Below are 253,194 nucleotides of genomic sequence, written 5' to 3'. Positions count from 1 at the left end.
TTTTAACTATATGTTAGTGAATGTTGAAGTTAAAATGGCATATTTTTCATGGTTTATATTAACCAAAGTAGTTAAATAATGTTAAAAAATGAATCCATATTATAAGTTTGCTGTATTGCTTGTTGCTAATACACATTGACACATTGACACATTTAACTAATGTTCACACAAACAACAATACTGTAATTGTTATTGATCATTAAAAAGTCATTCAGATGATGAAGTGATTGTTAGATGCACATGAAGAATCACAGCATCTTCTCAGTGTCTTATTCATCTGTTCATTCACTTCTAATCTCCTAATTTCTCTGTTTCTCTGTGCCACTGTGACACGAAGCGGAGGACTGTGAAAAAGAACTGCGTAAGTATTAAAACAGATGCAGCAAGAGTTCAGTTGTGCAAACACAGTTAGTTATATTACATTACTCACAATAGTTAGTCAGCTTTTGATAGGGATCGACCGATATTGATTTCTTTGATGCCAATTATTTGCATTTTGTGCCAGATAACCGATATACAGAACCAATATTTATTAACTGTTATAAAGTAAATAAATGATTGAGTGAAGAAAGAACCAACCTGTCCTCCAACCAATACGCTTGTATAGGTCGTTTTGTCCAAATCCCTGAAATACGACCCATTACTACAATTGCGCCCCTATCGCCAAAAGGTCATTTTCATGTTAATGTTTTGTACTCTTTTATTTGCACTCTGATTTGTGTTTCGTGTAGCTCAGTTGGTAGATTATTGCGTTATACCTTGATATGTAATCATGCTATCATGGGTTCGATCCCAGGGAATGGACGTGCACGAAAATGTATATGCTCAATAAATCCTAATTTAGCATGATTTCTGTGAGGGTTAGGTTTAGGGTGGGGTTAGGTTTGGACATTCGACTAATAAGCCACCTAGTAAAATATGTAGGAAATACTGTGAGATCGGTGTAAAAAGCCAACACATTGCATTTAAATAAACGTGCGTTTTGATTGTTAATGACGTTATACGTCATTTCATGACGACAGACGCAACGCAATACTGTCATTATTTTTACGCCTGCTAGAGGGCACCTAACTTTAAAACGTAAATATAGGTCGTAATAAGGTGCTTGCACAAACGACGTCTATAGTAATTTTTTGTTGGAGGACAGGCTCAAAAGAACATACTTCACTTTGGTTTTTCCTCTTTTTTTTTAAATGGTGAAAATTAGTCTTTCATGTTAAATTGAATCTTTATATTACAACAATAAAAAACATTTTTATTTATAAAACGCGTCAACAGAAAAAACACTAATATTAACAATAAACAAAATAAATGTAGATTGTCTAATGTTTCCAAATGGAGAAAATAAATAAAGGACAGGAGTCATATCAACTTAATTTTAAACTACTGTTTTAGTAGCTACGGAGTCAATAATAATTCACTGAATAAAATTCTCTGGAATATTGGAATATAAAAAACAAAAACATTGTATTTTATTGCATTTCTCAACTGGAGTGTTATATCAAAATTATTAATGTTTTGTCCTTCAAGATTATGAAATTGTGATCGCTCGCAACTATAATAATTAATTTCCATATAGTTGTATTTATTTAGATGCTTATAAGCAAAACAATGGTTATATAGTAAATATTAATGCAATTTAGGGGGTTTTAAATAAGTTAATCTTGTTCAAAGTTAAATGCGTCGGCCGTGCTTGAGCATTTCCTGAGCATCAACCACATCAACCCTCTGAGTGAACAGCAATATGAAAGCATCTTCATGAGACTAATGATGGAGCAAATTTACAACAGAGAAAATAACATTTCAGTGTTTATCGGTGAATCCGATATTACAAAACCGATATCTGATTATGGTAAAATGCTTAAATATAGGTAATTTGATATATCGGCCGTTCTCTAGTTGTAGATAACCTACAGAGTTTGGGGACTTGTAGTTTATAACAACTGGTTTTATAACTTGTTTGGAGAAGCTCCTCTTAGCAACTCTTATCTCCTTTATCAGTTTTATTTTGGCCTAATTACATACGATAATATCCCTATCCAGTTGGGCATCGACTTTGGCCTGATGAAGCTGTACATTTAGCTGTGAACCATGGTTTGTCATTGTTGTGGATTAAACGAGTCCTGGTATAAATGCACATATCCTCACAGAAAATGATGTATGATGAGTAGCAAAGTTTAAAAAGTCCTTATTTGTTTGGCAGTGGAGAAGTAGTTCATCCTTTTTGTGGGTAAGGGAGCATAGATTTGCCAGATAGATGCCAAAGATGGTGACTTTAACCTACTACATTACTGTAAGCTGTAACATATCGTTAATAAAAAGTCATTTTTAAAGAATCACAGTATCTTCATGTTCATCTGCAAAATAATTTGTCTCATTTCTTTATTCTATGTGCTGCTGTGACACAAGAAGCTGAGATATCTGAACATCATCAAACAAGTAAGCATTGCAGCTTGTACAGCTAGAGAAAAATAAGCATTGTGCTAAAGTAGTTTAAATGTATAATATGATTTTTCATCATCAGTATCACTGTAATATAAATGTTTTAAATATAAAATTACATGACACTGCGAATGCTGTGGAAATTATTATTCACATTAATTGACATTAAAGGCTTTAACTAATGTTCACACATACAACAATACTGTAATTCAATGGTTTTCAACTCTGTCCCTCAGTTTCCTGTAGAGTTTTGCTCCAACTCTAATTAAACACACCTGAACAAGTGAATCAAAGTCTTCAGGACTACTAGAAAGCTACAGGCATGCATGTTTGATCAGGGTTGGAGCTAGAGTTGAGAAAACCTGCTGTAATTGTTACTGATTACTAATAAAAATTAATGCAGATGATGAAGTATCTTCTCAGTGTTTCTGCTATGTTCATCTGTTCATCTCCCTAAAATCATCTCATTTCTGTTTCTGTGTGCTGCTGTGACATGAAGTGAGGATCTCTGAACTACTAAAGCAAATGTGTAAGTATAACAGCTGATACAGAGAGAGAGAGAGAGCAGTGAGCTTTATTGATTAGATTTTTCATTGTCAGTTATTTTTCTTTTTTTTTACATTCATTCTCCTTGTTTGATTTAATGCAGTTATCACTTATCAGTGAAGTGTGTGATTGTCCGATATTGAACTGCATGATATTAATATACTGATGAATGAATCCCATACAACATTTAATATATACAACATTACTGTAATTGTTACTGATCATTACGACAAAGTAATGCAGATGATGAAGTGTTTATAATAAGCTCATGAAGAAACTGTACATTTATTTTTTCTATGTGCTGCTGTGACATGAAGTGAAGAACTCTGAACAACTGAAGCAGATGTGTAAGTATTACAGCTGAAGGAAATGAGCTTTATTGTGCTACTCTAGAGTATAAAAGTACAATATCGTTTTTATAATATAGTCTATTTATACATTTTTATACGTTTTTGTACATGTTATACATCTATATCTTTTCGTTTGATTTGATGTGATAATTAATAAAGTGTGTAATTGTCCAGGATTAAGCTGCATGACATGAATTTACATGAACAGTTGCATTTATATCTATGTTTGACTGTGTCAGTAAGCAGTCAGTGTTTTTAAAACTTCCATATAAAACCATCATTTACTGATAAAATGTATGAAACTGTTAACTCTTGGTTTGTGATGTAGCTGCTGCTTCATCTTTCAACAAATGTTTCTTGCAAGCTCTCTATTATACTGCCTCATTTACAAAACAAAATGTTCAGAACAAGCATAGAATCCTTCAGTGCGATCTGGGATGCCATTGAAATAAACCATCCACGTGTTCCTGACGCTGAGATCTTTCTGAAGTCTGTACAGAGACCCAAACAAACCCTGTTGTCAGCAGACTCAAGTGTGTGGAGTATGTCAGAAATTAAAGTGCTGTACTCTGTGCCCAGTGTAGAGTCAGTGATTATAATTATTTCTATTTCCATTTTGGCCCTGCTGCTTCCCTTTCCTGTTCCAGTAACACTGCTAAAACTTCCAAAATGCAGCAGCTTCAGCCACAGCTTTGTTTCTTTTGACTGAGTGGATGCTAGAATGAGTTTAACTGCATTTTAATTGATGAGACAGGAGTCTTGAGAGGGAGACTGTTGGTCATAGCTAATGACTGTAAAATAGAAAGAAAGTTGTCTGGCCTGAGAGCAATATGTGTACCAAGTTTGGTAACCGTAATGTATAAATGTAATCAGTCAAAAGGTGGCGCTATAGAGCCTTTCCTCCACACACATTTATGAGCTTTTTCCAATGTCTAACAGTTGACGACTGTTTTGTGTCAAGGTTCGTGAAACTTTTAAGTGCCAAAAAACACCTGAGAAGAATATTAAAGTTTGACGTGTTCTCAGCGTTTCTGTCATGTTAACCTGTTCATTCACTTCTAATCTCCTCATTTCTCTGTTTCTATTTGCTGCTGTGACATGAAGCGGAGGAATGTGAAAAAGAACTGCGTAAGTAATAAAACTGATGCAGAAAGAGAACAATTTTCTTTATTGTGCTACAGCAGAGTTTAAATGTACAATATAGTTTTTCATATCAGTGTTTATATATATATATATATATATATATATATATATACATATATTTAAATAAGTGTGTTTTGTTGTTCTTCTATTTAATCTTACAAAACTATATACAGTTTTATAAGTAGTATATAAAACCCTTGGTCTGTTATAATGTTTAAACAAATAAAAAGGTCAGAGAACTTAATCTGTTCATTCACTTATCTTCTCATTTCTGTTTCTGTGTGCTGCTGTGACATGAAGGCAAGATCTCTGAACGACTGAAGCAAATGTGTAAGTATTACACAGAGAAAAAAGTGCTAGAAGAGTTAACTTTACCCTAATATACAAATGTAACACATCACTTAAGATATTAAAATGTATATAAATGAACATTAACCAATAAGTGCTGTGGATGTCTTTTGTTAAGAATGTCATGTAGATGATGAAGTGATTATTAGAAGCACATGAAGAATCACACAGTATCTTCTCAGGGTTTCTGACATCTCCCCATTTCTTTGCTTCTATGTGCAGCTTTGACAAATAAAAAGGAAATCTCTGAACAGGAAATATGTAAGTACTACTTAAGGGTTAAATACACATAAGAAAGAGAAACATGCATGAATGAGAAAATAAACAGTGGGATGTGCTTGATGTTAAATAGAGCAATATGCACTGAAGAACTCAATGCAGTGCTCAACTCACATGGACATTTAAGAGGTGTATAAATATGTTAAAATTTGCAACGGTTAGTAATTATCAAAAAAAAAACTAAGTTTAAAGTCAGTTAAGATGCGCTGACATTCACCCAAAGTGCGCGCAGAAACATAGAAAAATCATACACCTATGACCCATATCAACTAACTAATGAAGTTTGCAGAGGATCACCGAGGATTCTCATGATTGAGTTGCTGTCATGTATATAATATTTTTGTCGTTTGGTATTTTAAGGGGATTTTTCGAGACTAAATGTTTATGTGTACTGAATATTTACTCTAAATTATGCACCATGGTGTACCCATTACAATGTTATATATCACTATATTTAGATATATAAACAGGGCTGTGTATTCCCTGGTTTTCAAACATAACTGCTTACTTGAATTAGATTACATATTTGGATAAATACAATATTTAGACTATTAAAGACTCCTTTTTTTAAAGTTGACATTTAAAGGTTGATTTGAAGTGTCAGTTTTTACATCATTATTGCAGTCAAATCTGGACACAGGGAAAATTTTTTGTTCCTAATACAAGCTACTTATAATAACTTAACCAGTCACATGAAAGAAATGACTCAACCAAAGCACAACCAGGGAAATATTCCAAAATTTGGAAAGTGTTGTAAGTACCATATGCGATTGACCGAATCAGATTCCAGAAGCTTTACTGGCATGGTAAAAAGGCTTTACATTTCCAACGCAATGATAGCTCTCTGATCCAGTGCTGATTCGGTGGGGGGTGTGGGTTGGGGTGTTTAATAGGGGCACCTCAGCCAATGAGGGCAGCCACTGGCCCACCCCCCTGTGCATGGCAATGGTTTATGTTAAAAAAGCCATGGTAAATTCTCTGAGAGAATAAAGGTGCTACGCTCCGCCTAATTCCAGCAGGTGCCGTTGATGAGTGTTCGTATTAAATGCACTTGCTTTCTTCAAGTTGTGGGGTTGTGTGCCTATATAGTGTGAATAAAGTAAGTTGATTTATACTTCAACTTATGTTAACTGTTTGATCATCGTGAATTAATAGAATGTTTGATTGATATTTCTTTGATTGTTCATGAAAGTCTGTTTCTGCTAATTCTCATTTGCGTCTTTTTTATTTTTTAACCGGGTCATTGAATCCATCTTGCTGAAAGAGTATCTCATCTCATTGCATCCACTCAATCACTGTAGCGCGGCACCACTATGCTAGCATTTAGCTTAGGAGTGATGAAATTACTGTGCCGAGGTCGAAGTGCTGCGATGTTCTCTTCCGCCATACATTATAGTTATAATCTTTTATCCGCTTAGAAAATCGCCACATTTTATTTGGTCTCACCAAATAGGGAAAACATGGAAGTGTTTGTTAGCTTCTAAATTCATCCCTGTTTGGATCCTAAGGAATGAATGATGCTAAGCTAAACGCTAGCATAGTGACGCTGCGTGCTACAGCGATTGAGTGCACACACTGAGACATGAGAGGTACGTATCAACTCGTCTAAGTTGAGGGAAGAACATAGTGGAATATGAAAAAAATGGTGGTGTTTTCCTTTAAATGGACAGCATTCTAATAAATCTGCTGATGCTGTATTATTAATGATAATAAAATAAAAGGCAAAGAGAACATTTGTCACTGGTCTTGACCATATTTGATTCATACATTGTTTTAGTTACACATTTGATTATTCAATTTCTTTAAAGACTTTTATGTAGGTGTGGGCAATAGGGTAAACATGAGCATTTTGACAGCTAGTGTACAGTTTTGATTATCATCTTTATTGCAGTTTGCTCATGTTTGTCCTTTAAGTGATTTTACTGGCACTCTGAAATGTATACACATAACAGGCGCACATATATAGAACGTCACAGTGTGTTAACTGTAATTAGTATTTTGTTGCATCATGTTGTGTTTCCAGGTGTTGATGCCACAAAAGAAGAGATGGAGAAAGGTGAAAGTGAGCGGTGTATTGTTGTTAAAGACACTGCCATAAGTCAGGCGATTGGTGGGCCACGTGGTGCTGATAGGAGAGCCCTAGACATGCATGGCAAGAGCCTGTAATTCGTAGTCTGTAACACTACTGCTGAACATACTGGAGTTCATGGTAAGTATTTGTCTTTTAACTTAATATTTTAATGTAACACGGGTTTGTAACACGGGTCACTTGGCGCTCCTGCAAAAGTGATATAATGCGATGAAATAAGAGATGAAGGTTATGAAAGATACTACCAGGTCAAAACAGCCTATTTGTCCACATAAATCTGATCAAACTGAAATTAAATCTTCTATGCCGTTGAGTGGAAACTGTGTTTCAAGTCCTACCATCCTCTTAACCCTAAAGTATGCTTCAGCTTTTGACGTGACTTTCAGCCAAGTATGGTGACCCATACTCAGAACTCGTGCTCTGCATTTAACCCATCCGAAGTGCACACACAGCAGTGAACACACACACTCACACCGTGGACACACACCCGGAGCAGTGGTGTGTGCATTTTAATGCGTATGCTAGCATACAGTTTTTATGCATATGCTAGCATACAGTCGAATGCATAGACTTTCAAAGTATACTCTATTTGATAGCATGCATGCATGCAGGCGATCGTCACATGCACTCTAGAGAGCGTCATCTTTATCCAGCATCTGCTCTATGTTTCTCCACTAGTTATGACTGATAAAAATGTCTCTGTACACTTGGTAGTTTTGATCTGGACTGAGATTGATTGACAGATTTATGCAAAAAAAAAAAAAATTGAAAAAAAAATATGAATCTGATACATTTTTACAGCAGTTTAATTGAGTGGATGTTTTGATCCCGAACAACTCGAAAGGGTAGTGAATTTGAACAATGCACAAGGGTTAATAATCACACTATTTATCCTTGTTTTAATTTTAACAGTGAATGCCCTTTGTTTGTCAAAAATAAATTTCATTAATTAAGAGATACATTAAACTAGTGTTTTATTCCTTCATTTGATAACCAAAAAAAAAAAAAAAAAATATATATATATATATATATATATTTATAATACAAAAACATAAAGCTGTTATTAAGAATAAGTAAAAATAGTTTTTAATGCAATAAAGTAATTAGACATGCTAAAACACAGAAATTGGTAACAATAAAACATAAGCTGAGAAACGAAGCAGAACATTCAATTGTTCCCTAAACATGTAATATTGGTTCAACTTTCAATAAATTGATGCTGAATCGTATGTTTCATAATTTTTATTAATTATACATACTTTTGATTAATACATTTAATAGAACCATTAAAAAAGATGTCCAGAAAATGAAAATCCATAAAAATTTTAATAAAAAAATAAAATAAGGATAAGGATTACAGTACGACCCACTCAGCTGTTTGTTGACGTCCCCCAGTGCGGTTTCAGAGGCAAGAGCACAGTGTTTGACTGTAGTCTCTGTACTCTGTGCTACAGTTTATGGTGCTTTTATGAATCATGGAACAGATTTGATGTCCTTTCATTTGGTTAGACACAAACTGTTGATTATTTCTTCAATTAATCAGATAAAAGTCTACTTTTATTTTCTGTATTTTGTCATTCAGTTAAACAAATGCCACTCCACAATCTTGTCCTCCAGTGTGTAAATTGATCGTTTTAACACATTTTAAAATAATGGAATTTTTTTCCTAGCACTGTCTTGCTCAAACACCATTTTAAACTTTGATCGGTTCATATATCCAACAAAATCTTCTGAAAACAAACTGCCAGATAATCAGAAACGAATGTAAGTGAATGAAAATGTGCTTGTCCTGAGAAACATGGGCAGGTTTTAAATCTTTGAATGTGTCAAAAGATCAATGTGAACTTCACATTTAAGTTTGCGTGTTGAAAGATGAATGAGTTCACAAATATAATGTTTATTTTTGAGAGAAAAGAGCAAGTGCTCAAAAAAGATTTAACTTATAAAACGAGTCAGAAGTGCTAAAGACAATGTTATTTCTAATGGTAATTTGATGGTAAATAACTGACAATCCTTATGATTAGATCTTAGAAACGACTTGACTTGATCTCCAGATCTTTTTTCAGTGTCTGTCATTGCCTCTGTGTTTGCTTTCAGAATCAACAGGAAAAGGAGGGAATGAAGAAACACCTTTTATTAGTGAATGAGCAGCAGAAGAAGACTTCAGTCTGATACACTACCACTAATGCCAATCACTGTGACATCGACACTTAATCTTAATCTTAAATCCATCTGTCCGAAGTGAGAAATGAACCTTGTCCGCTCTCATACACTCACTTTGACAATAGAACCACCAGTTAATATACAAACACTATTTTAACAAGAAAATACAACTACAGTATATCATTTACATGTTGCACATCAGTTCAACATGGTGAGTAAGACTGTCTTGATCTCCTTCTCGTTATATCTGTCAGAGAAACACTAAGCAACGACGAATCAGGCACCTTCACACCACAGTTTTCAAGCTTTCAAATATTTTTCTTTAAGAAGAAAATTATGGTTTTTATCTGATTGAATAAATGGCCCAATGAAAAACACACCAAGGATTGTTTGCGCTACCTTCATTTTCAGTTCAGTTTTAAGTCCATTTTTCTTCATGTTTCAACTTCTCCTCACAATTATTATATATATGTTGTGAATATATATTTATACATTCTAAAATACATAATCTGTATTTTTGTATTTATTTTGAATTGTTTGCTTTTGCAAATTATACATAAAGATTTAATTGTCCTAAATTGCAAACGCCCCTACTTTGGATGAAGCTGGAGACAGACAGCAGAGTTGATCCTGACCCCAAGAAGCTCAATGCAGCTGAGGAACACAACCTGTGAGCACAGAGTATGCTCTGACTGGGCAAAAACTAGCCAGTTGTTAAAAGTATTACATTACACGGATTTCCATCTGCCTTGAATGCAAATCTTAAGAACGGTCTGTGATGGGGGTGGAGGGGGACATCTGGATATGAAAGTAAGCATCTTTCAGATCCATTGATAAAAACCAGTCTCCTGGGCAAACTTGTGCAAAGTTTTGCTTTAAAATTCAGCATCCTTGAAAGCAGAATGATCTGGGCAGACTCATCCATAGAGGAGTTTGGTATGGAAACCTGGAGGGCCACCATCATATGGAGAAATATGGTATGGTTTCCCATAGATATGGAATTTGGCTTAGTCTCATTTACACTACTTCCCACTTTGGAAGTATATAATCATTATTGTTGTAAAAGGGATTTAATTTCCATAGCACACTTTTTTTTTAACATTAGTGTCTCTAAAGAGGTGTAGAAGAAATTACAATATGCTCATAAAGTATTCAATATGCTCAATTAAGTCCAGGAGTCGAAGTTGAAGTTCCATTAAACATTAAGAATTAAACACAAACTCTTCACCAAATCTTTATTTAAAAACAAAATTTCCAAAAATACACAGGATTTCCTCTGTGAGGTCATTACATGGTTACAACAGAAACAACGGACTATGAGATCTACCATTTGTGTTGCTAAATATTTTGTTTAGGGTAATTATTCATTCATTCATGTTTATTTGTATAGCGATTTTCACAATACAAATCATTGCAAAGCAACTTTACAATTAATTTACTATTTATTAGTAGCTTATCAGTGTTGACTGTCAGTTAATATACATATGGCAGAAATGTACAGAAAAATCAATTAAAGATGCAATCAAACAGACGATGAACACTATTAACAGCAGTTATTATATGTTGCAATCATAAATTTGGCAGTTCTGTATGTTGTTTCATGGTTCTGAGGTCCTCTGAGGAAATTATGTTTACAGCCTATATTTAAATCAATAGTTCACTCAAAAATGAACATTTGCTTAAAATTTACCAATCTGAGATGGGGGTTTGTTTCTTCAACAGAACAGTTTTGGAGGGATTTAGCATCACATCACTTGCTCACCAATGGATCCTCTGCAGTGTATGGGTGCCGTCAGAATGATAGTCCAAACAACACGACTCCAGTCTATCAATTAACATCTTTTGATGTGAAAAACTGTGATTTTCAGAAACGAACCCATCATTTATGCTGGTGTTGCTGGCCATAATTCACAATTGCATAATCCACAAATGCCTCCTCCAGTGAAAAACATCTCCTGTTGTCCTCTTACATCAAAATCCACCCATTCTTTAGAATTGTTTCAGACTGTTTTGACCTGTAAATGGAGCTTGATCTGAGCATATTTCTCTCCTGATGCGGAAGAGAAGACATTTCACTGGTGAAAATGAAATTATAGGACTAGCATTAGTTATAAGTCAAAACATATTAATGATGGATGTGTTTCTTGCTGTTTGTACTCTCAATCTGACGTCACCCTTTCACTCCAGAGGATCCATTTGGTGGAATTCTTTCATTTTAAAGATCAGTTAATGATAACATAACTGGATGTATCAGTATATTTTTGGGATTATACCAGCAACCTTCAGCAAACATATCTGGAACCCATTCTTTTGCTCAACTGATGTTGGTCTGGTTTTACTCGATGGCTTTGATGGTAATGTCTAGCCCCTTGCTTCCTGTTCAGCTGACTTCTTGTAGATCTGATGTCGTAAACCAGAAAACCAACAGCAGCCACGCTTACCAAAGCAGAAACAACCAATCGTATCACAGTTTCAGTAAAACCACAGCAGTGGACGTGGCCTGAAACAAGAAAAACGTTGAGTTAGAAAAATGCATTTAGCTGTCTTTGAAATAGACTCATATGAGCCGGTTTTAAGAGTTATTATTATTAGGACCTCAAGCATTCATTGTGAAAGCAGTACATCCACAAGATTTACTGTGTGTTTGATCCAGATTTTATTAGCCAAATGACATTAGCTAGGATTGTTTACTGTAAGCAATCTAGACTCTAATAAGTGCTTTGGTGACATCTTAAATATATCAGCTCTTTTAGAAACCTATGTGATTATTTCATTTCTTCTTTAAGATCTTGTTTTACTTTGAGCATTAATATCTTTTTGAGCAATATGGGGCACCAAACCCACACACTGCTCTTGGACACCCGCTTCACGCCTGTGACGCTCATCTGTGGTTTGCCTTTGTTCCAGCGAATAGAAAATAAAAGAAAACAAAAGAAAATAAAAAAGCAAATGCACTTCACCCTCCCGAGCACAAACAAGTCATTCTTTGTCAAGGAGTGCTTAAGTTCACCAAATGTACACCTTGAATGCAATGTAAGGATAAAAGCGAATGCATACATAAAATGTAAATGAAAATGTTGCAAGTGTGAATGACTATTTCACGCCCATCTGCAGTAACATGAAGCAACACCTGTGAATATGTGCTGCATTAGCATTGTGGTCACAATTGCAGAAACGTGGCCTCAAATCTGACATTAAGCCACTATGAGCTAACACTCGATTCCAGAATCAAAAAATCGTAAAGGTTTTATAAAAACTGATGTCACATTAACTGAACACATTTAACAGAGTTCTAAGATCACGAGTGGCGTACCTGAACTTGGCCGAAGGAGTTCAGTAATATTGACGTCTTCAGTCTGGTTGATGGTTAAATTGGACGTCTCAAAATTTGTGCTCGTTGAACTTCCTGTTGTTATAGAACTTTGTGGAGTCTCTGAAAAGGACAGATGTTAGTTTGTTAAGGGGATCGTTCATCCCAAAATGAAAATTATTTCCTCATTTTCACACTCTCAAGCTGTTCCAAGACGAAGAAAGAAACTCATGTAGCTTTGGAACAACTTGTGGGTAAGTAAATTGTGATGAAATTTTCATTTTTGGGCAAACTATTCCTTTAATACAGTTAATACCATAAATGTTAATATAAGGAACATTGAAAAGAACAGAAAATAAAAAAGTATCACCATGACATTAATACACTGTAAAAGGGTTGCTGTAAATATTACAGTAATTTACTGGGAGCTGGATGGCAGAAAGTTACTGTATAATAACATTACAGTAATTTATTTTCTTTTAGAATTGGAAATGTACACTGCTATTCTCAACTCACCATAGACTGTGACATTGAAACTCATGTAGCTGGTCTCACTGCTGATAGCTGTTACTTTATAAAGTCCAGAGTCTGTGGTTCTGGTGTTTGTGATGGTCAGAGATCCAGTCTGATGATCCAGCTTCAGTCTGTCTCTGAATCTCCCATCAGGACCATCATATGTCGAGTGTGTTTGTGTGAGCCTGCCGACTTCAGCTATTCGCGTGTTTCCGAACATCCACTGTATGAACAAATACTTGTGTACTTCAGTAACATCGGTGTGTAGAGTGACAGAATCTCCCTCCATCACTGATATCGACTTCACTTCATCTGTCACATCTACAGGACAAAGAGAAACATATTTTTGTAACAGACTGAATGCTACCCAAAAACATTATGTTGGTTATTAATGGCCAAACTAAATCTGTAATATGAATGCAAGTAAGCCATGACTTCAGGATTTCACTGGGAAGAGATTTTTCTTCAGCACTCACTTTCATGCAAATCAAATCAAGATCAACCTTCAGCCCAAAACTAGTAATACAAATTACGTTTGTAAATAAAAGAAAAAGTGATAATAAACTGTTTCGAAAACTTTTTATTATGAAATCCACCGTAAATCCAATTAAAACAGAAAACATGAAAGGAAGTAATAAAAACGCGTATAACTTACCAACCAGACGCCACAAGCACACACAGAACAGAAGAGTTCTGATCATATTCATTTGTCATTCAATAATAAAGCTAAAGAACAGCTTCACATCGCCAGCGACTCTCTGAGAGCGAATTACATTATAGATGTCATGCCAAGCTGTTGACACAGAATAAGTTTTACATTACATATAAACGGACTAAGAATTAACGACCTAAGAAAAACGTGTGCTCTTGAGTCCTGGCCAATAAGACTGTCTCTGCACCGCTTTGCTGACACTACACATTACACTGGCATGTGACCTCCCCCTTTTTGGAGATACCACGGTGCAATCCTTGAGCCATAGTGACATAATCACTTATTGCACCCAGTTTTTGAAAATGCTTATGCGTTTTAGAGCAAACAACCAGCTTTCGGTGTGTGTGTGTGTGTGTGTGTGTGTGTGTGACACGGATCTGCGCAGACCGATCGGCGTCTGTCTGGACGCGCGGTGCACGCCGCTGTTCAGAAACATAACGGAGATTCAGCGGAACAGAATACTTTAAATCTCCAGAGATCGTCTTCATTAATCCAGACTCACAGTTTCACAACAACGAGCAGAATATGACACCTATATTTCTACTTTTATTGGTCCTGGGCGGTAAGTGATGGATTTCTGTTCTTTCGGTTTCATTTCAGTATCGATGTTCTAGGTTAATACATGGAAAATGAGGCTGTAGACGCGTCTAATAATTATACCAACATTTGTAAATAATGTGGCGAATGGTTGTATGTCACATGTGGACCATTCGCTTGCTGTAAAGTAAACATCAATTAACAGTGTATTTGCAGAAATTCCTATTATTTCTTGAAATTGTTTTTTTTTTTTTTTCACTGCCTCATTTGGACGGCATTGCTGTAGAGTCTGATCTGTAAAACTGATTGCATGCTGTAGGTGTGTCGTCTGGCGCAGAAACAGACGGGGTGATGTCAGTGATGGAGGGAGATTCCGTCACTCTACACACAGATCTCACTGAAATACAGAATGATGATACCATTCTGTGGACGTGTGGACCTAAAGGATTCGTCTTATCTCAAATAACGAGAAAGAATGATTTTACCTCATTTTTTGTCACTGATGAGCCTAAATTCAGAGGCAGATTGCAAGTGGACCAAAAGACTGGAACTCTCACCATCAGAAACACCAGAATCAGACACTCTGGACAATATAAACGAACAATCTCTAGAGAAAATACTACGATAAAGATATTTAATGTCGCTGTCTTTGGTGAGTATCAAGTTTTTCAATGTAACAATGATAAGGATTAGCACTGTGTTAATAATGATATAATTATTTTGTTATATAATAAACCATCTCAGACACCATATATCACAATATTTTTGAAAAAAAAAAATTGCTGTTAAATTATTGCTACTTACAGTTCACATATTATACTGTAAGTAAAACCAAAGACTAAATACCCAAGAGTTCTGAATGGGGAAAAAATGCAACACTCAATAAGGCTGCTCAATCGCAGGAAGCCCTGCGTTCTGAATGAAAGAGCCAGTCGTTAATCGTTAAAGTCACCGGGTCACTGTAGCTGCTGTTAGAAGTCACAGTTGCTATAGAAACAATCAGGGTTTTGAGCATAGACTGTATAAAAACATGGACGTAGTGTCCGTGATGTCACCCATAGACTCCTGAAGAGCGTTTGCAGAGCGGGCCATCACCATCTCATTTCAAAGATGACATGACTTGTCTTTAAGAGACTTAGGTAAATCATAACTAATATTTCCAGAGGCAGTTGTTGAGACGGATGGAGTGAGGTCAGTGTCAGTGATGGAAGGAGATCCTGTCACTCTACAACATGATGCTGAAATACACACAGATGATCTGCTCCTGTGGAGGTTTGGAGATAAAGGCATCCTCCTGGCTAAAGTTGATGTAGAGACTAAAGAGACTTCATTAAACGATGCTGATGAAAGATTCAAAGATCGACTGCTGCTGGATCAGACTGGATCTCTGACCATCACAAACTCCAGAACTGAACACGCCGGGCTTTATGAAGTAGAGATCAGAGGCCGTGAGAGCTCACAGCGGTTCCTTCTTTCTGTCAGTGGTGAGTTATTATAATCCTTCAATGTAATGACACATAGTATAATTAGATCAGTGATTAGATCAATATTAGATAATGTTGGGGATTGCCCCACTTACTGCTGGTTAATAGTTATTGACTGCTGCAGAATTCTTGTCAGGGAGTCAGAGTCATCATATTAAGTTTAACCGTTTATTGCACAAGATTTGACCCTATACACATGTTAGTGTATTTGAGGTAGTTTCTGAAATAAATAAAACAACAGATATAAATATTCATTGTTCAAATATAACTAATAACTCAACATATTACATACTCTATAATAAACAACTTTGTCAAGTGCACTGATATATAGAATATAAACTGAGAAATGTATTAGCAATACATCTGTGAGAATAATCTGCTTAGTAAGATTACTAAAACAATGAAATATAAGATATATACAGTACAGACCAAAAGTTTGGACACACCTTCTCATTCAAAGAGTTTTCTTTATTTTCATGACTATGCAAATTGCAGATTCACACTGAAGGCATCACAACTATGAATTAACACATGTGTAATTATATATGGAATCATATACATAACAAAAAAGTGTGAAACAACTAAAAATTTAAGATTGTAGGTTCTTCAAAGTAGCCATCTTTTGCTTTGATTACTGCTTTGCACACTCTTGACATTCTCTTGATGAGCTTCAAGAGGTAGTCACCTGAAATGGTCTTCCAACAGTCTTGAAGGAGTTCCCCGAGAGATGCTTAGCACTTGTTGGCTCTTTTGGCTTCTGTCTGCGGTCCAGCTCACCGCTAAACCATCTGGATTGGGTTCAGGTCCGGTGACTGTGGAGGCCAGGTCATCTGGCGCAGCACCCCATCACTCTCCTTCTTGGTCAAATAGCCCTTGATGCCTTCAGTGTGACCCTACAATTTTCATAGTCATTGAATGAGAAGGTGTGTCCAAACGTTTGGTCTATATTGTATATAGAAATGAGACTGTATCATTAATACAGATGTAAGAAATTGTTACATACATGGACTTTCAGTTCCCTTATTTGGTCATCTTCATTTTCTTGTTTAATCCCCACCTGTCTCCATTCACCTGATTTCTCCGTTGTGTTTAAATACTCTGTCTTTTGTGTTCCTCCTGGTCCGTGATTATTGTTGTATCTTAAGTTAAGTTAATGTATTATGTTGGATGTGCCCTTATTCTCTGTCGATCATTAAAAGTACCTTTTGTATATCATCTTCCTCGTGCGCCTTCATTCACATACCAGCAATCCGTAACAGAATCACGGACCAAACAATTTATTTAGCAGCATTTTTCTTTCGTTTTGTTTTCCTCCCTCTCCCGGAATGGCAATCCCAGCAGTCCGACTCTTATGCCTGGACCAACTGGACAGTTCGCTGGAGGACCATACCAGGGACTTTATAGATCTGGCGTGCCTTACCCACTTCCCCGACCTCTCGCTCTCTAACTTCTATTACACCGGCCTGAGCGGGCGATGTAAGGCACGCCTGCCAGTGAAAGGTCCCAGAGAGGATTTCGCCGCCTTTGTGGAGTGGGTGCTGGAGAAAAATGGATCTTTGTTTACCATCTGCACCGCTGAAGAGGAAATCTCAAGCCCCACTCCCGAACCAGAGACCCGGTAGCCACCATCCCGCCACACGGAGCTAGAGCCCACCGCAGCCGCAGAGCCTGAGCCTGTCATTATCGGAGAGCAAGGACTCGAGAGCGCGACTGACCAGGTATGCGAGCCGGCAACACCGTGCATCGTGGGAGTATTAGTGGAGATCGAGGACGTGGAGGAAAGCCCTGCACACACTTCTGCGACTGAGGGTGAGCTGCATTCGGTTTCTGGGAATTATATGGAGGACCTTACAGACTGGTTTATGGAGGTAAACCCTGAATCTCCTGTCTCTCTACTGGTTCCGTCAAGCCTTGAATTTTATTTTTCTCCGCTGGTTCCGTCCAGCCCTGAATTTTCTGTTTCTCTGCTGGTTCCATCCAGCCCTGAATTTTCTCTTTCTCTGGTGGTTCTGTACAGCCATGAATTTTCTGTTTCTCCGCTGGTTCCGTCCAGCCCTGATCCTCCTGTATTCCCTCCCAGCCTCCTTCTCCCACCTCCTCCTAGACCAGTCTGTTCCTCTGCTCCACTTCCGCTGGTTCAGTCCAGCCCTGAATCTCCTGTTTCTCTGCTGGCTCTAGCCAGCCCTGTTCCTCCTGTGTTTCCTCCCAGCCTCCCTCTCTCATCTCCTCCTAGACCAGCCAGTTCCTCAACCTCATCTCTGCTGGTGCCAGTCAGCTCTGCCTTGGCATGTGGATTCCCTGTCTCCGCCTCCAGCCTCTGAGCCCTGGACTCCACCTCGGTCCTTTGACCCTGCGGCTCCGCCTTGGCACCCTGCTCCCTCGTCTTCACCCTGGCCTGTCATATCCCATCTGCTCCACCGGGCTCCTTCGTCCCTCCAGCTCCACCTTGGTCAGTCGTTGACCATCCATCAACCTCAGGACTCCACTCCTTTGGCTTTTCCTCATCATTCCATCCCTCTGGCTCTGTCAGGCTCCTCCTTCCCCACTACGCAGCGGGCTTCCGGAGCCCCGCCTCCACCTCAGTCGGAGGTAGTGGTAGAAGGCAGTGCCTTCAGCGCTGCCTTGGACCTCCAGACCCTCAGCGTCACCCTGGCTTTGCGGCTGCTCTGCTCCATCATGGGCTCCTCACCCACCGGCGCAGTCTCCGTCTATCGGCCCCCTGGTTTCATCGGCTCCTCCTGCCGTCGACTCCCCTGTGGGTCTTCATCCTGGCTGGTCTCTGGAGCACCATCTGGCTCTTCCTGCTCCGGGCTCCTCCCTGGCTCCTCCCTCCTACTCCATCCTGGGTCCTCTCCATTGCCTGCCCCTTGCCTGCCCCACGTCCGCCTCCAGAACCCCCACCGTCCCTCTGCTGGTATTCCTCTTGCGTTGCGAGGATGCACCGTTCCGGGAGGGGGCGAACTGTTTCAGTTTCAGTTCATTTATTTGGTCATCTTCCTTTTCTTGTTGGGTTAATTGATTAATTTCCACCTGTCTCCATTCACCTGATTTCTCCCTCGTGTTTAAATACTCTGTCTTTTGAGTTCCTCCTGGTCCGTGATTATTGTAGTATCTTCAGAAGTTAATGTATTATGTCGGATGTTCCCTTATTCTCCCTCGATCATTAAAAGTATCTTTTTGTATATCGTCCTCCTCGTGCGCTTTCATTCACATACCAGGAATCCGTAACAGTAATAATAGTCGCTGAAAGGTATTATCACCATGAAAATGTTACACTTATGTAATAAAGTTGTAAACATGAACAATGCATGCTGCGATGCTAGAGGGTTAAGCCACTCGTTAAACAGGATCAAATCACACTCAGAAAGTTCGCAAAACATCACTGTCAAAGTTAACATGATTGCGGTGCACTGTAGTAATCTAGGTAATTAACAATATACATTGAAGTAACTTACTTTATCATGCACTTTCTCTTGCACATAAACACAGCACCTGAGCGAGAGCACGCGGTGTGACTGTAATGCTGAAGTACTGTAACAGTGAATAAGCAGTTATGCTACGACCGCAGGCTACATGCTGTACAGTAAATACTGCACTACAAAACATCATGCAGATCGCAACTCTTAAACTTAAAGGAAATAATTCACTACAGATAACGTAAACAATGAACAATATGACAGAAAATCATTATTATTAGCTGGAAATTAAGTCTTCTCAAATAATATGATTTATATGATGGACACGTGTTAACACTAACTGTCTGGCTGTCTCTCTTTAGCTGTTTCAGATTTGACTCTGTCTTTTGGTGAAATAGCAGCAATAGTTGGCGCTGTTCTGCTGGTGGCTGCAATTTTAGCTGCCGTGGTGATTTACCATCGCAGACAGTTTGCTAAACTGCAAATAGGTACGTATTACAGCAGGGCCAACACTGACATATTTGGTTCCCTAGTAAGGCATCACCGCCAATTCTGCCACCAATCATTCACACTGAAACTGCATAGATTTATGACATAAAATGAATTATAAATTATGAGTACTGCGAAAAAAAAAAGAACAATGCAGCTATCTAGCTATTAAATTAGAAAGCTTTACTAGTATCGTCCAAATGTGCTATAGTAAACATGATATTTAGTTTTTCTGCAATATATACTTCAGTATGAAAAAATATATAAAATCAGAACTTTACACCAAATTACTCTTCAAATAGTTTTTGAATTTTGGGAGAAAAAAAAACTCTTTCAGTAACCATACTGTAAACGGAATTATATATATATATATATATAAACTGAAATTGCTATTTGCTGATAAACTGAAGTTCTGAACCTTCACCGGAATTCTGAAATGGACTGCAAATGTTGTGTTAGCATTACTTTATATAGAGCCATCCTGATTCTGAGTGAACTGATTAATTTTCAAGGCACAGTCACTTGATCTCATGAACACATTTCTGTTCTGTTTCTATGTGATGCTTTGATGGGCGAAGAGAAGAAAAATCCCGTGCAAGAGGGAATGGATGTCACTCTACACACTAGTACTCAACTACATAAAGATGATGTGATACAGTGGTGTTATGAAGATGAAGAGAATCTCATTGCTAAATTCGATACAGGGAAGACTGAGAAACATGTTTACGATGGTGCTGATGGGCGATTCAGAAGCAAACTGAGTCTGGATGATACTGGAAATCTCACCATCAGTGACATCAAGACCATTCACTCTGGACACTATAAACTCAAGAAGATCAGCAGCCGTAAAAGAATAACAAACAAGACCATTTTGGTTCCTGTGACTGGTGGGTAATTTTACTTAATTACTTACATATATGAATGACTTTAATTAGTACCATGCTACAATTAGAAAATAAAATCTCAAATTTCATGAATAAAGTTATAATGTTATGAGAATAAAGTCATAGTATTATTGAGTTGCAGTATTATTGTGTGTGTGTGTGGGGGGAGATGGGGGGATCAGAATATTATGAGAAAAAGCATGATCAAGAATCATAGTTTGTGGTTTGAAATTCAGAACTCTTTTTTTCTATAAATGTATTGTACCATGGTTTAAACATGTAAATAATACAGCACATTATACCTTATAATGTGTGAGTTCAGCTAATATCATCCTCCGCTCTACTTCACTTTTTTTAGTTTTCATCTTTTACTGTAAAAAGGATATTTTATAAAAGTGTTCTGTGTGAAATATAAGTGAGCTGAAATTAACACAAGTTCATTTTCAGTTAAACAATGTGTAACAGTCAAACAGTTTGAACTGAAATTTGTTTATAACAGCATAATATTCAATAACAGATATTTCATTCAAGTCACATACAATGGGTTATGCTTTGCATCAGCTAACAAAATGACACAAGATTTAAAAGTTCTGGGTACGTCAAACTAGTTTATGTTAGTTAATGTATCTGTTATTGACGTTGCAAGCTAAATTGATTCTTTTTATCTTCTGAATTTCTCTGTTTCTATGTGCTGTTGTCACATGAAGTGAAGTCCGAGTCAGTGGAGAAAGGAGAATCTTTCCCTCTCAAGACTGATGCTAAAACAGAGGGAAATCTGATACTTTGGACATTTGGAGCTGAAAAGCGTCTCATTGTTAAATTTGATTCAGGAGCATGTTATATTGGTGAAAAATTCAGAGACAGACTGGAAAGAGATGATGAGGATGAGACTGGATCTGTGACCATCATAAACATGGACACCACAGACTCTGGGCAGTATAAACTACAGATCATCAACAGCGAACAGACCATAATCAAGAGAATTAATGTGTCTGTCACCGGTGAGTAGAACAACATTGATTATAGTAGTAGTATATTTTCATAGTTTAATAGTACATTTCCATTTGAAATTGTTGCACAAAAGATGTTGTTTCAGATATTATGTTCGTGTCAGCATTAATGCATTAGTGATATTTCTATCACAGCTTATTTTGATTAGTTCAAAATGATTTTTTTTTACAATTAAACTTTGCCTCAACCTCACCATTGCAGTATTACATGATTTAAACTGTAGCTTTTGAATCTTGTCAATGCAGACAATTTCAGCTGATCTACTTTGTCAACGCAAAAAAAAAAAAAAAAAAAAAAAAATATATATATATATATATATATATATATATATATATATATATATATATATTATTTTTTATTTTTATGAAACACTGTTGCATTTGTTGAAAAATAATCCAAGGGTCAAGTGGTAAACTAAAGCAAACACTGTTCACCATAATGGTGACTTCAAACGAAACATTTCAAATAAAGAAAGTCACTTTACTTTCATAAAGTTAATTTTTCAATTGCTAAATTTTACGTCATAGAGAAAACCGTGAAATCCTCTATTTTGTATATTATTATTTTTTAAATCAATACTTACAAAACTGCACAAAATGTGAAAAATGTATTGAAATATGTTAAAATTTTATTATGTATACCAATTAAAAAAGAAAAATTTATATTTCTAAAAATTTCAAATTTTTCTAATTGTCTCTGCTTTTTGTTTCAGAATCCACTAAAAAGTCTGTGAACGAATCAACGCCTTTGATGAGTGAAGAGCGTGTGTAGAGAGGGTGAGCAGGAGGGAATGAGTTCAGTTTGATGAGATAAGACATGCCCACTAGAGTCATTCACTGACATTAAAACACAAAAACATATCTCTGCTTTTATTTGATATATCTGTGTTTCTCAAGATTCTGGGAAACCTGGATTTTCAAAGAAAAAAAAAATGTTTTTGAGAGTGGGAATTAAAATAAGCCATTAATGACTCCCTTACTGATCCTTTAAGAATCAGAATCAGAAGGAGCTTTATTACCAAACATGTTAACACACACACAAGGAATTTGACTTGGCAACATTAGCTTCCAGAGTAGAATAAAGTACAGACATAGTGCAAACATACATGATGAATTACACAGTAAAGATGAAATAACACTAATATAGGAAAAATAGAAAGAAAAAAAACCCCAGCGATGTCTGTTTTGAAATTAAGTATTTTTTAAATATATTTTTAAGCTTCGTTGTCACATTTACAGGTGGCCCGTCTGTCTGTGCTTGCACTGCTGCTGTCAAACACGAAGCAAGATCGGATCAGACAGAGTGAGTTACCTTAAGAAATGCTTAGTTATGCCTTGATTAACCATGAACGTGCATCAAGAAATGATATATAGTTAAAGTGAAAATGACAAAATGTAATAGAGCGAGACTTCACAAAACAACAACAACAAAAAAAAAAAAAACAGTATTTTATTCATAATTAATGTAGGCTTAAACATCAACACATTAGAGCCAGTGGAAAAACAAGCTCATGTGCTCAAAATGGACATAAGTAAACCAATATTCAATAAAAAGTTATCTTAAATAGAATAGATTGACAAAATATTGTTAAATAAAATGAAATCATTGAAGCCTACTCGCATTGGGTGCTGGTTTCGGCTTCATCATCGTCTGCAGACACATCCTCATCTTATACTGTATATGAAACACATGTGATTCACAAGCATCCGCTAATGCACTCACGTTCATATGGAAGTCCATTTCACTTTATTTCACTTCAATATTCACTTTATTTCTTGCAATTCTGACTTTTTTTCTCAGAATTGTGTGATATAAACTCACAATTTTTAGATATAAAAAATGTTTTTTTTTCCTCGCAGAATTGGGCTTTATAAGTCACAATTGTGAGAAGAGTCAAAAATGTTTGCTATAAACACACTTGGGAGGGAATTGATCACAATTCTGACTTTATTTCTGACAATTGCAAGTTTATATCTTGCAATTCTGATTCTGGAATGTAAACTCACAATTGCAAGAAAAAAAGTCAAACTTTGAGATAAAAAGTCTCAATTATGCTTTATTTATTTATTTATTTATTTATTTATTTATTTATTTATTAATATTCAGTGGCGATACACGCTTGAAGATACAGTACCTTCAATGGCCTGTAGATGGCAATATCGATTATTTTGTAGCAGAATTAAACTGCATAAAAAGCATGTAACAATTGCTTTGCAGATCACAAATGTTTTGGTGTAAAGAGTACATTGCGCTTATTTATTCAAAAATGTAGTCAAGTAGATAGTAAATGTTGCTAATATCTTTAATACTCAGTGTAACAAGTACAGTAACTAATAACATTTACTCAACTACTTAACACTGAAGCCTATGTGTAACATTGTTGTGTGTAGAGCATCAGAACCTGTTGTGACATTTTCAAATCACCTATAGTGCTAGTATTACAAAACTTCACAGTTTGGCAAGCTGTATTATCAAATCCATCAATAATATTTGCAGCACGTGTTTCTGATAATGAAGGTTTGCTTGCATTTTAATCAATGTTTGTAATCAAATGTACTACTATACAGTATGGAATGAGGAGTTCATTATCTAGAGGTCATCTTTGAAATGGTAACGTGTGTGTGTGTGTGTGTGTGTGTGTGTGTGTGTGTTTGTTTTTGTGTAATAAAACATTGTTTTGTGTAATAAGCATTGAGTAATTAAGATTATTCAATAAACTAATTTTACCATTACTTTGTTTCCTGCGTCCTGCCTCTGTCAGATTAACGAATTTACTATAACATTCAAAGAAGCAGAGCGATTATTAATATTTCCACATAGCCAACATATCACAATGAAAGTGATGATTAAAAGCAGCTTGTGTTTGCTCATTCAGTCACAGGGTGGCGCTAGAGCAGTGTGCTCTGCATTTGGAGATTCACGAGTTTCTGAACAACATCACACCAACGGCATCCAAGAATCAGTTACTGGTAAAATCTAAAAAAATATTTATGGTTCGGTTTCAAGAATCCATCACTAAAAAGAAAGCGTATTTCAAGCCCCATTAACATCGCAAAGAAATACATTAGAAACATTAAAGAGTTCATTAGAAATCCATAGAGTTCATGTGGAGAAATCGAGCTAAATAAAGACACCTGATTATTTCCTAATCAAACACACAAATCACTTAATAATACTGACAAAGGATTTGACCGAATCGTCTTATGATGGATGATCAGATCACATGGGATTCTGATTACCATGATGTGCCGAAACAAGTGTGATGAGAGAGAAGGATCAAACTCAGAGCAGAGTGGAGTATAAACTGAAGAAATGACATGTCTACGGTTCACACGTGTGACTGTGGACAGCTTTTTCTTAACTTTGCATTTCACGCCTAATGCTTTTTCACTCCAGTGGTCAACATCTTACTAATACTGTTTAACACTGTGTTGTCAGCTGCATCATGTAACCCAAAACACTCTATGAGCAGACATAAATCTTCCAAAATTATTATTATTATTTTCAGATACAATACAGGTGAGAAGAGAGAGTTTGAGCCCGCAACTTATCATACAATTATACGACAGAACACAAGAGAATATAACTAATGATATATGACTATGATATAATGTCACCAGTGGTCCAGAAACATCTCTACCTTCCTGAGATTCTGATTAGTCTTTGTTTGATGCTGACTCTCTCTTCTGTTGAAGGCGTCTCTGACCTGCAATGATAAACTGGACCAGAAAGGAAGACCTGCTCAGCTGTGAGGAGACATTCTGGAGGACAGCCAGGGCATTTATGATGGCCTATGAAAAACATTAATGTAAATATACTATAATACCACTACTGAACATTGAATTGTTATATGCATGAGCCTATTATATATAGAATATTTTGAGATCATCTCAATTAAAATATGCCTAGTGCATTTTTTTTCATCATATGTCCTACAATGATCCGAACCAATGCCATATATTCATATTGGCTATGCAGAACATTACCGAAACTAACACGTGATAACCATGGACTGTGTGTGTCGTAGGCCTGCAGATTAGGCTAAATTGTTACAGACTTTTTAAACTGCCAAACGACTCATTCATGAGAACAATGCCAAAATGACAGGCTAATTTGTAGTACAACCAGGCAGTTGAATTATGAAAGGTATTTTATACTTAACTAATAAGGTAAAACAATGATTAAGCAAGTTTTCGTACTAATACAGTAAGTCCCAGGTAAACCTTAGACTCTGATTGTGCAGGAATACCCTACTCCCACCTCCACACACACACACACACACAAACACACACACACACATGGGTACATGCTTTCGCATTAAAGGCGTCATTAAACAATGTTTGTGCTGTAACACTGCAAATTTGCCTAATGCAAACACCATAAAAAAAAGACATGGTCACCTATTATCCTTTTTTCTTGATTAAAAAAATAAAACAAATAAAAAATAAATAAATAAAAAACAAAATAAAATCGTTGTGTTTATATTTCAAAGTCAAAAACAAATGCACCTTTTGGCTGAAATATTCTCTACACAAGAAATTGAACACAGTTGCTTCTGTATCTCCAAATTTAGGTTTGAGTTTCACATGAGCAGCGAATGGAAAACAAGACCTTTAACAATAAACATAATTAGCACATACATTCAGTAACGGACACGCTCAGAAGCACCAACTGTTTGTCTATAAATAAGAATAAACCATATTTGTTTCCACATCTACAGTAACCCCGACCACAACAGGTTTCATGTTGACTCACAGCACATTTAAAAGATTAACCTTCATTCTTCTCACTGCATGAAACAAACAAACAAACACTTGCATAGTTGAGTTGAATAAATATCATAGCATAAAAATAAGACAAATAAATCACAAATCTTTGTAGCTTTTATTTTACATAAAATACATAAAAGGTCATTCTATATTAAATCTTTACTTATTTATTTATTTATTTATTTATTTACTTTTTTTTTAGATAATTTTTTGATGATTTTTTTAGAAGGCTAACTCCTTTTATGAAATTGCATCATAATAATCAATCAGAACATCTTTATAAGAGAAAACTATATACCTAATGAAGGGTTTGCCCTTCTGACTCATATAAAAACTGACCGATCGTCTCCTTTTTAAGCTTTCGCTTCTCTTATACGGCTAATGAATCTGAATCACACTCAGTCACAGCTACAAGATCTGTTCCTGTGAGCAGTGAGACAGTAAGTTTCATTCTGAGAGTTCACGAAAAACTATTTCAAGACTTTCAGATACACCCATCATCATCTGATCAATAGTAACTTAATCTCACTACTTTGTGATCAGATCCATTAGCTATAAAAGATTCATTTCTTTATGCAGATTCAGTCATTTTAAATGAACCCATAAGCTGCAAGCTCCTCACTTTTTTCTATATTCAAAGCTATGCGGTTTCCTTCCTAAACAGCTAAATGTCTGCATAATGAAATCAATACATGGCCAGTGGCACAGCTCTTTTGATCTGATGATTATTTACATGATTAGAAATGTCTTTCAAGATTAGGTTTGGTCACAACATAGAAACAGGAAATTCTGCCAATGACAACACAAAATAAAACAAAACAATATAATAAAAAAGTGCAAGTGACGTTTCCAGTTGTTTTGCTTGTCTTTCTGTCCTCCCGTCAGACTCATCTGGATCTGACATCATAAAGCAGTACAGCAACAGCAGCCACGCCCACCAGAGCAGAGAGAGCCAATCGGATCACAGCTTCTATAAAACCATAATGGTGGACGTAGTCTATGGATTGAGAGAAAAATCAAATCGTTTATTTTTTGATATTTAATCAGTACTAAACTCAGTTTTAACATGGTAATCGTATGGCTATTAGTTCTCTTTTGAGCGTTTTTTCCCGTTCCCACACTTTTTGTGTTTGGATGTTAGCTGCAAAGAAGGCGCCAAAATGAGTGAATCCCATAAATTGTAGTTTAGAACACAACTGCGGAAATCTATGATCTGTCAAAACCAAAACATTTGACACTAAGCTTGGTAACTTTTTATATACTTTTTTGTATCATAACCACCTGCTTTATGATGGCTGAGGCAGCTGGTAGGTATTACCATTTTTTATTCAGTTGGGTTCTGTAAATACCAGGGCAGTTGCCACTATTTTGGGAGTTAATTTGGTGGTTGAATTTGGTTGTCACTCAAGAATGCATGTACAGAACAGGATTAAAGTGCTCAAAAAAGGAGTAACAATCGCATTTAAACGGGTCATATGATGTTGATAAAAATAACATTATTTTGTGTATTTAATCTAATGAAATGTGTTTATTCAGTTTAAGGTTACACATAATGTACATTATTGTTTCTCCTCTCTGCCCCACCTGTATGAAACGTGTCGATTTTTACAAAGCTCATCGTTCTGAAAAGCGAGGTGTGCTCTGATTAGCCAGCTATCCAGTGCATTATGATTGGCTATTTGCCTCAAGCTTGTGACGGAAATGTTACACCCCTTAACATACTATGATTATGTAACCAGTGATGAGACAAAACCAATAAAACCCATTACAAACGAGGCATTTGTTGATTCCAGTGGGGACATAATTACGGATTATAATGACCAATACTGTCTTTTTACAGGTCACGTTAAATAACTGTCACGCTGTCTAGTCTCTGTTTCCCTGGGTGTCCACTAGTGGGCTCACTTCACCTTAGGCACTTCACCGTAGGCACTAGAATTCCTCTATTCTTGTCCTGTCATCACAGTAATTGCACTCCTGTTAATTGCACCAGGTGCAGTCACTTTATCGTCATTAGCCTCCCTATAAATACCAGTCTTTTCCTGTTGTTTGTATGGAGTCCTTACTCTTCGTGTATCCAGCATTCTCGTCTCCCGAGATTCTTCCTGGTCTGCTCGTCCTCCGAGACAGCTCGTTTTGCAAGTTCCCTTTCCTGTCCTTTTCCTTGGTTTGTTTATTTTGGACTGTCTTTTTGGTTTTGACCGTGGCTTGTGTTGACTACGATTTGGATTATCCCTTAATAAAGACATCTGCGATTGGATCTCTCTCTCTCTCTGTGTCTCTCTGGTACACGATCATCACAGAAGGACTCCATCTCTGAGATCCAGCGGTATGTCTGTTCATGTTTCCTCCCCAGCCACCGAGCGGGGATAGGAATGGTTTTGAGGGTACCCACCTGGTCGTGTTTTGTTGGACCAGGGGAGGTCGCTCAGGAGTGAGTGGTCGAGAGGAGGTCCGGCATCACTCTCCACTATGGCCCCCCATCATCCCTGGGTTCGGGTGGAACGGATGGGAGCCGCCGTTTCACCATTGTGAACGGAGAGGGGAGAGGAGGCGCAAGTCTGCCTAGCCTGCGCCGCTGCACATGATGACCGCCAGCCCAGTGCCGCTGCACAAAATGGCCGCCAGCCCAGCGCCGCTGCGCAGAATGGTCACCGACCCAGCGCCATTGCACAGGATGGCCACCAACCCAGCACCATGAGGCAAGATAGAAGCCAGCCCAGCACCATGAGGCAAGATGGACGCCAGCCCAGCGCCACAGCACAAGATGGCCACCAGCCCAGAGCCACTGGGCAGAATGGCCGCCGGCCCAGCACCACTGCCCATAATGGCTGCAGGTCCAGCGCCACGAGGCAAGATGGACACCAGCACAGCGACACGAGGCAAGATGGACGCCAGCACAGCGCCACAGCACTAAGTGGTCACCAGCCCAGTGCCACGATGCAAGATGGCCGCCAGCTCAGCGCCAACTCCCAAGATGGCCGCTGAAACATTTTTGGATTATTTCTCCATGATGTCAAAAATCCTGGAGATTCCCAGGAGTGTTCACATCACATCAGCTGATCCAGAGACTGTTCATGTCACATCTGCTGAGCCAGCACCACAGTACAAGATGGCCACCAACCCAGCGCCACTGCACAAGGTGGCCGCCAGCCCGCAGCCACTGCAGAGGATGGCATCTACAGTGGGCTTTCCTGAGTTGAGTCAGGTTCTCGTTGACCCTCCAGAGTTGAGTCAGGTTATGGTTGACTCTCCAGAGTCGAGTCATATTCCTGTTGACCCTCCAGAGTTAAGTCAGGTTCCCGTTGACCCTCCAGAGTTGAGTCAGGTTTCCGTTGACCCTCTAGAGTTGAGTCAGGTGCTCGTGGACCTTCCAGAGTCAGGGTCAGTCACCGTTGACCTTCCAGAGTCAGGGCTAGTTCCTGTTGACCTTCCAGAGTCGAGTCAGGTGCTCATGGACCCTCCAGAGTCAACGTTTGTCACCGTTGACCTTCCAGAGTCAGGGTTAGTCACCTTTGACCTTCCAGAGTCAGGGCTAGTCACCGTTGACCTTCCAGAGTAAGGACTAGTCACCATTGACCTTCCCGAGTCAGGGCTAGTCACCGTGGACCTTCCAGAGTCAAGGCTAGTCACCATTGACCTTCCAGAGTCAAGTCAAGTCACCGGTGATCTTCAAGGACAGAGTCAAGTCACCGGTGATCTTCAAGGACAGAGTCAAGTCACCGGTGATCTTCAAGGACAGAGTCAAGTCACCGGTGATCTTCAAGGACAGAGTCAAGTGACCAGTGATCTTTATGAACAAACTCAAGTCAACATTGATCTTCATGAACAAAGGCAAGTCACCATTGATCTTCATGAACAAATGCAAGTCACCAATGATTTTCATGAACAAATGCAAGTCACCAATAATCTTCATGAGCAGAGTCAATTCAGCATTGATCTTCTGGAACACAGTAGAAACACCATGGGATTACCAGAGTCTCTTCATTTATCTGTTGAACTACCAGAACCATTCGATGTCTCTGCTGAAGTACTAGAGTCTCCCCTAGGCTCGGCTGATCTACCAGATTCTCTCCTCGCCTCTGCGGAACTTCCAGAGTCTCGTCACGTAATTGAACTCTCTGAGCACCCGACTTGTGTTTTTGTGTTTTTTTTTTGTTCTTCTGTCTCTGTTCCTCCTATGGACCTGGCCCTCCATCCCTCCCCCTGATCCTCCGCTGGTCCACTTCCCTCCTGGGTTTCTTGTCTGTTTCTTTCTTTCTGTTTCCCTCTAAGGACCTGGCCCTCCATCCCTCCCCCTGATCCTCCGCCGGTCCACCTCCCTCCTGGACTCCTTGTTTTGTGTTGTACTTCTCTTGTCTCTGTTTCCCCATTTTACCTGGTTGTTTTGTCTTTGTTTCCCCATTTTACCTGGTCGTCTTGTCTCTGTTTCACCATTTTACCTGGTCGTCTGCAAATCTTGCCACACAGTGACGTAGACGTGTTTAAACTAGTCGGTTTAGGAGGGCGTGGTTGACTTTTAACTTTCATAAAGATTATCTCTTCGGGTTTGAAACTTTAGTCTTTGCAACTTTAAAGATCTTATCTATTCGCTAACAGCTCATAACACTCCAAAGAGAAAGGCGAATTTGAAATTGCATCATATGACCCCTTTGAAGGGATAGTTAATCCTTGAATTAAATCTCTTAACTCACCATCTGAATGTAGTATCTGACAGAGTTGAGTGATGTCCAGATGTTGAGTCTGGTTGCTGATGGGATTGTTGAGCACACAGTTGTAGCTGTTTTTATCTTGATATTCCACCTCCAGATGTAAAGAGACGCTGCTGCTGAGATCAGACACACTGATGCTGGACAATAAACTGTTTCGTTTGTACCAGGAGAGATTCACACGACTCACATTCAACGCTGAACACAGCAGCTCACATCTGGAGACTGATGATGGAGGATTTTGTGGACAGTATTTGGTGATCACAGGAATAGGGAGATGAGCTGAAGAACACAAGAAAAACAGTAAGAGCTTCTTTGTTGGCCAGTGGTTTATTACCACAGTTTATAGAAATAAAAATCAGTTAAGTTGCAAATGCAAATACGTTTTACTTTTGAGAAACAGTATGAAGTGGCAATTTGAGAAATAAAGTTGCAAATGAACATAGAACATACAGAAGGTGCCAAGGTGCCAAAAAAGTATTTTTCTTGGAGAAACAGGATACAGTATTGGGTAGTTCCTATATTTCAATCCCTATTTGTCTGAAAACAGAAGTGATGACTTTTGCATCCTCAACTTCCTCATCGAAAGGATTTTATTTCTCTTACCTGATGGATATAAATCTACTAAACGCCTTTAACTTGAAGTGTTCATTCTGGGCTGAGAATTAAAATATAGCAAAGAGCCTGACCAACATGAAAAGCAACCAACCACAGATGGTTTTGATTTTAAATGACATTTGGGAATGTAGATTATACCACAGTAACAAACCAAGTGAAAACACTGTCACGGACCACAAGGACGAAAAAATGTTCAAAGTAACTCACCACATTTTTTAATAAAATATCACATCATAATTAAAAAAACAAGTGATAATCTTGTAATTAAGTCATTTTAATCTTATTCAAAACAGCTTTACAGAAAATCATGTCTTAATGCCAAATCCTTGGTTTCATAGGCTTAAGTGGTGGCCCAACTTACCCCCATATATCCTCATGTCCTAAATTAATATTATGTTATTATATGTATTCATGGTAATTTTATAATATTATATTTAAAATAAGAATAATGAAAAGAGACAGGTATATGCATAATAATAATACTGTGCTTACCATAGACTTTAACAATGAAATCCTTGCACGAGACCTTATTTTCAGTGACTATTTCTACTTTATAAAGTCCAGTGAGTTCTGTGCTGACGTTTGTGATGGTCAGAGATCCAGTCTGAGAGTCCAGCTCGAGTCTGTCTCTGAATCTCCCGTCAGCACCATTGTGAAACGTCTCATTGTGGACTCTGTTGATTTTAGCGATGTGAGTGTCTTGAGGTCCAAACGTCCACAATAGCACATTATCTCTCTGCAGTTCAGTAACATCTGTGAGTAGAGTGACAGAATCTCCCTCCATCGCTGATATGGTCTGGGTTTGAGCGATCTCAACACCAAACGAACCTGTGAGCAAAGATTGGAACACTTTCACAGTCACAACTGATGCTGTTTTACTAAAACTGTAGCTAAAAAACCATTTAGAACTTACCAGTTAGATAAAAAGAAGACAGAATGGAAAAATATATTGTTTGAAGCATTTTGTTCAAGAGCTCACAGACTGCTCAAATAACCCTCCACAGGTCTAAAAGAGCAAACACTTATTTGAACCGAACTCTAAACCTGTTTCTAGATGACAGAGGTGCAGTTCCTTGTTTAGTGGTGAAGTCGTGTAGAGCAACTGTACCGCCTGTATTTGTGTCTAATTATGAGTATTAACCATCTTGCCATTGTTACTGCTCATAAAAACAAAAGCCCTTATTGTTTTCAAACATACTTAGTTTTTAAATGTGTTTTCATACATTTAATGTCAAAAGAAGAAATTCTGGATTTAAAATGTCTACATTTCAAACGAACATTTTAAATGAACAAATAGTCCCATAACAACATTTCGATCAAAACCTGTGTAGAGCTGGTACTAGTCTAAAAGAATATACGTTTATTATATAGGCTATAAGTCAGGTCATGTGTGAAAAGTTATATTTAAAGGATTAGTTCACCCAAAAAATTAAATTAGTCCATACATTTCTCACCCTCAATTCATCCTAGAGGTACAGTATACTATATGGCTTTCTTCTTTCAGACGAATCCGTCGGAGTTACATTAAAAATTGTCTTTGATCTTTCAAGCTGTTTAATGGCACTCAGCGGGTGTTGCAGTGCTCCAGTCCAAAAGAAGTTGAATAAAAACTTCTCCTGTGCTTCCATGTTCGTCACTTCTGAGCGGGGCATGTGCAACACTGTCCTTATACATAATTAACAGTTAGCGCAAGCTAGATTAAATTGATTATTACATTTTAAATATGGTTATATTTCTAACAAAAACACATTGATTCGCTAAAGGTGGCCTTTGTTCAGCCCCGGGAGCCGTGTGAGACACTTCTTTTATTGATGAGTGCTTTTTATTCAACTTCTTTTGGACTGACACACTGCAACTCCCGTAGAGTGCCATTAAACAGCTTGAAAGATCAAAGACAAGTTTTAATATAACTCCGACTGCATTCATCTGAAAGAAGAAAGTCATATACACCTAGGATAACTTGAGGGTGAGTAATTTATGGGGTAAACTAACCATTTAAGTCCTATTGTGGCCTGATGGTTAGAGAGTCAGACTTTTAACCAGAAGGTCGCAGGATCGAGTCTTGGGGATTGAAGGTGAGGGGAGTGAATGTACCACGTGTAATACCACGACTATGGTGAGATCCAAGGGCAAGGCACTGAACCTTCAACTGCTCTCCAGGCTCTGATGCAAATGCTGCCCGCTGCTACGGGTGTGTGAGTGTGTATGTGTTTACTTCTCACTGCTGTGTGTGTGTGTGTGTGTGTGTGTGTGTACTTGGGTGGGTTAAATGCAGAGCACCAATTCCGAGCATGGGTTACCATACTTGGCAAATGGGACAACTTTCACTTTCACTTCATTTTACACGTATTTGTTTTGTTCATTATACATAAACTGACCATACAAGAACAGGCTATATATGTTTATATTTTCAAATATATTATTATATGTTTAAAATGATACGTAAGCTTACAGTAAAACTTGAATCTCTGTCTCTAAGTCTTTTCTTGAGTATGGAAAACATGAGTTCAATGGCAAATGGACACTGATCTGTGGTCAGTTTTCTCTTTTCATTATAATATCCTATGCCCCCTCATGAGTACAATGACAGAAACTATAATAAAGAAAAGAGTTCATACTGTTTGGATACCACTAGCAATTCATTCAGCTCATATTTTAGGTTTTCATATTTTACATTTTGTTATCCATGAGTTTACTTTACTATATAAAGTTTGTTGATATTTGAACTTTATACCATAGTATATGAAAAAATAGCTGTGCTGTTATTTATTACTGTGTGATTTGTATTTGAGAAGTGAAAAGTTAACCATAAAATGAAAAATGCACGACACAGAACAAGTGGCAGGTCTTTTAGACTTACACTGCAAGTGCAATTTGTACAGACCTATTTTAACATATCAGATTTTTATTTTTTTTTTGGTCCAGTCCATTCAGAACCGTGTCAAACATCGCAATTTCAGGTTATCAATTTCATATCAACCACATTTCAGTTATCTTACCATTCAGTGTCTAATATCTGATTTCACTGATTTCCAGCTGAGTTTGGACTCTTCTTGTGTTTAATTTTGAAACTGAATGTACTTTTAGGGTTCAAATGTTTATGGTGAGAGTTTTTGATTACACAAATAATTTCAAAATGATTCAAAAGCAGCCCAAGATTAGATATAAAGTTTATTGTATGTATTTTGGCCGGCGCAGATGTTAAAGCTTGGTAAATGAAGGATGTTCGTCTTTCCTCCTCTCAGGTTTTCCTCCTCATCCAATGATCTGATGTGAACAAAACGGCACAAGAAAAACAGAGTATTATAAAATAGTCATGATCTTTACAGTCTGTTAGCTCCTAATGTAAAGTTTATTATAATGACAGTGTGATCTTATGAATTGCACTTACGCCGTTCATCCAGCTGATGTATGCAGACACACGAGTGAAGACCGTGGGCTTCTTGTAGGCGTTACAACCCGATGAAGACACAAAGCTGGTCACACCGTGAACAACGTACTGACCACTGACCTGACAGTTCAGAGGACCGCCAGAGTCACCCTAAAAACAACACAGCAGGAGTCAAAATGAGACATTTCTTCCGCAGAACCAAACGACTTCTCATAGTTTATGATCTGTTCGAGAGTGGTTCTTTTTCACCTGGCATCCAGAGTCGCTTCCGCCTCCAGCGCAAACCATAGTGTTCTTCACGGTGCTTCCCCACCAGTCGCTGCGAGAGCAGGTACTGTAGTCGACCACGGGCAGAGAGGCCTGTTTCAGCTGAGCCGAGAGAGACCCACCGGCTGGAGAAATGACAGAAAGATGAGTCAGAACTGATTTCAGGCAACACCGTGGCTGATTTGTTGTGCTTGAGGCTAAACTGACTCTGTGTGCGGCCCCAGCCGGTGATGTAACAGGGGTTGTTATTGGGCAGAACCTGTCCAGAGGGAGGCAGACTGCCCAGCTGCACGTATGAGTTCAGAGAGGCATCGGAGGACAGACGCAGAAGGGCGATATCATATCTGAAATGCATAGAATGGACACAGTTCACACATTTACTGTGCTAGGGGGCGCTATAACTTCAGAAAAACTTGAGATGATCATGCAAGTTGTGTTGGTGTTGTAATTGTACATTTATGTTGCATTAATATTAAGTATAAAAGTTGAAAGTGATGTTGATATTACGTATTAGATTGATATAGTCGTATATAGTGTTTCATTCAGTTGTATTGTATGATTGTTGTTATATGATATGTTGAAAGTACTGTTTTTTAATGTGTGAGGAACACAAATATTTTTTGCTCAAATATATATATATATATATATATATATATATATATATATATATATATATATATATATATATATAGTATTGTATATAGTAAATATATTTACTATCAATCTATATTTTGTACATTTTGTTTTGTAAATTTTTTTGAAAATATATTTTATAAATATAAAGAATTTTATATTTTTAAAGCATTTAAAAAGATTTTGCCCTATGTATTTAAATCAAAATACATAGGCCACACATTTTACAATGTTTCGAAAATAAATAAATTAATAATTAATAAAAGACACCTCATTACTGGTTTCAAGTTAGTGACATAACTATACATGTTAAACAAAGTAACACTGTTTGTGTGCACTTTATAACACGGCATGGTAAAGTTTTTTAATTGTTTTGCACAAATAAATACAAATTCCTGAAACTTCCATAAAAAATAAAAAATAAATCATTTGAAAACATCGTATCATTTGTGAAATGATCTTTATAGTCAGAAAATGTTACAAATATTTGTTAAATACAGTTTTATTTATCATATGTAATCATAGTCATTGTTTATTTTGAATGTGTTTGTAAATTTGTAATTTTGTTATAATCCTATTTCGATCTGCTATTTATATTTCATTGTGTGGTTTTTGGTGAATTGTACACTGTGGCGAGTGGGGCGGGGCCGAGAGGCGTGGGAACGAGGAGTGAGGCCAGGTGTAGTGATTGGAGATGAGCTACACCTGAGCCCCACCGCCAGTATCGAGTCCCACGTAGGAGATGGAAGGATATAAAACTGGAGCAACTATAGTGAAGGACGAGAGAGGACCAGGCCTGGGACATTAGTTTATGTGTTTACTTTTTATTTGTGCGCGTCAGTCGCCGTGAGGGGCTGACGCGCCGTTTTGTATTTATTTATGAATTATTAAAGTGATTTTTGATTGTGCGCCGGTTCCCGCCTCCTTCTTCCCGACGACTATGGAGTTCATAAACTAATGTCCCAGGCCTGGTCCTCTCTCGTCCTTCACTATAGTCACTTCAGTTTTATATCCTTCCATCTCCTACGTGGGACTCGATACTGGCGGTGGGGCGCAGGTGTAGCTCATCTCCAATCACTACACCAGGCCTCACTCCTCGTTCCCACGCCTCTCGGCCCCGCCCCACTCGCCACATACACCTATTAATAAACTAGGGTAAGTTTGATCCTCAAACATTGTTATTATTAATAATGATATTAATAAACCACGACAATTCAAACAATTCAAACAAAAACAAACAAAAAAATATATTGTCACAAATATATAATCTCAAGTGAGATTTCAATGATGCTTTGAACACTGAACTGAAATGTCCTCAGTTTTCACCTCAGAAATCTGGTCACCTTATGGATTACTAGTTGCTTGACAGTTATTAAAAAACATCTTAGGTTCGTTTTAATTTTCTTTTTTTCAGCAGGATATAAATACAGTTTAGTATGTTGAGTTAAAGTCGATTTGTTGAGGCAGTGAGATACTGTACTGTGTTATTGTCAATATAGTACTGTTGTTATGTATCAATACAGTCTAGTTAGTTTTGCTTGTAATTGATTATATACAGAAGTCATATATATTGTGTATAATTGTCGCCACAGCTGTGACTGCTGTGTTTACATTTACATTTATTCATTTTGCAGACGCTTTTATCCAAAGTGACTTACAAATGAGAACAGTGGAAGCAATCAAAAACAACAAAAAGAGCAATAATATATAAGTGCTATAACAAGTCTCAGTTAGGTTAACACAGTACACGTAGCATGGGCTTTTAAAAATATAATAAATAAAAAGAAAACAGATAGAACAAGCTAGTGTTAGAGGTCTATATATACACACACACACACACAATTGCATAATAAATGAAAATAAAATAGAAAACAAAAAGATTAGAAAGGTGGTTAATTTTTTTAAAGAATAGAATTAGAATAGTGAGTGCTAAAGTTAGAGGGTCAAATAAAGATGTTTACTCACCCAGAAGCCACACTGTTGCTGTTCCAGTTGGGGTGGATGTAGACGGCGCTGACGCTCATGTACTGCTCGCGACCCTCGTGGTTGTAGATGTCGTGGTCGCCCAGAACCACACGCCAAGTTCTCGAGCTGCACAGGAAACAAGCGTACACTACACTTCTGGACTTATTACATTCTGTTTGAACTTGAGAAAATCCTTGTTTTTCTTAACTATCTAGCTACAGATAACCCTGGATTCATTACGTGTCGACGCAGTGGGCGGCAGTCATCACCCATCTAGTCCTGATCAGAGTCCCACCACAGGTGTGATAGTAGCTGCCACCCGACAGGTACTGGAGAGAGATCTGAGAGACAGACAATTAGAAGATTTGTAGGGGGAAACAGTAGAAACGGCCTCATTTCAATAAGACTGGCCTCGTGAACTAGACAAAAAATAACCATAAAAGCTGACTGGATTAGTTAGTGTGACAGCAACTAAGCTTCTACCATATTAAGAAAAATAGCTTGACCACTCGAAACTTGTCCATTTAGTCGTGGAAAATCACCAAGACCTTATTCTTAAAATGTTTTACCTGCCAGGGCCAAGAGTTGGGTTTTGCCACCGTTCCACCAACGACCCTCTCCTCAGGGACCTGATCCTCCAGATATCCGGGCTCAGCCAGCGCTGGACACCAAAAACACACTTAGACATGCTAAGATTGCAGTATTATTGGAGTTTGAGTCCAAGTAGACTCGATTTTAAAGTTCTGAGTACTGCATGCATTTGTTAACTTTGTTAAAATCTAAGCCAAATACAAATGATTCTCTCAAGAGAAGCAGACAAAGGTCTCACCCAAGGCGGCCAGCACGCTCAACAACAGGATCCTCAGCATGTTTGCAGTCTGTCAGGACTTTCTGCTCTCTGAACACTTCACTCATCCATATATATATATATATATATCCCCACAGTTCACAAAACAGGTGTTTTTCTCATGGCGGACGCCCACAGGTGTGTGAATCCCACAGATTTCACCACTGCCAAGGCCAGTGTGTCAGCTGCAGAATCAACGTGTTTATCTAGCTTGACACAAATGCTTGACTTGAATTATCTTGAAGTTCATTTAGTTCAGCACCTCTCTTATGCTCCTGATATAAAGTTAGTGTACAGTTTAATTTAACCCATATACATTTTTACACGTTTTTTACGTTTAACAAATGTTTTTGTCATTTTTCATATTTTATTTGTTAATCTATTATCATATTATATAATTTATTTGTGAATATATTATTATATATTATATTATATATAGATAATTAAATTTATTTGACTATATTTACGTAAGTTTTACTTATTATTATTATTAATTAAAATTAAATTAATTAAATGTACATACATTTGTGAATTAATTTATTTAACATTTTTTATGTAGCTTTAGATGCAGCACTATATATATATATATATATATATATATCACCCATAAATACACAACTAGTGTCAATTTATGCTGACGGATCTGTTTCTTTGTGAAAGGTATGGGAGTGTTTGCAGGTTCACTGCTGATATTGATAAGGAAACAGTGGGCTCAGCATGATAAGACGTATATTTGCCATTTCCAGGAGTCACATATATCACCTGTAGGATGGGGCATTTATTATTTATATCCTCCTAAACTGTGATATTTAATGTAGAGCACAGACATCTTACAACTCAGGTGACTAAAGAGACCTCATTTGTTACTGCTAAAAAGACAATTACTATACTGTGACAACACAGCTACTGTACTTTACAGTATTAGTGTAAAGAGAATGAATCCTGCTGTCAGAGTAACTTCAACTGCTCGAATGGGTTTCCAGGGCAGTTTTTCTGTTGAACAATAGAGGGAGGCAGTGCACAGCTTACCTGCACATGGAAATTATTAAATGTTTATAAATATATTATTTTCTGGAAACTTCCAACGTTGTGGCTCGGAGACTTATTTTACCTTCTATTCCTTTTCGCTGTTGAAGCAAACATCATATAGGTGATACTGTGATACTGTGTTTTGAGGATTCGCTGACCTCAATGTGATGATGTGACCTTTCACCATGACTGAAAACATTTATTCTTCTCACTTCTTTTCAAAGGTCACATGCTGGTCACTGAGGTGCCTTCGAGGAAATCACGTCCCATTTAAATCTAGGGGAAACGTGTTTAGGTCTGACTGAGTTGTTTGTCTTATATTTTTTTAACATATTTTTCTCTGACTGTATTTTTGTAGATTTCTCAAGATGAATGTTAATAGATTATGCAGAATTGCATATTGTATTATATGAAATGTCTCTATTATTAAAATAAAAGTGTATAAAATATTATTTAATAATGAAATATTTAATATTATATATTTGACTAATTTATATAACATATATACATATATACATTTTTATGTAGACAAATAGATAGGCTATATTATGTTATTGTATAATATTTAAATGTGAATAAATGTGACTATTTCAATGTGAATTCCATATTTCTTAAAAGCAGTAAGTGAATAATGAACAGAAGAGGGCCCAAAACGGAACCTTGGGGAACACAAGTGGTAACTTGAGATGGCTTTGATCGAAAATGTTCAGGTTGTAAAAACTGAGTACTAAGTGGATGTTATGAGAGGTTTTATCAATGTCTGGACTCAGATTGAGTCAACAGACCAGAACCAGGTCGTTAGCGATGATGATTTATAGTTTAAGAATAAAAAACACCAATTCAGCTTAATAACGGAGAAAAGAAGGATGACATGTCAACAAATAAAACCTGATTCAGGCCTTCTATACCAATATAAATTTTGAGTTTGAACATCGTAAAAAAATATTTAATTTAAAGATCACGAATAGCAGGGCACTTACCAGACTAACTAAACACATGAGAATCTTTCATTGTCTCTTGCATGAACGTCTAACTCTTTGACATTGGCCTTGACTTTGGTTTTAGCTTCATTTAGTTCATTCCCAGCTCACTCTTCAGTCCTGAGCTCGTAAAAACTTCTTTCTCACCACTTCACGATGCAAACAGCCACTGTCCAAAACTCGTGATGGCTCGCACAAAAGATCTGAGCACAATAAGAAGGCCAAATCGCCTTTTATACTGTCACTAATTAAAGCAGAAGTCATTAAAGTGCTGCGTTTGGATAATTCTCTTATCAGAGTCAATTAGAAAGATAGCCGTCCTGACTCGTAATTGAGCCAGCGATGATGTCGACATTTGGGCTTTAGGGATGAGACCAAGAGCGGCCCGCTCTAGCACTTCACACAGGCTTCAGTCCCGTCATCTGTGGCTCTCACAGCACCTCTGAGAATCATGCGTGAATCAAACGTGCAGATCAGACGGGGAGGTTGTTTTAATTAAAGATGTTTTTTCATGATAGGATGTCATCACTTAATGAAGGGAGGATTTGAGCTCCACAAATGAGTTTGTGAGGTTTGAAAGTTAATGACTTGCTGATGAGATTCAAGGGGGGCCTTCAGAATGTTTTCCGAGAGTTTTCCATGTATGGAGAATGAAAAAAGTGCAGATTTAGTGAGAACTTGGTCAAATCAGACTTTTAAACATTAAGATGACCCCAAAATGTAGGAGTAAAGGATCTAAACGGTCCACAGACCCAGTACTTTGATACTTTTTATGTACACTATGTAAACACAGATTTTCAGGATGTGGTTGAATATTTGAGATCTGAAAATGTATTTCATATTCTTTTTGGTTCATCTGATACTTTTAAAAGCTAAAACAGTGGGGAAAGTCCCTTGTTAGAGAGCAGATGACTTGATCTGCTGTAGATGTTCCAGAATTTTAGATGAGAGAAATGGTAAATACCAGATGGAATGTCTCTTTGCAAACAGCCTAAAACCAGCAGTAAAAATGTGTTTGAACTTTTAAATTCTTTGTAGAGTTTATATAAAGATTATGCCAACACATTTTTCTTCTAATCATTTTAATTTATAAAATTAAATGCATAATTTATTTTAAATAATGTATAACTATATATATATATATATAATTTTATTTACATATATTTTTATATTAATATTTTTCATATTTATATGTGATAGAGTGTTTCATATATACATTAAATAATAATTTTCATATATATATGAAACTATATATACAGTATATATATAATTAATTTAATATAACTAAATGTATTATTTATTATTAAATATTACATTTATATTTAAATATTTATGAAAATGTTTTGATGAGACACTATACTGTAGAATGACACTCACACATTATAATGATTTTATGACATTCTCTCTTTCTACTTGAGTTAAATGCAGTCCAGGCCACAGAAGAAAGACATGAGTGACCTCTCTCTCTCTCTCACTCTCGCTCTCTCTCTCCTTCTCTCTCTCTCTCGCTCTCTCTCTCCTCTCTCTCTCTCTCGCTCTCCCTCTCCCTCTCTCTCTCTCCCTCTCTCCTCCCTCTCTCTCTCTCTCTCTCTCTCTCACTGCAGGTCTCTCTTCCGCTGTGTCCTGTCATCATGAGAGTGTCAGCAGAGGTTGCTGTGTCCCAGCACATCATCCAGCGCTCCATCAGATAACGGGAAACTGGACGCCACATCAGGAGATTGTTTCCTTTGCTGGTAGCGCCTCGCAGTCTGGCGAGCTGCAAAGAACGTGGCCGATCCCTTGGGGTTCGAGTACATGCTCTGAACGTCCATCACACACACTGGCCGTGAGCCCCTCGGACAGATGTCCCCTGCACGCTTTGATGCAGGGTCATGGCGTCACGGGCAGGTGAAAGCTTTCAGAGCTCGCGAGCACCGTGCGTCATGTCAAACACCGCATGTTCTCTCAGAGACACTTCACATTCACAGAGGTCAATCACGTGTCATGCTGCTTTATTCACATACATTTGATAGTCGCTTCAGAATATATGGATATACAGTATATGTTGTTATGGCATACTGTTTTACAAAATATCAGGATACAAGAAGTTTAGAGTTCAAATCATGTAAACCAAGAAGGTCACACATTTGGAAATGAAACAAATTATTTAAAAATATACAATACTTAAAACTTTTTGAATGTATATAGTCAGGGACATTAGACTGCAAGGATATGTGCATCATAATCATAATTCTGCCATTACTCTGTAATACCACGTTTATTATTTTAATGAATAGTGATTTTTTTTATCATATATCTTAATATATCTGACTTTGCAGTATTATTACAGTATTGAGAATATATTATATTTCTTATTAATGTTTTGAATCAGTTTTATTTGTACATTTTTTTATGTAATTTGGTCATTTTAATTTAGTGTGTTTTTGTCATTTTTAGTGGTTTTAATTTGATATGTCTACATAGTTATTCATTTTTATTTTCAGTTTTAGATTTGCTACTTTGGTTCATGAAGTTAAACTAAACTAAAATAAGAAATGCTGCCTTGGCAACTAGCTGAAATAAGAAAGATGTTCATATTTAATTGTATTTCAGTTAACGTTTATTTTATTTTAATTGAAGTTTTGGTTAACTGTAATAATCCTGGTGTATTGATACACCCTAGTTTGTAAGCATTTATTTTAAATTTAAGGTGATTTGAACGAACCCAAACACACTATTACACCTGGGCCAGTGTGTAACCAGTTAGAAAACGCAAGCAATCACATAGTAACACACTAAAAATACATTCAGAACAGCTTAGCAACTGCATAGAGATGTCCTAGCAACCACTTATTATCTTAGTGAAGGTTTGTAAATATAAACACGTAGTTAAACATACACATATTCAAGATTTCAACTTGGATGAATTCATTCATTGCTCAAGGGCACCTCAGTCATGGCCCGAGACTCAAACCCACAACCTTAGGCTTATTAGCAGTCAAACTCTCTAACCATTAAGCCAGTGTGTGTGTGTGTGTGTGTGTGTGTGTGTAATATCAATGTCTTAATGCATCCTGACGCTGGTGAAAATGATCCACGGGCCAATTTGCAACCTTTAACTGCAATTAAACCACAACAGAAGCGATCTATAAGAGCCTGCTAACTATATCAGCGTGTGTGCACGCGCACACCTTGAGCTTTGTCGTCATCACGATCTCCTCTTAAACACCTCCAAACTGTCTTTCTCTTTATTATCACCTGTCATTCTCATTCTGTGACTTTCCTCTTTGAGATGGGGAAGAATAAGAGCTTTCTCTTTCTGTCTTTTCCTCCGGGACGTGACAGATGATCCAGAGGAGGCCGGAGTGGCTGATTGATCGGGAGAAGTCTTGCGCATTCATTTCTGTCGCGGCCTCCTCTAAACCTCTCTCTCTCTCTCTCTCTCTCTCTCTCTCTCTCCAGTGCGGGGCTAAAAGGTAATTAAGAGCAGCTCTCCACATGGATCTATCAGTGTCAGAATGTGTCAGCAGCCGTGGAGGACCGCGGCCTGATTTGTTGTCCCCCTCTCAACGGTACAGGCGATATTTTACATCATCATTTATGCAGGATTGCTGATGTCACCACTACCTGCTTCTTTGGAGAAACCAACGTAATAAGAAATCAACAAAAATATAGTCAGTTGTTGTCATGCAGTAAATGTATAGAATTATAAAATGAGTGCGGAAAGCAAGTTCATATTGAGATCCTTGCCTTTTCTTTGCAGGTATGCTGGTAAATCTGAGCATAGTTTGAGGCATCCCCGAGATCTCTTCTGAAACTGGCGTCTTTTTCTACAGAAGAAACATCTCAGAGGAAAATTCTCCATTTTCATTTATTTTAATCTAAATTGCTGTCTTGGAGAAAGTTTTGTGGCTTGTCCACTATAATTTAACTGCTGTATGTTAGTCTACACTCTTAATCTACACGATATTCTCTTAAAAATTGCTTGTAAATTTCACTGTTAATTAAGAAGAAAGTTTTAAAAGTGAAATCTCCACTTCATAAAAATCTTGATATTCTTTCTATCTTTTTTTTTTTTAGAGAAAACAGCCCAAAAATATTGATGACATCATCCTGCACTCTAAATTTTCCTCCAATAAAATGCTCTCTAGACATCACATTCTTTGTTGATGTGTCTTTATTGGTCGCTTTATTCATTTGTTCAGTTTTGTGAAGTATGTGGTCTTGACTTTTGATTGGCCTATGTCCCGCTCCAACTTCCTGTTTCAAGGGGAAGTAGGCTACGTCAGCAATGAGATGAAAACTGCTCTTCATTTCATTTTGTCATTTGTCATTTTTTCTTTCTGACAGGTAGGTCTTATCCTCTTGTTCTTCTGACCCAAACCTGTCAAACAGTAAATGAATGGCTTACTGACAGTGAGGTAGAAATTAGGTAATTATTCAGTCCTGGTTGACACCCATGACATGTCAAATTGAATAAGTTGTCGAACTGGCAGATAAGGATAATAAATCATTTTAAACTCTAATTATTTTCCTTTGTTTACAATTTTAAACCACACAAAAAGTGTTTGCATTCAAAGTTAATTACTGTTTAGCTATTTGCACATTTTCTGTGTCGATCATTCTGAGGTGTTTTTGATTTTCCACGTTATTAGCATCCTATTTATTGTCTCGATACATATCATTAAAGAAATATAGCAGAACAGCAGCATTTTTAATCATTAAAAAAACACACACAAAAACACGTCCCCTAATTGCTGTTTTTGTAAGCATATCGTCTAAAATGTCCCATTTTCGTCCCATTTCTGCTCCGAGTAGGACTACTGCTGAATAATTTAGCGCTGAATGAGGAGCGTCGCTATCTTATGAGGCACGAATATAAATTCCCGCGCATGCTGTGCTAATTAAGAAAACCAATTAATACAGGCAGCTTAAATTCTTTAATAGAGGACGTTTTTTTTTTCTCACCCGTCCGGTCAGAGATGAGAAAGGCTTGTGTATTCCGCTCCATAATCTTGACATTCAGGGAACCTTTGTTCTCGGAATCCATTGTGAATTATGTCAATCAAAGTTAAACGGTGGCATTTTGGGCTGGAGCGTTTCGACCGCGCGCTCTCCAGGTATCAGCACTCTCCCGCGCATTTTACTGAAGGTGAAGTAACTTAACCCACCGCGTTCACGTTCGTGTTCACAGCCGAGCAGCCTGGAGCTGAGCTAAACCCATGGATGATTTCAGAGGCTGTTATTATTTAGAGTATTGAACACTTCTAGTAAAGGTGAAGTCGGACAGAATGAGGCCTGTGCCGTATTGATTGAAGCTTTGAGCGGTGAAATAGCGCAAATCAGGGAAGAATCCCGTTCACTAGATGTTGTACTATCATCACATTTCACAGACATTTAAGAAAAGATAACATCCTGAATACACAGTGAGTGTATTTGAAAGCACTTTCTATGAATAATTAATAGTAGCTACACATATTTAGCATTTACACTGTAAGTAAAAAAAGAGTGCATGACATATAGCTAAATATTTTTAAATAAAATTAAACAGTTCATACTATATATGGTTTAGCATTTGTTTTGCCATAGCTGGCGAACATCATATTCTTTCTGGTGAAGCTGCTCAACCAGTCTGTGTAGTCTTGCTGGTTAATAGTTTGTAAGCCTGGTGGGAAAACTAACACCAGTGTCTTTGAGTTCTGTCATTAGTTTCTTCTTTATAAAGTCCACTTTGCTGATTAAATTGCTCATTTTAACTAATTTCACACTTAATTGGCCAAACAAGCTATTATGTTCAGAGGAGTTGCACAACCAGTCTCTATTTTGTTTGCCTTGCATCAGTTTAGCAATTGATCCTGAAGACTAAATGGATGCTATTTTGCTCACAAACATCATGAAAAAGTGCTAATTTAACATGCAGGCATCTTATTTAATTAGAACATAAATTAATATTTATTGAATTATGAATTACTCACTTGAAGAGCTGAAAATTGAAATGGAACGGCACCTGAAATAAATAATGACACAAAACACAATTGTCCGGTGCAGTATTTCATTAAAATACCTTCATACTTAATTTCTTATCAAACTCAAGACATGCATGAAGTAATAATGAAAAGGCAAAGATGAGTGAACTTCTGACTGTGAAGTTGAGTTCGTACAGCTTTGAGGAAAACTAATATGAAGGATCTCAAACGGATGTTGGGAATGGAATAAGTTAAAGCCCCATATTACTCTGATCAGACTCAGATGGCAGGGAAATTTGAATTGCTTCCCCACCAAGTGATTACAAACAATAGTCCTGTAGAATGATCTGGAACATTTCAGCATTTAAAATAAATAAATAAATAAATTCCAGTCAAATTAAAGTTTCCAGTCATTATTGTGTCATCATTCAGTTCCTGTCAGTGCAATGTTGGGTCAGTTCAGTTCAACAACTATATAACGTTTGTTCTGAAACAAGCTCAGTTAAGCAGTAAGTTGGCGTACTGAAGTTTCGTTATTCAGCTCGCCATGGTGTTGATCCAGAACATTCCAGGTTTGAACCTTTCCCCCAAACAAAAGATATCAAATGGCTTCCTTGGTATGTCCTTGGACGTTTCTGCATGTATCTCCTGTTTTTGCTCCGTGGCTCACTGAATCCTGCAGGACCTCATCATAGCTAATCGTCCATCTGTCCATCCCTCAAGGGCAGGCCAACATTCCCTCAACTACGGCCAATCGGAATGCCAAGAAGACGTTTTTTTGGACATGCTTCCTGGCTTGTGGTTTGTCAAAGCGTGAGGTTACAACACAATGGGGTCAACAGCCTTTTTGCTTCTTGGACTCCTACATTTTTCACATGGGGGTCGAGCAGACGTGAGTTCATTCATCTCAGATCCCGTTCCCTGAGATCTGGCAGGCTGCGAAAAGGCTTGAACAGGAATGTGTTGACATTGGGTGTGCTTAATCTTGAGAAGCCCCTGACAAAACTTAAAAATATATATATATATATATATATATATATATATATATATATATATATATATATATATATATATATATATATATATATATATATATATATATTGTTTTAATCATTTAAAGGTGCAGTAGGTAACTTTTGTAAAAAGATATTTTTTACATATTTGTTAAACCTGTCATTATGTCCTGACAGTAGAGTATGAGACAGATAATCTGTGAAAAAATCAAGCTCCTCTGGCTCCTCCCAGTGGTCCTATTGCCATTTTCAGAAAGTCATCCACTCCTGGTAAGAAACAACCAATCAGAGCTGCGGTCCGTAACATTGTTTGTGTTCAAAATGTAGAAAAATGTATATAATAAGCGAGTACACCAAGAATCCGGAACTAATATTGGAACTAATATTGTCACAAACCTGGATTAAAATATACTCAGTGCAATTTCATGGGTAGGTTCCCTTTCACCCCTCAGCTGTAAGTTTCTCAAATAATACTGATCAGTTTTTCTTTATACTCATTTATCGCTCAAGCATTTCCTATAATGCACCTATAATAAGTGTTTATATCCGGACTATTTTAGATTGCTTCGGGGATACCACCGCGGAGTAACCCAGTACCTTTGTGATTCTTCATAGACATAAACAGAGAGAAGTAGTTCCGGCTACGATGTTCTTCCGCAAGACGCAAGCAGTTCTGTTTATTAACCGCTAGAGCGTCAAAAGTTACCTACCGCAGCTTTAATTGTTTAGCAGATATTGGCCGAAATGTTTTTGGGTGTGGCCCATAAAATGTAATCGAGCTGTATCTTGTGAAAACAATGTTCAGATTTCACAAAAGTTGGCATGCTTTGACTATAGGACATTATGAGGAAATCGGCCAAATTGCATGAACTTCCGATATATATATATAAATATATATATATATATATATATATATATATATATATATATATATATATATATATATATATATATGATAATTCTTTTTCATAAATCTATTAAATAACTGCTAACATTTATTACTAATAAATAAATCTTAGGATTTATTAATAAATGAATACCAACTGCTAGGCCACGGCTTCAACATCTGCTTTACTGGCAGTGCGCTTCAACTTTAATCTGCTCTGCTAGCAGTTTTTCCAGTTTAGCTCAAGTGCTTGAGCTTATTTTGTGTACTGACACTTTTTTTTTCCCTCTGAAGATTATGCTCTATAACATCCCTGCGGCAAAAAATATCACAAGTTCTAAGTAGTTATGCTTTTAATAATCCATTTCCTGCCCCCTGACGATTTTGTTGATTTCTGGAGCCTATCTTTCATTGCACTCTTCTTTTCTCATGTTGTCTGCGCTTCATTTCTCGGTAGCAGATGTCCTGTAAAATCTCCCAGGATGCTGTTGATAAATTCTTTCCATTTGCTATCAGCATTCCCTCTCCTTCATTACCTGCCTATCTACGCTTTGGTGCATGAATCATTTAATTTGTCATGCAGAGCGTCTGTAGGCATGCGTTATGGCACAAGTGGAGCACAATGGGAGACGCAACAAACAGATGGTTTGAAAATAATTTGAGATACCTGTTTGCCTTCTAAACCAAAACCTGTTAGGATGCTGGATGATTTCAGGCTTTATTAGCTTTCTTAGAAACTGGTTTTCCTTCACAGACATGGCCATGTGGTTACTACACATGTTCTGTGAGTGGAGAATGTGCTGGTGACCAGAGATTGAATTGTATATCATAAAATCGAGCAAAATGCATACTTGCTTATGTTTCTGGCGGCCTCAGGCACACATATGATATACAGTCCATTATGGCCACAGCACTCACGGGAATAACCTTTGCCTTTACTTCAGGCGACTGGTTTCATATTTCACATCCTCAGAATGGATCAATAAACATCCAGATCATATCCAAACCTCTTTTATAGACTCCAAAGTGAACCAGGTCACAACAGACCTACCTGGACAGATTGTTAAACTCTAAGGGGTTTTGCTTCAGTTCATGCATGTCCATTAACAGACTGACACTTTAAGCGTGTCTCTGAAAGTTGGTTAATCAGCTGTGGGCCACATCAGTGGCAGCGACACCCAGCGTTAGCTAATATTGTCACAAACCTGGATTAAAATATACTCAGTGTAATTTCATGGGTAGGTTCCCTTTCACCCCTCATCTGTAAGTTTCTCAAATAATACTGATCAGTTTTTCTTTATACTCATTTATCGCTCAAGCATCTCCTGGTCTGGTTCTGACATTAGTAGCTGTATTATATATTTATGGTCTCACCATGGGGAATTTTTTATTGCATTATCTAACAAAAGGAAACACACACAAACTAATTTACAGAGAAAGACAAACAAATAATATTAAAACCAAAGTATACATAAAGGGAAAAAATAAAAATGACAATTATTCTAATGTAATAATTGGCTACAGATCACATAAAATCTACAAAATACATAATTTTAATAAGAATAAATAAAAAAGTTATTGTTTTAATGTGAATAATGAAGTGCATAAATACGCAAAATTACATAAAGTGAAGAAAAAAATAGTAAACAATAAAACCCTTTTAATTCATAATAAAATATATTTTTATAGAAAATATATTATACATAATGACATGGCAGTAAAATTAAAATAAAGATATGTAATATTATAATAGCATCGCTCAGTCTCTCTCCTCTCTCTCTCTTTTAAGCAGTGATCGGGTCAGTGATGCTCAGACAGACAGAGGAGCGCTTGGATGAAGGCTTCGTCGCAGTGTGCAGCGTTCATTCCTGACGCGTCTGTCTACATCTGAACCCACCGGACGAACGGGGACTAGATAACTTACAACGGAAGACTTGATCTGATATGGAAACGCGTGCCGTGCTGCATTAATTAAAGAAGGGGACATTTCAGTGATGCCGGCATCCAGAGAGCGTCTGTGTTGTAGTTCGTAGCAGCGCGCGTGGTGAAGTTGGATTGCGGATCGCTTATTGTATCGATCTTGAAACACAACCCGAGCCGTTCTGACACCGCGGATGTGTCGGGGTTGTGTATGGGATGTGATTGAGAAGACATTCTCTTTACACCGAGCGATGCGTTTCTGTCGTCTCTGACACCTGACGGGGATGTATGCAAATAAATGAGCTTAGTTTAGCGTTATCATCACGCTTGTGTTTATGTACATTTCACTGATTCGACTGGAGGAGACAGAGATGAATTGACGGCACTCGCGCATTACTTTAGTGAACATCCTGAGGATTTCGGAGAAATACACGCTCGTATTATCAGAATAATCTGTAACCATTTGTATTTTTGCAGTTGAGTTCTTTAAACTGTTTTATTCTCTCTCTCTCTCTCTTTCGCAAGTTTGAGGAGCCAGACTGTGCTTCATGTGGTGATATCCAACTTTACATGCTTTATTGAAGTTAGAAATACGATTTATTATGACTGAATCAATCTGAATACACCTTACATCAAACGAACGGGTTAAATCGAGTGGAAATAGGACACATTTAACTTTGAATTGCACAAACTTGCAAAAGGACTATCATGAAGATGTTTCATGGATTGTTGTAACTTCCATAAAGTGTCACTAGGTCCATCTATGCACCTTCTCGTAAAGATCAGCTGACCATCTAAGGGCGTGCATTTCTTCCAAACGTCTAAATATCTGTACCTACTTCATTCAAAGAGCTTTTAAACTTCAAGGAACATGGATATTAAAACAGAGTCTGAAGACAATCTGGACTGTGACCAGCCCGTGCCCATTGAAGTCTTCGCCCACAGGTCCACGCTCCATGGCATCTCGCACATGTTCAGTTATGAGCGCCAGTGCATCAAGCGATGCATCTGGATAATGTTTTTCATGGGTTCGTTTTCGTTCCTGCTGCTTGTTTGCGTGGACCGCATCCAGTTTTACTTCCAGTACCCCCATGTCACCAAGCTGGACGAGGTCACGGCACCAATGATGCCGTTTCCCGCCATTACCTTCTGCAACCTGAACTCTTTCCGCTTTAGTCGTGTGACGCGCAACGACCTGTACCACGCGGGCGAGCTGCTCGCGCTGTTAAACGGCAGGTGAGTTGTGTATAACACATTTTTAAATTAAGACAATGACAAGGACAATGGTTGTTTTAAAACAGCCACAGAACAAACGTGTTACTAGAGATATTTTACTTAGATGTGTTTGTATGGTTCGTTTCTGTGGCAAGTGCGCTATTATTGTTTTGGCGGGACAATAGGCTACACCACGAGTAGCTACATTATTCTTATGTTTTTAGAAACATATGTAAAAAAAAAAAAAGTGCACCAATAAACATTGGTTTTAATGAAAGGTATGTAAACAGAAATTTTGTGACCACAAACTGTTGTCGCCATTTTATTTGATTTATATAACTGTCAAGCTCTATAACTTAATACAGGGAAGATGTAAACCGTTTTATAGAAGCTAATACTTTTGTTAATTTTGGCGAAATATCGCACCATGAGCCCAGATATTTTTTCGTTATTAAGACAGTTTTTCTGTTATAATTTATACAGGACCAAGACATTGTAAGCTCAAATAACCTACGATTTGTTTGGATATGTTAAAGGTTTTATTTTTTGAATAATATATAGCCCTACTAATATATATTCTGAGTAATCATAGCCTATGGTTCCATCACATTTGATAAGATTTGTAAGAACTTATAAGAAACGATTTAGCCTTTTATTTACTCTTATTTACTTTTGTGGTATTTCACATATTAGCTATTTTTTCTGAGGTAATTGGAAGTGGTATTTAAAAGATTTTGTATTGGTTGTAGTTTATATTTTCAATATTACACAGACGGTTTTTAAAAACACTTGGAAACAGATCATTGGTTGTTGACAGAGATAAATGATCTGTTTTATCTCAAGGTTTAAGTCTGTGTGATTCTCTGAACTCTGATTATTGTTTGTCAGAATTTGGTTTCCGTCATACATTCTTTGTAATTCAATCCAAATCTGTATTTTAGCTTTGATGGGAGTTAAAAACGTAAGCTGTAAACATCCTGCCTCGTGGAAAAAGAGAGGAGACTTAGAAGGCTGACTTGCCTGTCTGCAAATGAAAAATGATTTCATCCCCTCAGGTGTTGAAAGCCCTGGTGAGGACTGACGTGAATCATCATTGATTCGATGTAACTGATAACACCATGTCTTGTGCTTGTGGTAAAAGCGCAGCCATTAGAGAAGCAGAAGTTGTGTTCTGTGTTTGGATTCTTCTCTCAGGACTGTGGTTGTCACTCTGCGGTCCAGAACTCATTGAACACATCAGTGTTTATTGGCAGTACAATCGGTCTCATTACTTTTCAATAACAACACATTTGGCAGGAATGAATAATTGATGCCAGGTTTAGATTTTCAACTAATATTCACTTGGCTAGATTACTTTTTGGACGTATATCTGAAAGCGTTCTGGTGTGCTGTTTATTCATGAATAAACAGCTCATAACTTGATCTTTGAAATTTTGATTGGTCTGTTTATATAAGCATTATGTTTATGCTCTTGAGTGTAGATTTTGGTCTCTTGTGGAGACACAGCTGGGTTTCCACCACCCTGCTTTTATGCACATTTTGAAGTATCGCATCAGAATCGAGTGATGGAAACGCAGAATTTTAAATAAAAATGCCTTCATTCGCAAAAAAGTTTTTACGCTTGCATTAGGTGGTTTTTGACTTGTGCGCAAAAGGATTAATGTGAATAATGGGAGATGGAAATGCATTTTGCGAATAAATTCCTGCAAGCGCATAAAAAAAAAAGTCATGTGACTTTGCGCTATGGGATGGTAAATCCTGACAAACCAGTGGACAGATCTCATTCCACAGTATCTGAAATGTTGTTATGGTCATTCTGAAATGCCCGATTCATTGTGTTTCGTCTGCTAGTGGTGCAAGTAATTTATTATATAGGAAACTTATTATATTCAGTAGCTTCTCCTGCTTTTCTTAGTGATATATAGTGCCGATTTATCAGGAAGTGATCATTTTGTTTTCTTTGACTTGTTGGATGCAAACGCTCCTTGTTTGGAAATGTTTAGTATGATATTCCAATTTTGCGCATAAGTTAAATTCGCAACTTTGCATGGAAACCCGGCTACTGTTGTAGGAGAAACAGTATACAAGTGCCATGGCAAGTCTCAGTTAGTCTAGTATAGAACGCATAGCCAGGTATTTTTTTTTTTTTTTTTACTTAAAATGCACAAAGCATGCACAAAATATGATTGTGGTTTTGCACAGCTTGTCAGTGAACAACGGCCCTGTGTAGTAAATGCTAAATTGTAAATTACATGCATTAAATATCGCATACGATTTTATCGCGCAGCCCTAGTTTTTACATTGGAAGTGTATATATAAGGATGCAATCAGTTCTAAATTTGCAGTGTCTGTGCCATTGCTTGAAGATCATACACTACTTGTGATGTGGCCTTGAGTAAGATACAGTGACAGCTCCGGCCGATAGTTATCGTGGCGTGACAGGCAGGACTGTCCTGCTTTATTCTCTCTGGGATTCATTAGCAGATGTCATCACAGCTCCATTGAGTCTATTAGAGAAGCTTCAGTGCCGATCACATTCACAGGCAAAGCAAAAGTGATGCCCTCAGTCCGTCACGTCTGAGCAGCATTATATGTTAATGATCCCAAATATACGTTACATAGGAATTGTGTGTGTGTGTGTGTGAGGTCATGTGATTACTGTTATTATCTTCTTATTGCATATATTCTAAAATATAATTGTATACTTTATACTACTATTATATACTACATACTACTTTTATTAAATAGTAGGAATTGTACAATCTGTCTGTTGTGCAGTGCAGTGTTTAAGATGACGTGACCTGAAAGAATCCGGATGTCAGTGAGTGACAGTCAGATCATCTAATAGATCTTTTAAAGCGCCTCACTCATCTTCAAAGATCGTTGGATCTGTGTAAATGAGATCAGGTGTGCTGCGCTTCTTTCAGATTTGAACAGTCTTTGTGTCGAGGTTGAACACCCAGAGCATTTCAGTTGATTTATCTTCATGCTTGCTGACAATCAACTAACTAACTCCTAAGTTAATTTCTGCCTATTTTCTTGCTTAATTAGTTCTGTTCCTTCCACCAGCCAAGTAGAATATTTAAACAGGTGAATGATTAATGCAGAAAATCTGAATATTGGAAAGTTCAGGGAATATAAGGCAAGGAAAAAATATGAAATGACTAGAGCGTGTAGAGTCAGAAAGTTGACAGATTGCGTGTTGTAGCTTCAGAGACGGCCCATGATCTCTAAGACACGTCCTATGTAAGCACATGAGCACAAATGCTTTTAGCTATGCTAGCTCAAATGCGCAAGATGTTTCGTTTGCAAATATATTAGAATGCAGTTTGTAATTCAACTCAAGTGTGTTGTCAGCACCGCTACGAGGGACGCAACATTAGCATAAACTCTTCTTCTACTGTCAGTTTTCACTTTCAGCTCAAATATTGTCATGAAAGAGCAGAGTTTCTTCTGTTGAGAATCTTATTGAGAAAGTTAGTTTAGTTTATATCCAGCATCCAGAATAGTAATACATTTTACTTTAAGTACTTTGATTTACTAGAAGAGCTAGAATTATTTGTGTAGTATATTAACACTTTATAGTATATTAAGTTTATTAATATGTAATTAGAAATTGACATTAGATTTTTATTTTGTAATAAATATATATACAATTTAAAATATACGAATATGTAGATGTATTACAAAATACTTAAATATATTAGAATTAAAATCATTTTAATATACTATTTCATTATTTTATTAAATAGAAATATGAATTATAATAAAATAACTTTAGTAATAAAACATGAATATAGTTATAAATGTACTATAAAAAGAATATTAATTAATATCAATTAGTTATAATATTATAATTATATAAATGGATATATACACTCACAGTAATTATGTAATGCATATTATATTAGTAAAATAATATATGAATAATAATATATCATATATAAAATGAATATTAATAAATTAATAATTACATAATAATTTATATAATACGATTTATATTAAGAAATGTGTATGCCCACATGTATACAAATATACAGTACATGTGTAAGTATAGATACTAGTAATCCTTTAAATAATATAATGCGCACACATTTTGTTTTGGCAGCATTTAATCTACTAATATTTGTGATTTGGATGGGGGAAAATGACACCAGAGAAAAGAGATGTGAAGTTTTTGAAAGCGAGTCTGTTTTCATACCATCAACATCCGTTTCTCAGTTGTTCTTTGGTGCAGGTCTAAGAACTGATGGACAACAGCAAGACGTCGTTCGATTCCCTCCATTAGTCTGAGCTGTTACAATATGTCTTTGCAGCTGTGAATCAGTGCGGCCAAAGATCTGTGTGACGTGAACACATCCACCTGAACACATTCCCACAAACACATCTATGGACATCATTTGACTTCACCAGGAAAAAAAAAGCAATTCGCTGTGCTGCGCTGATGGGATATTTTTGGTCTATCGATCCAGTGTTGTGTTTTGCCTGAGGCTCAGTAAGAGAGAACATATTAAAATGTCACTAGAACAATCTCAATTTTCCAGCACAGGAATCGCGAGCGCGACTCCCGCCGTCAGCATGTTTTTCCAAAACGCAGCCTGAAATGTGCTCGTCGACATGTGGCCTCATCGTTTTTAATACACTAAACCAGTTTTCTCTCTGGATCTGTTGCTGAATTGAGCTGTGAATGTTTTAGATAGCCTTCATATACAATTAAATCTATTGACTTAACTCTGTGAAGCTGACTGTATTGTATTTGATATGCACATTTTTAAAGCCCGTTCACAAACAAAGGATAACTTTAACGATAAAAATATAGTTTTAAAAATCGTCCTAAACTTAAAACAATAGCATGTCACACTACAGCTATAACGATAACTTTTACAACAATTTTTGTTCCAGCTGCTGAGTGATAAAACATTGACAGCCAATTAGAATCCATCCTGCTTTAAGAACTCGTTCATTTAAAGCAGTGCACTAATAAACAGAACATTATTGTGTGCTGGTGTGAACACTAACATAGCTAGCCTTCTTGGTGTGAAGGGGCCGTAAGCAGTGTTAATTTTGACACGAAATTTTAATTTAGTTTTAGTCTTAATCTTTTGACTATAATTCTTTTTAGTTTTAGTCAAGTTTTAGTCATCTGATTTGTTTTAATTTTAGTCTTATTTTAGTCGACTAAAATTGCTTGGTATTTTAGTCGACTAAAATTGCTTGGTATTTTAGTCGACTAAAATTGCTTGGTATTTTAGTCGACTAAAATAAGACTAAAATCAATAACAGATTTACTAGACAATTTTTTACAGCTGGTATAGGAAACAAACTTAACCAAAATATATAAAACACAAATTCAACTTTATTTCAACACAACTGTGTCTTTATTTCGATTCAAAAGCTTTTATGCAGCAACAAACACTGTCATGATAATGTAAACAATAAGTTATAACTAGCTGCCAATTGACCATCAATAAAAGAAAAATAACGTTAGGCCCAGGACCTTAAAGCTTACAGCTGAGCTGAACAATAAGTGCATACATTTAAAGTAAATATTTAATAAGTTAGCAGCTAGGTGGATAACAAAAAGTAACAAGATTTTATAAGGTATTCATTTGTCTAGCAATATTGTATGTTTTAAATACTACAATATTGCTAGATTTGTATGTATAATGACAGGATGTGAACATTCATGTTTCACATGACTAATATAGAAATATTTGTGATATTGTCAACAAGTAGAACATTATAAAATATACTAAACATTAGTATTAATCAAATGTATTTATCATGATATTACGTATTAGTATTGTCCTCTCATCTAACTTGAAGAAGGGGCTATTTTACAGTACTTTTCAGTTCGTAATATTTAATGCTACAACATTTACGCACTGCAGTCTTCCAATTTTGCTTAGCTCAATAAACAAAAGAACATCGTTGTGAAATTACATTTGAGAAAATGTCTGGGTGGCTCGTCTGTAAATGTCTTTTTAAAATGGTTGTGTTCTTGCCACGAATGAGCTCTCCGCGTGCTTTACAGTTTGTTTTGTTTTGTTTGTCGTCAAACGTGAAGTGAGCTGTGGACATTTTGTCGGTTTTTTAGACATCACCTCTTCGAATGCCGTCTTCCCGGGAGCTCATTTAAAAACTGAAAACCTTCGCTTCACGTCTCAATAAGTCAGGTTCGGATTGGTTCTCTTCTCTCATGCAGTCTCGCCTGTTCCGTTTTGCCGGTTCTTTTGTTCATTCCTCGCATCTCTCCCGTCTGCTTATTTGATTTTCGTCACAGTCTATTTTCGTCTCGTCCTTTATTCGTTGACGATAATGTCAATCAATTTAGTCATAGTTTTAGTCTCCATCAGTGCCTTCTATTTTAGTTTTCGTTTCGTTTTCGTCCGCAAAAATATATTCGTGATGAAAATAATGACGAAAATATTTAGTCAACGAAAATAACACTGGCCGTAAGGTTTCTAAATTATCAGCAGGATCAGAACTTTGCTGAAAAACTTGTTGTACACAATCTATTCCATGCCTTCTGTGGTCTGATTGATAGTTCCTACTTTAGCAAGTTCACTGAAAAAAAGTTTGTTGTAGAAAGAGTTTTCACTTGGAAATTGCTCAAAGGTTTCGGAATTAATTATAATGACTTATTTACAACTTCAAAGTTTGCATAAAAAAAAGAGTAATGATGCTTCTTCACCATCTTCTACATTTAACAACATCAATGCAGGACAAATAATATTAGCCAATAATGTCAATACCAATAATCAATAATATTAATACCAATAACATCCACTTTTCTCAATCCAATAATATTCCAGATCCAAAATCAAGTTCTGACTCCATTATTTTGCACGAAATATTTTAACTCAGAAATGCATGGCATTATGTTATGCATTATGAGTTAAATGTGTTGTGCATTGTTACTTTTTAGTTTGTTTTGTCACGTTGTAATTGGAAAGCCGGTCACATACCATACAAGAAGTGCAGTTCCAAATCTAGAACAATTCGTACAACAAGTGCCAAACACGATGTAGCTAGGTGCTGCGGACAGATGCCAAATGCCACCGCCGCTATGCGTAAACTCATAGAAAACTGTTTTCGAATTTTTAAGACGTGGTATGGTGCGGCTTCTCGTCTGGTGTGTGCCCGCCTGAAGGTTATGTTTAGCAAAATGCATTGTGGGAACTAGTTTAGTATTACGCATCTTTTTAATTTTTGTTTTTGTGACATTTTTGCAAATATAGTCGATTATCATAAATGTGGATACTGTGCACAGTATATATACTATATTTTGCAGAACTTTTATGAATGTAGGGCTGCATGATAAATCACAAAGTTATGGTTTATTAATGTCTACACCTACCACAACCCTAAACCTACCCTTACAGTAATGCAAATACAGTAATTTTGTGTTATATTCACGGTTGTAGCTAGAAGAGATACAGCTACAGGAAACCAACAATAATTTTTTCGACCAATTAAATTGCGTTTTTAAAGTCTACACCCACCCCAACCCTAAACATATCTTTGCAGTAATGCAGATACATTAAATAACATTGTTAACATGAGAAAAAGGACGCAATATTGATGTGCGCATGCGCAGTAAACACTAGTAGGAAAATCTGACCGGTAGGATAAAATGTCTGTTATCAGCGTTAAATTTCCAGCACTTGCGTGCTTTCTCGTTGTTCACTGACAAGCTGCGCAAGATGTACCACCGATTACATAACCGGCTTTACTGACAAGATGCGCATGCAATTTATCATGCAGCCCTAGTAATTAGTCAACAGTATTTTTGTATTATTTTAAATAATATACATCTGTTCTGATTGGTTGCAAACTCCTGGTATTTGAAACATCCATTTGGTTTGTTTACAAAAAACTCACACAATTCTCTGCAATGTTACTTCGTGTTGCCATGCCGTGAAAAGCCAGTGTTGCTACGGTAAGAGCCAAGGCATAGCGACCGGGAGCCGAGGGGGCTTCAAAGGGATTGGAGGGTTGACAAACGGAAGCAATTAACTTGTGTCTCATAAGCCATGTGATAAACAAGGATTTATCCCCATGTAATTAGCTATGTTTGTGAAACTGCGCCGGTTCTGTGTTGATATAAAGGCCCCGTTGTGCTAACTGGCTCTCTGTCATTTCACGCCTTTGCGTCTGGGAAATGCTTCTGTGAGGCTTCACAGCCTGGAAATGGTAATGTTATTCTTGAGAGAGTTTAACAGAGCAGGTGGAAGAGCAGAACAAGACGGTGTTGTGGCTAAAGGGCTTGTTTGGTGACAGAACGGATGGTTTCAGAGTGTTAGCATGGCTGAATGGATAGTTCACCCCAAAAATAAACTTCTGTCATGATATTCTTATCCTCATGGCATTTCAAACCTCTATGTGCTTCCTGTGTTGAACATAGTTTGAAGAATGTGGGTAAGGAAACTGGTCCCTATTGACTTACATAGTAAGTCTTTTGTGGTCGACAGAAGAAAGAAACTCACATAGGTTTTAAATAAATTAAGGTTAGGCAAATTGTATTTTGGATTAGTCTTCAGTATGATGGTGTGCTGGTTTCCTAACAGGCTTTTAGCTAGCCACCAATCACCAACTTTAAAGGGGGGGTGAAATGCTATTTCATGCATACTGAGATTTTTACTCTGTTAAAGAGTTGGATTCCCATGCTAAACATGGACAGAGTTTCAAAAATTAAGTTGTACGTTTGAAGGAGTATTTCTGTTCCAAAAATATTCCTTCCGGTTTGTCACAAGTTTCGGAATTTTTTTTTTGAGTTTTCTGTGTGACATTAGATGGAGCGGAATTTCCTTATATGGGTCCTACGGGCACTTCTGCCGGAAGAGCGCGCGCTCCCGTATAGCAGAGCACTGAGAGGCTGAGCACAGACAATCACTGATCAGAGCGAGAGCGTCGCGAAAAGTCACAAAAGAAGTGTGTTTTTGGTTGCCAGGGCAAGACAACCCTGCACAGATTACCAAAATAGAAACGGCATTAAGGGACCAGTGGATGGAGTTTATTTTTACAGAGCATCAACGGAGTTGTGCAAGTGTTTTTGTTTGTTCCCTGCATTTCGAAGGTGCTTGTTTCACAAACAAGGCCCAGTTTGACGCCGGATTTGCACATCGTTTATTTCTTAAGGATAATGCAGTCCCAACGAAAAAGGGTCACGATCGTGTGTTGGAACCGCAGGCGGTGAGTAAAACTGCTTCAAATATCTCTATGTTGTTAACTTAGCTATCGGCGTGTAAGCACATCAAGTAAACAACATGCAATGTTGTCATCAAACTGCACTTTCCTCATGTACAGCTTAAAAAAAAAAAAAAAAAAAGACGACAAAGTGGAACTTAGTCATTTTCCAAAAACGCTAAGCAAATATATACAGTTTCAGTACATACCACATAGAGACGTCGTTGCTGAGGCTGCTCTTGTTAAATTTCAGCCTCCGGATCTGATTCTGGATCATAAATATACGGCTGAATCTGACTGTTAGCCATGGTTTGTTTTGGTTGGTTTTTTTACTCAGCTTCCACATGCTCTCAACGCAAAAGCCTACTGGCGCTCGTGATTCTTTAGCTCCGCCCACACATCACGCCTCCAGCCGGTCGTGTTTTTCTGGGAAAAATCGGTACAGACTATCTTTCTCTTATGAATATAATAAAACCAAAGACTTTTTGGAGTTAGGAAGGTTGCAGTACTACTCTATAGGTACTCAAGATTAACAGGATATTGAGTGAAAACGAGCATTTCACCCCCCCTTTAACTTCTAACCTGGATAAACCAGATTTCTAGTTGGTGCACCATCTACAGTAGACTGGTACCACTGGCATCTAAAACCCGTTTGACTTGCTTTTTCTTTATTTTTTACTGTGAAACACAAAAGAAGTCAATGGGGTCCGAAAACATCATTAAACCCCATTGACTTTAACTGTCTTTTAATTTTTGGGTGAACTATCCCTTTAAGTTGCATGAAAACTAACACGGTTGCTTTTTTAATACTAGTTTTAAGTATGACGGTGTGCTGGTTTCCCAACAGACTTCAACAAGCAACTTTAACCTGGTAGTCCAGAAGTAATTAGTCCACCAGCACCAAAACAGAATTTAAATGTATAATTCACACCAAATTAAGCTTTGGTCATCATTTACCACCTTTATGTTGTTCATAACCTGTTAGTGACAGACTTTCTAATATGAAACGTAAAAGAAGATATTTTGAAGAATATCAGTGAAAATCAAAGTGGTCCAAAACAAATGGATCCCATTGGCTTTCCCTGTTTTTCTCTTTAACTAGCAAAAATCATCCTGGACCATGGAAATTCAAGCTTAATATACAGTACAGCCTCTATGTGTGCTGCATTTGTTTACTGCTTTAATGCACAGCCAAACTGCACAATAGGAGATATTCATTGTTCATATTCAAGTTGTTGGCTTCCAGAATAACACCAGCATTGTGAAGGACCCTTGCTTTAAATCTCCTGGAAGACTTTTGAGACTTCCCAAACAGTTCATTCTCGGAGTTAATGCACAATATCGGGGCATTTGTTGTGGCGTGACGTTTAATCAAGCCGCATCACCTCTCCTGTAAGCTGAGAAGTCTCTTTGAGGAAAACCAGTGTTTATTCTGTGCTGAAAGTGCGATGAGGAAGATGCTCTGTTGTTAGTTATACCATCTTTGAAAAATGAACATGCTTATGGCCCATAATCCAATTGTGCCTTTCCCAACTCCACTTACAGAGCTTCATGCTGATTACTTTAGGGAGTTCTGGCAGGGCAATATTAAAGATTTACACACACACACAGAGCAGCCGCCAAGGGAATAGATACAGAAACATCCCAGCTCAGTTGGAGTTCCTGGCGCCATCTGCTTCCTGTTGCCATCATCAAAACGTGAGTCTGAATGAAGACCCACTAGAGCAGGAGAAGGTGCAAGAGCGCTGAAGAACCATGATACAAAGGCAAGACACTACAGACAAAACCATTGTTTTATTCAGTGGTCAGTTTTGAGATTTTGGGCCATTTATTTTCGAAAAGACCAGCTAATGAAGCAGTATCTAAATGCAAAGCTTTCAATATTGACTCAAATAGTCTCGCTCTGAACTGACTTTGTCACACTGCTTTGTAAATAACCATATCCTCGGTCTAACAGAGAGAAATAGCACTCCACTCACGCTCACAGGTAGGCCTCACAAGCGAACTGCTCCCAGCAGGCATTTAATAAGAAAGCTTTAACAGGCCACTGGTCGAACTTCAATATTCTCTAAAGGTGAATAAATCACAAATGCCAGATTTTGATCTGGACTTACTTAGAGCCAGAAAATATCCACCCGTGGAAGTGGAGATGGTGAAGCCGGTGGTCTTAAATTGAGTTCATCTTGAGCTGTGGTCAGTCTTGCAGAGCTGTCGGTCTTCTGTATGCCTGTTATTAGCAAAGCAAGATATAAAGGGTGAGGCTAGCAGGTTCTCCGCTAAGCAGTAGCAAAGTCCCTCTTAAGGAAAGTATGATCACTTGTGCAGAGTCCCTCCCACAAAGGACCATCAGTCTGTAAAGACTGATCATTGGCTATTTTGACTGGAAGGCGGGACTTCCTTCATTACGGTGGCCATATTGAGCATTGCACTTTTCCCCGTTCATAGTAATGTGAGTAGACCGTGTTCGTATGTCTATGTATGTTTCTATAGTCTTTGGCAGTGGTCGATCCCACACTCGTGCTTGTTTGTTTCAGCTTGCAGTCCAAAGTTTGCTCAGTTTTTTTCGTGAGTAATCTTCGGTACACAATCGATCACATTCAGTTGAGACTACAAACTCACACGTAACTCGGGTAAAACACGATTTCATTGTCATTGCACAGGACCAGTGTTATCACATCAATCCTCCTGGTTTTGAGAGGTGCTAACAGTGTTTCTGGGAGTTGCTGAAAGGAAATCCACGCAGGATCATGTCAGAGGAGCAGTTGGAGGATTTTCAATTTAGTTTTGGCCGTTTGCCACTCTTTCTGAGATCAGAGAGAGGACGAGAAACTATTGTGAGCTGGAAACAAACTTGAATCACAGTTTTGGCTTTTATTCAAGATAAAATCTAAATTGAGTATTTACTATTTACTGTTTGTTCTTGGTCTTATTGTGAGTGTTTTATTTGAAAGAAAAACAAAATTTTATTTTAAAGAAAGAATTAAAAATGTTTGTCTTTGTAATCGTTCATTAAATTAAATAGAAATATCAAGGCAAAATAGCATTATCAACATATTTAAAACTGACTATATGGTTTATACAGTGCATTTCTGGTCTTGTTGTTAATGTTTAATCTCATAATAATAAAAAAAATATTTCAAGAATGACCATTTACTTAAATAGAAATGTAAAGATTTGAGTCAAAATAGTATTATTGACGTAGTCAAAATTTACTATGCATAAAATGTATCTACTTTACAATATATAATTCTGGACTTATTCTGAATGTTTCATCTCTTATTTTAAAGAAAAAAAAACTTAAACCATGGAAAAAATGTCTGTAATTTTGTATAAAAAATTAAACAGAAATATCAAGACTAAGTTAAAATAGTATTTTTAATATAGTAAAAAATAAACCAAATAAATTTTTTTTAAACTAACTATTCAAAATCTTAGTTATAGAAATACATTTAAAGATATAGATTTACTGTTTTAGTAATCTTTCATCAGAATTAAACTGAAATATTAAGATGTAAGTCAATAATATTGATAAAGTCAAAACTGACTTGGTTAATATATGTTACAGGTGTTATTGTGAAATATATTTAATCTGTTTTTTGTTTTGTTTTTTAAAGAGAAACAAACTAAAAATGTTTGTCTTCATAATCTGTCATCAGAAATTAAATATCAAGATGCAAGTCAAAATAGTATTAATTCGTACTAGTTTTTAATAATTAGTATTATTACAGGCATAATCAAAAATGACTATCTACATATTATTGTTATCTATGAATAAAGTAAAGCCCTGCGCATTATTTTGTTTTGTTAAACTGTAGTTGTGAAGTGAAATGGCATGTGAATGAAGTTTCACGTTGATTTGAAATATTGCTGTCTTTTTTAAATGAAAATGATTTGGTTTGAAGAGAATGATTAACATGCCACTTATGAAATCCCAGCTAATGAGAGTATTGCATTTTATTTATTTATTAAATCACCATGTCAGAGTGAAGTAGTGAGTTTTAATATCACAATGTTAATATAATGTATATATATATATATATATATATATATATATATATATATATATATATATATGTATATACACTCAAAAAAATGATTTTTGCTCTTTGTTCAATTTAATTAATTAAAATGAGCACATACAACATAACTCTTTGTAAAAATGGTGTCAACTTAATTATATTTAACATGAACAATGTAATTTTCAAAAAATTAGGTTTACAACATTTTTTTAAATTGAGTCAACAAGAATATTTTTTGTTCGTCTTAACCGGATGCACGTCATCAACGGAAACGGATGCAGATGGATTGTTCAGCAGCGAACATGTGAGATGGGTAAGTGGCATTTTTTTTCTTATCTATCACCGTCCATCTAATTTTATTTAATTAACAAACTAATTAAAATATGCTTTCTTAATATCTTGTTGCATACCAGAAAGTTATTTTTCGATAAGCAATGTATGAAAATAGCTCTTAAGTGTGTCGTTTGTAGCTGATGTTAGGTTTCTGGATTCAGCACGTGGTGCAGACCTTCTTTTTTTCTTTTTTTACTAAAAGTATCAAATAACGTTAAAATGAAGCATCGCATAACAAGAGAGAACAGAAAACCCTTCAGTACCATGAATTAATGTATAAAACCAGGGCCATAAGACACGCCCGATAATTAGAAATGGCCAAATTGTCCCCTAGGATTTTAAATTCTTACTCTGCATTTAGCTGTCGTTAGGGTGACAAAGTTTCAAATGTATATTTTAGGTCTTCCTCATCTATATTTAATTTATTGCTCGTCATTGTTAAAACGATTGAGATGCCAATCAAAGCGCACAGCAGCCAATCCAAGGCTTTAGATTAGTCACGCTTGTTAAGTTCACGTGCTCGTGACTGAATTCACCGCGTTCACGGAGTCTCTCGTCTTAAACAACAAATAGTGTTTTAGCGACGTAAGTATTACATTTCGCTGCTTCAGTAATTGTAAGTGGAGTTTTTGCATTTCTTCTGCTAGCTAGATTATGGTCATGGACCGACATTATGTCTGTGTAGTCAGCTAATAACGTTTGGTTTCTCCAAGCGCTTGTTTGTGTAAGTTAATGTTATTCTGTTACTTGCGATTAATATATCAAGAGGAGTAATCGAAAATGATTTCTGTCATAAATAAGTTGTCACCCTGACCCTGTACTAAATATTTTGTTTTCTTTGTAGCACTTTAACCTTTTTTGTCTTTGCTGAATTGCCCATAAACAAGACCTCTGTAACTTATGTCTTCAGATAAATGATGAATTTCATCGGATCACAACCCTTCCTTTACACTCCAAAATTCAAACTGGATCTGTTCTCTGATGATCTGCTAAAAGTGTTTACCAAAAAGGGTGGAGTGTTTAGAAAAAAGATTCAAGATGTGATTGGTGCCAGTGTCTCAGGTAGTATTTTTTTTTCTTCAGTTTTCTTTTTAAATTCTTTTTATTTTTTATATATTGCTTTTTAATACAAGCTATTGATATAGTGCTCTGTAATGCATAATGGCTCAGAGATGTGTATTGAACGGTGTCAAATGTATGAATATCGGAACTTAAAAAAATGTTTTGTCTGTTTTCTTACAATGCCGCCATGGAGACCAAGCAAGAGTGCATTCTCAATGATCTATGCATCTACCTGAATAAAGATGAATATGATGGAGTATTTGGTGAGTATAGAGTCAAAAACTGCTGATGGGTAAAGAGTTAATGTACATTTTTTTTAATTTTAAAATATTGAGTAAATTGTAAAGCTCCGATATGAATTAAATGACTGATGTTAACTTCTCTTTAAACCTTTGTACTCCACACAGCCACTGGTTTAGGTTTACGTGATATCATCCTGTTTGATAAGCACAGTTCTTAATAGTCAATTCGATTCACCTTTATTTATGTAGTACTTTACACAATACACATTGTCAAAGCAGCATAATTAAACAGGAAAATAGTTTGTCGATAATGCAAGAGGACAATAACAAACAGACAGTTTTTGTTTTGTTTTTTTTTAAGAAAAAGTCAGTTCATTGATTATTCAGTGATGTCATCATCCAGTTCAACTCTCTTCCAATAGTGTCTATGCAATCAGTCAAGCATCCCCATTCGCCAAAGGTGGCAGTGGCAAGGAACCAAAACTTAAAGGGATGGTTCACTTTCAAATTAAATTTTGGTATGTTTTAGCTTACCTCAAGAACATCCAAAATGTAGGTGTCTTTGTTTCCGCAGTATTTCCCATTTTTATATTTTTAGGTCAAACTGTTCTTGTCTGTGACCCATATAATGGAGGTCTATGGTCACCACCTCAAAGAGCATGCACAGAGGAGTCAAAATTAAACAATTCTCCACCGTAAGTACACATTGATGACCCAAGACACGAAACGAGCGGTTTGTGTAAGAAAAAGAACAGTATTTATATAGTTTTTACCTTTTGTACACAACCACGTCCAACTGATGTGAGGGCGCGAGTACTTCCTGTTGTGTGACGTGTGCGCGCTCTGGCTTAGTCTGCACAAGCACGGAAAGCGCACTTATTGTTTCCACTTACTGTCTATGGTTTACACAGAGATTTCCGAAGTGTTAACTTACACTGTGAAGATTTAAACATATTTATACGTACAGGAAATTGCAATGGAAGACGATTTCAATATATCAACAGACAACGTTGAATTTGTCACAGCCATATTTATTTGAACCAGAATACACAGATAAAGTACTCGGGAGCGATCATGGAAGCATCCGCTACGGCAGCACGTCTTCAAGCCTCAGAGACCGAGATCTCTTAAAAATTGGTGGTGTTTTAGTAGCAAGTGTTGTGAGATGCCAACAGAACTGGAGAACATATGTTGTCACGAATGGAACAACTACAAGACGACAACAAGGACATTATCGTATCACACACCAGCCTGACTGAAGACCTGAGTTTCCTCCGCTGTTGAGCCGCAGCGTTTTGCACGTTGCGTTTAGTTTGCCACGTATAAACTGGAGGCGACGTCCAATGCCAGAGGGACCCAATGGCACGCTGTCAATAGAGTGAGTAATGTGTTGTGTTTATTGTAATTGCAACGATTATAGGGTGCATTATAAACAAATAATTACAGTTACTGCATTATATTTCAGACAGTGCAGATTGGTGGTGTATTGTGTGGTCAACAATAAACAATGAGTGACGTACACGCGTGAGAGATCGCTTCCGGCGCTTTCCGTGCTTGCGCAGACTAAGCCAGAAGCACTCGCACACTCAGATCAGTTGGACGTGGTTGTGTACAGGAGATAAAACCAAAATAAATACTGTTAATTTTCTTACACAAACCGCTCGTTTTGTGTCTTAGGTCATCAATGTGTACATACGATGGGGAATTCTTTAATTTGGACTTCTCTGTGCATGCTCTTTGAGGTGGTGACCATAGACCTCCATTATGTGAGACACGGACAAGAACGGTTTGACCTAAAAATATAAAAATGTAAACTACTTCGAAAACAAAAGACACCTACATCTTGGATGCCCTTAAGTTGAGCTAAAACATACCTAATTTAATTTGAAAGTGAACTATCCCTTTAATTAGTGACGGAAATGGAAAATAAACTTTGGGCCTGATGAAAAACAGCAGTTTAATTCCAGGCTTCACGGGGTAGTCGTGGCCTAATGGTTAGAGAGTCGGACTCCCAATCGAAAGGTTTTGAGTTCGAGTCTCGGGCTGGCAGGAATTGTAGGTGGGGGTAGTGCATGAACAGCTCTCTCTCCACCTTCAATACCACGACTTAGGTGCCCTTGAGCAAGGCATCGAACCCCCAACTGCTCCCCGGGCGCCGCAGCATAAATGGCTGCCCACTGCTCCGTGTGTGTGTGTGTGTGTGTGTGCACCTTGGATGGGTTAAAAGCAGAGCACGAATTCTGAGTATGGGTCACCATACTTGGCTGTATGTCACGTCACACTTTAAAGAGAAAAAAAAAAAATATATATATATATATACCTTTAACATACAAAGTAATTACATTCCGTTTGTTCAGTAATAAAGTAATATATTTTACAAGGCGCTCGTTTAGGTGAATGGCATTGCATCCATTTTGTTAGTTTGAAAATAAAGTGACTAATGATTTTATAGATGAAATTAAAGTACACAAAAGATTTGCACCAATTTGGTGGTGCCAAGGACTACGCTGTTCTTAAAAAAATTGAAAAAAAGCTTGTACTCTAACTCAACCGTTTTCAGAGAATGAGGGAAGGGTGTGCTGTCAGCAGTTGTTTTAATTGTGCCCAGTTTTGGTTAAAGTTAAGTAATATTGATTTGAAATAAGTATCGGTAGCATTTTATAATAATGGTCCATCAGTTAATGTTAGTTTACTGCATTAGTTAACATGATCTAAGCAAGAACAATCCTTCTACAGCATTTATGAATCTTAGTTTGTTAATTTCAACATTTACTAATGCATTATTCAAATCAAAAGTTGTGCTTGTTAACATTAGTTAATACACTGTGAATTAGCATGAACTAACAATGAATAACTGTATTTTCATTAAGATTAACAAAGATGAATAAATACAGTAATGTATTATTCATTGTTTGTTCATGTTACTTAATGAATTAACTAACATTAACTAATGGAGATTATTCTAAAGTGTTACCGAAGTATCAATGGCTCTTGAGAATATCTGGATTTTATAAATGTAATTTGTTAATGTCATTAATCTAAATGAATTAAAAATTTCAAACAGTCACTGAGTGATAGTTAGAGATTTTAAGGTAGCATAGTTATTCATTGTTGTGATATTGACAGAGGCACTGTATTTTCCATTATAAAGTGGAAAACAGTCTGCCAAAGGTGTTGAGTTGGGTTGTGATCTGGTGACCGAACGCCATAGCATTGTTTTAAGATGGCTCGTGGCGGTTTGAATGTGCTGTGGAAGTGGAGTTGTTCACTAAAAATAACTGTTGTTTCTCTCCAAATATGTGTATTTTCAGTGCCACATTATAGCATTTAATTACACTACTGTACCATTATTTATTAATGATTTAGAACTATACCATTGAGGTCCACAAGTCTAAAATAAGCTGAGTGCACATTTCTTAATGTTTGTATTGGGGTTTTCATTAAAAAAAAAAAAAAGAAACATGCCGTATTATTATTTTTTTACTATATATATATGCCATACATTTACAATTTTTATATATATATTTTTTTTTTCCAAAGGATGATGACCCTGCAAGAACCGAAGCGGACATAAAGAAGACCTTTTAGGGATTCTGTGATGAAGGCATGAATTTGCTGATGCAACAGAAGACCCTGAAGATATCTGCATTGTGCTGGAAGATGTGGAGGTGCTTTCTGGTTTAGGTAATGTAGCATTGGCTACAGCCATGCTACTTGGACTAATATACTCTTTAAATCTTACTCATCCATAGGAGATCCATTACACTTTTAAGGTGCTCCAAAAAATGATTCTCGAGCTGAACTTGTGTAAATTGTCTGCCAAAGCACAGGCGCAGAAAACAAAACTCTTCACTTGGGTGTGCTGTTTGAGGATCCCTTTGTGAATGCTGTTTTATTTCCTTGTATGCTCATGTGTTTTTGTTGTATCTGATTTTTTGCATGATGAGCAGAGGTGATTAAGTCTCTCAATCACATTTAATCTCATGTTTAAGAAAACAAAATAAAATAACATTTTGTTATTCTTATATGCTCATGTTTTATTTGCATTGTCATTTCTTAACTTAGTGAGCATGTTTAATTGCCATATTTGCAGTTTTAAGAAGACACTCAAGGTTAAATGTGCTCATGTTTTAAATACAGATTTTTACTAAATGGACTGACTTTTAACATGTTGACTTTCTTCACAGGAGTAGACTATAGGTATACAGTAAATAGGTTTTAATGTAATAGAACATGTATTTCACTTTCATTTGGAAGTAACTGTAGAATCAAGTTAGATAAGTGTAATGATTTAAATTTTTTCTAGTAGGTAGGACAAAAATGTTTGTAGTTGACATTGCATTGATAGATATAGTAGACATGACCAAATTGAATGTAGTTAACATGGCATTATTTTATATAGTAGGCATGACAAAATTCAGAGTAGTTAACCTGACACAACTTTCTCTATTAGGCATGGCAGAACTTTATCTAGTAGAATGGACCAATTTTCTTTTTGTTGTCTTGACTAAAATAATTTAAGTTTGTACAACAAGATTACTACAAATCATTTCAAACTAATTCGATATTGTTTGGAAAATATAATTAAATTTCGTGGAAAAGTTTACTCAAATTTTTTTAAGTTCGTTCAACAACTTTTTTTTTTGAGTGTATATATATATATGTATATATATATATATGTATATATATATATATGTATATATATATATATATGTATATATATATATGTATATATGTATATATATATATGTATATATGTATATATATATGTATATATATATGTATATATATATATATATATATATATATATATATATATATATATATATATATATATATATATATATATATATACACACACACACACACACACACACACACACACACACACACACATACACACACACACACACTGAGGGAGGTCTGTGATTAGGGCAGGCGTACAATGGGAGCCCGTCAAGTGCTCTGGTTGTGGTCAGTGTGGACAGCGGTGAACTGACAGCGGTGCAGACTAAGAGGATAATGGGCTGGGAGTGAGACGGGGACGGCTCTCTCTGTGTGTGCTGGCGTGTCTCTCTCGAGTCCGTCTGTCTCACCACCTCCATTAATCTTTTACTTTGGTCTGCAGCTGCCTGACAGCTCGTCTGTGCAGCGAGGGGTTCGAGGAACAGCGACTGAAGGATGCTGATGGTCTGACGGAAATGAAACCCCCTCCTTCAAACAGATGTTTTCACACCTGTTTGCTCTCATAAACACCATATGATGTTTCTTACATGTTTTAGAGACTAAACAAGTTTTGCTCATTTTATTCAATTAACATGTCACAATATGACTTTATCCAATCTGTTTAATAACATCGCATGTCAGTTACATGAAAGAGTGATGTTTAGCATGAGATTTCAATCTGGCAACCCCATGTTTATCTCCATACCAGCGAGTGGAAGCTGTGGTCACGCCGTTAAGGGAGTCTTAATTGCGAGGTTAATTATCAGCGTCACGGCTGAGGTGTGAGCAAACATACTCGTGTGATCTGGGAGCAGTGTTTGGCAGTTGTTTTATTGAGTCTTTTCCTCCTCATCCTTATAGCATCAACGTTTTTAAAACACGAGAACAAATGAGTCATTTATTAATTTTGTTGTGGCCGCGCATGCGCAACATCCTTTTGTTCGTTGTTTTTCTAAATCTTCTGCTGGATTAGTATACCCAAATTACATATATGTGACGCTGAACCACAAAACCAGTCATAATATTTTTTCAAAACATCATCCGAAAGCTGAACAAATAAGCATTGCATTGATGTATGTTTTGTTCTGATCGGACAATATTTGGCTGAGATACAACTATTTGAAAATCTGGAATCTGCGAGTGCAAAAAATAAAAATAAAAAATAAATAAAAAATCCAAATATTGCGAAAATCTCCTTTAAAGTTGTCCAAATGAAGTTTTTAGCAATGCATATTACTGATAAAAAAAAAATTATATTGATATATTCACATTAGGAATTTTACTAAATATCTTTATGGAACATGATCTTTACTTAATATCCTAATGATTTTTGGCATAAAAGAAAAAATAATAATTTTGAACCATACAATGTATTTTTGGCTATTGCTACAAATATTTGCCAGAGACTCAAGACTGGTTTAGTGCTCCAGGGTCACAAGCCTTTATGACTTTATCACTTTGCGCTTTATTATACGCAAGCTGCCTACTCCCAATCCCAATGCAGCCCTCAACTGTGAAGTGTCATATCGGTGAACAATTGCTGCTTATGATACTTGTAGTGCACTTCAAACTAAACAACATTCTGCTTACGATGTTATAAAATTACGAGGTGATTTAGTTGACATGCTATATGCCTCTAAAAACAATACCATTTTATATCAAGAATGTTATAATGTTATCAAAATTTAAAATGAGTTTATGGTAAATGTTCTTTGGCTAGTCATATAACTTCTTATACATGTAATCACTTGCAAAATCTCTTCATATTGCACACTAAAGTACTTAATTAACACAATTTGCTGCCTACTTCAAATGAATACTTTTTTTTGTATATTTGTTAACTTTAATATGTTGCATTTGAGTGAAAACTTGCATATTACTTATGATTTCACATCACGGTCTGTCAGGTCTGGAAGTTTAGTGTTTTTTTGTTTAGTTTTTTTCTGTTGAGGGCAGACAGGAAAGTATGGGAGTATGTCCATTGATGGTACCATGGTAAGTGATTGTCATTCAATGTGCTAGACTCTACATGCTTTTCTAAAGGAAGGCGTCTTATCTTATCAGGTATGAGATCCGGGATACACACTTGGTGGAGGAGAGCGTTATGATGACCCTGAAGGATAAGGCGGACTTCTCCGTCTTCAAGCCCCGTCCCTTCAACATGCGCGAGTTCTACGATCGAACGGGCCACGACATTAAAGAAATGCTGCTGTCCTGCTACTTCAGAGGAGTCGAATGCAGCGCCGAAGACTTCTCAGTGGTAAGAACGGAAAAGGACGGAATCTGATTGGTGGTGACTGGAATTATGGGAAAAAAATTTGTTTTCTTGTCTGTATTTTTTTTTTTTTTGTACTATAGTTTTTGTTGGACTTGTCTTCTTAAGGTCATGTGTTGAGTTCATACAGTTGTACTAAAGCGAGCATTGCTGCCTAGTGAGATAGTTAGAGATTATTTCTACCTGTGAGGTCCTATCGATCTGATCCTCAGGTAATATCATTAAGAGGCCTCACTTAAAAGATTCCTTTATTCCCCTGGTGATCCACGGATAAGAATTCTGGAATGGGGTCTTGCTTTATCTGATTGATGGCATCTGTAGAGGGAAAGTTGTTTTATTTTCCAGTATAGATGTTATAACTTTTTTTTTTTTTAAGCACAATTTATTTTTTTATCCAAACATGTATGGTTGCAAAAATTGCAGTTTTGTAGAGTGCAATGATAACTTTTGATTGACCATGAGCATTTAATAATAATTAGTTTAAAGGTCCCGTTCTTCGTGATCCCATGTTTCAAACTTTAGTTAGTGTGTAATGTTGTTGTTAGAGTATAAATAATATCTGTAAAATTCTAAAGCTCAAAGTTCAATGCCAAGCGAGATATTTTATTTAATAGAATTCGCCTACAACGAACGACCCGTTTGGAATACATCCCTCTAGTTTTTTGACTAACCTCCGCCCACATGAATACACAAAAAGGGGGGTGTGGTCTTTTTGCGCTCCGACGGAGAAGAAGAAGAGTTGCGTTTGAATAGTGTGTTTGTCACCATGTCGTCAAAACGCTGTTATTTTCATCTCAGAGTCAAATCACCTTTGTTTGGGCTTCCCAGGGACGGTGTACTTGGAGATTAATGGTTACAATTTATGTTTAACTCGGTTCCTGAAAATTATAATCCACATGTAAAACTATGTGCAGCACATTTTGCGGAGGACAGCTTCCTCAATCTCAATCAGTTTAATGCCGGATTCGCACAAAGATTATTCTTGAAAGATGGAGCAGTTCCCTCTTTGTCTGGAGAAGGTGTTGTTTATGGACCACAACCGGTTAGTGTATTTTATTATTTAAGTTGGTGCGTTTAACAGTTTCTGTTAACTTATTACACAAAGGGCAACACTGTTTAGCTTTGTTAACTAGATGTTAGGGCTGTGCAAAAAAAAAAAAAATGTGATTTTCATGTGCATCTCATCAGTAAAAACGCTCCTGTGATTATAAGTACATCTCCAGCGCATGCTCCTGCCCACTTGCTTCTCAAAACTAGCCAATCGCGTTTGCAGGAGGGCAGCGCGCACTCAGCTGCTGTCGAATCACAACACAGGAACCGCTGGCCCAATCAGCACTCGTCACGTATTTCTGAAGGAGGGACTTCATAGAACAAGGAAGACATCAGCCAATTTTTGTGACAGTGAAAACAGCGGTATACAGATAGGTAATTGTGAAAAATACTGTGTTTTTGACATGCAAAACATAAACACATATTTAATATTGAACACTGTAAACACAATCAAAGCTTCAAAAAAGCATGAAAAACGGGACCTTAAATTATTTATTTTAATGAACGCTCGAGCATTGAGATTGCTAGTTTAATTGAATCTTTAAGACGTTATCGTCCTGGTTAACATGAATGACTGGGATGGAAAGGATTTTTAAGCTGAGCTGTGTCCATACATCAGTTTAAAGAGCTGTGTGAGAGGACCGTATTGATTATTGATGAGAGGCGATTAATTAGTGTTACTCTGACGAGAGATGAACCCTGACATTAAGTGCTGCAGAAGATCTAAACGAAATTATGATTGATTTAAAACTACTTCTAGTGCAAGTCTGAGTTTGTGTTCGATTTATTTATCTGAAATTTGCTAATTCAGCTATTTTCACATTCATTTATAATTTAATGCTTTGCGAAGCTTATTTTCATTCCATGCAGAAATCTCATGTTTTAGCCACTATAGAGATGTTTCTGTGGTTGTTTCTTGATTCTTACATGCTTTCAGTCATATTCCATAACATCCGATTATTTAATATATAATTGTAGGTTAATTAATAGTTGACTTGTTTTTGCAATAAAAAAAAGTGATTTGCATTTTCTTACAATGCAAGAATGTACCGTATTTTTCGGACTATAAGTTGCATCAGTCCAAAAATACGTCATGATGAGGAAAAACACATATATAAGTCGCACTGGACTATAAGTCGCATTTATTTAAAACTAAGAGAAAGCATTACCATCTACAGCCGCGAGAGGGCGCTCTATGTTTTCAGTGTAGGCTACAGGAGCACTGAGCAGCATAGAGCGCCCTCTCGCGGCTGGAGATGGTAATTCTTTCTCTTGGTTTATATTTCTTAGTTCATTTCTCTTGGTTCATGTCAAATTAATTTTGATAAATAAGTCGCACCTGACAATAAGTCGCAGGACCAGCCAAACTATGAAAAAAAATGTGACTTCTACCGGAAAATACGGTACACATTTGCATCTCTCAGTGTAAGATTCCACACATTTACCTCAAGAATGACCTGTTTTGGCTGCTTAAGGTTTTTGAGTGATCTGTTGCTTTATAAGTTTTTCACATCACTAAAGCTTTTGTGGATTTTTTGAAGACCAGAAGATGGTTTTCTAAAGAACCTTAAAACGTAATAATCTAATTTCCACCTATATCAATGGTATTCAAACTGTGACGCATTAAAATAGATTTGTGTTAAATTTGTAATTCCTTTCATTTTGTACTTGTATATTACATCTTTTGTTTTTGTTTGAAGAAAAGACTAAAAGACATCCATTACTCCCATTTTTTTATGAACTTTACGCAAGCAGGTGAATCCTTTCAAGTAAAATAATTGCTTTACCTAATTTATTTAAATATCTCCTGATAAAAAAAAAATATTTTCTCAGTGTTCGTTTTCAGTGGTGTGTGCGCTGTGTGAAACATTTGAGCTCATTATAGGAACCACAGCCTGTTTTGCTGACCTCATGCTCTTGGAGAATCAAAAGGTCCTTCTAATGACCTGCAGGACACGGCTGTCATGCATATAAACCTGAGTTTTAAAAGTGTATGTTGAGACATAAGCGAGCATCTGTGCCGTTTGCTTCAGTGTCCTGGTGGACCCATAAGCCCCGGCGGCTGTGTGTGACCCTTCGTGTACGAGTGTGAGTGTGTGTGTTTGTGCTGATGTTGAACAGCTCAGCAGAGAGCAGTAACGCTGTCTGTCTGATGTTTGTTTATAGTCTTCCTATCTATAGTTTTTTCTAACGTTCATTAATTCGTTTTCTTTGTTCTATTGTTCTACCCAGCGTCCTGTCTGTCGTTCTTCATTCCATGTCTATTTTCTATTATTAGTTAGTTCTCTCCGTCTAGCATTCTGCCTGTTGTTCGTTCATTTAATCTATCTTTTTCTAATCTATTTTAGTAAGCCACTTTAGGAGTTATTTAGCTGCTTTCCAAAATTGAGTTTTATTGTGCATCTGTCGAAAACGGTCAAGTCTTGCATTTCTTGGTAGATGTTCCACCTCCAAACTCTCATTATATGAAGCCACAGAAGACCAGAAGGGCCGTTTGGTGTCAGGTTCCTTCAGCGAGGCAACACTGCAACCTAAAAACAGGCCTGAGTCCAGTCTGAGTTCAAGTGTGTGTTGAGACGGCTCGGTCCGCTGCTCCCTGACTGGGAAATATCCAGCCGGTGCACTTCAGTTTAGCATATTCTACCTTTATCCCTAGATTAATAGGCTATAGAAATTTCAGCAGTTTCTCAATATTACTCTAGCGATTTCTAATGCAACACTAAGACGTCTCTTGTGGCCATTTTAACCTCGTGTTGTGGGTTCTGAAAAGCCTGGCTTGTCTTTGGATATTACAAACAGCTGAATGATTGTTATTTAATGCTAGGCAGTCCATTTTTAAAATCAAATTAAAGACTTAATATTCTTGTTACTTACTCAAATTATTTACATATATCAGTCGGTGTTGAGAGAAGCTGCCGAATGAAGACTTCACAACATTGGGGCTTATGAGAAAATGTGCTGCTGGCTGCTAGTACCCTCCTTTTCCCATATCTTGTTATTTGTCATTTTATTTTGGAAAGGCAGATGTGTGAATGAGGGAGTGGGAGGGTGCATCGGCTCACGGCGTAATAGCTTTAAACCAGAGAATACACTACTGCTTGTACACAAATAGAAAACAAATACCATTGGCAGATTATTAAACTTCTTTCAAGCGAAAACTCAATTCATTTGTTTTTTTGTTTTTTTGTAAAGGAGACAGTAATTTTTACTTAAATGACGATGCATTAAAGCACTCAGATCAAACTAGAAACCTTGCAGCAAGTGGATTAAACAAACAATTTGAGCACTTTAGCGACAATGGAGCAACATGGCAACACCCCCAGAAACTGCACACAACGCATTAAACCACTCCAGATGATCTCATAACAATGTGGTAAACACTCAGAACACCTTAGCAACCTCTCGGCCCCATAGTTAACAAGTTGGCAACCACCCAAAGGACACTAGCAACTGGCGCAATGCATTAAACCACTCAAAACACCCCAGAGACTTCATAGCTATGTGTTAAAACACCTAAGCAGCTGTTCTGCAACATGGCAAAGCCTTGGTAACCACTCAGAACATGCTAAAACCATTCAGAACACCCTAATGACCTTACAGCAATTAAAATGAAAACTGTCATAAATTACTTGCCCTCATGTCGTTCCAAACGCGTAAGATCTTTATCTTCGGAACATAAATATATAGATATTTTTGATGGCGTTCGATGAACATCCTTGCAACCTTATAGCGATATGTTAAAACACACTAGAAAACATTATATTCAACATGGGGGCAGCTCTGGCCTAATGGCTAGAGAGTTGGGTTTGTAACCCGAAGGTTGCAGGTTTGAGTCCTGGTGTTGGCAGGAGTTGTAGGTGGGAGGCTGTGAATGAACAATGCTCTCTTCCACCCTCAATACTCATGTCTGAAGTGCCTTTGAGCAAAGCACTGAACCCTCAGTTGCTCACCGGGTGCTCGATCTATATCTGCCCACTGCTCTGGGTGTGTGTGTGTGTGCTCACTTCTCACTGCTGTGTGTGTGCACATGGATGGGTTAAATGCAGAGCACCAATTTCGAGTATGGGTTACCATACTTGGCAAATGTCACGACTTTCACATCGTTGTGGGGTGTTTTTGACGTGTAGTCGCATTTTTTTTTTTTTTTTTTCAGAATTTGAAAGAAAATTGTTAATTTCCTATCTATTAATTTTTGGATTTATTTAGATGGAGAGCCTCTGCTTCCTCTCGCCTCTTCAGATGTTGCATTCTGCCTCATGTACGCGGGTCTTATGAATGCGAGATGTGTTTGATGGACAATTCAACAGGGCTCAGCGCTTCACGTGTGTGTGTGTGTGTGTGTGTGTATTCCCGTTCGATCAAACTGGCCTACCTTTCTTCAGATCTCTTGATTTTTTTTGTATTCCTCTTGTCTCTCCCTCTCTCGAAGCACTTCGATGTGAATGGACGTGTTTGTTCTGTTACCAGTACTACGAAAAAATACGAAGCCGCTCTGACCATATTAGCTCTTCTTTTGTGATTCAAAGTTTGTGAAGGAAGGTTTTTTTTTCTCTGTCTCACAGAGTGCGATTACTCTCCCTCACAAATAAAAACGTAGGATGGGAAATTGGAGGCCCTTTGTGAGTTTAAGGCAAAGCCGATTACTTTTACTTCCTAATAAACAGAATTTGAGACCGGCCTAATTTGAAATTTTGATGTGCAACCGAGTGAAAAGATTCCTTGCTTTGCATAGCCGCCTATTCCATTGTATTTTCAAAGCCATGCTCAAATATATTATATTTATTTTCATAATCATCCGGCAGATTCTTGGTCTTCCTGATCCACTAAATAATCCTGTAAGGCTTTTTACCCTCATAAAGCTCCACAGAGTTATTCTTGTTTATTACATACAATAACTGCAACTTTTAGAAACCTGAAAGGAAACTACTTTTTTATTTTAGTTTAATGGTTGAGTACATTGGTTTGTGGCTATGGTTTTTCCTTTGTCTCTCTTTCTCTCATTTGTATGTGGCGGTTGATGAGAGGTGATATTTCATCTTCATCATGTCAGAGGGAAATAGTAACGCTGGCATACCGGCCAAGAGGTCAGATGGTGAACATGCATGTTGTGCTGACACGACCCCTGCTGCACATTGAGCCCCGTAACCTGCTGCTAACACACACACACACACACACACACTAACACACACACACTTTTACTGACCACACATGATTCAACTACAGATTTGAGGTGAGGATTAATATCAGTGGCCAGTCTGCTGCTAATTTGAGTCTTTATGATAACGATCTCCTTCGGCAAAGCAGATTCAATCAGAACGAAATTGCATGCAGTTATAATTAATGAATATGTATTGGCAAACAGCTCAGATGTATTGAAGCCACTGAAGCTCGTTTCACTCAATATGTTTGAACGTTACAACAGAGGCCTGTAATTAAGATCCATTTCTGTAGTGAATAATTTGTGTTCATTTGTACCGTATGTTCAGCTAAATGTAATTATTCTGATAGGAAGACATCAGATCAGTTTCAAAACCTAGTGTGCAGTGGTATTTTAGTGTTTAGATACTGAATTAGCTATTTGTAATTTTTTTTAATTGTATTATTTGTAGTAATTTTCTCAGACTCTTAGAATGTGGTTATGAGAATGTATTAGCTCAGTAGGTTTTTGAAACCGATCTGTGGTTAGCTTGAAAAATGTGCATTAAATACATACACGTTAAAAGATCAGTTTGAAGCTGATTGGTGTGGGAAATCACATGACTGGAAATGGATCTAGTACAGAAATGTTACTTTGACCCCCAGTTGAAAACGTCTTCTGTTTGTAGTCACAAAACATCTGATTGGTTAAGCCTTCCCTTCACTGTCTGTAGCCCCGCCCACTTGTACTTGGCGCATGAGGTTGTCGTTATTGAGCCATCCAATGCATTCCTCAATGTCTTTCTCCACAGGACTGCAGGAACATTGATAACGGGCATGAATCAATCCATCTATTGGCTAGACACCTGCTGGGCTTCAGATAGTGTCTGGCTGTCTAACCGCTTGAAATTGTACCCAGAATTGATCAAAAACTTTGCACGCTTCCATCCTGCGTCACTAAGTGCATTAGTTGAAGTTCACAAGCTCTTGAAGTTCTTGTATGGCGTTCTATGTCTTTAAATCCCTCAGGTGTCTTCATTTTCATTCAGGGCTCGTTGGAGACCTCAGCTCTCGCTGTTATGATTCCCACAACCCCTTTCCAGGCCAAATCAATCAATTCTCCATTACTGTGGAGATCTATTAGATCCGACTGGTGAATTATAAATACATGGCTAATGAGGGACAGGGTCTTTAGGGGACGAGAGGGTCTGATGTTTTCACTATGGGTCCTCTGTGAGGTCCAAGACAGGAGTGAAAAGTTGAACTGCTCCATTTACAGTTTTAGAGAAGCTATTGAGGTATGAAGGACCTCATGTGTGACTTTTTGTTCTTAACGGTGGCTGGGTCTTGTTAGTTTTGGGATATTGATTTGTTAAGCAACGAGGGGAGCAGATTCAATATCTTTCTATGAAGGCACTGGAGATGCAAAACGTTTTATTAGTGTCTAATTATCCTTGATGATCACTTAATAGATTCAGTTTAACCAAGTTAAATGATCAACCCAAAGGTTCATGGGAAATTGATCGAATGATCATATCACATCCTGTGTGATTTCAGAATTTCTCTTCAGCCTAAGCAATTCTGTCATCATTAAAGCTTGATCGACTTTTTGTAATTGCTTTTAATAGATTGTGGTTTGTTGAAGTGTGAAGTACCACCACTGAATTTTATATTCTGTTTTACTCAATTAGTGAGATTGCAGTCGGAGCTGAATTTCACAAGAATGCAAATTAGTACAATAAATAAATGGTCTAAATGGAAAACATTTTTCTGTTTTTCACATTAAAACAAAAAGACAGCTTGGGCAATGCATCCTGATTCATTAATGAATGAATGATTGTTCTAAGACAATAAAACTCATCATCATTTTAATCATTTTACATCATGATTAAATAATTATGCATCTTTCATGACTCTTTCTCCAGGTTGCATCATTAACTGGCAAAGATTTTCTGTTTAATTTAATGACAAATAAGTTAAACTGACTCAGAGAAAATCAGCTGATTTCTTCCAAAACACATTTATTCATTTAGATGAAGTTTTTTACAGAAATGATATGTTCAGCAACAGATTTTCTTTTTCATTCCTTCAAACAATTTGTTCAACACAATTTATTTCGGAATGAATCAAGTGACTGCCTTTATGAGTGAGTCAATGAATCATGCACTAATTTATTCAGGAATAAAATATCTGTTATGAGTTGTTGAATAATCTGTTTAACTGATTCGTTCACACAGTTTCTTTCTGAAATGAATGAGTCATTGAGTCATTTGTTCAACCAATTTGTTTAAATACACTAGTAAATTCAGGGACAAAACTGGTGAGTGTATTTGTCTTAGTCATTTAATTATTCAATTAAAATGGTTAGTCATTCAACTCAAATGATTTGTTAAAACAGTAATTCACTCATGAGTAAATCAAGTGCCTTTTATATATGAGTCATTGAATGTGTTTAATCGATTTGTTAAAATGTATTCATTCAAAAACAAATGAACAGTCAGCTGACTCATTCAGGAATTTAAATCAAACGAGTCAAGTGTTCACAAGTTCAAACGAGTCTTTGACAATCAGATATATTTGCAGTAGGGCTGGGCAATAATTCGATAACGATAATTATCACGATATAATTTTCCTCGATAAAATGATATGAAGATTTCGATAAATGTTCTATATAATGTTTATGTGGTCTATCATATAGAGACCATCTTCAGCATTTAGTTTAGTAACCGTATAAAACTCATCAGGAAATAATTGTCACCTTCACAATTGCGGGCATCTTTTCTTCAGGCCAGTCATCATGCTTGTAGTAGGTGGTTGCCAGCATTTGGTTCATTGGCTGATGATTCGTATGTTTCTGGCGCTCCAACAAACAAAAAATATAAATAAGCGTACATCTGCCATCGCCAGATGCCACCTATATGATCCATATGGTCCCGACTCATTTTTCCGAGATGGTTTTCCCCAGTGGAAAGGAGATAAACCAGGTCTACGCTTGCCTTTTAAATGTTGCCAGATCCCGCTTGTTTGCTTTACAGCTTTATGACATTTAATTACGCCAAGATCTGTGCGATTCAAAGACAAATTCAATCTAAGGAATCTGTTTAAAGCCATAAATAATGACTTCAGCGGCTGCTGGCCCTCAAAACTCTTGGTTTTTCAATGAAAACGAAGAGGTTTTGGGAATATGAAATGATCTTGAGCAGCTTATTCCTTAAAGAATCAATTATGTACGCTTTGGAGAAGATCAGAAGTGCTCGCCTGGCTTTTCAGAGACAGGAAGTGTGCGTTTGAAATAAGGAAGCTGATGTGTGTGCCAGGAACTTATCATTATTGCTCTGGGGAGAGAGAGAAAGAGAGAGGGGAAGTTGGGTGAGAGCAATGGAGAACATCCCTTGCATGCTAAACAGTGATAACCCTTGCCACCCAAAACCTGTCAGGAAACTCCAGGTCTCCTCTGAGACGCTCGCATCCTATGCTGGTGAGCAGAGGCGTTTGATTTCTAACTGAGAGGATGGTTATCCCAGCGTGATCTATTGTTCAGCACAGCATCTTCAAAAGCAATTGGCTCAGACATGACAACATCTTGATAATCTTAAAAATGTTGATTCTAAACATCTATTGGTTTTAAAACATCTGAGTTTCTAATGGTGGTTTTTACTCAAAACACCATTTACACCATTTTCTTGGAGCGTACACGAGAGACCATGGCACGACCAAACCAAAGCTGTTATCAGAAAGTAATGTTGGTCGGCTTGTATCTGTAATAGTGGTCATGACCTCTGGCTAGGGACAATGTTGCTTTATTCAAGTGTATACAGATCTATGAGGACTAAATAAAATAACTTTTAGAATGAGCAAGAATGGGGCGGCCATCTAAATGATATTAGCTCATTCCCTCTGTCTAGTGTTCAAGGTGATTATGTGACTGTAAAATCTGTGTAAAACACAGGATTCTCTGAGCAACATAAGAATCTGGACGAACGAGTACAATCAGAAAAAATAAGTTAAAGGTACAATTTGTAAGATGTTTGCAGTAAAATATCTAAAAACCACTAGGCTAGTGTTATATATTTTGTCCATCTGGTTACTAACAATATCTCTAATGTTTTCAACTACTTTCAAATCATGAGAAAATCCCCATTCTAAACAATGACACGGGGCAGTGCATTCGCCTGTCGATGACGTTAGTTACCCTTTGTTACCGCCTTTACTGACGTACAAATCACATGACAAAAGTGTCGTGGACAAATGCGGAAGTAGCTTCGCAACAAACTTCAACTACAAAGAAATGCAGATCTCGCTTGTGTTTTACTTGACAGGTGAGTTGTTTTGATTCGTATCTTTACTGAAAACGTATGCTATTATAACGATCAACAAGATTAGTATTATGGGGCATACACGCCAAATGCGGGGAATCGCGTCTCTAGACCCATATTCATAGTCTGATCGCGTCTTTGCATTGACTTTGTATGCAATCTACTCGCGCAAATCGTTGAACTCGCGTTAAATACATGATTTATCTTTCTGTCTGATTGATGGACCGTCAGCGGTTGGGTAGAAGACAACAAATTCCATCATACCACGCTCCTTATTAGCGCCATCAAACCACGCGATTGTTATTGTTTTGATAGTGTGCCCTCTAGTGGCAGGTCCTACAACCTGGATCTTTAACGAGCAGCCAAATGTCAGAAGCAGGAGAATTACAAATGGACAATCAACTGACTGATATCAACTTAAATTCAAGGTCATAATAAAATGCTGCCAGATTAGAGTTTAAATTTAATTAAATTACTTTGCGCACCAAAAAGACCCGAAAACACAGGAACCCTTCAACTGCCATTGGATACGTTACATTTTATTGTTATAGTTTCTTAAATTATTAGTTGTAATTACAGTATGATTTTTTTTTATTAATAATTTTCTTCAGCAAGGATGCATTAAATTGTTCAAAAGTGACTGTAGAGATGATGTGTCAAACTATTTCAGTTTCAAAGAAACCAATGAAATATCGTTTCCACAGATTTAAGCAACAAACGGTTTTCATCAAAGCAATTACATTTTAAAATATATTCAAATAGAAATATCTTATTTTAAATTGTATAAATGTCATTATTACTGTTTTTACTGCATTTCTGATCAAATAAATGCAACTTCGGTGAGCAGAAGAGACTTTAGTTTATACCTTCATCCAGTAATCTCCATCTCATGTGTTTTTCTCAGTTCTGTTCTTTGCTGCTTGAACGTGTCAGTGATATAAGCTCAAGGTTTTCAGAGTCTGGCTCTGCTCCTAATGATGGTGATGCTTTTTCTCTCTGTTAGTTTTGGCTCCCGTCCCTTTTTTCTCTTCCTCTGGTCTAAAACACACTTGCGTCTTTGCCGTTTCCTCTCGTTCTGAAGGCAAACCTTACATGTTGCACTCGGTGGGAGGTTTGAATAACCTTTGCTCAAGTACAGAAAGGTTTTTGGCAGCCGTGAAAGGACATCTAAAGGCTGTACTTTAGCGAGTAACACCTTTATTGTGCATCTCTCAACAGTCTGTTTGTTACACTTCTGAAATGATAAATTAATGGACCAGAATTAAATTGATTGAATTCAATTATGTCATGTCACGGAGTGCAAAGGCCGTAATGTTGTGTTCGTTCAGTCAGTTTGACTCATTCAGTTTTGAAAGTGCTCTTCTTGAGATTTTGTGAATGTTTCTCATCTAGGGTAATGAATGTGCAAGCACTGTTTCGACACACGTGTTTTGGAAAGGCTGTACAAACTTTAGAATTTGGGTCAAAATTAGCTTTTTGTTTCCATGCAGTTTGCCCCCTAAAAAATCAGTACTCTAAAAAGAGTCAGGTGTTTAAAAAAGAAACCGGAAAACTTTATTGCAGCTTGTCAATCACTAAAATATGCTCTTGTGAAATGTAAGACTCAAACTTTGCTCAACTGAGACTCGACTTCTGAAGGAAAGTGCACTTTCTGTTTTTCTTTATTTAGAGTTTTTTGGTTGTTAGTTGGTTTGGAAAGTATTTTTTTTTATTTTTTTTTATTTTTAGTTACTAGACTGATGAGGAATTGAAAAGTAGAAAAAAATATGTATTATTAAATTATTTCTGTATTTACTTCTGCATTTATTTTTTTATTCAAGTAATAAAATATTTTAAGCTATTTAAATAATAATAAAACAATCATTTTGAGTGAAAACAATTGTAATTTTAAACTTATCTAAAATCAAAAATTTCTTATATATATATGATAGCTTGTCAGAGATAAAAAAATAAAAATAAAAATAATAAAATAATAAAAATAAATGAAAAACAAAAGTTACCATAAAAGCTTTACATGCAAATGCTAATTATAATGATCTAAATTTTCCAAAATATTTAATTTACCTTAAAACAGGTCTTTTAAAGTGTAAAAGCAAACAACAACAAAAATGTATATATATATATATATATATATATATATATATATATATATATATATATATATATACACACAGTTTTGTTGTCGTTTTATATATATATATATATATATATATATATATATATATATATATATATATATATATATATATATATATATATATATTATTATTATTATATATTTATTTATTTATTTTATTTTTTTATCCTATTTTGTAAGACACACAAATCTTGTTTTTCATCAAATTTAATATAAACAAATGTGGGTCTGTTTTAGTTATACCCATTTTTTTTTTTACATCACAGAAGAGTTAAGCCATCCATGTTTGATGATATCTCATGGTTGTATGATTCTGCCGAACGTGGCCAGAAGAGCGTTGTATGACATGAATCGGGGTTTACGCTCCCCTCCGTGTTCATGTTCTCACATTTCTCTCGGCTACAGGCCACTGCTCGTGTTGTGTACGGTGTGGTGGTTCTGGCTCACAGCGCAGCTAATGCATCGGCCCCCTGCCGTCCTGCAGGCCTCGATCCAGTGGTGCGACACTGGACCCCTGCTGCGCACGGACCACCACGAGAGATTTCTGACTTCAGTCTCAGGAAACAGCACTCACTCATCCAGAAGCACACAAGCGCTGCTGACAGTCAGTCAGGATTTGATTCAGTCTCGACTTGTACAGACGATGAGTATATGTTAAAAACACTGCTGTAGGGCTGCAGTTTACATGCTGCAAATCACCGATCAGCAGTGGAAATATACATGTAGTTATTTATAGTAAAACAAACAAAAAGTTTTTTAATGTTTTACTTTTAAAGTCATAATTACTAGATGTGATTTTTTTTTAACACTGAGAAATTTTACGCAAATGTAATATTCTGTCCTGATATTGTATCATATCACATTTACAAACATTATATGCATGTAAATGCATTAAAAAATTAATATATTTTTTAATACGTTACAGTGTGAAAAAACAATGTCAAGCTTATTAAATATTTAAGAACAAATATTTAGGAAATATTTATATTATATATTATAATAACATTTCAATATTTATCAGTTGCCTGAAAATGATGGCAGATGATTTATATACATTCGAAGAGTGGTTCCATGCTTATTAAATATTTTAGAAGACAATTTGAGCATAGCAGCATTTGTATTATTTATGAATTATTTTTTACAGAATAAATCAAGTCACTATATTATAGTAACTGCTATATATTTTTTTATAGCTGCTGTATTATTTTTTTATTTTATTTTTTTTTGTATAAAGTTCAGTTGTTTCCTGATTCCAGTTGCTGTTCCATCAAAAAAGTGCAGAACAGAGAAGCTATCTAACTCGTCCGAGAGCAAACTTGCTATAAAGCTACAGTATGGCAGTTCAGCTCTGCAGCTTTGCTGAAGCTTGAATCCTCTGCTAGCGCTCCACATTAGCGCTGTATTTCATGTCTTACCTGCAGTTAAAGGTGCTGGGAGCTTTACTCTTGTGGATCGCTGGAGCGGCTCCGCTCCGAACAGACACCAGGCTACTAATTAGGGACCACACGTGGTTACCATAGCAGCTTGTTGCCATGGCGGCACAGAGGGATGTCACTGTAAAGACATTGCTCTCTGATGTACAGCACTGTGATGCAACGGAAATATCAAAACTGATCAGAAGCAAATGGCAGCTTAAAAGCTGCGTGTCACCTGACAAGAGAAATGCCAGCCAATAGGCTCTAGAGACAGACACTAGAGGCAGTTATTAAGTTCACTGAGTCACTAACACGGGGCTCAGCTTTGTCCTGCAGAACAGGGAAGCTTGGCAAATACTGCTTTTTGCTTCCCTACATCCCCTGAACTCTTGTTGTGGTTGTAGTCGTTGTTGAAGTCATTGCCAATTATGGATCCAGCATCTGACGTGCAATTTCATCAGCAGTTGGACCTCAAATGCATTTACATGCATGATTTTATATATATATTTTTTGCTTAATATTGAATTTGGGTTGATTTTGATATCTTTTTATTTTCCAAGTCATCTCAATGGAAATAACTGTCCCAGTTAACCTAAATGCACTCTATATACTGTATTTGCACCACAGTTGTAGCAAAACATGGTCATTTGAAATCTGTAAGCACACGTTTTTCTTACATTATAATTTTTTCTCTCCATATGTTACACACTATAAAGTTTTTTTGCTTATTCAGCTTAGTTCATTAAGTAGGTGTATTGTTTTTAATGTTATTTTTCTGCATTAGAAGTTCATAGTGATGGATGGATAGCTTTTTCTACATAGGAATATCATAATTTTCATAATTATTAATTTAACTAAACTCTTAATTTAGTTTTATTTGGTTATTGTGTACGAGTTAATTTTTTAAAATAATTATTTAGATAATTTTGCATAGACTTATATACATTTCCTAAAATAAACACCATTTACTCGTATTTCTATTATTTAACTTATTCTGTGTAGGGAGTTGGTTTTTAAAAATTAATTTTATTTATTTATTTACTTATTTGTAAATTTATAATTTTAGTAATCTGCACTAGAGGTTCATTAGGTGTTTTTTAATTAATTTATATTATTTAATAAAAACTAAATCATGTTCTGTTTACATAGGTGGTGTGTAAACAAACCTTTCTTGCCGTACATGTCCTGAATTATACAGCTTAATCCTATTCTAATGCATTTCTCCTCCAGTCCACAGACTTTTGTCCTTTTGGAAGTCACATTTTTGGCTAATCAAATTACTGTTTGTAGTGATAAAACATCTTTTAATCGACCCCCACTTCTCGGCGACTCTCTTCGGCTTTCTTCTGCTCTTATCTCTGCTCTCCATGGATATTTGTGTGCGAGGACAGAACTCGAAAAGGCTACAGAAATCACTTAAGTTTAGACTTTCATCCCCTATGCCCTGTATTGGGGGAAATCAGTGACTGGTCCTAGAGTCACGTAAATGACTTTATTTACCCTCGGCACGTTTGTGGGCGACAGAAATGAAAGCGTAAAATGCCGGACAGAAGGGGAAAACGCTGACCTGCTGCTAACTCAGGACTAAAGTGCTCCACTTTCTGCTATCGCTCCCCGTCCCGCCACTAGTACTGGGTTTATTAGCCTGTGAGGGTAAATAGTCTATGTTTATTTCGTACAGTTCGCGCTAAATGAGCAGTTATTAAGTTATTCATTTATTACGCATAATTTATTTTTTGGGTGTTCTCATCCCTGTAGGGCTCTGTTGTGATCGCATGGTGTTTGTAGAGTGAAGCTGAACATTAGTTTATTTGTTTATTAGCATGGGAAACTGCAGCGAACAATGCTGACTTTTACGAATGCTGACTTTTTACGATTAAAAACGCATTTTAACATAGCTTTCAAACCATAGACATTGTGTAATTTGTAAAATATTTTAATATTCATTGTGTATTTTAGCTTATACATCATTGTAGTGTGCTGTATTGAACTCAACAATACTAACTTTTTCATTTTTTCTTTTTAATAAAAAAAAAAAATAAAATTATTAACAACCAGAACGTATTTAAACTGCTTTGTTATTAATTAGTGTGAAATTTATAATTTTTATAATTGTAATTTAATTTAGTTTGTGGTACCATGTATTGAATTAAACTTCAAAACAAAAATTTAATTGTATATTACTTCCATTTTACATTTAATCATTTAGCAGACACTTTTATCCAAAGCGACTTACAAATGAGGACAATGGATATTATGGTTTATTGAATTGTATATTATAGTTTACACATTGTAAAATGTTTGAATTAAATGCAATTTAAAGTGAAAATAACTATAAAGATATTTTAATGTAATATAATGTACATTATATGTCGTATTAAATCTAAGATGAAAATAAAATTAGAGAACATTTTCATATAACTAATATTTTCAGTTATTCATTGTAGTGTGTTTGTATTGAATTAAATGTAAGCAATAAATATTATTAATAGTAAATATATTGATGCATATGATTCCTATGTTATAGTTTATTAGAAAACATTATATAAAAATAAATATATAAAATGTAGTGTTATATTAAATTAAAGCTCATTTTTATTATTAATAATAATAAATGTACCCGATATATAATAATTGTGTTTTTTTATTAAATTTAAAATAATAATAATACATATTGTGATAATTGTATGTCATAGTGTATCCATTGTAGTGTTTTATATTAAATTTAAGCTTTTTATTATTATTATTATTAATGATAATAATTTGTATGTAACTAGATCTAGTTTCTAAATCTAAATTTAAAATAATAATAATAATAATAACAATAAACATGTTGATAATTTTATGTAATAGTTTATACGTTGTATTGTGTTATATTAAATGTAAGCTGAATTTTATTGTGTATGTTGTTTTGAATTAAATTTATGCTGAAATAATTGCATTGGACAGTTTTTCAAAAAGGCTTGTTAAATCTAATCTAAATGTTGCTCTATGTATTGAGTGATGATGAACTGTTGGGATAGTGGACTGACGTAGACGTTGAGGCTCGAGCGTCTATCACAGCTGACATATATTTAGTCGAACAGCTGTGCTTTAATAGTTTTAATCAAATGTATTAGTCACTGATGTCAGTCGGCATGAGTTCAGCTCGTTTCATCTAAATAAAATTCTTCCATCACAGAGCGTAGCTTTCCTTCACAACAGAGGTGCTGTACTGAACAGCTCCTGTATGTTTGTGCTGCTCTCAGCAGCTCTGTGAGCGCAGGACGAGTGTTGACTTTACAGCAGGTGCCGGCGGGTGAATTCAGCCGCAGACGGCGTCTCACAGCGAGGGACTGACTACTCAACCGCAGCCAAGGACGAAGCCTCGAGTCTACTGAGGAAAGTGTGTGGCCACATGCCGCCTCTTATTTAAAACGGCACAAAGGATTGAAACCACTTCAACTCTGCCACGTTCTTTAAAGAGCTGCTTTGATTTTCTTATCACAATTCTGCTCCAGTATATTGTTTGTCTACCTGCGTTACTTAAAGAAAACAGGAATAGGGTTCCAAGTTTGATAAGCAAAAAAAAACAACAACAACAAAAAAAAGTAGGACTTGACAGGCCAGATTTCATAAACATGTCATCAAGTCGCATTAAACACAACAGATAAATATTAATTAATTAACTAAATTAATTAATTTAAATTAATAATCTATACAGTATATAGGGGAAAAATATTCTTATATTATTTTCATAATTTGTCCCTTAAATTCAAATTATTGTAATGCAAGAATGATTGTTATCATATCATAAGGCATTTTAATTTAGATTATGCCATCTTCAATTTCTGGTTTCAGTTTCAATTACCCTTCACGGTTTCTAAATGAGATTTACAAGAAACATTACTGACCAAATAAATTCCATGCAAATATATATTTCTTTTGCTTTACATTTAAAAAAAACAAAAAAAAAAAAAATATATATATATATATATATATATATATATATATATATATATATATATATATATATATATATATAAATAACTTTTTTAAATAACTGCAAATAGGGTCACAAGTATTTTGAATTAAATTAAAATCAGACAAGTATTATACTTGCAAAGCTAAGACATATATAATATATATATATATATTTTCTGTTTATAATTGATAAAATATTTTTACGTTTTCAGTTATATACAATTTAAGATGTATCTACACAATTTAACTGTTAATTTGAAAACACAATTTTACAATGAAATATGACCCTTTATTTTATTTTCAGTAACATATGTAGAGTTAAACTTTGGACCGATGAAATATCACTGTGGGTGGAGCTACCTTGAGTGACGTGCCACAAATTATCCAAAATATGGCCAAAACAAAACCTCTAGTTGCTCAACTGCAGTGAACATCACTTTGTCTCGCCTCAAAGCAATCTGCATTGATTTCCTTCATCTGTGACTGTTGGTTTGCACTCTGACCCCGGGAGAGCAGAAGAACCCAGACTGCACATAAGACAAGACGACTAGTAGAAGAAATGATGCCAAGACACGTATTTAGTCCATCCCACTAACACGCCTCTGTTTCTACACACAGAATATCAAACAATCAGGTCGTGACCTTCTGAGACCCACGTCTGCAGTAGTGATAAGGGAAACGCACGCAAATATGTCATGGACTCATTGGGAGATCATGAATATATTTGCATATGACATTCAGATCAGTCCTGATGATCTGGAGGCGTCAGAATCCAGCGGCATATCGAAGAAGGCTAATTAAACTCGGTGACGACGTGATAAATGAATTATGTTGATTTGATGTTACGTGAACATTGACGTCAGAGGGAACACATTCAAGCATCACTCAGATTATATAAGCAGCCGTTTAGAGGCGCAGTGTTTATGAGGCGGGACGACAGGCATAAAGACAGAAATGAGGCCTATTTGAGCAGACGGTCAAGGACACATTGATGACACATCAGGGTTTCTTCAGAGTTTTTAAAATCAAATTTAAGACATTTAAAGACCCTTTCAAAGGGATATCTCACCTTAAAACGAAAATGTGCTTTTATTTTATTCTTTCTTTCATTCTTCAGTAGAAAAGTAAAGACGATTTTTAGCTGAAACCTTGGTCATTGGTGATTCCTAAAATGCAAGTCAATGGGTACCGTCACTTTAAGAGTAAAAAAAAAACACACACAGGCACAACTAAATTTTATCTTTATTTATATAAAAAAGTGAGCTGATGAAGACTAGTTCATTCACTGTATGTGTTTTAAACATATAAAAACATAGGTGTGTATACTGTACATGATGTTCTTGCATGATTGCATAAACTGATGAAATCTGTTTTTGAATTCACACAAAATCAGATTTCTCCATTGCTTGAGGCTTTGGATTACAGGTGGTAATGTTGTAAATAATGTTCAGTTTCTTGCACAGATTGATTGTTTCGCTTCACAAGACCTCAGTACATCGTCAGGAGCCACAGATTCATTTTGTGTTCCTTGATGTGCTTATTTTTTTATTTTTATTTTTTAACTTTGAATTGGGTTTGTATATATATTATGAAAGTCAATGTGCTATCAACTGTTTGGTTACCAACATTCTTCAAAATGTGATGAAAGAAATTCATACTGATTTTGGATCAACTTGCATTTTCATTTTTGGGTGAACTTTATGATTTAAGACTTTATGGCCTTACACTTGAACAAACCAAATTTAGCGTTTACAACATTGATTTTAAGATAAACGTTGACGCACATTTTGCGTTTCTGCTCCATTTTGTTACTCAATATTGTGAAGAAGTAAGTTACTAAGTTCTGACTGTAATGTCAACAGGATTTTGTGACCCTTATGTGCTGCATGAATCTGAACCCAACCGTTTCATCCTGAAAAATCCTGTGATTTTCCAGAAAAAATCCCAGAGAACAGATCCAGGCTTTACGTGCAGCCCTCAGACTGTTTAAAACTCCCTCCTGAGGCATCACACTTTTATAAACAGATAAGGTGAACTCTCCCTGATCCCTCTGCATCAGCAGCGCTAACACCTCCTGTGGGACACATTCACTGCAGGACACGCTTTATATCTGCTCTCAGAGACGCCATATTCCAGCACAGAGCATCTGAGAGATGATGAGCAGACTCTTGTAGTCATAACCGACACGCAAATGTGAACTAACAGCAGAAATATAGGCCAAAAACAGCTGAAGTAATGTGAACTTATGTGCTCAGCATGATTGTTGGTGTTGTTGTTGATGTGGAAGCAGAAGTCATTTTATTTGAGAACGCTGTTCTGTGCCGTCCACTCTCTCGCTGTAATTTGGAACCTTGCCGAGGAACATCTATTGTGACTGACACGCCAACTTTAATACAGCATTACTTTCCTATATGACAAAAATGCACTAACACCCAAATGTCAAGCTCTGGTTAAAGCATGTAATATAGGGCCTATCAGTAATCCGTCTGAAGAGAAACAGAAAACAGAGCACAGATAACCAAATAAACTTGCGATTTTAAAATCATGATACATTTCTGGAAGGAGAAAATCTTATATCGCGAGCTTGTGAATTGCATTTGACGAGAAAAGGGCACCGTGACAATTCCCCATCAACAGTCTTTTATAGTGTTACGTAAAAGTGAAGGTAGCACGAAAGGTGGTCCAAATTGGCAATAAGATGCTCAACGGTTCTCAAACACAGGAGTCACTTGTCTGAATCAAGGACAGGAGTTAACTTAACTACAATGTCATAACGTGTTTGCATATGTGTGTGTATACCCTAAAAATAAATATATATATATATGCAATTGAAAACTTTATATTAATTTATTTGGCATTTCAGGCTCATTATAGTACAGAGTTTTATTTGTATGTAGTCTCTACAAGGTTTGTAATTAAGCACTGCTTGTGTTGAATGGGTATCACAGAGTTTGAAGGTTTAACTGGCAAGGTTATAATCATTTTTCTGTGCATGTTCGGACTGTGAATGCAGCACGGGCAGAAAGTAGTGAAGTGGAACTTGAGATTAGTGTGAGTGAAACAGCCTGACTGAGCGCGGTAATGTCGAACTGACCCGTGATAAACAGCCTGGAGTTTGTTTGGGCTAATGCAACAAACTTCATTTAGTCGTTCCCAAAGGAAATTAGAATGCGATTGTGTTTATCTATTTAAACCCGGTGAAAAATGTTTCTGATAAATGATTATAAAGGTTGAGATGCTGCAGGACACAATGCATCCCGACAAAGAGAAACAGGATGTAAACAAGACTTTCTCTTGTTTACATCCTGTCATGGTGGGATTTCTTAATGCTATGGACTTTTTAGTGTGTTTCTGAACTTCAGACAATGGCCAGCTCTTAACCAAGGTCTAAGTAACACTACCTATTTATCACTTTGAATGATGGTTAGCATTGCTTAGCATTTAGCCACGAGAGGTTTTGTAGTGTTTGATTGTACTTCCTACAGTTAGTGCTGTTTAGTTTATATTTTGTACAATTGTATTTTTTTGTTTTGTTTTGATTATTGATCATTTATGATTATTTATTAGAAGTTTTCTTTATGCAATTTGGATTTTTTTTGGGGGGGGGGGGGGTTATTTATTGCTGTTTTAAGATTTATTTTACAAGCATTGCTGGATTTTCTATATTAATTGTTTATAATCCATTTCCAATAGTTATTTGACCAACATGCATCTAAAATCAATGGTGAAAACACTAACACAGTATTTAATTCTTTAACAGTTGTTAAAAATGATTAACCACCATTCAGCCGGACAAACCTGGGTTAAAGTTGACCTTACCCTAATAAAAATGTGTTAATCTGAAGTTTTGCCTACGTGGGAGAGCCTAAATGTCAGTTTTCCTGCTAATTTACATCTGCCTCCAGTCTTTTTTTTTTTTTTAATTCTCTCTGTTCCTTTTTCCATTCATCTCCTCAGGCCCTGCCAAATTACACAGCGATAAAAGTTTGATGGCGTCATAAAAGGCCATCAAAAGTGAGGCCAGGAGCGGAGAAGCCATGTGCTTGCACATCAAAGTCATGTTTTTAATGCTCGATGGCAAAAGACATTTAAAAGCCATCGATGTCAAATTAGTGGTGATGGAAAACGTTCGTGCCCCACATTGGGCGCCATATCCTTGTGAATTTGCCCCCAAACACCTGAACCAGCCATATATCTTTGGCTCTGACGTTGACTAGTCTCATCCACAGTATGCCTATGATTGGCAGATTAGTTTGTAGGAATATTACAAACTTGATTCTGGCCGTGATGGGACATGGGTAAAGCCCTGCTCAACAGGGGATCATTAATCGACAGCCTGCTGCTGAAGATATCGAATAAAAGAGCGATCCAGCTGGCATCGTGCACCCAGTACCCGAGTCGATTGCACATCCTTAAAGCACTCGAGGGACACATGACTCTCTTCCTCGTGGTAGAGGTACTATAGAAGACAATTAAACACCTCGGATAGTACTCTGTGTTTCCAATGAATGTTGCTGTTAATGATCGGCCACATGAGAGGGTCGATTGTGGCCTCACTGCGAGAGTCATTCACACCGATCTACCCTGACACATTCGATTATTGATCGGGAATGATGTGGCATCCCTCTTTAAGAATTAATGACTTAATGGCTACTGTGCAAATCCACTGCTTACAGTGCCACTTCTGTTAGATTGCTTTTCGTTTTATGTCTTGTGGCTAAATATAATATTATCGAAGCATCAGCCTGATGGATTACCCTTTCACCTTCTGAAGCTCCACTGTCTTCAGTGCCGACGGTGTTTTTGAATAATCAGTGACGGAGGGCGTTTTCTCTTTTGCATGTAAATTACAACATTTTCTTTTCGAATGGATATGACATTGAAATTACATTGAATTGACATGGCTGTGTTGTATCACTCGCATACAGTCCATCAATGCATGCTATGTTTGGGTAAGCCTGATGTTTTTACTATATTTGTATATGTATTCTGTGCATGATCACAAATTTGAAACAAAAACTAAATATACTGACAAACAATCTATAGTAAAAACTATAGCCTAAGGATAATTGAAATGAAAACCTAATTTAAAACTCTGGATGTAATATCCAGTATAATTTTTGGCATCTCTTTCTAGACCTATTTATGACCTATGTGCATGTATGCATTTTGACCATGTTACTTTGACCATATTATTTTACATTACCGTATTTTTCGGACTATAAGTCGCACCTGAGTATAAGTCGCATCAGTCCAAAAATACGTTATGATGAGGAAAAAAAAAACATATATAAGTCGCACTGAACTATAAGTTGCATTTATTTAGACCCAAGAACCAAGAGAAAACATTACCGTCTACAGCCGCGAGAGGGCGCTATATGTCTTCAGTGTAGACTACAGGAGCACTGAACAGCATAGAGCGCCCTCTCGCGGCTGGAGACAGTAATGCTTTCTCTTGGTTCATTTATCTCGGTTCATGTCAAATTAATTTTGTTAAATAAGTCGCACAGCCAAACTATGAAAAAAAGTGTGACTTGTAGTCCGAAAAATACTGTACTGTACTGTACTGTATTTTTCGATTTTTTTTACAAGTAATTTTTAATGCTTATTTTTATTTTTACATTCTGTTTCTCAGTTTAAATATTTTTCATTTCATGCAGTTTGGAACTTTTTTGTAATTTTATGTTTAGTTTTATTTATTTATTTTTGCAATATTTATATAATTTTTCACAGCACACCAAAGGAAAAAAAAAAGTTTTTAGTGTACATAATGTCACGTGAAAGCAGTTTGATCCTACTGCTTTAGGTGTTTGTTGCGTTATACTGTTATTTTTAATATATGCTATTTATTTCTGAACATATCCACAGAGTTTTTCCTAACTGCAGCTGGATCCATCTATCGTAGGACTCATGGATGGGTGGATGGCTTAAGTTTAGAGGGTTCATGCTTCACTTTGGTTCGCTTTTCCTGGTAATGAGCTCTGCCACTGTATCTGAAGCCCATTCAACACCATGAACTCAGACGTGAAGGTGCAGCTTCCATCATCCAGAGTGTATCATTACTGCAAAATTACAAGACATCTTTTCTGTACGAGCGTTTCCCACGCGGGCGGCTCTGTTTGTTCTGAAGGCTTTTGATGTTAACAATCTCCATTCACAAGACAGTAGAAACTGGGTTGACGTGTAATCGCAGCGGATCTGTACTCTCGTCTCTTTGTACTCTAAGTCCCAAACCTGACGTGAGAACTGCACAGAGCGCATTCAGTTAGCGGCCACCTTTTCATTTTAATCAATAAACGCAGTAGGTTTCCTCACAATGAGCTATAGTTCATTCCACGTTAAGTGTGACTGATCTTCAATGAGCCTGAATCCTTTGGTTTTTATGACACACATTGTGGTTCTGTTCTTCACGCCCCTGATTAAAGGTCAAGCTATATTTAAAACGAAAAGAAGACTTTATACCTGCTGCTGGCTCATAACTGTGCAGTATTAATACAGTTAGCTTCGCAGAAGTCACTGTCGTGATGAGGTGAGAATTAGCATGCTAGTTTGCCTCCCTATGAGTTCTTTTAGCAATTCCGAATGATAATTATACGCAGTTGAGACTTCAAGAACCGGAGACGGAACCAGCTGCCATTTTCCCCCATCGTGAAACTATCTACGGATCTCCGCATGCACATCGCTGGCCTTACAATGTAATTTTGTGTCACACTGTCCAGACGGGCATGGAGATAGATACTCTGCTGCCCCAGTGTTAATTAATCAGAGCAACGAGTTGAACGAAATTGGTCCCTATATTTACGATGTTCATTTTCACTCCACCCCAATTCCCTCTTTAATATGGATAGAGGGATTTAAAGAAAGTTTCACAGCCCTCAAGTTTTATGCATGGCACATGCGGAGGTACATAAATTAGAGCCACTGACTCCCTGCTAAGCCTCTGGCTTTGCCCCTCCTAAATCAGAGAGCAGCTGAGAACCTTCGGCGCTTGATCATGCGAGGGATGAGTCCGCAATAATATCCGGTCTATCAGTCTTGTTCTGCCGACCTCATTATTGCTAAAGGGTCCTCTGATGTCTTAGTTGTCCATCAAAAGTGCTCTTTGATATCCATGCATCGGGACGCGATTGCCATGCAGCAGACGGTGGAGGTTGAGGTCCTTCATTTCTTCATTCCGACACTGCTAACCCCCTTAGTCCACCTAGGTACCTCTCGAATGGGGCGGCGAGACTGGTAATTAATTCCTTTCAGGTTGACCTGCTGAGAAGGTTCTCTGCTTTCTGCTTTCATCCGCAGAAGTGCCTTGCACAAACGACATTTTGTGGGCATTGTTCCCACTTTAGTCTGGCTTTTTTGTAGCCGACAAGGGCTTTTGTTTGAGATTGAAATGCTGGTGACATAGACACAGGCTTTGTAAATCCAGGGAGAGTCCTGCTCCGAAAGCCATGTGGAGATTCCAGATGCCTGAGCAATGCTAACAAGATACAACTTAAAGCATGAGAGTATTTGTGGATCCCAGATCATAGTATTTTGAAAATAGTGTGTGTGTGTCAGCAAGTGGACATTTCAGGCAGAAATCAAGACATCTTTTTTGAGGATTTGTTTTCAGTCTCCTGATATTGTCTGAATACTGTCTTCATGCATACTGTACATACTTTTCCCGTTACTGGTTTTCTATGTAAGTTTCACACTTGGTGTATGCAAATTGGACTTTAATTAGTTGGTTTTCATCCAGCTGTTGTTTTGAGCGCATTGCTATCTGGTTGCTAGGGTGTGGTAGCCAAATTGCACTGCAGTTGCTAATGTTCTTTAGCACATTGGTAGGGTATTCTGGGTAGAGTTCCAAAAGGGCGTAACATTCCTGGTAAATTTCCCCAAACTTTCTGAAATTGAAATTGAAAATGTTTCCATAAATATTCTGCCAATTTGCAACCCTAAATCTGGGCTGGTCCTAATTTGTTCTGAGTTTTTATTAAATTGTATTTTTTTAAACCATGCCAGAGTTTCCCTTGTTGTTACTAGGGTATTTGGGGCGGTTGCTAGGCTTCTGTCAGGTTTTAAGCTTTCAGGGTTTTTTTTGGCATGCTATCCTGTTTCTAGGGTCTTCTGGGTTGTTGAAAGTGTATTTTGTATACTCCCAAGTAATGGGCTGTTGTCACCAAGAGTCCCTGATTTACTTAATTTGGCTGCTGAAGTGCATGCTGATGCAAGAGGGTTCTGCCCCGCTCGACACCACGGGAGAGTCTGTGCTCATAAACCATACAACCGACTTCTTCTGGAGGAAATGAAGACGGCCTGACTCTGTGTAACCGCCTCTGGCTGCTGGTTTAAAGGCACGTGGAGATACAATTAAAAGTGTATTAAACCAAAAAATAATGCTAGATCCTTAGCATTCACACTTTTAGCTTCCATAATTAGACATATTTCTGAGTGAATAATTATGAAAACTACTGACTGGATAAATACTGAGCAAAGCATTATGGGTGTTGTTGTTCCAGCTAATGTACTACAAAGGGAAACTGGGGTGGTTTAATTAAATTAGGGTTTTTATTTTGGCTGTGAGTGATAGTTTTGCAGACTGCTTGTGTGATTTATGTTGCAGAGACTGGATTGAATTTCACACTTGACTTTACTGGGGCTCACGGGGCGTAATTACTCACCTAATCGCCTGTGAACGTGCAAAGCGGCAGCAGGAAAAACTGCAAACGGCTGAAAATGTGGCGAACACACCAGCGCTGCCGTCCCAGAGGACTCTGGTGAAATACAGAGTGGTAACTACTGTGTGTGAGAGAAAATGAGTTATACAGACAGAAGGGTAATGATGGCTCCACGTCTGTTTCCAGGGGAAGTGTGGCAGAGGGGGCTGCTGGCCGAGGACTAGCTCGGCTGAAATTGGGATTGAAGGTCTCTGGGAACTGTACAAAGCTTCAAATCCTTCTAAACCCATAATCAGACTGACTGTGTCAGTCAATTGGCCTGTTCAGACATGTTTTCTTGATTGTTTTTAAAGCAGCCAGAACAATTATTGAATATTGAAACTTCAGATATTGTCAATATCCAGTTGCTAGAGTTTTTCTGAGTGTTTGCCAGGCTACTATCGGGTTGGTAAGGTGCCATTGGTGTTTTTAACATTGTGTAATTAGCATGTTGGTATATAGTCGCTTAAACCAGCCTAAACTGGTTGGCTGGTCTTAGCTGATTTTAGCCGGTCTCCCACCCTGGCTAGGCTAGTCAAGCTGGTTGTTCACAGCTAAGACCAGCCTGACCAGCTAAAGAAGTGGTCAAAACCCCTCTAAAAATCAGCTTAGGCTGGTCTTAGCTGATTTTTGGTGTTTTTAACATTGTTAGCATATTGGTATGTCGTTATTATGATGCTTAGAGTGATTACCAGGCTACTTAATGGTTTCTATGGTATTTTGAGTGTTTTTTTTAAGTTGCTAGGAAATTACTTGGGTGCTAGCAGGCTGTTATGGAGTGTTCTTTGTGTTTTTTTTTTTTACAGTTGCTGTGGTGTTCTGAGTACTTTGCGGCTTGGTTTATATGGTTTCTATGGTATTTTCAGTAGTTGCCAAGCTGTTATGGGTTCGCTAAGGTTGTTTTAGTCATTTTTAGCAAGTTGATACCTAGAGAGGTTGTCAGGCTGATATTGGGTTGCTACGGTGTTCTGTTCTTGTTGTTTTTATCATGACGGTACAGTGGGTAGTTTCTACGATGTTCAGAGTGGTTGCCAGGCTGCTACTTGTTTGCTGTGGTGTTTTGAGTGCTAGGCAATTACTAGATTGTTGGCAGGCCAATATGGGGTGTTTTTTTGTTTTGTTTTGTTTTGTTGTGTTTTGTTTAGCCATGATGTTTTGGCTGGTTTCCAAAATGCTATGGTGTTAGTAGTACTTTGTAGCCCATTTCTGCATGGTTACTAGGAAGCTCTGGGTGGTTACCCAGCTGATATGAGGTTCTGAGTTATTTGAGTGGTTTTAGCACTTTGCTATGTGATTAACAATACTAGAGTGTTACTAGTCTGATATGGGGTTACTGAAGTTTAAATGGGGTTTTTAAGCGTTGTTATTCGACATATCGAGTTTTGAATAGTATCCAGGCAGTTTATCGGTTATTAAGAAACACTGTTGGGAACGTTACTTTAAAAAAGTAATTAGTTATAGTTACTCACTACTTGTTCCAAACTGTAACTGAGTTAGTAACTGAATTACTCTATAATAAAAGTAACTCGTTACCAGGGTAAGTAACTATTTGCGTTACTTTAAAAAAATAAAAATAAAAATTTGCTATATGTCAAAGAATTTTATTTATTTTTTTTTTTTTTTTTGCAGTTTTCACAAGTCAGTTGAAATGAGTATAACAGACAGGTGTTCGTACAATACTTTCGATATTTATTGCACGTCAACAGACAGCAATAGTTTTATCCTGCACTTCAAGTATTATCTTTGTAAGAAAAGTGTTTTTGGCCTCTAGCTTTGTAGATGCATGTGTCACACATTATATGTACACATTACATGCACATTCTCTTGCCTTTGACCACAATGAATTTGAAGTAGTGCTTATAGTGCCTTGTAGTGCCTTGAAAATGCCAACTTTTCATTGGATTGCTCCCGACTCGCCATTTCTGCTGCTGCAGCGAATCCCTGTTTAGCTGTTGCGTGTGTGTGTGTGTGTTTGGCGCTGCTGGCTCGTGTGCCGGCATGTGTGTAAAAACACTGGCTCTGATTGGCTACCATGAAACACATGACTCTGCCTTAGCCAATCATAATCGCTTATCTCTTTGTTTGAGCCAGGGGTGCGTTCGGATTACATAGTTTATTAAATCACTGCATAGTAACGCACCACATTTAACGTTCAGTAATGTTAATGGCGTTGTAACGACGGGAAAAGTAATTAGTTAGATTACCCCGTTACTGAAAAAATAACGTCGTTACCTAAGGTATTCTGGATGGTTACCAAGATTCTAAAGGGTTACTAAGGTGTTTTTAGAATGTTGCTATGCAGTTGCTATAATGTTCTGACTGACATGTGGTTGTTGGGGTGTTTTGGGTTGTTGCCATTTTGTTATCTGGTTCCTAATGTGTTCTAAGTGCAGGCTACTATGAAATTTCTAAAGTGCGTTTTTTTTAGCACATTGCTATACTTTAATGATTTGTGTGTGTGATTTTGTTTGTAATGCTTTGAGACAATCAAATGCATAACCAGAAGTCAGGTACAGCAAAGAAAGGTGTATTTCATTTCAACAGTATCATAGAGAAAGTGCATTTCTACGTTTATTGTCCCATACTTTCACTGCCCTGATATTAGCGACAATATTATCTTCATAATGGCCCTGAAAAAGATTGGTCATTACATTCGGAGCACCAAGGCTCATTAAAATGAGAAAGTGGGATGATGATGGCATCACTGAGGGTCTTCAAGAAACACAATCACAACTTGTTCAGCTCCTCGTCCCTGCAGACGGTAATTGAAGTGACCTATGATGGCATGGAGATTGTACTCTCTTCACTGAGGGTTTGTGTAGATGGGATCATCGTTGTATCTTCTCGAGCGATATAGTCTGGAGGGTGGACCACACCACTTCAATCTCTTATTTCAGTTGTAATTTTTCAGTGAAACCCCCATTTTGCCATAATGGCGTCCGTGTTTTTCTTGCCTAGATGATGATTGTGAAAAAACAAAGCAATTTGTGCAGATCCAAATTGACTCTGGGTTCCATGATTTTTATGGAAAATAAATACTCGGATGAATTTTCAGTCAGGATGAATATGTGTATAAGACCTCAAAGAGATTTGCTACTCCAGCTTTGTTTTTGTCCATGGCAGTTTGTCTCTCTGCCAAAACAGATGGATGTGTTTGTGATTTATTAGGTTTGAATATGGACACAATGAATGACTCACAAGCGTCAGTCTTCAATTCAATATGTCGAACTGATAACTGTTACCTTGTTGTGAACATACTGCTTGTGAGATTTGTTCATGACAACATGTAGGTTGTCAGCGTGGCTCATTCACAACAGATTTTTTTGTAACAAATGGAGTTTTAATGTAAAGATATTGAAATATTTAAAATATGCTAAGGTATTATTAAATATTGAATTAATTATTATTATTACTATTTTTTAAAAATTGCAAAAAAATTGCAAATATTCAACTGTTAATAAATTAACTACTAAAATTAAAAACGCATCTTTTTAGCTGTGCATTTATTGAATGAGCACGGTGCAATGTCTGAACTGATTGCACTATATTTTCACTGTTTTATTATTATTATTATTATTATTATTATTATTATTATTATGTAAAATCATTTTGTAACTGTTTTTAAATGTTTTAATCATTTAAAAGTTTTAAAATTGCTTGTTTTATTTTTGTTATTATTTTTCTTCATGATTATTTTACTTTCTTTTATGTAAAGCACTTTGAATTACCATTGTGTACGAAATGTGCTATATAAATAAACTTGCCTTGCCTTGCCTTGCCTACTGCTTTACGGTATACTAGGTGGTTTCCAGTCTTCTATGTATTATTAAAGGCATATAATTATTATGAAAAATATTGAACAACTGAAAACACTTGATTTAGTAACATTTTTTAATTAAAGCTATTAAAAACAAGTTTGTAAATAAATAATCATTCAGTTTTTGTATTAATAATTTGATAACTTTAATGATTTAAAATACTGAGCAATTGAATAAATTAACCTGAATGCATAGATATTTTTTAAATATCCAAAAAGTGAACTACTAAACATAGTACAATGTCCTGTAAGGTTGCTAGGGTATTCTATATGGTTATTTGGATGCTATGTGATTCTGGGTGGTTCCCATGGTTTTTGTGGTGTTCAAAGTGGTTGCTAGGGTATTCTGGGTTGTTTTCAGGCTGCTTTGTGGTTTCTAAGGTGTTCTGTTTTATTGGTTGTTTGTTATGGTATGGTTTTCTGGCTGATATGTGGTTTCTAGAGTATTCTGGTGTTACTGGGTGATTACTAGGGCATTCTGGGTGGTTGTCAGGCATCTATGTGGTTTCTAGGGTGTTCTGTTACTAGTAGTTGGCTATGATATTATGGATAGTTGTCAGGGTGATATGTTTGGTTTCTAGGATGTTCTGTTTCTAGTTGGTTTCTATGGTATTCTGGGTGGTTGTTAGGCTGCTATGTGGTTTCTAGGGTGTTCTTTGTGGTTGCTAGGTAGTTAGGAGTGTTTCTTTGCTAGGGTGTTTTATTCTGCTTGTCAGTCTTATGTGGTTTCTATTGTGTTCTGTGTTGTTACTATTAGGTTGTTAGTGTATTCTGGGTTGTTGTCAGGCTGCTATGTGGCTTCCAGGGTATTCTGTTGTTACTAGGTGGTTGTTAGGAGTATTCTATATCATTGCTGGGTTGTTTTGGTTTCTAGGGTGTACTCTGGTTGTTATGTTATTGTTAGCATTTCTTGTAATTTTGGGGGTTGTTAGTCTATTGTGTGGTTTCAGGTGTATTCTGTTGTTACTATGTGGTTGTAAGGAGTATTGTGTCTTGGTAGAAAGTTCTGTGTTGTTGTCAGGCTATTACATGGTTTCTAGGGTGTCCTTTGTTGTTAGGAGTTTTCTGGGAGGTTGTCAGAGCGCTATGTGATGGTATGTGGTGGTATGCTTCCCCTGCAAAGGAAACCGAGAGTTTTAGTTCATTGTAAACTCATAGGTCTTACTGTATGTGTTTGATCCGTCAGGACAGCGAGCACATGATATCAGAGGCCTCTCAGGAAGTGACATCAGCCGCTAATGACCCACAAATGGCTTTCTCTGGAAGTGCAGTGTCATGTTGCTGAGACACGCTGACCGTAAGCTCTTACACCTTTTATTCTTAGGCATATTAAAGTGTTATCGATCTGACGGATATTTAATATATAGAAACATGACAGAGAGTACGTCCCGCTCAGACCGGTGAGGAAACGTCTATGTTTGGTGCAGTTAGAGAGGATCAGACTGGGATAGAGTTGACATAACCTGTGGAAGCGCTGAATGCTCACCGCAGTGCTTTAAACTAGATTTACGAGCGTTTTTAGAGAGCGCTAACGTTGTTAGCATGCGCGGGACTCTTCTCTTTAGTGGAGGAGCTTTAGAAACAGCAGATTAGATGCAAAAAATTGCCCTCCATCTGTTCAAGGTTATTTTCGCTGAGATAAAAACAAGAGTCACTCGACGCAGAACAATTGCGATGAAGTCCCGCATGAACGACACAATATTCAGAACACAGCGCTCGTTCTTTCTCTCTGATTTAATTGTGATCCTTGTGCCGTGTGGTTCTCCATGGGAAGGAAAGTTGTCAGCTTGACCTTTACTAGCAGCAGTCATTACGCCACAGCTGAGTGATGGCGCGGTTGTTTCGGCACACTTGTTAAATGAACACTTCTGTGTTGTTAATGGTGTTAGTGGTGTACTGGCTGTGAGTAAAGGTCATATTCATAATGAAGGATAAATAAAAAATTGCCCAGCAGAAATATGAACAATAACTCACTGCACATCAGTTGATATTTTAGCATTGTTGAAGTTCAACAGTTATAAAAAAAGATGAGCCGATGAACAGCGAGTTGTGTTTAAACAGCGGAAGGACAAATGGAAGGAAATACTGTCATTAATTAATTCTTATATAAATTGGAAATAATATAGTACTGTTATAATAAATCACAAAAATAGCATTAGCGGAGAAAAAACAGGAAAAAAACAATACAAAAAATAAAAGTAATATAAAAGTAAATTAATGTCATTATTTTTGTATTATGTATCTTACATAAACTTTTATTTGATATATTTTTATTTTATGTTTCTTTAAACTACATTTGTGCATTATAATTTATTATTTATTGATGACACATCACCACATTTAATATAAGATTAGCACTAAGACAGTATTTAGAGAGCTACAAAACACACACACACACACACACACACACACACACACACACACACACACACATATATATATATATATATATATATGCATTTATTTATATTCCCAGATTTACAAAATTATAATTTGGAATATTAAATTATTAATTTATTATTGTAATTTAGATTATTATTAATAATTTAAATTATTAATTTTTTTTTTTTTTTAATTTTTAAAATGTTTAGCTGTAAATTTCTATAGTTAATATACTTTAATATTTTTGCTGGAAAACCGTTATAATGCAAAATATTACTGATTGGCTTATACATTTTAGCCCATTCTTACCAATGTTTTTTTTATTATTGTATTTTTTTATTATTCTCAAAATTTTAACAGAACCACATCTATATTAGCCAGTTTATTTTATTTGATTTCATTTTGCTAATGATTTATTGGTTTTAAGTAATGATAAGCCTGTGACTGTGTAACACTTTTTAGACTTTTATAGAAGCCATTATTATTGAGCTCCTTTCTATTCTATTCTATTCTATTCTATTCTATTCTATTCTATTCTATTCTATTCTAGTCTAGTCTAGTCTATTATAGTCTAGTCTATTCTGTTCTCTTCCACACACAGGAGATGTGGTGTGTATTTGTCAGTGATGGATGATACAGTGAGGGGGTCAGTGATCTGCAGAAGGTTCTAGATCAGCAGTCTGGAGATGTGTTTCTGTTCTCTGTGGATCTGTTGGGTCTGTGTGGGTTTGTTTGGTCATTGGTTCCATCATCTTTCTTTGTAGTCCTCCTTTGTGTGAATGAGTGTGTGTTTGTGTTTTCGGCATGTGTCCTTTGGGATGAATCCTTGTGGGACTTTTACATTAAAGTATGGTAGATTGCACCAGCCCGCCGCGCGCACACCCCTGCATCATCCATTTCTTGCCTTCGCTCCTTCCTTCCTGTCAAAACGCAGCGTCCCACGGGGCAAAGAAAAGAAAGATTAAACAGAGTGAGGAAATAATTGAGAAAAAAGGTGGTGGGGGAGAAAGAAATAGTGTTAGTTATTATATTAAAACATGAAAGGGAAATGAAAAAGAAGTGAAGGACCGAATTCTGATCATCTTGAGACACCTGTGAAAAACTCACATTCACCTGCAATTATGTGAGGAACACAACGATACAAATCTCACATATATGCTCGAAAAAGCAGCTAAATATTGTTATAGGGACCAAAAAAATAAAAAGGTTTTAATAGAAAGAAAAAAAAATAATCCAACATTTAGCAGGTGTTTTGATTGATTCTGTGTTATTTTAGTGTTTATAATATATCATTGGGCTTTAATAATATATTATTTATACTATTGATTTATATTAATCTGGTTTAAAAAATCATTTTAGAGTTTTGTGCTTTTCTTTCTTTTAATATTGAAATTTATGATTATTATTATTAGTAGTAGTAATAGTAATATTAGTTAACTTTTGGTTTTATTGACAGTAAGTAATTTTAGTATTTCAATCTAGTTATATTATAACTTATTTTTACACGCTACTTTAATGGCAAAAAAGTAAGGTTATTTTACTTTCACTTTAGCTATATTCAACAAAAATATTTAAATAGTTATGGTTAATAATGATAAACCTGTGGCTGGTTCCATAAACGACCAGTTTTAAAAGTTGCTCATGTCTACAATGTGTAAATGTTTTAATTTTTGTAACATAAAAAAAAAAAAAAAAAAAAAAACCCTAAGCGTGATTTTTATTTCAGCTACTTGCCAAGACAATATTAATAATAATAATAAAAAAAATTATATCTGATGTGCTACAAAAACAAACTGAAATAAAAAACTAAAACTGTATTAGTGATAATAATAATTAACTTATTTAACACTTTTGACCGTTCGTATGTTCAAACAACCTTTTCCAGTGTTCTGAAGTTCTAACAAAAAACTAACGTAAAATATTATCGTAAGATTTACACATTTAAATGTCTTTTAGTTTTGCCACAGCTCGTCTTCAAGTCACATGTTCTGGCAGGTAATGTGTAGCAATGTCATTTGATTTGTGAGTGAGATGGATTGGATGTGAGTTTGGACACAGAATTACAGTCGTTCGGGCAGCGATGAGAGTCTTAAGACACGCCAGGTCTCCCAAACAATGTGGTGAACGGCATCCAAGCTCTTTTAGGTCCGTGACCTCTCTAAATGGGATTCTGATGTCACTTCAGGCTGAACAAACAATTCCACGTTTAAACACTGCAAAATACCATTTACAAATATTTTCTATTGTGATGTATTTTTACTTCATTATATTAGAATGATTTCTGATGATCATATGACACTGAAGACTGATTTGCTGCTGAAGATTAATATCTGATTATCAGTGTCTAAAACATTTGTGCTGCTTCATATTAAAGTTAATAAGCGCAGCACAACTATTGCCAACATTGAAAATAATAATAACGTTTCTTGATCAGCGGATCAGCATATTAGAATGATTTCCGGAGTAATGATGCAGGAAAATGCATCGAAGTAAAAAATTACCTTAGTAAAAATTACCGAAGTAAAATATTAACATAGAAAACTGTTCTTTTAAATGTCAATAGGTTTTCAAAATGGAATTTATATTTGATCAAACAAACGCAGACCTGTGAGCGGAAGAGACTTCTTCCAAAAAAATGAAAATAAAAACAGTTGTTATTCCAAACATTTGGCCCGTCGTCTGTTTGGATTTGGTCTTCACTGTATTTCAGCCGAGCTCTCCGTTCAAGAGTAACACCCGAATCCTCGTTCAAAGGCTCTGTTCGATAACCTCATATTCTCCAAACAGTGGCTCCGTGGGGTTACGAGCTTCAGCCGCTACAGATACATCTTCATTTCCAGTTTCCAGCTATTTTTACCCGTCCTCAACCCTCGCTCTTGGATCCCTGTACAATTACTCTCGTCTGAAGGATTGTGGCCGTGGCTTATTGCTTTTTAAGCATCGAGGAATGTACAGGTCTAGACGGAGGCTTCACCTCTCACATTGCATACTTATATTGCCATCTGTGCCTCGCGTTATCAAACGCCGACGAGAAAGACTTCACCGACCCGAGTGGAAGTAGACGACGTATTTAATTTGAGGAGATGAAAACAAGAGCATGGGGACAGAAGCACAGTCCACTCAATATTATGCTGGACTGTTTTAAGCTTCTGAGGACCTTTTGAGTTCAGGATTTTTTACATTTATTTAATAAATGGTCGCACATAACGTTTGATTGCGATTTGTTTGTTTTCTTCCCTGCAATGGGAAACGATATTTAGAATTAGGCAAAGGTGAAAAAGTGACCCTGGAGCTTTCTGAGTTGTGAATGTACCGCAGCAAGTTGATTATCAAACACGCTTTCCTGAAATGTTCAGTTTTGAGAAATCTGATTCATTTTAAAGAATCAGTTCATCCAGTTTGTGAAACAATAAGAATTTCTCAAATTAAATGAATGATTCAAGAATAAAGTATTTATTTATTTTTAATCTAAGAAATGATTCACTCATTCATTCTTTTTGTTTTCTAAATGTAATTTAACCAAACACGTTTCCTAAACGCTTCTTGTTGACTAACTATAGGAAATCAGAATCATTTTAGGGAATCAGTTCATTAAGTTTGTGGGTTTTACAAATAAATGATTTGACTTGATTCTTTAATCATTTATAACATTTTTCCTTTTTCGTTGGGACTGCGTTATCCTTAAGAAATAAATGATGTGCAAATGCGTCGTCAAACTGGGCCTTGTTTGTAAAACAAGCATCTTCGAAATGCAGGGAACAAACACACAACTCCGTTGATGCTCTGTAAAAATAAACTCCATCCACTGGTCCCTTAATGCTGTTTCTCTTTTGGTAATCTGTGCAGGGTTGTCTTGCCCTGGCAACCAAAAACACACTTCTTTTGTGACATTTCGCGACGCTCTCGCTCTGATCAGTGAAGTCTGTTGTGCTCTCTCTGCTCTGCTATACTGGAGCGCGCACTCTTCCGGGAGAAGTGCCTTAGGACCCATACCGCTCCATCTAACGTCACACAGAGCCATACTCGAAAAAAACTTTCCGAAACTTGTGACAAACCGGAAGGAGTATTTTTAGAACAAAAATATATTAATTTTTGAAACTCTGTCCATGTTTAGCATGGGAATCCAACTCTTTAACAGTGTAAAAAACTCAGTATGCATGAAATAGCATTTCACCCCCCCTTTAAATGTTATTCGTGATGTATGTACTGTTTACATTCATGTACAAATATATACTTTATTTTTTAGTTGATACATTTTTGTGCTTTAAGATAAACATAAAGAAATTAAATAAATGTATTTAAAATAATGCATTTTAATGCATTAAAAAAATGCATAATGCCCTTTTAGCATTAGTATTTTATTTATTTTTTGCGACCTTACAACCATTGCTACCTTCTAGTGCAGCTAAGTGTGTCTTTCTCCTCTTTTCCAAAATCATGATGGTGTTTTAACTACTTTAATTTAGTAGCTTGGCAAACAACAGTCTCCGAACATCTTCTTCCCAGCATGTGTTTGTGCTCATACGGATCGAATCCTCAGTGACGTGACGCCTGGAGGACTTTAAGAGGGTCGTTAAGGAGAAGAGGAGGTGCGCACTAATGAATGAGATGTATTTTAATTAGCTTCATTCGTAGCTCCCGGCTGAAAACAAGAGGTACTGGGAATCCTGGGCCAGATCTCTCGGTCCTCAGTGCTTCTGGCCAGCTTTATCTCCAGTTTCTCTGGAGCGGGGAGGAGATGCACGAGTGCCAGAGAAACTCAGTGTGGTCTGAACAAATGGAAGTGAGCAGGATGTTTTCTCCTTCAGTTTGTCTTCTGCCGACCGCCATTCATCCATCAAGACTCAGGGAGAAAACCACATGCAATCTCTTTCTTACGCTATTTCTCAACGCTTCTCTCCATCAACTTCACAGATCTGACAGAACGCTCATCTCACATCTAGACAAAAAAATAATAAAATAAAAAATAAAACACAAACACATGGCGATTCTCTGTAAACTTTAAATACTGCTAATATATGAAAGATAAAACTCAAACATTAAACAGTGGGATATGGTCAGTATTATGTCAAATAAATAAACAAGAATAATATATAGAAGATAAAAACCATAAAATAAATCAATTTTAATATTAAATTATTACAATTACATAATTATTTAAATAATATGATGTTATATAATATACTTGATGATAATATTAATCACATTTATATTGTAACATACTTAAATACTGTAACTTTATAAAATATATGTATTGACTATAAATACCATAATGTACAAAAAAATATATTATTATTAATACTTGTGTAAAATAATATTATCTAGAGTATAAATTCCATGAAATGTACTATTATTTTTAATACAATATAACACTAACCAGTGGAATATAGGTAATGTTATGTAAAATAAATATAAAAATATAATATAGATAAATAAAATAAAATGGTGTTATAATTAAAATTAGATCTGGCATAATTGTGATGATGATGATGATAATATTATAACTTATGTTTAATATAATATACAAATATATTTATTATATACTAATACAGCTATTATATTTACTATACATTCTGTACAATCTACTAATATAATATTAATAATAATAATAATAAATGACTATATGATATAGATTATAAATACCATGAAATGTACTACTAATAATTTAATATAATATTAAATAATGTTTTTATATGATATTAATGCCATTTCGTATTAACTGAGTGTTCTCGGTTTTGTTGCAGGGTTGTCCTAGTTGTGTTTGTTTGTTTGTTTGGGTTGCTATGCTGTTGCTAGAACATTCAGCATGGTTGTCATAGCATTGATATTGTAGATATTAAGCTATTCTGAGTGTTTTGTTGCTATGAGTTTGTTGTGGTTTTCTCGTGGTTGCTAGGGCATTGCTATGCGGTTACTAGGGTGTTGGTGTGTGTTTTAGTTTGCGGATGAGTTGAGCGTCAGCAGTATTTGTGTCGCGCTTCACTAGTGCCTGGTGTTCGTGGTGATTTAATCAAACAGCTAATGACACCAGCTGAAGAGATGTTTGATTTCCAAAAGCACTCCATTCACAGCGACTGGTTAACTCTCTCAGCTCGGGTCGAGTACATCTTTAAGCAGCTGGCTGATGAAATGTGATGAAAAACCTGCCGCTTCAGTTTCCACTTGATGCAGTTTGAGATGGATGAGATGAGCGCTGCCCCGTGCGGGAAACTTTGAAGATGGTGTCAGGTGTCTGGAGAAAACTTTCTCCATTCTTCAGAATCATCTGCTTTATTCCCTTCAGTGTCTTTACATTATTTCAAAATGAATGAAAAGTGAACATGAAAAAAAGTCTGGTTTAAAACAGGTTAAACCTGCAGCAGTTGATCGGACATCAGACTAATGAACTAAATATTAATAAATAATTAATTACTTTTAGGATTTTTATAAATGAATCATTTAGATTTAGTCATTTATAAAACGAAGAAGAAAAAGGAAAAGCTGATTTTTATTTTAGATTTTACAATTTTAGCTAATCTTGTTTTTGATATTAATTTTAATATATTTTTACTTTAGTTTAATTTGATATCTTATGTTAACCTGCTTTATTTTAACATTTTTATAATGCTATTATTGTTTTATTTAGTTTTGTTAATTTTATATTTTAATATGGTACTCTTGTCATTACCGTTTATTTACTGTTATTATTATTATTATTATTATTATTATTTAAAGTAAATCATATAAAAATCATTAAATGAATTCAGTAGGAAAGTATTACAAGTAATTATTATCATGGTTTGAAAAATGTATCATGGTTATGTTCGTGAAAGCTTTGCCTCTAAAATTTAGTTATTGTGTTTTAAAATTATTAAAAATTATTAAAATGGTCATATACATTTGGCGGGGTATTATTATTATTTTTATTATCTGATTTATATGGAACTGGACTTTATTTACATAGTATCATAACTATTAATTGTAAACATTATTTATTAAATGTATTTTCTTTTATTTACACCACATACATATACGTGTTATTTATTATTGTTAATAATATTTGTCGTATTTTGAATCGGTGTTGTGAAATTTCCATGCACAACTCATGCACATACAGTATTTCATGCATAATGTGGCGTCTCTCTCCTTCTTGAGCTGATGCAGCGAGGACCACACACACACACACACACACACACACAGAGAGAGAGAGAGAGAGGGGGCTGTGTAAAGTATTTTTGATTTCATTTGATGGCAGCAGATGGACGTATTTCAGAGCGGTGCAGCTTCTGTAACCTGTTCCTCGCTCCCGCTGCGCCTCAGCGCTCCTCTGATGATCTGCTGCTTTCAGTCGAGAGAGGGGAACTTTATGAACGGCTGGGAAGGAGGGATGAATAGTCCAGACGCTCAGTAATTCTCAACTCCATCAGCCTTTCCTTATCGCACCTGGAAAGAGTGCTCTCTCACACACACATACACACCTGTGCGGCGAGGCCGTGTTTAATGGAGCCTTAGCGGGACGGCGTGCAGCTGTGTTAAAGCGATAACGGGATGCTGACCCTAACATAGTCCATCTGACCCGGACCAGTCTTTCACAAAGACCCTGAAAGAGAGACTGAGGGACAAGAGAGTAAAACAGATTCAGTTTAAAGGTGTAGTTCATGTACGCCTGTCATTCCAAAGATGTACGACTTCTTCTTCTGTAGAAATCAAAAGGAGATATTTTGACCAATGTTCATGCTGCTGTTTTCCATACACTTGAGACAGTGCTATTTTAGTGTCACTGAAATACTATTATAGATTGTATTATTATAGATTACTACTACTACTACTTTTGCTATTATTATTTAAAAAAGCAATATCGCTTATGTTTACTTAAAGCAGGGTTGTTGTTAACTGTGAGTTTTTAATTATTATTATTATTATTATTATTTTACTTGTCATTTTATCAGTTGTATTTAATACTGTATGTCTAAATATATTTTAAAGTTATTTATTTCATCAAGCGGGGTTATTGTTAACTAAAACTGAATTGACGTATTTCATGTAGTTGTCAGTAATGCTTCTCATTAGCATTTGTTTTAAGTTGTAGTGCTAAAATACTAACAACAACTACAAACTAAAACAAAAAATAACGTAACATAATGTAACATAACATAATGTAACGTAACAACATAACATAACATAACAACATAATGTAACATAACAATAACGGAACGGAACATAACGTAACAACATAACATAACATAACATAACAACATAATGTAACATAACAATAACGTAACGGAACATAACGTAACAACATAACATAACATAACATAACAACATAATGTAACATAACATAATGTAACATAACATAATAACGTAACATAACAACATAACAACACAACAACGTAACATAACATAACATAATGTAACATAACATAACAACATAACGTAACATAACATAACACAACAACGTAACTTAACATAACATAACATAACATAACATAACATAACATAACATAACATAACATAACATAACATAATTTAACATAACATAACAACATAACATAACACAACGTAACATAAATTAACATAGCATAACACAACAAAACACCATAACATAAATTAGCATAGCATAACACAACACAACACAACACAAACTATATAGGAAAAAAAAGGCAAAACTACTAAAACGTCATCATTAAAATTAAAACAGAAAATATAAAACTAAAATTGGATTCAAAATATAAACCAAAACTATAACTGTATATCAATAATAGTTAAATAAAACGTGTGTTAAGCATATATTGATGAATGTGGTGTGGGGAGGAAAGCCTCGCTGCTGTGGTTCAGGAAGGCCAGCGCGGCTAATAACGCTAATTGCTCCGTCGCCCCAGCTATCCTTCAGAAGACGTATGAGTTTACTCATCAGCGTTCATAACGGCGTTAGCTGCAGCAGTGAGCGAGTGTGTGAGAAACGGAGAGAGAGAGACATCAGTAAGCACACACACAGCCACACACACACACACATCACATGCTGATCTGAACGCATCACACTGATGCTTTTGATGCTTGACTCCAATTTTAAGCGTCTCGCGCCACAAATGTTGCATTTGAAGATGTTTCAAGTTACAAATGTGTTTGTTCTTTTATCATTTGTCACTTCCACTATTTACTTTCACTTGTTCTGTTCATTCATCCTTGTTACTTTCATTCATTATTTTTCATTCATCCTTTCATTTGTTCTTTTAGTCTGTATTTTGTTGTTGTTGATTTCCTGTTATTGCTTTTCTTTTGGTCTTTTTCTCATTTAGTTTCTTTATTTTTCCTTTCTTTTATCTTTCTCGTTCTTTCTTAGTTCTTTAAATTTTCTTTCTTTCATGGTCTTATCCGTATTTGTTATTTCTTTGGATTTTGTGCTTTTTCTTTTTCTTTTTTTATCTTTCATTTAATTACCCTTATTTCTATTTTAGTTCTTTTTACTGTCATGTTTTCACTTTTAGTCAGTTTTGTCTTATTCGATTATTCTTATTTAGTTTTAATTAGTTTTCATCTTTGTTTTCCTTCGCTTCTTTCGTTTCTTTTTTAGTTCTTCCTGTCTGTCTTGTTTGTTCTTTAGCTCATTGCTTCGGTTTCTAAATAAGTTTTTCATATGCTTTTGTTTATTCTTTCTCCTTTTTTAAATTGTTTGTACTTTCTTTGTTAATTCTTCCGTGCTCTGTTGCTTTTATCTTTTACAGTCCCACATTATTTCCATCCTTTTTTAGTTCATTCGTTCTTTTTTTCATTCTTCCTTTAGAATAACAATGGTGTCAATCAATAAGAGAGCAAGCATCTCATCATGGTTGGCTCGCTCTGTTCATTTGCCCTTTGCTCACTCATCCACTCCAGAGAGTGAGAGAGTGAGAAAGAAAGCAAGAGAGGAGGATGAAGAGGAGAGAAGTGCTAGCCTCATTAAGAACAGGCTAAGTTTCTTAACAAAACGTACAGATGTCAGAGAAGAGAGAGAAACAGACAGTGGCACAGCTCACGATCATCACTATAAATAATAACAGCATCAGCTCACAGAAGGAAATAGGTTGGAAAACAACACTGAAAAATTGGTCAGACTTGATCAAAGGTGTGTGTTTGTGTGTGAGAGCGAGAGAGCTGCGGTGTTTACGCACAGCTTGAGGCGTTCGGGGGACAGCGCTGCTGCACGTGATGGATGCTGCTCTTACCTGATTCACTTCAACAGGCTGAAGAGATTCACACTGCAGTAAACACACACTGACTCAAGCACACACCTGACACCTGCACTTCCTGTGAAGAGGGCCTACCAGTTCACATGAGTATGCACTATGCACAAGTATGTCGTTTAGTAATATAAATAGTATAAGTACTGCTTCCACTGAAAATTTTAGTGCACTTGGATTAACAGAAAACTTGAACATTGGACACTTCACGCACTTTACTGGTGTAGCTTTAATTATGTTATAGAGGGGGAGGGGCTATCAGACCCTGATTATGAATGATAAAATAACCTTATCAAATTCATACACTCACAGTTGTGTATTAGTGTATACTGTGTTATTTGGAAATGATCTCAGACAGCAAGCAGTTTCGGCCCAGATGTGGCCCACTTTTGCCCTTCATGAGTTTAACGCGGGCCACATGTGAGCCGGTTCTGGGCCGAAAACTGCTTGCTGTCTGGGTGTCAGCCTCAGCCTCAATGTTCTGTGTAAGTCAATCATCGGTTAAACCCTTAATTGTTAAATGTCAGTGTGGAGTTTGTCCAGATGGACTCAGAAGAGCTTGCATAGCAACCATGCATAATACCCTAGCAACCAGGGTTGTTTTGCCATTCCCTGTTAAACTGAAATTGGATTTTACCTGCTAATTCACTACAATTTGGATTCTCTGAAATCAAAGTAAATGTAGACTGAAGTAGCAAACAGCATGCAGAATAGATGTTCAATGCAAGGAAGTCAAATTATAGCCATTTGTAATTCAAGGGGGATTTTTTACCTGGAACAGCAAATGTTTGAATGTTGACATAACAAAGCCTTTTCATTTTATAAATGCACACCCTAGCAACGAACTGGTGAAGTCGTAACGTTATATATGAACATGTTTCCAAGAAAACCATCATGTTGGTTAAAACAGTCATGTTGTACAGTTGTTTTACCTTTTTTTATCATCATTGTACAGCTGTTTTATAATCCTGGTTTTAAGGCGGCTATAGAGAACGTTAAAGTTAAGAATCAATCATTTTGTTCGGTAGATACAAAGTTTTTATTGGTTTTATCACATAAAGCTGGTGGAGATTTGACTTTATTGCTCTGCTAAGCTCAACTTGTCCTAATGAGATGTTAAAAAAGGAAAGCGAGAGATGTGGAGGCAGTTTTTAATCTGCCGCTTGGCACACGATTAGAAATTTGCTCATTATGTGGCGCTTGCAAATAAGGAAGTGGAACGTGTTGCTGTAATTATACATGGGAGAGGGACAGCGAGTTATTACCTCGGCTGCGAGAAATAACGCCAGTGTTTCTAATCTCAGATTTTCCATCCTCATTGTCAGGCGGCGCGCTGATGGCTTGACAAATCAAGCTGCCGGAAAACTGTTGATTAAGAGCTTATATATCTGTTTGGGCAGAATTTAATTGACAAACTCGTTTATCTTCAGTTCTTCATTCTAATGGTTTTCTTGACATCGTGTCAAACTCTCTCTTCACGCTTTTCTGTTTGCTCTGTACGTCTTGTTTTCCATCATGCCCCTTGGGAAGGAGTTCATAGCTGCTAACGCATTACAGCGAAATAAAATTAGCCCATTTTTTCACAATCGCCAAGACACGGACAGGAACATTGGTTGACATTACAGCAGATCTGATTAAAGCCACGAGGCAGGACCATCTAATGGTCTCGTCAGCACTAACACCTCCTTACAATCCTAAAAGCATATCACCTTCTAGAAAACAGTGTCTGACTTACCTGATCAGTACGCTCTGGGAAACGCAGCAGTCGATGACAATAACATCACAGGAAACGAGTGCGAGAGCGTTATCTAGTTCTGACAGCTCAGCGGGCGACAAATGTAGAGCGTCTCAACTGAACGACGACTCGTTTACCTCGTGACACACTTGTTAGCTGAGATGATGGCTAATATTCCCTGGTGTTTTTCAGTATGTGTGCTTGCCTCCAGAGGCCCTCAGATCTTGTTTGTTCATTGCTCCAGGAAACTCTGATAAGTTTTGTTTTCCAAGTATTTACTTCTCCAGTGTTTAAATTTTTAGCATACAGTATGTGTTTGAACAGATCATTTGGCTTGAGAAATGTAAGAGATCTCTTAACTTTTAATTGCAGACTTTGGTATCTGAGAGGATATACAGTATGTGTGAGATTACTGTTGTCCTTTTCTTTAAAATGATTTCTTAAAGTCTCCATTTGATACGTTTCATGTTGCTTGTCTAGAAGAAACTTGTATTTCAGATACTTGACTTTGCAACCAAACCTTTAGCGATTAGAAACGGTCAAATTACACAAGGATGCAAGATCGCTGAAAGAACGCTTATTGGGAAACGGCCACTGAGCATGTGTGTTCTCAAATCACCAGAACACTGAACCGAAAACCGTTTCTTTCGGACACGTTTGACATACTGCGAACCAATGAGCTTGAAATACTGAGCGTGCGTGAAGCTAAAACTGATGCTGTGCTGATATTAATATATGACTGCGAGTGAACCGAGGGGTGAATTTGACTAAATTAAGTTAATTTAATAACAGATAAAACTTAATGGAAAGCACAAATGCAACTATATTAAACAATATAACATGATGAACACCCAACAACTGGTCTATGTAAATTAATTTTACTATTGTGTATGTGTATTTTAGGCTTCATGAACTGGATTTCTGTATGGTTATGTTTCTGTTATAGTTTCTGTAAAAAGTTGATGAAGACTTCTGTGCAGGCGCATTGTGTTCCTTTAGAAGTGACATCGCCAACTACTGGCCTGGCATGCATATTAGTGTTTTTAGTTGTCTTTGTGGATCTGTGTAAACAGGGCCTGTTTTGACAATGTTTTATCTGAACATTACACTTTTCCAAAGCACGAAGGAAATCTTTTACGTTTTAGTACATTCATTATTGTGTGACTAATCTGAGACACCCTAGAAATTGCAACCCCCCCCCCCCCCTTTCGTTTACAGCTTTGTTTGTTTTCAAAAAATTGAAAAGACGTTTAATAAAGTGTCAGTTTAGTCTCAGTTTAATCTCACTGCTGACTGTGAGAAACATGTGAAACTTTAAACAGATCTCATTTAGGATTTTTCAGTCCTACAAGGACATGTCAGTGCCAGAATTAGGCTTACTACAACGTCACAATCAAACTAACTAGCTGTCTGATGAACTAAAACTAGCTAGTTTTTCTTTAGAAATCAGATGAAGTCTCCATTTGGTCTCAGTTTAATCTCACAGCTATCTAGGAGAGAAATATTTGAGACGTTTATACGTTTTCTGTCCCACACGTCACACTCTGATTTAAACTGTAGTGTGTCAAACGTTAAGCCACCTAGCAACCTTAGCCAAACAGTTTTTCTTTCAATAACATCTACTTCATCTCAACGTTTCTCATGTTTTGCTCCATTTGTCTCTTAAGACCCTGATGGTGCCACGTTTGTCCGTCAAGGCCTATTTTAAACTGAAGGCGGCAGGCGGCCTGATAAAACGTCTAGTTATTACCATCATCCGGCCAGAGCATGTGTCGCCAGCTTATCTGAGGCTCTCACGCTCCGCTGCCGCTTCGCCCCATTCTCCAAAACCCCATCAGATATCAACGGGGTGCACGGACGGTGCCATGCTTCAGATAATGACTCCTGAGACCACCTCCGCTCTTGTCTGTGAGTTACGGCGTCTATTGCTAACACTATCTTGAGTTTCCATCAATGTCCGATTCTTTTGCCATCCATAGAGCGAAACAAAGTTTGATCAAGGAGGCCACCGCATGAATTCGCCGGAGGTTTCCCACATCCGAAGACCTTGATTAGCCCCAATCTAGGATTTAATTGCGCTCTGCCCCATGCAACTACAAACCATTAAGAGGAAATTAAGACTTGGTGATTAAACAGTCACTAGTCTTTGTCCTTTTTCCGTATAGATATTCCCATAATGCTTGGAGATGTGATTAATCACATTCTTTTTTCCACCTTTAAAGGAAGCGCTCACCTAAAAATTCATATTCACTGTATTCGGGTGCTCAAACGGCTCAAGGGTTTCTGTACCAGCTCAGATTTTTCCATCATCTTGAGGCCGAAATGAACACGTCTAAGACGCACACACATAATTCATCACTGCAGATCTGTGACGTTTTTTAAACACGACTGCAAATGTTTGAAATATTTTTTTACTTTCTAAAACAAGAAATATCCACAGAGCTCTCAGGAAAGTGCTTATAATTATAAAGACATGACAACAGCATTTGCAGCATGAAGTTTGCATAAAAACGTAATTTGTGGAATGGAGGCGTAAAAACCCGTGTGGTATTTAAAGCACTAAATGTCAATTACATGGATCCTTAACATTTATGATGTGCTGGCCTTTCTAATACTAGAGTTTCCTGCCCCGAACGCCTCCTAGCGCCTATACATAGTAACCTTTCAATCAAGCACAAGTTAGTCAGAAGTCAGAGCAAGATCAAGTGCTTCTCTTAATAAACCAGTGGGAAGGTTGTACATTGGCTTGTGTCGTGGCTAATCCGGACTGATCGGTGACGTTGGTGCCTGCATCTGGTCAGACTGATCGCTGGAGGTCGTCTCATGTCAAACGTGTTGATGGATGAAAGCGCTGAGGGTGCAGAGCTGGAGAGGACAGGACAGCTGACTGACACACATGAGGATGAGCCAAGCTCACCCTTGAGCAGATGTGAAAATCAGTTCAAAATCAATTCTATTCTTTCTACAGGTCTTCATAAGCGAGTCAGTGAATCATTTTCGCAAATGATTCATTCAGCTTATTCGCACTGAGTTATTCGGGAACAAAATAAGTGATCACTGATTAATTTATTCAACAGATTCATTCAACAACACTGATTTGTTGAAAAACCGCATTAGTTTTGCTCAAAGACACAATTTATTTAGCTATGGTTTCATTTGAAACCAACAGGGCATATTGATTACAATTTACGTTACTCAGTATTAACTTTTTCATTTATAAAAGCTTTTATAATTGTATTTCATTTATAAACAATTTTATGATTGATATTGATACATATCGATTACATGTTTTGTACATAACATAAATGATATTGCTATTTTAATGTTACATAAACTTTCTTGTTTAAAAGCTTTTAAAATTATGTTTACATAATAATACATCTAATTTGGTATATTTTTAGTTGCATAGCATGTTAGTAGCATGTTAATAATAATTTATAAAAAATAAATAGATATAAATCTTAATTTTATATAAATATTTCATTTTATAGATCACAATAATATAAATACTATTGATGCTGTATAATGTTACTCAATATAAGCATTTTGTAATATATATATATATATATATATATATAAATTAAGAACAATTTGAACAGGGAATAAAATGTAATATATTTCTATCTATATTGAACAAAATTATTATACTATATAAAGTTATAGAAAATATCAGTATGTATAAATTTTGCCTTTTTAAGAGGTCTCTAATCTGGTAGAAATTTTTCGTCATATCAGTCAATTTGTTTTGCTAATAAACTATTGTCAGATTATTTTGTTTTCTATTGATTGCCTTTAATGACGTTACAGAATGGGGGTGTGATTTATTTTATATACAGGCTTATATACTTAAATTATTTATTTTAATAATTTAACTCAAATTGTCAAACTCGTGTATTAAATAAATTCAATGCACACAAACTGAAGTAGTTTCAGTTTTTTGTTCTTTTAATTGTGATGATTTTGACTCACATTTAACAAAAACCCAACAATTCACAAACAAATTATAATATGGTGACTTGCCAATCAGCTAATCAACTCAAAACACCTGCAAAGGTTTCCTGAGTCTTCAAAATGGTCTCTCAGTTTGGTTCAATAGGCTACACAATCATGGGGAAGACTGCTGATCTGACAGTTGACAATCATTGACACCCTTCATAAGGAGCCATAAACATTCAGTGCTAAAGAAGCTGGCTGTTCACAGAGTGCTGTATCCAAGCATGTTAACAGAAAGTTGAGGGTGGAAGAAAAAGATGCACAACCAACCAAGAGAACCGCAGCCTTACGAGGATTTTCAAGCAAAATGATTCATGAATTTGAGTGAACTTCACAAGGAATGGACTGAGGCTGTGGTCAAGGCATCAAGAGCCGCCACACACAGACGTGTCGAGGAATTTGCTGAACCACAGACAACATCAGAGGCGTCTTACCTGGGCTCAGGAGTACCAAAGTGCCCAGTGGACCAAAGTCCTCTTTTCAGATAAGAGCATGTTTTGTATTTCATTTGGAAACCAAGGTCCTAGAGTCTGGAGGAAGGGTGGAGAAGCTCATAGCCCAAGTTGCTTGAAGTCCAGTGTTAAGTTTCCACTTTCTGTGATTTGGCAACTGCCCACACTGGCAAAAGCACCAAAAGTTGGTTAAATGACCATGGTGTTGGTGTGCTTGACTGGCCAGCAACGTCACCAGACCTGAACCCCAGAGAGAATGCATGGGCTATTGTCAAGAGGAAAGTAATACACAAGAGACCAAACCATCCAGATGAGCTGAAGGCCACTGTCAAAGAAACCTGGGCTTCATACCACCTCAGCAGTGCCACAAACTGATCACCTCCACGCCACGCTGAACTGAGGGAGTAATTAAAGCAAATGGAGCCCTACCAAGTATTGAGTACATGCACAGTAAATGAACACTTTCCAGAAGGCCAACAATTCACAAAAATGTTTTATTATTATTATTATTATTATTATTATTATTGGTCTCATGAAGTATTCTAATTTGTTGAGATGGTGAACTGGTGGATGTTTGTTAAATGTCAGCCAAAATCATCACAGTTAAAAGAACAAGACTTACACTACTTCAGTCTGTGCGCATTGAATTGATTTAATACACAAGTTTCACAACTTCAGTTGAATTACTGTAATAAATGACATTTTCCATGACATTCAAATGTATTGAGATGCACCTGTATTTTTGAACCATGACAGGACGTGTCAGAGGGACATCTTTTTAATGGTCATTAAACGGACAAATGTTTGCTGGGATGTCACATATTTGGTTGTCAGGCAAATCCAACTCTTATATGAGAGCAAACTGTATAAGCCTGATCATTTTTGTTTGGTCTCAGTGTGCAGACTGTTCTCTAATTTCTCACTTTCGGTGTGAAGTCTTTAAAAATCCTCCCAGTCATGTAATGTTGCTAAATACAGTAGAAATGGGTGTGTCACATGTATACGGTGTTACTGAGCCGTGTGTTTCAGTCAGTTAGCGTGGCTGACAGCTAGGCTAGCTGCACCATCTGGCTAATCTACTCCTGTTACGCTGCGGTGCGATGCAGGAAGTGTGGAAAATACACATGCTAACATTTCTAGATACACAAACAGGCAGTAAACAGGCCGCTCATGTTCACTACAGAGACCGTTTGAGCCACTCTTTCATTCCTCGTGTGACTGTAGCAGGCACAAGCGTCTGTCGTGTGAATTAACGGTGGGATCTGTGAGTTCACTCTGATTGGCCGCGGCACAGAGAGGAAGCCATCCGAACCCTCCTAAACCTGGATCCTCCAGGCCCCGTGAGACAATTGTGTGAAGGATGTGTGTGTGAGATAGTCGAGATGAAAAGGAATAGCATATGTGTGTGTGCATGCAGTTTGGAAATGAGAATAGACTAGGGATGTGTCCACAAAAACACACACAGAGAGAGAGAGAGAGAGAGAGAGAGAGCGATGGTTTTAAACTTTTTAATTTGAGTGTCTTTTTACAAGCATTGCATTTTTAAGACCACAAGTCAAACATTTCATAAGATTTGTTTAAAAGAGCATACATTTGAACTTTTCCAGGAAGGTTTTAACATTTTTCACAATCCTTCAAATCCTGTACACTATAGTGAAAAGTGAAAAAAACGATTATGGATAATAAATTTATGTAAAAAAGCTTGGAGTATTATAAGTAGTATTAGTATTAGTATTAGTATTAGTATTAGTTTTATTATTATTATTATTATTATACATTTTAAGAACATTTAACTATTTATTTAGTTTTGTTTATTTTAGAAAGTTAAAGATTGTTTTAATGTTAATAAATAAATGCATACATTACAATCAAAATTAAGATTATTTTTATGTATATAATAATAATAATATTTAAGTTATAGATAATCATTTTTTATTAATTAACATTTAAATACTTTTATAATGTTTTTTTATTTTATAATGTTTTTGTAGGGGTATATTTATATGTTTTATTATTTCTTAACATTAAAACATATATATATATATATATATATATATATATATATATATATATATATATATATATATATATATATATATATTTTTTTTTTTCTGTTGTTGTTTTTGGACAGTTTTATCTAGAAATGTCATCACAAAATATCCATGCCCAGGAACTACTTGAAAAAGTGAAAGTCTAAAATAAGCAACTTGTCACAATATTTCCGCTCTTTTTTTTAGGGTGAGCGTTCAAACGTAGGAAACAGTAAAAATCCTCCTCGTGTGCTTGACTGTCCCACTGTTCCCCAGAGAGCCACTGAACTCGGCGAGCGCCGGATCCGTCAATGCGTTATCTCGCAGGCATCAGTCAGAGCAGTTAATGGCAGCCAGTTTCCTTACATCTGCACAACCGCCGGAGTTTCTATCTGACAACACCGACCGTCTCCTGTCACATCTGCCAAAGGCAGTCGTCACATTTACATGCATCCAACAGTCATTTAAGGATCATCTGAGCATGAGCGCGGAGGTGAATTACTTCGACATGGTTTACAATGCCTTCTCAATTAGAGAGCAACTGTGAATGTGACCAATACGAGTGCAGTAGATGTTGATTCCTGTGATGTGGGAGTCAAATCTCTTATTCACCTCAGTGCTGGAGGAGAGAAACGACTCGCACATCTCTGTGTGACTGGAACTCAAGTGTTGCAGTCGACAGTATATGCTAATCTGAGCTAGCTCTTTACTAGTTTGTGTGCAACGTTTGTAGATTCGTAGTCATGAATGACACGTCAGTCCGGTACAGTAGTGCACTCTGGTTGATGACTCTGATTTGGTAATGATTCCAATTAAATAAAAACACAAAAATGTTTTACTGAACCCACATTTAATGGTATCTTATATATAAATATATATTACAATTTAATAATGAAGAATATGGTGAGTGTAAATAAGTACTTGGGGTTTACATTCTTTTAAAAAGTATAGACTGTAGGAATTAACCTCTCATTTGATCTTTTATTTTTTGTATTTTTTTGTATTTTTAGAATATAAAATGAAAATAAATCATGAAATGTGTGAAAATGTGACTTAAATTAAGTTGTTCGAATCTGAAAGTGGACTTAATGTGTGCACAAAATTACTCAAACAAAAACACGTTTCACACAATAGATTGGAATCATAAATATATCCATGTAGTGTGAATTCATATTCCTATATATATATATATATATATATATATATATATATATATATATATATATAATTATTATTATTATTTTATACTCCATTTAAGTAAAATATTTCAAAATATTACTCAAATCAAACAAAACCTGTGTTTACACAAATTGATATCATGAATATATATCCAGACAGTTAATGATAAATCACATTCCCTGAGTTTCTTTCTCCAATTAACGCCCTGCTGTCAGTGAAGTGTAATCACACCTCATTGCTCAGATAAACAAACGACCTCGAAAGTGTATCATGAGCCTCGCTGTAACACAAGAATCATTGTGTTGAATTGAATTAATCTGCAGCCGCATTGATTGTTAGCGCGTGTTCGGACGCGTCCACTGGGACTTTAGCGGAATATAAAACGCCCTCAGATGGAGCGACTCCCTAATAAGAAGCTAAAGGAAAGCAATTTATTCCAGAAGGTGACCCTGCTTAGCTGTGCTTACTGCTATTAATGAGTGCTTCTCAGAAAGGTGAGGGTGTCGAGCCCGCTGACCGTTCACTCGGTTTGGCCCTAATTATAGCTACTCACGCGCATCGTTTGCGTAATCTCCGCACGCTCCTTTTATTCCCCTCTCGTTCTCCCAACTCAGCAGATTATGTCATTTGTTGCGGAGACTAATGGTCATTAGTTAGCAGAAAATAACCCAATCAAACGGGCTCTCTGCTGGCGCTGTTTGATGAATATTACGTAGCTCCACTCGGAGCACTAGTGCTGTAATCCTCCCAGAGACGCCCCGCGAGACCCGTGTCATCTGTCCCCTCCGTCTCGTGTGTTATTGAACGTTTGGGTCACGTCTGCAAATAGAACACAATACTTTCTTAATCCAGCCACATGTAAACATGCTGATATTAAGTGAAAGTGAAAGCAGTCTGATGCTAATTATAGAAATATGACATCATTTTAAATGGCTAGTTGCCATGGACACAGTCATAGTACAGAATTATTTAAAGACTCAATGGTGGTCTTGTGTTTTTAGTCTTGCATCCTAGTTTAATATTCACAAAATAATTCATTCGTAGGTTAATATCCTCAAAGCGACACTGTCAAAACATTTTATTAGTTTGTTTGAGCTGCCGGACAAATTTTTTTACACTTTTTTTTTTTTTTTAGTATAATATTATTCACAATTTTGATAACATTATTTTAATTAAGAATTTTCAGAATTATGTTAATGATTTTTTTTTCTTCTGTAAGCAACATTTGATAGAATATTCCATGTTTTGCTGACTCTTTAGGATATTATACACCAGTTCAATATACAACAAGTTAAAGTTAAGCATTTTTAGACAATATTTTGCCGGTAACAGCGTTAGTGGAGTACCGAGGTTCTGTATTTTAGTTAATCAGTGTATAAACGAATTAAATATTAAATATGGATGGTTGTTTTGTTGCTGAATGTATCAGTGAATTTAAATGAATCAATTGGATTGAGTGAACAAATTTATGTCTCACTCATAAAGACGGTCACTTATTTTGTTTGTTTGAATGAATCGGTTTGTTTGAATGAGTTGGTTAAGTGACTGATAAGTTTGCTCTCTCTTAACTTCTTCTGTTTTTAAATTTAATTGGTGTGTTTAATTGAATCATTTGAGTGAATGATTCACTCATAAAGGAAGTCACATGTTTTGTTCTTGAATTGATTACAGAGTTAAAATTAGTCAGTTTTTCATTGTATTTAATTTTTATCCAATTTAGACTTAAATGGCATCTAATTAAAACAAATTGTGGGGGGTAAAAATGTGTATTTTGAGTATTGAAGTGTTAACTGCTGTTGGGAAATTGAATTAATTATCCTTGTTTCAATGATTATACAGTATATTATAGAAATCGTTGACTGACTCATAGTTGTTTTGTTTAAAAAATGTATCAGTATGTTTCTCTTAATCAGTTCAATGCATGATTTTCAGTGACTTGTTCTTATGAATTGAAAAAAATGAATCATTCAAATAACTGTGTCATGTAACGGGCAGGAAAACTCTCAAAAAGAGAGTTGTATTTATTATAATTCAAAAAAAAAAATCACATACCACATACACAAATGTTTTATTCATCATATTTTCCTCAACAATATGTTCGCATAATTGTATAATCAACAAAATCAAGAAACCCCTTTGCCAAATAACAGTTAATAACTCATTGGCAAGGCTAGAACCAGAATCATTAGCAAAAATGATGGAGTGATTTTCTGTTGTGGGAAATTGTTGTGGGGCCATTTCTAAGTGTTATAACGATCGCTGTGAGGAAAAATGCGCGTCTCTGCTAGCATGTCAGCATTTACCCCCTGCAGACAGTTAATGAAGGCAAGCGTAAACAGCCACGAGTCTCTTTAATGACACACTGTCGCGCTGCCATTTGAGGTCTTGGGTTGAAGGTGTCTATTTTTCCATTAGAAAGCCATCTTCAGCCGACAGCTGCTCACATGAGCTCTTTGAAGTTGGCAACTAACCTATTTTCAAACCTAACCTTTAACTTTGTGCATGGCTAGCGCTCGTGTTTGACTATAATTTAACGGTTTGAAGAGGTAGATTACAGGACTGTGTGTGTGTGGGTTCAGACACAGGATTTACGGTTTGCTAAAGAAGCATTTAGCATGGTAATTATTAAGCCAATGAGCGTAGCATGGCTATCTCTGGAGTTAATTAGCAATATTTTATTAGTAGTGGCGTGTAATGGATAAACCTGTGTCTTAAAGGTGCAATAGGTGATTGTGTTCAGAAACATTTTCTGTTATGCTGGTTGAAAGTCTCTTCACATCCCTATAGCAGTCATTAAGCTAAGTGGTCTAAATGTATTTATATGTATTAACATGCTTCTGTGGAAGGCATAGGACCAAGAAATGTTAGTCCAATCAAAATGTTCGGTCCAAATATAATGATTGGCTTTACTACCTGCATGTTAAATAGGCATTTGCATACCTCGGTCATGTACACTGTGCAGGCAGAGCAAGAATGACAGACAAACATCAACAACCTGATCTCCCTTCCTGGTATTGTAACACTTTTACTGACTGTGCTATAAAGTTTTCTCACCGGTGAATACACAGGGTTTTGAAGCTATTATTGCACTTACTACTGCTGCGTCGTTCACCGAGGTGTCTGGTCCAATTTGGCTTATCTTGACCTGCGATTTGCAGTGTTGTCAAACATCCAATAGCACCAGTGAGGCCAGCGGCAGTGGTGGACATCCTCTGCTCTGGATAACTGCAGCGGCCCCTGAGGGCCAAATCATACCGGTGCTTGCATAATAAGCTCTGACAGCAGCAGGAGCACAGAGGTCGGCTCCGGGAGCTTCTCAGAGCCCCACCAATGCAACATTCCACTCACAGTGAGACGAGCCATGGCAGGAAAGATGGAGAAAGTGAGAGAAATGTCAGTTCTGTCAAGGGGACAAGCTGTTGGAGATGCTCAGGCATGGAGTACACACACACACACTTTCCTCCAAGCTCCCCTGTAGCAATGGCCAAATGCTGCACCCAGCTGCCTGATCTCCAGCATTCCTCGCTCTCCTGCAGCCATCAGGACATGTTCCCAAACACTAACTAAAATCAGCTCACACACATATCGCGCGTAACCTTCAATAAGAGCTTGTTCCTTAACGGTATCTTACTTCGGTAACACACAATGAGGTCTCGGGTGCATAAACACACACTCGAGCACATGGTGTATCTGGAATCTAACAGACACTCATGTTCATGTTTGCTCATGGACGGTGTGAGTAAATATACTGCTTGGCTTATTGTTAAGTTAAAGGAATAATTAACCTACTAACAAAATATCTGTATGCCTTACATTCTTCTATGAAAAACAAATGATGATGTTTAGCAGAATGCTCACGCTGCTCTTTTCCATACTATAAAAGTAGACTGTTGGACTACTTTTGTGATATTTTACTGTGTGTTTTCACAATTTTTATCAGGGTTATTATAGTTTTAAAACATTTTTTATTATTTACTGTTTAATTGTATTTATATTTTTTTTATTTTATTTTTTATTTGCCTTGTCAATTTAGTTTGTTACTCGACATTTTTTCAGGGTATTTTTTATTTTTATTTATACAAATTATAATGTAATAATTTATTGTAATCTAGTGGCATTTTCTTGTTTATTGGGTACAGGTTTTAAAAGTTTAGTTTTTTATTACTCTATGCATAAATCTAAAATGAATTGGAAGTTTTTATTTTGAGTTAGTAGAGTTATGTTTTAGTTCTAATTATGTTCATTTTTATTTTTCAGTTAACAAATGTTTTAATGTTTTTATGCAAGTATTTAATGTGATTAAAATAAAAGCAAATGGGGACAAGCTCAGAAATGACAAAAAAATGGGACTGTAAATGGATAATTTTCTCTAATATTATCTTAAATTTTTGTCTGTAACACATAAAATTATAATAAAACTTCAGATGAGTTTGATGAATATATCTTAATGGGTTGCTGTTATAATTCTTTTATTATTTTTATAATGGTATTTTTTTTGTCATTTTTGTTGCCCATTTATTTTAAGAGCATCTTGTCCATTTTAAATGTATCTTTGTGTTCCATGGATGACAGTCAGTCACACACATTTGCAATAAAACCGTGTGAAGTAAACAATAAAATATCTTGTAACGTATTTTGGTGTGAACTGCTCCTTTAAGAGTATGTGAGGTGTTGAAAGAATGAGGCCGAATGATCGAAATGTTCTGTGGACTACACTCGGCTGATTAAGATGATGAGCACTTCACGCACAGGTTCAGCACACTGCACCTGCTCTCACTGCCCGGTCATGTGATCACAGCTGCTGATGAGGTCATAACGCACAAGATCCCACCTGAGCCAAGGAAAGCCTTAGATGTTATTTAAAGCGCTTGCTCAGTGTCTCTCACTTCTTTCATGTGTTACTTCTAAACTTCATCCCTACAGATTCCACCTTTCACTTGTTATTTCATGTCTGATGTTCTTACTCCTACCAAACACGTTCTTGGCAGTAGCCCACCGAGGTATGTCCCAATTTTGAACCATCATGGGGATGTATTGTCTACCACCTGAGCAGATACCCGGCCCTCCGGTTGTCCCCTGGTAGCCCGATTGGTCCCCAGAGTCCTGCAAGTGTCAGAAAAAAAAGGGTGAATTGGATGAATGTGGCGTTTCGATGGAAAAGAAAGCATTATTGGTGCAGAAGGTGGACTCAGAGGACGTTCTCTGACTCGCTGTCCTGACAAATGCAATTTTGGATTTGACAGTGGCCTTATTCCCTCGAGTGTTTAGGGCATTGGAAGTGCGACGTGTTGTGGGAGCTGGAAGTGCACACGCTTTCCTTTGAGACCCCCTGCTTTACCTCCCTGACGAGCCATCTGTTTGGCAAAAATACTTTTCTTGAGCTGCAGATGCTGCCAGCTTCCTGGCCCCACTCCCCCCCAACACCACCGTTGTCCTGCTGAAACTTTGCTTCTGTAATGCACCGTCTCCGCAAGGCTGCACACGCAAATGAGTTGTGAAATCATCCTAACAAGACTTGACGGTAAAGGTAATTAATTCTTCCATCCGGTTCGCCATGTGATCACCCTGCACCACGTTCTTGTTTGCATAGCCTCCACCCACGGCGGGCCCAAGCCCCTTTAGTTCAGGCCAAACGCTGCCTTACAGTCCGACCAGCATGTGAATGAACTTTGCAAGAGTCTTTCACCATAGATCATGTTTGATTCCTCATGGTCTGCTTTCCAATCCAATTCCAAACTCTAAAATTAACCCGGATTGATTATTTTTTTTTTTTATAAGAAAGAAGTAAGGCTTTGGCAGACAAATGAGCTTGTAGAAAACAGGCATCAGATTATATATATATATATATATATATATATATATATATATATATATATATATAACGGAAAAGCTGAACAGAGTAGCGCGTGTCGTTAGGTTCGCACGAGAGAGAGAGAGCCGCGTATCACGGACATCGACACTGAACTGAGCTCTCTTCTGCGAAATTCACCTCGAAGTTCCTCCTGCACCTGAACAAACAAATGCAAATCGCAGTTTGAACAAACAAAAAGATGTGAAAGAGCCCAATTCAACACCACGGTGTTCTGGTCTTCAGGGCTCGTGCAGAGAAAGGCGTCTCAAAACACTAGAACATCGAATTTGCTCATTTTTGCTCTTGTGCCGACAAATACATACAAAATATGTAAAAATATCCACCTTGGAAATTATGCTCGAAAAAACTGTCAGTTATTTCTTAAGTGAAAGTAAACAGTTGAGGGAAAAAATGGGATGTGTATTATATTGGATGCGTTTATCTTCTCTTAAAGTGACCGCGCCTAATTTAGCTACTGGCTGCTGTAATGTTAATCCAAGAAAATGAAAATGAAAATCACTCACTGCTCTTGACTGCATTACTTTGTAGTTTTAACAGTCAAACCAAAAATTATTCAGAAACCAGATATAATTTTTGATATATATATATAGCAAAACTGTAATAATGTGAGAAATGTTGAAGGTGTCTGAATAAATGTAGGTTTGATTGTATATTTAATTTATACATTGAAGACTATCCAGTGCTATTATTTGGTTTCTGTACCTTGACACCTACAAACTTGAAAAAAAAAAAACTTAAACATTGGTGTGAAATAGGCGTAAGGTTGTTTGCACCTTGTGCAATATGGAATTAGTTTATGCCCACCTCTAATATATATATATATATATATATATATATATCAACGACCTTAAAATGTACATTTACTTAGAATATGTCAAGTATTTTTAAAAAGATGCTTCCCTTTTTGCAGTTTTTAAAATAATTTGGTGCTTACTTTTAATGTTTGAAACACCAGTTATTTAAAGACCTTTACAATGAAACTTTTTCCTCGTCCTTTTAAATGAAAGGTTGCTCATTTTCTTGCAAGTGTGTTGTTTCAGATAGTCAGTGTTCGTCTTGATAATTTCCTGCAGATATCATCCGTTATCACCTTCTTTTCCTCTGTTTGTTTATTTGTTTCTGCTCGATAAGACATTATCCAGTTGCTCAGCTTCTGTTATCAGAACATCATTTTGCATTCTGCCCCTCTGAAACACCAAATTTCAAAGGACACATGAATGATTCTTTTTCTCGTGCACCTTGTTGGGACCCAGCGGAAACATCTGTGTCCATGCCCTTCTGGTATACAAGGCCTTTCTTCGCTCTTTGGAAAGAGCCTGAATTTGTGAAAAATAAGTGGCATTATTCTGGGTTTATTGGCGATGATAGCATGTATTCTTTATGTCTAATTTTAATCTTTATCTTAAATGTCATTACCACTTCCACAAAGTTGCGTGCCTAATTTAGCATTTACTGACAAGTGTATCACACAAGATGTATAAACTCATTTAGGTTCTTTAATGGTGTTTCTTTTTTCTCTTTTTCTTTTTTATGGTTTTTGCAATTAGTTTTTAGTGTTATTTTTCTCCAGATTTTGTGGAGTTTTTAGAAATTTGTAGTGTTTTTAATCATTAGTATGGTGTTTTTTCCTTATCATTTTTTTTTGTAATGTATTTTATTGTCAATATGTTTTTTTATTTTTGTTTTTGTCATTTTCATGTTTTTTCTTTCTTTCTCTTTCAGCTCACAATTCAGCCCTGCAATCATGTTACTTAAAAGACTAAAAAACTTTCCAAACCATCAGACTCTAATTTAAAGTCCGACAGTAATTATCATAAAAGTATTTATTTGTATGCCTGTGCTTTACAGGAAATCAGTATAGGCATGTAACATCTCAGAGTTATTGTCAGATTGTTAGCAAGCATGGTAAAGCACTGCATGGCTTCAATTGAACTCGCTGTCCATCACGACCCATCCTTGCTGAATTTTTAACAGTAATAGTATATATTTTGGGCACGTTACACATCCCATCTGAATACTCCTGAAGGAGGCGATCAATTCAGTACAGTTATGAATTCTAAAGCAGCTGAAAGGTGTAAGGACACAAATATGTTTACTGATGGCTTCATTGGGGCCCGAGAGGAACCATATCAGCGCAGGAGGAGAGATTTAATGGCTGTGTTATATCACCCACTCAAACAAAACATGCAGCAGATGCAAAAAAACATTTTTTTTTTCTTTCCGTGTGCTGGCAACAGCTTAAGGAACATCGGCTGAAAGACACACGCTCTCACATTCAGACATGCTATCCAATCAAAGAGAAATTTGGCAGGTTGAGGTGAACATAGACGTCTGCCTTCAAATCATTTCTCACTTGGGCGTCCCAGAGGCGGTGTCTCGTTCTCCAGTGGTCCAGACGCGATTGTGAAGAGCGAGTGTGAAGTTAAATTGACTTAAAGGTAAAAGTTGATTTTCCATAGATTTGAAGAATTGGAGATGTCAGGCTCGGATAAGCCCAAACATTCGAGCGACTCATTTTCCTGTTTTTCCTTACCTCGGGCCTGTCTGTTTACGCCGATAAGACTCCATTCTCCTCAATCTGGCGGGGGGATCTCCATCAAAACCACTGGGGGAACTGTATTGATGGTTGGGAGAGATTATGGATGCGGCCGCTCTGCTGAACTGACACGTCGTTTTGTACCCAGGGGCCTCTGGTTCGCCGCTCGATGTTTTGTTTTGGATCTGAAAGCAGGGATAAGAAATACACCGTTGCAGCTGGAGTATGTTGTTTTGTCTTTCTTTGAAGATTGAGTTACGATGCAGAGAAACAGAAACTCGAGTCCAGAGAGACACTTGAACTCGGGGGCCCAAGAAACGGTCAGTTTTGTTGAGACAGCTGGGGATAATTTCCTGCAGATATCATCTGTTTCTTTGTGTGTTGTTTATTCGTTTCTGCTCTAGGACATTATGCAGCTGTTCAGTTATGAATGCCTTCATTCTTCTTTTTGCCCCCCTGTAGAAATATGAAATTCCCTTGGAAACATGAGGTAATGTTTGTAGTTCTCAATTATAAACATCAAACTCTTTTTAGCCTCAGCGGAAACATCCGTGTTCATCCTGGTCCAGGACCTCTTCACTCTGTGACCAAAACCTGAACGTTTCGACCTCAGATCAGGCCATACAGCTGTAAGACAGACAAAAGTCACAAAGTATTGTGGCAAATCTCTGAGTTCATTGGCCATGCTAATATTAATTTTTTTAAAGCTGTTTTTAATCACTCATCTGCAGCAAATTGTTACAAAATTCAAGTCAAGTGACAATTCAAATAGGCTAACTGTTACTTTTTTATGGCATGTTTTATTCAGTTTTCACAAGTAGCATTGCAGATAGTGTCACATACAGTTTATATTGTTAATAATATCATGATGCCATTTTTTTAATAATTTGTGCATATCGTGTTCCTGTAGCTCAATTGGTAGAGCACTGCATTATCAAGCGCAAGGTTGGGGGTTCGATTCCCCGCGGAACACATGATAGGTAAAAATTGATAGCCTGAATGCACTGTAAGTCGCTTTGGATAAAAGCGTCTGCTAAATGCATAAATTGAATTTAAATTTAATTTAATATCAAGATGTGCATAGCATCGATCTGTCTTCCGTCTCGTTTTGATTTGCAGTACAACCACTCACATAAAGAAGACTTTGCTAATTGTCCGGTCATCAGCTGCGCTTTGAAAGGAAATAGAAATCGTTTGGATGCTATCAGTTGCTTGTCACTTAAAGTTCAATACATTGAAAAACGTTGATGTGAAAGGACCTTTAGAAGAAGCTTAGCTTTTTTTTGTGGACAGTTGTGTCCATGACAGTCCCAACCAAATGGCTCCAGACTGCATTAGCTAATTGTTGGCTTGATGGGATGAGTGCACTTTTTAGGGGACCATTTTAAACCATTAAAATAATACACTAATAAACCACTATATAAGAATAGGGTTAAATTAGGATAATTCTGCATGTCCCTGTGGATCTGAAGAGTAGTAAGGGTTCGTCTTTGCCGTTAAAGATGCTAATTGCCTGCCGTTACCTCCAACGGGAATCTGCGGCTAGCAGTAGCACAACACAGTTTGTTTTTCACACATTTCCCCTCATAGCTTCCCCTGAATTTATTTCCGGGCTCCTTCGCCAGCCGTGGGTGACTTATGTGTTTATGACCATTACTGACGTTGAGTAATCCATTTAGGGTTTTTTTCTGCTCTTTCCCTCCTGGCAGCATCCCGTCGCTCCCTGAGGAATATCAATTACCCGCTTCCTTTTAACTCCTGCACTTCTGAGTCCTCACAGAGGAATGACCGAGACAGACAGAAGTATCCGTTTTTAGCCAGGTAAATTAAACGCCAAATATTTGCTATATTGATTATTAGCAAGTATATTAGCACTCGTAAGCTTAGCAATATTTAAACATCATAATCGGATCCTCATCTGTTTTGGTGCTATATTAGATAATTAAAAAATTACATGTACTGCTGAGTTTATGGACTTAAGCAGCCTTAATAAATAGGCAGTGTCTCAAAATAACAGCTAATCGGCCACAAGTGTCTTGCGTTTAGTATCTTTGCCTTAAACTTTACATTAAATATTCATAATGGAAAGCGACATTTTATCTTATCTGTGAATGAAAACAGGATTTATTGTTGTCATTGGCTTAGTATACCAATATTTAAAATATAATATTGTAATCAGACCGTTAACTCATTGTTAGATGATTTCAAGTCAGTGCATGATCTTTCAATGAGTGGAATGGGTAATTTGTTAAAAAAGTGAACAACTTGTTACCTGAGCAGGAAGGTTTTGGGATGTCAGCTGTGTTTAGGCCGAGGGGCGATGCCACGGTCGTGCCGCATCTCTGCTAAATTGGGAATGGCAGCAAAACATGACTCCGCTTGGATCTGTCAGCGGATCTCCCCGGGACATGGTTTAATGACTGGCGTATGTTTATGGCAGTGCTGCTCTATGCTCGCTTTCTGACGGGGGGTTGCTTACTTTTAGCATTTCATCAGCCACTTTACGTTCATATAAGGTGGCCTAATGGTTAGAGAGTCAGACTTGTAACCCGAAGGTTGTGGGTTTGAGTCTCAGGTCCAGCAGGAATTTATTAAGGACTGTGTGTGTGCACTTGGCCACACTTGACTTCACTACAGGGAGAGAAAGGTTGCTAGATAGCTATATTGTGCTTCATAAAATACCACTACTGATTAGATATGACTATTTTATATACACTCAGGATCCTGAGAAAGTAAGTTTTGAATTGATTTTCCTCCGTGAACTGATGTTTTCTAAAGCTTGCTCACATCTCTGCTAATCTCTTCTTATTAACAGACTGTTGTATGGCTGGCTGTTGACTGACAGCTCAAACACTTTATGTGCTGTAGGCCTCTGAAAGACTGAACGAACTCGTCCAGATTCAGTCAGTGGTGAGATATTCAGGAGTCCATCCAAATTCTACTAATTACCAGTTTTGCAGTTGATTGAATCATTTACGGGGCAGCATGATTGTTTCCCCTGTTCAACTCTTGTGTGTTTCTGGATGTTTTGGCAGCAAAGACAGAGAGCCGAATAATTCTGTTCTCTAAAGAGTCATTTGTTTTTTTTTTCTGATTATGGGGAATCATAATTGTTCGGTTTTGTTCATTACAACTGCGCTGCTAGTTCAGTCCCAGACAGAGTCATAATAAAGGGACACGTCTACAGGGACGAGAGGAGTGGGTGGAAGTCATAATTGCTGAAATCCATCACACACTTTCATCCCGTGCTATTTATTCTAGGTGTTTTTACTGGGGGTACAAAATTGAGCAACAATTTAATGTGATTTTTGTATAACTGAATATTATTGAACAAGTGAATCATTTCTGTCTGTATGATTGAATCGATTCAGAACAAATTGATTCAGTGATTAATTTGCGATATCACTCAAGTTGTTGTAAATGTTTCATAGTCCAATGGCAAAAGATGTGTGACCAGTCTTAAGTCGCTGGGTATATTTTTAGCAATAGCCAAAAAAAAACTGTATGGGTCAAAATTATCAATAAAAACTATCTTTTATGCCAAAAATCATTAGGATATTAAGTAAAATAATGTTCCATGAAGATATTTTGCAAATCTCCTACTGTAAATATAGTAAAACTTAATTTTTAAGTAATAATATGCATTGTTAAGATTCATTTGGACAACTTCTAAAGCTATTTTCTCAGTATTGAGTTTTTTTTGCTCCCTCGGATTCCAGATTTTCAATTAGTTGTATCTCGACCAAATATTGTCAGATCTTAAAAAAAAAGCGTATTTATTCAGCTTTCAGATAATGTATACATCTCAATAAAATAAAATAAAAAATGACACTTAAGACTGGGTTTTTGGTCCATGGTCACATATACACTTAATTATGTATATTAAAATTATATATTTCATTTTTAGCTATTTTGTCAGCCGTAATATGTTAATAGGCCATAAGAGCTCATAAGCTCACATGATCATACAAGCTTGCTGATTATATGCGTTACATTGTTTGTCTTGTAATGTACAGCTGTGTCGTACAGGTCTGACCTGAGCTACACTAATGTGAGTATTTCCAGTGTGTTCCGCTTTCCTCTGTGAGCACCTTGTGATGAGAATTGATCAGCTTCAAAGACCCCGGTGGAGAAAAGGAGGGTAAAGTTGTCTGAGAAGAATTTGATTATCGGCTGTAAAAATGTGTGTGCAATGACAGATTTTAATGGCGTGAGACTTGCATGTGGAGGCCAGATGGCCAGCACTGCGGGACAGATTAGATTGCGTGCACTGGTATGCTAAAATGAGTTCAAGTGAGCCACCATTTATGACTAATTCAGAAATATTATGTTTTGTAAACTTTAGTGAAGTGACATGTGGCCAAGTATGGTGACCCATACTCGGAATTTGTGCTCTTCATTTAACCCATTCAAAGTGCACACACACACACACAGTAGTCAACACACCCCTGGAGCAATGGGCAGATGTAGTAATGTGGTGCTCAGGAAGCAGTTGGGGGTTCGGTTCTTGCTCAATGGTTTCCAATGTACATATACAGGAATCTTGGTTGTTTGCTGTGTTTATGTATTCTGGGTGGCCGTCTGTGGTTGCGTTGTGGTTGATTGGGTATTCTGGGTGGTTGTAATGGGCTTCTGGGTGGTTTATTCTGTTTTATATTCCAGGTCGCTGGTTGCTGGGATGTTCTAGATGATTTCTGGGCATTTTGGGGTGGTTTCTACTGCTTCTACTGTTCTAGTTGGTTAATATGCTGTTGCTGATGTGTTCTGGGTGGTTTCTTGGGGAATTTGGGTGGTTTGTACTGTTCATATGGTATTCTGGCTGGCTGTAGGTATTTGCTATGCAGCTAATGGGGTGGTTGCAAGGGGATTCTGGTTGGTTTCTTCTGTGTTCATATGCTACTCTGAGTGACTGTAGGTGGTTGTTTTGCTGCTGATGGGGTGTTCTGGGTAGTTTCTTTGGTTTAGTATTCCGAGTGGCTATAGGTGGTTGCTGGGAAGTTCTGGGTGACTTTTTTTAGCATTTTTTGGGTAGTTTCTACAGTTTCTACAATGGCGGCTATAGTTGGTTACTATTCTGTTGTTTAGGTGTTCTGGATGGTTTATTGGGATTTTCTGGTGGTTTTGACTGTTTATAAGGACTCCTGGGTGGCTGTTAGGTGATTGGTATGTGGGTTGCTAAGCCGTTCTGGGTGGTTTGTTGCTAAGTGGACATTAGTAAACAAACTATGTCTATTTCGGGATGTAACCAAAGCAACAGATTTTAAATACAATTTTTACAATACAACTGTCTAATTCACACGGTCTATATCAGGGGTCTCCCAACTCAGTGCTGGAAGGGTCCTGAAGAGTTTAGCTCCAGCCCTAATTAAACACACCTGAACCAGCTAATCAAGGTTTTACTAAGCATGCTAGAAACTTCCATGCAGGTGTGTTGAGGCAAGTTGGAGCTAAACTCTACTGGACACCGGCCCTCCAGGACCAAGTTTGGAGACCCTTGTGCTATAGGGAGATTTCGTCGCAGTGTGTGTGAAACCAGAATGGGTTTCATTTACCACACAGATAAAATGCGCTCCGCATTCGGTCTGATGTCAGTAGGCGGAACACATTACCAAATGAGAGCAAATTAATTTGCTGCATGTGAATCGAGTCCCTTGGCCATTGTTCGCCGGGGTAAACCTAGCCGCTCTCGCTAATGTAGTTACCAGACTCTCACCTGAAACGCTTGTCATATTATGTGACAAGACAAATAGATTAGACTCCGACTGTCCCTGGAGCCGAGGGTTGACGGTCACAGAGGAGGCGGAGACAGCAGCAGAATACATAAACATCCAAACAGATGCAGCGTGTCCTGTACGGTCACGAAACACACAAAAGTTTTGGGTATGATTATTTTGGTCTGATCTAGGTGTCCCCGGACCGCAATTTCTACTGATATTGTTTATGCAATATGTGATATATATTTTTATTTTCTTTCAAAGCTTTTTCCTCGTAATATTATCATCCTATCATTGTAGCATTCATCTCTTTTTAAGTGCCATCTTATAGCTATCAGTCAACATTCAGCGCTTCCATGTGCTCCCTCGACTTCCCATGGAGCTGCAGACATTAGCGGCGCAGCTGAACGCTAGCAAACGACTTTGACAAACAGCCTTTCTGAAGCATGTGGCGCTGAGCAAATCTCCCAGAGAGATCCTCTCGCGCAGTCTCTTCCCTGAGCAGACATTTGCTTGTGGGGGAAATTCTCGTAGGCAAACACACCTCTGTCAGTGGGTATCTCACATGACAACAGGACATAATGGAGTCACACAGGACATAATCATAGTTTTGGCAGCCCCGTTGCTGAGTCGATGCGAAGGGGAAGAGGTGTAGCATTAACAACAGGTGCGGCAGCCTTCATTTAAAACTCTTGTGTCTGTGTGAATGTTGAGCTTCTGTTTTTGTTGGAATGGCTCTAGGTTTTTGTTTTGTCCATACAATGAAAGTCAATGGGGTCCAATCAATGTTATTTTGGACCCCATTGACTTTTATTGTGTGGACAAAAGCAGCAGTAGTTCTTTAAAAAAATCCTTTGTGTTTTGGAGAAGAAAAAGTAGGTCATACAGGTTTGGAATTACATGGGGATGAGTAAATGATGATAAACTTTTCTTTTTGGGATAATTATCCCTTTGAGTAAGTTTCAAATTATTAACGTCTACTCCTGATTGGCAAACTCATTATTGCATTTTGGATCTCCAATTTCTCCCAGGTGTCTGCTGTATTGTCATGTTAAAGCATCCAAAATGGCAGTAACATTGGTGTAAAGATGTGGTTTTCTGTGACTATTTTGATTGCAAAAAAAAAGATTTGTGTTCATTAAAAGACTTGAGGGACTGTTTAAGGGTGAACATTGCCATTTAAAATTAAATTATGACTGTTTTGGAGCAAGAAATGTTAAGTGGACTTCAAGGGAAAGATAAAATGCTACGAAAGTGTCAAATGTGTCCCCCTCAGCATGGATTTTAAAAAGTTGATTGGAATGAGACCATTCTGCTGATAAGAGTAAAATGAGGATAAACGCGAGAGCAAGACATTCAGGTGCAGCTTGGTTATCGTCTCTAGCGGATGAGATAACGGCCTTTTGAAAGCGTCCAGACTTTGGCATAATAACCATCTCCATCATTCTACCGTGTTAAATAGGCTTCATCCTCGTCCACACAGCCGAAGGCCAGCAGAAAGAAACTTTAAGCTGTGCTTAGCGAGGCTAATCGAACTAGCTCCTCTACAGCTCTGGCTGCCCTTCACAGAGTGCTTTGTGTCTAGTCCTTCTTGTATTTTCTCCTCAAGTCGCTACATGGGAACTTGCCCTTTTCTGATGCCCTATTGGAAATCATTGAGCATTATTTTAAGTTCATGACCTACTGTCTGTGTGGATCTGTGTACGTGTGTGCGTGCGCAAACAGTCGATAGCCGTGAGCTACTTTACGTTTGCGCTAGCATGAAGCCTTTGTGAACATGTTCTCTCACTATTTGTAGAAATGAACGCCACACAAAAGAGCAGAACCCTCTTGTGCTTCAAAAACACTTGGCCATCAAACACTACATGTTGCAAACACTAGTTGGCTGCCTCGCTGTCTGCTGTCCACACATGAAGCGCTAGTTAGCTGATTACCTAAAGCTAATTCGTTTGAAAAGCTAATGGCTCGTTTGCAGAGATCAATGTGTGAAATGCCTCTAGGAAAACTGGGATTCCCCTCTCTGGTCATTCTTGTTCCTGCTTTCATGTTTTTGTTCTCATGTTATTCCCAATAGTGTCTAATTAGCTACATGATATTTGAATTAGCCTTGTTTCTCGTTCACTGATACTGTATGTTGATTGTTATTTGAGTACAAAGACTCAAGTTATTTGAACTTCAAATTTTGGCAGAAGGTGAAATGAAGACAAAATGAATCATTAGCATAAAGACACAGTGTAAACACTGATATCTTGTCATATTGGGTGAAATAGATTGCATTTAAAAAAAAGTATTTTATTGAAATAAAAAGTGACTGGTATTACTCTCATTTTGTCCACTATTTTCTCAGCTCTTTGTTTTAATACATATTTTTATTTATTGCTTTTATGTTATTTATATTCCAATCAGATCAATGAAGTCAGTTTAGGGTTTAAGAAAAAAGTTCATCTGAACTTTTAGCTTTTAGCGCTAACAAAAAACGTTGGCAAACCAAATTTCCATCCATCAGTCTTGAGGTTTTAGCTTCTCTCATGAAACTCAACTCGAGCTAAAATCTGGATGTCTTGTACATTTGTACATTATCATGGAACACTTTAATGAAACCCTCATTTACTTTAAATCAAACAAAACCTCTGAGCAAGACGCCAACCCATCATCAGCTTTATTACCTCCAGCGTCACTGCATCTCTGCTCCAAACATTAGCGCTTGCTCGCCTGATAAGAAAGAGTCTTAATGGGGCTCCTCACATCAGGCCATTTATCTTGTCACTGAGTCTGTCATTACACACCATAAAAATTGTAAGTTCTCCATATTAGACAATCGGAAAGCTTTTAACAAATCCATTCTGTGCTTATATCTATTTGCTAAGTGAAATGCTGATTGAAAATTGTCATTATATCTAAATACAAGAAAGTATGTAATTGGGAATTTGTAAAAAGGATCTAATCTCAGGCCCCGTCCACACGGAGACGGAGCCTACCCCAATCCGATCTTTTTTTTCCTCGTCTCAAGAAATATCCGCGTCCACACAAAACCCCAAAATGATGTAGTATACATGCCAGACCAGTATGTGGCGCTGTAATTCTGCCACAGAGATACACTAAAAACAGAGAAGAAGACTTGGACTATGCTCGTAAACCTTGCGCGTGGTACACAAACGAACATGGAACAATACATTTATTAATCCGTGTTAATGTTAGTTAATAAAAAGACAATCGTTCAGTGTTTGTTCATGTATTTGTTGCTGTTACGTGACGTAGAAGTGTCTGACTAGGGGGGAGACGTGGGCTGATGACGTCATCGTTTCAGAAAATATACGGATTAGCCGTCCAGACGAAAACGCAAAGACGGCGTTTTCAAATTTATCCACTCTGGGACCCGGTTTCAAAAAATAGAGGTTTCACCTTGCGAAAACGCCTGATCCGTGTAGACGAAACGCCTATCCAATAAAAAAATTGTGCGTATTCACAGAAACGCGTCTCCGTGTGGACGGGGCCTCAAGCTGATTGTAATTATTGGTGTTTGCTAAATCAGATTTACACTTGGTGGACAATACAACAGGCTGAAAAATCCAACGACTTCCATTGAATGAGGAACCAGAGCCATAGTCTTTTCACACAAGACCACCTAAAAAAAAACACTTAGAACAACACAAGTGCAACTACAAAGCAACCCCTTAGCAATGGCTTAAAACACCAGCGCAATTGGCTTGCAACCTCCCAGAACACTTTGTAACACTCACATCACAATAGCAATGGCTGGGCAACAACCTAGAACTGAATGGCAATGCTAAAATCCACTCAAAACTCTTCAGTGAATGCATAGCATCAATCTGCTAACAACCCAATTACAACAGTAACCACTTAGACATATGGGGCAAATCTCTCTGGATACCTGGATACCAGCTGGATTCTGGGTAGTGGAATGGTATTTCTGGTAATCCATCATGATTCTGTCGTATTTGTCAGCTGAAAATGTGCTCTTCAAAGACAGTGCTCACAAACACAGGCATTATTGATCTAGACGAGCGCACTGTTTATTCCAAATGTTTGTGAGCTCTTCAACAGCCGCTTGAGTTTGACAAATAGATCTTTAAACGCAGGCTATAATTTAACTGTTGAAAATGGCATCAGCGCTGTGGATCCTCCGGATCTCTGCCTTTAGAAATACGAGGAAGAAGATTCAAATGAATTTTTAAATTCCTAATTTGAATTTTAGCATTCGTAGACAAACAACAAATAAATTATACATGTTAGCAATATACCACATCAACTGTGTAGTGCGTGCAAGAAAATATAACAAATTAATGTTCTGATTCCAATAATCTTGCATCTGTCATAATCAAAACAGCATAATGTTATGAAGGTGAACCATTGATGAATGAGTCATGCTGTTTATTATTTCTATTTCAGTGTTTTCCAGCTCAGTAGAGTCATGCTTTGAGGCAGTTGAGCATTCAATCTTAGTGCATGGGTTCATATGAAGAACGTGCCGTGTGACTAAAACAACTCATTTAATGCAGTGCGGGACCCCCAAGACCCCACGGCAGCTGATTTAGTAATCATATCGTTTCTCTCGTCCCTTGTCTTCACTTGTTTGTGTTGGTGTTGTTTTTGCGGCGTGTAATAATGCCTCTTATGTCCTGTGGTGTTTCTGTAAATGCAGCGGACTGAGATCATATTTATTTATAAATGCGTTTTGTTTACAGTGATTATTCAGAGTGCTTTAGAGGAGCAATATGAAAAAAATAGAGAAGAAAAAATGTAAATAATAAATAAGAGATTATATAAAAAAAGGATTTAATGTAAAGATGAAAATATTAAGATATTATTGAAATATTTACTTTAAGAAACCATGACATCAAGTTAAAAACTATCCATTATCCAGTATCCATTATTTTAATATTTTAATATCTTTATACTTATGTATTCTTCATTCAGTTTTAAATTAGACTTTTGTTTTAGTTTATATGATTATAAAATATAGATTTTTTGCTTTAATATTTTAATCCATCTTTATAGAACATATTATTTATAAGAAATGTATTGTAATTTACTTAATATATAAATGTAATTAATATATATTTACATTTTATATATATACATATGTGAAATATTTAAGTACATTTTTACATTTTCATCCATCCATCCAATCCACCTTTATTAAATGTAAAAACACATTCTAATTTTATTTAATGTTCATTTTAAATCAATGAATTAATTGCACTTTCATTTACAATTTTAAATGTCACTTGTTTTAATAAATATTTAAATTCTACAATTATAAAATATATATATTTTCACAATTTCCTTATATTTATTTTACTAATATTTTCCAATATTTCTTATTAGCATTTTATATATTATATCAATGGTATATGAAATAAAATCTATAACATATTTTGTAGTCATAATTAAATTATTTAATTTTCCATTTTAATTTAATATTGAAATCCATCTTTATAATATACTTTTAAAATATATATATTTGTATCTATTTTATTAATTTGTCCTTTCACAATGTTTTAGACATTTGACTTAATATATAAGTAAGTTCTTGTAATTAACATCATTAAAATGTAAATTACATAATAATATTTATCAATATGCTACAATTTCTCAAGGATAAGTCTGCAACATCCAACAGGTTCATCTTTCTCTTTGCGGTTCTTGTAATTCAGTGCTTGTTAATTCCTGCACTTGTGGTTGTGCCGGCTGGTTTCATGTTTTTTTTTTTTTTTTTTTTTTTCTGGATCTGTGCCACTTGAGACCAGCCGATCTCATTAATTCAGTTTCCGTAAAGATTTGCAGGTTTCCTGGTGTTAAATAATGTGATTAGTGCCCAGTAGGCCAATTCAGATGTTAGCCACATAGTGGACGTCATTTTCTCACAGCAGTCATTGAATCATATTACATGTGTTTGTGTGTGTGTGTGTGTGTGTGTGTGTGTGTGTGTGTGGTGATGGGTCTTCATGTGTTTTCCCTCGCTGCCAGTATCCATGGTAACGACAGGTCTATCATCGCTGTCGGATGAGAGGGTCATTGAGTGGAAATGATGGACCATCTCCATGTGCTTCAAATGACATACCCACCCTGAAGGCACAGAGTCGCCACACGGCAGAATATCTACTGCCCCCTAGAGTCTGAAGACGACGTTACTTGCATTTGTACTAGGCGGAAATGTGTGGATGACCACAAGAATGATAAACATAACAATAGGGATGCTTGACCTAGCAAATACAACTTGGCAAATAGCAAGAAAGTACCTGGAGAGAAATCATAAATGACTCACTTTTTTTTTTCTTTTTTCAGTGTACTGTTTCTTTAAGTCACTCTTTGATTCCATACTTTCCCTCAAGAACCAAGAGAGATTGAATGGAGCGTAGAGAAACCAAACCGTGTTGAGAATTCATCTTCACTGGCAACTTCAGGCAATCAGGCCGATTGCATTTTCAAGAGATGTGGGTCGACACGGGAAAAGTGTTTGGCAGGAGCTTGGGATACTTCACACGCTGAGCTCTGCTGCCATCTGTCGGATGCTGTTTGCATTTGGCAGCTTTTGTAAGGTGACTGTGTGGCTTTTGGCTTTTATTGGAGATCGGTCTAAAACAATGTCCAGTTCTGCAACGGTCACTTTACAAGTGCATTTAAATGGATTAATGACTATCCAATGTTGAAGCTTTGATCATTGGGTTTCTCATGTTAGATGCTGTTCATAATTTAAAGTATTTAAGCAAAGCTTTCATCTGCAGTTAGATATTTGCGTCTGTGTGCTTTAAGTCTGGAATCGCTTCACTTCTGAGCCACAGTCACACACATGCTCGCATGTTGATATCTTGGCTTTGCTTGAAACTCTGGAGTGTTTATTCATTATGCATTCAGCATGTCCTGTTTATCAAGGCATAATGGCTGCTGTGCCTTTTATCATCTAGTTAAACATCCAAAGCATTTGGATTCGTGAAGTAGATATTGTGTAATAGAAATGAGCCGGATTATTATCCTAAGTGCTTAAATGCGCAGTGAAAGGTGATCTGGTGCTGACATCAGATGCAGGTTGCACTGGGACTATTCCTTTTCAGAGGGAGGGAGTTTGGGGCCAGGAAGTGCATAACATCCCAACTGCGCCATTCCTCTTTAGATGTCCCGTTGTGAAGGGAGAGACGGGTTCCTGGCGATGTCAAAGCGCTGGACATAATTTCTGAAGAGATCATTGTCGGTTTTCCATCTCTAGTGACCGGAAGATCAAGTCTGGATTGGCTTATCCAGGGTCAAAGAATCTCTCCTGGGTTTTTTGGACGTAGGACATCCAGAATATTTCAAATATTGAGGCGTAATCCAGTCGGTGTTCTTTTTTTCACTATTGACTGGTTTTTGATTTAACATCATGGTACGAATCACATGCACCCTGTCCTTCAGCACCGATGATGAGCCAGTTGGCCGCTCGCGCCAAGGAAGCTTCGATGACCAATACAAGCGCGTGGTGTGGTCAAGAGATGGCGAACACGGCAAGTACCAGGAAGAGGGCGACGATCCGGACACATGTGATGGGACGGAAGATGAAGAAGTGCCCGACATCAGCCTCGCCACGTTTTTTGACGGCTGCTCCCTCCACGGTGCCAACCACGTCTTTGTGGACAAGAAGTTCAGTGTCCGCCGGGGCTTGTGGACGGTGGTCTTTCTACTGGCGATCTCTATGTTCCTCATGCAGGTGGTGGACCGTGTCATCTACTACCTGCAGTATGACTACATCACCTTGCTGGACGAGCGCAATGCCAAGAACATGACGTTCCCCGCCATCACCTTCTGCAACTACAACTCGTTCCGACGCTCGCAGCTGAGCTACAGCGACCTGCTCTTCATGGGGCCAATGTTGGGATACGAGGACAACATGGCTCCGGGAATCCCGTTGGCGCCGGAGCCCGACAGGCAAGGCTCTCGCTTCAGACTCGACGAGTTCTTCAATCGCACCCGTCACCGCATGGACGATATGCTGCTGGAGTGCAAGTTCTCTGGGAATGAGTGCGGGCCTGAACACTGGAGAGAGGTAGGACTCGGGAGCAAGCAGGAGTCGAGTTTTAGCCCTGTGGCGCTCAATCCATTCTCAGCGTGTTATTGTGAGGGCGGCTGACTTTATTTGCAAGAAGATAAATGGACTCGGCGCACTTGAGGCGTCAGAGAAGATGAATAGGTGTTCTCACTGTATCTAACAGGAATCAGAAGCCATTTATTCTTTGTGTTCAGTGTTGCAAATGAAAACAGCGTTTCAGACCCCCATTATTACCCTTTGACTACTTGTGATTGATAATTATACGGTGTTGCTTGCTTTAGTGTTTCATGCATTGGCCTGCTTCGAGGCCACTTGAGGGATCGTATCTCTCTAGACTTGCGGCTGAAGTTTTGACTTTGTCGAAATTGGTCTCCGGCAAGTGTTTGCATAGATTGGTTTTAATGCAATGGCTGCATTATATATTTTACCAACGTGATCTCATGAGAATACGTGTGTATTTTTACGTTAAATGTGGTTCTACCACACGTACATTTACTTACGTTTTCATGCACATAGAAACGTACAATTTAGACGTATTTATAGCTGTAAAACGTACAAATACTTACATGTTAGCAGCTAAAAAAACGTAAATATTCTAACGTAAAGTCTGAATGTATATGAATTCCCATGTATTAATATTAAAATAGTGGCTTTAATGATTTAAATCTGTTGTATTTAATTGTCATATCAATACATGTTTTTATTCAAATTAATGAAAGCAGTGTACTCGTCTACTTAATAAGAAATAACATTTCTGTGCATGCTGCAAACCATAGATACACAAAAGCACAGCATACAATTACAAATCACATCCATTTTATTTGTTTGCTGTACTCCATATCTTTAGAATGCAGATGTTTGCAAGGAACATATATCCAAATTCAGCCCTTTATCAATCGATCTTCATCTTCATTCTCAGCAACAGCGTCCGTCACAGTCAAAGCTCGCGCTCGTTATTATGATTCGAATTTGAAAATAGCGCCAGTGCGCCACGTTACGACATGGTTTACGGCACTGACATCGAATGCTCATTGGTCCTCATCCAATTCGTCACACATTGCGACATGTCGTGTTTCAGTTTATGACATTTGAGTACTGCGCCAGTGCGCCTTCAGGGAGAGAAGACAGATACATAATTTCATGGATTAATAAATTAAATTCTGCTCTGTACCCTATAAAAACTATTACCTCCATATAGAGGACTGCGACTGGAACTCATTATCATTTGAACTACTTTTGGTACCACTTTTGATATTTTCGCAAAAAATAAATGATTAACGTTATGTTTGTTTGTTTGTTATTTGTTTATTTATAACAGTAACGTTATGTAGTTTTAAGAAATGGTTATGGGTAGGTTTAGGGGTAGGTGTAGGATTAACGTTAGTGGCTCAAAATATCGTTTTAATGTTATATTTTTTACAAAAATTGTGTTTTATTACGTTTTATTCTTTTAACATTCTGTATAAAATGGGTAGGTTTAGGTTCGGGTGGGGTATAGGGATCTTACATTTATCAAAAAAAATATATAAAAAGGGAAAATATACATAAATATTAAACAAATTAATCAGATACGCATTGAAAAGCAGCTTCATGAGCAAATTTTTATGGATAACTGACTGTTCAGAGAATATGTTCTATCTGTACATATTTTAGGTTGTTTTTACGTATATTTCGATACGTATCGAACCTGTAATTACGTCCAGATAATACGTAAATGACACTTTAAATACGTAAAGGCACATACGTATTGGACAGTTTTAATTTACATCTAAATATGTACGTTTTGATTGTGAGATCAGGCTGATTTTACTGTAGGGAGGTCCATTGCAGTTGGATCACAATATTTGTGGATGCTTGTCAACAAAGCTTTTGCAAACCGCTGATATAAGACGCTAGTTTTCTGTGCAGAGTATCACTCCAGTGTTCTTCCCCCAAGAGCAGGTCTGAGTTTGCAGCGAATCCCTTTACGCTGATGAAAAGATACACGTCTGTCTGTGAAACAGGCATTTTGTTTGTCATTGTTGCTGATCTCAAGGTTTCAGGCCCGCGAGTCTCCTGTGAGTCGAGCTCTTATTGAGCTGAGTGAATTATGTGGTGTTTCGCTGTAAAGGCCAAGGATATATCTGGTAACTGAAGAATCAGTTTAGAGCACTTAAGTATATTTAGCCTCCTGCCTGGTAAGTGCATATGGGGTTTTAAACACCCCTGGCTGTGCTCTTGATAATGGATGTTTATTATCTGATGCCTCCGATGGGATGTATTATCAGTTTATAATCTGCCGTATGCACACAAACAAAGCATCCGATGACCATAAATGCCGCATTATTCAATCCACACTTAGTGGTTTAACCATCAGTTGATATCAGCTAGCAGAGTCAGTCAATGCTAATCTCCACCTGGCCATAAGTGCTCATCTGCTAATCATTCTTGCGACGCTAAGATTGTGAGTTCACTTTGTGTGAGTCTCCATCGATTGACAGATATTTGGAGGAGTGCTGGAGCGGGTCGATAGGAGGCGGGCCTGTGTCAGGCAGACGGGCAGCTCATCTTTCCGTCCCGGGGCAGAATTCGAGTCCAACTTCCTCCAGCTCCATCAGACAGGGATCTTTTTTCACTAGCTCGCGTTTCGCTCTTCTGCACGCCCAGCCATGCGGTCAGCTAACTATTGTAAGATCAGAGAGTCCGTTATGAGTAAATATTTCAATATTTCTGCATTATTGCTCATACTTACCCTGAATCATTTGTGTTCAAGACATGAATGATACCTAGATTGCCTAATAATCAAATCATTTTTGCCAAAGAATCAGTGTTATCTATATATTTTTGCCAAAGAATCATTGTTATCTAAACGATTGAGTTCAGTGCAGTTAATTATAGATGTAGAATCAATAATTGGCTTGCCATTTAAAACTAAAGACAAGGGTGTGCAGAATACTATACTTTTAATCTATATCTGATGCTGTATTTGGTATCTTAGAAGTGCGTGCTAGTGTTTAATTTGACCTTGACTGTATAATCTCAACGTGATCTTCATGGTTTATTGGAGGATCGGCGCTGATGACAGCAGCTCATCTAATATTAACAAGGCCAGAAAACACATTTCTTACCAGTTTCTCTCCGGCCCTGGCTCATTACCTTCAGAAATGCTGACGCAGCGCTCTGCGAAACGCTAATTCATTCGCAAGAACATTTAACATTTAACGATGATGACCGCGAACACACTGAAAGGTTCCTCGGTTTGGTGTGTATGTGTAGACTATTGATCGATTTAAAAAAATGTATATAATCAAATGAACTGTGATTTCCAGATTGACTAATTGAATTTCATTGGCTGCTATACATTAATATTTCATTTTAAGTAATAACAAGCCTTCAAATGAAGAAAATAAACACCCAGTTGAAAAATATTGAATGCATGTATGTTCTTGAATGTCCCCATGTGTTGTGTCGATGTGGTGTTTAGGGTGGTTTCCAGGGTGCTGTTCTGATGTTCGGGTGTTATTGGTGCTTGCCAGGTGTGGGAGAAGTGACCTACCAAAGTTTTATGTTTAGGATTACTGTGTGCTCAAATCCACTTATGTGAGCAACAGTGATAGCGATGCTTTGGTAAACAGCACTAATGACGGAGAGAGCCGGAAATGGCTTTTGTCTGTAATTGTACAGTTTAATGATCACGAGTCTCATTTGATGTGTATTAGTTTTCACTAGAGGGCATCAGAACACTGAGAATAACACTTAGCCGACTCACAGTCCGTTGAGTGCTGAACTTCATCACAACGAAGCATGCAGAAGCACAAAAGGAAGAATCCAGTGAATTTGTTTTATGAATATAAGCCCAATAAAACGGATTGAAAGCAGCACATTGGCTCAAGGCCGCCACAGAAAAACCACTTTGTTATTGGATGGAGATTGAGTCAACATGAAATGACTCTATTTACTTTTTAATATTGTTTCTGCCCTGGTCTATGTTTTTATTTAAATGAAAAACATGTTTGTTATAAAAACATGCTGTAATTTGTAATATTATAACTCTATGAAACAACATTTTCAACTTTATTTTAACTTTATATATATGTTTAGCTCATGTCTAGTGCATCATGTAAGTTTAATATAAATATTTATATTTTTATATCAAATATGTCACACCCACATTCTAGTGACACCCACATTTTCTTTTTTACTAAATATCCTGATACGTCCGAAAATACGTTTCCCAACGCCATTTCTTGTTGTCTTTATTGAGACAAACAGACAATGAAGACTTTCTCTGTACCGCTCAGTGGTTTATAGATGATTTCGCTCCTTTCAGGTGGTATTGTCACAAGATTTTTGAAAGTTCACGAGCAACCGAATGTGGTTGAGATGAGCCGAGCTGGCATACAGTCAGTCTGCATGAAGTATCTTTCTGTAAGTTTCCTGCCCACGCTTTTCTTGTTCAGAATAGTGCTGTGATGAATGCACCTCGGCTCTGTTTACCGCGGTAAAACCGGAGGTGTGCGGATGAACTCCATCGCCAGTGGCAACGCATTGAGAGCGCATCATTGTATTCTCAGGGTCTTCGATCAGATCTTAGAAAAACTAGTAAGTATTCATCTCTCAGTGATGGCCCTCCCACGCCACGGAGAGCTTTGATTTACTGCATGTTTTCATACCTGTCTGAGGAGAGCAGGGATGCCGGATGACTTACTTCAGTGATGGATGTGCCGTATTATCTCCAAGACAGTCGCCAATTAACCTACACACAGCCTGCTATGACGTCCTTCGTGGGTTTGTAAGTGCGTGAGAGATAATATAATATATCAGAGGATTCCAGCTGTTTGTTAGAGATCTAATTCATATCCATATCTCAATTAAATGTTCATAAGTGATTATTAGTCATTTAAGGCAAGACAACAAAAGAGGTGAAAAGGGAGACAAATTGTACATTATATATATATATATATATATATAATATATATATATATATATATATATATATATTTTTTTTTTTTTTTTTTTTTTTTTCAGTCGATTAATCACAGTTTATCGCAACTGTTTTAATATTATAATTAGCACTGTCAAATGATTAATCACGATTAATCGCATCCAGAATATGTTTCTGTGTACTTTATAAACATACACGTTATACATACATATTTTATAAATATATATAAAAACACACATATTCAGTATATATTTAAAAAATATTTACATGTATATATTTATATACATATAATATATATTATATATTGAATATAAACAACACATTTTTCTTAAATATAAACATGTATGTGTGTGTTTATAGATGCATAATAAACATACACAGTACATGAATATATTTTTGAATATTTGAAAGGTCATAGAAAATATAGCCGGAAAAGAATGGCCTTGTTTTAGGAAAATATATCAGGAATAATACAACCCTATAACAACCCTACCATAAAAAAAACAAACAAATACAGATGGGAATAAAACTGTAAAGGTCAGTGTATGAAAGTGCTACAAACAAAAAAATACACCTTTAAAGATATGTATTATAATTTAAATAAACACGTAAATTATTATTTGGATAGTTTCCTTCCACTAGAGTGAAAGACGAAAAGTTAGGGGAGCAAAATAGCCCAAAATCTTCAAATTGTCTGTAGTGTCTTGCTTTAATGGAATTCGAGTGCTGTCTGAGGTGTTAAAAATATGGGCCAAAATATTGAAAAGCAAAAAATGAAAAGAGAAATTTGGTAAAGAGTGTGTTTATTGTATATGAAATCCACAAATGCAAACGGAAACAATCTAATAAAATAAATAATCTCAAGTGACTATTTTGGCTGTTTTTTCTTTAGCCTGACAGACGACATGTTGTGGGAGCAAAATAGGCAAAAATCTCAAAATGGACCAGAACAACACTGGCTTTATCTTTAGTGTATAGCTTTGCAATCTGAGTGCTATCTGTGATGTTAAAGTATGGGCCAAAATATTGAAAAGTAAAAACTGGGCTCTAAAAATGAAAAGAAAAAATGGGGTAAAGAGGGTGAAAAATAAATGGATAATGGCTCTAAATAGGAGGAACGTGATGCAATGGCCCGACCGGACATTGAAATGTGCCAATAAGCACTAATCACAGCTAATTGGCTCTTAATGTTTTCATCTATCATATTGAGTAAAGAATATCCAGCAGCTGTCTGTAAAGGTTGCAGATATGAAAGATTTCATGTTTTCTAAACTCACCTTTAAAGCGATTCACACTTGGCCGAGTTCAGCTGCTCCCAACTGAGATCGATAAACTCAGATCTGCAACTCAGATCACTCGTGGAGAGCCAGAGAGGCTTGAATTGTAGTGATTTTAGGTGTCTGATTGTATGTTTATGCTCAGAGAAGCATGTCTTCGGTATTGTGTTTTTTCTAGCTTGTTTATATTCATATACTTGCTTGAGGGGTGTGATGAAGTTGTTTTCTTATATTTTTTGTGCATAGAAATGGGAAGCAGTGGTAAAAATTGCACGATTGCTTTTTTTTCTGAGATCACAGTGCTTAAGCTTATATGAATCGACCAGGATGATGTAATGCACTCCAACAAAAGAGAACATTATCATTTTTACTCCACTGTTTGAAATATCCTCCTGTTGTAATTTATGAAAATACTCCAGATGGCTTGAAGGACCATAAATTGTCAGTTGAGTGTTTATTGTCTTAATGTTTCATCATTTAAAATGTTTCTATATTCTGTTTATTCAGCCGTAGCGAAAGCTTTCTTGTTGCTTCATGAGTTTTATTGCTTCTGTGATGCATATGTTGAGTTTCTGTGCAATGGCGCCCTCCAGCTTCCTGTATGAATTAAACAGACATTACACAGTGCTTAATAATACCCACTCCATCCTATTTTATTTTATATTTTTCTTGCTTTTCTCTTTTGATGTGAGGTGAAATATGAGCCAGACATGTTCTTGACCGAATTCATGGGATTCATCCATCAACACAAACCATCTGAACTGATTTAGGTAGTTATTCAATTTAAATACACTTTCTAAAAACAATGCATTTCTTTCCTACCCCTTTCATTTTGAATAGTAGTTTATCAAGCTTTTCACCAAAATATGAGTAATGATGCATGTAGTGATAATATAGTGATATTGTGAAATATTATTGCAATTTAAAAGAACAGTTTTCTATTTTAAGATATTTTTTAAATGAAATTTATTCCAATTTAAGATGTGATGAGAATCTGGAAATTTGCTTAAATGCCATTCAAAAAATTGCATTCTTGGTGCAAACTATCTTAGTATTTTTTATTTTGGTTGTGAAATAGGACCTTGAAACATGAATTAATTCAACATTAAATGTTAAATATGTGTCTGCTGATCAGTGTCCTTGTCAGAAACAACAGTAAACAATCCTCTTTTAATATGATCTTTCATGTTGAATTGAATGAGTTTGATACTTTATTTGACATAACAGTGTCCATATTCATCTATTGTGAATCCTACAAAGCGACGTTTTGATGAAACATGTTTTTTGTTTTAACTTCAGAGTCTGACTTGAGCTTCATTTCTATTCGTGTTCGCCTCGCTGTTACAGAGGTTTAACCTGAACAACCTTCAGCGTGACTTTGGAAATGAATCTGGCGCCATTATATAGTCTTCATTCAAATACAGCTCTGAGATCGAACAAACTTCGAGATTGCTGAGCAAACTGCAGAGACGGCTGATGTCCACACGGTCACCTGAGGTGAAAAGCTCTAAAAACAATCAAATAAAATTGAGTTCAAATGTAAGCGTGGCACCGACAGAGATGATTGCATCTGGGGGCAAGACTTTGACGTCCCTCCGCTCTGAAAAACAGACAACACAGGCTTCTGGGAATTCGGACCTGTAGCCAGCTTGACGGAGATGTGTTTTAGAAGCAGCTGTTTATCTTTAAGAGGCTCTCAGGGAATTCTGAGAGAATGACAGTGTTATTTATTGCGGCGATGGTTTCTGGAGATATTTCCATACTCATACGTGAGCGTTTGACTCGTTTGTTTAAGGTTGGTCATGTGTAACCGTGAGTCGGAGCGGCTGACCCCTGTGGATTGGTTCAGTTCAACCCGTCTGGGAGTCATTCATCAGAAGCTCACTTACACACAGACTTGGCCAGTGATGATTTTCCATGTTTCTCTCTCTCTCGCTCTGGCTGTTTCAGTACTCTTCAATTTGGGGTGCATCCCTAATGTTTGGTTCCTTTTAGAATGTTAGATTGCTTCAAAAGACATATTAGTTTTTTTATATTTCAATCACCATAATTGTCCTAACCTAGTTAGGCACCATTGTGCAGTTTTTATTCTCTATTATGTTTCTCGTTTTGAATGGTTTGAGCCATTTCTGTCTTTGTTTCTCTGTGAATCAGACGTTTTAAATGTCCTTTCAGTTCTAGAATACGAACATTCTGTCCTTCGATTCAAACCGTTTGAACATTCTTTTCATTCAGATAATGTTTTCTAATGATTTAAGACTTTCAATCTATTTTTCTCTGAATTTGAGTCATATCCTCTTTTTGCCTTAATTAGAACATCATCAGTGTCTCCTGTTTTCTGTTGATTAGCAATGTTTCAACCTCTTTTCAATGTGAACATTAACTGAAAATGTATCTCAATTTAAGTGTTTCAACATAATTCTCTTGAATCTGTTCATTTGAATTTCTATCTCCTGATTCAAACGTCTTGAACCTTGTTTTTTCTTCAGTTGTTCTTATTGTTTTTTTTTTTTAGAATAATTTTTTCAACGTTCTTCTAAAATGTAGAACGTTCACTCTCCTGATTCAAACGTTTTGATCTCCGATTTCTGATTTCATTTGGTTGATGCATTTATACACAGTTGAATTTATTTTCTATTTCAGGCCAAAAGGAGACGTTTCACTCACTCTTTCCTACAAAATATTAGTTCATGTCCATTTAAGAGGCTGCAACAGCAAACCATGTAGATTTATTTGACGTCTACTGGTTGAATTCATCTGGGTTTGTAATAAAGTGGTCTTTGGCGGCGGGCCACAGACCAGGTTTTGCCGAATACTAATTTGCGTCTTGATTTGGCTGTTGCTGTAGCTCAGCGTGTGATTGTAGCCACAGCGGAGCCGCATCCTCTTTGATGAAGATGCTTGTAAAAAGCGTCTGTGACTGTTGAACATGTGGGTGTGCAGTGACGAACAGCCACTAAGGTCCCAAGCCAACTTCACACGCCTCCGAAATATGAAAAGATTGAAAAATCATTGCTATTCCCTTCTGCCTGCAGGAGCACTGAAAGCAGCAAAAATATTTTTTGTTCATCACAATTTTCCCACTGCATTTTTAAAAACATAACATCGCATGCAATTAAAAAAAAAACACAAATACCTATTTTTAGCTAGATCTTTAATTAATGCTTGCTATATGTGTCAGATCAAATCTTCTGCTCCTTCCCAAGAAATGTAATTTTTGCACCACTATGTTTAAAATAGCTTTCGAAGAACTTATAGCTATACATTATGATCCATTCCATCCTGAAAATAACTTTTTCTAACATCTCTTTAAAAATTAAACATGGCATGTGTTTGATGTGACTTTGATATTAAATGTCAAATGTGATTGGTAACACCTCCGCTGTGTTTTATTTGTGACAATCATAGCTCCTCGCATTTGTTTTTCTCTGAAAAACAAATGAAAGGACAATGACGAGGACACACAATGCTTGAATGTCCGCATCCACCCACAGGCATTAGCCTCAGATAAGACCGAACACATCCGGGTTTATTTTGGCACAGCATTCTGGTCAATACTGTCCTCTGTTATGTACACATTTGGAATAGAGCCTTTGTGAGGCATCTTTGAGCCTGCCTGTGAAAAAAGGGCTTATTGACTTTGAACACATCGTTAAAAGAAGTGGGCCATGACCTGCGGGCACCATGCCCACTTTCCCTGCCCGAGCTTAAAAACAGGCCAACTAAGAGTCTAACAAGGATGGAGGGTGTAATTATTTGTCTGAATGATACATCGTACAACCGGCAATTAAAAACTGAAGCTTATTTTGATGTAAAATAGCCCCATAGTAGTCTGAATGTGCTGACGTCAACACAAGTGTTCTTGAGATAGATGCTATTTTTGATGATTGGCTGCTGCTGGCATAAAAAAACAGACTCGCTGTATTCACACCGAACTCATTTAGAGAGAAAAAAAAAAAAAAAAAAACAGCCTGCTGGCTTCTTTGGTAATTGAATGCATGTTTGTTTTCAGAATGACCTAGTGCAAAATTCGAAATCTTAATACATAGTTATATTTAACATATTTATAAAAACATTTATTAACAGTATAATGCATAAGCTAAATTTAGATATGAATAAATATAAATATGATATCATAAGTTATTGCACCTAAAATAAATCACTCGAATAGTGTATTTATTACAGCAAGATGTCAAATAAAATAGGGGGAAATCGCATCTAACCACTGCAATAAGAAAGTTCAGTGGAGTAACATGCAACAGAGGATGAGCGCGCTCACAAGAGCTGGACTGAGAGCGCGCGCCGAGGGATGAGGCTCGAGCGGTTCCAACACACGCCAGTAAATTACTTCGACTGGATTTATGAAAATTGAACTTCATAATGCATAACAGCTTGACAGTATGAAATAGATCCGCACAAGTCTTTGACGCGGAGGAAATGTGGCGAGGTGTTCGTTTCTGGCAACAGCTGGGGCTTTTATACCGGCAGTATTTCGCTTTCCTGACAGGAAATCTGTTTCTGGAGAAATAATATTTTACGGTCCTCATTTACTAAGGCGCTGCACCTCAACCAGTTTTGATGAATCTGCAGATTTGTTCCCCGCGTAAAACACTTCAGGAACAGAACCGCGCAATGTTTAGTCGTTTTGGGGAGCTTTGGAGCGTTTAACGGGAGGTAAAACCGCGCGCGTCGAAGGACTCAGACCTACTCCAAAATGTGCCAAGGCGACGCCGCATCGAAACAACGCACTGAAGGGTCGCTAAAGGAAGCTGGAAAGCTTTTCCTGAAGCACACGACCTTCCACGGATTGAGACACGTCTTTCTGAGCGGCTCGTACCCGCGCAGGGTCGCGTGGCTGCTGGCGTTTCTAACGGCATTGGCGCTGCTTTTCACTTGGTCCTCCAACCGGGTCCGATACCTGCTCTCGTCGCCGGTGTACAGCAAGGCGCATATGGTTTACGCGAAACGCCTCGTATTTCCCGCCGTGACGATTTGCAACCAGAACATCTTACTGCCGCGTCGTATGAAGAAACCGGACATATTTAGCGCGGGACGGTGGCTCGGACTCTTCGGGAAAAACTGGCAGGTGTCCCCCGTGGTTCGAGAGGCGCTAGCGGCGCACGTTGATGGAGCTAATAACGAGCTTCCCTGGTCACCGTTATCTCGCATACTGGACTTCAACCACTTTCTGCCCCCTCCTCGGGACTCTCAGCCCTCCATGAGGCAGTTATTGGACCGTCTGGGGCATCAGCTCGAGGAGATGTTGCTTTATTGTCGATTTCAAGGGCAGCTGTGCGGACCGCGCAACTTTAGCACCGTGAGTTTGTGCGCATTTACGACATTATCACGGTTTTTAAATGTAGTGGTCATAATGCAGTATAACAGGTTAAATTACTTTTTCTTATAACAAAAATAGCTGAACATTTAAATAGAATAAACAATACAGAAAAATATCTAAAGTTTTTTTTTTTACGCAGATTAAAGTGCAGACGAACAATAAAGTCCCATATGCTTTACAATAAGACCTCATTAATTAACCATTAAAATTCACAATGAGCAATAGCTACATTTGCTACAGAAGTTATTAAGCTTTGTTAAAAAATGTTGTCTTAGTTCGTGTTAGCTCATTAAATAACACAGCTGGTTAGTTTCGATTTTAACAACTGTGATATTATATATTGGATTACCTAAGATTAATGAATATTCAGAAGAATTTTTCATTGGCAGTTTGTTAACTTATGAATTAACTAATGTTAACTAACAAAGCCCGTATGTAAAGTGTGAATGTACAATAAAGAATCAAAACACTTTCAAACAATATCTAAGGCATGTTGTAGTCCAGATTAAAATGATAAATAAATAAATAGCCTATTAAGTCTTAAGTATTTGGCGCTGTGATGAACACCCTAGAAAATACACAAATCTGAATGGCTATTTAAAACTATGTGTTTTAGAAAGTAATGCAGCTTCTGCATTTATGGGGTTTCCAGGGTAACGCTGCATTTTTCTGCAGTTTAGCGCCATCTGCTGCAAGAGAGTGAATGTGCCTTCATTCAGCGCGTCTCTCACGTGTTCCTCCATGTGCTTCTCATCCATGCTTGTTTACAACAGAGCAGCACACGCATTTCAAGCGGCATACAGCTGTGTTGTGCATTTTGACCAGTTGATGGGAAAATTATTCTTAAAATGAATTCCAAATTCGGAATATTATTCGCGGTATTAGAAGTGCCCATTATAACAATATCGTGCATCTTCATTACCGTGATTACAATATCGTGCATATTCATTACCATGATATATCGCATTACCGAATACTTGGGTTGCACGATGTGTCGTTTAAGCATCGATATCGCGATGTACGAATCCACGATAGTCACATCGCAGGATGTGTGATGTAAGCTGTCGTAGTTGATCCGTTATTCATTAACTGTACGGCCCTTGACGAATATGATTCACGGATTAATTGCACAGCTTAACCATCATAGAGTGAAAGTTTTTCATTTGCATATGTTTTTAAGTGCTGTCAGTTTAACAGGGCAGATAGAGAGAGCACGAGAGAGAGAGAGATCGCGAAAGAGAGTGAGAGAGTGAAAGAGCGCGAGAGAGAGAGCATGTGAGAAGAGAGAATGTGAGAGAGAGAGAGCGTGAGAGAGAGAGCGAGCGAGCCCCGGCCGCACGCTTATCACCATCTTCAAACAACACAAGTGCTGTCTTGCTCTCTCTACCTCGCGCATATTAATCAACTGACACAATGGTGTTGATGTTGAAATCATTTCAAATGAGAATAATTATATTACAAATTATTCTGAATTTGCAATGCATTTTTAGAATACTATTCTCATAAACTCTCTTGAAAGACTGTGCGCTCTGATGTAAACAAGCACGTAAGAGAAGCACATGTACTGTGTTTTTTTTTACTCTGTATTGACTCGAATGCTGTACAGAATACACTGCATATTGGTAAAAACTTTTTTTTTTTTTTTTTTTTTTACAAGTTAAACGTTAATTCAAACGACGATCGATCATGGAAATGATTGAAAATTGACATTCCTAGTTGTCATTATTCCACAAACACGTTTAAATTTCACACGGTATGTGAAATCTTCATTTGTCCAAACTGTATGCAACAGCATTCTGAATAATGATTGAATAATGAATGCTGCATTGAATAAGAGATCCCACAATGTAATGCTCTTGACCTTTTTAATTTCCGGTGACAAATGAACAGGAAAGCTCTATTGACTGCAATTTAAACATCTCCCCGATTCGATCAGACTGCCAGATTAAAAATAAAAAATCACTGTTGTGAAATAAATTGATTCACTTTGATTAATTTACTTTCTTTTATTAAACCACTTGCTGGATAATCTATGCAAAATAAGAAGGTAGTGTGACAATGCATTAAATATTTATCATTGCACTTTCTATCATGTTACTGCACTGTATTCAATAAATCACATGGTAGAGTTTTATTCCACACATGGCCTTAGTCCTGACCCCATTTATCTAGATGACTGCTTGGCTTTAAGAACGCTTAGTGTAATTATATTTATGACAGTGAACAAACACAATGGTGCTTTAATGTCATGTTGAACACATTCAGCAATGTGACTGCTGTGATATTGTGCTTGATATATTGCATCACGAGTTGCTCAGCATCTCAAGAGCCTTATCTGTAATCTCCTCGTGTCAAGGTTTCACCTAATTTAGCGAAATGTATGCATTTGCCCTAAAAATTATGATCCGTCATTTTGTCGAGGGCAATGCCCAGTGAATGTCTTTATTCTTCATTCTGCATAATAATTGCATTGCTAGTATGTGACCATAGAAGAAAAATGACAAGGCACCATCAAGGAGTGCATTGGGGAAATTTATGTGACTCGTTTCATTGTAACACTTCGTCTTGCATAATTTTTTAGGGAAATTGCTGGTGTTCAGCATGAATCATTTGGCTGCTTGAAGCACTTTGACTTGATTTGGAGTTCAGCATCAATGCAGCTACTGTGGTGGAAAGTCACTTTCCCTCTGGGCTCATTTCTTTTTAGTCAGTACACACACCCTGCTTTAAACACCTACCATGTAGACACCCAACTTTTGCTTTTTAATTCCACTTTTTCTATTCCCCGTTCACACATGAGCAGAGCCACTTTCTCTGATTCAATTACAGCAACTTTGCATAAATAGAAAGAAGCTAAGTCACTCTCAAGGGTCTATAAAGAGACACTTTCATTTAAATTGCATCTATCTTGTACCATCAGCACGCAGGAGTCTGAGATTGAAGCATCAGTCGAGCTTGAAGTAAACTCTAATTATCCCAACCCAGTTCTCATCCACTCTGCTTTTCTTCTCTCTTTAAGGGAAAAATGTATTTTTTGAAAAGTACAAAGGGGTAGTGGTTGAGTTTGATGGATTTTGAGTATTTTAGGTTTGTAACGTCATCATGACACTTGCCTGACTAAAGGAACTGGACAAATTATGGAAATTTTTAAGATGAAAACAACAGGTTGGTTGGACATCTCAAGGAAAACGTTGCTTGTCTGCTGACTTTACTGCTGTGCTGCAGGTAGATTGGATCTTATTGCGAATCAATGAGCCTTTACTTGCTCCAGATGTTAGAGTCCAGTGTGGAGAGCTATTTGAGAGATTGAGCAGAGACGACATTGAGAGATTGGAGCCTGTGTTTCTGTCCACTGGCAGGAAATCGTAACCCCTTTAGCAGGCCTGGTGCTCTTAAATTGGCCATATTACCCCTCCATTACATCACTGAGTCTGCTGTCGATGTGTGCGTCTTGCTGTCCATGGAAGAACCGGTATTGATTTTTGTGGCCGAGTCGAGTCGAGGCACACCCTGCGACCATCTTTGTGCCAGTATTGATCGCTGTCAGACCGGGAACACCGACCTCTCCAGGCTGACAAACACTCACTCACAAGATCTAGTGAATTTCTCAGTTTATCCTTTGAGATCAAACACACACAGCTATTGAAAGACCAAAGGCTTTTCTTACTGAATGCTTTAAGGAAACGTTGATCTATAAATTAAAATTCTGTTTTCGTTCGCTCACCCTCGAGTGGTTCCAAACCCCCAAAATGACATGCACCATACAAGTATTCCATACGTCTTTTGCACTAAGTCTTCTAAAATCATAATAAGATGGAGTTGTGTGCCATGTGAAATCAATAAATTATTATATAATTGCTCTTCCAATTAAATTTAGATCTGTTCCTCACACAAAACTATCAATCATGCAACTTAAGCAGAATGCATTTGTGTAAATTGTTTGTAAGCCATATTTGGTTCTGGAAAGCATGTTCAACAGCTTGATTTTGGCTTCGGTGCGCTTGTATAATTTCATAGTTTTCTGATTCGGCAGCATTGATCTGATCCGTCATGACAGCGCAAGTTATCGTACATCTGGAGCCACCAGCCGCGGTAAAACGGACAGTGAGTGGTGCAGCTCATTAGACGCGCAAGCTTTGCAATCAAAGTCCTTTGACAAACAGCTTCAGCTTGCTAGGAGTTCGCTCTGGTGCGCGGGTAGCCCTCGAGCGGGGCGGTATGGTGCCATTTGGGTCTCAGTGAATTATTCATATGAGAAGGCGCAACTGTCAGTGCGCTAATCTTGATCGGAAGTGATGGGTGTATCAGTCACGCTTGCGAGACACCAGAGCCGCGCCGTCTTCAGCAGTCTTCCTCCTGTCCCGGTGAAGTGGAAGCTAATAGTGACGTATCGTCTTCTTTTCCTAGCCCTGCTGCGTAAGGTGGATTGTCAAATTGCTTTGTGGAGTTACAGGCATGTGGATGAAAGAAATAAATAATAGCTTTTTTATGTCTCAGGTGGCATGAGAAAGAACAATGTGGGATTCAAAATCATCTGTCAGCATTTCCACACATCTGCTTATACCCTTTTTAACGTTGATTAATATGTTGGTTTTAAGGAGTGGATATTAAAATATTGGCATCAGTAATGGGACAGATCATGTTTCACCTTTTACAATAATTGCTTATGAATTTTGTTAAGCCTATGTGTGTTTGAGTGTTATTTTCTAGTAATAAAAGTCAAGTACTTAAGACACCTGACTTTAGATGTGTCCAGTGTCCAAGTACCAAATATGTAGTTCTATATGTAAAGTAACTTAAAAGTTTTGTATACCTACTACAAACATATAAATCTTGTAACCTTTTACAATAAGTTTATGCATGTAAACATTAGTTTAACACAAACAGAGTACCATTACAGAAGAAGAAACTATTACAGCATTTGTAATCTTGATTAATTTATATAAATACTAGTTCTGTCAAATGATTAATCGCGGTTAATCCAAATTGAATCCAAAATAAGTTTTTTTTTTTTACATAATATATGTGTGTATACTGTGTGTGTGTGTGTGTGTGTGTGTATATATATATATATATATATATATATATATATATATATATATATATATATATATATATATATATATATATATATATATAAAAATACAAATATGTGAGAAAATATGTTATATTTGATATATTAAATATGTATATTAAATATAATATAAATTATAAAAATATAAACATATACATGTAAATATTTTCAAAAGATTAACTGTATTTGTGCGTCTTTATATATACATAATAAATATTCACAGTACACATATATTGAGTAAACAACTTTTCATTTTGGATGCGATTAATCGCGATTAGTCGTTTGACAGCACTAATAAATACTAATATATTTTAATATAAAGTTGTGAAATAGTGACTTTAATCTATCAGTAAATACTGTGAAGTGATTATTAATTGTTAATTTTAATGTCTTATGCATTTGCATACATTTTTTTTATTTTTGTTGTAATATAGTTTCATTGCCATAAAATACTATTTAATACATATTCTAAATCGACTCAATGTTGGCACATATGGAAAGAAGTCATTTGTGGGCACTGAATGCATATTTTGAATTAAATGCAGTTTGCATAACCTTTGTTCAGTTCTTAAGATGACGTGACCATTTTCCAGTGCATTTTTAAATTCCTGTGGCAGGTTTTGTTTTCAAAGAAACCGCTGATTACGGCTGTAAGTTCTCCTCTCCTCCCCTGGGATTCTGAACAGAGTCCGCCCGCTGACAGCGTCCCCCTGGGAGATCAGAGCGCCTCGTTTCTTCAGACTCCCCTCAGCGGCCAGAAAGTCTTAAAGTCGTTCCGTTTTTCAAAAAGTCTAGTTACAAAGGGCAGAAATGATCATATATTATTGATGTCTCCAGCTCCAGAGGAGGCAGTTCTCTTGTATTAAAGCAGCAGAGACACACATGATGCTTGATGACACTCGGTAGCCCAGCTTTGGCAGTAATAATTTAACACACCTTAGCGCTCGGGTTGAATGCGTTATTAGGTAGTGTTGTTTTGGTCATTTCTATCTCATTTAGGGGTTAGTAAAATGTTCAAACGCCAAACACAAGGTATTTCAAGTACACCTTTTTAATCAATTCTGACAAATAAATGGTTTCTGTCCTCAAAAATAACTGGAAAGATACTCCAATGTGTTTCTGACTCATGTTCCTGGTAGAACGGCATGTGAAGCCTTTTGGCCATTGTAAATATCTTCTAAAGCACCGTTAGCATATAAAGGCCCCTTCTTTTAGAATAACATGCAGCTATCAGTGCTCAATGGAGCGATGGCCTCGTTGAGGGGACTTCATTGTGAAGTTTCTCAGAAAGACTCCACTAGCATCGACTCGCCTGCGTCCCAAGGTCAACGGCAGCCTAACCAACCGCTCTGTGTTGCCACAGTTACCACAGCAACTCTCTCGTCTTGGCAACAGCCTTGCTTCTGTTTAAAAGCTCAACGCTTTAGACGCTGTTATCTCATCAGCAGAGGTTTAGAAGTAGAAGCAGCTCGGGAACACTTATTGTCAGTAATGGCAAAAGGGAACAATTATTCTGATGCTTTTAAATAGTTTTGTCTGGAAAAGGCAAGAGCTTTTAAAAACGTTATAGTGGATGTTCTTTTTGGGCATGTCCTAAAATGCTGTCTAGGTTAGCAACACACAAGGCTTTGAGGCATTGACAACAGTGAGGTCTCATCAGTAGTGAATTATTATTTGCTTTACTGGGTCATTGATATATTTTATATTTTTTAATCATGCACATGCATTTTTTATGCCTTGCAAACTTTTCTTTGTAAGTTCTGTTTGTCAACTTTTCATGTTGGTTAAAGTCTTCATGAAATCCAAATGGAAGTTTTTTGATCCCAACTCAATTTTTGAGCAAGTACATAACCAGCCAGTGTTCAAAACTATGGCCTTACTTTAGGTAAGATTGTAATAAAATGATCTTTGCCAGGATGTGTATTCAAATGAGCGCTCCATCTGTGAATACGTGCTGAATCCACCATAAATCTGTCTTCAAATGCCGACTGATATCTGACACATCCTTCATTGGCATCGAGACGTTTCTTTCTCAAAGAGAAAGCGGTAAAGACAGCTGTCTGTATCCGTATGAATGTTGCGTTTCTTTCTGAGATGTGATTCCCTGGAGAGCCGCTGACATTTTTTATAGTGTCATTAAGTTCTCTAAAGATGTGCTATTTCATTTCCTCTGTGAATTTTTCTCATTTGTCCGTGATTGTAATCAGTTTTTCTGCAGCGAGGAGCGGTTGTGTTTCTGAGGAGCCATGCTCTCCATATCCTGCTGTCTGTGATCTAATTAGATGTCCATTAGCTCAGTTTCAATTAAGACTGGCTGGATGAGCCCCCTCTGCCCCAGTGTAGACCACCTCACAACTTAGAGATGCTCTATCATTTATCAAACAAATTGACTTGAAAGAGTGTGGTTTTATCCGGAAGTGCAACTGGTTCATTCCTGTTCAGAAGCATCTTTAGAACATACAGTATAAGGGATATGCTTGTGTTCATGTATAGAAGTATTTCTATTAAGACATATAAAGGGTATATTGGGTATCATTATTATTATTATTACAGAATTTATCATTGGTATAAGTTTGATATTAACAGATTTAAGTTATTCAAAGTAAGCTGACAATGATCCATCATTGAAAACAGTACTTGTTTTTTTTCTTTCAGATCTTCACACGCTACGGAAAATGCTACACCTTCAATTCGGGACAGGACGGACGGCCACTGCTGGTCACCATGATGGGAGGGATGGGAAACGGGCTGGAGCTGATGCTGGATATCCAGCAGGACGAGTATCTGCCTGTGTGGGGAGAGACTGGTACGTCTCATGAACCCTAGTAATCTAATGTTTCTGTGTTCAAATGCATGCAATAATAAAGCTTGGCGCAAAGCACTGGCAAAAGTAATTCCCATGAATGTGTGAGGGGGAAATAGCAAGGCGATATTTTAATTGTTTATTAATAAACTAGTGTTTTCTGAGTCGGTGTCGCAAAGATAAAGTTGCTGATTCTGACTCGCCACCTCCTCAGACGTGACTTAAGAGAGAAGTGCATGTTTACAGATTACGATTATAATGAAAGAGTTTTTGATTTGTTTTATTTCGTTAAGTATTCATTTAAAGCTTTCTATAGATATATTTATCATGTCTGTGAGGCGAGTTTCAGTTCATTTTCGTAAGCACTCATTTTCAAGACGAGACGGCAGAAAGTGCATCGTGTTTGTTTTCTTTATTTTATAGAAGCACAACGTATTGTTAATATTGTGTGCACACAAATAAAAGTAGACCCTTTACGTTTACAAATGAAGTATTACTCTTACCTTTATGAGTAAAAATAATGGTGTATCCACTGAAATAAAAATGCAAGTGATCACGCTGGCACCTCTGTGTCCCGCAAAGTGCACTTTAGCACACTCACTGCACAAAATATTGGATATAGCACACATTTTTAAGTTTACCGTTAAAACATTGTTATATGCTTGAACTGTTTTATATCTATAGATTTCGGCTGAAACTCTTGGCTTTTTTCCATATTTCTCCAGGCAGATTTGCTTGAAATAATAAGCATGACCTGAGCCATCTAAATGTCAGTAATCTACTTATGAGGGTTTAGTTTAGGATTATCCTGTGTTTGCTAGACTGGCATGCCGTCTTTTTTAATAATAAACAAGTTAAACCAAACAGACTGTGAATGAGCAGTTAAATGAACCTTCATGTCACAAAGCTCACCACAAGGGACAGAATCGATTCAAATCCATACAAATAAATAATGCTATCAGACATAGAAACTACATAGCAGCATCCTAACTAAAATTTAAACTGATTTGGAATGCTCGTTTCGATTCGCAGTGTGATGTCAGAATGTTATTAATATTGGCACACACGTAAACTTTTATTAGATGAAACTGTTTGTCTTCACTCTTACACCATATTGAATTGAATGAATTTGGCCAATATTAGGTATTTTAGAAGGCAACAATTAATCCTATAATGCCTTAAAATGCTAAGTAGGGGACTCGTTAGGTTTTGGAGTAGAGCTGTCGACTGCCTTAAAAACAGATGAACACTCAGCAGAACAGTTTAAGCGTGACACTGCAGTAAACAACAGAAGCAGCCGTTGGACGTTTGCCAGCAGAAGGTCAGAATGCTGCGAGGAGAAAATGTCTGTGACCTTTCCAGTAAAGTTCAATCAGTTTTGAGCACTCAAAATGCAGAAAGTGACGTCAGGCTGGATCCTATTGATCAGAAAACCGCAAATACACAAACACACATTACAGCTGCAAGCCAATTACAAGTGATGCTATACGTGCAGACTAGGAAGTGAACCACACTCTCGACCTTGTCTGTCTCTCAGCAGGACCAATTGAACCTCTCTATGCCTCCGTAATTGAAAAGATAGAGGGGGTAGATGGGAAACCCTGCACACCTGCCTGGTGTCAACACCTGACATTTACCGAGATTGTTTTTATAATGCTGCGATTTCCCAGAAAGTTCTGCTTGTGCTCCTCCAAATTTCCCCAAACGACAGGTGCTCTTGAAGGTCTCCGATATCTAATCACATCCTCCAAGCCGCTCTCTGGTTACTGTCCTGAAATCTCTTCCACAGCTGACTGGATTTCTCTGTAATTACAGAGCAGCTGTCTCAAAGTCTTGACATCCAGAAACTCTGCACACTAGTTTGACACACTACGCTTAACCCTGGGTTAACATCTTTTTAACCCTGAGTTAATCCATGTGTAGCATTACTTTTAACCCTGGGTCATAAAGCCCTGCTTACCCTGAATTATACCAAAGTGGTGCAAAGATTAATTTAGAGTGCTAGAATATTTTGGCAAGACTTTCAATGAAAAGTTTAAAATGACAGATTTTCAACATGGCCCCAGACTTGTAAATATGCAAATAAGTAGATTCATCCAGAGTTTACAATATAAAATCTTGAAGTCTGACTAATCAGGATTAAATAACAAACCTTGGATTGAGTTTAACAAAGCCTGGTTTTTAATCTGAATGCTGGATGATGCTCTAGATGATCTGCTAATATACAATTCATGAAACAATGCGTCTGTGCTGCATTTCCCTCATGTTGTTCCATTGTGTGATAATTACCATAAAGCAGATGTTTCAAATACAAAAATGGCGATACAGCAGGTGGAAGAGATCCGTAACTCTTTTGTGTGCTCATAGAGGATGTGCATGGAAACTGCATTTTTAGCAATAGTCATTAGTCGTGGACCATGTGAAAATCCAGCAGGCTGTGGAAAAAAGCCAGCGTTTGGACAGTAATGGACTGATTTAAAGTACTTAAATGACACCGGGTATGTCAAACACAGCCTATAATCTGCGCTAGCACTGATGTTTGCTTAGCTGTCCATAGAGACATGTCTCTAAACCTGAGGATTATTCCTGTTTACGGTCTGAGGACCGTGAAGCTGTCTTGAGACTAGTACATAAACATCACTTTTCCTGTCAGTGTAGCTGTGTTTTAATGCTTCTGGTTTTATATTGTCTGGTGTCTTTCTCATTTTGAGGTTTGACGATTTCTTGTTTGTTCATTCGTGTTGTGCACATAATCTGCCTGCAGTCGAGGACCACGTGTTTGAACCTCATTTGTTGCATTATTCGCAATGTTTTACCACAATTGTTACGTATTTTTAAAGACTTATTCGCCGATCTTGTTCGTTATGGGTGTGGGACATTCTTAATTCCTTTCTGAAACTTTGGGACCAAGTGGAAAGACAACGTAAAAAGAGAGAAAATGGTATACAATTATCAACAAAACTATTACAAACTATTATAAACATTTACTTAAAGTCTTATTGTCGTAGTGGAGAAAGGTTTTAGATTGAATTTATGACATTTGGATTTGATTGTTGTTGGTTATATTTGTAACAGAAATATTTACAATCATCTTATTCTTTGAAGTTGACCGTGTTGGTAGCATTATTTCATTGATTTATTGTTATAGGCACATTTTTGTGTCATGTATTCCAGGACAGGTTTTTGTTATCATGCTTTTGGGTTCTAAATTTAGATTAATTTGGTACAGTTAGCGGTGTTTGCTAAGGAATGTGTCGTTGCAGTTTGATATTGTGATATATATACGTTGAAAGCACATCCCATGTGACCTGATAGCATCTGTTCTTCTGAGACACCTGCATTGAGTACATGTCCCAGTCTTCACGTCTCTTTCTCTCTATCACAGATGAGACGTCTTTCGAAGCGGGAATCAAAGTCCAGATCCACACGCAGGATGAGCCGCCTTTCATCGATCAGCTGGGATTTGGAGTGGCTCCAGGCTTCCAGACGTTCGTCTCCTGCCAAGAACAGCGGGTACCGAGGCATTGCTCTTTTTGTAAATTTCTTAATGCTGGACTGCAATTGTGTCAGTCTGTTGTTTGACTGCTTGGTTTTGGTGTTTTGCGGCTGCTTTTGTTATGGATGTTTGTTATTAATACTTTAATGTGGAGATTCACATTCCATTGGTGAAAGTTCTGATTGACACTGTGACATTATTTAAAGCCAATGAAGCACATTTTCAGACTTAATTCTCATATGTGTATATGTGCAAATCACAATGTGTGGTGAAAATGTGCTTAATGTGCTGGTCTCTTTAAATCTGATTGGCTGGCTGCCCCAAATCAGACAGTTTTGGAAGAGCACAGAACCAACTCAATAACAGCGGGGTAGAACTGTCATAAAAAACATAAAAACTTTTTCAGCTGATGAAGGAAGTTCAGCCACTACCACAGTGTTGTTCATGTATAAAATTCTGGAAAAAAATAAGCTTTTCCAATATTCATAATATAAATTCGTTTGATTTTGGACTGAGATATGATGTGTACAGCTTTGTGAGATTCACCCGAGAATAAATTTGATCTCCCACAAGCACAAACATGATTTGATTTTTAAATGAGAGCGAATGGACGATACAGAGGTCGACCCTGCTGCCTGGGATAAATATTATGTATAGGATTCTCAGAATCCATGTTTAATTTTCATGAAGGCCACATCATAAAATAAAAACAGCAACTTTGTTCCAGTGAGAGAAATAAAGAGTTGAAATCAAGGTGGATGTGATTGATAAAGAGTCAAAGAGACAGATAGACAATCTGACTGGCTGAAGACTGACAGAAAGGTGGTTGATATGCAGACGGATCTCTTCTCTTGTAATTGGAGGTCAGTAAGTCTCCCAAGTGCAGTGGATTGATTTCAGTTACATTTCCCCTCATTTATTTTCGTCTTACACAAAGATCAAGCCTGCGTCTCTAGATACATCACTAAGATTCAATGTCATTGGCTTTTACAGGATAAGCATCCATCTCTGTCAGTCACTCTGACAACTGTATTTACTAATGGATGCTACTCTCAGACTGTGCTGAAGACTGAGTAATGTATACATGTGGTTTACTGAAGTCAATTGGTAATGCCTGTTACCATACCAATAGCTACTGGGTCAAAAATGTGGTTTTGTTCCATTATTTTGTGTATCCACCACTCATTACTTAATGGGGAATTTGTATATCTCTGTCCACATAACAATGCTATTTTCTTAAAATTATTTTGGTGTTGTTCTTTTAATAGCAAACACACCTTTGAGTAAATTAGGCTTTTTATAGAATATACCAGATTCATTAGACACTGGCATTTGCGTCACACAATTAATGTTGCATTATTAGCACTGTGACGTTAGCATGTTGCCAAGCTAACAAGTTAATATCTTAACAACATTCACAAATTTGGGGATTAAATTGCAGTTTGTATTCATTTTTAACTATTTTTAACTCCACTGAGCTGGTTGCAGTGCATTCTGGGATAGGATAGATGCCATCACAAGGTGTCTTAGGAGGCAGCATTATAATGCCATCTGTTTTTCACAATATTGTTCACTTTGAGGATCCTCTTATAATGCCTTCAAATGCTGCCTATAATGCCATCTTTACTAGTTTTCATTGGAAGTCAACATGTCAGATGCTGTCGGTGATGCTCGCATTTGAACCTGAAACATTCCTCTAAGGTTTCAAGTAGAATGTTTATAGATACTGAATTTACATGCAGTTATGTTATGTAAAGCATTAGCGTGCTTTACCTTTAGTGTCTGGAGTGTGTGTGTGTGTGTGTGCGTGTTTGTTTTTAGCGGATATGCAGCTTTTGTTTGTGGTGTACGTGTGTGTGCATTTCTCAAGCTGATAGTGAGGTGTCTTCAGGAAATATACAATTGTCCTAAAGGTAGTGATATGCCAAATAGACTTTTTGCAAAGTCTGTTCCAAAACGTATGCAGAAACATTATGCAGCCTTTTAAGATCATTTGTTTGGAAGTCTGTTTCCGCCACTGAATTAAAGATAAAAAAGGTTATTGCGACTTATCTCACAATTCAGTTCTAAAGTCAGAATTGTGCAATATAAACTCGCAATTGCGAGAGCATATCCCTCAAGATTGGACTTAACTCGCAATTACGAGATTCCTTGCAATTCTGACTATCTTTTTTTTATTGTGAGATTATATCTCACAATTGCGAGTTAAAGTCCTAATTTTATTTATTTTTAGTTATTTCGTTTTTTAGGGGGAGCCCTTATGAAACAAAAATATATTGCAGTATATTGGAAAATATCATGTAATATATTAGGCATATATTCTCATATGTTTATTTTTTCCAATATATTGCAATATATTGAAAACGGCAATCATTTGTATATTTTGCAATATATAATATATGTATCATCAATATATTATTAAATGTATTCAAATATATAAAATATTAGATAATAAAAAGGGAAAATAATATATTACAATATATCACAATATATTTTAAGAAATATATTGGTAAATATATTTTCCTTTCGTAAGGGAGGGGGGACTGGTTCTCACAATTGCGAGTTTATATCACACAATTCTGACTTTTTAACTCGCAATTGCGAGTTTATATCATGCAGTTATGTCTTTATATTCTGAGTTTTTATCTCACAACTGCCTCACAATTGCGAGTTTATTTCATGCAATTCTGAGAACATATCAGTTTCCTCCATACAATTGCGAGATTATATCACATAATTTTTACTTTTTATCTCGCAATTGTGAGTTTCTATCATGCAATTCTGAGGAAAAAAGTCACAATTGTGAGATAAGTTGCAATTACATATCATTTTTAATTGGAGGAAATGGGCTTTCATACATTTATACTAAATAATGCACCTGCAGACTTCAGAGAAATGTCAACACCGCTCCATATAAATTAATATAATTTAATATTTCTAAATTATCAATAAAATGCTTACAATTGTGAATAGTGATGGTCATTATATCATGATTGTTAAACTGTTAGCAACATGCTAATGTCAAACTCTTTTGGAAGCCATTGTGATTTAAGTCTCTGCTGCATGCCATGCGTGGAGCGATATTTGTGTTGCAGTTTTGCATTTTGATTGTATTATTAAAATGTATTTGTAATGGAATAACATGATTGAATAACCATGTCTTTCTGTCTTGTAGCTGACATATCTTCCTCCTCCATGGGGTGACTGTAAGGCTTCAGCAATGGACTCTGATTTTTTCAGCACATACAGTATCACCGCCTGCCGCATTGACTGTGAGACACGCTATCTGGTGGAGAACTGCAACTGCCGCATGGTGCACATGCCTGGTAATGTATAAGCAGAACCACATATATATGATACGAGGATATCTGCGATGTCATAGATCTATAATTATCTGTGTGATTCTCTTGTGAGCATTAAACGGTAAAGCACAGATATTTCTCTGTTTTATCCTGTAGCCTGATTTCTCAAACACCCTAAAACCTTAAACTTGGTAACTATAATGAAAGAAAACTTGAAAAACATTTCCCACAAAGTCTTTTTTAGTGCCTCTACTGGCCACCAGTCATTTAATGAATTATTAAATTATTTGCTCCTTCTTGCGGTGAATGAAATGCTTTCAAGCTGTAGCTTCTAAAGCCTGTGATTTTTAAACCCTCGCTGTGCTCCCGAAGCTGTTTACCAGTTTTTGACTTATTGAAAGTAAGAGGATTTTAACCTCAGCAAGTAGAAAACCAGGATTTCATGCAGCCCTGTTAGGATCCAGCTCCCCGCTGAGTTCTGTGCGTCGGTTTGAGACACGTCTCTCTGTTCATCTCTAAAGACTTTGTCATTAACTAGATCCGAACTGCAGGATTTGCTGTATCTTCAGTTTCATCTACACTGTGTCAAAACTGGAACGCTGTGGTTATATATAATCAGCACTGCATGCGGAAAACATCGTTATAATCAACCGCAACTTCACAGACAGTAGCTTTGTAGTCCATTTTTAATTATAACTAGAGATTTGTAGCCAACTTTATTGACTGATTTATTGACTTGTGGATAAGCAAACTAGTTTATTATTACAAGAACATTCTGTTTGTTCACATCTCTGGCTAATGTAGTCTAGACATGTTTTTCCACTCAGCATCGATTGTACGTGCTCTTTCTCTCTCTCTGCAAGAGTCTTTAAAATATTTGAGGAAACTTGGATAAACACAAGTAATCAAAAGCGGAAATCAGATTTTTTAAGGAGACGTTCAGAGCTGATAACGGCTGCGTGACGGAAGCGGACACGGTTTAATTAACAGACAGACAGAGGCTGTTTCATTTCACCTTTAGCTAGAACACTGTGTTCTCTCTGCGGCACATCTTTTGTTCTTTATCCTCACGCTTCTCTTAAAGGCTGACTCACACAAAAACACATTCGGTTCTTATTTCACCCCAAAAGCAAATAATAAGAAACTGCATTATACATGAAGCAGATTAAGTCTATTTTGTATCGTAACTTATTTGCATTACAATTAAGCCTATTTCTCATCACTGTAATGATTTACTTCAGGGTTAGTTTGTAATTCTCATTATTCTTGATGTTTCTCATTAGATTCTCATTACTGTAATAAAGTCACGAAAATCACAGTCGCTTTTTATTGACATCAGAATCAATTAAAGACAGCACAAATACTATTATAGTGTATAAACTTCATAATTTAGATTTATTTATTTTCTTCTTATTTTTTAGTTGAGAAAACTAAGGAATTAATTTTTTATTTTTATTATAAAACCTGTTTTAGGTGTGTATTTATTTATTGCACTGAAATTTTTATGGCAATTGATTTGCCGTACTGCCTAATTTGTGGTAGTTTAAATAAATAAAAATGACAATAAATGAATTAATCACTGTGTCCAGACAAGATTATTTCCATGACCTTATTGCAATAATGGGAATGTGATAAACAAAATACCAAAGTAACTAAGTAAAATGTCCACAGTCAATACAGTAATAGTGCTTTATTGTTATCAATTGCAAATCCTAAAAAAAAAAAAAAAAAAAAAACACTTAATGATCCTAAAATAAGTTTTCTTAACGCAAAATATGATTTATCTTGATTTTGAGGTTAAAGACCTGGAATGAGATTAAAATTACAGTTGCAACTAAAATGCTACTGAATTGAATCTTTGCTTATAGGTTGTGTTTCTCTGTCTTCAGGAGATGCTCCATATTGCACTCCAGAACAGTATAAGGAGTGTGCAGATCCCGCTCTAGGTGAGAATTTCACTGCCTCCATTAAGAGAGGCCAGTTCTCCTCTCCTCATTACTGAAGTCTGAACCTGAGGCCATGATGGGACAGCTGGATTTATGACCCCTTCTAACCGCACCACCCACTTCCCCAAGCCCTTTTCCACTTCATCATCTGTCCCGTTGTTTTTCCAGCCAGGGTTTTTGAGGTTAAGAGAAACGTTCTGTCTTTTTCTCTGGCTCTAGATTTTCTGGTGGAGAGAGACAATGACTACTGCGTTTGCGAGACGCCCTGCAACATGACGCGCTATGGCAAAGAGCTGTCCTTCGTCAAGATCCCCAGCAAAGCCTCGGCCAAATACCTGGCCAAGAAGTTCAACAAGACGGAGCAGTACATCGCGTGAGTCTCCAAATCCAAGAGTTTTGGCCATGACGATATCTCAGAAAACTCGGTACACCACTGAGCAGTTTTGCAAAGCTGACATTGGGCAACTTTATATATTTACATAATTGAGAAAATGTTTAATTGTCCAAATTGCCAGCTGTTTAGCGCCTCGTCAGTAATGTAAAGACAACAGACATGTAACACATCACTGCTTTGACAAACACACTAAGAAATGTCAGGAAATGTCTCCAAATCTGCAGCCATCTGGAACAACATGAATCCTGAGTACATTTACTGAGAGAGGTCAAGAAAGTCGCTGCTCTTAGTTTGCTATGTATTCTACAGCCAGTTATAATAGTTTAGGTATACTTTAAAATGATATGATTTCAATGATTTTAATGTCAGCTTGTTATGAACTATTAAATGGTGTCTTTTATTCTAAATGAAAAAAATGTTGTTCATAAATTATCAAAATATAATGATTATTTTCAGCTGATGTGTTAAATATTAATTCTGTGAAATTTTGGTTGTCGTTCCATGTTGATTCATTAATTTGCAAAATTATCACGGCAGCCTAAATGCACAAAAACAGTGACCAAAATCTCATGAAACTATGTTCTTCTATTTGCATGATCGAAATGGAGGAGAGCTATTATTTGCAATATTTAGCATTTAGAAAATGAAAAGAGAAGTCAAGTGGAACCATTGTAAATTATCTGCGGTGCTTTACATTCAGAGCAGGAAAAGAGAAGTTACTGAAAAACTTTGGAGAATTTAATCAGCTGAATGACTCGGTGTCGTTTTCTGCTTGTTCCCAAAAATGTTCATGACTTATCCAGTGAAAATGCTCAAAATCAGATATCTGCCATGGTTTCTTCGATTTAGCGAATGAATCATACATAATCATAAATCTGCCATTATCTACTCGTCTTTGACAGTAATAGGGTTATGTATTAATTCATGCAGAGATGATGTTTTGAACCCAGATGATGTAATGTCTGGGTTTGAAAGGAGGAAGGTAGTGTTTTTTTAATACTTGGTTTTAAAGTAGCACCTTATTACCATTCTTCGATAAACCTGCTGCAAAATAACCATTAAAACTAACCATTTAAGTGTTTTGGGCTTCTCTAGGTAGCTTCGAAGAGCTTGGGCAAACACTCATAAAATAACTGCAGCTGTCATCTGTACCTTAATTAAACATTTAACATGTATTCAAAGGGGATCAAATTTTTTTAACTTTAACACCATCTGCAGTGAATGTTCTTAATAAAAACTAAATAATTTTTTTTAAGAAGTCGAGTAAGTATAGCAATATGATATAAAGTCTGAAGTGCCAAGTAGACTCAGAATGAGCTCCAGCTGTGTCTAAAATGCCTGAGGTCGCTGCTGGCTCGAGAGAATGAGATGCTGTGAAACTGACAGACTGTGGATCAACGCTTGGAAGATGGTTTGAAAGATTGGGAGGGTTGTGGAAGTAAATGCAGCTGGGGTGTCCTCACCTTTCCCTTCTGTTCTGCCCTTTAGAGAAAACATCCTGGTGCTGGACATCTTTTTCGAGGCCCTGAACTACGAGACCATCGAGCAGAAGAAAGCCTACGAGATAGCCGGCCTTCTTGGTGAGCTGCGGTTTCTTATATGTCAAGAGATGGTGATTTGAAGCTTTGAAATGATTTTATCCCTTTATATTTCCAGGTGTTATTTCACAGCTTTTCACTTTTTAGAAAGTCTAACTACCAATAACTAACTTATAGTGGCTGTAAACGGAGAACATAAAGACCTTAAAGTTGTTGAACATCAAATAAATTGCAAACAGCAGCTTGTCATTTTACAAACCATATATGTTGCAAAGCTTGTTTGTTTGTTCCTGTGGCTAAATACTGAACTAAACTGTTTCAGGTGACATTGGCGGACAGATGGGCCTGTTCATCGGGGCCAGTATCTTAACCATCCTGGAGCTCTTTGACTATCTGTACGAGGTAAGACCTCCATGACTCAAATCCAAACCTGCACCTGTTATTTCCTCTTTTCTCAATGTATTAAAGACCCTTCGGAAATAATTACCTTGAAACTTGACAGCTGTGGACATTTCTGTCACTCCGAATGGCACATTCTCCTTTCCCCCATAATTGTGTTGAATATGACCTTCACAAAAGCAGCGCTCTCTTAGCTTTCTTCCACTTGAGATCCCTCTCCACACTCAGCATCTGAATGAACAGAGTGTTAAAATATCATTAGCTTTCAAGCCTTAGCTCAGGATGTGATTGCTTTTGAGATATCAATACCTTAAAGCGAAGGGTGGAATTATCTCTTGATTGGGGGAAATTGTCATCGGCTATGATGGCAGGCAAGCAGAACAGTGCAGAAGCAGACTACTAGAATCTTGTTCAAAGCAAGTGGAGGACTCTGTGTTGTTGTCAGATGCAGTGCTTCGAGCATTATGAAGAAATAGTTTTGGCATGCATGCAGATACTCTGTCATTAGCATCTTAATCAACTCAACGTCTGCTAAGAATATTGTCCGCCGAACTTGACTGATAACCATTGGTCTCATCTGCAAAAGGATTGCACACTTGGGTGGGCGAAGCATTGCAACAGTATTCCCCCTTTTGAAAATGTTCAGTTTAAATCTTTAAATATATGTTTTTTTTTGGTATTTTGACCATCTATGGCCATTTTTAGATGGCAATGTTGATTTTAAAATGTTGAATATATAGAAAAATGTCTCTGGTGCCGTGAGTCATAAATCATCACAATACTCGTGATTCTGCTTAATGTTATGTTGGCGGCTAGATCTTTGCCAAACACCCAGTACTGCAATGCATCAAGACATATGACTTTAAAAACCGGGAGGCGGTGCCAGGAGAGCTATTTTTCATGTCTGTTCTCTCAGATGCTCCTTGGGTTATCTCTGTATGGCAGTGATTGATAACACATCACATGATCTTTTACACAAAGTGCTGACTTGCAACTCTGCACAACAGACTCAGACGAGCCTTTGGGAAACAAAAGCAAAGGCACAAGCATTCAAGGTGTTCCTGCTGAAAGATAAAAGAGACAAATATTGAAGGGATATTTCATCCAAGAATGCAAAATCTGTCATAACTGACTTACCTTAATGTCGTTTCAAACATGAATGCTGTTCTTTTCTGCGGTAAAATGCAAAAGGAGAAGTTTAGCAGACTGTTCATACGGCTTTATATAAACATTTTCTGCATTCTTGACAGAATAATTGTATTTATCTCATCAATCCCAATAAAGATATGTGCAGACCTTTTAGGAGTACTTAACAGTAGTGGCCAAGGTCTGGGCAAGCAGTCTTATGAAGCAGTATGACTTCACGAGCTTTGCATGAGGCTGAGACATTTAAGTCATTTTTTGTGATTTATATTCCCAGAATAATGATTTCATTTGGGGGTTCTTTACCCAAAACAATTCTGTGGAAAATATAAATAAATCTAGCAATGCACCAATTTTGATGAATTGAAACTCCACGCAAAAAGTCCCTAGAGTCAGATTCAGACTCAACGCCAGGCTCGGAGTAACGCCTGTGACATCAGGACACAGATGGGAGACAGGTTGTCAGATATGGCAGGTGGAAGCTGGAATCATTTGCAGGAAATGAGACACAAATACTGTCAGTTCCAGGACTTGTGTCTGTGTAAGGAAATGAGACACAAATACTGTCAGTTCCAGGACTTGTGTCTGTGTAATCTGGCTGGTTTAAACTGTCTCCTGGTACATGACAGCCAAAAGCCAATAACAAACAATACATCATCAATCCATCATGTTGTTCTGTGTGACAGTAGGCCCTCATGGGAAGTGGGGGGAAATGCCCCAGTTACGAGTTCAAATCTGTTACCACACATCGTTTCTGTCAATCTCCTAGTAAAGCTGAGTTTAGAGACTAGAACATTTTGAGTTCCTGGAAATTTTCTTGCCACGTCTTACATCTAAAAAAAAAACAAGTTTTCAGTTCCATGCATCCATTTTTGCCATTCTAATCTAAATTAGCATATTTTTTTTTGGTTTTTGTTTCATGCTTTTCTGATTTATCCATGATCAGACGTTCAAGTAAAATTATAAATTGGTTAAAATTGAATTGCTCTCCACATGAGCATCTATAGCAGATATCATAGCGTGAACTGCACAGCAAGCTTTAGCTGTGGGTTTATTTTCTCTCTTCAAAGGTGATCAAGTTCAAACTGTGTCGCTGTGCCAAGAAGAAACACCAGCGGAGCAGCAACGGCGATCGAGGAGCCGTTCTCAGCCTGGATGACGTGAAGCGTCACGTCAGTAACTATCACACTAGTATCTGTTGGATAATAAACTCATACTTACAGACAGTAAAGACTATGTCCAGAATAGTATAGTTATATAACTCATACTACTGTATGTCTGCAGTATTCAGTATGTTTACTACATGTACAACTATATTATATGCCTGTACAAGCCAGAAAACTGCATGAGGTGCTGTTCCATTGCCAGAAATAGTAGTTATATCAATTGTGGTTTTTTGCTTAATCTTGAGTTTTTTTATTAAACTGACAAAAGTTCAGCCATTTTTACACAATTGTATTTTTGGGGATGGCAAGTGTATGCCTCTTACTGAAATTCACATGTACACAATCAGGACATGTCTGAAATAATTTTTGCATCATACTGTGTAATGTTTCACATGCTACTTATTGCCTAATTGAAGGAAGTATTCAGTTTACACTGTGCAGTTTCTGAATATCTATCTTTACTCTCAGGCTCCCTGTGACAACCTTCATACCCCGTCAACATACCCAGCCAACATGCTACCTCACCATCCTGGCCAGGGCAACTTCGAAGACTTCACCTGTTGAGCGTAAAGTAAGAGCCTGACAGAGAACAACCAAAGCTGACCACATCAGTACGGACTCCTTTCACAACCGGACAGTACAGTATAAACCTTCTGGATCTGCGACACACTAGAAAACCACCAAGTCCTGAGATATATCCAGATGTCGGAGGAATGGTGCCGATCAACAAAGTTTATTTTCACTAAAATGTTCCATGGGAAACTTTTGATGTTTTTTGAACATTTCAAGGGAATACTGCCTCAAAAACGAAACTCCTTGAAGTCTAAGAATTGACACATTAGGGGACTTGGACATCGAATAGCTTTCTGCAGCTGGACCCCGATGCCTTCCGTGTACATAGTGATGGCTCTTAACTGTCTTAAGACCAGTGGCTTACGTAGGTCAGTAGATATAGCGCTTATTCACTGTATGTAGCCTCATTTGTCCATTGATCTGCTGGATCGATTCAGCCTCGGTGTATCTCACGAGAATGTAACTTTCTGAAAAAGGTGGCCATTACAAGCATTAAAAGGGGGATTTTAGGACGCTGGAGGGTTCAGATCCCATATGACATTGTGTTACACGTCTCATCTTGTAAATGCATGCCGGTCATCTTGTGCATGTTTTTCGTTTTATTTAGATTTCATTATTTCCATCGCCAAGTTAGCCTCAATTATACACAAGTGTTGGAAGATGGTGTAAAGTTTGTTTTCATGTGTATATGCGTTCGTGTGCAGGTTTTAACAGGATAACATTTCTCAATGACCCCAGAGTAATAGCAGGCTGATGAAACTTGCCAGAACATCTCTTCAATTATAAAATGTTTCAAAAGTAATCAATGTTTAAATTCATATCTAAAAATGGCAAAATGTAGGATTAGTCTGTTGCATAATTAGTAGGAATGGAACGGTACATAGATGTCACGGTTCGGTATGTACCTCGGTTCTGGGGTCATGGTTCGATATCATTTCGGTACAACAGGAGGAAAAAAAAAACTAATCTACTATGCTCGGTTTCTTTTCATTTATTTTGAACAGACAGTAGTACAAATTTTAAAATTCCACCTAGATGTGAAAATACTAGATATTATTATTGATATATATGTAAGAAAAATCTGCAGTATACAAGGAATAGTATTACAAGGAACAAATATATTGAATATATATTCGATTTAGTTTACAGATAAACAAGGGGAAAAAAACGTAATGTATCCTATATATATCAAAAGGCAGAAAGCCATATCCTATCTGTTTTCTTTATTTTACAAAAGCACAATGTTTTGTTTTCATTGTGAGTGTACACAAATAAAAGCAGATCTTTATACAGTGATGCAGTATTAATAAGACAATAAGTGTTTAAAGTTGATTCTGCTGGAGTGAGGAAACAGGAATGAAGTGATCGTGCTGACACGCACACACACACACACACAAACACAAAATCAGTTCCAGCATTGCTAACTTGACAGTGCAGTTGGTACTTTATCAAAATAAAATACAGTGAACCAAAACATCAGCGTGCCCGCCCCTGTGTCACCGTTGGAACAAAACTGAAGTACAAAGCCTATAATTTACATAATAAATAATAGTTTAGCAAACAGAGACATTACATTGCAAATATGGAAATATTATGGTGTATTTGGATTTGTGCTGAATTAGCATACACGAGCACAAAGCTCCATTTCGCAAACCATTAAGTTCACAAGTCTTTAAAGTACACACCATTGTCAGTCTGTGAGAGACACATTCAGAATCAACACATGGTCACTGTCTGGGATTTGTGCGCAACTCATGGCATTCGCTATTCTTCTGCTGGCGGTTGGTTATCAAACATTGCTACGGGCGCCCCCTTCAAGATTAGGGTGAATTGCCTGCATTCATTGTAAGGCACCAAATCGAGATGTCCATACCGTGACGGTTAGGTACGAAAACATGTATCGTTCCAACCTTAATGATTAGCATATATGACTAACAAGAAATTTTAATGGGAAGTCCCCAAAAGGACACTTAAAATATTCATGATTATGAATACATGATTGTTTATGTGTGCATGAAGGTGTGACTGAACAAGAATGTTTGTGACGAATGTTTTATCATTTGCGTTGTGTTGCTGGTCTGTTTCTGGATGAAAGCGTTTCCAGGATCTGGAATGTAACAAACCAGAGTTTGTATCGCTGGCTGGATCAGACCGATTTCTTGTACGACACTCCATTCACGAATGCTAACTTTTGTAGTTGTGCGTACAGTACGTATGTGTGCATGTATGTCCGTGTGAGACTGTTATTCTTCTGTCTTTATTTCGATTCTGTTAATGAAAATTTAACTGAACTTTTAACCACTTATTGTTTATTTGAATTCTGTACTCGCAGGGATGTATGTTAATGTTGTAAACTTCATATCAAAGCACAAACGACCACCAGTATGTAAAGGTGATGTTAAAGAATGATCAAATATTCTTATCAGTGTTATCATGGTAATCAGCAGATTCATTAGTACTCTTATTCTTTCCTTTGATTTTTTACTACAAACGTACATATTGCCTGATAGTGCAGTCGGCAGATAATAGGCTGTTCTATTTATCTATGAAGGTATAATAAACATCATTCATGATTTTACAAACGTCTCACTGTTACTTCATTAAGCTTTAAGGTGGATGTCAGTAGATTGTTCATGTTTAACTAAAGAAGTAGAAGGAGCTTAAAATAATTCTTCAGGATGTACAAGATTTCTTTAGCCATGATGCTGTAGATTCAATAGCCGATTTTTCTTTATTTCTGTATTTTAGTATAATTTTCCATTTCCACCAACAGATGTACGCAGACTTTCAATTACTTTAAGAAAACTGGACCTCACTGAAATTATTCAGCTGCAGTACTCTTTATAAAAATGGACAAAAAATGGTTCTGAATTTCAAGTGGCTCCCGATTTCAAGCCTTACTGTTCACTTACCTCAGAACTATTCAGCAATTCAGATAGAAGGTAGAATACATTTTGAACCTACATTATGGAAAGTAGAAAGAGGGAGATGAAAGATGAAGGGGATGTTCATGAGAATCAGACGGTGTCAGGATACAGGACATGAGTGCATGAGCTGAAAGATCAAACCCGAGAGGAATAAGAGAAAATCCAAACATGAGGCATCCATCAAGATCGTTGGATGACATCTGACACCGACTCTTCTCAGGAAAATGTATATTAAAATGGCATCAGAACCATGATTAAATCTAAACAGCAGTTCACGTATAACTGGACTGAATTGTCCAAAGTCACTGACAGGCTTTCTATGTGGCCTTGTGGTGGTTTAGAACATGCTCTGTTTGTTTAACTGAATTGAGGGACATCATAAATGACTGATGAATGTAATTTCCTTCTGTCGTCTCTTGTGCTGATGTGGGAATGTCTCTGGCAGATGTAGGGACAACTGCCAATGACTTCAGGCAGCACAACCCAACCGTCAGGGCATTCTGATGAGGATCTTGTAGTGCAACACTAGTGCCTTTGAGACGTGCCTTGTCCTCCAAACGCATCAAATATACGCATTTGGAAAGATACATTTAGTCTTGATTTGGCACAGCTGCTGCTGTTGTGAATGTGCAATGTGTTTGGGGTTTCCAATAAATATCCTTTAAAAGCCACATTCCAATTTTTCAAACTATCCATGTTAAAAAATACAATGCAAAAGGTATCTGGATGTTGTAGTATTACAAAGTGTGTGTTGTGCATGCTTATTTAGTAATAATAAAAAATATTATTTTAATTATAAAATGCTTATTTTAGCTATAAATGCCAATGCTAGTTGTATATGGTAATTTTTTTACTAAAACAACACTGTAGTACCATGTCCAGAAAACAGTAATACCGTGGTGAAAAAAACTCATACTTGTTTTATAGTTTTTGATCGATGCGTGTTTGTAATTGAGAAAACTGGCATTGACGTCCTTGTCACATTACCAGTGTCACTTAATTTTTCAGATCATCTGAAACTGTGAAAATTGAACTACCCTACAAGCCACTTTGAGTTCATCACACTGGTACTTGCTCACTGAAAATGAGTTACTATTCATTTCCCATAATGCAACTGTCAAGAGTTTCTGCCCTTGTGCCAATTTATCCTGTCGGATCTCGTGGCACAATTAAAAGCTGCCGTTTGTCACAGAGTAGTGTCATCGTGCTCTTTGAGAGGATTAATAAGAACTCCAGAGACTGGCTTTAAGCGGGTCGATTGGAGACACCATCATTTACTTTCATGCCAGTTTTGCATGCATTCATCATATTTAAAAATCCTGGCATGAGTCTGTGTCATCAGTTGCCCACTAGGTTAAATCTTTCTGTGCAGGAGGACACTGTGATATGATTGGCAACAATACCAAGAACTCGTTGGCTTTGGCAGCAAAAATCTTAACATGTCAGACTGAGCTAACAGGAAAACTAAATCGTGCAACAGTAAATAAGCTCCATTTAGTTTGTATGTCTTATTTGCAGTACTTACATCATCACTGGCATATGTTGGTATTCAGGTTACAGTAAATGGATTAAAGTTATTCACAGTTAAATAACCCTGTGAAGAGTCCTCCTGGTTTTCTCCTGCAAAAAGACCAAACAAATCTTATTAAAACTATAAAACTTTACTCACTTATTGAATACAGAATTAACTGCTGAAAATAACGACTATATGGTGATTCTGAGGGAAAACACTGATGGGACATCAGCTGTGAATAAAAAAAATATGTATTTTACATAAATATAATCAAACTTTTCTTAATGATAACATCTGTTAGCAGTTTATGATTAGACACGAACACGATCTAACGAACACGAAACAAAGGACGAATTTCACATTAATAATCTCACGATATATATATTTTTTTTAATTATGATATGTTATCGATGTAAATAAATAATCAAACCGTTTCAATTTTGACGGAGCTGAAAGTGACGCTTACCTCACCACAGCCTACTTTGCGCGCGAACTGAGAAAAAAATGACATCACGCATACGTCAGTATACACATAATATGGGATTTTTATATTATAATAATAAAAATTATAATACATACACGTTGTATTTTACTATTAAAAAATACGTTTTTTCGCTTTTAATAGCTGTTGTTGTTGCATATATATTTTGATGTGCTCTATGGTCGTTTTCAGTAGACATAAAATGATAACCATAATACATCAGCTGATATGAAATGCCTGGACAATATCATGGACACAGCAACTGTTTAAGAAATTAAGAAATTTAAGAAATTAATATATTACAATGTCCATAGACAGACAATGTCTGATATAGTTCAAAAAACTTTATTCACTTTATCTCTTTTTTTCCAACCATTTCGTTTAGAAATAGCTACATGAGAGATATGTTAATTTTGTGTTGATAAAGCTTTGGCAGAACATATTTAACTTGATTTTTGTGAACTTTGACAAGAAAAGAGAGTGTTAAATGGCCAAATGGTGTATTTGATGTTAATATTTGTGTGTATTGATCAGAAGTGTGGGTGGGAAGCAGGCCTATTTATATAGTACAAATGAAATCCAACAAAACCTCCTGTTATAACATCTTTTTCTTTCATATCTTTTTCTTATTCTCACAATATGAAGCCTCAATAACAATAAAGCACCTTGTTTCATCAACATAATCACAAGTGAAGGGACTAAACCTCATAAAGATGCCTTTTGCACCATAAACAAATGAAAACCAGCTCTTTATTTTCTCATGAATAGCAGCAGGAAGGGGTCTGATCCTGTTCTTGTTTCATACTAGTGCTGCCACTAATTGCTCTAAATTAGTACTAGTTCATCCCTTTCAGCGCAATGCAATTAAAACACTGTGGAAAAGGAAATGTTCATATTTACAGTATAAGGACAAACATGTATGTTATCGGTTTTTGAGAGCATGTAACCAGTCTGAAAGATTCCCAGAAACTTGGAATATTTATTTATTCGTTTATTTATTTTAAGACCTGGGAAGGTCTATATAGTCTCCACTGAAACTGAAATTTTACCAGGAATACATCACACCTCATACTCATATATTTGCACAGTGAATTAAGGGATTGATTTTAGAGTGCACTAATGGGAAAGAGTTTAATGATATCATCAGAGTGTTTGTGACCGCCGATGTGTGACTTATGGATGCTGGCGCAGTCGGCAGGAAGCTGATCAGCCCTTTTAATCAACCACAGTGAGTACAGTTGAGCTACTTTGTGTGTGTATAAATCTGTGCATTAGGATGAACAGCCAAATGTCAAAATGAAGGACGTAGAGAGAGCTGCTTGACTTCTAAATTATCTTCACACATCATGTGCTTCTGATGTGCACTGCAGTGGACCGAGCAAGTCTTTGTAACCATTCAGAGTGATGTTTTTAATTCATGCAACTGCCATAGATAATGACCTTTGACCCTTTCTCATAGTTCTCTCCTATTTTATTTTGAGTTTTTATTTACAACCATCCGAATTCAAATGGCTAAGAAAGGTGATGAAGCACATATTAAAAAATAATAATAATAATTGTTGTGTTAGTGGTGTATATTCTTTTTTTTCATATATATTAGATATTATAATACATAAAAATATTAGACCATCTCAAATGCTAGCCTGATGACTATTTATGGGTGTTTGTCTCCCTCTTTTGGATATAGTGTGAATTTATTCACATCAATTTGGGTCAAGTGTGAACAACTCTTAATTTAGAAATTGGAGTATGTTGTGAAGATTTACTTGATAATTCTTAAAAAAAAATTTATTTATTAATTAATTATTATTTTTTATTTTTTTGCTGTAAAACAGGAGTCAAAATGTTTGTACCATAAAATTACATTTGCATTGAAGCCTTTCAATACTGAATGTTTATTATTAATAAATATAAATAAAAATAATAATATAAATAAAAAATTATTAGAGATGTAAATGATAATATTATAATACAAAGCATACAATAAAACACATTATATTATATATATATATATATATATATATACATATATGTGGTGGAAAATTTATATAAAGTTGAACAGTGAGATTTTTTTTTATCTCCGTATAAACATTTAATTCATTAATTAAATAAACACGAATTAAAGTCTACTAGAAAAGTTGACCATAGCGGATTCTTACCTGATAATGTATGTTAGGGACGTTTATGTATTTAAAATAAATGTACTGAATCCGAGAATTTGAGCCAAACAATATTAGCAAACATTATATAAAAACACACACATATATATATATATATATATATATATATATATATATATATATATATATATATATATATATATATATATATATATACATACATATACATATACATATACATACACACATATATATATATATATTTCTATAGATCAGATTACGTCAGTGCGTAAGCGGGTTCTCTCTTCACATCTCGCGAGACTCTGTCACTCATCACCGTTGGTGCTCTTCAGCTATCGCGATACTCGTTCACATCTCACCGGCTGTGTTGCTCCGTCTGTTTGCGACTCGGGGAGAAGATGGCGGCTCGTAACGTTAGTGGTTTTCAGCCTGCGACACCCGGAGGTGGCGGAGCCCCAATGGGGCCCGGGCCTCCGGTAGCCGGTGCAGGGCCCGGTATGGGTCCCGGTACGCCCTCGGGACGGATGGGACCCGGCGGCCCTCAGAACCATATGTATCGACCACCGATGCCCGGATACCCGGTAAGGCGCGAGAAGAACAAAGAAGCACCCTTATCTAGACGGAGGGTTTTGGTTTTAATGTTTGCATGCAGGGCCTATGGCTTTATTCAATGCATCACACATTCAGACTGTTTTGAAACGATTTACAAATGTTAAAATAATAATATATTGCATTACTATGCTCGCGTGCTGTGGTATTGATTTGAGTAATGCTAGGTCACTGCAAAGCATCAAACTCCTCTTTCTTGATTTGTAATCCAAAACAAGTGATTTGAGTATTTATCTTAGAATTGGCATAAATGAAAATGAACCAGCAGTAAATTTTGATGACGTTAAATCTTGGATTTCTAAGGCCTAAACTAGGGCCTACAGGAGCATCATCCTGATGGGTTTGTTGCAATTATATTACAGATATTGTAGATCTTACACATCATATATTTTGCGTGCAGTGTGCCTGAGACTACCCGCGGAAATACTTCCGTTTTGCTTTTTCTGGTTGAACACATATTTATAATTCCTTGAACCATCAACAAACAGTGTACGGGAGAAGTTGTTTGTTGATAGAAACATGGAAAAGTCAGAATGATCATGTTCTTTGAGATGTTCTTAAGAGCATCTTGAGCTTCAGTGACCATCTGTACAAAGAGTCAGATGATCAGCGATGTGTATTTTATCAGTGACCCAGAAACTGTATAATGTTTGTGTACTTTATTATGGCTTAAACATTAAAAAGAACATTAAACATTACTTTTATTGCCTCTAAAAGCTATTGTATTTGTTCAATAAAAATCACAAGTTTAACATTTAGGAAAAAATGTGGAGATTTCGTGCAGGATATTGTTCTTATTTAATTTTGTAAATTTTCTTTTAAACTTCATGTTTAAATTTTCCAAATGTTTGATTTGTGATTGAAGTTGTTTATTCATACATTGGCAGTGGAACAATATGATTTTTTTATTTTCTGCACCTTTATGTTCCCTTTTCCAGCATGAATAGACTCCAGTATTTGTATCTTGACACTGACAACGAGAGGGAACCGTCAGCTGGTTTAACAAAATCATATTACTGAAAAACTAAATGCTTTGATAATTACAGTGGTTGTCTTTTTGTATAACTACAGTTTTGTAAAATGACTGTTAAATTTCAGCAACTTAGTCGTTTTCTTTCATCAAATCCTTGTGGAAATATTACAATTATAAATTCTTTTAATTATTGTCGTCTTTATTTAGTCAAATATTGATGTGTACTGTGATATATGCTGACATTTCATATTGCTGTTTAAATACAAAGCCAGAACAAGAAATTGCATCAAAACTACTTGTTTTTGTCCGGTCGGTTAACCGTCCTTCGTTCCTGTCTTGGCAGAGACCAGGAATGCCTCCAGCAAGTCGTATGACCCCTCAGGGACCCTCCATGGGACCCCCAGGTTTCGGGGCCAGTCCAGTGTCCCGCCCCGGTATGCCAGTCATGGACCCGTCCCGCAAGCGACCGCCACCAAATCAGATCCAACAGGTCCAGCAACAGAATCGCAACCAACAGTAAGTCCAGTTAACACCTCACATGATGAAATAAACCTGATGTTTCCTCCATTGTGCATAATTGGATCTGCAACTCTCTCACTAATGGTGCTGGGTTTTTTTTATTTGTTTTTTAGTGCCAAGAAGAAGAAAATGGCAGATAAAATCCTACCTCAAAGAGTAAGTGGTCATAATTTGTACTGTACTAGTAGACAGCCTTGGTTTTTTTTTTTTTTGCGAAAAAGCTACCATGCAAATACGAAAATTCTTTATATACTATATTAGCCGAGTGCATTACTCCAAAAGGAATTGGAGCTCAAAGACCGGAAAACTAAAGTTGTGCAGATTGTGACGCAAACAGTGTTCCTGCAGCTCAATTGGTAGAGCACTGCGATATCAAGCGCAAAGTTGGGGGTTCGATTCCCCGAGAACATCATGATAGGTAAAAATTGATAGCCTGAATGTACTGTAAGTCGCTTTGGATAAAAGCGTCTGCTAAATGCATTAATTTTTAATTTAAACAGAAGTGGTACAAAACGCTGTTGAGATGATCTTGAGATGATTTTGCCTGTGGATCTCTTTCAGATCCGAGAGCTCGTTCCCGAGTCTCAGGCATATATGGACCTGCTGGCGTTCGAGAGGAAGCTCGATCAGACCATCATGCGCAAAAGACTTGATATTCAGGAAGCTCTCAAGAGACCCATCAAGGTACGTGCAGATCCTTTACCAACAGTGTTCTGGCTGTCTTCGGACTCTTTTAGAGGAGCAAAACTTTGACTGAGCTTGAATCTGGAACTACATTTGATTGAAAGACTTCACTGTTTATCTGTTTGTTCTGTGCAGCAAAAAAGAAAACTACGGATATTTATCTCCAACACCTTCAACCCTGCCAAACCAGATGCAGAGGACGGCGAAGGAACCGTTGCATCTTGGGAGCTGCGTGTGGAGGGACGACTTCTTGAAGACGTAAGCCAGATTCTGTCATCTCGCAGTGATTGAAGATTCTATGTAGAGGTAGACGATTATTTGTGTAAACTATGAATGCGTTTCTCCGTATCAGACTGCTGTGTCCAAGTACGAAGCCACCAAGCAGAAGAGGAAGTTTTCTTCTTTTTTCAAGTCTTTAGTGATCGAGTTGGACAAAGACTTGTATGGACCTGACAATCATTTGGTGGAGGTGAGTGCATTTCTCAGCTGTGGTTCTCTCCACTAGATCTCTTTCGTTGTCACTTTTGTGCCAGTTTTCAGTCATTCAGGAGTCGTTGTCTTTGATTTCAGTGGCACCGAACCGCTACAACTCAGGAGACGGATGGATTTCAAGTGAAGAGGCCTGGAGATGTTGGTGTCCGCTGTACTGTACTGCTTATGCTGGACTACCAGGTGAGCAGAAACTACCAGCAGGTGGCACTCCACACTGTAAACAAATGTGAGTATTTGTGACTGAGACAAATTGTTCTCTTTCTAGCCTCCTCAGTTTAAGTTGGACCCCAGACTTGCCCGGTTACTGGGGATCCACACTCAGACCCGGCCCGTGATCATTCAGGCTCTGTGGCAGTACGTGAAGACCCACAAACTCCAGGACCCTCATGAACGAGAGTTCATCAACTGTGATAAATACCTCCAGCAGGTAACAAATATTAGAGTTTGGCTCTTGATCCTTTTAGCTCAGGTGTTCCGACTGGAAATGCCTGCTTAGACTTGACTGCAGGAAGTAGCATCTAAGCTAGTTGTTTTTTTGTGTTTGGTATGAGTCTGATGGATTTTGCGTTGTCCATATATGTGCTGTCAGAGGTTAGAAAGTTGGTTAAATGCATCTTTTAACCAGTGTAGTGGCTGCAATGCTAATGTCTTCAGATGTTGTTGTTGATATTCAAACCCAATAATTGACAAATCTCCTCATTCAAGATTTGTGAGACCCAATAATTGCTGGTCCTCCTCATTTTAAATCTTTGAAACCCAAGCATTGTCAGTTCTCTTTGGTCAAGATTGTTGGAACCCAATAGTTGCTGTTTTTCCTTGTTCGAAGCCTGATAATTGTAGGTTCTCCTTATTTGAGATATTTGAATCGCCAAAAATGACTGTACATTATTTAAAAGATAATTTTACCCAAATACTCCAGCTCTCTTCATTCTAGATATTTGAAACACTATAATTATTGGTTCTTGGTCAAGATCTTTAAAGCCCAGTAATTGTCAGTTCTCCTCGATCAAGATCTTTTAAACCTGAGAATTGCAGGTTCGCCTTGTTTGATATATTTAAAAGCCAAAAATGGTCCGTTCTCTTTGTTAAAGAGTCACCTCAGTTCTTCTAGATTCTAGATCTTTGAAACCCCGTATTTGTCTGTTCTCATTCAAGCTCTTTGTGATCCAGTAATTGTTGGCTCTCATTGTTGTAGATCTTCGAAACCCAGAGGATGAAGTTTTCTGAGATTCCTCAGCGGCTGCATGCACTACTGATGCCCCCCGAGCCAATCATCATCAATCATGTCATAAGGTAACCGTCAATCACATGATGTCACTCAGAATTGCTGTTTCTGCCTCGTCTGTGATGCAACATCTAAACATCCTTTTGTATCAGCGTGGATCCCAATGACCAGAAGAAGACGGCATGCTACGATATAGACGTGGAGGTGGACGACACCCTGAAGACCCAGATGAACTCTTTCCTGCTGTCCACGGCCAGTCAGCAAGAGATCGCAGGCCTTGACAACAAGGTACAAAGGTTTTGCATGTGGCTGAATAAACATTGCTCAGCATACCACTGCAGGGGCGAGCGCCGGTGTTGCATTTGCACTGTTGTTTTGTTGTATATCCTGGGCTTTCCTGCTGCATATCAAAGTGACTCTTGGCAACACGCCAGTCTCAATATTGTTTTCATCTTTTTTTGTGAATAGAAGCCTGGGAGTGGTCAAGGATAAAGCATCCTGTTTTCTGTCAACTCTGGACATGTTTAATTGTATTATTCTCTGTTTGCTGAGAATCTTGAGGAGCCTAGTAACCCTTTCATAGATAGCAACCGGACTCACCGTGGTTACACTGTTGCCACAGTTACTTCGTGCTTGATGAAATCATTGTTTTCAGCTTGAGTGATTGTGAAATGGTGAAATCAGCTGTGGGTCAAAGTTCAGTTCTTTTGGATTCCTCTATAAAAGTTTATATGGCACCACATTCAACCAAAAGTGGATTTATGATTGATTTGCTGATATTGCATATGATGTTATATCTGCATAGTAACATCTAGCCTTTTTAAAATATTGGACAAGCGCTAGTGTTTATAATCTTGGAAGCATTTTTGATCATATTTGACTAAAACCTGCTGTGAACTTTCACACACTTGAGACCATTCCCCTTTGACCCAGTTGAACCTCTAGTCAGTTTGCAACTGTCAAAAACAGTGGTTGACCTTTGTATTTATGAAATATCAGGCGACAGTAAAACCTGCATGATGTTGACCAAGATTGTTTGTGATTTCTCAAATACAAAAGTTTGATAATGAACTTTATATTGAGGACACATTCAACCTTGTGAACCAGAACTAACTGTTATATGATTAAAATGTTGTATAATGGTAATCATGATCCCACATGTGTGCTTGCTTGATCCCTCAGATCCATGAGACCATCGAAACCATTAACCAGCTGAAGACTCAAAGGGAGTTCATGTTGAGCTTCGCAAGAGACCCGCAGGGCTTCATTAATGATTGGCTCCAGTCCCAGTGCAGAGACTTGAAGGTGAGACCAAATGCTTCAAGGAGAGTGGCATCTAAAACGCTTTATATTACCACACTTTTTGCCCTTGTTTTATGGTAATATAATATTTTTTATGGACACATGAAGTTGGAAGTTCCATTTTATCTTAATAAACCTGCCGGGAATAAACCTTCGCCCAGAGCTGTAGTCGTTCACCATCTGTATGTTTGCTCAACAGAGTGTTAGTTAGTGGACTGACTGGAATTGTAATGATTGTGGGGGTTGGGAAAGTGTTTCACAGGCCTTTGTATGTGATGCTGAATTTCTAAACCGCTAGGGAAAATAAAGCTTGCAACTGTTTGCTCAGTCCTAATTTATCAGTCTAAAAATATGTTGCAAAGCAGTTGCATGCATTTCCTTGGGACTGGACGATGTGATGAATTTCTGAAAGTGTGTTGCTCCAGACAAAAGCCATTAATCAGTAACCGTTAGATTTGATCTGCTGACATCTGAATTCGGTCTCCTTGCAGACGATGACAGATGTGGTTGGAAACCCAGAGGAGGAAAGGAGAGCAGAGTTCTACCACCAACCCTGGGCTCAGGAGGCTGTGTGCAGATATTTCTATTCAAAGGTGATGCTTTTTCACTCATTTAGCCACTGTGAAACTTGAAATCTCAAAGGGCATTATCCTTATTATTGACGTTTTCCTCAATCTTGTTTTCTCAGGTTCAGCAAAGGAGACAGGAGCTGGAACAGGCTCTTGGCATTCGAAACACATAAACAAGCTCCCGGCCGTTGGGACACAGGACCAGAGGGGGTTCTGGGTAGCAAATGTCTTGCCGATCTGTGCTGCAGATGCTGATCACTACAGTTTATCTTGTGCTGTCCTGCTGTAGCTGCCCAGGAATAACCCTTATACAGAAATGACCTTATTTTTGTTGTGACTCCGCCAAACTGTTGTCTGCTGTCATTCTTATTTTTACGTATTTCAAGGTTCCCACGCGACTGAATGTTTGTCAAGGTGATTTTTTCGACGCGGTCACTTCGGAAAATGTCGATTTCTGACCAAACTGACAGGCTTTGTTAAATAATATTATGTTACTAAATTCCAGATCGCAAGAATGCTAATGTTTGAGCCCATTCACAACTTTCCGTATTAACCAGTCAACAAGAGTTACTTTTTGGAGGGGGGGGTCATTGTTTATTTTTGAAGTTATCGATATTGTCTTTGATATTTTAATGTTCTCATAATATGAACTTTATGAAGATCTAGTCTAGTTAAGTATAGATGACTAATAATGACATAGTGTAGTACCTCAGCTCTGTGAAGATGAATCATTTGGAAGTCCCTTGAACAAGTCTGTTGATATGAAAGGCGAGCTCACTTGTTAGCATTTTCAGCAACGCTCAATATAAGATTGTTTTTAGTCGTTTAGGTGCACAAGGTTAGATGTACTGCTGATCGACCTGTTTGATTATTGATCTTTTGGTCACAAGCTTTTTTCCAGGACTCTAAAGTAATTCCACTCTAACCTCGCTGTGATATGTATTCATATATTTCGAGAAATGCATTCATGGTTTATTGGTTCAATTGATTAATTCTTGTCATTCAACTTGTCACTTTAAATGTGAATAATATGAAAAACTTGCCAGTGCAAGTATGAACTGGTCATGAGTACCCACAAAACATCTAGGAAAACGGTCGAGTTTTAATGCTGCAGAGAGGCTGGGGGTTCTTCCACTCGAGTGATTCAAAGCGTTTAGAAGTGAAGTGCTAAAGACTTTAACATTCTGGGCAGTTTAAGTTTTAACTACATTTTGTTGTTTTCCTAAAGTCATGTATTTGTTTTGATTTTTATATCTTACAGTCTTGATATTCTTTGTTTGCTTTAATGGACCAAATGTTGTATTTCTCTACTAGTCCTTGTGTTATAATAAAGATAAACTTGTATCAATGCTCAACTCGATGTAAAATGCAATCAGTGCTCTTAATGTTTTTTTCCTGATGTGTGGAATTAGAACTGTCTTTTTTAATTTATTATACAATTAACATTTTTATATACAAACTACAGTACATATATACGGAGTTAAGCTAACTGAGACTTGTTATAGCACTTTGTTTGCTTCCATTGTCCTTATTTGTGAGTCGCATTGGATAAAATTCTCAACTAAATGTAACCATACACAAATCAATTCTCGGCAAAAATAATCTGAAAAATATGTAAAAAATCACTTAATCTGGAAAGTATCACCTGTGTAAAAACGTGATAGTTTTAGACACATTGTAAATGTGACAGACATCTTCTGAATGTCTATTTGACATCTGATAGGAAACGTCCTAAAGACGAATTGATGATAAAAAAACACAAAAAAATACGTCTTGCAGATGTAAAAGCAGACGTCAATTAGTTGTCTCCGTGATGTACATGTGCTATAAGGGACACATTTTTTGGATTTGCCTGTCGTTAACGCGGTATATTCTTTGGAGGTTTTGGCGCCTAAATGCCAACTGAACTTCCTGACAGATGAATTGGCACAAACATGTTTTGAGTGACAAAAGTTCTGATTTGTTTGTTCAAATAAACAATTATTATCATTGATACTTACTTTTCGACGAACCGTTACCTCAGGAGTCTATTTTGTGTGAAAATGCGAGGTCGCGTATTTAACCGTGCTTTGTGATAGCATAAATGCTTCTTGTAATAGCCTACAGAAATTTCCACCTTCTTGTTTCAAGTCTTAACAATTAAATCCCACGTAATTTGCAACTTAAAGACAGTACGAGTGATAGTTTCTAATAATAATTATAAATCATCGGATCAGTGGTCAGTCCTGTCTCGAGTTGAGCTCAGCCAATGCGTGTTAAGGGGAGTGAGGCGCGTTCACGGGCTATTTAACAGCGCGCCCACAGGATTCTCTTCGGTCCGTCAGCGGCTCTCGGACACACTGAAGTCTTACAGCAAGTCCAGCCGGGACAGACGCGCAGCATGGCGGCCAAGAAAGTCTGCATTATCGGCTCTGGGAACTGGTGCGTGACATTTTCATTGCGTGATTGTTTTACACTGTTTTTGCTGGTTTATGTTTTACAGCAATAGCGCGAAGCTACTGACTGAAGTACATTTGGAAACAGCTTGTTTTAATGTATTTCTATTTTAAGAGATTGAATAAATAGTTGCACGGATTTCCTCTATGGATATCAAGTGCAAACCAGGAATAGACTACCTAACCTCTACAATCACAGATATCATAAAAAATGTTGGATTTTATATTTGTATTTTTTTTTTAGCCTACAAATTATTATTTTTATTATATATGATGTATTAACGGTATTGTATGGAATGTCCAAATGTGCATTGTTTTGCTTTCTGAGATTATGTGCTGAGAAGATATTTGCTGAGTAATGATTGAACCTTGTTGTCCAGTGATCCTCACAGGCTGCAGTCTTTTCTTTCTGCCCCATACACTTCAGGCTGTTTTATGGTGTTGCAGAGCTGTAATGATCTGGATTATTATTACCATCCATAATTAGTGTCTTAATTGCATGTTTCATGCTTCCAGTGATAGAGGATTATTAAGTTTATATTTAGAAGTTTATGATTGCAGACACTATTTTAAGAGTTGTGTAATGTTTGAATATCTTTAAATACACTATAGTACAGTACTTACCAAAAACCAGTGGTAAATGCAACAACGTTTACCACTTTAAGCACCTGTCCCAAGTTGCAACAAAGTCAGGAGCCAAAAAACCTGTAGTTTAGAGAATGTGTGTCACATGAAGTTCTCTTCTAGTTCTTCTGCTAATTAAGCTCTCAGTAGATGTCATTACTTAATCCAGCAGAGTATTGGCTGCTGTTTATCCAGTACAGTTTGTCTGTAATGTCAAAGTTCTTTCATTTCCTCAGGGGTTCTGCCATTGCCAAGATAGTGGGCGCCAATGCAGCAAAATACAACACGTTTGAAAGCAAAGTGAACATGTGGGTGTTTGAGGAGATGGTCAACGGACGCAATCTCACTGAAATCATCAACACCGAACACGAGAATGTTAAATATTTGCCTGGACACAAGCTGCCGCCCAATGTGGTGAGAACACAAAGCATCTCTAGAATCCTTGAACCCTTTAAACCATTACTGCCATTTAACAACAGTAAATGTAATGCTGCAGTGGAAATGTAGAAATCAAGTAGTGTCGTTATGATGTAAAGAAGCATATCTTTGCTTACCAATCTTGAAACTAGTGTGATGAAAAGTGGTGTTTGATATAAGAAAAGTGTAATAAAACCAGTGATAAATGGTTGTTTTTCTTTAGCTGGCGGTTCCAGATCTGTTGGACTCGGTAAAGGGTGCAGATATTCTCATTTTTGTCATCCCTCACCAATTTGTGGCCCGAATCTGTGACACCATCAAGGGTCACATCAAGACGGACGCTGTGGGAATATCCCTCATTAAGGTTTCCTCATATGCATTTTTTATGTTTCAGTTTGTATCTGGACCTGCAGCACTGTTATATCACTTTGTGTGTTTCGTAAGGGTGTGGATGAGGGTCCCGACGGACTGAAACTGATCTCTGATGTCATTAGGGAAAAACTTGGCATCACCATGACCGTGCTTATGGGAGCCAATCTGGCCAATGAGGTTGCTGATGAGAAATTCTGTGAAACTACGATTGGTAAGTACACCAAAATGGAAATATTATGATTTGGTAATGACAGAAGGAAAATGTGCCCATATACGCCACTGTAGACTACACACAGCCACTGTATTTCTCCAAATAATAATCTTGTGTTTAGGGTGTAAAAGCAAAGCTCACGCACCCCTGCTGAAGGAACTGATGCAAACACCAAACTTCCGTGTGACGGTGGTGGAGGATTCTGACGTTGTGGAGATCTGTGGGGCGTTAAAGGTAAAAAATCCATCCATTCAGTTTTGGAAGCATTTAGATTAATAAAAGTTAGGAAGTAATTGATGTTATTGTAGAACATTGTGGCAGTGGGCGCTGGTTTCTGTGACGGTCTGGAGTTCGGTGACAACACCAAGGCCGCCGTGATCCGTTTGGGTCTGATGGAGATGATTGCCTTTGCTCGACTATTCTGCACGGCCAGTCCGGTCTCTCCCGCCACGTTTCTGGAGAGCTGCGGCGTCGCCGACCTCATCACCACCTGCTACGGAGGACGCAACCGCAAAGTCGGAGAAGCGTTCACTAGAACGGGGAAAGTATGTTTGCTGGTCCTTTAGGATTAAAAGTTACACTCTTTTTCAGTGTTCTTGTGCATCGCTAAATATGTGTTTGCTGTCAGTCTATCGAGGAGCTCGAGAAGGAACTGCTGAACGGCCAGAAACTTCAAGGTCCAGCAACCGCAGCGGAAGTTCATCAGATCCTCAAACACAAAAACCTGGTGGAAAAGTAACTATCTTTGTGCTCTTCACAATCAGTGCTGGGTAGTAAAATTACCTCATGTAAATCAATGTGAAAAATGAGTTAGGTCAAAATTGATCTAAATGTAATCAAAAGATTATCACATGTTCACAAAATGTTCACATTATGGAAAAATATTTTTTCCTTTTTATTAATGTCAATTTTTTTCTGTCTCTCTGCAGGTTCCCCCTGTTTAATGCGGTTTATCAGATCTGTTTCCAGGGTCACCCAGTCAAAGAGTTCATCTCCTGTCTACAGAACCATCCAGAACACATGTAAACATCATCATGGACATTACGGCTGTTTTAGTTGTTTTTTCATTAACACATTTTGAAATATCTGTCTTAATGTTGTGAATTAAAAGTGCATAAAATTTTATTTGGGATAAAATGCATTTTAATGGATTTTTGACCTGTTTTCAAGTCTTACACTCTTGCAAACTACATGTAACATTTCTTATTCTGTAATGTTGCTGCCAATGAAAAAGTGCCTTAAAGTTGGAAGTTGCTTTTCCATGTGCCATAAAAACAGATTTGGTTCACTCTTTGGGTCTGCATGTTTGTACGTGAAATCATTAGTGATTTCAGAAATGACTTAGAACGAAACTCACATTGAATCAAGTGTGTGTCTGTACATTGATATTACTCACTACACATGGAATGTGACCTTTACTTTGCACAACTCTCTCTGACACAGTTCACCTTTAACATTTTAGGGATTCAACCCTTGACCTTTTCTTGAGAGCAAGTAGCTCCTTACATAAGGCAGAATGGGGTATTTCAATTATTAACGTTTTTCCAAATGGACTGATTTAAATTGCACTGCAGAACAGATCTTATGTTTACATTACAGTGATTGCACTGTTTATTCAACGATAGAATCATCTCAGGTGCGTTTTCAAAACATTATTTTCATATTCCACATGAGAAAGATCAGTTGCGTGACTTACTTTCGGACCTGTGTGTTGTTTTGATTATTATTGGTTCTTTAGCTCTTTCTCTATGAGAACAGCAGCATCTATTAATAGCGCGCGGGTAAAAGTTTCGCGCTATTTTTGGAGAGGCGATTTCCCGCTTTGGACACTAGAGAGTGATGATTTGCTAAAATGTCCAGAAAAGCACATTGTGCGAAATACTGTGAGCTACCATGCAATCAGGGATGAGTAGTTCAGATACATATGTATTTAAAATACAGAACACTATGTTTACTTTTATTTTAAAGCCATTGGGAAAAATCTAATGTAATTTGTATTGAAATGCATTTATGATTAGTATTTTTATATTTTGTGCGAGTAAGCCTCTTTATCAGGTTGCTGATTTATTTCAGACATGAACTCCCCACAAACCCAGCATTTATCACGTGAGCTGCAGCCTTATACAGCTCCATCCAGCATTGGGTGAGTGACTTTTCTGGAATAGGATGTCATGGTCAACTGTACTTGTTTATTAATGTTAAAATAGTGCATCATTCAGATTTGCTTTCAGTTAACATAAAAGAATTAAAGAGCACCGATAAGCGAAAAATATTGTTATAAAAAGTTTTGATAGTTATTTATTAATTTTTATTTTTTTTAATCAACAAGCTTGTTGGTGTTTAAAGCATCACTGCATGTTAGAGCTGTGTGATATGACAACATTGTGTCGATGATATAAAATGTGAATAGTTCAACCAAGTCTGAACTGACTGGAGTTTTTCAAAATCATTTACATTGAAAAAGGCTTATCGGGGTAAGCAAATATATCCATGCAATTTTTAGCGGGAAAACGATGGGGTTGAAAAAGAAGCATGGATGAATGGTTGAGTTCACACTTGCATGTTGGCAATGTCAGTGTGAGGTCAACCATAATGGACGGAAATGTTTGTTTTGATGCGCGAGATGCTGGCATAGATTACCTACATCTTTTTTTTTTTTTTCATTTTTAGCATGGTCAGTCTATTTTCTGATTACATAAACACTTCAGAAGAACATTGATTACCCCATATGAGTGTGTTTCTAGCAACTGTTGAAACTTTGTATCTACGTCAGACTTATAGGCAATGTGAAAGGTTATAATCTGAGCACCCCGCTTTATTTTTTTATCCACCCGTTAACGTATGGGTTATTCGTGAACTAATCTGGGCTAAATCATCTGATTAATTCATGTAATACATAATAATGATAATAAATAAAAGTATGACTATGTAACATACTCTGCAGTTTTTCATTTTCTGCAGTACTAGCTATTTATTTATTTTTTGTAAATTTCAATGGGATATTGACTGTAATTTTGGATAGACTCAACCTTCATGTCATAGGCTAGACATTATGCTATTTTAATAAAAAGAGAAACACGTGACCGGTAGTCTACAACCATGCAGCTTCCCACACTAGAGGAAAAACGAGATAAGAAATGACCTCTGAGATTAGTGAGGCATCCACTTTAACATTTCGGAGGAGATAAATGTAATGCCTTGCTCAAGGGCACTTCAGTCATGGTATTGCCAGCCTGAGACTCAAACCAACAACCTAAGTGTTATGAGTCAAACTCTCTAACCATTAGGCCACGACTTTCCAAAATTGTAACGTTGTATTGTAACACCCTGTTTCATTTACATTAATAAAATTACATTATTATTATTATAACATTTTTGATGTATAACGTTTTACAGGAGAGCCCAAGATCTGTATATATATATATATATATATATATATATATATATATATATATATATATATATATATATATATATATATATATATATATATATAATCAAATCAAAACATAAACATTCCCTCTATACAAATATTATTGGTGTTGGAGTGATTCAAGATTTTTATTTGTCACATACACGATTATAAAGGAAATATATAACCAGCAGTGAAATGTGAGTCAGGACCGCTCCGTGTATAGTGCAATTATTAAACAATACAACACAACATTCTTTTTAAATATACATGAATATAGCTATGAATGAAATAAAACTAAACAATAAAAATAAGAATAAAAAAATTATAAACTATATAATTATAAATTATAAATTAAAAGATGTATACTGTAGAATTAAATATAGAATGGAAAATAATGTGCATGAAAGTTCACTGTATTCTTAAATATTAAGATACCCAGGGATGTACAAGAGGCAAAGTGCATATGTGCATTATACTGTAGTCTTAAATATTAAGATAAACAGGAATGTACAAGAGGCAAATGTGCAGACACTGTCAGAATCTAAATGTGAGGTAGTGAATGATGAATATCTATCTGATAAAGTAAAAATTTAGTGGAGACATGAAGATGTTAAGAGGCTGGTTTAGAGTTTAGGAGCCTGATGGCCTGGGGGAAGAAACTCCTCCTGGGTCTCTCGGTTTTTGCCATCAGGCTGCGGAAGCGCTTACCAGATGGCAGCAAAAGTGAAAAGATGGTTACTGGGGTGGGTGGAGCCCTTGATGATTTTAACTGCTCTGCTTTTGCAGCATTTGACGGCTTTGCAGTCTTGACTGGAGTTGTTTGAAGCTGCTCACCCTCTTCACAGGGGTCCCACTGATCATAAGAGGTTTATAGGGCTGCTGCTGTCTCTTCCTGAAGTCCACAATCAGTTCTTTAGTTTTGCTCACATTCAGAGAGAGAGACTGTTGTCCTGGCACCATGATGTTAATTTCTCTACCTCATCCTAGTATGGGGTCTCATTATTGTTGTGAATGAGGCCCAGAACTACAGTATCATCAGCTAATTTGATTATAGATGTGGAGCTGTGCGAAGACATGCAGTCATGTGTGTAGAGAGAGTAGAGCAGGGGACTCAGGACACAGCCCTGTGGGGCTCCTACATTCAGGGTGATGGAGTTGGAGGTGTACTGGCCTAGTTTCACCAATTGAGGTCTGCCGGTGAGGAAATCAAGAATCCATTTGTAGAGTGGGGAATTCAGGCTGAGGTCCATGAGTTTGGAAGCTAGCTTCCGGGATGGAGGAGCAGATGTAGTTTTTAACCAGTCCCCAAAGACTATTCATGACTATTGATGTGAGGGCAACTGGACGATAATCATTCAGACAAGAGGGTCTATTGTTCTTAGGTACAGGGACGATGACTGATTTTTTGAAGGAGATGGGAACCACCGATGTAGATGATCTGCATGATATCTGACTCAGTTGGAGTGACTTCCATGTCATCTGGATTTGGTCGTTTTTTTTTTCCTGGGTGACTAGTTGTGTAACATTGAGTGCATACTAAAAAACAAAAACAAGACTACATTAACAAATGCAGTGTTTAGCACAGCTGTACACCAATTATAAGACCACTTATCACTCATCAACATGAATTCCCCACAATCAATTCCTCCTATTTGCACTTGGATGGGTTAAATGCAGAGCAGCAATTCCGAATATGGGATACCATGCTTGGCAAATGTCACAACTTTCACTTTCACTTCATGAACATTGGTGGGAGCTGCTGTTCTTTGCAAGATTTGGCAGAGCCTCAATGGTGTATTTTTATGTGCTTGAGGTAGTGGATGTTGCCTGCATACAGACCCATTAGGAGTCCAAATGCCTTGGGGACATGGGATATGTCAGTGATGACAGTCAGTTAGTCAGTCAGTCATATTTATATAATTAAAATGACATTAAAGTTTACTCGACTTATACTTAAATATATTTGAACTATACTCCTAGAATCTGTGTTTTCATTAGTATAGGGTAGAGGGCGCTAGTACACATCTTCTGCACAGAATTTCCAAAAAAACACAAGTGAAGAAGAAAAAAGAAACAAATACTTACACATGTAACAGCATCAAAACTGTAACGTTATGGAATAAAATGACTGATGAAGATGTAATAATACAGTCAAACTTTGGGGTGTTGATCGACTCCATCTACGTTTTGATTATCATTCTGAATCCAATCCACACATTAATGTTTTTAAAGTAATAATGCATGAAGCTAATATATATATATATTCTGAATCCAATCCACACATTAATGTTTTTAAAGTAATAATGCATGAAGCTAATATATATATATATATATATATATATATATATATATATATATATATATTTTTTTTTTTTTTTTTTTTTTTTTTTTTTTAAGCAGATACCCTGTTCTTTTTTTGGAGGTTTTGTATGTTCAGATATTCATGTAACAAAATATATACACATTAAAACCTAAATAGTGACATAGTATATTTAAAGAATGAGGTAAAGTTCACTTAAAGAAAACTTATGAGTATACTTGCAGTATAAAACTACTAGACTAGTAGTTTACTGAGACTATACTTAAAAGTGTACAAAGTATTGAATTAGTAAACTATCAGTGTACCTATAAGTTCACTTTTAGTATAATTGCAGTACAAACTACAAACATAGAGGTAAAATATTTGTGTATTCAAAGTTACTTTTATATTCTAGAAAGTGGGCCAATTTAGTCCCAAGGCGTATTGAAACAGTAAACTTACAAGTATAGCTACTACTAGAACACTGATATGTGTATACTTGCTACATAAAGTATACTTAAAAATATACTTGAACTTTACTTAAGTAAAGTAAATATCTGAACATACAATACCTCCAAATAAAGAACAGGTATCTGCTTGTAAACCAAACATTTTATTTTAGCTTCATGCATTATTTTTGAAACACTTTAATGTGTTTCACAAAAAATTAAGAAATATCATTTTAATTATGACCTCTTCATCAGTCGACATTTTATTCCATAACGTTACAGTTTTGATGCCGTTTCATGTCAGATGATCGTTACATGTGTTAGTATCTGGGGTTTCTTTTTTCTTCTTCACTTGAGGTTTTTTTTTTTTTTTTTTTTTTTTTGGAAATTCTGCACAGAAGATGTGTACTAGCGCCCTCTGCCGAATAATAATGAAAACACAGATTCTAGGATTATAGCTCAAATATATTTAGACTTTTTTGTATTTTTTTTGTTTTTGTAAATGTCATTTTAAATATGTTTCTGAGGAGTACATAAAGCCCATTTCTGAGAAGTACATAAAAAGTAAACTAAAAGCATACTTTCCTATTTTTTTTGTTTAAAATAAATATACTAATAGCACACTTGAATAAACTTGTTTTTTGTTAGGATAACCCCCAAATTTTTCACTATTAGGCATGCCATTATTGAAAGAACCAATTTTAAATTCTGAGATATAAATTATCTGTGTACTTTAGTTTTGTCTTTACTAGTTTTTCTATTGTTCATGAGCTGCTCTAAAAGATTGGAGATCTCCACATAATCTTGGATCCATGGCCAATAACGCTTACATCATGTAACCGCTGTCTCTGGGTGTGGCAGCATTTGTGATTTGACAAGTTTGGGATTTTAAAACTTAAATTCAGCCCTATAAAATCTCTATATTCCAAGAGGAAGTGCCCAGTATCATTGCTTTACCATTCATATTTTGATCTTGGACACTTTATGTCCCTCTACTCACCTATTTTTTTAAGGAATCTTGGAGCATCTATGTTTATCAGCTTTACAAGAAGCTCTGTCTTTACATCAGAGTCTAAACTCTCTCTATATTTCACAGTTAGACCTCTCTATGCTTAATCCAGTCCAAGTTTTTTCTGATTGAGAAATCAAGGAAACAGTTTACTTCTTTCATAGGGTTGGACAGGTGCCTATTAAAATAAAGCAGTTTGTTGTTAGTTAAACAGCTTACAAAGAACTGCTATAAGACCATTGAATTATCAACTTGCAAATGAATGTGACAAATCAAAATTTGAGGAGGTCTCTGTAGTGGTAATTGTAAATGCAGTACCTGCCCACGAGGGAAAAGATGAAAGTCTCTGAAAGTCAGTTGAACATGTCTTGGCTGTTTTAGTGTCTTTTTCCTTCTGCAGCGTCTTCTAGTTTATCATTTGGTGATGAGGATCTGATGGGGCATCAGAGTTTTGACTCGGGATGCAGTTATCTTCCCCTGCCTTTCAGTCTTTCTCCATTCCAGCCCATCCCATTCCTCTTACAGGGGGTGTAAGCAATCTCCTATCAGCTTTTCCTGTTCTCCACACCCATAATGTTGTATCGCCAATTGGCAGCTGCCCAGGATGTCGATTTGTTTGTTCTATAAAATGAACACTCGAGAGAGCCACATTGTAAACTTTGACTACAACTGCATATAAGCAATCTCTGCTATGGTCAGTCATCTATGCATGCAACTGTCCAAAATTGAAGGAATTTCATCCAGTTAGCATTATAGTAGTTCTTCATTTTATTTTAATTAGCAAGTTATCCTTGATGGAAAAGAAAACTTTATTGTCATTGCACATGTAAGGTACAAGGCAACAAAATGCAGTTAGCATCTAACCAGAAGTGCAATAATATACATAAGTATATATTTTATATATGTAAGTACAGAATATAAAGTGTCTACAATATGTTGCATGTGTACAATAAATATACAAATAAGCCTATGGATATAATTTAAAGATTTTTTAAATACTATCAGCATGATATACAGAAAGGTGTACTTTGAACATACTATATAGATGGATTATGTAATAAGTGTATGTACACTATAAGCATCATTTACACTAGTGCAGTGTAGGGGGGTTCATTGTACAGAGTTCAGAGTTGGGCTGGTTCTTTTCCGGAGGTTCCTGAAGTGCCTCCTGGGGGGCAGGAAGTTAAACAGTCTGTGGTCAGGGTGAGAGGCGTCCTTCAAAATGCTGTGAGCTTGGCGTACAGTAGGCAGTGTTTTCTCTGGTTGTCCTCAATAGCAGGAAGTGTTGTCCCTGTGATGTGTTGGGCAGTTTTCACCACCCTCTGCCTTGCCTTGCGGTCAGCCACTGAGCAGTTCCCATACCGGACTGCAATGCAGCTGTTCAGGATGTTCTCGATCGCACGCACAAACGTTCACCAGGATGGCTAAAGACGGCTGTTTTTTCTTCAGTGTCCTGAGGAAGAAGAGGTGCTGGTGAGCCTTCTTGACCAGGCTGGAGGTGTTTGTGGCCCAGGACAGTTCCTCCGAGATGGTGGTTCTCAGGAACTTGAAGCTGGAGACACGTTCAACAATCATCCCGTCAATGTGGATGGGGTCATGCGTGCTACCTTCCTTCTTCCTGAAGTCCATAATGAGCTCCTTTGTCTTACTGGTGTTCAGGATACTTCTTTAATTCTTATAAATACATCAGCATGATGCATTGTATTATAACTTCAGACTGAAATATTGTAAATAGTCTACCAAATGTAACAACCAAAGTCAATAATTTTTTATTTTTTATTATTAGCTGAATACGGCCGTTTAAAATAGTCACTCAATCTTGTTCCAAATAATCAGAATGCACACAAGTTATTTTAGTTAATACAAAAACGAAGGCCCCGTCCACACGGAGATGCGTTTCTGTGAATACGCAAACATTTTTTATCGGATAGGCGTTTCGTCCACACGCACACGTGTTTTCGCAAGGTGAAACCGCTATTTTTTGAAACCGGGTCCCAGAGTGGATAAATTTGAAAACGCCGTCTTTGCGTTTTCGTCTGGACGGCTAATCCGTATATTTTCAGAAACGATGACGTCATCAGCCCACGTCTCCCCCCTAGTCAGACACCTCTACGTCACTTACAGCAACAAAAACATGAACAAACACTGAACGATTGTCTTTTTATTAACTAGCATTAACACTGATTAATAAATGTATTGTTCCATGTTCGTTTGTGTACCACGCGCAAGGTTTACGAGCATAGTCCAAGTCTTCTTCTCTGTTTTTAGTGTATCTCTGTGGCAGAATTACAGCGCCACATACTGGTCTGGCATGTATACTACATCATTTTGCCGCCAATGCAATCTATTTTTGTTTATAAAAATCGAAACAGCTGTTTACGGCCCCCAATGTCTTTAAGTAAGGCCCGCTGGATCATTTTAGATCATTTTTAAATATTTGAAATGTAAATCACGTAAAGATTGCTTTCAGTTTATTACTATCCCTAACCAGGAGAGGTCCCTAGTTTCCAGCCGCTTCTTTTATTAATTTCAGTGTAGTAGGTCGTGCACGCTAATGCAAACATTCACTAACATTAGCAAATAATAAATTAAAAACTGACCATAAAAACGTCATTTTCCTGTCAAGATGGTAAACAGATTATCATTTTGCCAAGTTTGAGGGGATAGCTATATGTTTGGATTGTTATGAAATTATCTGTTAAATATCTGTTATTTAAATTGTCATCACACCATTAAGCACAAACAACGGGGACTCGAGAGTTGCACTTGCCTCAAATATCAAAGCTAAAATGCATTGTCAACAAAAGCCCAAAAGAGTCCAAATTCATGTGCACGAAAATATGCTCAACAGACAGTAAGAATAATTAATTAAATATTATTTCTCACCTGTCTGTAGAAATATCTCGGAAGAGCCCCCAATTGTAAATTAACATATTTCTTTGTCTTTATCTTTCGATGCCTTTCAACTATTCTCAGTCCTTGCATGAGCTCATGGAAAGAATTATGAAAATGAATCGATTTTGTCAGTTCACAAACTTCTTCCAAGTTCATAATTACATCCACACATTATATTTGCATTGCAAGGTGTGGTGTTTTAGTTTATCCAATGAGATTTGGATTACATATGTGTGGTACACGAGCCAAGAAATATACGCTATATAAAATGGAAGAATGGCCAGGAAGTTCTGGACATATTAGGAGTACACTTGGCCAAGGATACCTCAACTGGACAGACTGAACACAATAACCTTCATGCGTATAGCCCGCCGTGTCCTGGTCTGAACATCTGAACTCATGAGGAAATATACATGTGTGCACATCTGTGTATACAGAGGTAAGACTGCCAAGAGTAGAGAGCGGGAGAGCACAGAGGGAGGATTGGGGCGAGAAAGAAGAAAAGAGTGAGAAGGGAGGAGGGATAATCTAACTAACACTTACCAAAGTTGTATTTTGAGAAAATGTCCAAACTTTGTGGAGAAGCTCACCAAGGCCTTCTTCTGTCTGCAACAGCCTTCACTAGATCGTGTGATAAGTGATGTTGAGAACGTGATATTGCTATTGGATTGATTCAACACCTTTTTTTAAGTTGAGAGGAAAAATACACTAGTTCAGTCAACTTGCAAACTAGTTGAGACAGTGAAAACGTAAAATTCTAAGTTGAATTAACAAATTCAGAAACTTCATGTTGTGTCAACATAAAAAATAATAATAATAATTGAAACGACTAAATAACTTTTTACAGTGCACAGCAGTGAGAAGTGAACACACACACACACCCGGAGCAGTGGACAGCTATAGATCCAGCACCCAGGGAGCAACTGGGGGTTCGGTGCCTTGCTCAAGGACACTTCAGTCATGAGTATTGAGGGTGGAAGAGAGCACTTTTCAATCACTCCCTCCTACATACAACTCCTGCCAGCACCGGGACTCGAACCTGCAACCTTCGGGGAACTAGACCAACTTGCTATCCATTAAGCCACAGCTTCCACTAACGATGTGTTCATGGGGTCCACAGCAAGCTCTTCCATAAAAGTAGGGTCTTTTTTTAAGGAGCTTTTGATTCTTTTGAGCCTTTCGAAGGCACATTTAAAGTTTGTAATGTTATGACAAACTTGGAATATGCATGTTCAACAAAAGTTGTTTCACTTCTCAGTTTCTTTTACAGTAATGTACACATTTTTCTTCAAATTGACAAGTGCTTTTGCTTTCCTTTTTCTAACAGTTTCTTGTATAATGGCCACTAAATTGCATTATGATGGGGAGAGTTCGGAAACTTTCAAAATCCTTCTGACGTTAACACTTCCATGTGCATTCTGTTCATATTTTATTATTTAGAAGTACAGTATACAATTATTTTCCTAACTAACTGTGATTGCTTTTGCCTTACATACATATATTATATAATATCTTGGTTTCTCATTTTGACCAATAACTTGCACTATGGTCGGGGAGAGACATGTAAACTTGTGCAGGGTTAATATGCAGAGTTTAACCTTTTGATTTTCATATTCGTCCATCTCTAACCGTAAGTTGTGGCCTAATGGCTAGAGAGTCGGACTCCCAAACGAAGGGTTGTGAGTTTGAGTCCCGGGCCGGAAGGAATTGTGGGTGGGGGTAGTGCATGAACAGTTCTCTCTCCTCCTTCAATACCACGACTTAGGTGTCCTTGAGCAAGGCATCGAACCCCCAACTGCTCCCCGAGCGCTGCAGCATAAATGGCTGCCCACTGCTCCGGGTGTGTGTTCACAGTGTGTGTGTGTGTTCACTGCTCTGTGTGTGTACACTTCGGATGGGTGGATTGTATTTGCTAAAGAATTGAAGCTAATTGAAAATTGAATTAATAAATGCTGTTTATTTCTTTAAGTAGTATATATTATTGGTTTCTAATTTTATTTTAAATGATTTTATTGTACACGATACCGCTTATTTTTTAGTTATTCTGTTTTAATTTTATCTGTCTCTTATTCGTTTATTGTAAAAACCAATATTGTTGATTGTTATCTTTTTGGATGAAATTGTATTGTTGTAAGTATTGTATGTTATGTTTATTGTCTAATAAATAAATATAACAAATTTGTAATTATGCTGACTTTTGGAGAAAAAACGTCACTCTTCGTGTGATAGTAACTATTTATAAATTATATAGATATTAATGTTCTGCCTCATATCTTTGAAAATGTGGTAATTCTAAATTTCCAGTGAAAGAACGCACTATAAATGCGTATGTTCACTAGTCTAGATCATCACGTAATGTATGCGTGCACTGTTTTGTTTGGACGGATGATGGATACTCTGAAGGGGCCAATCTTTTTTGTTGACTCCATCCTGCATCCTTTTTTTTCACTTCTTAAACTATTGTGAATTTACATTCTGCATTTAAATTAATAGTAATACCCACTGCAAACCACCCTATAGAGTTTATACCGTGGTGACCGTGGCCACCTCTGGGGGGCGCCCCTGCGGTGTACCGACGGAGGATCAGCCGCGTGCCAAAAAGCGCAAACCTAACTTGTCGGTTTGCCCCCGTTGGTCAGAACCTTTTGAACCGGGGAATTTGTTCACGTCATTTTTAGTTTGGGGAGCCTCCCAAAATACTTTCATTTCCAGCATCAGAGCGTTTTTACTTCAATCCATTTGTATCGTCTTTCACCAAAAACTGAAAATGAAGCACGTCTTTATTTTTCTCTTTTTGCTGCTGTGTGTTCGTGGGCACGGTAAGACGAATTTGTCTAATATCACCTTTATTAACTTTATTCTGAAATTCAATTGTATTTTGCTCGACTATTGTAATACATTCAATTGTTAAAATTTTTCTTAAACATTTGTGTGTGTGTGTGTGTGTGTACAATTATTTCAAAAACACATTTTTTTAAATAAAAACAGCATTTTTGTCACTGGTGTAACGTTCATCAATATTAAAAGATTTTATGAAATATTTTTTCTCGATTTTTTTTTGTTATAGAAAAATAATGCAAATACAAGAAATGCTTCATATTAAATCGTGAGTTAAATGAGAACATTTCTGAAATATGAAAAAAAAAAACGTTTGAAATGCCATCAGTGTGGTTTTTATTTCAAAATCAAATGCGGTAACACCAAGGGACCACTGTTTATTTTATTATGCCATTTATATAATATATTTTATAGTTATGTATACTTTATTGTATTTTAAATGGGAGAAAAACCGCTGTTTTTGCCCGCAAAATAAAGCACTTTCGCTTTGTACATGGCTTTGGGGATGAGCACTTTTGTGGTGCTTGGAATACTTTATAACTAATTAAAAACAAATATTGCCACATTTATGGCGCAAGAAGGTTTAATTGTTCAAATAACACATTGTTTTAATGTAAAATATTACAAAATTGTGTTTTTCAATTGTAATATTTCAATAAAGGCTAGGGACAGAAAAATGGACGATCATGGCTATTTGAAGCATACGGACTTAATAATATCCCCAGAAGACAAACGATGTGCTGAAAAATATCAAATCGTACAGCCTTGCACGTTAAAAACGATTTGTGACATAAACTATATAATGTAATTTAATGAAAAACTAGCCTATGTGGGTGTGGTTCTGTGGCACGGCATGATTTGAGTCTTATGTTGTTGAGGTTATTTAATAATCATCCAACTATTCTAATGACCCACTTTTAAAGCCTCACATGCCCTATATATATATAAAAAACAATTAAAAATAAAATAACAACAGAGCAAAAGTTGATTGTAACACCATATTTTAGGCTACACTCATGTTTGCTCTGCCTAATGTTAGCTATTTATTGTTAGCTATATTTTTTTTAATGTGAACATACATGAACATTTTAAGTTTAACATTAAAATGTTGTTACTTTTTCCGTAATAATCCAGTAAATGGATGGATGAAAAATTCAGCTGCGGGCTCCACCTTCTGGCGTGACGCGGGAATTCATTCGAGACGACTTATGTGTAATTTCTATCCCGCCATTAATTAAAACCAGAGTGAGAGGGGGGTATTCTCTAGCCGTTGAGTTGTTATTGCTCTAGCCATTGTTATTGCTTTGGATTATGGAAACTAATGAGTGCACTCTCTCTCTGACAGATGGTTCGTGTAGCCAAGTGAGTAAAACTGTAATTCATCGACTGCACGCTTGAGGCTGGCTACAAAAGGGAGTCAATCCTATAGACTCCCCATGTTAAAATCAGGGGGGCAGGTTGCCGCCATAGACAGTAAAAGAAATGGACACAGCAACCCCATTGGAACTCAATTGAGACAAATGAAGCCCAGTTTTAGCGTTTTTTTTAGCACTTCCGTTTCTGACGCGCAGACTCAAACGAAGCTTGACGACGTCAGCAACCTGTCTGACGGATGTAAATCTTCTAGTAGCTGTGCGTGCAAACTGCCATCGTTAATCTTGCAGAGACGGCGAGCTTGAGCGGGGAGTTCTTTGTCGTGAGTGAGCAGGAGTAAGTATTCTGATTAATTATTTTGTATAGTATTTTAAAATGTAACGCCAGTACGCCATATTAAGTTAATTGCCTGCAAGCTTCTCCTGTCTGTACGGTAATGCGACAGAGAGTCAAGTGGTTATGAAGCAATCGTTAGCCTATTTTTACAAAAACTGTTTATACGGGGCCATAATGTAACATAGAAGGTAATGGAGCCCTTTATACATTGCCGTGTATCTTTAGAAATAAATAATGGACAAACGGAGTGTTTAAACACCTCAGAGGTAAAGTTATTCGCTGTCAAAGTGACGCCAAAATGAATGGGAGTCAATGGGAATGCTAAGTTCTGCTACAAGATGGCGGCACCCAGCCGACTTCAACTTCCGGTCGACTTCCTTGCTGCCTGGGTGCCGCCATTGGCTAGCGCACCCCCACCTGCTGTTAGCATTCCGTTGACTCACATTCATTAGAAGACTTACAGTTTGCTCACGTGACAAATACGTCATCAAGCTCAGTTTGAGCCTGCGCAGTCCGCTCGACCCCTAGCAAGTGTGTGCTTCTAATTGACTTCACTTGTCTCCGTTGATTCCAATGGGGTCGCTGTGTCCATTTCTTTTACTGTCTATGGTTAAAATGCCCAACTTTACAGTAGAAAAAAAATGTTTACAGCCAGGTTAAAAAAAATATTTTGGTCTATATAGTTAATTTTGCCCTTCATGACCACTGTGAGGGGAGTGTTTATTTTTTTTATAACTTTTTTAAAATTATATTAAGCCTTAAAGTTCTGCATAATTAAGGGCGTGGCCACTTGACTGACAGGTGGAATGCCGCTGCTGACACTGCTGTTGAGCTAGGTGGGCATTTTCGAATGTCCGGGAGAGTCGCATGATGACACGCTGCCAAGATGGCGACGGCCCGCTCCGCCCACTATGAGCTTCAAAAACGCTCTTCAGAAGTCTACGGGTGACATCATGGACACTATGTCCATGTTTTAATACAGTCTATGGTTTTTATGTTATCCACATCTTAAAGGTAGTCCACATCTCTAGAGGTAGCAGGAAGGAAACCCCATTGTTTGCTAGACATTGATGTACAATTCTTATTGGATAAACCCCTACACCACCCCTTGCAATGCAACTTTGTATGGAACTTAGAAGAAGTATGTGAACAGACAAATTGGCTCCATGTTCATAATTATTTCCATTGGCCCATTCAAGGACTGAGAATAGTCGGATGGCATCGAAAGATAAGGAGCCCACATAGTGGACGATTTCCGACACACCCTTGGTTCAAAAGTTTCCACATGGGCTACACTCAAGAAAAAAAGGCTTTACTTTTCTTTTCTCTCTGTGTGTATGTAGAATGATGTGTATTTACTAGATGCCATATCAACACAATATGGAGAAAAAAAATGTGCCTTTGGATCTTTGGAAGAAATCACTGTGCATTTAACCATAGCAAAAGTAAATTTCTTGCTTAAGTTAATTTTTCCTAAAAAAATTAATCTCCAATTTGTTATTTGGCAATTTACACAGTGTATTAATCAAACAAGACCAAATATTTGTACTAAACGTATGAAATTGAGGTGGTGAAAAAAATTATGAAATTTATTTCTTTCTATTTTCGGTGTTGATACAGAAATAGTGCCAGTGTCTGTGACAGAGGGAAATTCAGTCACTCTGAACTCTCATTAAAACAATCCAACAAGAAGAGATCAGATGGTATTTTAATGATATTCTCATCGCTGAAATCAATTGAGATCTCAGTAAGATCTGTACAGATGATCAGTGTGACGGGAGATTCAGAGACAGACTGAAGCTGGATCATCAGACTGGATCTCTGACCATCATAAACATCACAAAAACAGACTCTGGACTTTATAAACTACAGATCAGCAGCAGCAGCAGTCATTTTCAGCTCTTTAATGTTTATGTCTATTTTGAGTCAGTTATGTTACTTATCTGATCCAGTTCTCTCATGCCGTGTAGTTTGTTTGTTGTTTTTAGCAAAAAGATCCTACAGCAGCTTTTTGTGATCCACTATGTGAAATGAGATCTGTCTGTCTTACACTAATGTCACTACTCTCAACCCTTATGATCTGTAGTAAAATAACATTTTACCAGCATTTTCCTATTTTATAATTTTGTTTGGCTTATAGTTATGTTAATTTCTTCAGGATATGTTGATGCGGTGAGTGTGTCAGTGATGGAAGGAGATTCAGTCACTCTATACACTGATGTTGAAACAATCCAACAAGAAGAGATCAGATGGTATTTTAATGACATTCGCATCGCTCAAATCAGTGGAGATCCCGATAAGACCTGTACAGATGTTCAGTGTAATGAAGGTACTGAGAGATTCAGAGACAGACTGAAGCTGGATCATCAGACTGGATCTCTGACCATCACAAACATCACAAACACAGACTCTGGAGAATATAAACTACAGATCAACCGCAGCAGCGACAGTCTTCTTCAGCTCTTCAATGTTTCTGTCTATTGTGAGTCATTATGTTCCTTATACAATCACTTTAATATTCACAGTTCTCTCATGTCGTGTAGTTTGTTTGTTGTTTTCAGCTAAAAGATCCTCCAGCAGCTGTTGGTTTGTGTTTCAGATGCTCCTGAACGACAGAAAATGAAGACAGTGAAGGAGGGAGATTCTGTCACTTTAGATCCTGGTGTAGTAAAAAAAACTAATTATTTGATGAAATGGGTCTTTAATGACGTTCGCATCGCTGAAATCAGTGGTGATTTCAGTTTTATCTGTACAGATGTTCAGTGTTTATATGCAGATGTCAGATTCAAAGGCAGACTGAAACTGAATCATATGTCTGGATCTCTGACCATCACAAACACCAGAACCACCGACTCTGGACTTTATTATCTGCTGATAATCAGCAGCAGATTTAGCATCAAAAAGAGCTTTATTGTTAATGTCACTGGTGAGTGTTATTTAGTGACGATACAAAATATATTAATCTTTGATCTCGTAGGTGTCTGATTAGCTATGTGTAGTCTCTTTATGATCTATAAGAAAGGACATTTTCAAAGCATTTTCCTATTTTATAATTTTGTTTTGCTCATAGTTATGTTCATTTCTTCAGGTTATGTTGATGCGGTGAGTGTGTCAGTGATGGAAGGAGATTCAGTCACTCTATACACTGATGTTGAAACAATCAAACAAGAAGAGATCAGATGGTATTTTAATGACATTCGCATTGCTCAAATCACAGAAGATCTCAGTTTTATCTGTACGGATGTTCAGTGTAAATATAGTGATGAGAGATTCAGAGACAGACTGAAGCTGGATCATCAGACTGGATCTCTGACCATCAGGAACATCACAAACACAGACTCTGGACTTTATCATAAACAAGTTATCAGCATCAGCAACATCAATGACGGCATCTTCAGTGTTGCTGTCTATGGTGAGCCATTGCTTAATATACTGTAGCGAGTCTTGTATTTTTAAATCCAATCATTGTTCGATGATTGTTGAGTGATTCAAAATTCCAAAGAAGTTGATAAAAGTTGGTTTTTGTTACAGATGTTCCTGCTGCTGAACGAGATGAAATTAAGAGAAAGTCAATAAAGGAGGGAGAATCTGTCACTTTAGATCCTGGTGAAACTAAAAGCCCAAATGATGTGATGACGTGGTACTTTAATGACATTCTCATCGCTGAAATCCCTGGAGATCAGAGTAAGATCTGTACAGATGATCAGTGTGATGAGAGATTCAGAGACAGACTGAAGCTGGATCATCAGACTGGATCTCTGACCATCACAAACATCACAAACACAGACTCTGGAATTTATCATTTACAGATCAACAGCAGCAGAATCAGCATCATAAAGAGCTTCAGTGTCACTGTCCCTAGTGAGTATCATTTGGCCATTTATTTCCTTTCCCACTGAGCAGTTTTAGAAAACAGTTTAAAATGTTTTAATCAAGATAGTAAATGCTTTCACTGTAGTCTGTTTGACAAAGTTGACTTGGACCCTCCACTCTTGAAATAGTTTAAACTAAACCCTGTGAAAACACATTCTTGGGTTGTCTTGATTCACGTTTCGCACTGCTCTTAATTTGCCTTGGCTTAATGACCTTATTTGCATATTTGCAGTGTCAATGATTGGAAGAATGTGACATGGCCTATGATTGCAAACGACTTTTCAAGTTCTTTTCCAGACTTTAAAAATAAGTACAAAAGGTCTCTTATTCCTCTCAATAGACATGTTTTCTGTCACCATTTAACATTTTCCCCCTCAAATGCTGAAATGACAATTATTCGGTGCTGAGCTTACTGTGCTCTGACGCTGTTTTAGCTTCTGATGACCAAATAGAAAAAGAGAAAACATCAGACAAAATTGGTGTCTAAACCGGAAGCAATCGACACAACGCTACTAAAGACAATAGAACTAATCTCAATCAATGATTCTGTAAACAATGTATTTTTGCATTGCGCAGTGCAGCTCGATGTTAAATATCAGATAGTAAACTGATGTAACATTCTATTTCTGATGTATTGATGTGGTTGTAATGATGCAAGCACTCGCACAACTTCTGACATGAATGCTGCGTTAAAATCCTCCTTGGGCATTCGCACTTACTAGTTGACAAATTGTAATTGTGACATTGTGTTCAAGTCACTTTGGTCGGAACAAGAGGGCGGAGTACCTTCTTTTAATAACTCAAAAGAAGATACAACAGGGTTTATTAACTTATATTGCTTATAGAAAATTAACAGCAAAGAATTTGCATCAGGTGAGTTCTGCATTTTTTTAAAATATTTGGTAAATCTAAAGATTCCCTGTCAAGGGAACTTCGAACTGCGTCCTCTGAAGGGACACTATGGGGAACACCTCGTCGTGACCCGTGTCTGAAGCATACTTTGAAAAACGCCAATGTGTTGGCCGGTGACAGCCTCTGACGTCGCTACCGGCGCGACTATAAATACGCGCCCGTAGGACCCGTCACTTATCTTCTTTGTCTTCATTGACTGTTTTGTTTGAAGCATGCATCTGAGAAACGACCAGAATGGTAAGAGCGATCTATTATCGTTATCATGGAATCCACTAGCAAGGCGTTTAAGCACAGTCTTTGCGTCTCTTGTTTGGGCGAAGAGCACGCGCGCAATGTCCTTGAGGGGGCAATCTGTGCGCACTGCGAGCGTTTTTCTGTGGAAAAGCTCCGCTCTCGTTTGTCATCTGGATCTCGCGGCTCAGGACCCGCCGTTGCCGAGGCACGGAGGAGAATGAGCTCGTGGGGATCACAGGTGGATCTCGCTGAGGAGTTTAGAGAGGGACTTTTCCTCTCACACTCTCCGGCGGCAAACGAGAGCGAACTTCGAGAGGAAGATGCGTTGTCATTAACCCTTTCTGACACTGAAGTTAGTGCTCTGCTGGGTTCTACCCAGAAAGAGCAGGAGATATTTGAGAGTGGTCAAGAAGCTGAGGCTGAGCCGCTCATTTCTCCTGCTCTGCGTATGGAGAGCTGTTAGAGGTTATGGATCGTGCCGCGGCAAAATAATAAAAAAATAAATAAAATAAAATAAAATAAAAATAAAAATAAATAAATAAAGTTGCCATCGAAGTGTGCCAGAAAGGTAACATCGCGAGGTAGCCTCGATGAGTGTTATTTTTCTGACCATAGCCCGCCAGCCCAGGTGAGCCTCCCATTCTTGCCTGACTTACATGCAGAAGTTGAAAAGGAATGGAAGAGGCCGTTTTTCTCTCGCATCCATCGGTTTCAGCATACGAGTTATGCTGATATCGATGGCATGCACGAGGACGGCTATGAGAGGATGCCCCCTGTAGAAGAGATGCTGGCTTGCTATCTCTCAGGGGGGGAACATCCTCTCTAAAATCTCCCTCTTTGCCATCTAAGCCCTTCCAGGATACATCCCGCTTAAATGGTAAATCATACGCAGCAGCAGAGCCCGAACAACAAAGGGGTCCTGGCCCATCTTGATCTGAGGATCGAAGATGGGCGCAGAAGGCTAGTGTCGCGGCTCACGCTCCTCCCCCACCTGAGGGCAGGGGCAAGAGGAATCGCGGGTCACGAAGAGGTAAGCAGGGTCTGAGGGATGTGATTCAGACGGGGCAGTGTTCTCGTCCGGATCAGAGCGATACCTAGGAGTTCGTCCCTTCCTTTTGGATGTTTTTAAATTCTGTTTCATTTCTCCCCTGCCTAATTCCCCTGTAGCCACCAGCGCTCCACCTGATCATGGTTAGGTGGAAAGTTTCTCACATAACAGTCTCCTGTCCTGGACCTGTTATGTTTTTGGTTGGTCCTATTTTCATAGTGACCACCTTACTGACGGTCCGGACCAAAAGGGGGCGCCCCGTAAAGCGGGACTCCAGTACAGGAGGGTGGGTGAGTATGTAACCCTTTCTGCTTATGGGTGTTATGTTGCTGGTGGTTATGTCTTCTAACAGACTCTGTGAGTTTCCTTTACAGTGCTCAGTTCCAGCCTTGTGCTCTGGCCACGATCACACGCTTTCGGCAGGCGGCTGTGCCGCGTGGGTCCGCCCCCCCAGGGCGCGACACCCACCGCGGAGCGAGTTCCACGTGCGGGAAGCAAGCGCTCTGCGGTTGCTCGTCCCACACCCCTCCCGAGGAGCCTGGCTGATCGTCAGAACTGGCACAGCACTGCAGGGAATTTCATGGATATCCGGCCAGGTCACCCTGAGGGGCCGCCTGGCCGCTTGGCGCATCCGGGGAGGTGGTAGTTACGGAGTCCTTCTGTATGTACTGCCTCAGGTGATGCTGCCCTCGCTTGAGGTTTGGAGCTCGCCTCTCCCGTGCGATCCAGCACCTCTGCGATGCTTAGGAGCCTTTCTGTACACACGCTAAGCCTGTGTACTGTCTCAAAACCACATGGTGGTCAGTGTGCACGTGAACACTTTGCGCACTGTCTCAAATCCTCGTAAGTGGTAAGTGTGCATGCAAGGCACTGCGCACTTTCTAAAATCATGTATGGTAAGGGTTACACGCTCCGCTTCGTTCCCTTTCTTAAGATGATTTGCCCCGAGGTTTCTTGGGCTTCATTCAACCAGTGTGTATTTGTTATACACCCCAAGCATCACTTCCATCAACATGAGGGGCTGTGTGGACTCACGCATATTGTGAGTTTTATTTTACTCCAGTACAGGAGGGTGGGTGAGTATGTAACCCTTTCTGCTTATGGGTGTTATGTTGCTGGTGGTTATGTCTTCTAACAGACTCTGTGAGTTTCCTTTACAGTGCTCAGTTCCAGCCTTGTGCTCTGGCCACGATCACACGAGATTTAGCTCCCACATACTGTGCGTTTCTACTAAATAGCATATTGTGGTTTTCAGATAGTAGGCTTCACCAGGTCTCTCTGAAGGCGAGCTCCCACATACTGTGGTTGTCAGGTAGTAGGCCTCACCAGGCCTCCCTGGAGATTTAGCTCCCACATGCTGTGCGTTTCCACTAAAAAACAAGCTCCCACGGTTTGTGGTTGTCAGGTAGTAGGCCTCACCAGTCCTCCCTGGAGTCGAGTTCCATATTACCTTCCACTGAGGTGGTTATCTGGTAACAGGTAGTAGGCCTCTCTAGGCCTCTCTGTAGGTGAACTCCCACATATTGTGGTTATCACATAGTAGGCTTCACAGGTCTCTCTGAAGGTGAGCTCCCACATACAGTGGTTGTCAGGTAACTTTTCTGTACACACGCTAAGCCTGTGTACTCTCTCAAAACCACATGGTGGTCAGTGTGCACGTGAACACTTTGCGCACTGTCTCGAATCTACGTAAGTGGTAAGTGTGCACGCAAGGCTCTGCGCACTTTCTAAAATCCTGTACGGTAAGGGTTACGCGCTCCGCTTTGTTCCCTTTCTCAAGATGATTAGCCCCGGGGTTCCTTGGGCTTCATCCAACCAGTGTGTATTTTTTATACACCTCAAGCACCGCCCCTCAACATGGGGGGCTGTGTGGGCAATTCTCGCGGTAGTTTAGCAGTGCTCCCCTTTTCTAAAAGGGTCGCCTATGAGCATGCTGCTCAGAGCTCGGAGTCCTCCTCTCATGGGAGACTGAATTCTCGTTTTTTTCATCAGAGCGCACCAGTACTACATACTGTTTTGAGACGCACTGTGAGAGCAGACATCCTGCTGAGTCAGGGGCTGAGGCTCGGGGATTGGCGCCTTCGCACCAAGGTGTTGAAGTAGAGTTAGAGAGGTTGGCCAGACCTGGGTGGATCGGTTTTGCGGCTCAAGAGAGCGTCGCACTATCCCCTCTGGCTTCCTCTGACTCATCCAGCTCCATTGGGGCTGGACGCCATGGTACATGCGTGGCCGAGGCTTCATCTGTACGTTCCGTCCTCCAATTGCTCTGCTCCCGGGCCATTCCATCTACGAGCTGCTCTATCAGAGTGCCACGAGAGCCCCTCCTTTGTGACATGCAAGACTTGGTAATAAACAGTGCTAAGTTCTTAGCCATATCCCTTTAAAGGAATCTTTCGTGATTCCAAGCCTTCAGCTCTACCCCGGGCCGAGGCCCTTCAGGTAAGTTGGGTATGTAGCTTAGGCCTTTGGCCATAAGGGATAATGCCATGGACAGCCGTCGAACCGTCCCAGTGGTGACTCCCGGTGAAATGGTAGAGTTGGTACTTAGTGTTTGCCATGATTCTGGCCTGCACTCCCCTCAGCATGGCGGCGTGGGTATACTGTTCCCCATAGTGTCCCTTCAGAGGACGCAGTTCGAAGTTCCCTTGACAGGGAACGTCTCAGGTTACGAATGTAACCATGGTTCCCTGAGAGGGAACGAGACACTGCGTCCTCTAGCTCCCTGCCATGCTTCGGATGCAAGCTTCACGAAGAAGATAAGTGACGGGTCCTACGGGCACGTATTTATAGTTGCGCCGGTAGCGACGTCAGAGGCTGTCGCCGGCCAACACATTGGCGTTTTTCAAAGTATGCTTCAGACACGGGTCACAACGAGGTGTTCCCCATAGTGTCCCTTCAGAGGACGCAGTGTCTCGTTCCCTCTCAGGGAACCATGGTTACATTCGTAACCTGAGACGTTTTTCACCTGTAGGTTCAAAAATGATTTAATAATTTGATTAATGATTTAATAAGTTAATTAACTAGCTGCATAACAAGAATGTAACCAATTTTTTTTAAACAACTAAAATATTGATTTCAACACAAATTTACCATCAACAACAGATGCTGCATCCATCGATTCTGCCATGTTTCTCATTGACATGCTCCCTACTCAGAAAGTTTCCCACTCGTATTTACGACTTTGTGGTGGCATTCATGTGCATTTAACTCGTAAATACGATGTATCTGGCATGACTTGAACACACCAGAAGGTCGGTTGGATTTTCATGCATTTGACATGACAATGGTTTGGTGAAGACACAGTGTTAAAATTGATTACTGACTCAGTAATAATAAATAATTACTATAATAATTACTGTCTGTCGGTTTCAGATTCAGGTCTGTCTTCAGCCGCTGTAGCAGGAATAGTAGTCCTATGTGTTGGTGTAGCTGCAGTTGTTGCTGCTGGTGTGATTTACTATCGCAAACGTCAAGCAGGACAACATAGTGAGTATGACATACAGATGGTTTTAACATGATTAAAAATGTGAAAATATTTGATTTACCAAAGTAATTTATGAGTTTAATTGACTTTTTGTTGTTTACAGACAATGTTACAGACATGGTGATGCAGTTCAGTAGTCAGGTAAGATACTACACTGTAAAACTCGACAAGATAGATAAACCGTATGAGGAAAATGAACCCAAATGAAAGTTTGTCATTAATCATTTACCCCCATGTCGTTCCAAACCTTTAAAACCTAGAACACTTTTTGTAAGCAAAGAAAACGTTCCCGGTTACTTGACTGTAACCTTGTTCCCTGAGAAAGAGGAAGGAGATGCTGCACTGCTCAGCGCATTGGGAAATGTCTTATTCATGACCAGCTGTGAATAATGTTTGTAACACGTCGATAGAATTGACCCGGTGGTAATATAGCGTTGGTTGATGTCATCATCGGGGCACGCGCCCGCAACACGGGGCTATAAATAGATATGCCACAGGTGCATCAACAGGAATTTTTGTCTGAAGAGCAGTCCTGGGACATATTCAGTACGGCAATGCAGCACAGCATCTCGTTCCACTTTCTTAGGGAACAAGGTTAGAGTTAAGTAACCGGGAACATTCCCTTTTGAAAGCTTCAGTCGATGCTGCACTGCTCAGCGCATTGGGAACGAGAATACCCATGCCACCGTGCTTGAAAAATGTCTGGACCCCTAAGGTTGTGCAGGTGTACTATCAAACCACAAGAAAGCCTCAGACATTAGCTTGTGATGTTGACTCAAGGACATGATAGCCCAGAGTAGCATGGACATCCAAACTATAAAATCTTATGAATGTGTGCGGCCAGGACCAACCTGCCGCATCACAAAGAGTCAGAAGTCTTATCATACGCTGATTCTAACGTTTCAAAGGGGGTTTCAACCAGACCCTCGAGATGTCTGGTGGAGGAAGCCCTAGAACTGAGAATTGTATTAATAACATCCGGCGAAAGCCCTGTGTTCTTCAGGGACCAAACATGAAGATTCCACAGGTGGGGCCTGGGATGGAATATCTTGCCCAATGCCTGAGACAGACGGTCCCTCCTCTCTGGAATCGCCCAAGAGGAGCCATCGAGGAGAGATATTATCCCTGAGAACCATACTCTGTTCGGCCAACGTGGTGCTATCAGCAAGAGGCAAGATCCACCTCTACTTCGTAATTTTTTTTCCAATTCTGTTTCACCCATACTACGACATGACAGCCCCTCAAATGATGGAGGAACTATTTCACAGCAAGGAATACGGCCATCAGCTCGAGGCAATTGATGTGGCAATTGATGTGCCAATTGAGCTGATGACCCCCCCCCCCCCATTCCCCTTGAGCTGGGTGATCATCCAAGACCGCTCCCCAGCCCATCAGGGAGGCATCTGCTCGAAGACCCAAGATTGAGCGCACTCCCCCACCCTTTTTGGGAACCAGGAAGTATCTGCTATAATAGCCTGACTCTTTCCTTGGATGAGGAACATGTTCTATGGCCTCTTTGCCCAGAAGAGTCTGTAGCTCTAGACAGTACCTGGATCAGCTCCGGTTTCACGGAAGTGGAGACCACGCCGTTGAAACGTGGAGGTTGACGAATAAATTGGATCCTGTATTACATACGTACTGTGCTCAATACCCCCGCAGAAATGCCCGCCAGATGTTCCACACTGCCAGACTCTCTGAGAGTTTTGTGAGGGTAACGGGGCGGGACGGGGTGGGGCGAAAAGCTCTCCAGTGCACACCATCCCGTGAGGGACTACCCCCACCAGCAAGGGCGCCAGAGAGTCAGGACTTCCTCCTCTTATCAAGGACAGTCCTGATGTCTGGCCTGGGAGGTTGCTGAGCATGGCGAACCTGTCCCCAGTCCCTAAAAGGGGGAGCATGGTTCACCACGCTCTGCTTCTTAACCTCCCTGCCTTTTGAAGGACCGCAGTGAGGCTGGGTGGCTGATGGCCCCTCCCTTTGAGTGCAGAGAGGAAGGAACTGAACGAACATTTCTTCATGTTTCTTCACCTCCCTAAACCTTTTGACAACTGTATTAACCAAATTGCCAAACAGGCATGATGAAGAAATAGGAGAGTCTAAAAGAAACAAATGTTCCCTCTCTTTAATGCCTGTCAAATTAAGCCACAGATGGCTCTCCGTGCTGACTAAAGCTGACATCGATCATCAGCTCAGCGAACGCTTCCTCGTCGATTGTACCGCTCACACTCAAGTCTTTCAACAGGTCAGCCTGGTAAGCCTGTAACACAGCCATAGTTTGCAGTGCAGCACCTACACCTGCAGCTTGGTAAGCTTTACCCAATAGCAATGATGTTATTTTACAAGGCTTAGTGGGAGAGTAGGTTGTGTAAGCGAGGATGCAGACTCGGGCGAGAGATTGCTCGCAAGCGTCTCTTCAACCCGTGGCATCTCCGAATACCCCCGTAACTTTGAATCCACGACAGTTAAAAAAGTCAAAGTCGAGGGCACAAAGATGCGGGAAGTATACCGTTTGCTCCATGACTTCGATAGCTCATCATGGAGGTCCTCGAAAAAGGGGAGAGACTGATGTTGTGGTCGCTCTCTCCTACCACCCGACAGAAACCTATCCTCCAGCTTACTACGTTTGGGGGTCTCTTGTTCGCATGGCCAGTCAAAGCTGCAAACTGACCACCGCGCGAGTAACCACCTCAAGCAGTTCCTTAACCGATTTCCTCTCGCGAGAGGAATGCTCAGAGGTGGGCTGCTCATGGTCTGAAGACCCAAGAGATATATCATCCTCCTCGTGACCCGAAGAAGCACCAGAGTGCACTTCGAGATCATGAGAGAGGATGCGCGGATCCGGTGACCCCGCAAGCTAAAGGGACAAATCCGCATGAGAGCCCTCCGATGAAAGGGTGGGTGCAGTCTGAAAATAGTTCAGACATGGACGAAGCATCTTCACTGAGAGCAGTACGCAATGCTCGCATTCGCCCGTCTCTAAATGCCAGAACGGCGTGCTCTTCCCCCACAAAACAGTAAACGTGTATCCAGCTCATACATAGGACGAGAGCATGGAGGAACACAACACTTACATTTCGTTGACTCATCCTATGAAGATCTGTAGCCGACGAGAAGAATTTTCCTGACGCACACATGCACAGAATGATCTGCAGACAAAAGACCTGTTGATGCACCTGTGCCTTATCTTTTTATTAGGGATGCACCGAATCCAGAATTAAACTAAACTGTTCAGGAATCTTGAGCGGCTGGGACGATTTATACCGTATTTTTCGGTGAGCCTTTGATTCCTCTTAGAAAGGAACCTCTTCAGTGGTGAAAGACAAACCAGCAGCGATTTCCACTGCTGGCAAAAATGGCAAAAATCTACCTCTGTGCCCAGTGAACGACTTTCCAGTACTGCTGGGGACATTAATTCCCACACTCGCAACCGGCTTTCACCTGTTAATGCAGTGTGTCTTGTTTCTTATTTTTTTTTAAATTAAACTCTCATTTCATGTGAAAGATTAGAGGTTTTACGTTAATTTAATTATGATGCAGGAGATGTGTGTGATCTTCCGTAATATTTTCCGTAATATTTGGCTACTGTTCTAACCGTAGCCTATCCTACTGTTATAAACGAAAACTAAACAGCCTACTATCCATGTTTATTGAGTTAATGTTCAATTACATTCATTTCTGTTGTCACCAAACATTTTTGGTTGTTTACTTGGGTTAGCATAAGCTTGTTTTTTTTTCTTTTTTCTTTTTTACAGTTAAAATAAAATAAAATGAAAAGTACATTGCTGTGGATGTTGTTTACTTCATTAATGTGTTTTACTGTGTTAATGGAATAGGGATGCGAGTGGGATTCGGTTTCGGATTCGGCCGAATCTTAAACAGTGGATTCGGTATTTGGCCGAACCCCAAAAATCTGGATTCGGTGCATCCCTACTTTTTATAGCCCCATGTTGCAGGCGCGCGCCCCGATGATGTCATCAATTGAGGCTATATTACCACTGGGTCAATTCTATCGACGTGTTACACACATTATTCACAGCTGGTCATGAATAAGATGTTTCCCAATGTGCTGAGCAGTGCAGCATCGAGATGTTTATCAGCAGGAATAAGCTGAATGTTTTAGAGCTTGAATTTAATTTGTATAGAAGGTTCACCCAAACATTAATATTCTGTCATTAATTACTCACCCCATGTCGTTATCCAAACCCGTAAGACTGTCGTTCATCTTCAGAAGAGGAATTAAGATACTTTCAATGAATTCTGTGAGCTCTCTGACACTCCCTAGAAAGCAAGGCAACTGTTATGTTACCAGGTCTAGAAACGTTGTGAGGAACACTCCATGAGAATTAGATTTTTATGAAGCTATGAGAATATTTTTTTTGTGCAAAGAAAGCAAAAAGGTTAACTTTAATTAACAATTCTTCTCCTTCCCGTCACCCTAGACTGCCATTATAGAGTATAACAATGCATGCAAGTGTGTTCCTCTGCATGTAAACAAGGCTCAGCGCATGTGTGTTCTACATCAGCTCGCATACGCTGATTACATGCAGAGGTACTCTTGATAATGGTGGAAGGTGTGATTTGGAGAATAAGAATGGTTGACTAAAGTTGTAATTTTTGTTTCTTTTGTGTACAAAAAGAATTCTCGTAACTTTGTTCAAATTAGATTGAACCACTGATGTCACAGACAAATGTTACAATGTCCTTACTATGTTTCTGGGTCTGGGAACATTTCAGTTGTGCTGCTGTCTATGGAGGGTCAGAGAGCTCTTAGATTTCTTTAAAAATATCTTAATTTGTGATGTGAAGATGAATGAAGGGTTACGGGCTCAGAAAAACATGAGGGTAAGTAATTAATGACAGTTTCCATGACAGATGTTTTTTAAAACTCTCATCATTTTGTCAATCCATTGAAAGTCCAGCCAATCAATATTAAGTTTAAACACAAGTTCATCCATAAAGTGGTTTCGTTTAAGTCTTCTAAAGAAGACACAAACCTCATGTAACGCAGTGACAGAGACGTGAGATGAGTAGATCCATATGAAAGATTTTATTGGACATAACAGGCATGGGTCAAACACTGGAAAACAGGTATATAGGGGGCAAGACATAAGAATAATCCTAGGGCAAGTATCCAGATGGCTAAGCAAGAGGGGTAATTCAGTATCCATATATAACTTTGAAAACTAGAAACTAAGATAAGACTATGGAAATTTAGAATCAAAAACAAGACTGAGAGAACGAACTCGGAAAGGCTTATGTATAGCAGCTATCATTAGAAAAGGGATGTACACAGAACAATACTCGGCAGTATAAGAGAGGAAGTCTAATGCTTATAAAGTGTGTCTGATCTGATTGATTGTAGCTGTGTGTGTGTGTGTGTGTGTGTGTGTAATTGGTCTCTGGTGTATGGTGTGATTATTGAAATGGCGGCTGGGAAATGTAGTCCAGGGTATACTGTGTGGTGTGAGAGTCTGTGTGGTTGATGATGATCTCTGATGGTGAATTAAGGAAAGTTCATAGACTGGATTTGTGACACATTAACTGAGAAGCTTGAACCAAGGTTGTTTTATTATGTGTCTATACTAAAAACTTTTTGAAGCTTGAAAATAAAGACTGCTTCGACTTCCAATGGATAGACAAAAACGATGAAGGAATATCAAAAATATATACTTTTGTTTGAAGATGAATCAAATTCATTCAAAATGGGTTTGGAACAATATGCGGGTGAGTAAACCATGACATAATTTACATTTTTTAGTGGACTATCCATTCAAGACAACTCAAATGTTCAACTATTCAGTCATTTCTGCTGATCTCAGCTAAAAGTTTAAATGATACCAAGTGAATATAAAGATGCTTCAAATATGCTGAGAATTTCTAGAAGGACGTGCATTCTTGATAAATATGCAGTTATATTACGGGCTGTTGGCATGAATTGCACTCGTGTTGGAGCGCACTTGGAGCAAGTGAAAACCACGCTCTGACTTTTAAAATATCCTCTCGTTGCTCCAGTTAAAATCACACTGCTCTGCTCACATTACTCTGATTGTGAGTAACTGTTGCTGTCGCCTGTTGCCGGCCACTGCTTTAAGCATTTTAAATGAAATTTTATTAATAAGATTCGGGAGGAGCGCATCAGATACTTAGCCTAATCAACACAGGTGGACCATAATCAAGTAATCAATCCCATAGTATAAATATCGCTGACTTACCTCTATCCATTGACGGTTTATCAGCATCCCTCCTCCACCCTATCTCCTCACTTCGAGTTCATTTTATAAATAGACGGGGAAGGGGGGGTACTCTAGGTTCGGGCCATTCCCGAACTCGGAGCCCTTCCCCGGACAGCACGCCAAATACACATACCATACCTCAGTTAATTATATGTAAGCGTGAACTAGTGAAATGTGCAGGCTGTTTAGGAAAGATTCATACAGATTAGCAAATTCAAAATAAGAAGTCACAATAAATAATTCTTTTATTACTATTTGTCAGCTATACTTTATAGAAATATTCTAATTCTTTTGGAATTGTTCATTTTAATCAATGTTCAAGCATTTTTGTGTTTGTGCAGCTCAAACATCAATCCTGTTCATTTGTTTTAATTTCTGTGAATCTGTTTCCTTGAAGATGGAAAAAGACCCCAATGATGACTCCTGCCAATGAATCTGACTGAACCTGAGCTGCACGTAAGACATCACAGAAACTTTATTATGTTGATACTTGGATTGGGAAACCAATAGTGTCACAACACCAAGATTTCAGTCTTCAGTACTGATACCAGTGATACAAAATTCAGCTAATTAAAATTCAAACTAATTTGCTATAATTCAGTTCATTATTATAAAAAAAAATTGCCTGATTTCTTTTCTTTTTTTTTTTTAAATTGTGAAGGAGGTAAATTAAATGTTGGCTTTGGTGATCACATCACTCAAGGGCTACAAGTGGAAGAAATCAGAAAAACCATAAAGCAAGCAAAAGTGGAGAAGTGTCGCCGAACAAAGAAGAAAACTGGAACATCAGCACCATATGGACTTCAAATTGAGAACTGTAATAAAATTGATGCGGAAACAGGAAACATTGAATAAAAGAATAATGAAACTGATAAAAGAGATGTCTGACTATAACAGGATCAGTCTGGAGCTTCAATCATTAACAGATTACTTGAATCATTACAAATGATCAGCTATGAATTAAAGCTCCAGCAAAAGAGAAGATAAGAGTTTCAAATGTATGTTTTTGTTCACACCTAGTATACCTCCATAGCTATAAGTTGTTATGTGCTATACTGTGCAGAAGATGGAAAAAGGAAGGTGATGCATTTTTCAACAAGGTTGCAAAATGGAACATCTAACTAGCTGTGCAGTTTTGCTATATTAACATGGGGGTGTGGCCTGTGTGGTTAACACAGGGCAGCCCAATAGCTATGCTTGCAAGATGCTATAGATGATTTTTGTACCAGAGATGTGTGGTTGACCACACCTGCAATTATTATTATTATACTGCTGTTGGGATTGAGGAAGGTACATTAGACAATATAAGGATTTACCTAGACTAAAAACACAACAAACTAATTGATTAAAATGTGAGAAAAGTTCAAGTAGTTTTAAAAGCATAATGTTTAAAGGTTTGAAGGCCATACAGTCTATCAGAAAAAGAACAAAAACAGACAGAATCAAACAACATGTTGGTTTCTTGTTAAGAAACAGAGAAAAATATTAATTCCAATAGTACAAAGAGTACCTGAGTTTTCTTTCAGTTTGTCAAGTTTTTTAAAGGTGCTAAAGTTATCTTTAGAATTTTCGTATTAGCAACTTTACAGTTCTACAGTTCAGATAGAATTGTAAAGTTGCTAATACGAAAATTCTAAAGATAACTTTAGCACCTTTAAAAAACTTGACAAACAGGAAGATCCCCGATGAAAACGCCAGCATGCTGTTGTTCCCAAGATTCACTGTACTTTAATTAAAACAGCTGTTTTCAGCAAAAATCCTTTTATATAAAGTTAAGCTTTGTGCTTTTGTCTGTTTGTGGTGTCATAAATTTATTGTTAAAGGTTCAAATCCTGCCAAGGTTGATCCATGACATTTCACCATTGTGTCCTTGATCAAAGTCTTAATATCAGGATTTGAACCTGCAACAACTGTCACTGAAAGACACGCACGTCCTGATTTTGCCAAGTTCGATGTGTTCCTAGGTCAACATATTTTGTTGACCCTGGAACAACATTTTACTCCAAAAATATATTCTTAACCATATCCCTACACCTAAACCTAACCTTAACCATGAGTAATCCCTAAAATCAGAGGATATGATAGATGAATGACACTGATGTACAAGCACCAAACACTGATTTTAAGCGTAAACTTCACAAAATCTATAAACTGGTTCTTCAAATCTGATTGGTTAATCACAATGTTGTTCCAGGGTCAACAACGATGTTGTCCCAGGAACATGTCTCACTTGGTAAAATCAGGTTCTGCGAAAGACACAGTGGAGAGACGCAGCTATCAAATGCCAAATATGTGTTATCTTGTTATATATTTTCATAACTGTTACTGGATGCTAAATAAACTTTTTACTGGTAAATTAAGCAACTGAAGGGTGTTTAAGCACGCTTAAAGGAATATTTCACATGGAAATTAAAACTCATCTATCCACAGTTTGTTTCTTCATCAGAACAACTTTGGAGAAAATCTAGCATTAGAGCACCAGTGAATAAGAGTAAAACAGCCAGAAGGATATGAGCCAAGAATAAACACAGGAAACACATAGTAGAAACTAACAATGTTGGGAAAAGATACAGTAAATAACAATCAGGGACTGAACAAGAAAAACTACCACAAACATGTGACAGGAAACAGGAATACAGCTTAACTCTTTAACTGTCACCCCCCATTTTTTTTAAACAGGCATGAAAGAGCACTATCCAAACTTTATTTATTTTTTTTGTAATTTATGAACACTTTGGAATATAGCCTTAGATAGAGGTTGGTCTCTTTTTAAAGAAGAAAATCAGCAGATTATTGCAAAAGTAGAATAAATAAAAAAGTGATTCAAGTTTAAATGTACTGTAAATAATATGCACTTTAATTTTACATGATTTTATTTATTATAAATATTGTACATAACAGGTTTTAATCTAAAATTGGTATAAACTTAAAGCCTTATGTCTAAAAAAGTTATGCTCCAAATGTAAAGTTGATATGAAAAAAAAAAACTGAAGTTCCTTTGAGGTGTTATTTAGGGCGTTATACCACAAACATCTTTTTGAAAAAACAGCACTGTTTCTTCTTCAGTGCTCACTCGCGATACACACTCAGCCTCAATTATATCCTCGCCGTCCCTGGGACTGTGCGATTAGGGCTGTAGTACTCGAGTCCGGTCTTGGACTCGAGTCCGGACTCGAGACATTTTTCTGTCGTCTCGGACTTGTCTCGGACTCGTTGCATTTGCACTCGGACTTGGCCATTGGACTCGCCAAGTCTTTTAGTTGGTCTCGACCGAATCCGGCAAAAAAAAAAAAAAAAAAATGTATCCTTAAAAACAAAACCAAATTTGCATGATGTCGCGACTGAAAACATGTGGGAAATGCTAGGCGCGCCGCTCTCCTTATTTCCAAATGAGTCTGTGGCCTGCGCTCGCGCTCCAGTGGCGTCTGCTGTTGCTGGGCAACCATGACCCGCTCTCTGTGAAGACGCAGAAGTTTCAGCAAAGAATAAATGGATTTCCAGCACTAAACATCCCTTGCAGTAGCTCTGCTAATAGATTCATTTAAAAATGGCTATCTTTGTACAGCTATTATCATGTGTTTCTCCATCTTAGCTTTCAGTATTGTTCCGGGAAAGGATGTGCATGACCAGCGGTGGACTTGCTGCGAGCTGAAAAGTTTAGATGTTTCTAATTTAATTTCTACCTGTTAGATTGTGTTTTACGTCTACACCTAGATCGCCTAAAACGTCCCCTTTACAATAATGAAATACTAATTATTGTTGTACAGTATAGGGGTTGCAAGACTACTGATTTCTTCTAGTCGGTTTTTTAAATAAAAAAAGTTTGAGTTACTCGACTACTCGTGGTTCATGCTATTATAAATGAAAACACATTAAATAGTTTTTTTAATCAATAAACGCGTATTAATGTATAGCCTTATGCAACAATTACATATGTAAATTTTAAAAACTTTATAATTATGACATTACATATTTAAATTTTCATGTAACAGCCAGTATTTGTATCTGTAACAATCACAGAATTTTTCCTATCTGCATTCGAATACATCGTACAGTTACTTGATAAGACCGTTATGACTTTTATTCCTTTTTTTTCGTAGTTATCACTGAACAAGTTTGTCGTGTTAAACTAAAATAATTATTAATTTCTAAAATAATATGTATCATGCAAGCAAAGAGATGTCATGAGTATGACAAATGTTTAGTGATCATTTGAACACGACTGAATCAAATCAAATGCGCAAATTTTCATTACGCAGAACACTTTGAGCGAGTCTTAAAGGGGGGGTGAAATGCTATTTCATGCATACTGAGTTTTTTACACTGTTAAAGAGTTGGATTCCCATGCTAAACATGGAAAAAGTTTCAAAAATTAAGTTGTACGTTTGAAAGAGTATTTCTGTTCCAAAAATACTCCTTCCGGTTTGTCACAAGTTTCGGAAAGATTTTTTCGAGTATGGCTCTGTGTGACGTTAGATGGAGCGGAATTTCCTTATATGGGTCCTGAGGGCACGTTTGCCGGAAGAGCGCGCGCTCCCGTATAGCAGAGCAGAGAAAGGCTGTGCACAGACAATCACTGATCAGAGCGAGAGCATCGCGAAATGTCACAAAAGGAGTGTGTTTTTGGTTGCCAGGGCAAGACAACCCTGCACAGATTACCAAAGAAAAAACAGCATTAAGGGACCAGTGGATGGAGTTTATTTTTACAGAGCATCAACGGAGTTGTGCAAGTGTTTGTGTTTGTTCCCTGCATTTCTAAAATGCTTGTTTTTAAAAACAAAGCCCAGTTTGACGACGGATTTGCGTATCGTTTATTTCTTAAGGATGATGCAATCCCAACGAAAAAGGGTCACGATTGTGTGTTGGAACCACAGGCGGTGAGTAAAACTGCTTAAAATATCTCTGCCTCCTTGTTAGTGCATCCGCCTCCCATCGAAGACCCGGGTTCGAGCCCCGCTCGAACGAGTCCTTGCTGCTGCTGCTCTCGTTCAGTTTCAGCCTTCACAGCTGTCACAGCTTCCAAACGCTGTCAACGCAACTGGCGCTCGTGATTCTTTAGCTCCGCCCACACGTCACGCCTCCAGGTGCTCGTGTTTTTCCGGGAAAAATCGGTACAGACTATCTTTCTCTTATGAATATAATAAAACTAAATACTTTTTGGAGTTATGAAGGATGCAGTACTACTCTATAGGTACTCAAGATTAACATGATTTTGAGTGAAAACGAGCATTTCACCCCCCCTTTAAAATAACTTAGTTTTGTTGATATTGTGAGTGAACAAAAATAAAAGTAGACCCTTTACAGTTCCCTTTCGAAAGCTTCAGTCAATGCTGCGCTGCTCAGCGCATTGGGAAACATCTTATTTGTGACCAGCTGTGAATGTGTGTAAAACGTCAATAGTGGTAATATAGTCTCGGTTGATGACGTCATCGGGGCGCGCCCGCAACCGAGGTCTATAAATAGATCCACCACAGGTGCATCAACAGGTCTTTTGTCTCCAGATATTTCTGTGCATGTGTGCGTCAGGAAGATTCTTCTCGTCAGCTACAGATCTTCGTAGGATGAGTCAACGAAATGGTAAATGTTGTGTTCCTCCATTCTCTCGTCCTATGTATGAGCTGTATACACATGATTACTGTTTTGTTTGTTTGGGGGAAGAGTTCTGGCTTTAGAGACAGGCGAGTGCGAGCATTGCGTACTGCTCTCAGTGAAGATGCTTCGTGCTCATCTGAACCATTTTCAGACTGCACTCACCTTTTCATCTGAGGGCTCTCGTTCGGATCTGCGTGATGAGCGAGCGACGGGCACGTCCCTTTCGCTTGCGGTGTCACTGGATCCACGCATCCTCTCTCGTGATCTCGAAACGCGCTCCGGTGCTTCTTCGGTTCACGAGGAGGATGATATATCTCTTGGGTCTTCAGACCATGAGCAGCCCGCCTCTGAGTGTTCCTCTCGCGAGAGGAAATCACTTGAGGAACTGCTTGAGGTGGTTACTCGCGCGGTGGACAGGTTGCAGCTTGACTGGCCACACGAACAAGAGACCCCCAAACGTAGTAAGCTGGAGGATAGTTTTCTGTCGGGTGGTAGAAGAGAGCGACCACAACATCAGTCTCTCCCCTTTTTCGAGGAGCTCCATGATGAGCTATGGAAGTCATAGAGCAAACCGTATACTTCCCAAATCTTTGTGCCCTCGACGTTGACTTTTTCAACTACCGTGGATGCGAAGTCGCGGGGGTATTCAGGGATTCCGTGGGTTGAAGAAACGCTTGCGAGCTATCTCTCGCCCCAATTCTGCATTCTGAATCAGCGTCTGATAAACTTCTGACTCTAAAAATGTTTTTTTCTCATGGCAATAACTTGTCAGTTGGCAATAAATCAGATAAACAAACATTTCACTTGGAAACAGTAAATCACAGTAAATTCTACAGAAGAATGTCAAAGTATAAACCAACTCTGAATTTATTTATAAATGATGCAAGTAGGAAATAGTAGAGTTAAATATATAGTTATACTACTGAGCCATTGAATGCTTAAATCTGATTGGCTGACGAATGTTCTGAGGTGTGCAATTATTAAAATTTACTTATTACTTATATAATATGTGCACCAATGTGTAAATATTACCCATTATTTGGTCATTGATTTTATGAACCAATAACAACCTATGTGCAATTAAACACATAGGCTACTTCAGAGTTCAGAGTTAACAATATTAGCAGAGTTAAAGTTATTTCCTATCACATTATAGAAATCAAAAATATCATAAAAATAACACTGAAAATCAAATAAGTTAAAATTGCAGGATTTGTTTAGTTTATATAGAGTGGCAGACATCCATCCCCTCTATAAACCTATGAAAAAAGGAAAAATAATAATAATGTAACTGTAAATAAATTAATAAAAAATAGTGGATATTCTGTGACTAGCGGTCTTCCCTTCTGTCATTTTGGTGAGTTAGTAAGCTCAAGCCTGTTGGATAGAGCTGTTAGCACTTACGAAATTTTGAATAACGTTCATAGTTATTTTTTTCCACTCCAGGGCGTCCCCACAGGAAACGCATCTGAACCTCTGTGAGAAAGTCCTCCCGAGCATCTGCTTCCTCCTGAAATCCTGCAGATGAAAAATAAATAAATGTAATTAGTAACATAATATACTATATATAATATAACTGTTTATGCTATGAAGCCATTACCCTGTAGTTTGATATCAGCATTTGCACTGAAGATCCTCCCATTGCATGCAATCATACATGGAGCATCCGGATGGCTCAAGATCAAGGCTACTCCAGTGTCTGAACTGTCCCATGTCTCTGTCACCTCAAGGGACAGCAGAGGGAGCACAAAGGGGAAATGTGTCTCTGGGGATCTACTTATCTCTGAAAGAGAGTTTGAAGTTGTCACGAGAATTTGAAATGGTTAGCAAACAGAATCTTTAAAGCAACTTTGTGTAACAGACAGAACATGAATAAATTAGAATGTGTGAATAAATACCTTCTCCACCGTTCATCATCCTCATTGAGGGTCTAAGGGGTTTCTTATAAAGAACAGTACTGTCATGATTCTGCCCTCGTGTCCTTGATTTTTCCTAGTCTTGAGGCAGGATCATGACAGACCCGTGTTTTGTGTACAAGCACATGGCCTTGCCTTTGGGCCATGTGCTTGTGTTGTCTCGTTCCCTTGCCCCGCCCCCCTTGTTAACCTAGTCGTGTCTTGATTGTCCCATCTGTGCCACCTGTCGTGTCTTGATTGTTTCCCCTATTTAGGTCTCCAAGTGTGCTCTGTCTTGCGTCGGTTCATTGTGATTTGTGTACCTCATATGTGTTCATCATTTGTGATTGTACCTCGTCTGAGATTTGTACCTGTGATTGTGATTGTTCCACTCTGTGATTGTTCCTTAAGAAGTGTTTGTATTACCGTGAGTGTTTGTTTATAGTTAGTATTTAGAGTCCTTGTTTATCTTGTCAGTCCAGTCCTGTTTTAGTTATTTAGTCTTTACCTTGCTCCGTGTTTTCCCCCTCGTGGGTTTTTGTTTCCCCTTTTTGTAATAAACCCTTTGTTTGAGAATCCCTGTCTGCACCTGAGTTCCTCCCTTACCAAGATCCTGAAAGAATGAACCGACCACCAAGGAACTCAGCAGGCAGGAGGGCCTCTGAGCTTCAGCGTCAGGCGGAGTTCCGGCGGCTGTGCTGGACGTCATCCCCCGCCGACAGGAAGGGGGTCACCCTCCCATACTCGCCTGAGGGGGAATGGGTCCTCCGTAATTATGCCCGGCTGTGGGAAAGCATCTCCCAGGAGGAGCCACAGAGGTCCCCTCCACCTACCCAGCTGCCAACAATCCCTGAGGGTCGTGTCCTGGCCGTGGCAACCCTGGGGGATCAGGCAAGCCCCTCCCAGAGTCCTGAGGTGCCCTCCACAGCCAGCAGTCTCCCCATGAAAGAGGGAGACGGTTTTCATGGGAGTCAACTTCTGAGTCTTCGGCGTCCGAGACTGCCCTGCCCGAGACCAAACTCCCCCAACCCGCCTCTGACCCAGCTGTGGCCTCTGCACCGCGCCCAAGGAGGAAGAGGGGGCCTGCCGGTCCTGTGACCCTGTCTCCTCCCGTGCCAGCAGCGGAGAGCGCTGGCGTGCCCGTGCCAGCAGCGGAGAGCGCTGGCGTGCCCGTGCCAGCAGCGGAGAGCGCTGGCGTGCCCGTGCCAGCAGCGGTGAGCGCTGGCGTGCCCGTGCCAGCAGCGGTGAGCGTGTCCGAGCCAGCAGCGGTGAGCGCTGGCGTGCCCGAGCCGGCAAAGAAGAGGGCAGTATGCAAGTCGGTAGTCGTGAGAGCGCAGGAGAGTGCCGCGGCCGACTCTGCAGCAAAGACTCTTGTACAGTCTGTCTCATCTCGTAAGGAGATGCCAATTGTCCTGGCTGCTAAAGCCTTTTCTGATTATTTGTCCCGTCTTGTCCAAATTTTAGAAATCCCCGTCAGTCCTGTCTTGTCCCCTGACCCTGTCCCCAGAAGTCCCAAGTGTCCAGCCGTTGTCTCCCCGTGTCCTGTTGATGTGGCCCCGTGTCCTGTTGATGTGGCCCCGTGTCCTGCTGTTGTGGCCCCGTGTCCTGCTGTTGTGGCCCCGTGTCCTGTGGTCCCCCCGTGTCCAGTAGATGTTGTCCCCCCGGGTCCAGTAGATGTCGTCTCCCCGCGTCCCGTAAGTCTTGCCCCGCGTCCCGTAAGTGTTGCCCCGCGTCCCTTGTCTGCTCCTGTCATGTCCCCTGTCAGTTGTCCCGAGACCCCTCCCCGCCCCTCACCACCCAGACCTGCCCGTACCCCCCGTCGTCAGCCTTCGTCCTGTCCTCCTAAGATTCCTACCCCTCCCACCCGCCCTGGTCTGTCCCCCATGAACTTTGTGGTCCCTCCCCTTCCCTGTTTGTTTTTTTTTTATTTGTCACCCTAACCCTGCCGTTGTGTACTCGTGTTTGCCTTTGTTGTTATTTGTCATGTCTTGTTGGTTTGTGTCTGTGTCCCAGTCTGTCATGTCAGTCATGTCCCGTGTTTGATGTTCCCTTGAGGAGCGTCTGGAAGCCGCTCCTTAAGGGAGGGGTTCTGTCATGATTCTGCCCTCGTGTCCTTGATTTTTCCTAGTCTTGAGGCAGGATCATGACAGACCCGTGTTTTGTGTACAAGCACATGGCCTTGCCTTTGGGCCATGTGCTTGTGTTGTCTCGTTCCCTTGCCCCGCCCCCCTTGTTAACCTAGTCGTGTCTTGATTGTCCCATCTGTGCCACCTGTCGTGTCTTGATTGTTTCCCCTATTTAGGTCTCCAAGTGTGCTCTGTCTTGCGTCGGTTCATTGTGATTTGTGTACCTCATATGTGTTCATCATTTGTGATTGTACCTCGTCTGAGATTTGTACCTGTGATTGTGATTGTTCCACTCTGTGATTGTTCCTTAAGAAGTGTTTGTATTACCGTGAGTGTTTGTTTATAGTTAGTATTTAGAGTCCTTGTTTATCTTGTCAGTCCAGTCCTGTTTTAGTTATTTAGTCTTTACCTTGCTCCGTGTTTTCCCCCTCGTGGGTTTTTGTTTCCCCTTTTTGTAATAAACCCTTTGTTTGAGAATCCCTGTCTGCACCTGAGTTCCTCCCTTACCAAGATCCTGACAAGTACTTTCTTTGTACTTCTAATGTAAAACTGTCCATGTCTAATTCAAGCAAGCAATCTAAAAAGTAGATTTTTAGTAGTAGTTCATAAAAAAACTTACTGCTAAACCTATTCATCATATTGCAAGAGAAATGCTTTCATCAGTCCTCCTTCACTCTAAAACATGCAGCATATGCATGCACTAAGCCATACTGTGATTTCGGGTTAGTTTCTATTAATTGTGCAACTCTAAGTAAGCAGAAAAGTAAGGAGAAAAGTAACTTAATCTCCAAACATTCATAATTTATATAATCAAATTTACCATGCAGTCAACTTTGGTAATATGCATTGCCATTGGCTGTATATCAACAGGATGCCCTTCACTTTTTTCAGTATTATGGTCTCAAAAGGTTTATTTTCTGGGGGCATCAGATGTGACTGGTACATACTAGGTCTGAAGCAGGATACTGTGTCCATGGTGAAAGGCACTAAATAATCCTCATCATACTCCTCTCTGCAATCCAGAGTCTGCATCTCATGTCTTAAAAAGGGATGATTTGTAACCACAGGGTCAGCTTGGGATATCACTTGGTCATTTTAAGGATGGTTTGCTGCTCTGTAATTTTGATGGGAATGTGTTATGGAGGATAGAAGTGTACTGTTGGTTGTAAATAGATGAGAGTGTTTTCAGGGTAGATGAACAAAGCTCTATCTCACTGAACATGTGGAGAAAAGGTGATGAAAGGACCTTTACAAACTTCCTGTTTTCGTAGGGGCCACTGATGACAAATCAGATGAACAGTCACATTGTTATTCTCAGATTTTCTGGCTTTATTTGATTTGATAGGAATTACAGAAATTATAAATTACAGTTCATTAATACAGAGGAAGTTGACAATACAAGGTGCTGCTAACTTTTTAATAAATTGAATGCGTCATTGATGAATAAAAGTATCATTTCTTTCCCCCAAGATTTTGAATGGCAGTGTATTATGATTTCTAAATCATAATAAACAGCATTGTTCAGTTCAGTTTTTGCCATCACAGGATGGCATATTTCCCCAAAATTGTAAAGGTTTGTTTATTTGTGTCATTATTAAACGTTTAAGCACCCCTGACAACAACAACAAAGATAGCTCAACCAATGGGATGTGGGATGTGTTTAACTGACCAAATTGCAGTTACTACTTTTGTTTGTTGGTGGTTAAGGCTCAGAAATTACACGCTTAACATTTAATATCAACCATTTATAATTTTAAATTATGCCTGCCATAAACAAAATGCCTTCAGACATTCAGTGTGGATGAAAACCTTGATGGCTTTATGCTTACAAAATGGCATCGACTTCCGACGGAAACTCCCAAGCGGTTACTGTAGCCATGAAAAGCGTGGATGAGAGCTGAGCACTATTATCATCAGTTATCAAAAGAGACAGCATTATATGCATATTCATAACAAAGTAATAATGTTTGTGTGCAGTGTATGACAAGACATTTAAGATTGTTTTGCACACAACAGTCCTATTAAACTTTCCTAAAAGTCAGCGTCACAACTCTCTGAAGTCTCTGGTATGAATGATATATATAAAAAAAAAACTTATCAATTACCCATGCACAATTACATTTACAGAAAGCACATACCTTGTTGTCAATATGAGCCTAAAATGCAAAATATTAACCATGATTAGGGAAAGAAAAGATCAATTTCCAGAAACATATTTTTATTTTAAAAAGTTTGATAGGTAGTAGGTATGTAGCCTATACACAGTTGTTAAAAATGTTAAATACACATACTGTATCTGTTGTTTTATTTATCATGTGTTATTATACTTATTGTTTTATTTTAATATGTTTTTGTAAAGCCATACTTTTGTTATAATACCATAATTATAAATCATGTTTAATGATGTTTTACTAATTTTCAGTGTGATTTTTGGTGAACTGTATAAAAAAAAAAAAAAAAATAGGGTAAGTTTGATCCTCAAACATATCTGTATTTTGTTTACTTAATTTATAGTTTAGAACAAATGTGGAATTCCTTAACCAAGCAGAGTCCACAAAACCCCATCCATTTGTCATGGCATGGCTCTACATCCCTGAAAGACAGCGGAGACCAGGAACAACTAGAGACCCAGATACAGATCCCTGTAAAGACCTTGTCTCAGAGGAGCACCAGGACAAGACCACAGGAAACAGATGATTCTTCTGCACAATCTGACGGTTTTCATCTGGGTCAGAGGAGAACTGGCCCTCCATCTGAGCCTGGTTTCTCCCAAGGTTTTTTCTCCATTCTGTCACCGATGGAGTTTTGGTTCCTTGCCGCTGTTGCCTCTGGCTTGCTTTATTTGGGGACACTTCATTTCCAGCGATTTCGTCGACTTGATTACACAGATACTATTTAAACTGAACTGAGCTGGATGATGACATCACTGAATCAATGATGAACTGACTTTCTCTGAAAATTGAGTGTTTGCTGTTGTCCTTTTGCATTATTACACAATAGTTTCCAATTTAATACTGTAAAGCTGCTTTGACGCTGTATTTTTTTTTTTAAATATGACAGGCTCATTACTCGTAATACATGGAAAATACAGCTGCAAATGGACTTTGCTTTTCCATTTGAAATTTGGCAGTCACCTTGAACTCTTGAAAACGCAAACAGTAATGCAAAGTTAGCAATTGTGTTTGGATCGTCACAATTTGCCATTCCCTTTGAAAAATTTGTGGAATATCCTTCCATAGACAACCCATAGACAGGGGTTTGTAAAGACATGAGGGTGAGTATAAATGACAGAATTTAAATTTGGTGGGTGAACTATACCTTCAAACTACCAAGTGCTCAGTGCACATCTACTTAGGAGTCTTTACTTGATATAAATTTTAGGACATCTTAAATGGTTTTGCAATCTCTGTCTTAAATTTTAATTTGTCAATGTCATTTATTTAAATAGTTTAACATGTCAAAATGTAATAGTTAAACAGTTAGTCAGACACCTGTCTTTCAGAACTAATTTTCTTATTTACTGCAACAATATTTATGTGATTGCATGTCGTTTGTCATTGGTACAAATTTTAACACATTTGTGAATGTCAGATGGCATTAAAAAAGAATATATATATATATATATATATATATACATACATAATATATACAGTTTAAATAACCTGTATTATTCTTTATTTGTTAATCCATGATTGTCTTGTTAAGCATATGTAAAATTATGAGAATAACCCAACGTGAATACAACACAGAAACACAAAAAATGAAACTTATAAATGGTAAACATGACTATAACTTGGGATTTCTCAACAACCCATCCTGCTGGGGTTAAATTGTGTAAACCAGCAGGATGGGTTACTTTAACCCAGCATGTGTTCTGTACAATATTTACCCAGTGCTGGGTTACTTTTATATTTCAGCCATTTTGATTAACGACTGCTTTTCCTGTTTTCATGAATTAACTTTTCAGACTTAAAAAAAAATATGAAAGGTCTATTTTTCACCTTAATATACGTGTTTTCTGTCACCATTTTGACCCCCCCCCCCCCCCCCCCCCCAAACGCTGAAATGATAACGCAGACAGTATTTTTAGACTTGTCGGTTTGCCCTCGGGGTCCGACCTTGTCAAGTCAAGCCGCTGAATCTATGAATCCCAAAACGTTGGCAGACTGCCAGGTCATTGTAAACTGGACAGTCTTCAGATTACTTTCATTTCCAGCATCAGAGCGTTTTTGCTTCACTGCATCTGCATCGTCTGTCACCAGAAACTGAAAATGAAGCACGTCTTTATTTTTATATTTTTGCTGCTTTGTGTTCGTGGGCACGGTAGGAAATCTCTTTTGCCTATAATCTCACCCTTAATAACTTTATTCTGAAGAAATTAATTTGCTCGTATTTTGCTCGACCATTGTAAGACAAAAAAAAGAAAGAAAAAAAAAGCTCTGTAATCAACCATAGTTCATGATACTTTTTGTCCATCAATAAACTCTTTACAAAATAATATAACTGAAGAATTTTTTAAAAGTGCCCAAAGTTGGAAGCTAAACTTACAAACTACAGCACCACAGTCGCACGCCTTCACCCATCACCACCACCAAGCTTCCCACTTTTTCAAACTTATTTTAACGTGTTCAGTAAAACGGATTTACTCTGTATATGAACTTTAATCCACGCTACTTTAACCTTTTCATATAAACTGGAAAAAAATACAAAACTAGAGCCAAAGTAAAACTGAAATGAGACTAAAAAATAATGTGATACATTTACATTAATACATTTACATAAATAGTAGCCTATAGTAAATAAATGAAATAATCATAACCGAATTACATACGTATTTCTGTACATTTTGAAATAAGGGGCATCAAAAGTCAACAAATACTTGATTAATATGAATATTTTAATTAGCCTATTCGATACAATTCTAGTGCATTTAATCTAATAGCAGTTTGAGTGAGTTTTGGATATGTTAGGATTAAACTTTTAGTAAATAAAGTACCACATTTCAACTTTGTTAGGGTGGGTAAACGTTTACATTTTTAAGCACTATGCATCGTTGAAATTTCACTTCCTTCCTTTTTTTCCTTTTTTTTTTTTAATTTTAATTCCACCACTCTATTGCCTAATTTCTAGTCTGCCATGAATTAAAAGAATGGAGAAAATAATGTGCATTTGGATCTTTGGAAGAATTTTTTAATCTCCAACTTGTTATTTCCAATTTACACAGTGTAATCATGAAACAAGACCACATATTTGTACTAAATGTATTAAATTAATGTGGTGAAAATTTAATTAAATTTGCTGGCTTTATTAATAACTTGTGTATTTCTTTATTTTTCGGTGTTGATACAGAAATAGTGTCAGTGTCTGTGACAGAGGGAGATTCAGTCACTCTATACACTGATGTTGAAACAATCAAACAAGAAGAGATCAGATGGTATTTCGATGACATTCACATCGCTGCAATCACTGGAGATCTCAGTTATATCTGTACAGATGTTGAGTGTAATAAAGGTACTGAGAGATTCAGAGACAGACTGAAGCTGGATCATCAGACTGGATCTCTGACCATCAGGAACATCACAAACACAGACTCTGGACTTTATCATAAACAAGTCATCAGCGTCAGCAACATCAATGACGGCATCTTCAGTGTTACCGTCTATGGTGAGCCATTGCTTAATATACTGTAGCAAGTCTTGTATTTTTAAATCCGATCATTGTTCAATCATTGCTGAGTGATTCAAATTCCAAAGTATGTTTATAAGCACAAAGTATGGACATCTTTGCTTTGCTTTGCAATTATTCTGTGCTAAGCTTACAGTTCTCTGACGCTGTTTTAACTGCTGATGACCAAAAAAGAAAAAGAGAAAACATCAGACAAAATTGTCTCATGGTGTCTAAATCAGAAGCGATTCTGTCCACAATGGATTTTTGCATTGCATGGTGCGGTTCGATGTTAAATCTCAGACAATAAACTGATGTTACATTCTATTTGTGATGTATTGATGCACTTGTAATGATGCAAGCACTTGCACTTCTTCTAAGATGAAGATTGGATGGATTTGCAATGATCGTTTTGTTTCGTCTAGTGTGAGCTTTGACATGACAATGTTTTGGTGTAGACACGGTGTTAAAATTGATTAGTGACTCAAAAAATTATAACTATCAGTCTTTCACGGTTTCAGATTCAGCTCTGTCTTCAGCCGCTGTAGCAGGAATAGTAGTCCTATGTATTGGTGTAGCTGCAGTTGTTCTGCTGCTCGTTGCTGCTGGTGTGATTTACTATTGCAAACGTCATGCAGGACAACATAGTGAGTATGACATACAGATTGAAAAGATTGAAAAGTGAAAATACTTAATTGACCAAATTAATGTATCTGTTTAATTGAGTTTGTTATTATTTACAGACAATGTTACAGACATGGTGATGCAGTTCAGTAATCAGGTAAGATACTACACTGTAAAACCCGACAAGTTATGCTGCGTTTTCACCAAGATTACCAACTCCCCTACCCCCCACCCGGAATTTTGCGTTCTGCGTTTCCACTGCGGTCTAAAGTACCGGGAAGATTAGGCAAATAGTCAGGTGACTTAGGTCTGCGCACGTTTCTCAATACAAAGTATGCAAATTTTGGACGTGCATCCTCGGTAGTTCGGACTTTGTACATTCGACTCTGGAGTGTGATGTCCGCGACGACGCAATTCCGGTAATTCGGCAAACAGCAACGTAATTGATAATTTCAGTCAGCTCACCTTGGCTACTGCTATTTTCCGCTCTGTATATTTACAATACAACAAAATAGGATATCAAATACCACTGCCTCCTTTCATTTTTCATTTAAAAATAATAATAGCAGTAGAAATTTACTTAGTTCAGGGAAATGTGTACTGTATACAGCCATTACAATTAATCTAAATATTATATAAATTGCTTCTTTTTATTTTACTTTTTAACATATAGATAAATTGAATACAGACCAAAGATAACCTGTTAGATTTACCCAAAACAAATTATATTTTATGTTTAACCATTAACCTGTTAAATGTCACCCCGTCCCGTATACGGGACACCTACGTTGACTATACTATATTACAATCAAATCTAATCTAATCTTGACAAACTATATATCGTTGGAAAGGTCTAAGACTCCCAAATATATATTTTACCAATATTTTTTGTTAAAAATTATGTAGGAAAAGTAATAGATGAATTTATGACAAGAGTGCACCCTCAGAAATCTACATTACAAAAGGAGCTTTTACCTTTGTTTAAAAAAAAGACTTCCTCGTTGCCTTTTTCCCTATCACTTTTTAGAAATCATCAGAAGTTATATATCACTTGAAAACATAAAATCTCAAAATTCATCCTTCAAAACCCATTTTAAAATCAGACATTGCATTACCATGTAAATGGCACATCAAAATCATGTTACAAAATGTTTTCAGTCATGAATTATAAAAATGTATGTTTGTATCATGCACATTCATGTCTATCTTCAAAAACGTGAGTGACAATTAACAGGTTAAAGAGACATCAGAGCCAGCATCACATTTCAGAAGGACTAGCCGAGTTGAGAGTGCTCTAGGTGGATTCATGAGCACTGAGCTCCCGAAATCAGCCAAACACATTTTTAAATAGGCGTTGTCTTTATAAATAAACCACATACTTGAGTTTAAAACAAATACATTCTCACCTTAAATACTTTTAAAATTACATTTCATGACACATTAATAGACATATTTTGAAAATGATCCTAATAAATTGTGGTTGAAATCACAATGCTGCATGAACTCAACCAATCAGCACGTTTAGCGCCCAAGTCCCACCCCCAAAAGTTCCAAAAAAAGTTCCAAAAAATACTACCTCGCCAGCAGGGGCATATTTTTTACCCAGAACTTTACTTAGTTCCTGGTTCCTGCGGTGGAAACACACTGAGTACCAGCCCAAAATCCTTAGTTCCTGGGTGAAATTCCAGGGGTGGAAAACATGGCTTTAGATAAACCATTTGAGGAAACAGATTGCCTTACAGGGATACTCCACCCCAAAATGAAAATTTTATCATTAATCACTTACCCCCATGTTGTTACAAATCCATAAAAGCTTCGTTCATCTTTGGAACACATTCTCAGATATTTTGGATGAAATCAAGGAGGCCTGTGATTGTCCCATATACTGCCAAATAAATAACAGTGTCAAGGTCCATAAAAGGTATTAAAGTTGTTGTCAGAAAACTCCAGAAAACTCAAACATGCAATCTGGGAAAACTTTGTGGCATGGATGATTATTATCAGAGTAAACTCAATTTAAACTTTTAAAGTTTATTTCACTCAAATCAGGTTTAATTCAGGTAACTTATTCTAACTAAGTCTTAACCCCTATATAGCTACTCACCATTGTGTCAGTCCATTGAAATTCTAGGCAATCAATATTAAGCTTAAATACATTTTTACCCAAACACTGGCAAACAGGTATATAGGGTCAAGACACAAGAACAATCCTAGGGCAAGTGTGGGTCTTCAATGAGCTAACAATATCCAGAGGGACAAGCAAGAGGGGTAATCCAGTATCCAGAGCGAAAGGGTCAAAACACAAGTAACAGGGCAAGGAGGACTAAACTATGAAAACTAGAAACAAGAGAACTAACACAGAAAAGCTTACATATTGCAGCTACATATAACACTGCATCTCTAGAAAGGAAAAAACACAGAACAATACTTGGCAGTATGAGAGAGGAAGTCCAGTGCTTAGAAGCGTGTTGGATCGATTGTAGCTCTGTGTGTGTGTGTGTGTGAGTGTGTGAGTGACTGGTCTCAGGTTCATGGTGTGTTTATTGAAAGGCTAGCTGGGAAAATGTAGTCCAGGGTATAATGTGTGGTGTTAGAGTCTGTGTGGTGTATGTTTATAGACCGGATTTGTGACAGAGCCCTTCCCCAAGGAGCAGCTTCCAGATGCTCTACACATTACATGCATTGAAAAATACCTTTTAATCAATCCAGGAGGGCAGTGAAGCGGCGGTGGAACAGAGTGAGGGACAGAGGGCCAGGTCGATGTAAAGTTCTGAGACCCTGGGAATGAGGCAGGACCAGCAAAACAGGGGACCATGATGGAGCCATTAGAATGGATGGAGCTGAGGACCACCACAGCAGAGCAGACAAGTCCAAGGATCCCCCGACAGAGCTGATGATCACCAGAGCAGGACAGAAGACCACCACAGTGGAGCAGATGCAGCAACAGACCACCACACCACAGTAAAGCAGAAGCCCACCAGTGTGGAGCAGACAGAGCAGAAGACCTCCACAGCAGAACAGACAGAGCAGAAGCCCTCCAGGGGGAGCAGACAACCACCACAGAGGAGCAGAATACCACCAGGCCAAAGCAACAGGCCAGCAGAGTGTAGCTGATGACCACCACTACATAGGAGATTGAGTGTTGTTCCACCAGGGCAGAGCAGATTGAACTGGAGCCCACCAGGGTGGAGCAGAAGACTTCCACGGCAGAGTAGGAACCCACCAGGGTGGAGCAGATGGGGCCTGGACCCATGGCAGAGACTGGTACCTAAAAAAGGAAGAGACAGGTAACACAGGCGCACAATGCGCATTCATGGTCTCAGGGATTGAGGCAGGGAACACAGAGAGTTCATTCACAGCCTCCATAGCCACGGCAGGACAGAACGAGAGTTCGCAGATGGCATCCATAACCATAACAGGACATAAGTTCATAAACACCCTCCGTAGCAGTGACAGGACAGAATGGGAATTCACGAACAGCCTCCATTGCCCTGAAAGGAAAGAACTAGCATTCGCAGATGGCCTTCATAGCCATGACTGCCTCCTGAGTTTCTAAAGCAGTACTATCAGGGAGCAGGGGGAGTTCAACAACGATTACTTCACCCGCTATAAAACCAGCTAAAACTAAATTGCTGGGCACCACCACTACGCAAGGAGCTGAAGCGAGCCCCAAGAAACTGAGAAACTGCAGCGGGAACCATCTCATCGGGGAACACAGCAGGGAGCGCCACTACCTCAGGAGGTTCTGTGGTGGTGTATGCAGTCCAAACAGACCAAAAAGCAATCCCCTATAATGGGAAGCACCTCAGACAGGGGGGTCAGTTCAGGAACAGGATGGTTAAAGTAAGTGGGTTTGGGAATACCAGCTCTGCATGCAGATGCCAGCGGTGTATCCTTCACACTGGACACACAAGACTGGGATACTGAAGGACTGACCTTGAATATCTGGGTGCAACAGACAGGATGAGATAAGACTCTGGATGATTGGATGTCAGGCGGCGAGGATCTGGCAAATCAGCTGTGACACGGCGAGGCTCTGGACATTCAGCTGAGGTGTGATGAGACTCTAGATCAGCAGCTGTGGCTTGCCTTGACTCATGAAAATGGACCGTGACCTGACTCAACTCAGGAAGACCAGCTGCGACTTTACCTGACTTGTGAGGATCAACTGTGACTTGACCCGACTCGACCAAAGGGGTTGATTTATGCCATCACAGAAAATCTCAAATAGTCAGTGATGGCTAAAAACTCTATTATATGGTTTTCCAGTGATTCCTGGCCTTGCTTAAGGGCAAACAATATTCTTGTTGTGTCCATACCTGAAAATTTTTCCTCTGGAAACTGCTGGATCCTTGTGAGGCCTAGTATTCTGTAACGGAGTGACAGATGTGAGACATGGGGATCCATATGCAAGCTTTTATTGAGACGTGGTCATAACAGGTCAGAGACGTGGTCATAACAGGCATGGGTCAAACACTGGCAAACAGGTACATAGGGGGCAAGACAAAAGAATAATCCTAGGGCAAGCGTGGGTCTTCGATGACCTCTGGTGGTGAATTAACGGAAGTTCATAGACCGGATTCGTGACACGTTAACTGATAATCTTGAGCTAAGGTTTTTTTTATTATGTGTCAAACCCTAAACTAAAAACTTTTTGAAGCTTGAAAATAAAGACTGCCTAGACTTCCAACGGATAGACAAAAACGATGAAAGAATATCAACATATATACTTTTGTTTGAAGAAGAATAAAATTAATTCAAAATGGGTTTGGAACAATATCCGGGTGAGTAAACCATGACATAATTAAAAAAAATTTAGTGGACTATTCATTTAAGACAAAGTGCAAGTAGAAATATAAAAGATAATATTTTTTTCCATCTATATTAGTTAAGTATATAACTAACATTAATACTCAGAACTTAAAATACTTAACTAGTATTCTTCTGAACCAACACAAAATGCAAAAAGTCTTTGAAAGAATGATAGACAAACTGAAATTTAAGATGTTATTCACTCTGACAATTCAGTCTGAATCTAAATGGTGGCACACTATTATATCACACATAATGTCATGATATCATTCTTGTGGGATATTAGTTGAGGTTTTCATTTTTCATCTGCGCTGTTTTCATTATTTGATCAAGGTTTAAATTTCAATGTAATATTTACAAAAAGTATAGTATTGCTTCAGAAGACTATAACATTTGTGCTGCTGCTCAACATAAAATTTGCATTACCACAAAATTCATCAAAAAAAAAAAAAAAACGGAAGAACTTAGTATTTAAATAACTGTTTATAACATGAATGTAATCAGGTTCACGTTTTTTGAAGGAAGGAGACAAGGGTCGGCATACTGAGGCTCGAGGAAGATTTTATTACTTCAAGGAAAAGAAAACAGAAAACAAAGTCGCGCCACATGTGCATAAACATTCACGTTCACGTTCACTCGCCACTAGGGATCCATCCCTAGCATAGCTTCTAATTCAGCCTGAACTACCTTTTTTGTGTTCTGGTAATCTATACGGCCGGCTGCGAAACACCACCCCGGCTCTGTCTCAATATGTTTCAATACGTCTCAATATGGTGCTGAATCAGATTAGTACGACCTGACGAAAACACATCTGCAAATTCGGACTGCAACCGCCCGATGTCAGCTGCGAGGGCGAGAGGTGATCCCCCCCTGGGGCCAAGGTGTTGGATTTTCCTTTGATAATCGCTTCTGGCCCGAGATCTTCCTCTCCGCTCACTGCTGTCGCTAAGAGGACTGATGCCTCCGCACTCCATTTTTTGAGGAGGTTGAGGTGGTAAATTTGCCATGCTTTGCCGCTATCCGTTCGTACTACTTCATAATTGAGATCTCCTATCCGCTGTGTGACCTCAAAGGATCCTTGTCATTTTGCTAATAATTTGGAGCTAGAGGTGGGCAGTAACACGAGCACTTTATCTCCCGGTGCAAATTCTCGTAGCTTAGTTCCCCTGTTATACGACTGGCTCTGTCTGTCCTGGGCCAGTGTATGGAGTTTTGCCCTCAGGTCCATGACATATTGAATTTCATTTTTACTCTCCGAGCATCCGTCCTCCCAAGTTTCTTTCAGGATGTCCAACACCCCCGGGGCTGGTGTCCGTAAAGAAGCTTGAAGGGGGAAAACCCCGTGGAGGCTTGGGGGACCTCGCGCACAATGAACAAGAGAGGTTTCAGTCATCTGTCAATTTTTCGCGTCCTCTTGTACGAATATACGAATCATCGTTTTCAAGGTGCGATTAAATCATTATACCAGTCCGTCAGTTTGTCGGTGATAGACGCTGGTATGTACCGCTTTAATGACCAATAATTCGTACAATTTGCGTAACTTGCGTGACATAAATGCAGTGCCCTGTTCCGTGAGAATCTCTTTTGGGATTCCCACGCGGGAGATTAAACGAAACAGGGCGTCCGCCACACTCTTTGCCGAGATGTTGCAGAGCGCCACTGCCTCGGGATATCGGGTTGCGTAATCGACTATGACTAGCACAAACCGATGTCCGCGTGCCGATCACTCTAATGGCCCGATGAGGTCCATACCAATTCGTTCGAAGAGGACCTGCACTAGAGGAAGAAGGTGCAACGGCGCTTTTGGGGTAGCCGGTGGGTTTAACAACTGACATTCACGACACGACGTGAATGCCCGGCCAAAAAAAAAAGGGTCATTAGGCGATTTAGTGTCGCTGTCATTCCCAAATGCCCTGCCATAGGATTACAATGCGCTGCCTGGAAAAGCATTTCCCTACGGCTCCGATGTACTAACAAATGGGTTGTATCCTCCTTTGTTTGAGTGTCATTGGTCACTCAATACAACCGGTCTTTAATAATGGCAAAAAACGGATAACAGAGTGCGCGGTCAGGGTGGAGGACCTGTCCATCGATGGCCCGGACCTGTTCAAACGCATGTTTGAGGGTTTCATCCTGGGACTGTTCCAGGGGAAAGTCATCGCATCTGGAAAGGTTCAGCCTCGTCAAGCTGCTCAGTTCCCCTGGGACCGTCCCACTGGGTCCTGGCACAGATTCTCCCACCTGAGCGCACGCTCCCCTGTCCTGCCGATTATTATTCACAGAGGCACCCACTGTCAAACACCCCAGTAATTGTTCGAACCCTGGCCAATTGGTCCCCAAAATTAGCGGGTGCCGGAGGCGCAGACTAACGGGCACCTCTGCATAATGCTTTTGACCCCTAAATTTGATAGCTATGGCCTTTACAGGGTATTCCACGATATCCCCTTGCACACACCTCACTTTAACCATGCGGCCCATATCCAGTGCCCCCGACTGTATCAGGCTTTGATGAATGGAGGTCTGGTTACAACTTGAATCCACCAAAGCCCGATAGCTACCCCCTTTATACTCACTGGTATCTGGTACAACCCAGCTTGATCGGGGGCAGCCTGCGGGTCGTCCCTTCCCAGCGCGGGAAGCCCATTCCCCTGGCTGGACCCCGCGACCCGGGCCCCGGCTCCGGCCCCATCCTCCAGCGTGGTGCGGCCCTCGATCTTTCACTCTCTGCCGAGCCTCGGGCGGCTTAAATAGCGCTTCCCCACGCCAATCACTATAACGAGAATCAGGTGCTACTTCTTTCTCAC

General features: G+C 37.8%; 8 protein-coding genes across 12 annotated transcripts; 5 read left to right on the top strand and 3 right to left on the bottom strand.

Moving 5' to 3' along the window:
* Positions 1–10,916: 10,916 nt before the first annotated feature.
* LOC113076269 (uncharacterized) lies at positions 10,917–14,245 on the bottom strand. Its single transcript, XM_026248930.1, has 4 exons — positions 13,839–14,245; positions 13,187–13,504; positions 12,674–12,793; positions 10,917–11,860 (listed from the first exon to the last, which is right to left on the bottom strand). The coding sequence occupies exons 1-4, from the start codon at positions 13,888–13,890 to the stop codon at positions 11,643–11,645; spliced, it is 708 nt and encodes a 235-aa protein (XP_026104715.1). The 5' UTR covers positions 13,891–14,245; the 3' UTR covers positions 10,917–11,642.
* A 64-nt stretch (positions 14,246–14,309) lies between these two features.
* LOC113076262 (uncharacterized) lies at positions 14,310–20,716 on the top strand. Its single transcript, XM_026248918.1, has 5 exons — positions 14,310–14,457; positions 14,752–15,084; positions 15,596–15,916; positions 19,695–19,820; positions 20,400–20,716. Exons 1-5 carry the CDS (start codon positions 14,421–14,423, stop codon positions 20,714–20,716), a joined length of 1,134 nt encoding a protein of 377 aa, XP_026104703.1. The 5' UTR covers positions 14,310–14,420.
* A 6,017-nt stretch (positions 20,717–26,733) lies between these two features.
* LOC113076268 (SLAM family member 5-like) lies at positions 26,734–32,808 on the bottom strand. Its single transcript, XM_026248929.1, has 4 exons — positions 32,726–32,808; positions 32,305–32,640; positions 31,180–31,476; positions 26,734–27,482 (listed from the first exon to the last, which is right to left on the bottom strand). Exons 1-4 carry the CDS (start codon positions 32,772–32,774, stop codon positions 27,373–27,375), a joined length of 792 nt encoding a protein of 263 aa, XP_026104714.1. The 5' UTR covers positions 32,775–32,808; the 3' UTR covers positions 26,734–27,372.
* A 2,162-nt stretch (positions 32,809–34,970) lies between these two features.
* LOC113076267 (elastase-1-like) lies at positions 34,971–38,988 on the bottom strand. The gene is made up of 8 exons (XM_026248928.1): positions 38,898–38,988; positions 38,638–38,729; positions 38,309–38,409; positions 38,069–38,194; positions 35,678–35,814; positions 35,453–35,595; positions 35,204–35,353; positions 34,971–35,079 (listed from the first exon to the last, which is right to left on the bottom strand). Exons 1-8 carry the CDS (start codon positions 38,935–38,937, stop codon positions 35,068–35,070), a joined length of 801 nt encoding a protein of 266 aa, XP_026104713.1. The 5' UTR covers positions 38,938–38,988; the 3' UTR covers positions 34,971–35,067.
* Positions 38,989–50,572: 11,584 nt separating this feature from the next.
* LOC113076266 (acid-sensing ion channel 1B) lies at positions 50,573–184,362 on the top strand. Of its 4 annotated transcripts, XM_026248927.1 has the most exons (11): positions 50,573–51,924; positions 73,538–73,733; positions 167,680–167,830; positions 171,213–171,340; positions 174,499–174,649; positions 176,515–176,571; positions 176,791–176,944; positions 178,454–178,545; positions 178,826–178,905; positions 181,116–181,217; positions 181,680–184,362. In XM_026248927.1, exons 1-11 carry the CDS (start codon positions 51,560–51,562, stop codon positions 181,773–181,775), a joined length of 1,572 nt encoding a protein of 523 aa, XP_026104712.1. In that variant the 5' UTR covers positions 50,573–51,559; the 3' UTR covers positions 181,776–184,362. The 4 variants fall into 4 exon arrangements, with proteins under 4 accessions (XP_026104712.1, XP_026104711.1, XP_026104709.1 ...); XM_026248926.1 differs by lacking the exons at positions 50,573–51,924; positions 73,538–73,733 and adding an exon at positions 147,478–148,408 and having other exon boundaries at positions 181,116–181,221; positions 181,680–181,822; XM_026248924.1 differs by lacking the exons at positions 50,573–51,924; positions 73,538–73,733 and adding an exon at positions 147,482–148,408.
* A 4,831-nt stretch (positions 184,363–189,193) lies between these two features.
* Positions 189,194–196,579, top strand: LOC113076264 (SWI/SNF-related matrix-associated actin-dependent regulator of chromatin subfamily D member 1-like). Its single transcript, XM_026248920.1, has 13 exons — positions 189,194–189,427; positions 190,772–190,944; positions 191,061–191,103; positions 191,509–191,631; positions 191,767–191,889; positions 191,984–192,100; positions 192,202–192,303; positions 192,389–192,550; positions 193,319–193,416; positions 193,501–193,636; positions 194,531–194,653; positions 195,142–195,243; positions 195,339–196,579. Exons 1-13 carry the CDS (start codon positions 189,245–189,247, stop codon positions 195,390–195,392), a joined length of 1,539 nt encoding a protein of 512 aa, XP_026104705.1. The 5' UTR covers positions 189,194–189,244; the 3' UTR covers positions 195,393–196,579.
* A 915-nt stretch (positions 196,580–197,494) lies between these two features.
* On the top strand, positions 197,495–200,566 carry LOC113076265 (glycerol-3-phosphate dehydrogenase [NAD(+)], cytoplasmic-like). 2 transcript variants are annotated; one of them, XM_026248921.1, is made up of 8 exons: positions 197,495–197,640; positions 198,515–198,692; positions 198,919–199,059; positions 199,140–199,278; positions 199,400–199,512; positions 199,587–199,823; positions 199,907–200,013; positions 200,208–200,566. In XM_026248921.1, the coding sequence occupies exons 1-8, from the start codon at positions 197,600–197,602 to the stop codon at positions 200,302–200,304; spliced, it is 1,053 nt and encodes a 350-aa protein (XP_026104706.1). In that variant the 5' UTR covers positions 197,495–197,599; the 3' UTR covers positions 200,305–200,566. The 2 variants fall into 2 exon arrangements, with proteins under 2 accessions (XP_026104706.1, XP_026104707.1); XM_026248922.1 differs by having other exon boundaries at positions 199,907–200,048.
* Positions 200,567–211,971: 11,405 nt separating this feature from the next.
* Positions 211,972–231,221, top strand: LOC113076263 (carcinoembryonic antigen-related cell adhesion molecule 1-like). The gene is made up of 9 exons (XM_026248919.1): positions 211,972–212,164; positions 216,052–216,375; positions 216,493–216,819; positions 216,982–217,305; positions 217,425–217,754; positions 223,333–223,446; positions 223,548–223,585; positions 230,075–230,133; positions 230,339–231,221. Exons 1-8 carry the CDS (start codon positions 212,113–212,115, stop codon positions 230,108–230,110), a joined length of 1,545 nt encoding a protein of 514 aa, XP_026104704.1. The 5' UTR covers positions 211,972–212,112; the 3' UTR covers positions 230,111–230,133; positions 230,339–231,221.
* Positions 231,222–253,194: the final 21,973 nt, after the last annotated feature.

Source organism: Carassius auratus, unplaced genomic scaffold (assembly GCF_003368295.1).
Source record: "Carassius auratus strain Wakin unplaced genomic scaffold, ASM336829v1 scaf_tig00019517, whole genome shotgun sequence".
Classification (NCBI taxonomy): Eukaryota; Metazoa; Chordata; class Actinopteri; order Cypriniformes; family Cyprinidae; genus Carassius; species Carassius auratus.
The sequence above is the reverse complement of the archived record's forward strand: the minus strand, read 5'-3'. Positions and strand labels throughout refer to the sequence as shown.

What these genes read in the sequence shown, in the direction of transcription:
- LOC113076269 (XM_026248930.1), bottom strand. Translation starts at nt 13,890, where the DNA reads ATGAATATGATCAGAACTCTTCTGTTCTGTGTGTGCTTGTGGCGTCTG. An exon ending in GTGCTTGTGGCGTCTGGTTG is followed by an intron (nt 13,505 to 13,838) that starts GTAAGTTATACG and finishes TTTGTCCTGTAG; the next exon opens with ATGTGACAGATGAAGTGAAG. An exon ending in ACTCCTTCGGCCAAGTTCAG is followed by an intron (nt 11,861 to 12,673) that starts GTACGCCACTCG and finishes TTCTTGTTTCAG; the next exon opens with GCCACGTCCACTGCTGTGGT.
- LOC113076267 (XM_026248928.1), bottom strand. Translation starts at nt 38,937, where the DNA reads ATGCTGAGGATCCTGTTGTTGAGCGTGCTGGCCGCCTTGG. An exon ending in CGGCTGGGGCCGCACACAGA is followed by an intron (nt 35,596 to 35,677) that starts GTCAGTTTAGCC and finishes TCATTTCTCCAG; the next exon opens with CCGGTGGGTCTCTCTCGGCT. An exon ending in GAAGCGACTCTGGATGCCAG is followed by an intron (nt 35,354 to 35,452) that starts GTGAAAAAGAAC and finishes TGTTGTTTTTAG; the next exon opens with GGTGACTCTGGCGGTCCTCT.
- LOC113076264 (XM_026248920.1), top strand. Translation starts at nt 189,245, where the DNA reads ATGGCGGCTCGTAACGTTAGTGGTTTTCAGCCTGCGACACCCGGAGGT. An exon ending in CAACAGAATCGCAACCAACA is followed by an intron (nt 190,945 to 191,060) that starts GTAAGTCCAGTT and finishes TTTGTTTTTTAG; the next exon opens with TGCCAAGAAGAAGAAAATGG. An exon ending in CTGACAATCATTTGGTGGAG is followed by an intron (nt 192,101 to 192,201) that starts GTGAGTGCATTT and finishes CTTTGATTTCAG; the next exon opens with TGGCACCGAACCGCTACAAC.
- LOC113076265 (XM_026248921.1), top strand. Translation starts at nt 197,600, where the DNA reads ATGGCGGCCAAGAAAGTCTGCATTATCGGCTCTGGGAACTG. An exon ending in ATTATCGGCTCTGGGAACTG is followed by an intron (nt 197,641 to 198,514) that starts GTGCGTGACATT and finishes TCATTTCCTCAG; the next exon opens with GGGTTCTGCCATTGCCAAGA. An exon ending in CGTTCACTAGAACGGGGAAA is followed by an intron (nt 199,824 to 199,906) that starts GTATGTTTGCTG and finishes GTTTGCTGTCAG; the next exon opens with TCTATCGAGGAGCTCGAGAA.
- LOC113076266 (XM_026248924.1), top strand. Translation starts at nt 147,749, where the DNA reads ATGGTACGAATCACATGCACCCTGTCCTTCAGCACCGATGATGAGCCA. An exon ending in CCGCATGGTGCACATGCCTG is followed by an intron (nt 174,650 to 176,514) that starts GTAATGTATAAG and finishes CTCTGTCTTCAG; the next exon opens with GAGATGCTCCATATTGCACT. An exon ending in TGGATGACGTGAAGCGTCAC is followed by an intron (nt 181,218 to 181,679) that starts GTCAGTAACTAT and finishes CTTTACTCTCAG; the next exon opens with GCTCCCTGTGACAACCTTCA.
- LOC113076268 (XM_026248929.1), bottom strand. Translation starts at nt 32,774, where the DNA reads ATGCTTCAAACAATATATTTTTCCATTCTGTCTTCTTTTTATCTAACT. An exon ending in GTCTTCTTTTTATCTAACTG is followed by an intron (nt 32,641 to 32,725) that starts GTAAGTTCTAAA and finishes CTTTGCTCACAG; the next exon opens with GTTCGTTTGGTGTTGAGATC. An exon ending in TTTCATTGTTAAAGTCTATG is followed by an intron (nt 31,477 to 32,304) that starts GTAAGCACAGTA and finishes TGTGTTCTTCAG; the next exon opens with CTCATCTCCCTATTCCTGTG.
- LOC113076263 (XM_026248919.1), top strand. Translation starts at nt 212,113, where the DNA reads ATGAAGCACGTCTTTATTTTTCTCTTTTTGCTGCTGTGTGTTCGTGGG. An exon ending in CTTTATTGTTAATGTCACTG is followed by an intron (nt 216,820 to 216,981) that starts GTGAGTGTTATT and finishes TCATTTCTTCAG; the next exon opens with GTTATGTTGATGCGGTGAGT. An exon ending in CTTCAGTGTTGCTGTCTATG is followed by an intron (nt 217,306 to 217,424) that starts GTGAGCCATTGC and finishes TTTTTGTTACAG; the next exon opens with ATGTTCCTGCTGCTGAACGA.
- LOC113076262 (XM_026248918.1), top strand. Translation starts at nt 14,421, where the DNA reads ATGACACCTATATTTCTACTTTTATTGGTCCTGGGCG. An exon ending in ACTTTTATTGGTCCTGGGCG is followed by an intron (nt 14,458 to 14,751) that starts GTAAGTGATGGA and finishes TGCATGCTGTAG; the next exon opens with GTGTGTCGTCTGGCGCAGAA. An exon ending in ATTTAATGTCGCTGTCTTTG is followed by an intron (nt 15,085 to 15,595) that starts GTGAGTATCAAG and finishes TAATATTTCCAG; the next exon opens with AGGCAGTTGTTGAGACGGAT.